We start from the raw sequence: 207,370 nt of genomic DNA, 5'->3' as shown, positions 1-207,370 counted from the left end.
TGCCCACTGCCGAACCCTAGCCACAACCTTGCCTATTGTGCATTCATCTGCGCTTTTGTTCATCGTCCGTCCGCGGTCCGGTGTCCGCTGTCCGGTGGTTTTGTTCTACGGCAGAATGAGCAAACCTTTTTTCAACGAGCAAATCAACGCGACACTGCGGCAGCGACAGTAAATACCCTTTATGACGGCTCAGGCAGCGAGAACGACAACGACAACGACAACGGTATTCTCTAACCTTTCACTTCGCGCCAGGCGAAAGTGAGCTGAGTTGAGATGAGTGTACCTGACCCCTACCCTCTGACCCCTAACCGATCACCAGCGAACACTTTCGAAGCGGCTTCGGCTTCGGCTTGGCTTGGCTTGGCTTGGCTTGGCCCAAAACCTCAGTTCATGGAAGTTGCCTTTTGTTGCTCTTTTGGCATTTTATTGGCATTTTGCTAGCACAAAGCGCCGATCTCGCTGATTATGCTGATTATGGGAAGTACACACACACACACACACACACACAGTTACAGAGTTCATACGTATGCATATTATGGCTTGTAGAAATTAAGCCCAGTTTATTTCATTATTACTGAGGCATTTGTCAATCAAATTGTGAATTTTCTTCTTTTGAGAATTATGGAATGTGGATAAGAACTGATAAAAATTTCGATTAAAATTCATTTTTTCCTGTTTTAGTTTCTTTTATAAAAATCATGTATTTTGTTATTTTATATACAGGCATTTTATTATACAGGCAAGCAAATTGTTACGGATATGGGCGCTGCCCTTAGAATCAATTATAGATCGTGAAATTTCTGATTCTCATTTTTTTATACATATCTAGTCGTATCAATGTATGGCTATAGTTCGCCTCAAACTGCAGGCTTAAAGACTTTTGTGATACTTCAGAGGCTGAGTCTGATAAATTTAGGTTGGCTAGGTATTGCTTAGTAAATGCTGGAATATCTAAGCCACTAAACCACTGAACCGTCTTTTTGATCAACAAAAATATCTTTCATCAGTTATTTAGCCAATAATGTCTGTTAGTTATGTATACCTTATTATATGTATTATATATATGTAATTATATATTGTACATAATTATACATTAATTTATCGTATATATTACTATACTATATATATTACATATTACTATAGTTATTAATATGAAGTTATGGTAAAACTACTTCTAAACAATGTGTAAACTGTGTCTAGTATATTTTAAAGCTGTGTAGGCCAGAGTGAGTCGTTGAGCCTGTCTATCTGTTTATAAGTATTAATGTTAATCTTAGCTTAACTTATTACATTGAAGCTTAAGCCTAGAAATGCATAATTTCTATAATGAAAAAAAAACAAAAAGAAATCTAATAGTTCAAAAAGAAAATAATTTGTCATCATCTAAGATCTCAACTTGTCTAGGCCTAGTTATATAATCTAGTAAATAAATAATTATAATTATAAATTTATATATGTATATTTAGTCATTTAATTCCATTTTTAGCAATTAAAAAAATTAAATAATTTGTCAATTTTTAATTCTGGTTCTAGTTTTCAATAGCTGCCTTCAGTTCGATAGATTTACGATCGTAATATGCGCTTAGGGCACGCCCTAATAAAAATATGCCTGGACAGTTGGTAAAAACGTGGCTGCGCACTGAATTATGGCCACAATTAACAGGTAAATAGGCAAAGCCGGGAGACTACTCTATATATGCGCATATAAATGGTGCTAAGTAACCTTGTGAGAAAACGTTCGCGCTCTGTGCGTTTTCATGTTTTCCAAAACGTTTTTCCGGCCCGGCCATAAAAACCCGTGAAGAATTAAAAAATTAGAGCAGTCGGCAGTCGGCACTCGGCATTTTTCTGGCTTCGGGGAAAAAAACTAGCGCAGCGAAAAAATGAAACAATGAAAACAAAAAAGTTTTTGATCTACATTCCTAATATACGGTCCTCGGAATGCGCGACAGGACATGGACAGCAAATGAAAATTCCGCGAACGAACCATACGACGCTACGAGCCCATAAAAATCTGCATAAACATCTATATATTGTATACATGTATATGTTGAGGAAATAAGTTCTTGAACCATTTCTTTGCCACAAACATAACAAAAAGGCAAAACGGGACCAAAAACTCAAAAATCTTTACCAAAAATTTATGACAAACAATCTTTCTTTTTGCCGTACAGAAAAACAAAGGAAAAAATCGAGAACTGAAATAAATATACATATATTTTTTTTATTTTCGTTAATTTTTATATTGAGGCAAACGCGAAAATGAGAGCACCGCATTGTAGGATATTTAGAGCAAGGATATATGGCTTTATGTTGGGTGAGATGCGTTGCAAGATGTGAATGTTTAGAAAACAACGAATAGATATAGAAAATAGCAATGAGCAGAAGGTTGAGATTAGAAACTGAAATTTTGTTTATTTATTGTTTATTTATTTTTTTTTTGTGTATTTTTTATGTATTTAATTTAATTTCTTTATAGATATTTAAGTAGCAATATGTATCAAAAAATTAAATATTAATATATACTCTAAAAATAAATAAATAAAAATTTGTATTAATATTCCTCTCGATAAATTCTTGAATGTTTTTATTTTAAATACAATTTTTAGTATTTAGTTACTCAAATAACTTTTAAAATATTTTTAAAGACTTTATCATTTATCAAAACAATTTTTTGTATTTTAATTTATTTTTTTAATTATTATTATTATTATTATTTTGTTTTTTTTTTTTTGTATTTTATTAATTTACTAAAGAGTCTATATTGCCTTATTTTAAGTCTGTAAATATTAGTTCTTTTATAAATAGTTTTTATGTGCATCAATATTTTTTATTGTATCAACTATCTTTATATGACATATATATATGTCTTAGGGAGCGGCCTGAGCATAAGTTTCGTTTGCCACTTGGGCAGGTCCTTGGTGAAGGACTCGCTGTTGGGCTGCGGTTGTCGCACAATTTTCGGCTGAAGTTGCACCAATAAAAAGGCGCGTTCGTCTACCTAAAACATGTCAATTTATGGCCAAACAATGAAATGGGAGAGAAAAAATGGCACAATTTTTAGTGGAAATGCGTTCGCGCAATAAAAAGGGACGCGCACGACGCTGCCTGCAGCTAGGGCAGCCAGGGACAAGGAGTCGGAACTGCCGCAATTAGGAGGTTTGTAGAGCAGCCAAACAGCTAAACAGCTAAAAATGCGCACAATGGAAAAAACTCATAAAAAGAGAAACAAATCGTTTAAAAATTGGCTCGCTTTTTGTCGGCCCGAACAAAAACGAACAAAAAAACGTGAGACATAAACGAGAAGAAAAAGAGAACACGAGCCAAATAATTAGGTGAGCCATTGTTGCATATTGTGCGGGCGCATAATCATGCGGTTTCTTTTTTAGGGCGGAGCTGGCGCAGAGAGATCGGGAAGCTGGCAGTGGACGGCAGTTGCTGAATGGCCGGATAAGTAGGCGAAATGGGAACGAGGGAGAGTTAGAGAGATGTACCTGGGCAGCGGCAGAAGTGCGTGAATAAAAAGCTACTCAGTATCTTTGAGATACTATTGTATCTATGGCTGGAAATTTGCATAAATAAGCATATTGATGGATTTCATTATGGATTACACATTGAAAGTAGTATGATGGATAACCATATATCATATCACTATTATAGTAGGAATGAAAGGATGCGCTTTTATATTGTATCTTAAGTATATATCACTTGCATCACAGTAAAATATTTATGTATATATATACATTATATAGAAGAAATTAACTGGAATTTTTTATATGATTAATTGTACCTTAAAGATAGTAAAATATTTATATATATACTAAATATTTAGAAGATTATTGGGAATTATGTATATGATAAATTGCACCTTAAAGATCATTTTAAATCCTACGTAGAGTTAACTATATTTCTAGTGCATTAAAAACATCTGCATCTTTTATAGTTAAATTTTGAGTATATTTTTAGTGCATTGGAAATATCTAGGAAGATTCCATAGATAGATATGGTTCTACAGGTCTATACATTGCAGTTCCTCTAGAATCTAAGGAGCATCTGATATTTCTGTTAAGATCTCATATACACATGTATATTATTGTATACGTATATTTAGTTACTTTTAAATATTATCTATTAATATTTTTTCAACATAGTTTTAATAATTACATCTATTTTATTTATATTTTTTGTCTATTAAATATACTTAGATATATGCTTGGCTTGGCTTACAAATTAACTTGTTAAGGACTATTAATATTATAAATAAATAAAACCATATTGTATATTAATAGAGGCTGGAACGATTATTACTGTAATACATAAATAAAACATTATGGTATATTAATATATTTATCGGTAATGTTAAATGTTCTCTGATAAGGTCGCATGTGCAGTTCAAATAACTAAAATAATTAGTCATATATGCGTATATAATATATTGAATATAAACATCATTTCTTTTATAGCTACATAAACAGCCAGAAAACTTCAATAAGTCAGTTATGTAGACTTTAAGCAGAGATATATTATAGCATATTCATTAAACTGCCTCTCTCTGTCACTCCCTTTCTCTTTATCTCTTCCTCTCCCTCTCGTCATTTCGTTCCAGCTTCTTGGACATCCATTTGTGATATGGCCAAGCAGAACCGCAATCGATCGGCTACGTTTACTATAAATACAGCGCATTGCGGTATGCGAACCACCAGGAGGTGGAATGGAATTCAAACCAACTCAAAACCCACCGACCATGGTGGCCATGCGGAGCTGAACGAATGCCAGTGCAGCATCAAACAAGCAGACGGCGGCACAAACAAACGGACAGGCAGCCAAACAAACAACACTGAGATACGCCAACAAACGCTGTTGGGCAGTCGGCAGGAGACGCTGACTCCTGCAGGGTCAGAGCGCAGACTGGGAATCCTTAGGGCAGGCCGAGTCGAAGTCGAAGTCGAAGTTGAAGTTGAGGTTGAGAGGTCTGCAATCTGCAGTCTGGAGTCTGCTGTGTCGGTAGCCGGTAGTCCACCGCATTGACGAATCACATCAAAGTGGAACACAAACTCAGGGTCAAGCCAAACAGACATGTCAAATGTCGCAGAGCGACGACAAGGAGCAGAAAAGGACACTCAACGAGAAGACGAGCAGGACGATGCAGAGCCTGCCGAAGATGAGGAACAAGCAGCAACATCTCTTACCGCAGCAAATTCGCATTGACTGTGCGCTAACAGCAGGGAACACCATAATATTTTGGTTGCTCCGCAGGACTCGCAGCGCTAGAGCGAGACAGATAGAGTAGGCATATGTAAGTCAGACAGAGAGAGCGAAGCAGTCCATGCATTTTCGATGGAATTCGAAAACCGAAACAATTTATTCATGAGCAATTAGCCACGGTAAGTGGAGAGGAGACCCGATCGAGTCGTCCTGCATCCTGGCGTAAATTTGTGAAAATTAAGTCGTTCCGGTTAGAGCGTTCTAGGTGGGACTTCTGTAGCAATTTTATTTGTATCGTAGGTGTTGTATTTGTCAACATTTAGGCACCAGCAGCCTCACACAGCTCGCAACTCGCAGCTCGCAGCTCGCAGCTCGCACTGCTCTCGGCCCAGTGGCACCGGATTAGACGATTTGTGGGCACGCATTTGCAATGCCTACTGCAGCACTAATTGGGCCCGGGATGGGACTCAATGCGAAGAAAGGTAATTGAGAAATTATAGAGACAGAGAAGGAGAGTGGGATAGTGAGTTAAGTGTAAACAGTATGTGTTAAGGATGTGCTAATTTTTTACTAAGCAGATCTTGATGAGACTTTTTGAGAGGAATAATATGCAGGAGCATGGCTGAAAGGAGATTAGTATCTATATAAAAACAATAAGAAGATTGGTTTAAAACTCTTTAATATTTGCTATACAATGAATATTTAATTATAATTAAATAAAGTTAAATTTAAAATAAATGTACGTTTATTCTATTATTTTATATTATTTATTTAAATTCAAAACTTAATAAATATATAAAATTATATATTTTGACATATTATTATTTTTATTTTTACACTTTTTTTTTAATTATATGTTTTTTTAAGATATAAATTAAATGAATATATATATTAAAATTTTTTCAATATAAAAATATAATATACAGATTTTTATAGTAGCTCTAAAATAAATAGTAATAATTAAAATAATTCTTGTATACCCCGTCTTCCTTTTGGTATTTTATATTGTATAAAGATATAAGTTTTAAGTATTCAACTCTTAATTATAGGTAAGCATAAGCTTAATATATACTCTAACACCGCATCGATTTTTTTTTTAAGTTTTTCAATGGTTTCGCCGAACCACCCCAAAAGAGTATTCATAGAAAACGTCACGGACAGCCTTACGTCATGTACAAACGCAACAGTCTTAACGTTTTAGTACATGCGTATGTGCTAAAGCAAGCTGACTTTGCATGCAAGCCAAAAAATTCTAAAGGAGTGGCAACTCCATAAACCATTTATTCGTAATATAAGTTATTGCTTCTGGCAACGTAAATCCAACTGACACTAAAATTTAAAATCATACGGAATTTGCCTCGGAGTTTATTCATTTATTTATTTATAAGGAACACTTTATTTTATATCAGTATTTACACAAGTGTGAGTGATTTACATGTGAAAGTTAAGAGTACAGGCCATAAACCTTTTCTGCTTAAATGTTAATATTATTTGTTCAGGAAATTTAATTACATTTAGAAACATTATTTTTGAAGGAAAAGTATAAACAAAAACCTCGTAAATTGACTTAAAGACTAAAAACTTAAAATTAAAATTAAGACTAATTGCTTATTGCTTATAAGGGTTCATTACTGTTTTGTAAATGTAGGTAAGATGAATAACTACAACGGGTTACAAAATTTGTGTGCAACTTAGTCAATCTATCTGACGCTAGTTCGACTCTGGCAATATAGTGTAGCTCCGCAGTAGGGTAATGCCACGGGAGATTAAATATTCTTTTTAATATTTTGTTTTGCAAGACTTGGATTTTACAGATATGAGTCTTAGCTATATCAGCCCAAACCGGAGCCCCGTAAAAAATTGTGGACTGGAAAATTGATCTAAATAGGTACATTTTATTTTCTAAACTTAGTCGAGAGTTCCTATTTATGAATGGATATAACACTTTAATTAATATATTTGTTTTTTTAATAATAAATTGGACGTGATCAGAAAAAGTTAATTTTTTGTCTAACAAGACACCAAGATATTTAACATTGTTCTCCCAGTTAATGTCTACTTGGCTTAGATTAATAGGATGTAGAGGAATATAATTATTTTTCCTATTTCTTGTAAAGTATATTGCTTGGGTTTTTTCCGGATTTATAAGAATTTTCCACTTAGTAAAGTACGCAACTAGAACGTTAAAGGCTGCTTGGAGAGAATCTGAGATATCGGTTGCCAGTTTACCAGAGCAAAGGATTGCCGTATCATCAGCGAAAATGGATGCCGTGCATCCACTTAAAGCAGGGAAGTCGGATGTATAGATATTATATAATATTGGGGAGAGGCAGGATCCTTGCGGGCAACCTGCAGGAATATAACTTGCACGTGAATGAGCATCGCCTATGTACACTGTAAAGAATCTGTCTTTCAAGAAACTGCGTATTATTTTAATAATCTGCAATGGGAAATGTAAGAGGTTCATTTTGTACACAAGTCCTTCATGCCATACAGAGTCAAAGGCCGCTTTAATGTCTAGCAAGACCATACCCGTAGATTTGGAACTACTAAAATTGGCCTTGACAATTTTTTTAATTCTACCCAGAGGTTGAATGGTATTGTGTTCACGACGGAAGCCATACTGAAGAGGCGAAAGGACATTATTACTTTCAGTAAAGTCAACTAATCTTTTCTTAATGACTTTCTCTAGGATTTTACTGACTGATGAAAGCAGACTTATTGGTCTATATGATGTAGGGCATTCAGGAGGCTTGTTTGCCTTTAAGATGGGAATGACTTTAGAGATCTTCCATTTATGTGGAAAATATCCGAGGCGTAGGCACTCATTAATAAGGAATGAAAGAAATTTGACTCCTTTACGAGGGAGGGCTTTTAGGCACACATTTTCAATGTTATCCAGACCTGGAGTCTTCTTGGATTTAAGCTCTTTTAAAATCGAAGATACCTCATGGACATTTGTCAGGTATGATTCGTCGTGGTCAACAGGCAGGGAGTCCAATAACCCCGTGAAACTGTTGACCTCAGAGCTAGTGGATGGATCACCGAGGTTAGCTGAGTGCGAATGGTTCAAGGCGAACAATGATGCTAATAGTTCGACTTTCTTATCGGCACTTACGAAATTTTGCTGATTGTGTGTGAGTGTGGGTATTCCACTGTATTTCTTCTTGATGACTTTTGAAAGCTTCCAAAAGGGGGAAGAATTTTTTTCTAGCGAGGATAAGAGATTATTCCAGTTCTCGTTTCTGAGTTTGGATAATTCAATATTAACTAGTTGGCTGAACCATCTAACTAGAGTCAGATCACATATATTTCTGCGTCTCAACCAATTTCGACGGTGCCTGTTTCTAAGTTTTATTAGAGAGATTATATTAGGAGGTAGAGCTTTGGGAGAAGATTTGATTTCTCTTTTAGGAATACTGTGCTCTTTAGCTGCAACGATCACTAAGCTAAACAAATTTATTAAATTGTCTATGTCGTCCTGCGAACTAGCGGGGAAGGAGTCGCAGTCTGGTAATAGTCGGTTGATTGTTCTACCAAACACAGTCCAGTTTGCGTTTTTGATATCATAGAAGAATTTTTTAACTTTAGTGTAATTTGAGTGCAGTATTGTTTGGACAGGGAGATGATCCGAGCCTAGATCATTTATTGCTATAGTATTGGATAACAGTTGACAGTTGTTTGAAACAAATAAGTCTAGCGTAGACGATTGATATCTAGCACTCGCTGGTACATAAGAGTGTTCATTAGGGAAATGAACTGTAAGTCCACGAGATAATGAGAAGTTGTACAGCAATGATCCCCAGACATTTGCTCGGTTACAGCCCCAGAGCCTGTGTCGGCTATTAAAATCTCCTCCTAACACTAAGTTTCCAGGAGTGCGGGTTAATAGTCGCAAATCATTTGTAAAGATTTGTTTTTGAAGGGGGTCCGCTCGACCACCACCAAAATAACAGCAAAACAGTGAAGTGCAGGTAGTTCCGTTAATGGTAATATTTATGCCAATAGATTCGATTAAATTTGTGTTAGGGAGGGGAAGCAGGGTATGGCGAATAGATTTTTAATAATAATGGCAACCCCTCCTCCTCTTCTACTAGATCTGTCACATCTGTAACAAAAGTAATTATTGTTTTTAATTGATAATGAGCTGTTAAGCCAGGATTCAGTTAGTAGACAGATATCTACATTTTCTCTATTTAAGAAAGCAAAAAGCTCATCTTTCTTATTTTTAACGCCTCTAGCGTTCCAAGTTATAATTGAGAGATGATCAAACATTATGTACGAACTTGCATGCCAATGATGTTATTAATTCGAATTGGTCTGCCTTGGTCTTGCAGTTTCTTAAGTTTTTTATAAGCTCAAATGTAAGGGACTTGATCTCCTCCAAAGAGAAAAGATCCTTGTTGACATTAGGAGTGTGATTGCCATTATGGTTAACCCATCTGGCGCTTGAATGAAAATTTGATTTACTTAGCGTATTAGGGAACGCATTGGAGTAATCAAGCTGTGGTGGCAAAGAAATATTAGTACGATTGGGTCTTACTTGATGCGACCGATATTGAGATCTTAGATTTAGGTAACTAATCCTACTAGGGCAGTTAGCGTCGTTGGATTTATGTGAACCATTACAGTTGGCACATTTAACAGTAGATCCATCCGGACATTCAGCGGTTTTGTGAGGTCCAGCGCAGTTAGAGCAATACGACTTCACGGCGCAGCGGTTTGAGCCATGACCAAACATTTGGCAGTTGTAGCATTGAGTTATTTGGTGACTGGATTTCTTTTGATACTCCCACTTCACTCTTACATAGTTGATAACTGAGTGGTTTTTTCTAAGCTCATTGAGTGTGATGGATTTTTTGGTGAAGAAGACCACGTATAGAATTAGGACAGTGTTGTTTGGTCTTTTTCGCTGAACCAGTTTAACATCTAGACAGTTTAGACCAAGACCGATAAGCTCATTTTTTAATGAAGAGGGATCCATTTTATCTAGCCCCAACAGCAGTGCTTTGTATGGCCTGTCATTTTTATCGGCGTAGGAGAAATATTCAAATTTTCCATGCATTACACTGCACGCGGCTTTATGGTCATTTATATCGACGCAGTGGAGCTTGATTCCAATTGAAATCTTTTGATGGAATATTTAGTGCAATTAATTTGTTTGCAGATATTATGAATTTGATCCACTGTGCATTTGAGGACCGTTATTGGGGGAACATACACTTTGTTTTTAGAACTGATTTGCTCGAGCTCATCTTCATTATTATCAGTGATTTCGATCTCGTCGTTTGGTTGTATTAGTGTTTGCAACGGCGAGTAGTAGTTTTTGTTGGCGTTTGGTCGCTGACCAGTGTCTATTTTTAGCGCAGTGCGCTTTACTTTGGGCGACATAACGGTGTCCCCTGGAGATAAAGTTCGTTTTGTTCTTTTAATCGTGGACTTGTTTTTATTTTTATTTTCTTTGACAAGCTAATCCTTAGGTACGTGCGTACAGTAAGAGAGCTAGCACAAGACTGCCTCGGAGTTTATATTTGAAAGGCATGAATGTAAAATGTAATCGAAAAGACATTGCTTTAACTTAAAAGTATTTATTTAATATTATATTTATATTAAGGACTACTTAATACGGTGTACTCTTGCGACTTTTGGCAAATCTCATTTTTCTTAAATTATCGTTGCTTTTTACGTCGCTCGCATCGCTTGTCCAAATGGAAATGAGGCCGGTTTCGCCGCTTGTGATAAGCAGATCTCGCTTGGCGTCGTAAAGACTCTCGCGTACAACCTGTTTATTACCAACATAGTTTGTAAAAGGCTTCAACAAGCCCTTGGCCGGAGCAATTACAGAACGCAAAACTTCACTAAAAAAAAGAAATTTTAAGATTCTGAATATACCTTTAAGGATTTAGATATTTACCCTCTATGGAAGTTTGTGCCCGCTAGCAAAAATAATCCCTTATCCAGCATAGTGTGAGCATTGATTAGATTGAAATTGGCTGGACTTTTACGTCTTATGCCAGCAACAATTTCAGAACGTTTAAAGGATAACCAATCATCACCTTCTAAGCATTCATAGCTCTTGAAATCATTTGTGTGTGTAATACAAGTGATAACCTCCTTATTATTAGCATCCTGATGCCAATTGAGACGGTGCACACTGCTCTCAGTATTAATTGTGTTTTTAAGCGCCTCATCTTCATCACTTTCTTTGATATCAAAGACATTTATTAGGCCATCAGTGCTGCCGGTGCAAAGCAAATCGGGATATGTGTCATGAAATCGAACCGAAGTGATATCATCCGAGTGGCTTTCGCAGTAGGAGCCTAGCTCTTTACGCTTTCTTATATCAAAGAAGAGTAAATAAGCACTGGTTGTAAGCTTTGTGCCGCAGCACAGGATTCGACTATTCGCATTGCGATCGAAACATCTAATAGATGGTGGCACAGGAGGTACGAATTCAGACATAAATGTTGCTTGTTCGACAGGTGTGCGCAAATCGAAGAGTTTCACTTGTCCATTTGAGTAGCCGGCTAGCAATGTATTCCCATTATCTTCCAAAAAGCGAACACCACGATTAAATGCTTCTCGCCCTCTCTTCTTCAAGGGCAATGATCGTGGAACAAGCTCTTGTATTTGCGTTAGTTCGCCTCCTTTACTCAAATCGTAGATCTTCACAGCCGGAATATTTTGGCCTACAGCAAGTCGCGTAAAATCAGTAGAAGCAGTTAAACTTAGAATATACGATTGCTCAAAGCCTAACGATGCTTCATCCTTTATGTAGTGCACACGAAATTCGTTTGCCAACTGCTGATCGCTACAGACGTCCGCGTCCTCTGCCTGTTCAGTATCAGGTTCATCTTCTGAGCTGGGTAGTTCAATAGCTGCTGCCTCTAAAATAAATAGATACCAATATAATATAAAATAATCTTCCAATGGAAAATAACAACTATTTGTAAGTACCAGCAATATATTCATTGACACTCATATTTACGTTTTGTATACAACCGAATATAAGCTACACGTGCCTGGGCCAGGGCTACAAAATCGTCCGCAGGGCTAGAGTTGCTGAATGTTGCTAAATGACGTCACAAACGTAATGCAGATATTATTAAAAAAGTTAAACCGATAAGTCGATAATAATCGAATTCAAAATAAGACCCCAATGTTAAATAAATAAGTAAATAGAGACAACATTTGAGCTTGTTTTACAATTTAATATCGCTTTATAGTATTATACAAAAGTGAATTTACAAGAAGCCATTCGTGTACCTAATTAATCCTGCGTGTATGTGTGTGTGTGTGAAAAATGTTCGTTGAGGTTTCCTGATTGCTTGCTTGACTTGACTTTAGTTATTCTATTAAATATATATGTATTTTTTAGTATATATATAAGTATTTATATATATAATTTTTTTACATGCTTTTGTGTATATTGGTTTGTCTATGTGTGTCTGTCTGACTGTGTTGTCATAAAAATATATATATATGCACACGGTTTGATGTATGTACATATATTTATATTAATATGGCGCTTTTTAAACAGTATTTTCAAAATCAACAAAAAAGGACATTTAATTCCTGCGCAATTTTCTTTAACATCTCTCAACTCTCTCTCCCTCTTTCCTTCTTTGACATCAACAAGCAACTATATATGTATATTCAATTAGTTATATGCGTGTAACTATCGATCCTATTATTCACATAAAATCATCATAATCATCGGTAAAATCATTGCCATACTTTTGATAGCCATCGATATCCTAAAAGCATCAGAAGAGATATTGGTAGTTAATAAATATTATGATAATCGATATTCAATTCGACCTACATCATTTTCCGTTCGCAACGAAACTTTTCCCTTGCCCTTCATGGCCGATTTCTTGGCAGCTGCTTTTTCCATTTTAAGCTTTTCCGAGTGCAAGCTCTCCACACTCATTTTGACCTTCTTAATATCAGCAGCGCTCACTATAAGAGGGAATTTACAATTATTATCAACACATATTGTATATGTATTTGCGATCGCTTACAGTTACAGCATAAGCTGCGCACTAGATCTTCTATGAATTGTGGAAAGTGTATGGATTCTCGGTATTGAGCAACCTTCCAGCTAAGCGTGGCACCGAACTCCTTGAATTCTTCTTTACTCTCCGGATTGAAGGCATCGAGTCCACCGCCTATACTTGTGACACCGAATGTTTCTAGAGCACTCTTTAGATCTGATTCTTCTTGAATCTTTTGTAAGCGCAGCTTTTCCGCTAATTTTTCTTCGGGTGTCATCTCAGCTAAACGCTTCTGTTCCTCTTCTTCTTTAAGGCGCTATTAATTTAAATGTATATTTATTTATTTAAATATATTTTATATGTTTACAAACTTACCTCCTGCTCCTCCAATTTCGCTTTTAGCGCCTTATTGGGTTTAGTTTTGACTGGCGCTTCTGTTTTCGTTGGCTTCTCCTCATCTTTCTTTTCCTCTTCATCCTCCCAGCTTTCCTGAATATTGAAAACAGGTTAGTTAGTTAGTTTATTTATCAACATGAATAGTGCATTTTTAACGTGCACACGTGTACAACAATTTGAAAGTGAAATCGTTTTAACAAAAGAGCTAAAAATAACTAGTTTAGATTAGAGATGAATGCGTGTTGGATTATTTACGATACGACACGAATACTAAGTCGTATCAGCACGATATCAATATACGTGTTTTGATATGCAATATACAGTTCTTTTTATGTCTATGTTTACTAATATATAAAAAACTTTATATTTAATAGCTCATTTCATTTCTTCATTCTTCATTCTACTAGAAGGTACAATATTGTACATTTATACAAATGTGTGGAGTATATGTTAACGAATCTTGTTGGTGACGTCGTGCTCTTTCGTGTCACGCTTTAATCTCTGCCCACCACTGTCAGCAACAAAGGTTGCTGAGCAACACAGCAGCAACAATTGGGTTGATTTGTTAACAATATGGTATATGCGCTTTTACACTATATTTACCTTAACATCTTCGTCGTCGTCCTCGCCCTCCCACTTGTTTATGTTGTTAGCTGCATTCGGTCGTATGACAATTTCACTGTCGGCGGCGGATTCTGCCAATTAATAAAATTTATAATTTTATTATTACATACATAAGCATAAAAACATATACACATAAGTACATGTCATTTCAATTGCTATAAATATATATAAATATCAAGGTTGGATGCATGTCTCCTTTCTTGTCACAAATGCGTTCCTTAAGTGAAGGGAGTGGGAGGAAGCGGATGGGTTAGGGGGCGCCACATGCGCAGCGCCCACGTTTTACGTTTGATGACGCATCCACGTGCACTTACCCCAGTCGTCGGCCATTTCAATAGAACTATTTGTATTTGTCGCTGCGTTAATATATTGTGCAAGGACGTAGGAATTTGTTTTTAAATTTAAGTAAAATTTAAGCAACAATTCCGTGTGGTTGTCTATGTAAAAAATGTATCGAAACTAGTGATGTATGTAACATCCGTGTATCGATTTTTGTCACAGCGATTTATATGTATGTTACATCGATAATTCATTTCGTATGCGATGTATCGATGTATGACAAAGTGATTGTTCTTATATAATTAAAATTAAATTAATTGCATATTTTTTTATATATTAACTTGAGTGGTTTCTTAATCTACATTTCGACATCTTTTGATATACAAATTTTCAAACATGCTATTTTTAAATGTTCCCACTCCACTGCATCTAGGAATTTGATTAATGAAATGCAATTGATATATTTTGATTTAATATCCCAGCTATTTTTAAACATTTTTATTGACAGAAATATACAGATACAATAAAATACTCCTATTTAAATATAATTTCCTATAATTATTGTTTCTACACATATATACAAATAAACTTTTACAGTTTCTGGCTGTAGGATCGATCCGCTCTATGTTGATGGTAGAGCAATCCAATATGATGGCAGTACCTCGGGATCGTCCTCCAGCTTAATCTTTCTTTTATCCATTTGTGCATTTGATTTCAGTTCCATAATAAATTGCTCATCTGCCGCAGCTTCCACGACGGGATTGGGTTTATGTTTCTCCATATGCCTTCGCATATTCCGCTTCCATTTGGTTATAAAGGAGCATTCATTACATTGATAAGCAATGCCTTGAATGGGTTTAATCTTCTTGTGGACTTGCGAATGCCTTCGTAAGTCGTAAGCGCGCTTTGATTCATATTCACATTGATTGCATTTAAAGCGTTTCTCCGGCACTTCTTCCTGCGACTGCGCCTCGGAACCTTCCTGCGTCTCGGAGCATTCCGACGGAGCTGGATATATTGTGGCCATATCCAAATCTGAATTCAGTAGCTCTGCATTTATAAGCTCTACGATATACTCCTCGGACGAAGGTTCATCCTTGACTTGTTGTGGTTCATATACCGGCTCACAGAATGTTTCAATGGTTTCCTCGTGCGTTTCTTCGCACACTTCCTCTTTGACTTCCTTGATTTGAACATCTTCGTCGGGATCCTCGTGTTTCCGCATATGCCGCCTCATATTCCGTTTCCACTTGGTCAGGAAATTGCATTCGGAGCATTTATAGGCCATCCCATCCACAACTTTCACTCTAAAATGCGTTTGTTTATGCCGACGCAAATCGAAGGCTCTATTCGATGTGTAGCGGCAGAGCTCGCACTTGAAACGCTTCTGGGATTTGCTTGGCGGTGCCTGATGAGTCTCCTCCTGAGGCAGCTCTAAGATTACATTTGTGTTTAGTTGCTCTACAGCTCCCTTTAGCTCTTCTTCGTATTCGTCTTCCTCTGCTTCAATTACTTCCACTATATACTCCTCTATAGCCTGATCCTCGTCCAGCTGTTGACTCTGCTCTTCCTCCCCACCCTCTTCCATTTGTATTGCTGCGTTTCTTTTATGCTTCTCCATGTGGCGTCCCATGTTTCGTTTCCATTTGGTCACCAATTGGCATTCAGTGCATTTAAATGTAACTCCATCTAAGGGTTTCACTCGTTCGTGGCGTTGTTGATGGCGTCGCAGGTCGAAGGAGCGATTGGTTGTATAGTTGCACTGTTCACATTTGTACCCCTTTGCACGCGCATTATCCAACATTTTGTCTAATTCGATTTTGAAGAGTTTATTTACATTCGTTTCTAGAAGAGAGTAACATTACAACATCAATATTTACAATACTGCGATTATATTGCAGCATTCATACTTATGACCAATCGTATATCACACAGAAGTTATGTGTTTCTTTTTAATTATTCCTTAATAATCAGTTTTGTAAGATTTCTAACATTTTAAGCTCAATTATTCTTAATACGTCAATAAAGATAAAAAAATTCAGCATCGATATCTTATTCGATAAAGAAGCTGTCATGTTGCCAACCATTCCGAATATTCTGGATGTTTCCGATGTTTTTTAGGCCTATCGTTTTGAGTTACCATCTCTAAACTCTACATCAGCTCTTTTTGGAATTTGTTGCGAACACCGCGTGGTGTTTATGCTAGCGATTCCTCTTTTATTTTCCTTTTTTTGCCGTGGAAAATAAATAAATAGCCACAAAAATGAGTTTGTACAACTTTAAAAAGATCATGGTGGTGCCGCCAGCAAAGGTAAGCATTTTTATTAGTTTACGCCTGTCGGAGCACCCAGCGCATACAGTGCATGCAACCTAACCTCACATCTAATGTTTACAAAATGCGCAATATGCAATTTATTTATATGTATTTGTATTTGTATGTACTTTGCAGGACTTCATCGACATTATGCTGTCGAAGACACAGCGCAAGACACCCACAGTCGTGCACAAGGGCTATAAAATCTCGCGTATTCGCGCATTCTACACGCGCAAGGTTAAATACACGCAACAGAATTTCCACGATCGTCTCTCGCAGATAATACAGGATTTCCCCAAGCTTGACGATGTGCATCCATTCTATGCAGATTTAATGAATGTGCTGTACGACAAGGATCATTACAAACTGGCGCTGGGTCAGCTCAACACAGCCCGGCATTTGATCGACAAGTAAGTGAATGAGAATGCCCTGTAAAAGCAATGCTAATATATATTATTTATATTTCTAGTGTGGCCAAGGACTATGTGCGCCTGCTTAAATACGGTGACTCTTTGTACCGATGCAAGCAGCTGAAGAAGGCCGCCCTGGGTCGCATGGCCACCATTATGAAGCGTCAGGCTTCCAACTTGACATACCTCGAGCAGGTGCGTCAGCATTTGTCTCGTTTGCCTACCATTGATCCGTATTCGCGTACAATCATCATTTGCGGCTTCCCTAACGTGGGCAAATCTTCGTTCATTAACAAAATCACTCGCGCCGACGTCGAGGTGCAGCCGTATGCCTTCACCACAAAATCCTTGTATGTGGGTCACACAGATTACAAATATCTGCGCTGGCAGGTGATTGACACTCCCGGCATTCTGGATCATCCGCTGGAAGAGCGCAATGTCATTGAAATGCAGGCAATTACTGCATTGGCTCATTTGCGTGCCTGTGTCTTGTACTTCATGGATATATCGGAGCAATGTGGTCACTCCTTGGAGGAGCAAGTGGCTCTCTTTGAGAGCATTAAACCTTTGTTCACAAACAAACCGCTCATCTTGGCCATCAACAAGATCGACATACTGCAGCTCGAGGATCTGCCAGAGGAGCGGCAAGCGATAATCACAAAACTGCAGGAGGATAAACAGGTTCCGGTTATGTTTATGTCCACGGTGCAGGAGACGGGCGTGGTGGAGGTAAAGAACGAAGCATGTGAGCGTCTGCTCTCCTATCGTGTGGATCAGAAGATGCGCACCAAGAAGGTGGACAACATACTGAACCGTTTGCATGTGGCTATGCCTGCTCCTCGTGATGACAAGGTTCGAGCTCCTTGTATACCAGAGCAGGCGTTGGCTCGTCTCGAGAAGAACGCTATGAAGGCTGAGCGCAAACGCAAACTGGAGAAGGAGATTGAAGAGGAAATGGGCGACGATTACACTCTGGATCTGAAGAAGAACTACCAGGAAATCGCAGAGGAGGAACGTTACGATGTGATACCCGAATTCTGGGAAGGTCGCAATATTGCGGACTACATCGATGCCGATATCTTCGAGAAGCTGGAGGAACTGGAACGCGAGGAGGGTCTCCGAGAGGCTGGTGGCGTTTACGCAGTGCCCGATATGTCCATGGACGAAACACTCAAAGAGATTCGCGAAATGGCCAAACAAATCCGTGGGAAACGTTTCGAATTGCGCGACGAGAAGCGTCTGTCATCCAGAAAGAACAAGCCCGTCATTCCGCGTCACAAACAGCCCAAGGTGCGTGATCGTTCCGTCAAGAAACTCGTGGAGACCATGGAAGGACTGGGTGTGGATATGTCTGGCAATGAGCAGGCCAATTACACGAAGTCCGTTATGGATCTACGACGCAGCGTTGTCGCTGTTGGCAGCAAGACGACACCCAAGCAACCTCTGCTTGACAAGGAGTCCTCTGCGGTTGTAAAGAAGACAGGCCAGCCACTGAAGCGTAAGCCGACTCGTGATACGCTTGGCATCAAGGATGTGGCCATCAGGAAGAAGGCCCAGATCATGGCCAAGCGCGACATTGCGAAGAAGGTGACGCGGATGGGTCTCAAGGGCGAGGCGGATCGTTTCATTGGCACCAAAATGCCAAAGCATTTGTATTCCGGCAAACGTGGCACAGGCAAAACCGATCGTCGTTAAGTGTCTTAGCTTTATCTATAGTTTATATCCTTATGAATCGCTGTACAAATGTGGCTGCATCGTAACCAACATCTACACAAAAGAAATGAAAGTTGTGTTCAATAAATATTCAAACGTCTTGGAATATTTACAGCAAACAAAAATGTTTTGTAAATGTAGGGTATTTGGTAGCCGGTAGGCTTAAAGTATTCCATAATTTTTGCTCACTGTCTGTTAATGAAAATTAATTTTTAACATTGAGTTTTCTGCGCTGCGGCAAAGCTGCTGCAGCTGCAGTGTAACTGACCTATTGGCCAACTTTGGCTCGCTGTTAACGAACATTCAAGGCTCTCTTCTCTGTTAATTTTGCTGCTGCTGCTGACTGTCGCTGCTTCTGCTGAGTTTGTCGCATTGAGCGTGGGAACCAAACAGTTGATGCCGTACTTTGAACACGCGCGCAGGCTTTCGGCTGCGCTCAGCTGTTGCTCGGCCAATAAATAGTTAATTCGCTGTTCGTGTTTCAGACAAAATCAGTTTGGATATAAGCGATAAGCATGAAATAAACGTGGAATATACAATTGATTTGTTCGCCTGTCTACGGGAATGTAAATTGAAATGCTAAACAAAACGCATCAAGTGTAAGGCTAATCAAAGTGGCGCGTGTTTCGCAGCAACAGCTCATCCTCTGTGTGTGCGTGTGTACATATGTATATATATATATGTGTGTGAGCATGAGGTGTATGAACATGTGTATTCCCTTTGTGGCTGTGGCAACAACATAAACGTAAGCACACAGCTCCATTAGCAAAGTGTGTGGGTTACAGTTATTCTTGCTCTTGATGCTGTTGTTGTTGTTGTTGTTGCGGTTGCTGTTGTTGCTGTAGCTGTGTTTGTGTGTGTTTTACGCACGCCGCGGCGCGTTACAATTACGACGACGACAATAACAACAACAACAAGAACACCAACATGAATAACTGTAACTGCTACTGCTACTGCTGTGCTGCTCACGTCTGGGTCGTCCTGGTGAAAGTATTTCCTTTTTTGAGCAGCTGCGTCTACTGCTGATGCGGCTGTTTCTTTTTTTTTTGCTTTTTGAATCTTTGCTTTCGGTTAACTTAATTGACTTTGTTGGAGTGACAGCCTGCGTAGCTTCCTCTCGTTCCCTCACACACAAACAATCTATATACCGTTATGCATATAGGGCAGATGCTGCTTTGTGCAGCATTTGCATACACATCTATGCATATAAATCTGTATGTATGCGTATACATATACATATGTATATGTAGAGTAAAGCCTGTGCTAAACTTGGATCATATTTTATATAGCTTCACTTTCTTTTTTAGCATATTTAAAAAGCAATCATGCCCACACCGTTTTTTGTCGTGTTTGGTTCAGCAGCTTTTCCGAATATAAAACTTAAAATAGAATTCATAAAAAATGTTCTCATTATTTGGCTAATCCTAGCGACTATTTAATATGCCATCCGCCCAAGCGAGCTTTTACTGACTTCGTGCTTGAAGCTTGTGCTGAAAATTTCCATACAGTTATTTTAAATAATACGCATAAAAAAATGAGAGAAAAGAAATAGCCGCATTACCGTTAGTCCATGCACGAGTGCCGACTATCATCGCACATGGCACAAGCAACAACAAGTAAAAGAAGGTAAGCAGAACAAACAGACACACTACACACACACATACACACACACATAAAAGGGCCATTTTGCATATTGCTCTCGTTGTGTTGCTTCGTAGTAAACATTTTTCCGCTTGGCTAACGGAAGCAGTGCCATAAAACGCTTCCAATCCGACGTACTCATATGGCTATACACCTACAGGGACACAAGCTCAAACGCACATGCACACATACACACACACACACACACTAGGTCTTCGTAAATGTTCACAACAAAGTTTTTGATAGAAAACAGATGCTTGGACTAAAACATGCAACAGTATCGCATAAATAACAGACTAAGGCTAGCCAGATTGAATAAGAAAAAAAAAGTCAAAAGCAAAAAGAAGATCTGATATAAGCAGCCCGACATCAGCGGTAAGAAAGTTAACAGGTTGCGAGCGAGCGTCCCCACAACAGCAGCAGTAACAGTGCCAGGACAGCGCCGCTCTCCCACCCACTGTTAACACTGACCTATTGCCCGTATTGAGTGCGATGAGTGGCCCTATCATGTAACGTTACATTAACAGAGCACTGTAAACTGAGGACAGAAAGGCTGCTGCTCTATTCTAGCTGGCAGCAGCGCCTTCGCTGTCAGTAGTGGCCGAGACGTCGATCTGTTCACATCTTTGGGGGACACGTACACCTTGGTGAATTTATATGATACAACAAACAAACAAACGCACAGACAGACTTATACGCATACCTACGCAAGCAGAGAACGGTCGAAAACTGCGCGGGTCGCCCCTCCTTCGGCTCCTCGTCCTCTCCTCATCCTAGTAAGTGAGCGGAGCGAATTTCAGTGTGTGTGTGTCTACTTGTACGTGTGTGTACGTTGCGACTTCATAAAAAATTCAACAGCCTACAAAAGAAAAACAACAAGATTGCTAGTGGTATAACATAAATATACAAAAAAAAGTATAAATAAATATATACATATAAACAAAAAAGTGCAAGTGAAACACAAAATTTCAGAGTTAAATAAAACAGCGTACTAAAAGAGCATTTGTTTACGCTGTTTGAATTTAATTTAAAATAATAACAAAACAAGGCAACGAGTTGCATATATGCATTAATATAAACAAATTAAAAGCAAATATTATTTTAACTTTAAGTTAAACAGCAACATTGGCTAGCAAAAGTCAACATAAACAATTCTTGAAATTTAATTTTAAAATAATATGGAGTCGTAGCTACACACACACACATAACTAAAGTTTTTACGCACATTTTGCTGGTATTGTTGCTGCGGCTGCTGCGCTGCCTAACTGTTAACTGTCTGTGTGTTCACTTTTGCTTTATCTTTTTCGTTTTCGTTTTTGTTGTTTTTTTTTTGTTTCGAGCCATTTATTTGCTCTTTAACGCTGGATTCGGAGCTACATTTTGGAGCCTGTCGTTCCGGCTGCTGTTACATTCGCTCTCTCTTTCTTGCACAAGCACACAAACACACAGGCGCACATACACGTAAAAAACTTGCCGCAAACCGTTTGCCCAGCACTTGACGTGCACATCTGTGTGTGTGTGTGTGTGTGTGTGTGTATTTCGTTTCGTTTCGTTTTTACATAAAGCGAAAAAAGTCCAACACATACTTTTACTTTTTTTCTGTGTGCTTTCTTGTAATACACATATAGCAATGCTCGTGTGTGTGTGTGTGTGTTAGCGACTATATGTACATTCAACAAATTGTTGAATCCACCAGCAGCGCCTTCTGATTTTTTTCATCTCCTACTGGCGCCTCTGTTGCTGCTTTTGCTACGGCTTCTGCTGCTGCCTCTGCCTCTGCTACTGCTGCTGCTATATTCGCGTCCCAGCATTTGACGCCCACTACTTGCGGCTGCTTCCGACGTCGTCAACAAGTTGAAGCTGTTGCCGCTGCCAGAATTTCAATTTGTGTGGCAACACGCCTCGCTCACTCGGCGTGCATGTGTGTGCGTGCGTGTGTGCGTGTCTGTGTGTGCGTGTGCGACGCCTTGAAGTATGTCAAAATTTTTGTGAAACCTCTCACAGCTCTGCACAGATAAATTATGAGTGTAAATTGCCGTTGTTGCTCAGTGTGCTGAGTATTGGCAGCTCTCCCATACACATAAATCTATAGATATATATATAAATTTATATACATGTATATATGTATGTCTGAGTGTCTGCATGTACTCGAATCTTTGCTAGCTTCTTTTTGAGCCAAACGTTCTTCTTTTCAGTTTTTTTTTATCTTTTTTGCTGGCTTTATCGAACTGAGTTATTTTTTTTCGTTCTGCATAAAATTTGCTTTAGAACAGTTTTTTATTTGTACAAAAGCTAAACTAACATTGACTTTACAGTAAAGCTTCGAAACCAGAGTTAATACAATAAACATTTCATAATAGGAATTCTATAGAGTTGATTTAAATAGGATTTTAGATTAAGTCTTCTACAGAATAGGATGTGTAGGAAAGAATCTGTAGTAAAAATTTGAATGCAATGATTCTACAGTGTATATTCTTTGGAATACAATATACAATATTCAATTGTAATACCTTACATTAAATATGAAATAAAGATTCTACACTTTGACTTGCAAAGAATAAATTTCCCTTAAAATTTGTTAATTATTTCTGTCCAACACGTTCACTTTAGCGAGCTTTCACTGTACACACATACACTCCTGTATATATGTCAAGTCTTGCATAAAAATCTATAAACTTTCACTCCGACTAGCTGGCAATTGCTTTTGCAGGCCTCTAACTCAATTTCTGTTATATTGGTCGCCCAAATGTTCAATACCCACGCAGCACACCCCGCCACACCGTAAGCCCAGGGTTAAAGCCCTTGTCTATGAGCTGCTCTATGATTTATATACTGCGAATGTACATATGTAGTAAAACCAAAAAAAGAAATGGCCTGGCTGCTAATTGAAATGTCTGCTGGTCTGGCGAGTTGTTTTTCCTGCTGTGTTCAGCAGAAAAATCACAAAAAATCCCATTTCCGACGCCTTGGTCTATGACGTTGCCCGCAAAGAGGATGAAATATTTACCTAATTAAAATTAATGCACAATTAATTGTCAGCAAATTGCTGGCAACATTTTCTATGTAACCAACAAAAAAGAAGTGAAACATTGCCGTGCAAATGAACAAATGACTCGTATCGTATATACAAGCTTTATATGCTACGTATTTAGGCAGACATACATATATATAAAGATATACTATATATGTATATATTCGGTACATGTTGTATATATTGTGCACACATGAGTGCGCAAAAGAAATAAAAACAATTTGTTGTGCTTTGAAGTGAATACGCATTGAGGAGGTGTTTATGGAAACGTTATAAGAAATATATATAAATACACACACATTTTTACATACATATACCGAGAAACCACCATTCAAAACGCTCTAGAGAATTCCCAAGGGACCCGAAAAATTCCAGAGAAATGCGTTTACTCTTTTGTATATTTTGGATTGTCAGTCTAAATTAGCTTCACGAAATAGACTGCTGCCTAAAAAATAAAGCTGCAAGCAAGTGTTGAACAACGTTTAATTAAGTGTTTCGGAAGTGTGTGAAAAGAAGCAGCTGCAAAATAAATATCGAGAATATAAAGAAAATGTTATAAATAAATGAAAGTGTAATTGCTAAAAAATAAAGCAGATAATACTGAAATAAATTATATAAAAGTTATTATTAAAAGTTATATATATGTATATATAACATTGAGATAACATATAATATAAATTGTAATAAATTCCTTTGGTAATAATATGATAGATTTGATATCATTTAAGATTATTAATTAAAATTTAAAAAGGGTGCTTAATAATAATAACAAAGAAATAATATTTTAAAAATAAAGTGAAAAAATTGATCAAACTATAATGATTGAAATTTAACATATTTCATATATTATATATAATACTAAACACATTCTGCTTTTAATTATCAAATATTAAAAATGTTATACAAAACTAAACGATCTAACAATAGTGTTCTTTAATCCTTTCTATGAATATAGTAAAATACTTCAAATATAATTAAAAATTAAACATTTCTTATATTATCACGCCTAATAATTCGCAATATGAATAATAACAGTTATTATAACATAGTTTGACTACAATCGAAACTCCAATGTACAACGATTATAGCTGGAAATAAATATAAAAACAAATATATAGAAATATCAACATATGCATAAACATAAATAAGGTGATTTTTTTCATCTGGAGCATTAAAAGAAAGGCCTTAAAACAAAAGCGATATTTTATTACGTCAACAACAGTCGATAAAAAGTCAATAAAACAACAAATGTAAGTATTTATGCGAATAAAATATTTATTTATTCTATACTGTTTACCATGTCAATCAGAGCACACTCTATATATATATATATTTGTGTATGTATATGAAATATATGAAGCGGATATAATACGCAACAATTGTCTAATAAATCCATCACAGGCAGCTGTTGCCAACAAACTCGGCCAAGTTTTTATCTACGGTCTAAACTGATTTTTGCATTCAATGGCTATCAGATGTGTGCTTGGCCTTTAATCCGTGCCACAAGCTGCAAGCCTGTGCTTGCCACAGCTTAGGGCATGCTTTCGCATAAGCGACGTCTGGCCATGCAGGCCAAAACAGGTCGTATGTGTAATACCGAGAATACAAGAGGCCAACGGGGCGTATGTGTAACACAGAATCAAATATAAAAAAAGTTGAAATCAAAGTTGAAAAACTTCAGACTCGCCGAGCACAACGTTGCCTAGAAGCTGTTGGAAAACTTTTGTGGCAATACATTGTTGTATATGTATGTATGAGTGTATATGTATGTACATATATGTATGTTATGTACATATATGCACATATATATGAGTTTCTACTCTGTTGAGATAATTGTATGCGACTTGGCTGACGTCTCATTTTCTGCTTTATAAACATCCGTTTGAATTTGTCGGCCATCCCTTTTTGGGGCTTACTTTCTTGCGTTCTTCCTTTTGCGTTTGCCTCGCCTGTCAATGGAAATGTATTTTAAAGTTTCGCATAAATCTGTGCACAGGACCTGCTCATTATCCTTAGCGCAACACCGAAAATGTTTATTGTGTGCGGGTCGAATGTGTATTTTTGGTTTTTCTGCTGGGAACGCGGCATCTGCACTGCTGGCCGCATATCGCCTGTATGTGTCTATATACATACATACATATATAGTATATAGAGTATACACATATTATACATACATATACGCACATATGGCAGCATATTGTGTCGGCAGCATAAATAATACAAATCTGCGTGGCATTGGCATGCGAATTTTGTTAGCTGCCTGGCTGGCGGCACGACTGGGCCAGAAAGATTTTCCTTTCCCGGGAAAGTTGTGCTTAAATCACAGGTATTTTGGCACGACTACACCTGAACGCAACTGTCTAAATTGTTAATCAAGCGGCAAATGCCAAGTAAATTAAACGCTTTTAATGGGAATTGCCTTAAGGGAATATAAATAGCTAAGCTATCACATGTCAAAGGCATTTTGCTTCCAAAGGGAATACAAAATTTACTTGGGGTTGCCCTAGATAGAGATGTAGGCAAATCTTATTGATTTTAAATAAATATTTTATTCACTTCGATTTGTCAGATTAAACAGATTATTAGTAAGAAATTGAATTTATCTTTGATTTTTCTGTTCAAAGATGTAAGAAAACATAGAAGGAAGCCCCTTTTGAACCCTTTTTTTAATGTTTACTTATAATTATAAATGGGTGTTTTTTTTTTAATCAGATAAACGAATTTGTAGCCTGCAGGCTTGTGTTGATAAACAAATATGCATATATATAGCTTTAAATAAATGCAACAAGAATATTGTGAAATTATGTTGATTTTTAGGTTATGTACTGCATACACCCACTCTCCCTCTCTCTCTTTCTCTTTTTCTTTCTCTTTTCGCTCTCTATGTCTCTCTCTACCCATCTATATCCAATTTTGTTGGCTCTACGTTCATGTGTTTCTTTCATTACTTGTAATCATGTCTATATAAATGGATACCTCTTTAAATCTTAGATATATTCACGTAAATTGAGTGTTTTCCTCTATTAGAATTTCCATCTTCCTTCCTTCCTTCCTTTTTATATATCTCAATTTGAACACCATTCTACTTCTCAGATCTATCTCTATATAATATCTAATCAATCTATTTTTTTTTATATCTAACCATCTCTTTCTTTTGAGTTACAGAAGATTCATTTCATCTCTATCTATCTTGCTATCCATCTCTTTATAAATATGGCCTCTTCGATTATCTATCTATGCCACAATCCATCTTGCCGTTTCACACAACTTCTTAAGATGCCTGTGAAAATATGCATTATTTTCTCTCGGTGCACTGACTGCCACTGTGATACAGCTTCTCGCAAGCACAAGGACATCTCACATGGACACAAATACAGCGACAGATACAAAAGGCTTCTATTGTTGTCGCTCGGTCTCTTTGTTGCCATTGTTGTGGTTAGCATATGACAACTCCTTAATCATCGATATACATACGTATATATATGCTATATATATATCGCATCATATTTATGGCATAGAGCGCAGCCAGTCAGGACATACATCATCAGCATTTGTTGCTTGACTTTGACTTTACTTTTTCAAATTATCAGACAAACGCTCACACATACACACACACACACAGCACGCTAATACACACATACTAAGAGATCTGCCTTGGGGTCTAAGTATTATAGAGCAATTTCCCTTTTTTGGTCATACTGTGGATGCTGCATGGCCAACATTTAACCAACAGCCTGTGCTTCTGCCTCTGCCCCTGCCTGCCCCTCTCCCTTCTTGGCCTTCAGCTCGCTGTCTGACTTGCCATTTTTTAAGCAAAAATAAATAGCTTTTTCATTCGGCGTTGAATTCATTTGTTGTACGCCGTTATATTGTGCCTAATTGATGGGCTTTTTAATAAATTATTGCAATTGCAAATGCAAGTCACAGCCGACAATCATAAATCGTAAATAGCGAACGATTGTCGATTGGACTGTGTTTAATGGCGTAAATCGATGTACTACAACAGCAATTACGTTATGTACAAATATATATGTTATGCGATTTATTTGGACTCATTGATACCCTGTAAATGTACATTATATTACATATATATAGTTGTCATTGTGAATCTTTGTGATTGGAAATCTTTAAGGATTCTATGTGTATTAATGTTACGTTCTATATATAATTGGATTTTCTATATCATGTCATATGATATATTATACCTTACTATACTATACTACTATACTAAACTATACCATACTATACTATACTATACAATACTATAGTTTATTATATAATATACTACGATGATACAATAATTGAGCTTAAAAATCTGAGAAGGAAAATTTAAAATTTAGTTTATTTATGAGTATAAATAGGGAAAAAAAAACTTTTTATACCTTATATGATATACATATAATAAAAAAAACTATATATACACTGCGCGTCATCAGGTTAGCGCCCCCCTTTACACTCAAGCTCAAAGCTAAATAAAATCTAAACCAGCAGAGCTCCATCTTTGAAATTTTTTTACATTATACTCCATTTATTTCTCTTTAAAATACAAAAAGAATGGCTACTGTAACAATAAGGATTATTTTTTAATAATTTTTTTTGTAAAATGTACAAAAAATATGTAACAAAAATTTGGTCATCAGATTAGCGCCCCCTGCATTAAATTCAATTTATTTAAGCTAATGACCAAAAATAACACCTGTATTTTAAGCTATTGTTATTTTTAAGTAATATTAGTAGTGCATAGTGCCGTGTTTTGTTTGAAATTACTTAAAAAATTCGATTAGAAATGGAATTATAAAGTTGTTCAATATTATTCAAGGATATGGTTGACTAAGCGTGTTCAGTACCTTCGATTAACTCTGTCTTTGTACTATAATGCTTTCCGGACTCATATACTTTCCTGACCAACCATCCCCAGACATTTCCAATGATATTAAGGTCGAGTGAGTATGGTGGCCACTACATGAGATCAATTTTTTGGCCCTGAATCTAGGACTTCAGGGATCGGGCGGTCTAAATTGGGGCATTATCATGCTAGAAAATCTAATGCCGGTTTTCAGACAGATTATAGAAATGCAGAACAGCAGTTTTAAACACGATATTATGGTCCTATGCGTTCATGCGCGATGTCAAAAATTGAAGCTTGCAAGTGCTGTAGTAAGATATTGATACCTACACAAATGCCACACCACCCCCCCGCCGCAGCGGCTTGGAAACCGTTCCAAATAATGTTCTTCTATGAGTAGGTCATGGATATAATAATTATAGCCATCAGTTCCTTCCAAATTCAATTTTTATTATCAGAAAAGCCAACATGCTGCCATTGGATAGGCCACGTCATGTTCGCCCGGCCAAAATTAATGCGTATTTCTTTTCTCAGCATATCGACTGGTGACTTTTTTTTTACATTCTGTTTCTTTAAGTAATTAACTTTCTTAATTGCTCTTTAGACCGTTGATAAGCTCGTTGATAAGCTTAACACTGATTTTAACCCTAATCTTGGTGGTCGATTCGTGGGAATTCGAAGCTTCTCGAACTAATGCTCTTCTATTTCCTTCTGAAATCACTTGATTATTGCCGCTTATATAGTTTTTTCCATAGTTTTCCCTATTTGTAAGAAAATTGCCACTTAGTTTTGTGTTTTTTCCTGATTTTTCAGCAATTTTATGGTTGCATAGTCTAGATTCAAAGTATGCCTCAATCTTTGATTTTCAACCAAAGATAAAACTGTTTCTTTACCCATACTATAAATATATTGAATACTTTGAGCTTCACAAAAAATTTGGTGAGTGTAATTGCCAAAATAAGCAAGATAATTACAATTGCATTTGGGGGCGCTAATCTGATGACGCAAAATAAGTGCACACATTTTTTGCGAAAATAGAGCAGAATAGAAAATAAAACATAACGGGTTTTTACTCGCGCTTTTTTTTGGTATGAGAGACATCTCATATGATGATAATGAAATAAAAAAAAAAACCAAGAAGTTACGTGCAATAGACAAAGAGAAAAACGTAAAAGAAAATGAGTGTAAGGGGGGGCGCTAACCTGATGACGCGAAGTGTATATGTATGTATAAAGCTGATATAGATCAATATGGTTGACTATTAGTTACTCTCTAAATAAATATGTTCTTTTTGATAAAAACTATTAATTTTCTTCTAGCTATAAGTGCTACGAATTGTTCTATTTATATAATTCAGATAGACGTGATAATCGCCTGCACACTGTTCATAGCAAATAACAATAGAAGCTAACTTGGCTTGAAGTTAAGTTGCTGCCAGTGCTATGTCAGTGGCCTTTAAATATATACATGCATGTATATTGTGCTAATAACGCCTTTTGAGCTAAAAATGTAGTGAAGCTCCTAGAGTGCTCTATAGACAAATATAGTTATATATACATATATATATATATATATATATATATATATATATATATATATATATATATATATATATATAACTATATATATATATATATATATATATATATATATATATATATATAGTAGAAGTATATAATTTCGCTAAATTTGTAGTTCAAAGCGTGTGAACTCAACTGAAGCGAGTTAAAAGCGTTTATCAAATTTTTGGCTCTGAAGAAATGGAACAAACAGATGCTCAAGCTAAGTTGCTCGTTATTCTGGCTAATAAGACCATTATAATAGCTAATATACTTATATATTATATACAAATATATGCTGTAGAATAATATACATGCTGTATATACATATAAAGTAGAGAACTCTCTAGCTTTCCCAGCAACTCTCCCTCACATTTATTGATTCGAGCGAACAAGCAGAGAGAGAGAGGGAGACAGAGAGAGTGAGAAACTTTAATACAGTTAGATTAAGCTTATTGGCGTCTTTGATGCTAAACTCTTAACAAGAATTTTGCTGCTGTTAATTGCATAATACGAACAGTCGAGTGTCGAGCAGCTGCTGGCGCTGTCTGGGCTAATCAGAAACCGGGTAAATGTCTAAAGGACATCCGCATCCGCATCCGCAACCGCATCCTCAATTGTGTGCCCTTCACTGGATTGCTTGGCACTTGGAAAGTTTTCTTGGCATTTTGTGAAATTTAATATAAAATGCCTTTGGGGGGCGCCAGCCGAGCAAAATGCAATTAGCATTGACAATTTGTGGGCGTGGCAGACGTTTCTATTTGACTAACTGCATATAAATCGGTAAATTAAGAGTGCAACCGCATTGGCAAATAATATTTGCATAAACTAAATAGCCATTTGACATTGCGGTTAGCATAAGCTAAACAATATATACATATGTATATGTATTTATGAGTGTATATTAAAATGCATATTGATTGTATTTAAATGACTAAATATATATGATAAATCATATTATATACATATATGTATATATTGCAATTAGAGTGAGGCCACATTGTGGGGCATTGATGGACTGATAAAGTGCTCAACTGACAAACTGAGCTAAGCCAAAAGTCAAGCTGAAAAGACATTAAATAAGCAAAATGGCGTAGAGAGATGTGAGAAGCGGCAAACGAATAGTAAATACTCTAAATGGGTAATTTTGCATATAATATATGGGAATGTATGATAAATCTGGGAGAGTTGAAGTTTAGAGTTTACTCCAAAATTGTTTTTGTTTTTTCTAAATGTTCTTTAGTAAGTTTTCTACTTTTACAATAACTAAATATAAATAAATTTTCTTTTTATTTAAGGCAGACCTAATGAAGCCCAGATACTATACTTTATATATTTGATCTATGTTATTCTTTCTTGTTTATTTTTTCTCTATCATGATTCTGTTATCCTTCTGTAGAGTATTTTCTTTTTAATTTAACTGATCTTTCTACTCAATTTCTTTTCTATCTTCTATAAAACTCAAAAAAAAAAAAAAAAAAAAAAAAAATACTCTCTCCTTTCTGTCTATGCTCTATTCTCTATTCTCCATTATCTATTCTCTATTCTGTATTCTATAATCTATATTTTCTATTCTCTACTCTCTATTCTGTATTCTCTATTCTCAGTTCTCCATTTTCTATTCCGTATTCCCTATTATTTATTCTCCATTTTCTACTCTCTTTGCTCTATATATTATTTTATATTATTTATTCTCTTTTCTCTGTTCTCTGTATTTCTATATTATATATTTTTTCTTTTCAAAAATGTTATCCTATTTATCTTAAGTTCTTAAACAAGCCTTCCCAAACTAAACATCTAAATTCTTAAATAAACTCTCTCCAATATTTTTGTGATACTCGGAAAAACGAGTAAATGGCACAAATATTGTTGTCTGTGCGGGACAAGCTTCCTCAGCAAGTTAAAAGAGCCCCAATTGCAAGAAACAATCGAAATGAGCAGGAAAGATCTACTAGTAAATGCCCTATAAATAATAGAACAGAATATAGTTGAGTTTTGTATCTAAGAATGTTGCTTTGTAAAAAATAATTTGAGCAAAGTGAAAAGGAAATAACAAGTCGAATTAGTTAAAAATTAGTTAAATACTTTACAAAGTTAAAATGTTTACTATTTCAGGTGCTTGTCGGCTAATCATGTCCACTTTGTATGCACTCACAACTACAGGGTATTTGGCAAAAATGTGACAAAAAAGCAAATGCCAGCAGCGCAACGGACAAATACTTCATATCTGCCACATGCATGCCGCACACATACACAGAAAATGCCACAAAATGTTAAAGCATGCGTATGTGTGTGTGTGTGTGTGTGTAGTGTGTGTGCCTGTGTTGGTGTTGGCAGGCAACATGACATTGACTAACGTGCGACGTGGACGTGCCAGAGGTTATAAAGCGAGACGCACAAACGCAAACGCAGGGGCAAATAAACACATGCAAGGCACACACACACACACAAACACGCAAACACACACACACATCTACACAGAGCAGAGGCAGCAGCAACGGCAACCAGCCAGGCATTATGCAGCAGTGTAATTTAACACGAACAATTTAATTTCAATAAAAAAAGAGCCCATAAAATTTTAGCCTCGTTTTTTCTCTGCTTCTTCTGTCTTTTTTTTTTTTTTTTTTGCTGTTTACACAAACTGCAATTGAATTTAATTGCTGAACTTGTAATTCGTGGTCCGCTAATCTGCGTGGCACACAAAAAAAAAAAAAAAAAAAAAATGGAAAAGAAAAAAATCAGCAGGTGAAAAGTGAAATGCAAATAGATGTGCCACTGCCAGCCTCCGCATGGGCGTGGCGGCAGCTGAATAGGAAGCCGTGCGCCGCGCAGTATGCAACACTTTTTGCAAGTCAATTGCATTGAATGCGAGTGGAGGGCGTCAAGGAGAGGTGGCAATGAGGAAGGCGAGCGGCGGTAGGCGTGGCACGGCACAAGGGCAAAGCCTGCCAGCTGTGTTTACTTTTGTCTGCGTGAGTGTGTGTGTGTGTGTGTGTGATATGCATACGCCTGCCTGAGTTGCTTAAATGTCAGTTTATATCTCAAGGATAAGCCGTTTTCCCATTGCTGCTGCTGCTGCTGCGTCTTTGGTTTTTCTTTTGGCACACACACACAGACGCACACACATGCATACACACAGCTGCTTTGTATACTATATATATTCATAATCATTGCTGTCGGCTTCACACATCATGATAAATGCATGAGCCACAAACACATACACGCACATACACACACACACACACACACACACACACTTATACACATTTATATAGCCCAGCCGTATGCAATCAACAATGTGTGCCTCTTCTTCTTTTAGCTGCTGTTGTTGTTGTTGTTGTTGCTGCTGCAAGTGCAACAATTTTTGTGTGTGTTTCGCACTCGCGTGTAATTAAGATTAACGCGTCTTCAATTTACAACACATCGATTTGTCGCCTCTATTGCCGCCACGCCCACAGCATGAGCGCAATTAGCAGTTGTCTGTCTGTCTGTCTGTGTGCGTGCATGGTTGTGTGTGTCTGTGTGTGTGAGTTTATGAGCACATTAACTTTTAATGCCATGTCTGAAATATGCGCGACTCGACACAGACATTTGGGCTATGGCCAAAGCTATTTGGATTGCTCATACGCCATGTGGTACGCACAAAAATCGCGCAGTCAGCGAACAGCAGCAGCTGCCTCTAGCTTGCCCAAAGTGATTACAGCAACAACAGCAACAACAACAACAAAGTGAACAATCAGTAGCAGCAACAACAAACGGCATCGTAATGAGCGCCAGTTAGTAGCAACACGAGATAAACTTGTTGCAGCGATAAACAGCTATAAATTTGCCATTCACTTGTGAGTGCGGGAGTGCGGGGGGTGTATGTTATATATATATGTATGTGTGTGGCGTCGTTTGAGCTGCTCTAATTAATAGCTTGAACGCATGCTTCTACCGACACACACACACATAAATAGACGCCCTCGTCCTACGCCCTCTGGGCGAAACACATTCATCTAAATGCTTTGCAATTAAATTGCACTAAAATTACATTTGTATGCGTGTAATTGCTGTTAAGTGCCTGTGATTTGAGATGCATCTAAACAATTTTCGAATGCATTTCAGTCTCAGTTTCAGTTTCCTTCTCAGTTTCAGTTTCAATTTCCGTTTCAGTTTCACAATTTCAGCTTTTCATTTAGCCACAGCTGAAATAAGTTTTCACTTTAACTGGCGACACTTTTTAATTGGCTATTAAAAGTTAGAGTCTCAGTTAGATGCCAAACAAATATTTATAATTGCTATTTAGCAAGTTACAAGAGATTTTATTTCAATTATAATTTTATATACAAATATTTATAATTATTATATTAAGTTATATTTAAATGCATATTTTCTATAGAAATTGTATTTAAGCTTCAGCTTAACTCTTTGATTTCAGTTCTTGCTTTGCGCTTGAGTTTGTGAAACTCTTTTATGAATGCAGCTTGAGTTTGAAAATTTATTATAGATCAATTCAATTAAAGTTTTATTATTGCGCATTGCTCTGATTTTATTGCGGTTTGTCAATATTTTCATATGCATAATACGCGCTAGATTTTTGCTGCAGCTATAATTTGTATAATTTTTTTTTATTTTTGAATTTTTATTTTTTGATAAAATAATAAAATAGAATAAAACTTAGCTTTTGCTATGCCTACCATGAGCAGATGATTTTTGGGTATATACAAAATATGCAAATAAAATTGTATTATGTTTTATGGCTAGATGTGAGCCCTGAGCTGTGTCTTTAAAACTCTTCTCGAGTCCGATCCATTTATTGCCATGAAATTTCCGAGTTTCTAGTTATACCTTGAACCTACTAAAAATAAGAAACCGAAGTATAATGGTTTTCTTTTCCGTAGATTACAGACAGAAGGATAGATTGCTGATCCTTATTAACTACTTAGTCGAGTTTATATTGCTTATCGCCTGTTCGTCCATCTATTTGTATATTGTGTCTTCCTATATATACATATCTCTCTCTCTCCACCTGTCTGTTCTGTCTGTCAATCCCTCTGCTGGTCTTTCTGTTCAGCGGGGTGTCTCTCTGTCTGTCCGCCTGTTCATCAGCTTGTTTTGGGTGTCCATCTGTCTGTCCATCTGTGGGTCCGTCAGTCTGTCCTCGCTGTCTGTTCATTGATCTGTCCATCCGTCCTCCATTCGTCTCACTGTCTGTCTATAAATGCGTCTATCTGTCCGTCCATCCCTACATATGTTTGCCTGTTCGTTTGTCCATCCGTTCACCAGCCTGTCGTATCTTCAGCCGTCTCTTTTGGCTGTCTGTCTATCCCGCTGCTTGTCCATCTGTCCGTTGGTTTGTCTGCCCATCAGTTAGTCTATTCGTCCATCTGTCCGTCCATGTGTACGTTCCTCTAGGCGCCTATAAGCATTGAAATTTGAGATTGTTTTATAGGAAGTTTTGCTCTCCCATCCACATGAGCTCAATGAAAATCGATAGCCAAGCTAATTAATTTCTTTCGAATTACAATATATGTATTTATAGATAAATATTGATATATAGTTGCGCCTAAAATTGACCGAAATAGCAAATACTCTATATGTTGTGAGAATTCTAGGCAATTCTAGGAATTATCTGCTTCGAGTAACTTCTAGAGCCATTAAAGCATTCCAGCTTATTTGCTGATAACTGTAATTTCACTATGTTTTCACTAGAATTCTAGCTTAAAGCTGAAATTTCCATAGAAAACAAATTGTAAATTCAGACGCCCAACAAAATGAATCATAATTCATGTGTGCATAGCATATGTAGAGAGTATGTATATGTATGCATGTATTTTCAATGGCCCAGCATCTTTTGCATGCCAATGGAAATTAAATTAAATTCAATTCAATTCAATGCGATAAACATTATAATTTATAAAAATATTCATACATTTATTATAATCGAATGGAATTTTAATTTCAAAGTTTTGCATTTGTCATTTGGCAAAAAATTTGCTGTTGTTGTTGAGCGTAAAAATTATTTTTGTTTGCTCAGGCATAATAAACAAGTTACGAGTGAGTCTACAAAATGTTGAGACCCTGCAAATACCCTGTAAAATATAAATATACTGAAAATGGGTTTATAAAAGCATAAAATTATGATAAATAAATTAGTTAAGTTCAATTTCTGTTTGCTGTTTATTTTAGACTCTTATTTTTACAGGGTATTTTTGTTTAGGCCTGGCAATTATTTGCTGCTTCCTGCTCCTAACTGAGTAGGCGTGGCAAAATTACACAGCCTGGCATCTTTTGCACCATTGCTACAAGTTTTCAGATACAGCTGTGTAATGACTATGTATATATGAGTGAGTGAGTGAGTGTGTGTGCGTGTGTGTGTGCTCCGTTGTGTGCTCTTTTGTGTGTATGTGTGTGTATATGTTTGAGTTAGCTAACTTTAACGAGGCAACAGCTGCGCCCTTTGCCCTGCTAGTGATCTGGAAGCGAACGCGTCATTAAATTACAAGTGCGGCCTGCAAATGCACAGCAGAAAATGAAAGAGAAAGAGAGTGTGTAAAAGAGAGAGAGAGAGGGAGGGAGGGAGGGAGTGAGAAGAGTGTGAACAACAACAGAAGTTCTTGAGCAATAAGTGAAGAGTGTATATGTGGGTAGAGGGGACGGAGGGGGGGGCAGGACAGAGGCCAGCGGGGCGGTCAAGGCCTGCAGCGTTTGGCCAACAGGCCAATTGTAATGCATATTTGATTTGTATTTACGTACTGGCCAACACAAATCGATTGTCATGCGGACGGACGGACGGACGGACGGAGGGTGCATGTTGAGAGCCAGAACAAATGTTTTACCATTAACAACAGCAACAGCAACAACAATAATAGCTATAACAGGAAAAGCAATTGCAGCACCATAACTTTAAAGCAGCAAATAAATAAAGCCTGCATTCATAATTTGTTTCACATGAAAATAAAATTAATGAAACGAAATGGATAAGAGGCAAGGACACTGCGTATACACAATATTTCCTGCCTGACTGAGTGGCTGGCGGGCTGCTCGTCTGGCAATTGTAGGTAAAAACATGAAATTAAGCGGAAAAAATTAAATTTAATTTTATTGCTGCTGCTGCTGCTGCTGCCGCCGACAATGGCAAACGGAAAGGCAGTCCATTCATAAAAATGCCAAACACAACAACAACAACAACGACTACAACAATTGGCAGTCAAATACCAGAAAAATATATATGTATATATATAAAAAAATCAAAACAAATTAGCTGTAAACATTTTTCGACTTTGACTCACATATGTGTTTATAATGAACGAGATATAGTTAGTTGATTTTCGATTTTTATCAGTGGGGCAGGAGGCGGCAGCCGCTGTTGATTGGCCGATTGACTGATGTGACTGCGGCAGCTAAGAAAGTCTATAAATATCAGCTCGACTATTCCAAATAAACAGAAAGCGTCGCAGCGAACTTCAATGGCCTTCAGCATTTGGGAATTGTTTTTAAAAGGGAATCAATTTCTATAAATAACAGAAACTAGATGAAAATAGCTAGAAAATAGCTGATTGCCCTCGAAACAGCGCTTATATGTAGCAAATGTGGCTACATTTCGAATGATTTACGGTATACAATAAACTAGTATAAATTTAGTATTTCTATTAGCAGGAAATTCAGAGGATTTTAGCTTTGAATAACTTGAGTTTTCCTTCGTTATGTAAAATTCAACCTCCTGATACCCTGCAAACAGAGAAACTTTACGGCAAATTCTCAAAAATGATTTCGCTTAAATATTGATGATGATGATTCCCAATCCATCTTCAAAGAACTTAGTTACTAGTAGACTTGAATAAAATATATTGGCATGTGTTTTTTTGTTTACCTAAGGCATATGAAATTTATATATTTGCTCCCTCACATCTTTTCCAATTATTGCCATATCTTAGATATTGATTAACAGGCTCAAAGAACTGAAGAATCATAGGAAATGAATGAAGCAAGTGATACCAACATCAGACTTCAAGTAACTCTGGAATAATACAAGCTAGAATGACTAAAACTTCTGAAAGAAATTAAATTTAAAGTAAAAGTAAAAATTAAGGAGAAGCTTTAATCAGTCCCCTTTCTATAAAATAATCTCTCAAGTATTCAGGAGCCTGAGATGCTGCAGAAATACGAAATAAATAGGTAATATACCAGCTAAGAAATTCTTAATTGAGATTTCTTTTGTCTCTTTGGGTATTCATGATATCTTTATCATGCAGAGGTCTGCCCCACATATGTGTCTCTTGACATTTTTGCTGAGTTATATACTACATACCAAATAATTTTAATTGCCTCAATGATAACGTACATATGTCATCGATATGTGCTGAGTTTTTGCATTTGCATAAAGCCAAAAGATGTTCTCAAATGAATTGTAAGAATGCAGACGAGCAGCAGCAACAACAACAACTGGTGTCTACGAATGTCAGCTGAAATGTAACAGTTACAGCACACACACACACACACAGAGGCAAACGAAATATTTACACACTGACGCACACTTATTCACATTCGTTTTACATGTTTGTGTGTCAGCAAAGTGTCAGGTTGCATTTCATATGGCTCATCTGGACGAAGGCTGTCAAAACCAAGAGAGAGCGAGAGGAAAGGTGAAGTGAGATGAGGTGAGGTGAGATGAGAAGCAGGTGCAGCGGGCATATAGGGGCACATTGGTCGACTGCATGGCATGACATTGCCGTCGACGTGAAACAGTGGAGCCTCCGAGTCGGACCACGACGACAGACTCTTCTTCACAGACAGTTTTCACTAATTATCTGACACGCTGCTAGAGGCCGAGACCGAAACTGAAAACTGAAACAGAAACAGTAACTGGGGACAGGGGACTGATGTTGCTGCTGCTGCAGCTCGTTGCGGCCAAGGACTCATTTTGAATGTACACACATACTTCCACACACACACACACACACATATGTATATATACATACAATATAACACACTCTCTGCACACACAAACTTTACGTGCACATCTCAGAACTCTAATTTCAAAGGTCGTGCCAGTGCAAAAAGCGTTTTCTATTTGTTCTGTTTTTATTTACATACCCTGCATTAAAACTCGTTCCAAAACCGGGTATTTGCAATGGGCAGAAGTGTGTGTGGAAGTTGAAATATCTTTATTACAATGCAAATAAATTTATGTTAGAGCAGTTTATGTTAACCTGTCGCTGATCAGCTTACGCATGCTGTTAATCGACTGTTATTATAATTGCTGCTGCTATAGCAATTCCCACTGTAATTGATTCATATTATTTTAGATGGATCTTTTTCTAACTCTCATTCTATTATACCGACATACATATATAAAAACCTTAACTGCAATCCGTAAAACATTTACGGAATATAAAGGATTTCAGTTGCCTGAAAGCCTCTAACTGTTGCAGTAACTGTTAATGTTAGCCAGTTAAAGTTAATGTTAGCTGCTATTCGCGGAACTTCCATTGCCTCAGAATTACTTTTAAAGTGTTTAACTATGAAGTTGAAGCCATTTACAGAGTATCTCTTAAATAAATAGTTGAATTAGGTTCACTGTTTTTTTTTTCATCATTGTTTTTTTTTTTTTTTTGCCGCTGAGCTTCTCTTGTTTCGGTGTCATGTGTTTTAAGCCATGTGCATGTTTTATTTGGCATTCGCCTTTTGTGTGTGTATTGCGCTGCAGTACGCCACTTTGCCACGCCCACCAAATCGTGTGAAGGCCGCCGCGGCGAAAATAGGCGTCAATAATTGAATACCCAGCAGTGAATGAGCATCGACCAAATACATACACAGTATAGAGTTGATTAAATTTAAACAGGCGCCGTGGGCGAATTCGCCTTGGGCCCAGCTAATGGCATTTACAATTCCGTACCAGATTTCAACGGCTAATTGCACCTCATTAATATTAACAATTGTATATATATATTGTAGCATAGGCCATGGTTGAGCGCATTAATGCCAATTGCAAATGCTGTATGCTGTATGCTGTACGCTGTATGCTGTATGCTGTGTGCTGTATGGGAGACAGGACATAATTTGGCACATTACATATACGATATGTTGTACAGCATATAGTATGCGTGCGTCCCACTGTGCTGGCTCTGGGCGAAACACTAATTAAGCATTATTAATGCTTGTCATTGACATCTGAAAGTGAAAGTAACTCGCTCGCAAATACAATCAAATAAAATTTAATGGAAAAAAACGACCAAGCGTTTGGGTCCAAAAAGTTCTGTTGACAAAAACACAAACACACACAGACACACAAACACAGTTGTACGTTCACCATTTTACCGTTGAAGTTCGCCCACACAAAACCACGAGCACACACACACACAGCCACACACCCTCTTTCACATGGACAGCAACAAGCAGGTTGTTAACAGCGCTTTAACAGCTAGTGAGCGAGAGCATAAAAATGAGAGCGAGCTAACTGAGCAACAGGACGTGCTCTCTCTGGTTCAACTGTTGAGCAGCGCTGCGCTGCTGCGGCTACGGCTGCTTCTGCTGCTGCGTCTGTTATTTACATTTGTGGTCGCCGCAGCAACAGTTATTATTTTGCTTGCCTTCTCTTTATGTCCTCGAATGATTTATTTTTGGACTGGCTGCGACGCCAGCAGCAGCGGCCCTGCCAAGTTAAGGCATGTGGTTTTGTTTAGATTTATGCGTACGCTCTTGCTCTAGCTCTTGCTCTCACACTCGCACCCGCACACTCTCACTCTCATTCGCACCTCGCTGCCCACTCTCTCTCTCCTGTCTCTCTTTGGTTTTGTTTGCACGCTTGGCTTGTTTGATATTGTATTCTGCTGCTGAGAGGCGGGCAGATAAGATGCTTAGGCAGCATGGCTGGTCGTCGACGATTACTTAGTAACGGTTAACTTTTCCTATGCGAAAGTGCAAATTTATGCATTCAACTTTTTCCATTATCCGGCCGTATCGTTTAATTAGCGCCTGCCGCATGGCATATTTAAATGCATGCGACTAAGCCAAGCCTGTGGCTTGGCTGTCCCCCAAATGCGCAACTTTCTTCAGGGCTGCTGCCTTTGGCATGTTTTTGCATTTAATCACTTTTTGTTCGTGTTCCTTTTGTTGTTGTTGTTGTTGTTTCTATTACGGTTGTTGGCGCCATTGTTGTGACCTTTTTTCTGCCTCATTTGCATCTCGCTGCCAGTGGCAGGCCTACGAACATGCACTAATACATATGTTTCACTATTTATCTCTGTGTGTGTGTGCGTGTGTATATTGGTCTGTGTGCTTTGCATATTTCAAATGTCGCCGTCAACATGCACAGTAGAGCACAGCGATTGTGACTGCGGAAATGAAAACAATATCCATTTCCATTGTATATTTTTATTTGCTGGCAACGACAGCAACCGTAGAAGAATAAAGCGTAGCAGGAGAAAGCGCAACGGCCGTGGGGATAGCTGTCGCTGGCACACGCCCAATGGCCCAGAGCACAGTGTCCCTGTGCCACAGTGCCACAGTGCCACAGTGCAGTAAGCGAGGAGTTCCCAAATGGCGAAGAGTTGCCAACATCAAATATAACTTTTGCAGTAAGTCATTGGGGAAGAAGTTCACAGGAAGCAGTTCGTTGATCATTTAATTTTGATTTATGGCCGCTAAGCTCAGCTAGTCTTGTCCAAGCGCCATTGCAAAGCATCATTAGGGATTCTTTCCAAGCGCCGGTAGTTTGCATTAGTTCTTCATTGATTATTTGGAGATTTATTTTCTGTTAAGCTCAGCTGGTGGTGTTAGGAGTCCATTTAGCTGCGATCAAGCAGTGCAAATGACATTTCAAATTCTGCAAATAATTCGAATAATTTGTTATTTTGCTCAGCTGGAGCTGTTAAAAGGTAAACATCGTAAATGTCTTTTGGTATTTTCCAAACGAAAGCTCATTTAAATATGATTTGTTTGCTGCTAAACTCAGCTGGTGCTGTTATTAAGCAAATAGTGCTGCAAAATGCAAATCTATTATTATAAACAATAAACAAATAATATTCATTGTGTCTAAACACAACCTAGTTATTTCAATGTCCATTTCCAACGAATTTTCTGATTAAATATTTGTAAATAGGTTGCTTACCTAATGCATAAGGAATGCACATGATGATAAAGATAATTTATAGCCAGTGCTGCAAGCGCTGTTAGCATAATGCAAATTTTACCGTTGCAATAAGAAACAACTTTTTAATATGGCGGAATTTTATGATTTTGTAAAGAAAAAATGAACTTTTTAACCAAGGTTAGGCGCACCTGTGCGCATGAAATTATGTATATGTGTGCGTGTGTATGTGTGTGCGTGCAACAAGTAGGAAGCAGCACTCATGAATAAAAAAGGCAGCGAATCAGAATTTGAATCACAAAAATGTGCAAAACTATTGGCAAACTGTGGAAGCGTGTCCTCGCTAGCTGCTTGAAGTGGGACAGAGTGAGGTCCGCAATGGGGAAGGGGAGGGGGGGGGGTGGCAGGTGTGCGGCCTTGTCTCATCGTCTATGGGCTATTGAACCGTCTTGCCATCGGTGGTTGCGTAGTCTAATATTTTTTTATTGTCTCCCATTGCAGGTGTGCACCATTTGGATATAAGCGGCACTTGGAGCACCACTTGAAGTCGTTGCGAGCGCTCAAACGAGAGATTGCCGGAGAGATTCATTGAGTGGCAATTGAGGCGCACACAAAAATATGCGACGTATCAGCGCCAGCAACAACAGCAACAACACAGCGTGCGCTGTGGCAAGCACATGACAAGCAGGACGAGGACGTGGACCAGGATCAACGGCAGCCAGGCCGACAATAATGCAAATAGTCGTAAACAACAAACACAAACGAAACAACAACAAGAAGAACTACTACAGCAGTAGCAGCAGCAGCGGCAACAGGGAGCAACACCTTAGGCAGAGATCTCCAAGTGGACAACATGGCCGATGCAGACGATAGCAACAGTGGCGGGGGCAGCGGCAGCGGCAGAGCTGGCGATTCGCTGCAGCTGCTCAACAACAAGCTGGACAAAGCGGTGTCCACAAATGATATATTGCTGGATCTGCAGCGTGCGCTCACCTACGAGGCGGTATTCAGCACGCTCGTGGAGCACAAGATGCAGGCGCTCAAGCGTGACTATGAGGAGCACAAGCGGGCGAAGCGCAAGAAGCGTAAGTCAATTGGGCGCATTCTGCTGCCGCGCAAGCTCTTCGGACCACGACGCGCCAGCAAGGAGGGGTCCGAGGAGGAGGATGTGGAGGTGGAGAAAGAGAAAGAGAAGGGGGAGAAGGAGAAGGAGATGGAGAAAGAAAACCAACTGCCTGAGAAAAGCCTGACTCAAGGCAAGACTGCACCTAGCCATAGGCCGGCTGACATTGAATTGGCGACCGGTTCACTGCCATTGCAATTGGAGCTGGAGGATAGCGTGGCCAGCACGTTGAGCAACTCATCGGGCGGCCGCCAGGCGGCGCGTCACAGCCACAGCCTGCTGGTGCAGGCGCAAACGCATACGCCCGCCAAGCCGCCGGCGGGAGAGCATGAAAGCAGCAGCAACAGCGGCAGCAGCAGCAGCTCCCATGAGCAAGCCTTGTCAGTGCCTGACCCAAGACATTCCATGAGCACCACGACCAATGGCGAAGCCGAGTATCTAACTCCAGTTGCCTCCTGCTACGACAATACCTCAGCGACAGCCACAGCAACAGCCACAGCGACAGCGACAGCTACTGCAACTGTGATTGGCCAGCACAGCTCGACGATGGCGGATGATAGTTTCACTGGCTCGCTGCATGGCAGCTTGGAGAGTCTGTCCTACTCCAGTTCACGGTGCACGGTCAGTTTTGGAGGCGCTGAAATTATTGCCTTGGCCCATGGTGATGCGGATACGCGTGAGCGTGCGCGTTTGGCTAAGAGATTGCGCATCCTGGAGGCCAAATCCATAAGCGCCCAATGCAGTCCCGTCTTTCCGCGCAGCATGGTGCGCACTATGCCGCTACCTGTGCCACAGCAAGCGGTGAGTGGAATCTGTTGTAGTTGCTCCACTTGGCTTTTAGTGTCTATAGTAAATCTTTATTAATGTCTGTCTTCTTCCAGCGCATTCATGTTCATGTTCCCTCCAGCCTGGCCAGGCAGCCGCCTCCGCCGCCCCCCCATGTGGCGGTGCAAATCGAGGCGCTGCGCGTGCCACAGCCTCCAGCCCAGGCCCAAGCCCAAGCCCAGCTGCAACGCAAACGTCCTCTGCCCAAGCAGCTGTCCTGCACTGAAAGCGGCAGCGATTTCGACGGAGCTGCCGCTGCCTATGCGCGATATTTCTCGCGACAAAACACATCCGAAGATAGCGCCAATGTAACGGTGAGCACAGTGCTGGCCCAGAGCGATTCGCAGTCGTTGCACGCGCTGCCCAGCTATGCCAACACGCCGACAGCCTCGGCTGGACGGGATTCGCTGCCGGAGCGCCTCAAATCACGTAGCACCAGCTTGCTGCCCATACGACGTACGCCCGAAGCGGTTATAATTCCTATGGAGGGGGAGGTGGGCTATGAGCAGCCGTTGCCGGCGCAGTTGGCCGAGAAATTGCAACGCATGACCTCAACGTCAACGGGTTCCAGTGTGGCTCCCACTGGCTGCTGCAGTGCCACCAAATCGATGACATCCAAAAAACCCTTTCAAAGCTTTAAGCCAACGCTGACGATGGCCGCAGCGACAGCTGCCCAAAGTACGGGCAGCGATGATGAATATCGACGTCGCAAACGGAAGTACAGTAAGAACTGATATGGTACGACGCCACAAATAGCAGTTACTAATACAATTGCATTATGCTTGCAGAGCGTCACCATCGCTGCTCGGATCCAGCGCTTGTTTATCCCACGCCCAATGGCCTGCAGCAGTGCGTTCATGTGGTTGGGCAGGCGTCTGATGCCCCGGCCATGTAAGTCGTCTAGCTGCCATTATAAATTATATACGTGTATATATTACATATGTATATGTATACATGTATATAAATATGTGTATAAAATGTCCACCAAAAGCGTCGCCTGTCATTTTCATCACGCTCATTTATTACCCGCAGACAATGCCCCTATAATGCCGAGGACTCGCCTTGTGACCTGCAACTGGACATGGACACTGACGCTGATAAAATCGACGACCTTGAGCACATGATGCCCGGTGGCGGTCATCAGCGACATCGCAGAAAGCATCGGTAAGTCCCCATATGCTATCGCAACGTGTCCATCAAGCTGCCAGTAAACAATGATACAGTGGGACTTGAGTAATTTAAGTATTGGTAGAAAATGATTGTATATTGGTAAGAAAATGTTTGTATATGGAATGGTGTATATAGATAGTTATATATCAATTATTGTGCATAGCTAGAATTATCTTAAAACTTATTAATAGTAATGGTATTTATTAGCAGCAACTCAAATGAAACGCTAACAGACTCTGTAATAGAATTGCGAAAGCGTTAACAGAGTTGCTGATTTTTAACATGCAAGTGCTGTTAATATTTCTTTATTTCGCTGTTAAAGTTATGAACTTAATTAAAGGCAAACATTGAATTGTTAATTTTAAGAATATTTGAAATTATTTATGTTTTCTATGTAAACAGTATTATTAGATGAATTTTAAAAGATTTTGTGCCGTTAATTTACATTTTCAACCACTGTGCGTTACGGCCATTTGGCCAAGCTAAGAAATGATTAGAGAACTTATAAATGAATGCGCATTAGACGACATTGATGAACATTTGGGGCAGCTGCACAGTTGGCCATTTGTTCATTGGTCAGCTGGTCAGCTGGTCAGCTGGTCAGTGCGGCAGCAACAAAGGCAACATAATATGTATGTAGAGCAACATCCTTTGGTGTCCTTGAGCTGCACTAATAAATGTGTCCAGCTGCAAAGCGATTGTCAAACATCGGCTAATGCATTCCCATTGGGTGTTCGCCCACTCCGAAAACCCAGACAAAAATTGATTGACAAGCTTTGTGCGGCACAGCTTTCACTTAGCGATGGAGGTAGAGAGTGGGAGAGGGATACGTTACGGATGGCGACGGTATTCGCCGACAGCACCTGGCCAACGCGTAAACCTAAACCCCACTAACCAACCGACCGACTGCCAGAGACTGATGTTGCCTTGTTTTTTGTTTCCACTTTTCCCATTTTTGTTGCTTTTGTTGTTTTTTTTTTTTTGGAAGCATCAGCAGGCACTTCCGCTGTAAAACGTGTAACGGTAGACGACGCCATGTTGTTTTTGTAGCGAAGGCGGTTAGCTGGGTTTGAGAGGGGAGCAGAGCGGAGCGGAGCAGAGTGCCATGCAGTAAGCGGGGAAATTGTGTCAGCTTTGTAATGCGGAAGTTTTTGCAAAATCCAAACGGAAATAGAGCAAATATGTTTAAGCGGCTCCTGTTGCTGTTGTTGCTGCTGCTGAGATGATATGCCAGCTGGGCGGGAGAGGGACAGGGAGGAAGGCAAGTGTGTTTAGTGAGCGTGGAAGGGTGTGATGGGTGTGTGTGTGTGTGTGTGTGTGTGTGTGTGTGTGTGTGTGTGTGTGTGTGTGTGTGTGTGTGTGTGTGTGTGTGTGTGTGTGTGTGTGTGTGTGTGTGTGTGTTGAGTAATTGATTTAGCTCGATGCTGCTATAGACGATACTCTCCCCTAATGTCATTAAAACGAATTCATTATCAGGTGTAAATACTTTATCATCTGTTTACTTATGCTTAAAACAGGAGGCGGGCTTGTGTAAGAATATATGTATATTGTACATTAAATTTTGAAGAAATTTTTAATTATATGAAATCTTGTATTATGTAATGCTTATATGATTTTATCCTACATAAACTATATTCCTACTTTCTTTCTCCTCTGTTTTTCCTTATCTCCTTATCTTTTCCTACTCCCTTATTTTCTCGCTTTCTCTCCTACCTGTTGCCTTGATCTCTGTATCTCTCTCTCTCTCTCTCTCTCTCTCTCTCTCTCTGTCACCTCATTCGCTTTCGTTTCCCTTATTATATCTCCTAAATTCTCTTTTCTAACACCTTTCTATCAATTTTCCATTTCAGACATCGTCACAAAAAACGTCATCGTCATAAAAAACCCAAAATTCTCGTGCAGGATTTGGATAATGAAGTTGTCAAGGTAAGTAACACACATATTTAGGATAGATAGCCAGATTTATAACTGTAGTATATTCCATTCCCCTCACAGGTGATCGATCCACATGATCTCTCGCAACGCGCACGCTGGACAATCATTGCAACTGCCTGCCTTTTGTTGCTGATGTGCCTAATGCTAATCGGCGTTACATTGCGAATGGCACCTATAATAGATGATATGGGTGAGTGATATATCCATAAGTATCTATATAGTTTCTCAATATTATAATGGAATACCAAATGCTTTTCACCGAGTTTCTAATCCCTTTGAATATGATCCATGCCTGCCAAGCAGTCCTCTAGTCTTAAGCAATGCAAATCTAATGGAACAAGTTTTAGGCATATTATACGAATGTTATATATATATAAATTTAGATACATATTATATATTATATATTTTGATAAACGCGAATTATTCTTCAGTTGTGCTACGTCATGTCAAACATTGTACATATGCATAAATATTTCACTTGATCTTCCATGGAGCTCGCTTACTCTTAACATATATCATCTAACTCTGCAATAAACCTGTTAAACCTAACCGAAAGTCGGTCTTATACTAACTCTATGACATATCTAATGCCGTGTGTATTGTATTTTGTTTCGTTATATTTCACTTTTAGAATCCCTAACGAAATGTAAGTACAACACATCAAGACAGATTCATTTCTATATATACATATATTTGGTAAATCAAAGTTTTGATGTTCCAGTAAAAGATTTGACTTTCAGTTAACGAATGGATTAACAGTTGTTTGCATATTAATTTTGAACTTTTGCTGGAACTATCAAAATACGAATGTTATGTTTTACAGTTAGTAACTGTTATATCGAAATATGAATGTTAGTAACTGTTATATGAATATATTATTTATAGTGTGTTTCCAATGCAAAAGCTTGTCTCATTATCGAATACCCGAACCAGGTGTTAAAGCCTTAGTTATAAACTGAGCTAGAACTGTTATATTGTTAAACATAAAAAGCTGTTATACTGTTATACTGAAAAGCTGTTAAAATGTTTACATTTATGTTATGCTGCTTACTGAGCTTTTCTCTTTGGCCTTAACCTGAGCTTTCACTGTGAGCTTTTACTCAATTTTTGCTATTGTTGTTGTTGAGCTTTCACTCCAACTCAATGGCCGCTGCTTACGCTTACATGCGTTGATGTGTGCCATTGTGTTGCATAACAGCACAGTAATAGCAACGGAACTAGGACATCGTATCACATGTTGCATTTCGAACACACTCACTCGCACACACAGAAGCTGCCATTGGGTCTGTGTGTGTGTGTGTGTGTTTGGCATAGATTTGCGTGTTGTTCGATATTTTGGTTGCTTTTTGAATTCGCATTGTTGCTGTCAGTTGTTGTTTGGGGCATGCTTGGAGCCTCCCCTGACGCCCAGTCCCCCCCGCTCCTACACCGCCTGACTCTTAGAGCTGTCAGTGAGCTATCCAGCATCAATCATAAATTATAATTCACTGACTCACACAATTTAAGCTCTGAATGGTTTCTCTACACATTTTTGTTTGACATTTTAATCCACTTGTAGTCTTTTTTTTCTGGCTTAAATATTTTATTTTATTATATGTTTTAAAAAATATAGGTAAAATGAAATTTGACTGAAATTTAATTGCTTTTTTTTCAACTATATTTTGTCTCGTATGTTATTGCTTGTATATGGCTGAAATAATATACTATAATATAATATATTCCTTTGTGACATTGTCTTAAATATATGGCATTGAATTGTTTCAATGGAAAATATTGAATATTTTATAGTTGCCATCAACTCAGGGAAATAGGCAAAGAGATATATATTTTATAAGTCTTTTCTTTCTTATTGGATATTCTGTTTTAGTTTTTTCTTTCCTTCGCTTAATATTTATAGGTAGTATTAAAATGCATGGAAGAAATTGTCTAAAACCTGACTTGATTGGATTTATTTAGATGCTTTATACTGTGTGCTTATAGTAATTTGTATACATTTTATATACTACATATTTCTCAATTTTTCGAAAAATAAGTCCACAGGATAATATTTAATATAATGGAACGAATTTATGAAAACTAAAACTGCTTTGCGCATAAAACTAGCAATATCAATAAAAATGATTGGAATAGGCAAACATAACTCACCAGTGTTGTTAAAGCTAGACAAAGGCATCACATAGAAATAGAAAGCTGGAAATGGCTAAAAATATAGCTAAACATTTATTTAAGTACCCAAATAAAATTTGCTTTAGACAGACAGAAATGGAATGGAAAATCGCAAAACGATTTCAGCTACTCAAGCGTCAGTTTTAGTGTTGATAAACGTCAGAAATGGTGTCACTAAATCAACAGTAAAAGCAGAGCAGTGTTTCATAACAGTTTGGCTTATCGGTAAAAAGCGCTCTTGGCCAGTGTTGATCAATTTCGCTAGCGCCTCGACGAAACTTAATGTGAAAAAAGTTGATTAGAAAATGGAGTCAAAATGTGAGTGCAGCGGCTGCTGCTGCTGCTGCTGCTGCTGATAAGTGAAAGAAACGCTTTATAGGTGTGGCACAATGTCAACAGGGCGTGGCAGTGCATAGAGAGCATGGGCGGACTGCGGCATAGAAGTCTGCAAGCCGCACTTAATCGGCAACCACGGTAGCCACAATGGGGTGCACCACAGCGTGACAATGCCTGGTTAAAACTAATTTGTGTGTTTGCCCCCCAGGGCTTGGCCCAGTCTTCAAGCACACACACACACACACACACACACACACACACACATACAGCTGCACGCACGAGCGCTCTTTAGGCAAAATGGCGCACGTTGGTGGTGCGGGTGGTGCTGGTGGTGCGGGTGGTGCATTGTGCTCTATGCTGCTGCTAAATGTAAAATGCAGTTATGCATTTCTTAAGTTGAATCAGCGGACAAAGCGACTGCCGGCACAAAGCAACGCGGCTGCTAAATGGGTATAGGTGTGTGTGTGTGTGTGTGTGTGTGTGTGTGTGTGTGTTCGAGTGTGGGGTGTGTGTGTGTGGGTTACTCAAAAATGCAAAGAACCCAGCTACGAAATGCTGAGAAGCTGATGACAACGCCAGCGCTTGACTTGAGCAAAGCCTGTGGCTGCTCCTGCTGCTGCTGCTGCTGCTGCTCCTGCTGGTGTGGGCGTGGCAAAGTTTTCACAGTGCACACACAATTTCCGTCCACCATATTTTCGTTGGGGCTGCTTGGCCCGCGGCTTGCGCGAGTTGTCAGTTTTTTCTTTTTTTTTTAATTTCTCGTTCTTTTTCTTCTTCTTCGTCTTTTTACTGATGGTTGGGCAACGCGTCTGGCAGTTTCGCGTTTTGTTGTTGTTTCATTTACTTGAGCGCATAAAACAAATGCACATAGTTCCGCTCGGCTATTATCCACTTGCAGCGGCACTTTGTGTGGCTTAACAATGTGCCCCGTGCTGCTTCAAATTCTGTGCTGTCTTTCGTCCTGTGCCTGGCTTAATCAACACGCTCGCTCGTCAAGCGGTGTCCTTTACTTCTATTTTGGCTGTTGTTGTTGTTGTTGTTGCTTGGACCACAAAAAGCATTCCGATTGCCCGGCCAAAGCCGCAAGTATTTCAGGACCAAATTATTTTCATAGCTTTAGCTTAAAAGCTGAAATGCCGGCGCCATCCTGCCACTCTTTCATATTGTTATTGTTGTTGTTCCAGTTGTTGTTGTTGTTGTAGCAGCAAACGCATTGCCATTGCCATTGGCCCTTGGCGCTGGCAAAGAATTAAAAATATTTACTGTATTTGCAAGTGAGCGGGCTCAGCTGCAGGGAGTGGGCTTCCATGGTCGGGGTGGGGGGCGTGGCAGCAAACAATACTAGCAAAACGAGTCAGCTTGCCTTCGCCTCGCAATCTGCATGACTTGAGCGAAGTCGTGGCCAGAGCTGAAAGCCAAAGCCAAACATTGCAGGAGACACAACGCCACAAAGAGAATGTCCTAGCCTATGTGGGTGTACGCGCTGCTGTGTGTATGCGTGTGTGTGCGAGTGTGTGTGTGTGTGTCACAGTGCCCAGCCGAAAATGCCCTGGGCTGCGGTTAGCAGCACCAACAGCCAAAGCATTCCAAACAAATATGAGCAGCATAATTTTTGTACACAAACAACAGCAAAAATAAGAAGACAAATAGCATATAGATATGTACTAAGTATATATATATATATATATAAAAGTAAATAAAAAGTCATGTTGTATATAATTTTTGCAAGTTTATATCCTGTAGGCCAAGCGAGACGCAGCTTTTCGTCAGTTTTACTCTTAATTTGTTGCCAAAGCCAAACGAAAAACAAATATCGACAGCTTAACTGTGTGTGCGTGTGGTTGTTGTGTGTGTGTGTTGGTGTGCGTGTGTGTTGGTGTGCGTGTGTGTGTGCTACCCAGCTGTTGGGATTACTTAGTTCTGTTTTTGGCTCTGGCATGGATTAAGTCCTTATGAACTTTTCATGATTAATGAGGCTTTGAAAACTTGTCATTATTTGCCAGCCAGAACAAAACTCTTCTCTCTCTATCTACGTATGTGTGTGTGTGTTTGTTTGTATGTATTCATCTACGTTTTAGGTTCATATTCGTCATTAAAATTCGTCAGTTAGGCTGCTCTTCTATTGCCGCAGCTTAACCCCTTTTTTCGATTGTTCTTAGCTGTCATTTTAGTTATTTACATTTTATAATGAGACAAACATTAATTCATTTAAAATGCCTTTGAAATTGCTTCTCCTGCCTTTCTATGCGGTTTTCACGAGCTCCATTTATAATATCTGTCAGAGCGTGTATCTAATTCAGAGCGCTGCTTGATTAGCTCTCTTAATTAGGCACTGTAGTGTGCTCACGTTTCAGTTTCTCAATTAGTCTTATGTCTTCAATGACCTTTCTATGCGATTTTCATCAGGCTACGGAAAATTTTCTAATGAGAAGCTTGTGCATCATATGAATTTGATATTTCTTTAAACTAGGGTTGTAATATGCTCTCTCTCTCTCTCTCTCTCTCTCTCTCCCCCCTTCTTCAATTATCGCCTTTCTATGCAATTTTCATAGTTTTTTAGAGCTAAATTAAATTTTTTGTTTTTAAATGTTTCACGTCATTTTTTCTGCATCTCCTTTTTGCTCTAGCTTTAATTAAAATTCGTTTCACAGCTCGTTCATTATGTGAACTAGTTGCTTTTTAAAGTGTCTGAGGTAGCTTTGGGATGTCCATTTCTTTAAGTTCATCCCAGTTTGTGGCTTGCGTGCAGCATCCGCTTTTCATACATACATATACATATATATGTATATAAACGTAATCTTCATTGCCGTTTGGTCCTTGAGGTTCTTGACTTTCGAGCTCATAGCGTTTGAATGCTCTGCAATTGGTTTTGGTTGCCTTTGCGGCTGACTTTTAATTGCGGCTGCTCTTTTGGCAAAGTGCCTGAGCGTAAAGAGCCCGGAAAAACGGGAAATGCCAAATCAAATTAGGCATATTTAAGCAGTGAATTTAGTGGGAAATGTTAGTCTCTACTCCCGAATGTCTATAATCAGTGCAGACAGTCGCAATGGACGGCCGTGGCTAATGAGTGTTTAGCCAGACCCAGAGGCGGTGCCAACAGGCTGTCAAACCATAATGAGATGAATGCGCTTCAAAAAAAAAAAAAAAAAAAACAAACAAACAAAGCATATTAGTTAGAGTTTTACAATTGGGTAGAATGGAATGCTTAATACTCACTCAGGCTTAAATTTAAATGAATAAAAGAAGGAGATTCTCTTATGATTAGTCAAGGTCTAGAAACGAGAATTTTTCTTTTAGATCTTATAATTTTTGGGCTGTTCTTGAAATAAGTTGACAACTTGCTGTTCCAGCTTTGAAGCTGAAGAATATACTAATCTAATGTTATAAAATATAATATATCAAAAATATATAATGGTTTCTCAATCTGTAGAGAAAGTTAAGAGCGATTGGGATTCTACTAAAACTGTTGAAGATAGAATTAGAATTAGAATTAGGTAGAATTAGTCATCGATTGTTAAGCAGCTAATGCATTATGAACTAGGCGTAATAATTTGAGCTAAGCATGACTGTGATTATATTTCAAATTCTGTTAATTTCACATATATATATAGGACACAGAAGCATAGTCAGCTAATCTGTAAATAGCTGACAGAAATATCCCCATAAAACCAATATACCCTCTTTGTGCACTATGCGAGCGGGCATAATAAACGTGCACAAATATTTGGTAATTATTTAGTTGCCTGGTTTTTCGATAGCGTGGCCAGAGCTCCAGCATTATATTAAGTGTGGTGAAATGAGTGTAAAACATAAAAAGTTTGAGCTCTGGTGTGAATGGAAATGACCAAAAAAAAAAGTTGGACTGGCTGCACGTTTCTGCGGGCATTCGCTGGCTCTCTCATTCCCCAAGTGAGTGTGTGAAGGGAGTGGGTAGGAGGAGGCAGAGGGACATTGGGGCGTGTCAAAAGACAAACGCCAGAGCAGCTGCGGGTCAGCTGTTGCTAGTAGCTGTTGTCTTTTTAAATGCTCATTACCAAAATAGAATCGAGCGAGAAACAAAACCAAAATGAAAAGCGTAAAACGAATAAAGCAAGAAGCAGAAAAGTTTTGATAAAAATCCTATTATAAACATAAATAAATAGAGTGCCAGCAGAGCAGGCAAATGCCAGGCCCGCACACACACAGCACACACACACAGTACACACACACACACACACATACAGGCGCACACTTTTCGTTGACTGTGCAAACATTATGAGCTCTCTGACTTGTAGGTTGATAAAGGGAAGATCTGTCAGGTGGTGGGGCGAGCGGCGGGGCGTGGCGTGGCAAAGTCAAACAATGAGGCTGGCAAGCCGTAGTCCTTAAAAGGACAAACCGACCGAAACTTCATTAGTGCCTCTCATCTAGCATCTGAACGCAGCTCAGACTCATACTCAGACTCATACTCTCATCTCCTCATCTCATTCAGTATGTACAGTGGCCCTACATGAGGACTGCAGGTCAGACAACAACTATTCACACACAAATACACTGAGCGAAAGCAGACAAATTCTAAGATGATTTTATATATTGCAATAATTAATATTTGTATGAAACTGAGGCGATTCCAGACTGAAACTGGCTTAAATTACAATTGTTTTTGGAAATGTCAGATTGCATTAATAAATAAGTCGAATTCAATGTAAAATATTTAAATTAATAAAATAAAAGAAATAATAATTATAATATATGATAAACATAAATAATGATAAATTTAAATAATAATATATATTTTTTTTAAATGGTTATGGTTATTTACTTTTATCATTATTATTATTATAAATAATATTATTATTTATTTTAATATTATCATTAGTAAAATAAATTATTTTCTTTTATTATTATAAATATTTTACACTAAATTAAAAAAAAAATTTTATTACAATTTTTTATTTAAAAAATGCACAATGTACTTTTTTTAATGCATTTTATTTTATTTTATTTTATTTTATTTTTTTTTTTACATTTAAAATGTAAAAAAATTTATATAAATATTATAAATTAAAAGAGTTTTTAAAAAAGTTTTAAGTATTAATCTTGGCTTATTTCTACTAATTTATTTATTCAATATTTAAATATAGCTGTCAAGTTAATACCATGAAATATTCACTGTAGCTCTTTTTACTAACTATACATAAATCTATTTTATTATACATCAGCTAGCTTGAATATCTGCAAGAACTAACCAATTGGTTTCTCGCAGTGCAGCAAACACGTGCTCCTTCGCTTTCTTCCACCTAGGAATTTTAAATGAGATAGTTGTTTTTTAGTAGTTTTACGCTCAGCGGCTTTCAGTCGCTCCGTTGTTACCATTTCATTGGCTGGCATTGCCCTGCGGTTTATTATGCGAACGGTCGACTCTAGGCATATATTCAATATTCATATTTCTAAGCGAAAAAGGAAAATTTATTACCTTAAAAGAAAAAGCCCAACACACACACACACACACACACACACACACACACAAACGCAGACATACACACATGATTGCCGCATTGAGTGGAAGGGATGCCTGTCTCAGTGTGTGTGTGCCTAGTTGTGGTCCATGTGGGCGTGGCACATGTCGCTGTCGCGCTACCTTTTGTTGCCAATCGCAAACTAGAAAATTGTTTGTTTTGGCTGCAAATAGGAAAAAAAAACGAAGAAAATTTAATCTCAAATTGAAGGTATTTTGTGGCACTGTGGCGCCTAAGCGAAATTGCCACGGAACAGCCGCAGGTGACATTTGTGGCAAATGTCAGGTGGCAGCAAAGGCAGCCAGCCCCGCCCCCCACCAATTCAATGCAAGTGGACCGTAAATGTCAGAGCGCGCCTTTAAGAAAGATGTCGTATATATCGTATATATATATCGTATATTCGTAGAGTTGCAGCACAATTTTAGAACTAATATTTGTATTTCCACAATTTATGACTCATAAATTGCGCATTTTGTGTGCGTGTGTGCGTTCATGTGTGTGAGTGTGTCTGACTTGTTTTTTACTTCCCCTATGGGTTGTTAGCACAAATTTATGAGCTTGTCGCTCTAAAAATTATGCTAAAAAATTATTTACTGTTAGAAAAAAACAAGTTTTGCATTTTTACTTTGTTTTCTTCTTTCCATACAAAAGTTCTTGACAAATATAAGATGGCCAAAATAGAGCAAATTGTGTGAAAAAATTCAAAATAATTAGCTAGCAAGTGAAATTATTTGAAATAAATATAAAATAAAATAAATAGAATAAAAATAAAATAAAAAATAATTTTCTTCACAGAAATTCTTGTTTGTTAACAAAAAAAAAAAAAAAAAAAAAAAAAAAAATAAATAAATAAATAAATAAATAAAATAAAAACAAAGATAAAATTTTTTTTAAATATTTTCAAGCAATTTTATTTTATTTCTTTTTGGCAAAGACAACCAAAAAATTTGAAAAGAAATATATATACTCTAAGAATTTAAATATTTTAATAATAATTTATTTAATTTTTTTTAAGTAAGAAAAAATTAATATAAATATTAAAATAATATTAAATCAATAATAATATTTCTGTATATTTCTAAGACTACCCTCGCAAAATTCTAAAACAATTCTCAAAGTAGATTTTCAGATTTGTACAAGTAATTTGTTTATTTGCAAAGGGCAATTATTTTTATAAACTATATCTCGATGATTTGTCACAAAAAACAAAGTAAATTATTTTTCGCTTTTGAATGGTTTACGCTCAAATTGTTTTCATAGTTCTTTCATATGTAATTTTTATCTGCCATTCAGACTTTGACTTTGAAAGATTATTATTAAATGCTGCATTTGGAAATAATTATTGCAATTTCACGTTTGTCCAAGAATTAATTGGCTTGTGCCCTGGCACACAGATTATGCACTTTGTGCAGCTGACGTGCTATTTGGTAATTAAAAGCGAAATTTTAAATCAATTAGGTTGAACAAAATGTGCTCACTCTGATTGTTCACTGGAGATAATTCAGCTGCTCGTAGCTACGGTATAAAAAGGCAATGCAAATGCAGTGAGAAATCAGTTACAAAATCAAATCAAAACCAAAATGAAGCAGTTCGCATTATTCGCTGTTTTCTTTCTGATGCTGGCCGTTGCTTTGGTGAGTGGGCGGCTAGAAAATTGAAATTATGTGCTCTATAAAATTTGTTTTGCTTCCGCTTTATAGGCTGCGATGCCGCAAATGCCGCAGATGCCACAAATGCCGTCTAAGCATTTTGGCCAGATTATGAACTCTGGCTTTCTTAAACAAAATGCCGGACAGCATGGTCAACAGGGCCCGGGACAGGAACACGGACACGGACAGGGACACGGACATGGTCCACCACCGCAAGATGGCCAGAATGGCGGGGACCAAGATAAGAACTGAGTATTAATTGATTGTTAAACGGCTGTAAATGGATTACTGAAATGACGTCTCGTTTGAATAGTTGTAGTTGCTTGGGTGCTCAAGAGTTTAAATAAAAGTTATTGCATGTGTATAAATGTTATTAAGGTTTTTTAGCTCTCTTTCAATCTAAGCTATGAAGTTAAAATATGTTTTTAGGAAAGTTGAATTAGAGTTAACATATGTTATCATGGGAACTTCAATGCGTAACCTAACCTTTGACAACTCTTCCAATCATATTATGGCCTAACAGTGCTCTGTTATGTTAAGCCAACATTTATTACTGCTTTATTCTGTTAAACTTCTCATATTATGGCCTAACAGTTCTATGTTATGTTAAGCCATTCATTACTGCCTACTTCTGTTAAATTGCTTTGCATTGATGTTAAAGTTATGTTTGAAGGAATAGAGAGCTTGAGCTCTTCTCTATATATTAGCATATATTTTCATAACATATAAGAGTATATACATATATGAATTACTTTACAGTTACTTAACAGTCAGTGAATATCTTTGTTAACATTGTTACATAACATTGTCATGTTTTTGTTAAGTTTTCTACCTGTCTCTGTAACTTTACAGCACTGAACTTAACATTCAATTGAACTTTAATAAATATTACAATTTCCCGTAAAGTTTTTAGCCAAGATTCTGTTAACAGTTCGGTAAACTTTTTAAACAGAAAGTTAAGAAAACTGATATAAAATTTGAGTGGCAACAGAAGTAAAATAATCAATGCAGCAAAATGTTTCAATAAGCAACAATTTAAAAGGTGGTCCAAACTTTAAATGTTTACAAAAGTGTGGGCGGGAGAGAGAGGGAGGAAGCGAGGGCGAACGTGGGAAAGAAAATAAAAAACTTTTAACCTGAGAACAAGTTTTTTATGTGCTCGAACCGCAGCTTAAAAGTAACCAAAAAACTTTGAGTTAAATACCAATCTGCATATGCAGCATGTACATACTCATATAGCTAATATACTCTACTCGCATACACACACATTGTATATACATATACATATACATATATAAATCTGTATTTATATCTTGTTCTTCGTGTGGCAGACAAGCGAACTCGGACTTTTTCCAGTTGGCAAACTTTATTAATAAAATGCACAAAGTGAACGAATTATGAGCATCAAATACATAAATATAGTCAAACTCTCTCCCTCTTACAATGCCGTAGGCTCATTCTTTTGCCAAACTAGACTTTATAGCTGTTTCAGTTGGGGGGCGTGTGGCGTGTGGGCACAAATTCTAGCTGCAGTTCTGTGACTTATTTCATTTAACAAATTGCCGAGTGCTTATTACCAAAAACAGGATAAAAAAAAAAAAGTACAAAGTATTTTTCCTTTTGCCTGTGAGCGCTTTATAATTGCATTTACCGTGTCTCAAGTCTGGCTGACACGCCTCCCGCCCTCGGTGTGTGTGTGCATTACTCTAATTTCCGAGCTTATGCAGCTAGGGCAGGCGCTCATGTGTGAATGCACCTGAGAACAGCTATATCCAAAAAGTTTCAACTAACACACACACACACACCTATACGTGTCTCTCTTCGATAACCGAATGCTTGATGAAAAACTTACGGCAGCAAAGGTAAAAAAAAAAAAAAAGAAAGAATATCGAAGAAATTTTCTGAATAATGATTCCTTCAGCCATATCCAATAACCATATCGAGGCAGCTCGACGTATCATCAACATACACATGTATGCATAATTTCCGTTATGCGTGGTTGCGGGCGGCGTGCAGGGCGGCGGGCGTGGCCAGTCACATTAGCAGCGAGCGTATAAACAAATGCAAGCTGGCAGCGCATTGAGTGAAAGCTCTGCTCAGATATTTTCACTCCAAGCGTGCAACACGTGACGCCACGCATTGAGCGTATAGCTGTGGCTTGTGTCGAGGCAACACCCAAGGATGCTGCGCCAGAGTCCAACATGTTGCTTGCCACAGCGAGGCGAACGAGTGAAAAGCCGAACACGAGCGAAAAAGCCAAACAAAAAAGGACGAAAAAAAAAAAAAAAAATGAAAAAGGAAATGAAGCCGAAACCCGAGCTAAACGAGCTTATACGAGGTGGCGCCTCTGCACGAGCACGACGAACTGATAAAGCCAACGGTTGCTGCCACGGCCTCTGCTGCTGCTCGCTGCTTCTGCTGCTGCTGCTGCTGCTGCTGCTGCCACAGCGTTTGGCTAAGCGTGGCAGCAGGCTCGCGCTTCGGTCAGTTGAACATTTTCCATGCTGTGATCAAGTTGTCTTTTCCTCTGAGCGCCGAGCGCTGTGAACGCCTTGGACGAGGAGCAAAATAATAAATACGCATTCGAAGGAAACTCAAGCCAAAAATCTCACGTTGCCCCAAAAGCAAATAAACAAACCAAAAATTTAATGGCCGAGCATCAAGTGCAGTGCGTTTGAATGTATGTGTGGAAATAGATGTGTGCGTGTGTGTGTGTATATGAGTGTGTGAGTCTAATTGCATGTGTGTGAAGCGTGCTTAATGGCTTGAGAAATTTGGTAGGTGTGGCAAATGCAGCTGCAACAGAGCCAAAGACCAAAAGACGCCAACAGCTAGGCAGGAAGCGAGCAATATGCCATGCCAAATGGAAACTGTGTGTTAGTGGGTGTGTGTGGGAGTGTGAGTGTAAGAGAATGTGTGTGTGTGGCAATTGTTAAGGCAACTTTGGCTAACTGCAACAATCGAGTTGCTAAATTGTTGCTAATTGCTGAGGGGTTTGGTTCTGAGTGCCTGTCCAACAGTTTCATATACACATATATAATATAACTATTCTATATGTGTGTGTATATAAATTACATTTACAGCTCAACGGCAAACAATTTGTGAAACGACGGACTGACTTACATGCATTTTATTAGTACATAATATCAAAACCAAAAACAAAAAAAAAAATAATTAAAATCAATTCAATTGAACTTAAAATAAAAATGAAGTAACAAAAACACCAAAAATCAAACATTTTTGTAACTTAATTACAACATAAAAAATCAAATAAATAAACACACGCAAAATAAAGAGAAGCAGAAAATCAAATAAATTCAACGGTTTCGTCTGAACTGGAAAAATACAAAAAACAACAGCAACAAACAAACAAAATTCAGAAATAAACAAATAACGCAACAAAAAAATTGAATTGTGAAATGAAGTGCCGAAAAAACAGCCGTTAAATTCGTAATAAAATATCAACCAGCGGCTCGAATGTAACAGCAACAGCAACTTGAATGGGCAGCATATCAAAAGGCGTCATCGACATCACACTGTTATCGAAATCGATAACAAAATAATTAACAAAAAAAGAAACAAAAAGCGAAACGAAACAAAACGTGAATTGAGTTTGCCAGGCGCAGCCAATGAAATCAACGAAGACGCACAAATCAAGCATGGAACCTAAAATTGTAATGTACAACAGTAAATATATATATATATATATACATATATATGCTATATATACACACACACGCACAGTCGTACACTCGCACACACACTCTTAACACACTCAAGAAAATTTGCACCAAGTCATGCGTCACATCACTTTTCTACAAATATTTTTTGTTTTGTTTTGTTGTTTCTTCTGTAACATTTCTTGACTTAAATATTGAACAATATAAATAGCATTTCATGCTCATTGTTACACACTCACACACACACACAGCAGATACACATACACAATTCCTATGCAAAATCATTTTTCACTTATATATATATATACGTTTTTTATTTGATTTTATTTGATTTTTTTTATTTTTTTTTTTTGCAAGTTAAAAGCTTTTTGGTCCATTGCCATTTTTAGACGCAATTTCTACTTTCATTTAACAATGAATTTTCTCCTTCGCACACACATAGCAATGCAATTTGTACATTTTGTATTCTATTTGAATTCGAATCTAACCAATATTCTCCACTCTCTACAACAATAAGTAAGTAAAGAAAAAATAAAATAAAAAGAGCTAACTTATATTCTTTTATACTATCTATCATCTAGCCATTAGCATTATTTGTGTTTCGCCAAACTGTTGCAAATTGACTCGAATTCTATTTACCTTCAATTATGCGCGTTTCATATCTCTGACTTTGATTCTTGTGGCAAATTATGCAAATATCTGTAATATCAATATATGCAAAATATATATGTATATAAATGTAAGCAGTATGCTTACAATACTGTTGATCTTATCTGTGCAAATAAACAGTTATATGCATATACAAACATATTTATATGCAATTATAACTGTGTGGAAATATGTGAGGAATGCATTATGGAAACAAGTAATTAATAAACTGTTGTAAAACCTGAATATCAAAATATATAGATGTAGAGATATTCATTATGCATTAATATATTTTCTAGCAGAATGTTAGTAACAGCTGCAGCTGTTATCTTTATCAGACATCACGATTGAGTGATAGTGTCTCTGTCTTTTAACAGTGAACAGATATAACAGAATTTTCTTAACAGCAGTCTATTTATAGCACTCCTCAGCATTATGGGCTGTAAATTAGGATTCTGTGTAAAGGATTTATATATATATATATATATAAATATAAATTATGGTATTCTCCCTCATCATTATAGGCTGAATATTTCTACTATATTAGGTTGCTAAGCCAATTGGAAATTATACAAGTGTAGAGTTAGATATAAAGTGTTTAACAGTTGGTAATTCTCTGTCTATGGCGATTCTATTTCTCTCACTCTCTCCACCTATCTATCTCTTTCTCTTTCTCTCTCTCTCTCTTTTTCTCTCTAACAGCTGCGTATATAGCAGCAACAAATCCTGTAAACTGTACTCTCTTTAACAGCTGTTGCTATAACATCACTCTATTAACATAGTGCATTGAGGCACGTGCATCCATTTCACATTTCAGCTAGTCAAATGAGAGAATTTCGCTATTAAATGTCAATTTCGTTTAAATTTGCTAATTATCCCAACTCTCTCTCACTTTTTGTCACAAATCGTTGGCATTTAGCCCATTGTATGCCGATTGTAAGCTAAGCGCTAAATATATTTACTGTCGATTTGCAGACTTGAAAAGCAAATAACGCGCATTTCACACATATCGAATTGTTTGGCATTCGTTCAATAATGGACTGTATGCTCTGCATTTTGGCTATGGTTAGGCGCAGGGGGGGCGGATAAAGCGTCCAATTGAAATACTTGACAATTAATTATGCATAGCTTACGAGCCAAATACAGCGAATATTTGCAAATAGGCGAATAGGTAAAAAATGGAGATAAAAGGCATATAACAGAAATGTAAACTGAATCCATAAACATATTTAAAAATTCATTATGTCTGCATACCAACATGATTTATGCCCATTATATAAATGTTCAATGACAAATATTTGTGATATTTCAGCTGTGCAAATTGGTTAATGATGTGCGATTCAATTAACAAATGTTTATTCACAGTAAATTGCAAATATTGTTGAAAGTAAATGCAAATTTACAGAAATACAAGCCATGGAATGTGTAAATTAAAGTGTGCGAGGAGTCGACTTATGTTAATGTATGTATGTATATAGTATAATAAATAGTCTTGGGCTTAAAAGCCTCTTTAGCTGTCTTTATACAAATTCATTTACTAAATGCAAGCAGAAAGATTTTGTTGCTAGATATAATTGATAGACATGTCAAAGTATATGTATATGCAGTGTTGCAAGTGTAGGCAGCGGGAGGCACTGAGTGGGACAGCTGCTCAGAAAATTCAATAAATTATAATTTGCTGGATAAGTTTTTATTTTAGTTCCTAGAAATTCATTTAAATTTGGGTCAATGCATCAATGAATTGAATTGTCATTCAAACTTGTTCAAGCTTGACATGACAAAATTGATAATTGAAAGAATATAAATAGTCTAATATAAACGATAATTGTGCTCTATGCTTAACTGCGAAGATTCAGATAATAATCTTTATGTTAAACTGCTTTCTTTAACTAAGTACCTTATCACTGTTCTTGGCTTTAACATAGCTCTTATTGCGAATGTTAAGTTTTATAACAGTTTAGTAACCTAGGTTAAATTCACTCAACATTCCCATCCATCAAGTAAGCTGGCATTCGCTTGCCTATATCTTCTTTAAGTTGTGAATTGATGAGTGATATAGAAATTTGAATTCTATACAAGAAAAAAATAAAAATCCGCTTTATATCGCTTTATATCATTTGTGATTTTGTGCTGTTGGAAAAGTGTTATAATGCTGAATGAATTTCCATTTCTGTCAAACATTGAATAGTCAAATGTGAAAAGATTTTGCATTGTCCATTGTCGAAGATTTCAATGCTTTAGCTTATTTCCAGCAAGATTGAAATATTTAACACAGAAATAGTTTTTAAAGCAGCTGGCTGGCACGTTGGGTTCTCTTTTTTGCTATGCATTTAACATTCGCATAGATAAGTAGATGTGTGTGCGGCATAATAATTTATATGTGCTTATATGCATATATCATGGCAGACAATAGAAAATAGCTTTCCCCTGAAAGTCGTATAACCGAAAAGGGTCTGGACTTTCTAGTTGGCAGCTCTCTGAGCACAGCTCAGCTGTTGCCAGTTCGTTGAGCAAATTTACATTTAAAATAGATTGAACCAGATATATACATACATATATATGACTACTCATATATATAAATATATACGTATAAATATGTCTTCAGCATAAATCAGTGGCTGTTGCCAATTAAGGAAACGATTTGCTGGAAAACGGGAGAAAACAACGCAATTTGGATGTTTGCCAAGTGGCTGCAATTATGCTAAGATTGTGCAGACATTCAAACTGAAGCTCCCTTAACTGATTCAACAGTCAATCACAGTTGCTGCGGGAAGGAATATAACGTGGAGTCAGTCAGCAAACGTTTTATGTATTATGTTTCTGTTGACTTTGAAGTGTGTTTCAAGTCAACTGTTTATGTTAGGAATTTTCTCTTGGAAGTCCGTTTGTAAGTTTAGTTTTTACAGTCAAGAATTTAACTCTGAATATTTTCCTAAAAATTCTTTGCTTCCAATTATTATTAAAGGTTGCGCTTTGTGCTGCAGAAGATATTACAAGTTGTAAATATTTTCCTGTACAAAATATGCGCTAGATTTTTGTTTAAGTAAAATTTCAAATATGTTCAGCCACGCCCTATTTTATGTATATATTGCTTCTATTTTCAAGTCGAACTCTGATATTCTCAAATGTTGTTTCAGCAACTGCTGTATTTTATAGTTTATTTAAGAGCAAAAACCCAAGTGGCCAACGGTTCCATTGATATTTCACTTGCAGACTTGTCAAGAAACCCTAGACTCAGCTAAAGTATATGGATGGGGGTATATTGGTTCTGTATTAATCTATGTTAGTGACAGTTGAAAATGTTTGCAAGTTTAAAAATAAAGTTGAAATGTTCTTGAATAGCTATAAAAGTCAAGTAAATGTAGCCAGAGCCTCCGGTGTCGAGCTGTAAATCTATCTATCTCTAAGTGTAAACTTTCAAAAGGCCAAAGCTGGAAATCGTGCATAAACTTTACATGGAAAGCTACATATATAGACCATTAAATATATACATATAGATATCTATGTATGCCTATATTCTTTGTATATTTATATTAGAAGCAGCCAAGTTCTTTTCTAATAATCAACAATCTCTATATAAAAATGAATATAAAAGATATTTAACAAAAATTACTTAAGCCTAAAATTTTTGGAGTCAGATCTACTCCTTTTAAAAATAACTCAAGGCAAAGCCTTCCGGGTATCTGTTATTTGGCTACACCTCTGCAGCTACTTCTAGATTGTTCAGCGTATATTCCAGGATATCTTTAAGGCGCACACTCTCAGCCCAGGCATCGCTCATTGTTTTCGTTGCAAACTTGTGCAGCCACTTCAACTTTGAGCTGCACTTGATTTATCGTTTCAATCGCTGCGCTTAAGTTGTGGTCATTTCCACTCCTGCTCAGCTCAAGTGGCTGGCAGCTATAAAATTTCCAGTCGATTAAGACCACAAATTGAATAGCTCTGTTAATTAGTCAGCTTAAGGCGCTCGATCTATGCCATGCTAAGCATATATAATGTTAAGTGTTATTGTAATTTTGCGCAATATTTATTTATGATAATTTATGCATTGAAATTATTTCGAAATTAATTAATGTAATTTCTATTTGAGAAAAAAAAACAGCAAATGTAAATGTAAAGAGGAAATAACATCTAAGGCCGCCCCAAATGCCCATTAACTCTGCCCGCCATACATTTTTAATTAGAAAAGTTTCAGTCACGGCCCCGCCCCCAGCCGTCGCAGTCTAAAAGTTGGGCGGGCGCGCGTCACATACATATAAAAATGAGTGTTTACATGCAGATACACACACACACACACACACACACACACACACACACACAGAGATTTAGGCATGTAGATATAAAATTAATCGTAGCATACTTTTATGCGTAGGTGAATCGGGCAAGTGAGACGAAGTAATTTATTTAATTTCCAACTTGATGGCAACAAGTTAAATAAACCAAAATATTAAAAAAAAAAAAGTGTAAATAACAAAGTGAAATATATGTATGTCTATATTTATATTTATATATATTAAAATTTTCAACGTATTGCCCCCAAAAATTAAACGAAGCGTAGTAACGCTTCAAGGCATCAGCCGGGCAACAGCAGCAACGGCATCATCATCAGCGCCCTTGCCACTTAGCTGGTTGGCATGCGGCCATTACTCATACGCCCTGTCGTCCAGTTTAGTTTCTCTGTGATAGCACAATGGTTGATATATGTGTTTTGTCAAGCATAAAAATGGGTTTCTGTTACATTTTTAAAGCGATTCTGTTTGTATGAGTTAAGTGTATTATATCTCGTGGAATATCATTTGCTATAAACCTAAATAAACCTAAGAACATTTCTGTTGGCAGGCAATTTATTCACTGTTGATGAATTACATATATTATATTTTAAAACTCAGCAGCTTTAATTTTATTTTTACTTGTTTCTATTAATGTATTTACACAGTTAAGAATTTTTACTTTAAGGCGTTGTAGATTTTTTACTAATATATTATTTTAACATACATTTCTTTGAATTTATATTCATTAACATGCTTAAAAGATTTATTTGTAATTTGTTACGTATTTTTCATTATTTTAATATAAGTATATATGTTTTTGTTTATTTATTTATTTTTTATATACATATAAATTTATATGACATTTTAGGTTACTATTAACTCATTTTGCAGCTCATTTCAATTTACTGATAATCTTTACATCTCATGTCAAGAGTCATATACCTTAACAAGACAGCTTTACAGCTGCAGCTATGCTAACCGCTAACGTTTTAATCTCTCGCCTTTAGCAGTGACTGGCTATGTTAACGGCGCAGTATAATTGTTAGACTTAATGCAGCAGTTGATGTTTGCATTTCTCCTTTTGTGCGCCATACTTCTCTTTTGTTTCGCCATTTCAATTTGCTGGATTTATGAAACTTTTGTGCCCCATTTTTTGTTTCTTTTTCATTCATTTATGCGTGTATTTTGCCCACAGTTAACTGCTGACCAAAAGCACACACAGTGCAGCTGTAGATATGGAAAAGTGCCGTTAGCGTTGAAGTTGGCGCTGACGCTGACGTTGACGCTAACGTCGCTGCCAATGCTACTGTTGCCACTACTGCTGCTACCGTTATCTCTTGCTCTCTGTGCTAAACGCTGTGCTAGCGTCATTTGTTGTTGCTGTTTTTACTGTTACTGTTGCTGTTGTTGTTGTTGTTGTTGTTTTTATTGCTGTTGATGGAATTATTATGTGCTCAGCGAACCGCAATGAAAAAATCTGTTGCTTCTATTCCTGTTGCTCCTGTTTTCTGCGGTTTACATTTTTTGTTCAATTTTTTAGCACACACACACACAGACACACATGCACACTCCTAGTTTTGTGCACGTGTGTGTGTGTGTGTTTATTGTGAATATTTTCAGCTTTTATCTTTGGTCGCAGCATTTGCAACATTTTCTGCTGACTGTAAATGCTCAAATATTTGCTTGTGTAATGGGGCGTGGTCAACGAATATTAATCAACAGCTATTTATTTTTTGCACCTGTGTCGAGACGGCCTAAGCCCAAGCTCAAACGTAAATCAACTAAAACAAATGACAAAAGCTGCCTGCTATGTGACTACATAATTCATTGTAAGCCAAATGCCGTGGAAAAAAGCTGCTTGTTATGCCATTATGTAATCCATTGTTATCCAGAGCAAATGACTGTTCGACGGACTTCAACAGAAATTCAATGCATATATACAAATGTTTGCAATTTAATAATAAAATTCCAGCATACACACACACACACCCACACCCACATACACCCACATACAGATGGGATATATACACACACAGAAATACAGGCTGTCAACGGCTAGAGTTGGACTTTGTTTGACATTGCATGTTTCTCTTTCTACTGTTTGATGCCGCTCGCTTCGAGTGTCTAAAATCTCAACAGAGAGTTGGTTACTAAAAATTCCGCAACACGTAAAATTCCACAAAACTGACGCAGGGCAAATTCCGGCCGCATGCCATAAACGAAGATATGGGTAGCTCACCTGCTGCCATCGTCCACGCGACCATCATCCATAAGCATAAGCCAAAGCCAGAGCCAAGTCAAACCCAGCCGAACCCAGGCCAACCCAACCGAGCCGAACCAAGCCAGCTGGAGCCGCAGGCTAATGGCTAAAGCGCACATAGCTTTTACCTGTTTGCTGTCTTATTTGTAGTCCTTGTTATTGTCCTTGTTGTTGTTGTTGTTGCTGTTTCTGTTGCTGTTGCTACTCTTGTTGCATACTTTTAGCTTACAAATTCCGCTGCGCTGCCTCTGAGAGCAACGCATGCATGAGCACGTTTGCCTATTTTACGGGCAGACCCCATGAATTTCAATTTTTTGCAACTGCCACCCAAACCAAACCAAAAAAAAAAAAAAAAAAAAAAAAACAAACAAAAAATTTGTTGCAGCGTGCGCCATAAGCAGAATAAACGAGACAGTAACTAGCTTCCCACATAACTATGGTAAATGGCAAGCGATAAGACCAACTAATACATACCCTGTAAACGCGCACAAACACACAGAGAGGAAGCTGAAGTTGAGTCATTTGCTGTAGCTTCTGGAGTAAATGTTTTCCAAAATAAGTTGAGGAAATTGTAAGTGGAAAATACAACTAGCAAATACTCCGTCAGCCGGGGAAAACTAGCTTGAGGCAGTTGCTTTTAACTTCTCCTATAATCAAAGGAAATTTATAGTGTGAGGAAGAACTAGCAAATACCTAATACAAATATGCAATGATTGGGGAAAACTCCCGAGATGAGAGAGAAAGGGAGAGCAATACCAGAAAGTATGTAAGAAATATGTAAGAGATACCTCTTTGGTTTTTGTTTTTAGTACCTTAGAAAAGTAATTCCCAAGTTAATACCCTGTAAGAACACTAAATGGCAAATAAAGACAGTTACTATTGTGAGTTATGCTACTTTAACTTCTAGTTTTATTAACAATAGCTTCCCAACAACAACTACAAAAATCTCTGTCAAATATCTTTCACATAAATTTCGTTAACTTAATTAAGAGACCTGCATGCCCCCTCCTCACCGCTACAGGGTATCTTAAGCACAAAACTGTGTTTTGGCATAAATTGTATGCAATTCGAGCAAATTAGTGCTTAATTTGAGTGAACCCAACTAAAACGTGGCTGGCAATTAGGTCTTAGCCTTGTTAGTTAAAGGTAATAAATGTATATAGCCGTTCTTTGCTTGCTTCACTAAAAGTAAAAATGAATTTATAGAAGCCATTTAAGTGTGGCTCAATTGCAATGGTTGGAATGCTTAACTAATGCGTATTTCATGTTTGTGGAAATTTACTAATTTTACAAAATTAATATTCAATTCGTGCATGGTAAATGAAAGAGGTTAAGGGATATAATTGTATTGTAAAGTGGGAATTGATTTAGGTTTTGTAAGTTATGTACAATAAATGAATGAATTATATTTATGTAAAGCTTAAAATCGAATCGATTGTTGAATATAAATAAATGTGAAATGAATCATAAAAGGGTATTCGCATTCGAGAAGGCAATATTGAGGACTTCGACTGAAGTCATTTAAGCATGTTTAGCTTCAAAGTTTTAGTTAATTCAATTAAATTCTCATGATTTATTGATTGAATTGTAGCAAAAGTTAATATTGCGGAGAAAACAATTACTGAGCTGCAGCGAGCTGGAAGACAATTTTCAAAAGACAAACAATGGCAGAGAATAGAACTTATAAGCAGACAGAGCCGCAGAATACGCTGGGCAAATGAAGGAGACAACTCAAAAGATAAGATAAACTTAAAAGAGCTTATTAGAAAGGAGATTAGAGTGGGCAGGGGAGAGAGAGAGAGAGAGACAGAAACACATGCCAAATGCAGATTAAAGATTGTGAAGTTTTTAACAATCAAAGTTAAAGAAAAGTTTGAACTTTTTTGAGGCGACTCAATATTGATATAAATGATAAAGGGTTAGCAATACATAAAAAAACAAAAAAAAAAAAATCATAAAATTGCATAATTGAACATTTTAAATGTCAAACAGAATTTTTAATACCTATGGATCGGAATTTCAGCTAATTACCAAATTTACTGGCATGTTCAAGGGAAATTGTGGGATCTTGTGGGAAAGGGTTATTACATGTAAAGAAGAAGAAGAAGCTACAAATATTGTAATGTCTTAAGTATTTTTCCTCTACTTTTTAGTACTTCTATCAAACAATCTCATATAATGAAGACAACTCTCACAGTCTTCAAAGACTTTTCTCACTCGCCTTCAACCATAAACATGAAAATATTTTCAATATTTGTCTGCTTTGAGCTGCTGTGAATTAAAATTGGCATTTCAGAGGCAGCTCGTTAGAGTGCGACAGATTTATTTGACTTGCTTTTGCAGAAAACTCATTTTCCAGATATTGCTGTTAAATTTTTGACAGTGGCTGTCAGAGCAGGAAAAGTGTTTGTAGGTAAATTCTGAATAAATTCTGAATACAATTTCTACGCTCCGAATTGAGGCAAAACTTATGCACGGGTCAGACTTGAGGCTTAAGTCATGGTGATAAAGGAGGCGTGTCCGTGGGGGGCGTTGGCGGTTTTTAGGTTAACCAATTCGAGATGTTAACGCCCCTTAAATTGTGCTTGAAATATTTATGGCTGGCTGTTAAATGGAAAACGTGATATGCTTACGTTAATACACAAGTGTGCGATTTGATTGGAATTTCCTGAACATAATAGTATTTGATTTTTCCTCTCTCCCTCTCTCTCTCTCTCTCGTTCTGCTGTTTGTGTGTGGGCGTGGCAGTGAGCATAAGCACAGCTGGCGGGCAGATTTTGCATTATTTTAATTAACAATTACGAAGCGAAAACTTTACTGTTGGCCATCATTTGCAGGCAAGTTGTTTTATTTGCCACATTCCAGCCAGGCTCAGCTCCCAGCAGACCCAACTAGATAGATGCTGCCTCCCCTATATATACATATATATGTATATATCCTTGACACAGATATAGGCAGTCATTGGCATTGGGCTGCGAATACCAACGGCAACAGTTGCTGCTGCTGCTGCAGCAGTTGCTGCCGTTGCAGTTCCAGCCGATAAGCGATAAGCAGCTCAATTTTAGACTTTTATAGCAGCTGTCGTTGTAGCATACCCTGTAAATTGTAGTTGAATGTAGTGTAGATCGATGTGGGAATTGGGTGTGATAGATGTTCTTTGTAATTGTAAGAGCCTGTTGTCAAGTCTAAAGCAACTCTTGCATATTTTATAGTAATTAATAACAGTCGAGTCTCGATAAGTCATATCCAGATTAATCGAAAATAGCGATAAATCGAAAAAATTCGATCCCCTTGAAAGAAATTCGTTCTCAATAAATCACCTATATTTGTGCTACATGATACAACCCATTCTAATATTGTTGCTTGCATTAATATGTGGACTTGTGAATTGCTCCTTCAGGGATTACTTGATTAATTTCTTGACTGTTGAGTCTTGGCTATATGGAGTATCTATTAGTCTTATACTATCTGTTAGATTATCACTTTTGCTAGCTCAAATGAGAACAGAAATGCTTATGGTTCTTTGGTTTTTATAGAGTATTAATGTGATCTATTAGTCTATCATATTTGTTTGTCAAACACTTTGATTTGCTCATATATGATTGCATAGGTAATACAGATATCTGTATGAAACTGTACTTGATATATAGCTTATATAGGATAACTAGTAGTCTGTCACTAGCTGATAATCTAAATCTATAATAAAACTTAAGCAAAGCTGCTTGAAACCATCTGCTCAAATTTTCTTCCTAGACAGAAGTTTATCTCTACATTTCTCATAGAGTATCTGGTAGTCTATCACTTTCGCTCATCTCTCTATCTCTGCTTTACTACAGCCTCTCTGTAGCCTCTCATTGCCCCGAAAGGTTTTTGTATTTGCGATAATTTTGCACAACACGAAAAACCTATTAGTTGGCAATTAAGCGTGTCCTGCGATCGAGGTCAAGCTGCATGTATTAAGTGTGCGAGTGTGCCATTTATGCAAGTGTATGTGTGTATATGTGTGTGTGTGCGTGTGTCAAAGACTAAGCTCCCCAAGCGCATTTCATCGGCAACGGCTGTCGCCATTCATTTCGCCTGCATAATTCAATTTGCATGGCCAGACAAAGTGAAATCAACAAGTAGAGCCAAAAAGTAGAGAGATACCCCAAAATTCGACCCAATCTCTGTTCCCTTTGGGGTTAATGCGTTTAAAATCGCTGGCCAAGGCGCAAAATAATTTTCTTTGTCTTGAAACCTTTTTGTCATTTTGCTTTACGGGCGGCGGCGGCTTAATGTCAACTTAAATGCCTTCAATTATTCTTATTTTTTAGCCATGATTTGCATGAGCCACGCCCTGGTCCGGCTCTAGATAAGAGTGAACAGATTTGTGTATATATATTAATATGGTCGTGTGGGTGGGCAAAATGTGCCCCAGGCGGCTGGAGCACCAGCCGGTCCATCACAACCACCATAACCTCAATCCCAACCACCAGCGCAGTGGAAGAGCCAGAACCACATTAATCAGAGCGCGCTTTGGGCTCAGGCGAAGTAATAAAACCTGACGCATGTCCTGGGCCGAGACGAATGTCCTGTTTGGGCCACAAATACAAAACTTATTAAACAATTTATATAAACTTGCCCCGCGGGCGAGTGGCATGTGGCATGGGATGTGGGGCGTGGTAGTTGGCCGTATTTGCTGTAATCAGCATTGCCAAAGATTTCAATTTCATTAAGTTTCGCTTTTTTTTCTTAGTTAACAAATTTTGTAAACTTTTGCTCATATCCGGCGTTTGCATATGAAATTGATATTTTATGCAAAAAAAAAAAAAAAAAAAAAAAGCAGAATGAAATAAAAAAATGTTTTGGCTTGGGGTTTGGTTGTAGGCAGCTGCCGCAGTTTGAGCAGTTTTTGACAGCGACCCACGTTGAGCGCCAAATACAGAAAGCAGAGAGAAGAACACCGCGAGCAACAACAGCAACAACAACAGCAACAACAAAAGAAAAATGTTGCAAATCGTTTGTCGTTTTGTGGCTTTGTTTATTTTCATGCTGCGTGTCCTTTTGTAGCCTTTGTCGTGTTGGATTTTATGTGCCTGTTGCCGCCTCGCCTATAAAAAGACAAACACACACCTTTATAGGTGTGCCGATGTGTGTGTGTGTGTGTGTGTGTGAGTGTGGCTGTCTGCGGTTGTCTCGCCTCGACGGGTTTTAAACAACTACCAAAATGTTTTACTTGATGTTGCCCATTTGTTGCTGTTGTTGTTGCTGTTGTTGTTGTTGTTGTTGCTGCTGCTGCTGCTGCTTGTGGCCTTTCTAAGTACATGCAATTTGTTGGCCATTTTACACGGCAGCGCTTGTCAGTTATCCCACACACACACACACATGTACACACACACACACACACACCCACATACACCTGCACTGTAAACGTGTTTCCACATGAGCAACGCAGAAATTGAATAAAGTTGCCCCACAGCGCTCTGCAGCAGCAGCGACCGACAGAGCCAGCAATAGAGCCATAGAGTGAGTAAAACAGCATCATTCAATAAAAAATTAATATGTAACAAGCAGCAAAGAGTTATCTCTACCTCTGTGTGCGTGTGAGTGTATGTGTGTGTGTGTGTCTGTGTGTGCTGCAAATGAAATACCCTAAAGATGTGGCAAATATTGAATAAGTTTGAATTGAATTGAGCGTCTATAGCTGAAAGCTGTTGAGCTAGAGCTGTGATGTCTATATATATATATATATATATATATATATATATATATATATGCATCCTGATGCAGATCGAACTGTTATTTATACATAGTAAACGCCTTTTGCTTAACACATCAAATATTAAAAATAATACATATAATCATATATAAAAGATAATACATATATAATATTTATTTTTTTTGTTTATTTATTTACTGGAAAATTATTTTTATTTCCTTTTTTTCTCCTTTTCTTTTTTTTTTTTTTTTTTAATAAAAAATTTTTTAAATTTTTATTTGACTCTTTATGCTAAATATTACAAATAAAATATATTATAAATAAAAATATATATTAATAAATTTATCATTTTAATAATTACATTATCGGGTTCCGATAATACGAGATGGCAAGAGGAAATTAAAATTATCGAGAATGAATTTTTTTCAAGGGGATAGAATTATTTTTTTTTTTTAATTATCGCGATTTTCGATTTAACGGGGTATAAATTATCCAGACTCGACTGTATTTAAAATATAATTTTTAGACAATGTAAACTTTTTATAAATAAGAACTTACAGAGCTATGCATAACCCATTTAACTTGAAATGCGAGTGCACATCCTCGTACCCTCCATTGTCCTTGTTCAGTGACTTAAATAAGAGAGCTACTAGAACAAATTATATATTAAAATAAATTGAAACGCACTAACATTGAGATGTGTTGCAGTTTATCTGCTTCACTCGATGCACTCGGGTCATATAGAAAAGTCATTTAGTTGAACTGAAGTGCACTACAGCAGAGAGATCGCAATCGTTACACAAACTGTTTATGTTGCCTGCCACATTGTGTTATAAACCTGAAGTACTCTCAGTGCTTAAGAGTATAAGAAAACATTCAATGAGCTGCTGCCTCTGCCTCTGCCTCTGCTGCGGCACAAAGGCGCCAGGCGGCTCACCTGAGCATATGCCATATGACTGCAACGTTGATGAGCAGACACGTGTACTGTCTGTGTTTGTGTGTATGTGTGTGTGTGTGTGTGAGTGTTTGTTTGTGTTTGTGTTAGCTTAAATCAGAGGTAATATGGTTTTATGGACGCTGTGAGCTCAACATTCCTATACAAACGCTCAAGTAGCCCCCCAAATGCAGCAACAGCAACAGCATACTAATAAAAACATATACACATTATGTGTGTGTGTGTGTGTGTGTGTTTGTGTTGCTGTTGCTGTATGCTTTGTGTCATGTAAGCGGATATGCATGCAACACATCTTCGTCTTCTGGCTCATTTTTTTTTTTTTTATATCTGCAACGTTGATTATACTAAACTTGTTTACTTATGCTGCTCGTGTCTGGCGTCAACAAGGCCCCCTTGGCCACGCCCACAATTCAACTGTAGTTTTACCACACCTCCATCATTCCACTCACTCTACCTCTCTCTGTCTCTCTCTTTTGCGCCCTATGTATGTTTGTGTGTTGTTGTTTTTTGGGGGGGGAAAAGTGCAAATTTCAGCATTACCGCGCACTCTGGCCCCACTCTGGCCCCACTCTAGTGCTTACAACAATCGCCGCGTCGTCGTCTGTGTAAATTTTCAACTTAATCGCGTGCTGAGCAAGAGCTATGCAAACAGCAGCTAAACGATGACACACACACACACACTCACTCACAGCAGGCGACAACCCTGCAATGCCATGGTAACACTATTCAGCAGTTGTACCAAATTATTTGACTCAAAAACTTCATTACATTAACGCACTTTCCATGTTGACTGTGTGCCTGTGTGTATGTGTGTGTGTGTGTGTGTGTGTGTGGGCTTAATGAAATGGCATTGCAAGCGTTGCGCAATTGAATTCTGTTAAGACTAAGAACTTGCAGCCAGCTCTGCAGAGTTTTTGGGGGCAAAGCGCTTTTGTTTATTATGCAATGCATATTAATATGCTATGCATAGAAAGTGCAGGATCTACTTGTCTGTCTTGACTTCTGTCAACTTTTTCGAGTCTCGCTTTACAGCTGTAGACATATTGAAATCGCTTTTATTTGAAAATATGAAAATATCTTATTTTTGTTCTAAAAATTATTTAGTATTTTTAGATTTTGTTTGAGATTGCTGTATTTAATTTATACTAGTGCTCGGGTCAAAGCTGTTCACGACTCTTGTGTTGTTTTCAAAAACTATTTATTTATTATTGCTTAGTGTCAGTGATAGGATAACCCTATCGACATCCTATTCCCGAGCCTCTGCTTCGTTCCCGTCTTTCATATTCCCTTTCCTATCTTTCTCTTCTCGTTTCTCGTTCTTTACTTCTTTCTCTACCATTCTCTCTCATCCTATATCCCTTCTTTCTTTCGCAATTCCTCTCTCTCTTTCCCTCACTTCTCTCTTTGTCTTTTTCTCTCTCACTTTCGTCTAGCCTCTTTCTCTCTTTCGTCTACTCTCTCTCACTCTCTCCCTCTCTCGCCTCCTCTCTCTATATCCCTAAATATGATTTTTCTTTAGCTAATTAATCTGTTCAGAGGATGCTCACGAGGTATTTAAATTTTTTACAAAAAAAAAAAAAAAAATACTTTTTATACGTTGCGTTGTTTTTGCATTGCAATTAGTCAATATGTATGTAAATCGATTCCATTCTCATCAGAATTAATAACGCATTTCTCAGCGACAACCTTATGCTAAATTTATTATTTTTTCCATATATATTCCTTATTATTACACCTGCAAAATCAATTGTCGTTTTCAGTTCTCGGAATTCTCGTAGCATACTTTTCAGGGCCAGCATAATAATGCTGCATGAGCTTAATTGAACAGAGATGAATATGTAAATGGGATTTAAAGCCCTAAGGCTTTAAATTTATGTAATTTTGTTGCAGTTGAAGAGGTAAAACAATTAACTACTGTTCGATTATAAATTCTTTGTTTTTGCTGCTTGATTTATGCATAACACAATTAACTAATGGAAAAATTTACAAATTTTCGACAGAGACAAACTTGTTCAGCTCGATAAATTTGCAAAATTTCAAAACTCGTTGCGGTTATACAAGGCGAAAGTAGTTGTTGTAGTTGCCAAACAGGGCATGTGGTTGGGCTTTTAGGCAAACTAGATTGACTACGAGCGAGCGAGTATGCCTGTGTGTGTGTGTGTGCAAACTAAGCTGAAATTAATTTTTGCAGAGCCCTAAGTAATGTGGGTTGAGGCCCCAAGAGCTGTGTGGCAGGTGGCAGGTGGCAGGCCCAAATTGCTGCGGCACACAGCTGATTTAAGGGCCAAGCTGAAAGATAACAGAGCTGTGTGCAGTGGGCGTGGCTGGCTAGGCAGTTGCATCGCAATGCCTATTGAGTGCGGAAAACGGTTGCTTGAATGGCAATGCGATAACCAGGCAGAAGAGTTTGTGCTCAAGCATGGCCATAAATAAATGAGCTGCAGCATTAAAAGGGGGAGAGAAAGAGACAGCAAGGGCTAGAAGGAGGACGAGCCAGTGATATGGCCACAAAAGCCAGACAAAAGCGGCTTAAAGGCAAGCTGCAATTCAATAAGCAGCAATAGAAACAGCCGCAGCAGCAACAGCAGCAGCAACAGCAACAGCAGCAGCTGCAGCAGCAGATACAGAAAGAGAGAGGGAGAGAGGGAGAGAAAAAGAGAGAGAGAGGTAGTTGCTTGCAAAGTCAGCGAGCGACTGCTTACTAATTATAGATAAATAAATTATATAATTGACTGCCTCACAACGACACCCGCAAAAGAGAGCGAGATAGAGAGAGACAAACACACAGACACACATTGGCATGCCACGCCCCCCTTTTTGTAAAGCAGCGCACAATGAGCTAATTTTAAACAAATATTTATGCAGCAATTAAAACGGTTCAGTTGACTTCAGCGCCGCGTTGACGGCAGACACTCAGCTAACTGTATAATCTACTGCACTTCAACACACACCCACACACACGCAAGGAATACTGCGTGTGTGTGTGTGTGTGTGTCTATGTACAACTAAATTTGCTGCACAAACAAAAAAGTATGAGTGGGAGAGAGGTAGCGAGCGAGAGAGAGAGAGAGAGCGCGGGATAATGGGAAAATTGCTTGCAATTCAGACCATGAATGATGAATGCTTTTACAAGCTAAGTCTAACTTTGACTTTGGTTAGTGCACCATGGGCTACATTTGCAATTTAAGTGGCATAAATTAGTCGCTCGAACGTGAAGAGTGAGGTTCATCGACAAGTTTTCAAGTGGCTCGGCAATGCACAAACTGCCAACAGCTTAACAGCTTTTGTTTAAATTCAGCTCTAAGTTTGCTTCTGTTAACTAACATTGCGTCTGGCCATTTGCTGCCAGTTGGCAGATAGAGTAGATGACTTTAACATTTAATGCAAAACACTTGAATGTTAAATGCTTTTAGTTTAAGTAATGTAACAGAGTTTGTCAACAGCTCAATCACTTTTAATGAGCTCTGTTATGAGTACTGTGCAGTTCCATTTATTTATGTATGGTTTATGTAGTTCTGTTACATAACATTGCAGTGCTGCTCATTTGTGTTAACGAACAATTCGGTCTGTTATCCTGAGCTAAACTGCATACAGATGTCTGTTGGCTAACATAACAGCTATCAGTTAGGTTTTCTTTACTTAACATTACAGTCTAATATCTTGCTTGTAACAATAATCAATATATATTGCATATCATATGAGAGTAGTCAGCAAACAAAACATTTTGAATATTAAGAAGATATATTATATATACATAAATATATATATATATATTATTCTGTCTCATTCAAGTAAGCTTGCTCTACTAATTGAACCACTGTGCAATAGTTTCAGCCTTGATTTCGTCAGCCTCATCAACCTCATCGGTCTATGTCTCTCTCTCTCTCCATCTCCCCCTCTCTATCTCTGTCTCACCCTCTTAGTCAGTGTTTCCCGGCTGTGGTAACTTTTCGACCGCATTCTAACTTTTGCTGGTTATGCCAATCAAAATGCTTACGACCAACTGTGAATGTGTCTGTGTGCGTGCATGAGTGCACGCATGTGTGTGAGTGCAAAGTGCAAAGTGCAAAGACGTATTGAGATTTTGCCATTAAGCCATCAAGCTCGACGGCAAGAGCAACTTAGGAATGCCATCGCCAAAAAGGATCAGCAGCATCAGCAGGCCATACGTTAAGTACGTGTGTGAGTGAGTGAACGTGAGTGTGCGGGTGTGTTAGCGTGTGTGTGACCAATTGCAAGTCAGCTTAGCCCCAATTCGAAGACACTTTATGGCCCTTCTCATATGTGAAGTGTCAGAAATGTCTTTGACTTTGGCTTTTTTGCACTGAGCTGGCAACACTTTTATCTGCTCATCGTGCCCGACCATCTCATCTGCCTAATTGAATTCCTTAACACAGTTGTCGTTGTTGTTGTAGTAGTAGTAGTGGTGGCTGTTGTTGCCTTTGCCTTGGGCCACCCTCTTTGCCTGCCCGCTTGACTGTCTTTCTGCCTGCCTGCCTGCCTGCCATGCTGTTCAAGGAAATCTCGACGACTGTTTCCTTTTCCGTTCGAGTGGCATGCTGGCATGTTCGACACCCTTCTATTGCCTCACATTACCGTTACTCCTTCCACTGCTCCTGCTCGTGCTCCTGCTCCTGCCTGGCTGTTAATTGGCGTCCGTTTGCCGCCCGCTGTCAAAAACTGTACGCCTAAGTAAGCCGTTGTCGCAGCCCGCATAACTTCAATAACCATATTTTTTCCATAACTGTGCCAATCGGCCAGATTATAGTGGAGTATACTTAGCTATCTATAATATATATTCGGGTATAAAAACTTTGCTCATTTGTTGCATAGATTTTCTATTTGATCAGCGGCTAATTGTAATTAGCGGGTGTCCATTAACCACACCGCAGACACCATGTTCAGATTTGCATGTACTTTAATTAATTGAAATTGCCACAGCTGTCGATACACACACACTCTCTCTCTCTCTCTCTCTCTGCATGGCATAATTGCTAATTGATCTAATCGACTTTGGGGGCCCATCTATTAATAATAAATTTGTTATGTGCGTCATAATTATGCTCTCTATTTAATGCTAAACTATGGGACATGACCCGTACGTTCCAATGGGTATTCGATTTATTTAGTCAATTGTTAGCTCGAATCTTAGTCCATTTAATTCAATTGAATAACTGAATTGTGTTGCTATTTGCCTAATAGACAACAGATTAGAATGGAAATCGGGATAATAGAGAGTGCTCGACTAGTTAATGCCCTGACCACGATACTTTTGTTAAATATTAAATTTTAGAATATATAATATGTATATGTATAAAATATAAAATATATAATATAAAATATAAAATATAAAATATAAAATATAAAATATAAAATATAAAATATAAAATATAAAATATAAAATATAAAATATAAAATATCAAATATAAAATATAATATATAATATATAAAATATAAAATATAAATCATAAATTATAAAAAATACATTACGAAATTTAAAATATGAATAATAGATAATTATTATTAATTCATAATTCATGCAGTTTCTTTGATCTCAAATGTTTCAAATTATCCAAGTTTCTTGGCTTAAAATAAGAGCATTAAATAATTAAGTATGCTTATGCTAAACAATTAAGTATACTCTACAAAATCTCTGTAGAAATTTAATTGATATATAATAGATATAATTGAACGGATAAAGTGTAAGAGTGAGAGAGAGAGAGAGAAGCTAAGACTTTAAGCTTTCATTAAACCAGTTGAAGTGCGCTCCACATTTCTATTTTGAAAATTAATCTGACTGTGGAACAAATTTGTGTGTTAATCGCTTGTCAAGTGTCTCTGGACAATGGCACGAGTTTCGTTTCGTTTCGTTTGGTTTGGTTTCGCTTGTTTACTGGGGATTTTTATGCCTCGATTGGTGCTTGGCAAGCGCGTTATTTGATGCTTTATGATGGCGAGGCCTTTGATCTTTTATGCGCTTTATCTATGCGTGGCTACACATGCAAATACACCCACTCACACACACACACACACACATACACAGACAATGCTGAATAAGCAAAAAGAATGAAGAAGAATGAAAACTGCGTACACAATGGACTCGAATGGCGGCCTTGATATCAACGGGCGACTGTCCTTAGCAGAGGCCACGCCCCCTCAACAGCTAAACCCATAATAAGGCGCTAATCTAGTGAAGATTTAACAAAACTGATTATGCAAAATAACAGCAACAAAAACAGCCATAACAACAACAACAACAACAACAGCCCGAGCAAAAGTTGTCAAATGCAAGTCGCCAGCCCACGCTTCGTATACGCAATTTTGATGCATTATATATATATATGTGTGTGTGTGTATGTGTAAATGTATGCTTGATAAGCTCGCTGCTCGCTGGGCTTATGGCTTGAGTGAAGTGCCACACTCAGCGGTTTTCTTGTTAATAGTTGGGGCTGGCAAGTGGAAGCTTAATTAACATAAGGGAGCACATTTCAAAATGCAACGGCATCCCCGCAGCCCTCCGCCTCTGCTCCCCAGCTGCAGCAAGGCAGAGCAGCGCTGAGCACAGAGCTGGTTCATCATCATCAGGCCGCCCTGTCAATGAGTGTGTGCTTGAAAGCTTTTAGCCAACACACACATACACATTCACACATGTGTCAATGTGTGTGTGTGTGTGTGTGTGCTGTTTAGCGTTGAGCATTTGTTGTACTTTGGCAGCGTGACACGATGTGCGAGAATTTATTTTAGTACTTTTTAATAAAATCTTTAACGACTTGACAGCAGCTAAAAGTGTCTAAGGCTGACTTAACACGGCTCTAGAGTGAACTAATACGCTTCTAATACAAAAGTTGTATAACATGGAAGGAGGACTTTGTGCAGAGCTGGCGTTACTTTATGGAGCTAAGCACGTGATAAAAGTCACTTGGCGGGAGTTAGCAGTTGCTAGACTAAACTAGACTAGACTAGAAGTTAACTAGCTGATTTAGATCTATATATCTATAGCTTTACATATTTTTGAAGAACTGCAAATGATATACCTCACGAAGCTGTCCTTGAAGTGAAAACAAGGTGAAGAGAAAGGACTAGTCTTATATAATTATTATTTTAAGATGACTTTATGTAACATGTTTTTGAAGAACTTAAAATGTTATAGCGTTCAAAGCTGTAATTGAAGCGAAAAATTCTAAAGACAAAAGACTAATCTTATAGGATTATTATTTTACGCTAAATTTATTTAAAATATTTTTTTTTTTAAACTGAAAATGATACCTGGATACAATGTAATACCTAAGAAAAGAAACTTCTAGCAGATCTGTTGAGATTGAAGGATAATAATGAGAACTCAAATGGATTAAGCATATTATACTTTATCACATTATACCTTAGCGTATCACATTTCAACTTGAGCTGAACTGCATAAGCTCGCTTAAAGATGCCAAGAACACGATTCAATTTAGATTATATTTGCCTCAATTTGAACTGAAGCGTACCTAAATACCTGTAATATAACTGAGCTGACCTAGCAGAACAGCTCTTATCACGTTCTCTTTCATTTCCCAACATTTCCAACATCGTCTCAAATTGCATGAAAGCGCCCATCTCTAGCACAGATCACAACAACGACAACAACAACAAAAAGGAAAGGAAGCAGATTTGTCAAATATGCGGTGCCGCAGCTAAAGCTCGCTCGTTGCGTTCTCTAAAACGCGTATTATGGCTGAGTTTTTTTTTTTTTTCAAGTGCGAATCCGTCAAGTGGGCCGCCAAATGCAAATGCTGTGAGCAGCTGTGTGTGTGTGTGTGTGAAAACATTGGAAATAAAAGAAAACTGCGAATTTTACAATAATTGAGCGAAAAAAATAAAATAAATAGAGAGGAATGCAGAATAGGAAAAGGCAGCAGATGGGTAAATGCTAAAAAAACAGACACATACACACACACACAGTTGCAACTAGTTTATAGAGCAATGTGATTAAAATGACGTCTGCGACAGTTAGTAAACTGGCACAATGTCCTGCAGAGTGCAGCAGCAGCCCAGGACTCGAGCATTTCCTTGACCGAAACGCAACCCGAAGCAACATATTTCTATACTTTATTTTCCTTCATTTCGTTTTCAGTTGTTGTTTGCCACAGTCTTTATTATATGCGGCCATTGTTTGGTTGCCTCTGTGTGTGTATGCTGGTGTGTGTCTGTGTGTGTACTAAAAATAGCTGGGCCATGTTTGTGGCTGGCTTTGCGGCTATATGGCAGGATAATGATGACGTCAGCTGATTTCATATCCGCAACGAAAACAAAAACAAAAACAAACGAAAACCAAAAACCAGAAACCAGAAACTGCGATTGCTCGCATAATAAGAATGCAGCGAAAGGACACTTTTGTTAGGGTTCGTACAGATTATTCCTTCTCTCCTTTTTTTCAGCTCGCAGCTGCTTGGGAAAGTATGCTAAACAACAACAACAACAATAACAACAACGGCAGCAAGAACATCAGCTGCCGCCACTGGAAAACAATCAACTTTTCTTTACTTTGCGTTGCTGTTGTTGTTGTTGTTGTTGTTGTTATTGTTGTTGCATTGTCGACAAACATTTGCGCGACATGCGCGCAGGAAATCGAGTGTGCAACATTTCCAACCCACACTCGCAATCCTTTTTCTACAATATTTCATTTTTTGTTTTTTTTTGTTTTTGTTGAATGCCCAGGTATCATGTTCGGCCTTGATGTGCTTGCAGCTGCAGCTGCACCTCGCACTCTCTTCCCTCCCGCACTTGTATATATATCTGGATTGGCTGCCCGCTTGAGCGCTGTGGCAACATCATCTTCAATCAGTTTGGCCCTATACTGTGCCCACTTTCGCTACACTTGAACCTTTGTTTATGCAAATCAAAACTGTTGCCCATGGCCCACTTCGTTCTCCCTCTCCCTCTACCTCTACCTCTCACTCGCGCTCGCCTCTGCCCCTCTCTCTGTATCTCACTCTTTCATTCTTTGTTGCGCGCAGCTCTTTTGTCGACTAGTTTTTCGACCAGAGCGCTTTTCATCAGCATCATCAGCCGCACTCATCTCCTTCTTTGCCTTGGCTGACTTCCGCCTGCGCCAAGCAATTTGCATAGCGAAAAAAGTGTTGCCTACTTTTGTGCGCTACTCAAGGCGACTGTCGTCCGCAAATTGCTATGCATCGCGCTTAATAGCTGCTTAGTTGGGTGTATCTCCATGTATTCATGAGTATGCGCGTGTGTGTATGTGTGTGTGTGCGTGCAATTAAGCCTTTGTCTGGTGAGACGCAACATGCGCTTTGTCCAGCCATTCTTTGCAGCTGTCTTCAGTCAGCTGAAGTTGACGGTCGCATTGACGTTGACGCTGACGCGAGCGCTGACGTTGACGCTGACGTTGACGTTGACCAGAGAGGCCATTCGCAATGGGAAAAAGTCAACACAATTGTGTGCAGAATAGCTAATTGTTTTATTTTTTTTTATTTTTTTTACGCAGCAACTGAGTAGCTTAACGGCTGTTAAGTTAACAGTCAAGTAGCTGCTGTTAAGATAAGGGAGTAATAACAGCAGTGCTTCATTTAGCAGTTGTTGGCTCATGTAAGCTGAGTATATTAACAGAATTCTATTATGTTATGATATTATATTAGGCTATTTACAGCAGTGCGTACTCTGTTATGTTAATTATTGGCAATGTTTACTTTTTGTTGTTATGTTACTTTTTCAGCATATAGAGTGAGCAAATTTTGTGAAAACTTACAAAATAAAATTTAAAAAAAAAATAAATAAATAAAATATAAATATTAAATATGCGTCGAAGTCAAATGAAAACTTCTTATTTCTAAGTTAAGAAATTCAAGCATATATTAGTCGCATTGCTCTTCTTCTATAAATATGTATGAAAGCATTCCTATGACACCTTTCTATATATAGTTCTCAAATACGGAAACCAACAGCACTCAGCTTAAGTTTAGCGCTTGGTTATTCGAGTGACTGGTCAAAGGTTGCCTGCAGCATGACGCGCCCGCAATGCCAGCAATTCTTTCTTTAAAACTTTTGCTGTCACACAAATATCTCACATATCGTTAAACTTGTTTTTAATTAACTGGAAGACATAGTTGAAGAACTATGCAAGCGCACTTAGTTATACTGACATTGACAAAGCAGCTTTCGACACGCTTCTGTCTATTTGTGCGTGCAGCATTTGAAACGCCAAAGCAATTTAACTCAAACAGCAGCAACAGCAACAACAGCAACAGCAGTGGCAGCATCGACAGTGGCAACACGACGAAGACAATGGAAGTTTTTGGAAACTCTTGAAAGTCGGAAAACTTACGACTCACATTTCCATTTGAGCTTTAGCCCTGCCCCTCTTACAACTGTTTAACTGAATAAGAGTTGAGCAAATACGAGCACTCGAGCCTTCAAAAAGAAAGTTTCGCTTGAGCTGCCTTCTATTTCTGTTGCCGCCGCTGCTTGCCTTTTGTGTTGCGTGGCAGATCTCGTATTTGCTCTCTGTAATCGGACATCCTTGTCTGTCTTGTGCGACTCGTACAAAACAACAAAGCGAAAAAACTTGTGCACAACTTTTTTTTTCCAAAAAGGAGCCAAAACAACAGCAAAAAAAAAAGGCCAATAAGACAATTTTTAATATGCATAAATCAAAGCAGCGCTGCCAACAGCAGCAGCAGCAGCCACGCCCAACGCTATAAATTGGCCTTTAAAATGGTCTGAATATATTTGAAAATCTGTTAGACAGGAATATCTGCTTCTTGTGGCATAATCGACTATACAGCCAGAGGGCTTTATGCTGTAGAGCTGAGGCGGTCAAGTTATGCCCATTTCAGTCTTGTAAGAGTAAATCTCAGTCAGGGTCAGGGTATTTTCTAGTCAGGCAATACCATTTGGAGGAAATTTACATGCTTTTTTTTCATTTTACCATAAAGCCTTAGGGCTGAGCTGGAGAGCTACATAAGAGACTGAGTCCATCCAAACCCATTGCACATAGATGAGTCTAGGCTTATAAGATCAGTTTTTGCTCGGTGAGGGTATCTTCTAGTCAGGCGGTAGCGATTGGAGTACATTTACATGTTTTCTTTTTTTATTATGCCAAACTCTTTAAAACGGGATGTACAGCTGCGTCCGTTCGTTCATCTGTCCGTCAGTCAGTGCGTCCGTCATTCAGTCAGTCAGTGAGTCGCTCAGTCATATACTCACAAGCTTCCTGTTTCCTGCTCAGGGCTAAAAATGGCAACAGGGAGCTGACATCACGTTCGCTTAGCTGACATCTGCCTGGTCTGTTCTGGTCACCCGTCAATGGCTAAGGACTCAAAGAGAGCTCGCTGTCACCATTGTATTGACCCTTTTGGCCTCCATCTATTTGGCGGCGAGATAGCGATTTGTGGCCGACGTTTCCGCTCTGAAGCTGAGCTTGAACTTAGTGAATGTGAATGGGTCTCCTGCTTCTGCTCCTGCTCCTGCTCCTGCTGCTGTTGTCGACAGCTCATCTAATCTGATGGGCGGCTCATCTGCTGGCTGACAATTCATTTGCTGCAGCTGTTGATGCATTGCGTCACATTACACAGCCACTTTGTGGCAGCGCACCAGCAGCAGCAGCAGCAGCAGTCGCAGTGTGCGCGCGCGCGTCATGCTGTGCAAATTACGTATACGCCGCATGGGTCTGTGAATAACTATATTTGAGCAGATCTTAACAAGTGTTGGGCTTAGCTAGGTGAGTTTCTAATATGTTGAGGCAAACACAAACACCCACACACACACGCACACGCACACCTGACTGCAAATCCCGCAGCTAAAATTTCGCTACGTTTTGAGACTTTTGGCAGTGGCCAAAAACGTGCCAGAAGTCACGCTACATGGCCTAATGTCATTTGCATATTTATGCAACAAACTCTGCCAGAGCCTTTTCAAGCCCGCCCTCATCCCCGTCACGCCCTCATGCCATGCCAGCTAAGCCACCCGCATGCTAGCCCTTTTTTATACGTATTTCTTCAGCTACATTATTTTTATTGTTGTGCTCGGGCAAATATTGAAATTGGTATACAAATTAAAAAGCTTTTAATGTAAACAGCCGTAAAGGTTCTCAGAACTGTAACCCAGCCAGCCAGTCAGTTGGCCAGCCTTTTATTTTTCAATTTTCTGCGTAAGTTTTCAAGCTAAACGGCCACGCCTACTGCTGGCTATATGTTTACTTTAGACGTGGGCATACAATAAAAAAAATGTGATAAAGAAAAAGAAACAGAAAAGTGTTTGCCTGCAGGCATTTTGATTTAAAAGTTCTGGGCAAGGGCCTCGCCCGCAGAATAAAGAGAACCCGAAAATACAGTTTGCAAAAAAATGAGAAAAAAAAAAAAACATAAAACAACAAAATTACTATGTGCGCATCTGATTTGTGATTGGGTGAACCAAAATTGGAGAGCATCGGTCAGAAAAAAGAGTTGATTCTGATAAGACAGAAGGCGATAACAAGAGCTGCACTTGGTATATTTTTTAGAAGACTCAATTCCAGGACTTGTGAAATGTTGCAGTATTTTTGTTGAAAGTGTGTGGAAAGCTATTTAAAATATTCGAAATATTTGTATTTGATTTCAGCATTAATTTTGCTGTGAATAATAAGCTATGCTAAGAGAGTTTGTGATATTGAATTGCTATATATACACTATAAGAAATTTGTTCGAAAAGTTCCAGTGGAAATAAAAAATAATAATGAGAGAGAAGAAGAGAGAGGGATAGAGAGAGAGTGAGAGAGAGAGAGAGAGAGAGAACCATTTGAGTATACCTATATACATAGAAAGTATCAGTCAGTTATGATATAGATTATATATACAGTCGAGTCTCGATAATCTGTATCCCGGTAAATAGAAAATCGTATAATTCGAAAAAAAGAACGAAAATCGTTCTCAATAATTCTCAATAATTTGAATTTCTGTGTAAATCGAAAAAACTGAACCCCTAGCCATTTCGAATTATCGGGATTCTACTGTATTTCCTTATAAAAAACTTTTGGAACCCGCAATATATCTATGCCAAGCAGAGCAAAGTGCATGTTAACAGGTGGCCTAGAGCCACGATTGCAATACAAGTGAAAACTTGTCGCAGTTGCCAATTCGTCTTTTGCTGAAGTTTTTACATACATATGTAAATCTGTACATATATACATGCATATATGCATATATCCAATAAGTATATGTTTTATCTACGGCAGCAACAATTGCCTGACTGCAATGTAAAACTTTATAACCGGGCTCACATATGGCAAAAGTATTTCTTTTACTTTTAGTTTTTGCTGCCGCTTTCGATATATGCGGGCCCAGCTGGGAATGTGAAATTGTGAAAATTTTGTGTCATTTTTTCTTTGGTGAAACAAAAAGCGAGGAAGAAGAAGAAAAATGTCAGCGTGCGCGTTGGCTGGCAGACATGAAAGATACTCGTGCTACGGATGCGGATACAGATACAAATGCGCTCGAATAGCTCGCTTGAACCATGACCAACAAATTTGCCAGGGCCGAAAAAAAATGGCACAGTGTGTGTGAGTGCATGTGTGTGTGAGTGTGCGTGTGCGTGTCTGTGTTATGCTTTAATTTTGCATTTCACAGTTTTCATTTTCATTTTCAATTAAGCTAAATGTGCGTTGCCCCGCATTCTATGCTGCGTGCTCCGCAATGTAAACAGCAAAACAAACTGGGCCTCGACGACTAAATAAACAAGAGAAACCAAGCAGGACGTAAACACATACCAAAACACCAACACACACACACACACACGCCCAGACAGACACACACATGTAGAGAAAACAATTTTAGCATTTCACTTTGCGCAAAGCTGAAGTATTGACCAGCTTTTGTTAGGCCGAGGGACAGAGCTCAGATACAGTTACAGATACAGAGCTCAGATTCAGATACTTTTATACATATATGTAGCTAAATATAAATACATGTATAATATATGTATTTGCCATTTCAATATTTTTTTTGACAATCTCGGTTGCAGCAGTTCAAAGGTCAAAGCGTATAGAGTTGAGAAAGAGATAGAGATAGAGTGAGAGAGAGAGAAGGTCTGTTCGCATTTGTAGCTCATGCTTTGTGTTTGTGTTGTAGTTGCCTATTGGCCCGCAGCGCAGAGTGCGTATAATTATGGCAGCATAAACAACAACAGTACACACACACACACACGCTCAAACACACAAACATGCACACACACGCGCTTTCTGTTGGAGTTGAGGCAATTTCAGCAGCTGCTTTCCATTTGCCTGCCTCAACAACCTTCGCATGTGCGTGTTAATGGATTTCACTGTTTTTGCAGCTTTCGCTTACAGCGGGAATTTTTTTTCTTTCGTATTTGTTGTTGTTGTTGGGCTGTATTGCAGTTGCATAATTGAAAATTAATTATTTACAAATTGTTAAATTGGCAGACGCTTAATGTGCCACACTTGGCGCCACCAGTTATCAATCAAAAGCTCTTTAACTGCCCGCTCGCATCAAACAATTACACATCACTACGAAATAGATATTGACATTGTTATTCTATTAGCTCTTCTTCTACAGTGGTACTTCACTATAAGGCACAATGTGTTGAGGTTTGATTTTTAATTGACTTCAGCTTATGCTTCAAATCAACTTCTTCACTTGATAGTTTGGTTTGTTAAACATTTGTCCATAGATCTTGACTCAAATCTTAACTTATCGTATATTATAAACACTTTTCACACACTTTAAGCTTGTATAATGTATAATTATTTTCATAACAGTTTTATTTTTGCAATATGAAAGCGCATTGATATGAAAATAATTCAAGTCCTAACTATTTTCATATACAAAATTTGCAAGATACAAAATTTTATGTGCGTCGAATATGAGTAGATATTGATGTTTTGATTAAAATATTTATGTTAGTGTTAAAAAAAAAAAAAAAAAAAAGTAAATAAAATTGTCGTTTTTTCTGCTGAGTTTATCAAAGAGCGAAGAGAAGAAGAATCTATTCAGAAATGGAAAGCTGGGCCTTAGGCTTGGAGTTTTTGAAAGATCAATTAATTGTCATTTTGTATATGTATATTCTTATATACGTTTCTTATAATTCTCATAATAATATTATTAGTTTTCTTTTATTTTACTTTATATCTTTATATGTCCTGTATACCTGTCTTATAATTCTTATATTAATACCATTACCGACTTTATATAAATATGCTTCTACTTTTACTTAAACTCACCAATATTCTTAAAGTTCTTATTTAACTTATATTTATGCCATACTCTTGCTGAGTTCTAAAAATATACAAATCGAGTTAATTTCCCGTCTTTCAATTGCCTTCATCTGGTGTAAGGCTCTCAGCATATTGCAAATGCCTTTTCATAGTTTTCTTCACTTGCTTGTAGTCTCTGTGCCCGAGAGCTGCCGATGATGATGATTCAATTTAGGCAAGCATCACTGTAACTGCATATATATTTATTTATCCAAGCAAGCATAACTGTATATACACACACACATATCTATTTATTTATCCAAGGTACAGTCTAGGCTCCGCCTGAGCCTCAGCAGCAATTGAATTCGTTCGCATTTGATTTATATTGGAATTTATTCCCTTGGCTGTGTTCACAAATTGATTGATTAATTCAATAAAGCGCTGATAGCATGAAGCTGACTGCATAACCGGCAGCCAGCGCGCTGCTCCCCCTTGTGGGCGCCCACCTTTTGGCCCTTTGGCAGGTGCTTGCTGCCTGTAAGCAGGCAACAAAAAACTGAACTGAACCGAACTGAATTGAAATGAATATCCATTTCAGAGATTGGCTTTTTATGCAACTGAAATTTGAACTGAATCTGAGCCGCGAATCGCGCTGGGCCGCGCTGAGTGGCAAGTGATTAGAGTAATGCACTAGCCATGAAATTTTAGTGCAGCACTTGCAACACGGACAGCACTAGCAACAGCTGCCATTAGGCTAGAACAGCAAAAGTCAATATAATAAACAAGTCAAGAAAGGGAGAGAGAGAGACAGAGAAAGAGACAGGGAAAGAGTCAAGCACAATTGTCCTCATTCATTGTAGACGTCCTGCAAAAGGGCATCCTGCTGGCACTTGATACAAATGAAATGGAGCACAAGCTAAAGAATAAGATGGAATATACCCTTATGGGAATGCTTATAGATATGAAAGCAACTATGACAGGATGTAATATAGGATAGGATGTAATAATATATGTAGGTAATTTAGGAGTTTCTTTATGCTCTTAGAATATAGCAAAATGTTGTTTTAATAATATTGAAGGTGCCGATTTTCTGTATATGTTAATTATATAATAATAATAATAAAAATAATAATTCATAAAAATAATAATAATAAGATAATAATAACAATAATAATAATATCTCCAAAATATCAACGTTTCTGGCATTTGCTAAGAGCCTAATGAAACTCTTAATCTCATATACATACAGTAGAATCCGGTTATAATGACGCTCAAGGGACCGCCGTTATAACTAGAAGACGCTATAACCATATATGTAAGTTTGCTCATAAAAGATTGTCTGGGGGGACCAGAATTTTTATTGCCATAACGGTGCGGACGCTATAAGCAGAGTCGTTATAGAAGGATTCTACTGTAAATATCTGAAAATAGAATCATGAAAATAGAATCATATTCTCTATATTCTCTATATGCTAGCTCTACTTTATATATAAATTCTTTATATGGCCAAGACTTACTATTCTTGAAAGGAGTGTAAGATATATAATCAGAGAGAATTTCTCTAATTACTATGCACCTTTATTGCTCTCTTCTTCTTCTTATGAGTAGACATATAAAATAATAAGCATATACTTAACATCAAGTGCAGGGCATATGCCTTAGCATATGAGTAGTGCCCTCGGCAAGGACATAAAAACAATTCGCTACTGTCAATATGTCACACTCAGACTTACACACACACACATAAGTAGATCTACACACTCGACTAGAAGAATAACAGTAAATGTTATTGTATATGCTGCGGCCTGTCGCTCGACTCTGGCCTTTAATTTGCTTTTGCCGCCACAGTATGCGATAACAATAACCATAACTCTGGCTATAACCAAGAAACACACTCACACACACACACATAGTGTATCTATCGTGCATGAAATATGCGAATGGAATTGATATTGATGCAAATGAAAAATGTCAACTATTCGCGCTGATAACAAACTGCGAATGCTACCAGCAAAGCTGTCACACACAGCAACACTATATGTGTATGTGTGTGAAGGTGTGTGTGTGTGTGTGCATATGTGTGTTTGCTGTCACATGGCAGCACTAGCGACTTTTGTGTATGCCTGTGTGTGTGTGTGTGTGTGCGTGCTTCCCGTGCTTTCAATGTTTATTTATTCATTACAAGTAATACGCGCATGCCTTGTGACACGCCCCATTTACATATGCCGCCCCCCTCTCAGCTGTGTGTGTGTGTAATGTAATATTTTTGTACATTTTATATGCATGTCATTTGGCAAGCTGCATTTTAACAGCAACAACAACAACAACAACATGCTCTGAGTGAAAATTGTAAAAATATGATTAAGACACGGCAGCACAGGTGCTATGCGCTAGCTCACAGAGGCGTCGCTCCAAAGGGGGCTCCACCCCTTTCCATTTGTAAGTTAAGTAAAACGCATAAATAATTCTGCATTTAACTAATGAAAAGTTGGCCAAAGCATATGCTGCTCTATAAGAGTATTACCGCTGACTATCGCTAGCACTCAACCAACTTCGCTCCCCCTCACTCACCCTCTCCCTCTCTCTACTTGGACTTGCTTGCAAAGCTGCGGCTAAGCGCCTTGTTCAACTAGCGCAAAAGCATTTTAAAGTTTTTCTGTTGCATTACTAGAATTTGTCTTTGAAGTCAGCTGAATCTATAAACAAAGGCTAAAAGCAGATTAAACAGGCTAAACTGGATTAGAGTTATAAGCATTAAGACTATATTATTAGAGCAGAAAGAAGTCAAAAATATAGAGTGGAAGTGCTAGAAAATATTTGAGTAGATTTTTGTTGACATTTAAAGCTAAGATTTCTGATAAATCAAATCCTGTTCATACAAATACCATACCATTTATTCCCAGAGCTTCTACCATTCCCTCACCCCTTCTGCTTAGTCTATAAAATTGATTTATTGAATTCCTTCTGTCATTTTTTATTCCCATTCAAATGAAATTTATTGAACGCAAAATCGCATTTCTTAAAATGAAATTAAATTAAAATATTATGAATTATTAATTCCATTTGCGGCACATTTATTTGGCAAACAGCTATTGACCGGAAATGTGCATATTTACATGTAGAAGCTGAAAAAAAAACATTAGAAAGCCAGGCCTTTGTTTATAAAATACAAATAATGTAAATATCGAAATTCCTTGAAAATTTGGGCCAACAATTTGTATAAATATTTTTTTCTTACTATTCATTTTTGCTGCTAAAACAAATATTTGAAAAGTTTGTTGATATTTTTGCATATATGCAAACAAAAAATAAATAAAAAATATAAAGTTGAAAAGTTTCAACAATTTCTTTGAATTGCAGACATGTATGGTTAATACTTAAGAGTACTTGTGCATATATTTATAGATAAATATGTACATACATACATTATGCATGTATGTTTGCAAGGCTCTCAATTAAAGGCAACTGTGTTTGCTTGCTCGCTTGCTACGCTTATCCAGGACTCGCATCAAATGATTCCAGTTTACAATTTTGCAGGCTATTCATGTGGGCGTATTTATGCTTAAATATGAGCACACACACATACGCACACGCATGCACACAGATAGCGTATATCTCTGTTTATATGTTTGTGGCATGGACATTCAAACAGTAAACATTTCAACAAGCTTTCATATCAGCAACCGGCAAAGGCGAGGAGTCGCGTCGGCTGGACCGTAAATTACAAGCGAATGCGCCAATTAATCATACGCACTGTTTGCCCAACCGTGGCAAGGCCAAATACAGAAACAGTAGAGCAAAAAAAAGAGGAAGAGAAAGATAGAGATAGAGAGAGAGAGGCAGATGGCGTGGACAGCAGTGTAGACCACGCCTCCTTCACTGTAATAGCCCACATTTTATAAATAGTCAAACCAATTTCCACAGAATGCATTCATTTCGACATATATTTTATATTATTATTGATGCGCAACATTATCTCTTTGTTGCGCTACGAAAAGTGTGGCGAAAGAGGGTATATCGGTAGTGATTTATAGTACATATAAAGAGTGTTTTTTTTACTATACTAAGATTAAGAGCTTAGAACTTCATAACTTTTTAGCTTGGGTTTAATGTAGACAAAACTTGCGCTAGTGAATGGCAGGGTACAAGCTTATCAAGCCTTCCAAATTTCTTGTACGATTACCTTCTATAAATGCTTCTGTTAAGTATGGGGTAATCCTCAGACAAATACAGTAGAATACCGATAACTCGAAATGGCAAAAGGATAAGTTTTTTTTTCGATTTTCACAGAAATTCAAATTATCGAGAATTATTGAGAACTATTTTCTTATTATTATTGTTTTTTTTTTTTTTTTTTTTTTTTTTTTATAAATCGCGATTTTCGATTTAGCGAGGTAAAAATGATCGAGATTCCACTGTATTATTATGTTCCTTGCCTTGATAGAATTATAAGTTCTAGAGATAAATAAAAGGGTGTCTGCTGTATAACTTGTATTCCAATTATAGGGTATCTTTACACTCAGCATTCCTTTAGCTCATATTAGCTCTATCCACTTTTCTATACATTAAACATTCTATTCTTTTGTCTTACACTAGCTCATATTAGCTTTACCCACATACCTAAGCAATTTTCTGCAATTTACAGGGCATCTATTCGTCTAGCACTCACTGTCGTTACCATTTTAATTTTTGGTCGTCTATTAAATAAAATGAATTTGCATTCTGTGCAGCAAACTGCGTTTATTAAAAATAATAAATGCAATTGCATAAATTTTCCACAATGCTGAAGTTCATGAAAACTGCCAACAGGTGGCGCCACAGTGTGTGTGCGTGAGTGTGTGTGTGTGTGTCTCAGTTACTAGCAGTTCATATACAGCACGCACTGTGCGTCCATAAATTGAATATAAACACAGGCAGGTGGCCCAGTCTGATGTAGGTCCTGCTGTGCGCTCCCTTGGCTACCCTTGGCGTCTCTTGACCTGCCCACCTGTAAGGTAGACCAAAAACGTTGCTCTGCGGTCCTGTGCGCATAGAAATTCATGAATTTTAAAGCCGGAACATCAATTGAGTGGCCGTTGGAGCTCAGTGTCTGTTTGCTGTCCTGTCGCATCCTGTGCTGTTGTTTCCATTATGATGTTATCCCACACACACACACACATACACGCACACACACTCCGACACACTCATCTCCAGCTGTGATTCACACATCACGCACACACACACTCATATGCGGCTTAGATTGACAATTCTGCTAATTTTGTACTCAAATGTAATTTACGCTCAAATTACATTTCCAACTTGCAGCTCAGATTACGTTTTGACCAAGCCATCTCCTCTGGCTCCCCTGGCCCACACAAATTGTATTACCAATTCTAATTTATTTGTCGTTTAACTGTTGCCCATTTGCACGCCCGTACACGAGGCGATTGTGTTTTGTTGTTGCTAGACAGCATCCATGGCTAATATTGAACATATGCATAGACAACATATATACACATATATATAGATATTGCGATAGGTGTATATATAGAGATATATGCGTCTCTGGGAGCTTTGACAGTTACTGAAACCTTATTGATGGCTTGCCTGATTGATGATCGATTTGGCCAACAGAAATTTTACTGTTGTTGCCTGCAAAACAACAACAACTAGTTTCACAACTCTCAGCTATTTCTGTGTACATGCGGCAAATCAATTTCGCCTGAAAACTTGGGGAAAATGGTGAAAATTCTGTGCGAATTGCACGCAGCTACAACAGATTCCTTGCCCCAATCGTGCAGCAGTGCTAATTGAATTTGTATCGCAAACTTTGTGCAGTACAAAAAAAAAAAAAAAAAAACAATAATAATAGGATATAATTTCAGCAAACGAAACAACAATATTTCAGACAGCTCAACAAAATATGATTGTGAAAAAAGCAATTACTTTTCATTGAGTGCGCTAAGTAGGAAAAGAGAAAATTATGTTTTGTGTATGCAGAGAAAAGTTTGATATCTACTTGGCAAATAAATATACATAGATGGATTTAAATGAGAACGAGGAGAGAAAGCAGAAAAATATTTGTGCCTGAAACTAAAAATTTGAAATGATTATTAGATTAAATATTACGAAATGAGCTTATCACAGATAGGAGTACAATACTTCTTATACATATCTAATCAACAGCTGAGTCCATGTCTCGGTCTGTCTATCCATATTAAATACCATTCAAATATTCTCTTTTGCTCCAGCACGTCTATAGATAGCTAAACATACTTATATACATATGTACATATGTCTGCTCTAACTCCAACTTGAACTCTGCAGAAGAACTCTTGAGCTGAGTTTTTATTCTTGAGTGCTTGAGTGTGACTGTTACCTGCTATATAAGCTCACACCTGCTGCTGCGCTGGCTCAGTTGCAGTGCAGAGTTCGTGCTGGTCAGTCGCCGAGTGCAGTGTTGTTTCGTGTTGTAGAGTGTATTTATTTATTTAGTTGTATATCAACTCAACTCACTATCTAAACTAAGTATTATATAAACAATTTCGAAAGCCAATCAATAATTTATAATGATTATATTAATATAATAATGTTAATAATGAATGACAATGTTTTATACGCAGATTAATCTTAATTATGATGATGATCATAACGTTGTTCTCAACTTTATCTTCATTATGTTCATAATGATCATTGTGTTTGTGGTAATCATAGAAATGATCATAGAATGATAATAATGATCATAAATTATCATAATGATGTTCTTAATTAATATAATAATATTGTTTCTACAAATAAATAATCATAATGATTTTTGATCAAACTATATTTGTAATAGAATTTAATTTTTAATTATAAATTATCATAATCAAGTCAGAAAATTAAGAAAGGGAAAGAAAGAAGTAAGTGGAAGAAGGTGATGAAGAGAGAGTGAGAGAGAGAGAAAGAGAGAGGGAGAGAAAGAGAGAGGGAGAGAAAGAGAGAGGGAGAGAAAGAGAGGGAGAGAGAGGAAGAGAGAGGGAGAGAGAGAGAGCGAGAGAGAGCGAGAGAGAGCGAGAGAGGGAGTCAAAGAGAGAGTAAAAGAGACAGAGGAAGAGAGAGAGAGAGAGATACGGAAAGAGAGAACGAAAGTAAGAAAGATAATTGTTGAAGTCGACAATTGATGAAGAGTTAGAAGATGTAGGAAGAGATGAACAGAGAGATAGTTAGACAGAGAGATGTGAAGAACCAGGTTAATGGGGTGAGAAGTAGATAAAGTAGTGAATAAGGAAAATAAGGAAAAATAACTACATAAACATGGAGCGGACCATATAGAGAGCGAGAGAGATATAGCATAGAACTATACGACTAAGAGCAGATGCTGAAAAGCAATAAAGCAAATGTAAGAATGAGAGAGCAATTTAGGGCTACAGCTAGAGTGAGATGTGATTAGTAATTGGATAACACCTTCGAAATCCCTTCAAAAAAAAGCCTTTTTCCAAATGCAATCAATTAAAGCAGTAATTACGAAATGTATTTCTCTTTCGATACCTAAGCAAACACAGAAACCGAATCGCTTGCCTATTCAATGACCAATCCAAACTCAAAGAGTCCTTCAACGGCAAAGCGTGAAACACTTTTTTCGGTTTTCTCTTTATTTCAGTTTCATTTTAATTAATGCCAAACTTAAGCAAATATTTTTGCAAATGTTTTTCATTGTGTTTAGCGTCGCGTTTCCATTCACGCTCTCTGCACAGCGATTGGGTATGGCTTTTGATTGAAATATAATCAGCTTTGCGGTATGGAAAGCAGTATCGCATATCGACTTGGGTATTACAATGGCAGCAGCAGCAGCAAAAGGTGCGGAGCGTAGAGCGTGCAAATTAAGATATTACGTATACGCCGCGTTTATTTTTGTTTCATCTAGGCAAAGCGAAACTTTTTCTCACTGCTGCTGCTGCATTTGACAAACTGCATGGCAGGAGTTGCGCGTCATTGCCATTCATCGCGGCCCACGGCTGAGGTGCGCTCTGACAATGGGCGTGGCAGTAGTCGAGTGGAAGCAACAAATGAACAGGCGCTCGTATGATGAAGCGCTTGGCAATGCGAGCAGCAATGACGACACTTCAAATTGTTTTGCGCGTGTTTTTCCAGCTCGCACTGCTGCCCGTTGCTCCCACGTGTGCCCGGGACACATTCATCAAAATGCTGGCGACATTCATCACGTCATTCATGTCAACATCAACATCACGAGAATGTCGCCAGGTTCAGCGTCAGTTTCATTGTCTCTATCAGCGTTTAGACTACGCTTACTTGAAGTTTATAGCTTTTAGCATACGGCGGAAGCAGCTGAGCGTGGGCGTGTGTGTGTGTGTGAATGCACTGAGCGAAAAAAGGCTTGACATATGATATATCTATGAGTTGATGAGGAAAACCTCTAGATTTTCTATGCAAAGGATATAGATTTCTACATGGTTCCCTTTGTGATCTGCCCACAATACTGAAAAATCAACTAAATATCCTGAAATCTGAGACTCAACTGAACAAATTGGATATTTGAGATGCTTGAAATATGAGTAAAGATGAGAAGCGCTTTAAGGACACGCATAAGTCATGGGAACAGACACCTTTGCAATGTATTAATAGAACACTAATGCGTAGCCAGAGTCAACATAAAAGCAAATATATGTTTTGCCCCGCCCACTTAAGCCTATCAAGAATTGCTAAGCTGCAGCTGAGGGGATTTGGCTATTTTCAGCTACATTTTATACTGCAGTTAGGGTAGCTCTTATACAGTTAGCATCTCAACTTTTCTCATAACTAAGTTGGGGTATATAACAGTCGAGTTTTAGCTATTTACCAAATATATAAATATATTTTATAGTCAAGTTAGGGTAGTCTTTAGTCAGCCATATAGACTCTACAAATCTAGCTAATAGCTAACTTAATTATCAGCATTTTACAGCTTCTTTTTACATTTAGGTCAGGGTATATCATAGTCGTGCAAGAGCCATTAATTTCTGTCATGTGATTTGAGATGGTTTTTATTTCTGCTTGCTCGGGAATAAGATTAATTAGCTGGACCTGTAACTGTAGCTGAGGGCAAAAGCTGTAGCACGAAACATAACTGCGGCTAAAAATTGAAGGCGACACAGCAGGAGCAGCAGCAGCAGTAGAAGAAGAAGCAAAAGCATAAGACGATGGAGCAGAAAGGAAAAGCTGATGTTGAGCGATTTTGTTGGGGCGCAACGCAAAAGCAAACACCTGAGATTTCCGTTTCCGCTGGGACTGTTGCAAACGGTTGTTGTTGCTCGCTACGCTTTGTTCCGTTCCACTCTATATATCGCTCGCTCTCTATCTCTTACTCTGTCTGTCTTTCCTCTCGCTCTACATCTCCGCCTATGTGTCTCTCTTTGTTGCATGTCGTGTATTCTGTGCTTTTGCGTTTCCTGCTGCCTTGCCAATATCCGCCAACCGTTTACCTTTGCTGCTGCCCGTACTCTGGGCTTTAGCTTCACGTTGGCTGTTTAGCGTGTAGCTTTGGCTTTACCGTTAGCTTTATCTACCGCCTGTTTCGTCATTATTACTGCTCTGCAGCCGGCCATGTTCCGTGGGCCCTAATTTATTTACGTTGTCAAATTACACGACATAAATGAATCAATGGCTCCTGCGGCAATTGCCCAATAACCAGAGCCGGGTCACATCGTGCTGCCAAGGACACCTGGACGTGTGTGCGTATTGAGAGCGAGCGAGCAATAGCAGCCTCTCTCTCTCTCTCTCTGTCTCTCTTGTTTTTGTGGCTGCTGTTTTCAATTTGTGCTGCAGCTGCGGCTGACTTATTATGAAAAATTGTGCATTGATTAATGCAAGCAGGCAGCGGGGCGTGGCAGCAGCTACCTATAATACAACAAACCAGAAACACACACACACAGACACATACACACACACACATGACTTGGTACGTGCTGATTGCACTTGGCCTCGCTGATTGCAGCCTTGTTCTGGCAGTTGACATTATTTAAGCCAAGCAGCTAGGCACAGCTTTGGCCAAGCCAAATTGCCAAATACTTGAGCACATAAATCAATTAATTCTAAATGTCAGCTGACATTGTAAACATAAACTTGAACACACAGATACACATATTGAGCTATGACCACAAATCTTGATCAAATGTTGCTACCAACACAGCGGGTCGTCGCTGGCCTCTTCCATTCAAGTGCTACAAATGGAGCCCTAAAACAGATAAGGCAATACACACACACACACATAAATATAAACAAATAGATATTTGTCTATACATATACTTATGCCAAGTTTCACACCATGCGACCGCACACAGCTGTGAGCCACTGTCTATGGACTGGCTCTTATCTATGTAGTTGTTGTCCTCCATCTTCTCCTTCTCCTTGTTGCTTGGTTAGTGCCACATCATTTAATGAAGCGCTCGCATTGTTATTTACTTCAGCTTTCAATATGTGGGCGGGCGGCTCGTTTTTTCAGTTTTTTTCAACTTTTTTTCTTTTACCATTTTTATTAATGGTTCCCGTGCGTTTTCAATACCGAAACCGAAGACTCCACGTTAAGCACGTAGCCGTAGCATAACAACAAAAAATAATAATAATAATATGTCTCCTTAACCACAATAGGCTTGGGCTCACGCCATGTACATAAATTTAAACTTGAGTGTCTTAAGTATATGAAATTTATGCGACGTGACTTTAAAAGGGCAATTTCGCCCAATTTAAAATATTTTATAGACTTTTGCAACACTTGTTTAGAAGAGCTTCATAAAACTAACATTTGCCTATGTCTAAAATGCTATTAGTGTTGTAAAATATTGACTTAGTAATGTAAGCCGAATATTTGAACACTTTGCAGCACTTTTTTTATAGGTGAGCTTCTAGTATTCACTAGTCTGTATCATATCTAAGGCTAACTCTTGTCTCAAATGTCAGTCGCAGAAAAAGTGTTGTGAAATGTTCATGTCATGCATTTTACAGTACTATTTCCAATTTAAACTTTTAATATTACAAAACCCATAAGCTGTGTATAAAGTATTCTTAAATTCAAGTTTTAACTTGGCTTAGAGCTTAGAGCATTTTAGAGCTCTAAAACTTAAATTTGAGTGCTGGAAAACTATCAAAAATTCTATGAATTCGGTTCTTTAAAGCAGCAATTTTTTTATGATTTTCAATTTATGGTCTATCTACAATTTACATAATAACTTGAAATGCCGCATAAAATGTTTATGGCTGGCATTTTACAACACTGCGCCAGATAAACGTTATGATAATGTAGCTGTTAACAGCCTTTAAAGTGGCTGTTAAATGTAGCGTAAATTTGTTCAAGGTTATCTAAATTTCGGCTTAAATTGTAAAAACTTTAAAGCCCACATAATAAATCGATGTTTGCTTTTTTTTTTTTTTTTTATTTTGCGAGAACTCAAGATTTCGAGCTACTCGACATGTTTTATTTACAAGGATGTGGAATTAAGCTTAAAACGCTGTCAGCGTGTACTCATAATGCTATCAAGTCTAATTGAAAACGGTATTAAACAACAATTTGGTATAATCCATACGAATTTATATACGTGCCACATAAACAGCAAGACGACCAGAAACTTGGCCGGAAGTAAATGAGAACTGAGAAGTTGAAGAAGAAGACGACGATAAAGCGAAGACAGCAACAAAAATAATTACGCAAAACTCACAGAGATATGTTTGTGCGTGTGTGTGTGTGTGTGTGTGTGGATGTGTATATAAAAGAGCTATAAAAATGAATACAGTCAATATATGCAAGGGAAAGCACGAAAGGACATAAGGAAGCCAGCTGATAAAGCAGCTGTTGACCCAAGTTGTAGTTTGTAATACCCTGCAGCTAGGAAGGAACTGGACAAGAAAGGATTGACTGCAATTGAGGAAATGAAGTGCAAACTGGCCTTAGGTTATTTGAAAAAGAGTTTTTTTTTTTTTTTTTTTTTTTTTTTATAGCTGTGCATGCAAAGAGGAAATCTACTTTGCCTGTTGCTTTACTTGTGTTTAAAGATCAACATTTATTGCAAATATTTCCATGCATTCCTGTGCATAATATATCATTATTTATATCAATTAGAGAAGAAGGAATAATTAAAAAAGTAATATTAATTTAAGTTTTTTTTTATAAGTAATTCTTATTCATACTTTATACAATCTTTTCACATTTAGAGAGCATCTGTCAGTCGAACATTGGTTAACATCTCCTTGCTCGTATGTTGTCCCAATATGTAACTGTTAAAATGAAACTTTATGCCAGGCCTTTCATTACCCATTTGTTTCTGGCGTGGCCAACGGACGGGCGATAAGTGATATAAAATGAGCTTGCGGCTTAAGTTATGTTTGCTTCACCTTCGCCCTCTGACCTCTGATCCCACGCCCATGCCTTGGCCACGCCCATTTGAGGCCAGTTAAGCAGCTTGTGGTCTTGTAAATTCATTTAGCAAACTGGCTAAAGAATGCTTGCGACCATTTTGCGCTGGGCGAAAAGTTTTTGAGATTTAGTTCAAGTCTATGGCTCTCCACGTTGGCTCAGCTACTTCACAATTCATCAAAATGTGTGCGGGGTAGAGTGGGCTAGAGGGAGGGGGCTTTGGCCGACAGCATGCTGGTGGGGTAGGCGTGGCATATTACGTGCACTTTCACTCTGGGCCAAGGGTCTTGTGAATGCTACAAAAAAATACAAAAAAATACAAAAAAATTGTAGAAATCTTTTGAGCCAGTCGCATTCAACGTGTGTGTCTGTGTGTGTGTATGCAACTGTTTGTGTGTGTGTATAAATTGTTGTCAAACTGTAGCCAAAACATTTCAAGACGCTGAACATTTCTGTTGTGAAAAGTTTTGTCCAGTTATTTAATTGAATTTAGCACCCGAAGGCGTTGCGGACTTTCCCCTCTCCTCCTTCTCTCTCTTGCTCTGCCCCTCTCTATCTCTCTCACTCCCCCTATCAGCGCCTGTTTTCCTCTATCTATTGTATTTATTTTGTTATTTTCGCGCTTAGATTTGTCCTTCTATAGCCACCCACCGCTGTCGCCTCCCCCAGCAGCCAGCCGCAAACGAAAATGATGTGGCCAAAAAGCTTTTGAGGCCATCTGAGCTGCTGCTGTTGCTGCTGCATTTGCAGCAATGTTTCTATGGCTGTTTATTAAAGAGCTAAGCACACTTAATAAGCTTATGTACGGCCATGGCCCCAGTGTGGAGCAGTGGCGCGTGACCCGCCACTCCGACTAGTGCTGGGCAGCACAAATGTTTGCCCATTCAATTTACAAAACAATTCAAATTAAATAGAAACTCAGAAATGCCTTAGACGTTGCCTTTGAACCCGGCCACCAGGCCCTGTTGCCCGTTTGCTGCTGACATTGCACTATGGGGAATTTTGCCGTTTTTCGGGTATTTAGTCATTTTTGCGAAGTATGAAAATTTATAATTTTTTTATGTTAACATCTTAATAAAACTCCAAACTTTAAGGTACTGTACCCAAAATGTTGAATAACAGTCCACTGTTAAGCCTAACAGCTGTTAAAGTCAGCTGTTATCTTCGAAAAGCATTTGCCTTCAGCTTACAATTTGTGTTAGCCGATTTTCAAATCATCGTTATTCAATGACCAGACATTATTTTTGAGAAATTTAAAAAGGATATGAATTTTTAGGGCTTCTACTATGCGTTGGCTTAAAAACCAATTGATGTTTGAACTTATTTTAATCATTTATTGTATAATTAGCAAATGTTGTCAAATTTCATTTCTTGTAAATAAAATTAAACTTTGCAAAGACATATAAAACAGCCACCAGGGCGCACCAGTGTAATTCCAATTGCATGTTATAGAGTAATCAATTGGGATCTTAGTGCCTTTGTCTCAATGTGCACTTTTGCGCACAACCGGCGCAAATCAATTTTTATCAGGTGACTATGAGCTGACCTGTGTGATATTTGGCTCAATGAAAAAGGCAACTCTAACCAAGAAATAGTAATTGTGATTTTGAAACTAAATAAGACTAATATTGATTCAACTTATAAATGATATTAAAAAAAGCAAAAGCCGCTTTTTTTGCCAAAATATAAATTACAAATGGAAGAAATGCAGCAGGAACAAAAACTAGCTGACAACTATGAATGACTGCCTATGACAGCAAATGTTTATAAAAATAATTGTTCATTTGAGGCAGATTATGGAAAGTACTGTTCATCCTGTAGGCTTTTTTGGTAAGGAAGCGTCTGATTTGCCCAACCAGGTCTATAAATCAGACTAATTTCATCATGCATGAGAGCATGAGAGCAGAATCCATAATTTCGCTGATGGTTTTTAACAATGGATACATCTGATCAGATTATTTCTTCGGCAAATCTTTAGAAAAGAGTTTGAAAGCATAAAGGTCGCTGTCTAATGAAGTTGTACGTATTGTATTATGTAAAGTTGAAGGCACAATTAAATCAGTTGAAGAACCCGAATTTTTTTAGCGGATCAATATTTCTGGCTGATTTGGAACTCGAAACTGAAGAAAACTAATTTCGATTTTATGAAAGTTCGATTGTTTTCAATTAAAATTATTATTTTAAAGTATGAACAAGCAAAATTCTTAAAAAAAAAAAAAAATTTTTAATACAAAATTTTAATAAATTTTTTTTGGGTGGGCGGTGACACGCCCATTTTTCTAAAATATATTTCTGATGGTATACATATTAATAATACAAAAACCGGATCAAAAAATCTGGCTTAGTTTTTAAGTTATTAATTAATACCCGATAATTTGGATTTTTCCCCATAGTGCATTGCAGCAGCGACAGCAAGCGGCGTGCTGTGCTGGAATGTGTTTTTAAAATAATATTGCATAACTGTCAGGCACAGCAGTCACTGCGTCGTATGCACCATGGACAAATGTAGTACAAGATTCTAGAGAATTTTTGTATTAGCTACAAAGTTTATTTCCACAGAACTTTTGAATTAGCTGCTGAGACCAAGAAAGAAGCTGCATGATCCATTAACATAACAATGTTATTCCACGAAACTGAACTAATTACTTAGAGACCTGTAACAGTAGTCTGTTATTGCAAAATTATATATACTAACAGAAGTCTGTTATTGCACAGCGCTGAGCAATGTAATAACATAAATATGTTACTCTACATATATAACAGAAGAACGTTATTCTTTACAGCCTAAGTATGTAAATAACAGACGTCTGTTATTCTACAAAGCTGAACTATGTACATAACAGAATATGACATATGCCTGTTATAGATAGCTAACTTATATTACTTCAAATAATTATTGCATCATTTATGTCATACGATGAAAATATTTGACCCACTGTGCGCATGGCAGAGCAAATGCAAGAAATAACTCAGCGTTTATTTGAGTTTGTTTTGTGTGAGTGCGACTTGGTTTCAGCGTGTTTGTGTGTGCATGCGTGGGTGTGTGGGTGTATGTGTGTTTGTTTCTGTGCAAACATTTTAATCGCACAAGCATACGTACAGCAAATCGAGTGTCAGGAGAGAGCAGCTTGCTTTGCAGCCAAAAGACAAGAATGCATTTTACTGCATAATTCGTTTGGCATTTAATCGGATTATGCAATGAAGACCGTGTGCAAGGCAGAAGAAGTTCCAGAGTCTCCGAGTCGAGTTTCGAGTCCTTTTGGCTGACTGCGACCACTGGAAGCGCTTTGGGCTTCATTAATATGCGTAAAACGCAACGGAAACCACGCCGGATTTAATAATATTAAAACGACGACGACGACGACGACGACAACGCTGATGCTGATGATGACGATGACGATGATAGCGTCTGGCACAACCTTCGTTTACCACTTAACGAAATATGATGGCTGTGGGTGATGGTTTTGTGTGTGTGTGTGGTTCGGGTGGTTTGCTGTGGTGCGGTGTGCTTGTGGGTTGCCATTAAACGCAATTAATTGCTCACACTTGGCACAGGCCGAAGCAGTCAGACCGGAAATTTCAGCAACTGCCGTGAGCAGTCAACACAACAGTCAGCAATTCAGCCGTCAACCGTCAGTCATTATGCAACACTGGATTGGGCAATGCGAGACAGCTAATTACGCACGTATGGCTATTTAAATTGGCTTCGAAATGTTAGTTTTATGTTAATTAACCATTGTTTATGCCAATTAAGGCATCTGCTTTGAGTTTCTGATATGCCGCAAGTACTCAAAGAGTCGCACGACTCAGCAAAAGGCAAAGGAATGGATGATATTGGGTGGTTGAGTCGGGTCGGGTGGTGCGTCTAAAAAGCATAGATTATGCTTCCGCACAACTTGCTAATCATTTGCAGCTGATGTTTGCTAGAATATTTTAATTATAACTAATCTTTATGGAGCAATCTATTGTAGTTAAATGCGCCCGACTAGTGGGCGGGGCCAGCACAAAGCTGTGCTGCCGCAATAACAATGGGCGTAGAATTTAGAGAAGTCTATCTGGCTCAAATATACGAGTATATACATAGATGTGTATATGAGTAAAGGTGCCTGATATACCAAAGTTTAAAATCTTTTTCTTTAGTAAAATTTATATTAAAAAAAAAAAATATAAAGAAAATGAAACATAATTTAAAAAAAAACCTGTATATTATATAAATAGGATATATATGATAGATGTGATCTATTTTATTTAAATGATCTAAGGGATTTAAATTGGTAATATGCTCTATCTGACCTATATAATCCTAATGATGTACGTTATTTATTTATTTCTTTTATTTTCTATGTGATCTATATGATCTAGGTTATCTCTATAATCTGTAGAACCTATTTTTTCCATATGATATATAGAATCAATGTGTTCTATATTAAAATCAATCATAAATCATAGATATATATATATGATCTATACCAAGTACTACTCCTACTACTACTACGACAAATACTCCCTGAGCTCACAAATTGGCGTTCAATTGAAACAATATGAGAACTGAACTCCAATTTGTGTGCAAAGACTGATGTAATGCCTTTGTACTATGTGAAATATTCGCAATAATTCACAAGAAATTCATAATGTTCTCTGCTAATGGACAAGAATAACAGTAAATTGTTGCTGCTGTTGTTGCTACTCCTGCTGCTGCAGCAACCTAAATCATAGCAGACGGCATACTAAATGTATATGCATGTGTGTGGGTGTATGTCTGCATGTGCTTGTGTATTTTTGGGGATACGTCTACAATGGCTCAAGCATATCAAAAAACAAATCCGATTTGTTGTGTGTTGCCCACTCGAGTAATATTCGTTTGCATGAGGAGGGGATACCTGCACGACGAAGACTTACATCTAATTCGTCTCAGATTTGATATGAGACGGAATTTGACAAGTGCTCGTGGAGCACAAACAGCCACTGAAACAGAATTCTCAAATGCGCGCACGCTACTCGAGGCGGGAGCTAAGCTGCTGCTCCTTGTTGCTGTTGCTGCTTGCTGCTGTTGCTTGTTGCTGTTGCTGCTTGCTGCTGCTGCTTTCAGAGTCTGCTGTAAGACAAAAGGATATGGGTATCCAAGGATCTGTGCCTCACACATACGCTCTCTCACACATACTGACACCTCGCAGCTGGCATTGTTGCCAACGCCAGACGCTGTCATACGCACACATGTCTCATTACTTATACAACGAGTGTGTGTGTGAGTGTGTGTGCGTTTCAGTGTTGGTAAGTGCGTGTATATGCATGTAATGTGTGCGCGCACTTCTTTTATTATTATACATTTAAATATATACATATGTATATGTATGTGTGTGTATATATGTATATGCATATGTATGTATGTACATATGTCTGTCTAACCGCCACATTTCATTTCACTTAAGCTCTTTTAAACATATTTAAAGTACGTGATGTTAAATGTCTTCAGAGCATTTGCCCCACACACAGACACACACACACACATGCCCACACCAAGAGGCCTCTTAGCCAAATTGTGTGTGTGTGTGTGTGTGTATTTCATTCTTTACCTTTTGCATAAGCAAATTTTAATATGTTTAACTCGTTTCGTTGGGAAACATGAACAAGTTTTTCAGTCGCAGAGCGTTAATTTTTGAACAGCTTTCGCTCGAGTTTCTGTGTGTGCTTGTGTGTGTGTGTGTGTGTGTGTTTTCCAGTGTGTGGCTAGGCACATAAATGTCAACTGGCGCACTCATCCATCAATGAGCTTTGAAAAATTAACGCTGTGACAGTGACAGTCGCAAAGGACACACCGACATAGCCCAAGCCCAACTGGAGCCACCGACTGTGGCCTGTCGTTTTAAATTATGCAAAACGTTCGCCTCACCCCGCCCACCGCCCATCGCCTCTCGCCTAGGCTTGCAAAAGGTACATGCCCCCAAAATGATGAATTGTGTGTCTATGTGTGTGTGTGTGTGTGTGTATCTGTGTGTAATGCCAACAAACGAGTTGCGCGATACTCGACGGCCACGCCCACGCCCTGAACACTGATCCGCCCCGACTTGCATTGGCTCGGTTTACGAACTGTCCAAATAGATTCAATTCGATTAACTCGCATTGCGCATCGGCATCCCAAAAGGACAACGTGACCGAATCCTGGATGTGGGCGCCGGTGGCAGCGGTGCGGGTGGAGCGGGTGCCGCAAATTCAAGGATTGTAATGCAAATTTTTTCACACACACACACACACACAGACAGCTGCAGAGCAAGTACTTTAAATAGATAAGTCCAGGCTAAAGCGGGAATTTAGCTACTTTGGCACTTGGGCAATGGAAATGTTACGTTCTGACATCGTTTGCCTTTAAAATGTTGTCGCGGCAATGGGGCGTGTCATTGCTTAAGCTGAGTACAAATTGATTAAACCCAGCGGGGATTACGTGGAGCTCTACAGCGGGGAGGTGGGGGTAGCCAAGGAAATGGCAATTGAAAAAATTTTGTTTAACTGAGAGGGGAAATATTGTATGTATGTATGTATATATGCATATATATATGAATTGGAGCATAGGCCAAACATTGATAAAGACAGAGATATGAAACAAGCCTGAGTTGAGCTCTTTTTAATGAGTTTTACAACACTGTAAATGACTTTTAAAGCAATTATAACAAATATAATTAAAGTCGGCGTACTTAAATAAAATACGAGTTGTATATCATCTAATTATAGAGCTCTCTATAGTTTTTTAACTTTTGACTCAATTTGCAACAGAAAATGTATTTTTTTCTTTCAGTGCGTCTTTATGTATTTTGTATTAGTTTTGCTAAACAGTTTTGGATTTTGATTTTACTAGAGGCCACACACAAATTTCTACACACGAGTACAGCACGGCAGCTGCACCGCCCACCTAAGCCAACCACCACCACCACCACCACCACTACCACCACCACCACTACCACTACCAGCCCACCACCCACCAAGTCGACTAACTACTGCCACCACATCCCAATTTCCTTGACCAACCCGTCCAGCTTGCTAATATGTTATTTCTTTACGTATTTCTCTTGTCTACTTCTAGTTGTGCTTTTATATTAGCCCATTTTAATGAGTGTAGCTAAAAACAACAACAACAACAATTAAAACAAAAGCATACCTACATTAAAAACAATAACAACAACAACAACAACAATCATCATCAATACACAATGTGACAATAAAAACCAAAATTAAGTAGTAGAAAACAAAATCGTTAACAATTAAACAAGCGAGTTGCACCACAATAACAACAACAACAACAGCCACCACAAAAAGGAAGCGCATTGAAAACAACAACCACATAACATCAACAATAAACAACAACAACAACATCAACTACAACTTAGCTGCCTTTAATGCTGCATATATCCTGAATATCCTGCACATTTCACATCTCGTTGTTTAGCGTCTCTGTCAAAGTCCTTGTGCGTGTCTGTAACTGTGTGTGTGTGTGTGTTTGTCCTTAGACTGCAATCCAAAGCTCCGACCACCCGCCCCCCGCCAAAACTCCGACTACACACACCTACTAGCTTTCTTGCTCTCTCTTTCTCTCTCTCTCTTTCTTTCTCTCTGTCTTTCTCTTTCTCTGTCTCTCTGTGTGTCTCTTTAACTCACCTCGGCAGCCCTGTTTATTGGGTGTCTAGCACTACTAAGCACTAGCACCACAGCACCACTAGCAATCAACAGCGCAGCCAAAGCAACGGGCCAACAATCAAGAGCCACTCGCACCACTCGAACTCGAACTCAAATTCGAACTCGAAGTCGAACTCGAATAACAAGTACCACCACCACTACCACCACCGTTACAGTTAGCCAACGACCAGGTCAGTCTCTGTGTGATTACCCCACTCCTGCTCGCCACACCACCCACATACCAGCACCACAATTGCACATTACTACCATAGATACCCACGGCAGTATTACTACCGCATGGAGCGCGGCACCAGCGGTGGTCAGCAGCAACAGTCGCAGTCGCACCACCACCAACAGCAGCAGCAGCACCACCACCATCAACAGCACCACCAACAGCAGCAGCAGCAGCAGTCGCGACATCAGCATGTGGTATCTGTCCATAGCTATGATCCATATTTGATTGCCGGCGATGCGGATGAGGAGCATACCTCGGGCACATCCTCCTTTGATAATCCCGCCACCAAAAAGAAACCACCCAAGCTGAAGCCCATCCACCGCTCACTGTCGATGGCCATTGATAATTATGCACCGATAGCTAGTGAACTTGATTTAGATTTAGACGATGGCTTTATTGTGCATGAGCAGCCGCTGATCCACCGCTCGGCGTCGCCGCTGCCCGTGCGATCGTCTGCACCGCCGCAGACCCTAGCACTCCCACCACAACAACAACATATACCCCAACAACAACAACATACGCATGTAGCTGGTGGCAGCGGTTCCGTATCGCCGGCACTATCTGCACGCCAGCACCACCACCTACAACAACAACAACAACAGCACCACCAACAACAACAGCAGCAACAACTGCATATGCACACATTTCAGCAGCTGGCCGCACAAGCAGCCGCTGCACGACACCACCAATTGCCAACACATACGCATGCGCCACATCAGCACCACCGTCAGCACACGCACTCGAGCTCCACCAGCTCACCCACCTCGCATGCGGTCAGCCCAGTGCTTGGCCAGCAGCAGCAGCAGCAGCAGCAGCAACATCAACAGCAGCAGCAGCAGCAGCACCACCGACAACAGCAACCACAGCCAGATATTTATTTGGTCAGCAGCAGCAGCCTGGGCGACAATGTGGGTCTGGGCATGTCGCTGGGCCTGGGCCGCTCCACGCTGGGCGGCAGCGGCAGCACATCACCAATTCAATTCATTGATGTCGATGATATGCTGCCGCACCACCCGCACCACACGCATCAACAGCAACAACAACAACAGCAGCAGCAGCAGCAGCAACAGCAGCAGCTGCAGCTGAAAAAGAATCTCTTTCGGCGCTCAGACACAATTGACGTTCATCCGTCTACCAATTTTCAGATGAAGAAAACGCATTCCTTCCACGCCCAACAGGATCCCGCCGCCATGGAGCAAATACAATTGGCCGTCGCCGCTGGCTCGGCCAGCTCCAGTCGTCGCACCAGCTCGGTGCGTGCCAACTTTCTGATGCCCGGCCCGCCGGCTGGCGGCAAGGAGATCTCCCGTTCGCCCTCGCCCAGCCGTCGGGGCTGTCGATCGCATCGCTCCTTCAACGATCCCGGCCGACGGCCGAGCAGCAAGCCCGACTCGGTGGTGGAGTCGCAGATACGGCATCCATCGCTGAACGATGATCTGATCGAGCCGCTCGACGGCCGTTCGCTGTTCCCCCAGTCGAATCTGTCGCTGGAGAATGAGCTCTTTGTGGAGTCGCGCTCCCGCAGCAATAGCCATACCAAAATGGACGAGCTGGGCGTGGCAGAGCTGGCAGCCGCCGCTGTGGCCGTGCAGCGGATACAGCGCAAGAGTTCCGGTTCGTTTGATGAGACGGCGCCTGGTCTGATTGTCGCCGCCGGTCACAGCGCCACCCATCCGCCCGCCGCCTCCGCCTCGAACAGCATCAAGCAGAAACCGCACCATGTGCCCCACTCCCGTCAGCAGAGCACCCACAGCCTGGAGCTGGACGGCCGTCCGTCCACCAGCAAGCTGCACAGCGCTGCCGCCGCTGCCAGCGCCGCGTACCATTTCAAGCGCGGCGCACAACACGGACGCTCACTGTACCTGTCGCCCAGCAACCTGGAGGAGCTGACCGTGCACCGGCCTGGCGTCCTGGCGGCAGCCGCCGCCTTCCAAGGCACCAACGCCAGCGCCAGCGTCAAGCAGGCCAAGGCGCTGCACAGCGCCAGCGTGCGACTGCGCAGCTACCGGGAGGCGCTGAGCGCGACCAAGAAGTCCAAGAGCTTCATTGGCGGCGATGCCAGCGGTGCTGCGGACGATGACTTCGAGCTTAGTTCACCCCACCGGCGCAACAGCCGTCCGCTGTCGACGGCGGTGCCCAGCGTCAGTGCCGCCGGCGTTGTCAACGTGGACGAGATCAAGCGCAGTCCACGGCCGATTTCTGCGGCGCAGGTGGCCGCGGCCTTCATCGAGGAGAAGCGGCCCTCGTTCGAGCGCAAATCCTCGCTGACCTACGAGCAGGAGCTGACGGACGCCGCCTTTGCGGCTCAGGTGCTGCGTCCCTTCCATCATAAGCTGGCGGCGGGCCGCAAGGCCTCGCTCAGTGGCTCGCACAAGCTCAAAAAGAAATCGCTGAGCGACGAGACGGACGAGGATGAGGAGGCGGATCGCAAACGGAAGCGAATCGTCTGCATTGTCCTGGCCACGGTGCTGCTGTGCCTGGTCTGCGCCAGCGTCTTCGTGGTCATTGTCACCCTCACCTCCGGCCAGAGTCAGTCCGGCAAGAAGCCGCACTCGTTCAGCAGGGATACGCCCGTACACTATACGGGCATGCGGCCGTCATGAACTACGACAGCGATAACTGCGATAGCAACAATCGGTAGACGCCTTTGCCCCAATGCCGTTTCCTGTTTGATATTTTCGGCTTTCACTTCCGTTTCCGCTGCGCTTGCTACCAATTCTTCTTCTTCCACTTCTGCTACTACCACTACTACTACTACCACTAATACTACTACTACTACTACTACTTCATGTCTCCTGTGCCCCGCTCTCTGTGTGTGCGTGCGTGTAATTGTGAGCCAGTTCGATTGTCCACTTCCACTCCAGTGCCAGCGCAACAAAACAGTTGACAAATTGCCCAACGATGTCCAGGAGCAACAACAACAACAACAACAACAACAATCGGCTACAATTCCTGCGAATTGCCATTGAATAGATAAACACATACAAACACGCGTCTGTAAGTAGGCAAAGCCTTTTCAAGTAAACTCAACTTTTGATTTCTCTTTTCGGTTCATTGCAAATTTCCCTTCCATTGTGTGAACTATTCGGTGATTCAGTGAACTAGTTAGTTAAAGTGATCGAAAAGTGCAAATCAAATTAAATAACATTATACAACAACAATCAAAGTATCGATAATTCTATAGAGCTGACCGTGCTCGTGTCACTGCCGCAAACACGACACGCGCTCAGCTCTAGTTGATCAATTTGCAATGCACGAATGTGTGCCCGAACTGTTAATCAAATTCCATATCAAATTTATATAAATTACTGTTCGCTTGCATTTCATATTTGTCGCATATTTTTGTTGCTGCTGTCAGAGGGCAAACAACAAAAATCAATCATAATTTTCACATGTTCATTTTGGAATTTTCTACATAAAACTCTGACTCATGGCATGATTATTATTATTATTAAATAACTCAAATTTTGTAAGTCATAATGTTCTCTGCCTTCCTCTGTTAAATTCATTTTATTAAAAATAATTGTCAACCAAATTATGCAACTCACTTATAAATATGAGATTTTGCTTTCCATTGTGGAACATGCCTATGGATGGGCTTAAGAGCGAACTTAATTTAATCAAGAGCAAACGTTGGATAACATTGACTACAACAGTTATTATTTTATTTTGATAAGGGTCACAGTTAAAAATGTCGTTAAATTGAGTTTGATACAAAATCAATGCAATTTTATTTTTTAATGCAATCGACTGATTCATGGCGGATTTTGTATATGCCCGCAAAATTTGCCATATACTGTCGTAATATTTAAGGGTTTCTAGTTGACTTTCATATATTTGGCTATATATTGCAAATTATGTAGTCCTAGTAAACGTATAGGAGCGAATTCGTGCCATAGGCGCTTGAATTTTGCTCATAAAATATGCATGTATGTATGCCTCTTTCACAGCTACCCCTCGTCCCTTCCCACCTATACTCATTGGTTCCTAGTTGTCCGTTATATACTTGGTCATACCATACCATAGATATAGCCCTTGTGAACCTAAAGCAATGAATACCTACAAATATAGGATCTGAGCTCAATCAGCTGAGCTACAGGCCATTAAAACGCCTCTCCCCATGCTGAATAGCAGTGGTTTGTTTTCACGATGTTAATTAACAGTTATCTGTTCATGTGCTGTTAAGTAACAGTTTTCTGTTGCTATACTGTTAAGTAAAACTTTTGAATACTGTTAAATAACAGTCCGCTGAAACTATACTGTTAGTTAACAGTTCTATGTTAGTTAAAAGTTCTCTGTTAAGTAACATGTTTCTGTTAAGTAACAGTTCTATGTAAAGTAACATTTCTCTGTTAAGTAACAGTTCTCTGTTAAGTAACAGTTCTCTGTTAAGTAACAGTTCTCTGTTAAGTAACAGTTCTCTGTTAAGTAATAGTTCTCTGTTAAGTAACAGTTCTCTGTTAAGTAACAGTTCTCTGTTAAGTAACAGTTCTCTGTTAAGTAACACTTTCTCTTAAGTATCAGTTTTCAATTTAAAATGGCATGCGTCATACTACTACTCATTTCTGTGCGCCTGGTATTTCTCCTGTGTTTACGTATAAATTAGCAATTAATCGGCGAAATGGCTGTCATTGTTTATGTTTTTAACTCAAGGTTACAGAGAATTTCAGGCTTCTCTCACTCTACAATAAGAATTAGCAACCTTCTACTCATTTCTGTGCGCCTGGTATTTTGGCTGTATTTAGGTATAAAATTAGTGATTTTAACGGCGAAATGCCTGTCATTGTTTATGTTATTAACTCAAGGCTACAGAGAATTTCAGGTTTCTCTCACTCTACAATAAGAATTAGCAACCTTCTACTCATTTCTGTGCGCCTGGTATTTTGGCTGTATTTAGGTATAAAATTAGTGATTTTAACGGCGAAATGCCTGTCATTGTTTATGTTATTAACTCAAGGCTACAGAGAATTTCAGGTTTCTCTCACTCTACAATAAGAATTAGCAACCTTCTACTCATTTCTGTGCGCCTGGTATTTTGGCTGTATTTAGGTATAAAATTAGTGATTTTAACGGCGAAATGCCTGTCATTGTTTATGTTATTAACTCAAGGCTACAGAGAATTTCAGGCTTCTCTCACTCTACAATAAGAATTAGCAACCTTCTACTCATTTCTGTGCGCCTGGTATTTTGGCTGTATTTAGGTATAAAATTAGTGATTTTAACGGCGAAATGGCTGTCATTGTTTATGTTTTTAACTCAAGGTTACAGAGAATTTCAGGCTTCTCTCACTCTACAATAAGAATTAGCAACCTTCTACTCATTTCTGTGCGCCTGGTATTTTGGCTGTATTTAGGTATAAAATTAGTGATTTTAACGGCGAAATGCCTGTCATTGTTTATGTTATTAACTCAAGGCTACAGAGAATTTCAGGTTCCTCTCACTCTACAATAAGAATTAGCAACCTTCTGCACGTTTCTGTGCGCCTGGTACTTCAGCCGAATTAGCAGGCAATTTTAGTTATCTAAGCACCTTAATACTATGCAACTTAATTGGTGAATAAATTATAATAAATGGTCGTCTGAAGAAAATCATTCATACATGTTTGTGGACAATTTAGTCCTTTAGATCTCCAGGACTATATCCTAAGCATTGATTACCTAGGATATGTGGGTCGACTGGAATTCATTGGGGTAAAAGGGGCACATTTAAAAGTCAGCTGAAAGAAATGCATTCATATTTGCGGATCATTAATGCGACCCTTTAGGTTTCCAGGACTATATCCTTGGTATGGTATGACCAAGCATATGTATGTCGACTGGAAGCCATTGCGTGGGCAACAGCTAATAAATAACTGTCTTCTGAAAGAATAACATTCATATTGATGGACCAGGAATTTCATTCTGTGGGTTTCAAGGACTACATTCCTGGTATGATATAACCAAGGATAAGAGGGTCCACTAGAAACCATGGAACAGCCAAGGCTGATATCCTTTTGATCTGCATGTACTGAGAATGCCTCCAATGCATGCATTGTTTGTCAGCAGGAGCTGCAATATAAATTATGTTTATAATTTAAATTGTGATACTTTATGATATAGATATGTGATGCTAATGATGAGTATGTGAATAATATTATCATATTTATTCGTTATTAGCTTTTTCAATTTGTATTTTAACTTTTGTTGTATGTGTATTGCTTGCATCTGTTATAAAACTCAAATAATACTTATCGTAGCATCTAGGAGAACATCAAATTCAATTATGACACATTTCCTGCTTAACAAACTGTAACAGAGCCCAATTGGCTGCAATTGGTTTCCCATTTTGCAATTCCCTTTGATTTGTCTAACGCACAAATGCAAACGCAATGTGGACCCAATGGCTCCATTGTCGGACAGACAGACAGACTGACTGACAGAGAGACGGAGAGACAGTGAGACTAACTGGCAGGCAGTTAGGCTGGCTGTTTTGTGGGTCAGTTTAGGTTCCCATATGGAAACATAAAGCCAAGCAAAATACCTTTACGTATTCCCCAATGAACAGCTGCCAGATGCTGACTTATGAAAATTGAGCTGGTAAAAGCTTGAGCAAATCTCGTGCATTACATAACTGAGTCAATGACTAAGCGACTAACTGACTTGCAAACACCAGGAGCAGCAATAGCATATACATATACACACATGCAAAAACACACACACAGACACACACATGCGTTGGCCATAAAAAATGATGCTTACCTCGACTTTAATGACTGTGCGGCTGTGGCTCTGACTGCAGCAGCCAAACTAATCAGCACTGCGTGTGTGTGTGTGTGTGTGTATTGTATTTTGTTGTGTGTGTTTAGCCAAGCACAGACAATGACAATGTGCTCTGGCTGTCTGTCTGTCTGACTGACTCACTGACTTACTGGCCAAGCGTGCGGCTGTGGATGCTGCGTCTGCAAGGACCTTTTTGTTATCGTGCTCACTTTTTATACTTTCACTTAATAGTTGTGTTGTTTGTTTGTGTGCGTGTGTGCATCATTACGAGTCGTGGCAACGGCTGCCATCCTTTTTATACATACATACATACATACATATATACATGTATGTATACGTATGTGCGCCTACAGGCTTGCACGCTTATTTACACACACACACACACACACATACAGTCGTAATTTTACGTTTACGACGCGAAACTAGGTTACTTTTTCATGCGCGCGTGAGTGAGTGCAACAGCAACAACAACAACAACAACAACAACATTGGCAACAATTGTTTGGCTGCTGTTGCTGCTGGTGACATTGCCCGCTCATTTGGCTTCACGTCCTTGTCAAAATGTCCTGCGAAAAAGCCCACGCGACCAAGTCAAATACCAACAACAACAACAACGACCACAACTAGCAACAGCCCCTATCAGCCACGCCCACAAAACGCATCAAACAAATAAATTGACAGTCACACAGTAGAATAACTCTGACGGCAATGTCAAAGATATTTGTCTGTCTCTGTCTCTGTCTCTCTATTTCTCTCTCTCTCTCTCTCTCTCTCTCTCTCTCTCTCTCTGCCTGCCTTCACTTTTATACAAAAATAATGGCCATCAAAATTAATAAAAACGTAATCAGAGCGAATGACTACAGAGGAAAACGAAAAGTATAAAAGCGAAGAAGAAGCAGCTGAAAGAAGAATTGTATAATACACTAGAGAAAAGTGATAAGAAAATAAATATACATATATATATAAAATATATGACTGCAAATAAGTGAGCTTAGCCAGCCCAGACCCGTTATATTTATATAGAAATCATGTCAATCAAATTCTCTATAACCACAATCAACTAAAGTTCCGTGAGACTAGCTAATTCCAGCTCGCGATTATACGCTAACTATGCAAAGAAAATCGCTTTTAGTTTAAGTGTGCTTAAGACCCGCTAAATGAGGTTAAGTTGAAAGATGCGATAAACAACGTTGCCTTCGCAGCTTTTCTAATTGCTTGAGTGGGGATAGCTTAGTCTGGCTGAACTCGGGTTGAAAGCATCGAGAAAATACGCTTAAGAAACTGATTTTACAGACAAAGTGAGGTTAGGTTACTTTTAGACTTGTAGAGGTTAAGTTAAAACGGCAAGCTAAGAGCTTTCAGAACTTATGTGGAGTTAACTAAACATAACTGAAATAAACTTGAAAACAAATCATCTTTTAGGTTACGTTCGACTAGCTAAGGTTAGGTTGAAAGTTTCAATTTTCTTAAAACTTGAGTGAACTTAGTTTTAACTTCTTGACCTTAAGTTAGAATGTCAATGAGCTTGGCTACTTAAGCAGCTGTTCTTAAAGGTTATAGATAATTGGCTATATTTAATGAATTGGTTATAGTTAATGAAATCAGATTGAAGTTATAAAGATAAGATCAAAGCATTTCAAAACATTCCTGTCATTGTAGGAAAGAGGCTCACAGAACTTTTTATTGAGCTTTAGTTCACATATCATATATTGAATTTTCAATAAAAAAAAAAAAATAATTGCAAAAATAATACTAATTAATAAAATGCATATTTAATAAGTGCAAACAAGAATTATTTTTTAATTTTTATTCAAACAATAAATATCAACTGTTAAAGCGCTACAAAAACCTCATTTACACGCAATTAAAATTATTTGCAATTATGGTAAATATAATGAGTAATTATAATTAGCATTATCGTTATAATGATGATTATCAGTGCAATCACTCGCATTGACCCAAACTCGGACTTTTCATTTGATGGCGTCAAATGTCGAGTAGGAAATGTGTGCAGAAAATTAAAATTTGCACTTCAATTGAGCGACAGAAAGAGTGAAAGAGACAGCAACAACAAGCGTGGGCTTTGAATAAATAAATGAAAAATAATAATATTAATAAATATGTTTATTAAAGCTCTCGAACCAATGGAAATGTCCAGATGATGGCAAATTTATTAATCGTAAATGTAAATTGTTGCGAAAATTCATATTTTTTATACAGTTATTATATATGTGTAATATGTAGTATTTATATGTAAATATATTTGTATATTAAAAATTTTTTAAAATATGATATAGAGAAGGCAGATTTAAATTAATAAAATTAACATTAAATAAATGTTTATCCATAGGAAGAAGAAGAAGAAGCAGTTATGAAATAAATAGATAGGACATTAAAGCCTTGATATATTGCACAAAGTGTAGTTAAGGAAAGAGAAGAAGGGGGAGAACATGTAATCCAGAAAGTTGATTTGACTTTATGAAGTCATAGAAAGACCTGCAGCTATTGAGTACATACAGTGTTGGATGGGTATAAAGGAAAGCATGTTATGAGAACCAAAGGAGCTTACAGCTTTTTCCCTCACTATAATTTACTAATTTATTCTCTTATAAGTTCCTGCCAAACATTTCATAAGCTCCTATTCCTCTTTACAATAGAATTTGAAAGAATATTTCCAATTAATTATGCTGTCAAGTATTCTATTTTCAATTTGAATAACTTAATGGCCCTTTCGTTTCGGGAGCACCCAAAAAAAAAAAAAAAAAAAATGGGGAAACCACACAGCTACCTCAATAATTTCCATTTGCGAGTAAGGCAACTGAATTCAACCCATTCCACTTGCTGGCTTTTCTGGTTCTTCTTAAATTTTCATCAGCCTGCCCAGCAGCCACCCACGGGGCGGCAGGAAACTAATTAGTTACATTGTAGTTGCATGGTCTTCGGTCTTCATCCGTCATGTGACTGCACAGCAGGCGGCTCCAGGGAGGAGCCATTGCCATGGCCCGAGTCAGAGCCAGAGCGAGCCACAGGCTGTGCTGTTGCTTTCAACGCCGCATTTATAATTAAACAACATGAAAGACACAAAGAAGCAACGCACACACACACACACACACACACACACACCTGGTCACACACAAGCACACACGCACACACAGAGACAAAGTGAGTCTCTGAAAGTTACACGACGGCATTTATGAGCGCCCATAATGGTTGTTAACAATTTAACTTGTTTACCAGTGGGAAAGTTCTATGTTAATTGGTCTCAAATAGCCTCACACACACATACACACACACACACACTCCTACACACACACACACACATATGTGAACTGTGCGCCCCATTGTACTCGGCAGCTGTGGCGGCACTTGCCAAGTGAATAATGGCAGCCAACCAGCCTCAGCGTCACCTGTGCCTGACCCACCTCTGGACCCGCAAGCGCACCCGCCCCCGCCCCCGCTCCCTCTGCGCCTCTGTCATCATTAACACGTTGCGCCTACGCCTGCGTGCAACAGGACAAGGATTACGACCACAGACCACGTGATCCCTTACAAACTTGTGTTTGAGTTCTGTTTGAGCTCGCTCCTCCCCCTCTCCCCCTCCGCCTTGGCCGCCTTCACATTCGAGTCCATTTGGCACAACGACAAATTTTTTCTTTTTTAAGTGCCGCATTCTCGTCGCGTGTGCACATATTAAATTTAATTTGTTATTTTAATACCCTGTAAATGCTAGACAATCGAAAAAAGTTCTATTGAGTTGTTAGATTAAAGAAAATGAATCAAGATGATTTATAATTGCCTTTAAGTAATAATCTTCGTATTCCTATACATATATATTAGATTATAATTGCATTCTACTTTTGGCTCTTAAATAATATATAATTCTTTTTGTAATTACTCTGTAAATACTTGGCAATCGAGAAGAGATATACTCAAAGCTGCTATTGATTAACATTTTAATATCTGTAATTTAATATCTGTAAATTCCAATTATGGAAGCTGTTCATTTAACATTCCTTAAATTCTTCGTTTCAATTGACATAATTTAAGTTAATTGGTGAAGTGAGTGTGCATGCAATGTGGTTGAATAAGCTTTAGGGGCAACTAAAATTAATATGGGTTGCTTACAATGGGAATAAGGGTTTTTCAATCAAATTTAATATGTTATTTTAATACCCTGTAAACTCCGGGTATATGAAAAGAGTTGAATGGATTTAGGAATGGATTATATAGGCTAAGAGCTACGTCTACTAGTATAACAACTACTTCTACTACTACCAATGCTTCTAAAACTACTACTATAATTAATACTTTTACTACTATTACTACTATAACTAATGCCTCTACTACTATAACTAATACTTCTAATACCATTAAATAACTAATACTACTACTACAATAACTACTACTACTAAAACAACTATGACTTCTACTACTACTACTACTCTAACTATAACACCTACTCCTACTTCCACTACTATTACTACTACTACTACTATAACTATATCTTCTACTCATACTTATACTACTACTATAAATATTACTTTTCCTACTACTTCTACTAATACTATAACTATTACATCTACTACTATTACTCTACGACTACTAATACGTCTACCATAACTACTACTTCTACTACTACTATAACTATTACATCTACTACTATTACTCTACTACTACTAATACGTCTACCATAACTACTACTTCTACTACTACCAATATTTCTACTACTACTACTACTATTACTACTAAAACTATTACTTCTACTACTATTAGTAATACTACTACTACTTCTATGACTGCTGCTTATACTTTGAGTGCACTTCAAAAGTATATTATTATTCAATTGAAAATTCTATATATTATTTATCATATATCTTAGCTCCGACTTCTTTTATACAACTAATTTCAAATATATATTTTCACTTTTATGCTACATAATTTATACTTTTACTGGGTATATGCTTTGCCGACTCATTTGCATTGAATTCAACTTTTTGCTGCCTTTCCCGATAAACGAGTAACTAATTTTGCAATTAAATAAAAGCGTTCGTAAATTACTTGAATATTTGTTTGGCTTGTTCGTATGAGTGTGTGTATGTACATCTGTGCATGTATGCATATATGCATGTGTGTGTTGGTGTATGTGTGTCTGCCATTTAGGGCAAGTATTTTTTAATTAAATTTTTCGGTGCTCAGGACAGAGTTAAGCGTTACGTATTGCAGGCAGATGCACACAGCACACAACGTGCCACAGTTGCACAAACTGTGTTGCAACATCAACTCGAATCTTTGTCAAAAAAAAAAGAATAAAGTCAACAACAACAGCAAACAAAGACAAAAGCAATATGCAGAACAAAGTTAAAAGCAAACACGAGGGGGGCGGGGCGACAGACACAAATAGAGCAAACTATCAAAAAACAAAACCAACAGACCAGACACCAGCCACGCCCACTGTCCCAGATGCCCCCCGCACACAGCTGTGTATGATTGATTGGCAAACAAATTTTTGACACTCTTGACGCGCGACCACGCCCACATGCGCATGTCAATTTTGCTGTTTGCCGTTAATTAAAAGTGCTGTAAAATGCACAAAAGCAAAAGCAAATGCAAAGGGAAAGGGAAACGCCAGCGGGGCTGGGTCAAAGGCTTGTTTAACCAAATATGAAAATGTTATCGATGAACCGGAAACGGAACCGGAAGCGGTCCATTAATGGCGAATAACGGATATCGCGAATAAACTGTTGAACTGTGCTTAAAGTAAATAGTCTGGATTGATGAAAGTTTATATCTAAGAATTCATCAACAGGCATTTACTTCAACTGCAGTTTAAACGAAATGCAACAGAAGCAGACAAACGGTGAAATGTGTCCAGAGAAACTTGTTCCATTAGATAATGCACTATATAATAATATATGTATGTCTTTAGATCTAGTTTAATTTCCAACTATTTGATATACGCTCTAACGACTTTTCTCTATTCGCTTCGAGCAGTTCGCCAGGAGAACGAGCGCAGCATGCGGGAGAATCTGGAACGCACGCTCATGATGAAGAATATGACGGAGTTGAATCTGCAGCGACAGCAACAGTTGCTGATGCAGGCGCAGCAGCAGCAGCAACACCAGCAGCAGCAGCAGCAGCAGCATCACAAGCCGCTGCAGCTTCCATAACAAACGCTTTTCGGCATTTCCTTAGGCAAGGGTAGTTGATGTACATCAGCCACTGCTGTTGCTACTTACCAACACTGGCGTTGTTCAACACTGAAACTCCCCACTCTCGACTCAACAAGTTATGCGCACAATACAAAAAAAAAAAAAAAAAAAAAAAAAAACAAATCTCTTTGTTAACTACAATTAGAGGAGACGAAGCGAAGCTACAGTGGATAAAAACAACTATTTAGCTCTTAAAAACACACAACAAAAATCCAAAACAGAAAATAATAACAAAAACTAAAAACAATACGTGTATTTAGCAGATTGTTAGTCAAAGAAAACATAAAATTAATGAAAAGTGATCCAGTTAAAAAATAAATAAATAAATAAAAAAAATGTTATTTATAAATACAAAAAGTTGGTTCGATTGCATTGTAAATGTATTTATTGTCAAGTATGCTAAAAAAAAAAAAAAAAAAAAAAAATTCACACACACACACAACTGTAATTTTTACGTGTTACGATCTGTTATCAACGTCGAGACTTCGACGTCGCACCAAATGCCAAAGCGCTTCAACTAGAAACAAGTTTTCAATAAAGCAAATCTGAAATAAGGGGATTTTTTTTTTTATTTTAAAAATAATTTAGTAATTTAAAAAAATGCAAGAAATGTAGGTTGGAGTTAAGTTGAGAGCTAAGCAAATGCTATGAATTCATTTAGGATTACGTTTTATTTTTATATATGTTTATTACAATATGCGAGCGTAGTCTGAAAGGTTTTTAAGCTCTAGTATATGAAGGATAAAGTTCGAGAACTGATGAAATACCTGCATAAGTAAAAGTTGTGTTACGCTGTTATAAGAAGTTATTAATTTAGTATTGCATACGAGGGCAGACTAAAAGATAAAGTTAATTCACTTTGCTTTAACCATATAAACATTTATATTTACAAAATTTTATTTATTAAGTTGTTAATTTATAAATAATTTTTTGTTATTAAATATAAAATAAAATAATAAAAAATAATATAATATAATAATATTTAATTTTTTTTTATATTATAAAAATATAAATAAATTTTTAAAAATATATTTTTAGTACTATTTTAATATTATAAAATACAATCGAATATTATTTATATTTATATTTTTAATTGAATTTTTTTTATGTCTATTATTTTTTAATATTCTTTCTAGATTTGCTAACATATTCTTTGCTTATTTGATTTTTACGTTTTATTTTATTAGTTGCAAAAATTTAAATAGCCAATAGACATAATTTAAAGGCAAAAGTCTTCTAAAACACACACAATTTGCTGTTGTTTTCCTCTCTGTCCAAAGAGCATGCATATGTATGTATCTGTCTATATATAAACTAATGGTAAACAAAAGGTTTCGCTAGTTTAGTTAGTTTGTTCATTGGTTTCACTTCCAACCTAATTTACTTTATTAACTAACTTCAGCCAACAGCATAAATTCTACTTTCTGCCCTCCCCAATGAAACTTTTGCGTAGCGCTTTTGGCATAGATGGGAGAATCAAAAACAAAAACAAAAACAGAAACAGAAAAAATCAGAGAAGAAAATAAATGTAAGGTAAAATAAAAATAGTTGCTCAATAGTTATGTATATCTGAAGCAAAGTTGTTAACTGAAAGTATTTATAAGTAAACAAAAAATAAATACAAAATAAAAACCAAGCGTTAAAAGCAGCAACAAGTTTTTGTAAGTCTTAAGTGAAAAATGAAGAGGAAATTAACTAGGAAAAAATTGAAAACAATTTTCAAAATATTAATAAAAAACTGAAAGCGTAATAAGTATTAAACAAAAAGGAGAGCAACAAATTAAACTAGTTTTAAATACAATTTAATTTGCGTGTGCCAAAAGAAAGAGATAGAGAGAAGAGGTAGAAGAGAAGGCGCCTAAATAATTGTTGTATAGTCTAATAAATTAGTTACTACAAAAAAAAAAAAAAAAAAAAAAATTAAATTAAAAACAAAAAGTTACTTAAGTGCAAAACGAGCTTGTTGTCAAATTAATTTTAAATTTAGCTTAAAAAATAATAAGTTACAGTTAAAAGAAAATAAAACTGTTTAATGCAAATGCAAAAGAAAAGTATGTGTGTATGTGCGAGCGATAAGTATATGTATATATGTATATACATTTATATTATACAAATATATGTGTATATATACATCTACATTTATATGGATATACATATATAGTTTGTTTTTACAGCCAGCTGTTGGCTATGTAAATTCTCTACAAACAGCCTCAATCGAGCGTATTAAATTTGTTTTTTCTTTCTTTGTGTATTTAAATACGAATGTGTGTGTGTGTGTGTGTGTGTGTGTGTGCGTGTGTACTTAGCCATGCTGTTGCCAATTTCCATAAAATTTTGCTTTAAGCATATATACTATATAAAGTATAAATTGATATATATATGTATGTATATATATATGCACATTCTATCGGTTTCAGCCGCAAAAAAGCTAACAAAAAACTAAAAGCTGAATTTCAGGCGCAGTCTAAGAAAATATTATAATTTGTTGCTCCAAACTTTCTGCCTCTTTTATTAAAAATAATAAAAAAAAGAATTGAAACAAGGGAAAGCAAATTGTTGAAGAAATAAAAGAATAAACAGCTCGAATTTTTGTGTAAGATTGTGCCTAATCGAAAGTGAGAAATATAACAAAATAATAATAAAACTAAAAAAGGAAATTAAATTAATTAATAATAAATACAATTACATTAAATTGTGTATAACTGGCGAGGGGAGCAGCTGCTAGAGCTGCTGCTAAATTATGAATTCAACTAAAAATCGATGTCAATAATGTTAACTGCTAGCGACTATTTAAAACAAAACAAACAAAAGTTCATATATAGAAACAATTAAAACATAATAGTAAATAAATGGAAAGCTTTAAATTTCAAAACAAATTCTGAATATCGAATAACTAAATTAGCAAAACAAAGTTTTTTTTTAGTTAAATGCGAAGCGAAATGAGAGTATTAGAGCCAACTGTTTAATAAATAAGCATGCCAACAGGCACAAAGACAGACAGAGACACACACGCACACACGTCTATACACACACATACATACACACACAGAGAGAAAGCCCTTGCATCTGTCATATGTTCTAATATGTTCTAACAAGAACTAAAACCTACAAATTCTAAAGCAACTAATAAATATGCACACACACAAATACACCCACACATACACTTACACACACACACAAACCACATCTTTGTAAACAATAGAACAAAAAGCTTCAAGGCTTAACTACAAATATGAATAAGACGAGAAAACGTTTTTGGAAAATGAAATGGAATTTCGCAACAACAAAAAAGTACTTTGTAATTGCATTTAACATAAGTAAATTGAAAATAATATATAAATCTATGTAAGAGCAAACAATTAATTACAATTTTTGCTAAACATAGACCTAAAAACAAAACTACAACAAAATAAAAACAAAAACAATTTAGCTAAGTGTGTAAAAATCTAAGCTGAATTATTATACAAAACGAAAACAAAAAAAACTTGCATTAAATAAAAAAGGAAACTATTTAATAAGCATTAATACAAATAACTCTAAAAAAAATTGAGGCTACAAAATTTGTTAAAAGGAGAAAATAACTAAAGTAAAGTAAAAGTATAAAACGAAGTCTATTTAAGCAATTATTTACAAAGTACACTGAGAGAATATGTAAATAGCGTAACAAACAAAATTTTAAGTGTAATTTAAAAGAAACCCTAAAAACTAAAGAAGAAAAATTAAAAACAATAATGAAAATGCGTAGGTGTAAATGGGAAAGTTTGCCACAAAATTAGTTGAATACATGCGCAGCCTATATGTATGTATATCTGATAAATAACAACAAAAATTTAATAACTAAATGTGTGCAAAAATTGAAACTTAACTGTTAATTGTTGCTCAAAATCAAAAACAAACAAATCAAACAAACAAAACCAAAATACCAAATCAAACATTTGAACGCATTCAGCGTTTTATTCATCAAACAATGTTGAATTCTGAACTAACAAAGCAGTCAAAATAATATTAAATTTAAATAATAAACAAACCGCTAAATTGTGTCACCTGTTTAGTATATCAGTATTTGTAACTGAAACAAAAACAAAACAAACCAAAAAACTCTTGAAAATGCGACGAATCAACTTGAACAAACATGAAAAACAATGGAAAAATAAACGGAATTTTTAAATGGAAATACGATTTGTTTTCTCTTTACTGGGATATATGGGTATATATCAGCATATTATTAATTTGCTTAGATTAGATCTCGACTTCGAGCCACACTTGAGGCGGATTAGCTCTAAATTTCAAATTCAAATTCGGCGCCATATTTCGGTGCTGCCACATCAGCTCATGTTTAACAGAGAACCAGTAAGTTAACAGTTTTGCTCCACATGGAACCAATTCAAAATTCATTAACTGTTTGCGCGCGTATTCAAAATCGATATTTGAAAATCTGCTTTTATTAGCAAGTAAAACTGAAATATTAGAGATGAGCAAAAGTACTAATAACATGAACTGCACTCGTACTTTAACATAGTTATCAGTGCGAAGCGGCAACGAGGGCTGTTAATAACAGCTTGTCTGGATGGCCATTATCACAACACTGCAGATTGACAAGATAGCGTAAAATGTTTGTTTAACATAGGAGAGAACCAGATGAGCAACGGTCACGGCCTTTTTTAGTTCACACAGGTTTAGTGTATCGTTCGTTCGATCGAACTTATTCGGAGCTATTCGGAACGAGTCGACACAACGCTAACAAATAGCCTGTTGCGCAGAAAATGGGGGAAACGCAACACAAATTAATTAGCAATTAACGTGCAGTAAATAAACTGCAATACGCGAGCTAAACAAAAGCATTCGGAAAACGTATAGGAAAAATTCAAACAAACTAAATAAACAAACACGATTCGAGTAACGACAACGCGCAGTCACTAGCCGCAGCAAAACGAAACAGAAAAACAGAAGCAAAACAGCAGTAAAACAAGCAGCAAGTCGCGGACGGCTCAACATAAAAAAATATTTATAAATATATAAAATAGAAATATCAATATAAAATAGAGTTTATTTTTATGTTTTTACCTAACTGTCGCGTGATCGTATATGTGCGTTCGCCTGTGTGTGTGCGTGTGAGTTAGTGTAAAAATATTTAAAAACAAAATCTTCTGCGCAGGCAGACAGAAGCACAGGGCTGGACGCAAGGGGCGAAACAATCAAAAACCAGCGACAGCAGCAGCAGCAGCAGCAACAGACAGATAAACAACAACAGCTACAATAATAATAACAACAACAGCAGCTGTAGCTGTAGCTGTGCTCGGTGACGCGGCGCGAGGTGCTCGTCGAGGTCAGTTCAGCACATTTCGCGCACGGCCGTTTTGTGCGTTCGATCGCACCCCCCTGTCGTCCCTCACTCCGCTCCTGGACCGTCCGGCGGCCACCCGCAATTCTAGCAACAACAATAAAGCATCAGCAAACACCGAAAACAGTTAACAGACTCACGCGCAACTCGTTTTAGTTTTATTGTTTAACTGATAACCCGAACGGGCTGATAAATATCAAAGCGACAAAAACGAGAACGACAACAACAACAACAAAAGCAACAACAAAAGGCTGTGACAAATTATTGCAATTGTCCAAGCGCCAAAAGCTAAGTGCGAATGCGAATGCGCCCTCAATTTGTATGCGGCACACACACGCACACACATAACCGTCCACTCAGTTATTGCCGAACACCCGCTGACGTCAGTCGGGTGGATCGTTATCGTTATCCGAGTATGGTGATGCCGGGGCCAGAGGGGCCCAGCGCGGGCACCATTGCCACAGCCGGGTTCAATCGCACGCCCCTGACGGAGCTGAGCTCCGAGACGCGCCGCCAGCTGGCATGCATGCTCAATCGCAAGAAGGTGCTGCGCTCCGAGGAGGGCTACGAACGGGACTGGCGTGGCATTGCCTCGCTGTCGGGCCAGCGTGGCTATGTGGACGAGTTTGCCAACATGCCCATGGACCTGGTGCTCAACAGCTGGATCAAGCATAATCCGCAAACGGCTGAGGTGGGGCATCTTGAGGAATACCTGGGCATCATCGATCGCTGGGATGTGCGCGATGATATACAGGAGAATCTAAGTAAGCAGAGAGGGAAAGTGTGTGAGAAAGAGAGATAGTAAATCTATTTCCTTTTCCATCTTTGCAGTCAAGGACACAAATCGTTATAATACAAAGCAACAGCAGCTAGAACAGCTGGAGCAGTTGACGCCCACGCCCACTGTTCAGTGTGTGGAGCGTAACAACAATAGTCTGGCACGCGATGTCAACTTGCTGAGCATCGATGATGAGAAATGCCTGCAAAACGGACAGCCGCTGCCCCGCTACAATGCCTGTGTGCTGTACGCCGAGGCGGACATCGAGCATGCAACAGACATTATGAACAACCTAGAGTCTCCGCCCTACAATCTCAAGGCAAGCGAATCTATATATACATATATAGACATCATATACTAGACTATATCTAATCTATTATTGTATTGTAGCTCTTCTTGAGGCATCGGGATCTGCTGCTGGGCGTGCCCTTCGAGCATGTCGAGCTGTCACAGTTCATGGCCACGCGCTGCAACCATCTGATCGTTGTGCTCACCGAGGAATTTCTCAAGAGTCGCGAGAACACGTATCTGGTGAACTTTACGCAAAAGCTGCAAATCGGTAAGCACCTCTTAGATAATCAGTTAACTCAAGTGCTAAGTGAATACATTCTAGAGAACAACACACGCAAGATAATACCCATATTGTACAAACACAACATGACTATACCCCAGACGCTGGCTATTTATACGCACGTTAACTATACGGAGACGTCGAGCTTGTTCAACTTCTGGGATAAGCTGGCGCGTTCGCTGCAAGATGTGGATGCGGCGTCCATATACAGTGCCAATCAGCAACTACTTACGTAAGCACAGCTCGATCTTAGTAATATCTCAATCTGATACTAATGAAATAAATCTCGTCTTAATCTGAATACAGACCGCCGGTAACGGAAGCTCTGCCTCAGCCGGAAACGCCGCGCATCTTAATCAACGATGCGGACGTAACAGATCTATCCGACTGGAATTTAAACGATACAAAGCTCAAATCCATGTCGGGCAATACAACGGCGCCATTGCCCGAACTGAAGATCAAACGCAAAGATAAAATTTTGCAAAAACTAACGCTGAACTTCGGCAGCCCCGGCAAACCGCTGCGGCATGCGCAGTCCGTTAGTGCCATCCATATGCAGGAACAGGAGAGCACACTGAACGCTAGCAACTCTAATCTGTCAACCTATTCGGAGAACAAGAAGCGCTCCAACAAATGGAGCAGCAAGCTGCTGAAGAAGTTTACGCGCAGCAGCACGAAGCTGCAAACGCCTTGCTGAGAGCGGGAGAGAGAGGCAAAGGCGGGGATGCTGTGCAACATGTGAATTTCCTTAAGTTGCGCCCAGTTTGTGGGCCATCATCAATCAATCAATCAGTCAAACAAACACAAACCATCCTTCATTTGATAGTGATTATATACTTAGCCCTTAAAGTCTAAAACCTAAAACCTAATCAAGCCAATTAACTTAATGTATTTAGACGCACTTGTTAAACTATGTAAGTCAAACAACGAATAAAGACAATATATATACATATACACACACACACACAAGCAGACACACCACAACTCCTAAACACAGATGTAAATTTATAAAAAAGAAAAGCTAAAGCATATGTATACCAAAACAGTAAACAATAACAAAAGTAAATGTATTGGCAAATTGTAAGGTTAATCGAGGCACGCACACACACACATACACACTCGCACACAATTAGCTATTAGTCACGCGTCTGATAAGTGACTTACTTAATTCAATTAACGAACAGAATGTATACATATAGATAGTTAGAGAGAGAGAGCGAAAGAGAGATACACCCTATATAATGTAGCCCTAACAAATATCAATTGGACGTCTGTCAGGCAAGAAACCGAAACAGACTAAGCAAATGCTGAATAACATTAGATATCTATATATGTGTGTATGTGTGTAATTGTTGAATAATGTTTATATGTACCATATAACAGCTGAATATGTATGTGTGTGTGTGTGTGTGTCTCTTTCTGTGAACGATAAAGCTTTCGTCACATTTTTGTTTAAGTAATTGTCGCAAAGTGCAGCTCGAGCAACGTTTTATGCCACACACAGTTAAAATATTTATATATATATATATATATATATATATATATGTATATGTACATATGTATATACTTGCTTAAGTCACGCGGTTCTAATATAACTGTCAAGTGTTGTACGATCATATGCATACATATGAATATATATATGTAATTCAAAAGTCGCGTGCTTTGTACTTAAAAGTATCTTGAATGAGCTCGAAATGTGCCAATAAAATTTAAATATAAACATATGTACGGTATAACACACACATATATATATACTATATATAGCTGTATAGTTAAAAGTCAAGTTTTTATGGTTTTTTTCCTGTTAAAACAAAGTTTGTTGTTTCTCTGTGTGCAATAATTAAGTTTATAAATTGTTGTTTTCTCAAATGTGAATACCCTGAGCTCGTTTCCGTTCTTGCTCAAGAATAAATTTGACTCAAATTTGTTTAAATTTTTTTTTGGTTTTTTATTTTTCATTTTATTGTTTAAATCGCTTCATAAATAACCTTTTTTTTTTGTTTTTTTTTTTCATGTTCTTGTAATCGAATTTTGTCAGTTTTTTTTTTTTATTTTTTTTTATTTTATTTTTTGTGAATGTTTATTTTTAGTCCAATTTGTTATGAATGTTTATGTTGTTTTGTTTTGTTTTTAGTATTTGTTATTTAGAGTTTTGCATGTTTTTTCCTTTTAAATGTTTTATGCATGCAGTACGTGTGTGTGTTTTATAATTATAATAACTTTTTTACTCCTTTTTCCTTAATTTGTGTTTATGTTTGCTTTACATTTACGTTTTGAACAAATGTTTTTTGTTGTTTGTTTGTTCTGCATATTAAACTTTGTTTTTGTTTTTTAATTGAATTGTTTTTTTCTTGTTATTTTTTACTTTACTCTGCTTCTTCATTTTGTGTATATGTATATTTTATTTTATTTGTGTTTTTTTTTTCGTTTATTAATTTATTTTTATTCGCATTTTTAACAAAATTAATAAAAACAATTTCCATTTTTTTGTCACTTACTTTTTGTTTAGTGTTTTTTTTTTCTTGTTTTTATTTATTTATTTTTTTTTTAATTTTTTTTGTTTTGTATATATGTTAATTGATCAATTTATTCGTAATTTGTAATATTAAAACAATGTAACGTATAATCTTTTATTTTTTTGGTTTCTTTTTTTTTTTTTTTTGTGCCTTGGCCACGTTTTTCCACAACTCTTTTTCGATTTTCCCTTCTGCTTTAGTGTTTATATATATATTTCCTCGCTTTTGTTTTTTGGGGTTTTCCTCTTATATGATTTGTTATCTTATAAATCTAACTGATTGCATTTATACAGAGTGTGTTACGTGTTAAAGTTAAGTCGGATTTACGTTTCTTTTCTTCACTTATGGATTGGCTAAAAGATAAGTCGAGGATTGTGTGAGTGTGTGTGTGTGTGTTAAACTACAACAAAACTTTCAGATATATCTATCTTAAGATATAGTACCTTCTATAAAAAAGAAATCGTTCAAATGAGAAGTTTCGGTTTTAAGCGCAATTCTTTATAGTTAAGTGTTAACAATGTATTTGGTTTTCTTCTTGTTTATGATTATGGAAGTCAGTTTATATGAAGAAGTCGGTATTTTCAGTATTTTTTTTTTTTTTGGTATGGAAAGTTCTTTGAAGTTTGTTTTTTCATTTAATGCGAGAGATTTTCTTAATATAAATGTAATGCAAATGTTATTTTTGTTTTTTGAGTATGTATAGTTTTTTTTTATTTTAATTTGTTTATATGTATATTTATACTTCTTCTTCTGCTAGCGCTCATCTGTTTAATCATCATCTTATATCATATATCATTCTTTGCACGTTTTTCATCTTCTTCTTTTTCTTGTTGACTTACTAATAAATTAAAACAACGCTAATGAATTCGTTTCTTTCTTGTTTTCTTTACTAATTGTGAATGGTTTTATATTTGTTTTTGTTTTGTTTGTTTTATTTCTCTGCTAACTTTCTTTGTTGTTGTATTTATTATCAATTTTTTGTAATCAATTATCAATTCGATTTGATGCACACACACTTCTGTTCTGTTCTTTTCTGTTCTGGTCGTGTGTTTATCTATATAGAGCAGAGAGCGACTATATGTGTGCCAAATGTAGTGCCGTAGTCAGGGCATAATTCATCACAATCAGACGACGAGCGTTACGCGATAGCTGATTAGCTATGACAGCTTAACGGAATTACTCTAGCTATAGCACGGGGCTATAGTTGATTGAAAATGTTTTTATTTTTATTTATTTATTTATTTATTTTTTTTAATGTGTGTTTGGTTTAGCACAGATATTATGAACGCTTATCGGAGCACCTAATATATATGTACACTCATACATATATACTAAGCTCTCCAGCTGTACGTGTTTTCATAATTTCTGCTTTGAACACTCTAACAAAACTTCAGGAACAATGTGAATGATGATCCAAATGAATTGAGGGGCAAATTCTCATTATTGTTTAACAATTGTTTTCGATTCTTCTTCTTAATGTTGTTGTTGTTGTTGGCAGTGTTTCATTTGTATGTAATATGTTATGCTTCATTTAGACATACCTTCGTAAACTCTAATCACACGCTGATATTTAAAAAGAGCAACATAAAAGGTAGGTGTAGGTGTGTGTATGTGTGTGTGTGAGTGTGAATGTGTGTGTTCATTGCTATATAAAATGTTTTTCTTTTTTTTTTTTTTTGTGGGTGATTTCTTAACTTGTTTCATCTCTTTCTTATTTAGTTGCTACAATGTTTAGTTTAACTACAGTTAATTACGTCATCATCATTTAGCCTGATGATCATTTCATGCATATTCGTTACATTTTCAGTTGCAATTTTCATATTCATTTTCCAGTTTTCATATATAGACCTAAGTGTGTTTAATGCCAAATGTTTTTTTTTTTTTGTGTTTTTCTTTTGGCTGGTTGTGCGCGATTTTCATTTAACGTTTTACAACACTACAAATAACGGCAGTTTTGAAATGCTGATTCGAGAGGGAAAGTTTAATCTTATTTATCATTTATCTCATTCACTTTCTTCACTTATAATAGCCTAATAGATGAATAGAAACAACATATATGGAAGCCATGGAAAGCAACTGCAATTAAATATCGGGCTCATTTCTATAGGAATATACCAATGTGCTCTATAAGGAATACAACTGAGGAACTACACAAAGTATACACAGACACATATACATATACATATATATATATATATATATACGTATATAGAGTGGTATATATAGTGATATATATACATACATTGGCATATAGTTTGACACGCTAAGAGCTGATTGTAGTTGGCCTTTGTTAGAGATTTATATAGATATACCTCTGTATATATATATATATATATATATATAGTTAAGACAGAAAACTCTCTAGAACGACACAGATAAGATATGTTGCGGATAAAAGAGAATATTTATAAACAGAATGTTATAATAGTATAGACTAAAATTATTTATAACATTCTACTTTTTCTTTTTATTGCATTGTATTCATCATGAAAGTTTTTAACATAAATTGCAAAGACAATCATTGTCTATAAATAAACTTGATAGATGTCAATTTAAATAAATAAATAATTAACTTGTGCTATATTTTTAACTAGAAGTTTAAAACTTGAACTGAGATAAAAAGTTATGTTTTTTGCCGTTCGTCTATAGAGCTTTCACTGTACCCACAAGCCATTGTTTCATTGTTTAGCAATTGGTAAAAATTAGTTTGTATTTTAGGGGACATTTCTTGTTCTTTTTACAACTAAATAAGGCATGCGCTAGGCTGTTTGGCACACAAATCAATCGATAACAACAATAATTATAATAATCATAATGGCAATGTTCATGTCAATGATAATGATACAAAATAAATAACAGAAATACGTTTTTAGTATATATAGATATATATATATATATACATATACATATATGTGCTTTATATCGCTTATCGCTTATCGCTTACAACTTTTTTGGGAGTTGTTTCCCGGCCAAAATGACAAATTCGCTAAATGCTACGAAAAAACATTTTCGTTCCTATTGGCTGCTGGAATTTGTGATCCTTAATCTCATTTTTGTTTCATATATATCCTTTATGTTAATGTTGTTTGTGTGTTGCTTGGATTTGTTATTCACTTTGTTGCTTACTTCACTATTGTACAATGTGCTGTTGCCTTTTTCTTTTACTCTTAACTTTCTCTTTTTCATAATTCATATTAAGTTTTCTTTTATATGAGTGTGAAAGTGTGTGGGTTGTGGGTTGCGGGGGGCGTGGCGCGTGTCCTGTCTAAAATGCGCTTATTATTGATACCATTCATTTTTTCATGTTGCCATTTGCAATTTAATGTTAATTTATGTAAGTTTTTTGGTTTTGGTTTTGGTTTTGTTCTTTTGTTGCTTTTAAATTCTATCCTCTTCGTCCTCCTCCTCGACCTCCTCGCCGTTCTCCTCGAGCTCCTCCTTGTAGCCAGGGTGCTCGGATATGGCATAGTAGTTGCCATTGTAGATGACGCCCAGTTCGCGCAGCGCATCGCCGCGTATTGTCGCCTTTATCGTCCAGTTGTAGCAATCATCTGATTCCGATTCACGATCCAAACGCTCCACGTCGAGTATCTTGGAGTTGAGGCGCTCCAGTATGATGCCGATGTCCTTGATGCTAAGATGTCGCTTCTGGTCAACAGACAGCTGATCGATCAACAGCAGGAATTTCTCTGTCGTCGTCTTATCATCCTCCATCACCGTGTTCTCCGTCTCACTCTCCGAACTGTCGCGTTCGGGTGCAATATCCAGGAATCGTACATGACCCTTGGCCCCCGACGAGCGCCGCTGCATGCTGCCGCTACCGCCTAGCATAGGATCCATAACCGATGACGACATCGCCAGCGTCGCCTGATGCCCCGCCTGCAGCTGCGGCTGCGGACTGCTGCTGCCATCCTGTATGGGCGACGTGGCCACGCTCTTGTGCACGGCTATCTTTCGTCCCTCCTCGTGCAGTGCACAGCAGTGGAAATCACATTCCGTGGTGCTCGGGCTGCCCGCCCGGCTGGGCGTATGGGCATGATGTGCACACTCTGGCGTGTGCACATGGACAGCGCCGACGGCACTATCGAAGGAGCCGCCCTGCTTGGATAGCCGACGACTGCTGCCGCTGCCAGGTATCACAACGCCTGGCGGCAGGACAACGCCACCCGGATGGTAAATGCTAGCCGGTCCCTCGTCGCTGATCACCGTTATTTGTGGGCTGGCATAGCGTTGCTGTGAGGATTGTGATGACACGGACTTGTTGTCCAGCGAACTTTGCGCAGAGAGGCCCTTCTTCGAGGGCGAGTATTTGTCGGACGACAGCAACCCGTTGCTGCTGCCCAGGCCGGCGCCCATGCACATGCCTCCACCACCACCTCCTCCGCCGCCACCACCTCCACCTCCACCTCCTCCACCACCCTGGCGCTGATCCCAGTGCAGTACGACCGTGACACGCCCTTTATTATCCATAATCTTCCAAGATGGCGTCTCATCGTGCAGTTCCAGTGCATGAATCGTCTCACAGACGATTTTTGGTATAGCTGATATAGCTAAAAGTTTATGGAATATGGAGAAATATGTTAATACTTTATATACATTATATAGAGGATGTTCACTTACCAGCCTTTATAACATCCACGCCAGTTGGATACCATCGTTCGCCCTGCCTCAACAGCAAGAGTACCGTATTGTTGGCCAGGGTGCGAAAGTATTCGCCATCCTCAATTTGGGTTCCATCACACTCCAGAACAACGCGCACGGGTTCTGAGGCAGGAACCCCCAATTTATCCTTCCCACGCACCAATAGCTCCTCGAATGTACCAACTACGACGCCTTTGCGCACATTTCGCCAACTATCCCAAATCTTTAGTGGTCGCTTGCTGCGAGACTCCTGCAAAATACAGTGGATGGAAGGTTAGAAATCAGTGTTGGTAAATGCAATATGATAACAATTTATGGAGCTCATGTAAAGCAGTTTTGGGTTTATGAGTTAGTGTTGGTGAATGGAAATTAGGTAAGAGAGAGCTACTATTAATTCCAACTGCATATTATATATGTAGAGCGCTTATTTGTATATGAAAACATTAACAATAAGACAGTTTCTGTGTGTAAACAGCTCAACCACTCGGGTAAATGATTCATATGTCTCTTACTAAAATTAAGTAATTGAAATAGTTTGTTTTTTCTTTGAAAAAGATTCATTGATAAGTAATGCGTGACCTAGGCCAACAATTCGCATAAAGGACAGGCAAAGTCAATAAATCTTCATTTGCCCAAGCGCTATCTCAACTTGAGTTGTCAAAACTAAACAAACCAAAACGACACAAATTAATCAAATTCAATCACATCGCGGAATTGTGATAAATTAGCGAAAGATCCATAAAGAAAATATGGGCTTGCCTTAATGAACGCCATAAAACATAAATATATATAAATTTTAATCAAGAAAAGTAGATCAAAGGCTAGTAGTCGCACCTCAATTTTCAATATGGACAAATTTTACTGTCATAAAATACATCGTTTAGATAACATTTGAAATATTATACATTGATATGTATATGTATGTATAGGGATATTCACACACACACACGTATGTTTGTTGTTTTTTGGGCGTGGGTGTGACACCTGTGTGTGTATGTGTGTGGGTGCGTGTGTGACAAGTGGGTGTGGCAGGCCCGAGCAGCGTCATAAGTTACGCTACTAATTGAGGTTTGCAGTCGCTAAAAAAAGGGCGCTAATGTCAAGGCCGCTGCCAGCTACAGTTCAAACAGTAGCAGCAGCAGCTGCTGCAGCTGATCTGCACAGCATTAGGCCAAAAACACAAATACACACACACACACATGTACATGTATACATACATACACATATATATGCCCATATTTATATATCAGCAAAGGTAAACGTAGCAATTCACAATTAACATCAACAAATGAAATTTTGAGTTATTTCCATTGAGCATTAACAGCGAGCACAGCTGTTGTGCATTAACAGTGCACTGTTAGCTATAACAGAGCTTTCACTGAAAGCAAAATCAAATAAGAACAATAACAACAACAACGAGGAGAAGAAGCAGCAGCAGAAGGCATGTTTAATATATTGCAAGGACATGAGTATGGCGCTCCAGTGACCCAGTAACGAGTGCAGCACACGAGCTGAATAACAAGAAAAAAATGAAGAGACACAGAAATACACACATACACACACACATAGTCGATTCAACACATACACACGCATACATTTAAAAGCTGTAGCATGTAGCCAGCATAGTTAAAAAAAAAAACTATGAAAAATTACTTGAAATACTTTTTGACGTTTGCTTATTGGACATTTGCGCGAAAAGTTTGCTTTTGTCAAATTGGAGTTGGCAGTCGAGTTGGAATTGCAATTGCAATTGAAATTGCAGTTTGTAGGGAAACTGTAATCAGAGAGAGCGGGAGAGAGAGATAGAGTTGTATGTGTGCTGCATTGGGATAGGTCAAGTCTGCTGCCATATGGCCATCAGCTGCTGTTGCTGCTGCCACTATTGCAGAGGGGGCGCTTTGGGGGTGGGTTCTGTTGCTGATTGATGGATATGCTTTAAACGGTAATTAGTTATTATCTTTGGTTTACCCCTGCTGATGCTGCTGCTGCAGCATTTGTCGCCGCCGTCGGTCCCGTTGTAATGGCTGCACCAGCATTCTGATTGGCAGCCGCCGCCGCGGCTGCTGCTGCCGCCACTTGCCTGATGCTCAAACAGTTGCACAAAGGCTTTGTCACGCCCAGTGTGCACAGAGCATTGGACCACATGGTGGCGTTACAAATGCTCGCTTCACCTTTGCCAGCCACTTTAATGCTGATTCTGATTAGTCCTCTGTCCAATTGGATACAATCCGATTAAGTGACAACAATAACATTAACACAAATTAACATTTCTCTTTTCAGTTTTGGCTTTGGTTATGTTAAATATATAACTTTGGTTTTCCCTTTCCTTGCTTTCTTGTTGTTGTTGTTTAAAAATTGTTATATAAAATGCACATACACATTATTATTCTGTTTGTGTTTGATAGAAAATTATGTTTATAAAACTTTATAAATGCTTATAAGCTTATTTCTAAGTTGAACGCGTTTTATTGTAGTTGTTCTTTAAATGCCATTTAGGGAAAAATTCGTCGCGTAAGGCTACAAAATTTTTTTTTTTAACAAATTGCTGCGCACTTACAAAAAACAAAAACCAATATAAAAATTGTTATTTAGTTTGTAATAGAAAATACACTAAATTATGAATTATTGTTATATTCAATAAGAAATCGAGTTTTAGCTTTAGTTTTAGGTTTTTCTTTCTCTCCTTCTTTTCTTTTATGGGCCACAGTAGCAGCAGCTGGGCAGAACTGTCGAAGAGTTGAGTTGACCTTCGCACTTTCACTTTACTACACTTGCGTGAGCCTGAAACCGCCGACTTTTCATTTGGTGGGGGTCGTAGAAGGGGAGAGGCCAAAGGGGCTGAGGCTGAGCCTGAGGCTGGGGCCAGGTGCGCTGAGCCTTCGATTTGATTGCAGTTTTGTGGCACACTTTTTAGTTTTTCATTCTTTCGATTTAACACAAACTTTTTTTTTCGTTTCTTATTGGAATTATTATTTGAATATTAAAAACTTTCGTTTTATTCTTGCTGCTGCTGCGGCTGGTGGTAGTGCTACTGTTGCAGTTGTCACACCCAGTTAAAAATTTAATATTTCAACAATGTGCCAGCGGAATCGCGTTGCCTGTGTAAAGCGCTCGTTAACGAAAGTAGCATCATTGCTGGCTGTGGCTGGCTGCCTGGCACACACTGCTGAACCTGCCTGACTGCATGCATGCATGCCTCTTTGTTGGCTGACTCCTTGCCTCTGTTATTAACAGCAGCTGTTACTGTTAAGCTTCTACTGCTGCTGCAGCATGCAGTGAGAGAACGCGTAGGTTGTGCGCATAAATGGAGAATGAGAGTGCAAAGCTCGTGAGCGCATATAAATATATATATATATATACATGTGTGTACGCTCTGTTAATGCGTATTTTGTAGTAATTGTAATGTTAAAGCGGAAGCTGCTCAATTGCACTGTGCATTGCGTTGCACTGCTCGCTTGCGCTCTCTCTCTCTCTCTTTCTCTGTTTCCTACACACACTCTTGGTAGTAACATCTGTGCTTTGGCCTACATTCGCAATGTGATATAATCAGGGCGCGCTAAAGCTAACACAGCTAACAGCCAACAAAACGGGCGCGCACACACGAACGCTCCACAAGTATTCAGGATTCAGAGGCTCATAGCTAAACATACATAAATGCCAGAAGCTCTGTCAATTAGGCACAAACACACATACCCACATACAAACAGACGCACACACAAAGGTGCACAGTCAGATAGAGAGGGAGAGCGACCGAGTGAGCATGCTGAAAACTTGCACAAGGATTTGCAATTGGCTCGCTTTCATTTTCATTTGGTTCGCTCCGCTTTGCAGCAGTTGATTAAAGCAAAGCGGCGCAGTGGGTAAACATTTATTTTGAATCAATCCTTTGAATTAATCTGTTTTATTTATCAAACTTCAGCAAACAGTTCAAAATTAGAACTTTCCTAGTTTGCGCTAAAAAGTATGCTATAAAGGTATAAGAAAATAACAACTAAACCCACTTTTTTTGAGTAGTCTACAAAAAATCATGTCAATTACTGTTTTTTTTTTTTAATGCAATATAATGTTTTATTATGCAAATAAATACGTAAAACACCAATGTTGTTGCTCTTCCGAGAGCAATGGCATTGCAATTCTTTATGCAGTAGCAGTTCTCTCTCTCTCTCCCTCACACAGTCTCTTTTATACTTCCAGCACAGCATTGCCAGCTGTAAGAAAAGCTCACATTTATATTTTACCCCTAAATGTTAACAGCTGCGTGTTTTTTAAATGAATGGAGCAAAGGAGGCACTACTTACTAAATGCAAGATATCAATTAATTGGCAAATGTATACATAAATATAGAAACGTCTTAAATGAACAACTCGACGGCTACCCATGCAGATCATATTTATATTATAAAGCGCTGTATTTAACATATAGGTCATGCCCACAACGCTGCAGAATACTGTGAATTTGGCCACTAAAAATGCAACATCACTAAACAAATAGATCAAATTGAGCATAAGTATCAACAATAACAATATATGTAACGTAAACGTAAAAACTATGTACATTAACAAAAGCTACATGTGCTCATCTAGTAGGGTGTATTACAGTTATTTGGGTCAAAGCTATTCACTCAGCCGCAAAGCAAAGCAATACGAAACGAGATGAAGAAACTGCATAAAGCATGCATACACACACATACACACAACCGCACATTGATATACACGCACACACACACACATACATACATACACATAAAATGCTTAACGGGGGCTTAGCCCCAAAGCTAACGCAACTCAGCGACTAAGTTGAAAACAAATGAGCGGAGAGTAGACAGGCCGGAATTGGGAAACAACTGTAAATCGACACGATTGGTTCGTAGTGGAGAGAAATGTTACTGTTACAGTCCAGTGTTATGTTAGAAGTAATGGAAACAACAGTGTGTATGTATGAATGTATGTACGCGTGTATAATATTTTAATTCAAAAGCAATGCATAACTATGTATGTGGGCCGGCATCTACCCACATTTGGCATTTCGCATTTCGCTTAGCCCGCAAGAAATCTCACTTACCTCTCTGGCCATTACGACATGTCTCAAAAGCAGGGCCCGCTCAGAGGGTCTGCCATTTGCGTTGGGTTCAACAGCAGCAGCAACAACACGTCCTCTGCTGCGCCGTTGTCGACGTGGTCGTGGTCGTTGGCGTTGTCGTCGCCGTCGCCGTCGCGTCTGTCGTCCTTTGGCGGCAGCGGCTGCGGCAGTAGCAGCGGCTAACAGGAACAGCAGCAACAACACCAGCAACTGTGCACGGCTTACACTTCTTTTCGCGCATACGAGTCTCTGTGTTTGTATGTATGTCTTCGTGTGCGTGAGTGTTTGTCTGTATGTATGTTCGCTGGGGAGAACGGCGGCAGTGGGCGGTTAGTTGGTTGACTGTGTATGTGTGTGTGTGGAGTGTGCTTCAAAAATTCTCTACTACACGTTTATTTTCAATCTTCCCGCAACGCGCCGATGCTGTGTGCTGCTGCTGCTGCTTCTTCCTTTTGACGTTCCTTTTTGGCACCGTGCTTTCTCTCTCTCTCTCTCGCTCTCACTCTAGCTCTCTATGCCTTTTTTGTGGTGTGTGTGTATGTAGGTGTGAGAGTACATACGTACATATGTTGGTTGGCTGGTTGGTTGATTCTGCGTGTGTATTGATATTTGCCTTTTACAAATTGATTATTTATTTAAACAATTCTTTATTTAATTATCGCTTGAAATGCTGCCAATCATTACATGTATTTTATTTGATTTCATTTGCTGCCTACGTACACCTCTATAAACACCCACTATAATATATACACACACACACTATCTCAATATATGTATGTACGTAGGTGCGGCTGCGATGTCGGCGAAGATTTGCTGTTGGCAGTGTTTGTGTGCGTGTGTGTGTACCGTTATCATTTTTATTCACATTAAACACACATTTTTGAATTCGATTTGCGATTAATTTTCTGTTTGCTTAATATTTATTGAGCGGCAATCGGATCAAAAACAAAATTGGGCATATGAGCCAAAATCTTAAAGGCGCACACGCACACATATGTACATACAGGAGGACACGCTTAATCTCTTGCTTTGCTTCTATTTTCTAGTATTGGTAGAACCCACGCCTTTCGGTTCGCCACTTTTCACTTCTTTCACAAGAGCTGAATATTCGCGGTTTCTTTGATAGTTTTCAAATGGATGCGAGTATTAATATTTGTTGCTCAAAAACTAAACTAATATAGTTTAATTACAAAACAAACACATTTTAACAGTCAAAAGCACAGAGCAAACACGCAAATCAATGCTCCACAGAGGTCCAGTGCTAAAAACGGTAAATCGCGTCGTTGTTGAGCACTGAGTAATGCAACTTAAGAACACTCAAAATATATCGAGCAACTTTCACTTTACTTAACAGAAATACTGAACAATTAACATAAATACCAAATGGCTGGAAGTGCACCTTGTTTGAAATTGATTTGTAAAACTATCAGCGATATCATTATACATATATATGCAGTTACAAAAAAAATGTGATGCAAGAATTAAAGGATTTCATTGAAATAATTTTCAAACAATAATCAAATAATAAAACCAATTTCAGTCATTCATAGTTGCTATCGCTAAATTTTCGATAACATGCTATAAAGTCGATATATTAAGTTTATTTATTCATCCCTGGACAGCAGCCAAGAACTTGCTTAAATTTTTACGCAAAATTACGTGTCTCCTTTGACAATTAGCAATATGGTTGATAATCTACCACCCCTGGAGCCCAGTCTACAAAACTTGGTTGAGCAAGAATCTCTGAAATGGATATTTGTAGGCGGTAAAGGCGGCGTGGGGAAAACTACTTGCAGGTGAGTGACAGCGACATTCACTAATGGCAACAACAACAATTTTAATGCTCTGCAAATCTAATTAAACCATTCGTAGCTCCAGCTTGGCCGTGCAATTGTCAAAAGTACGCGAATCTGTGTTAATTATCTCCACAGATCCGGCTCACAACATATCCGATGCATTCGATCAAAAGTTTACCAAGGTGCCGACCAAGGTAAATGGATTTGACAATCTGTTTGCCATGGAAATCGATCCAAATGCTGGATTGGGCGAATTGCCCGACGAGTATTTCGAAGGTGAGAACGAGGCGTTGCGAGTCAGCAAGGGTGTAATGCAGGAGATGATCAACGCGCTTCCCGGCATTGATGAGGCAATGAGCTATGCTGAGGTCATGAAGCTGGTGAAGGGCATGAATTTCTCTGTGGTCGTCTTTGATACGGCGCCCACGGGTCACACACTGCGACTCATCGCATTCCCACAAGTCGTGGAGAAAGGTTTGGGCAAACTGCTGCGCCTTAAGATGAAGCTGGCACCACTACTCTCACAATTCGTCTCCATGCTGGGCATGGCCGATGTGAATGCGGACACGCTGTCACAAAAATTGGACGACATGCTACGTGTCATAACGCAAGTCAACGAACAATTCAAGAATCCGGTAAGGATTAGGTTAACTAACCTCATAGGAATATATCTAACGCTTTAACTTTCTGTGCTTAGGATCAAACGACTTTTGTTTGCGTTTGCATTGCCGAATTCTTTTCTCTCTACGAAACGGAGCGTCTGGTGCAGGAGCTAACCAAATGCGGCATCGATGTGCACAATATAATTGTGAATCAATTGTTATTTTTGGACAAATCACATAATAGTTGTAGCATGTGCGCATCACGTTTCAAGATCCAGGAAAAATACCTTGACCAGATTGCAGATTTATATGAGGACTTCCATGTTACGAAGCTGCCGTTGCTAGAGAAAGAGGTTCGCGGACCGGAAAGCATTAAATCGTTTTCAGAGAACCTTATGATACCCTACAAGCCGAAGGAGTAGCCAATGCTGCTTTTTGATGTTCTAGTTGTAAGCATTTTGATGAACTTATTGTATAAATGTGGTTGCGAGATATAAAATAAACCCAATTATGCTCTGGTTTATTGTAAGTTTTGAAGAGGGCGCCGGTATACTATAAATGTGTCGATAAATTGATTAAAAAACAAAACCTCAACGGGGTAACATTGTAGTCGATGTGAGTAATTAAAAAATCAGTGATCAATCTAAGTGCTTAAATCCAATGCTGTCGTCATTTCTATAATAAAATGCTCTGCAATTAAAAGTATCTATATTGATAATTAATTAAACTACACTGTGGTTGTAAATTATTTGAAAATTCCGCTTAATTATTATATACATTCCAGTAGTGTAACACTGTATTAGCTATCGATAGGCATTTATTTGAATCTTGTTATCGCTGTCTTTAGTCATCACTAAGTTTTATTTTGCGTCGTTTTTGGTGCACACAGCGCTTTCGTATTTTTGTTTTCCTCGTGTTGTTTTTTAATTGTCCTTGATAAATGTAACGCTGCCACTTATTTCCACACATTCAGTACGTTGGCTTATTAAATATTTATAGCACTAGCCTACTACTCCTGCTACTGCTGCACACGCGCATAGATACCTTCAAGTATTTCTCAAGGATTTCTAGGACAACAACAACGAAGACTAACAGGTGAGTGAGTGAGTTAACTGTTAATTGAGCGCCAAAGTTGTACTAGGTTTGTCTGTCTGTGTGTGAGTGTTTCTATGACTGTGTGAGTATATGTGTATATTTCATTGCTTGCGTCTTGCAATCAATAATACAACAAAAGCCACCCCTTTCCCCATCCTCCCGCTGACTCCATCTCCCTCTTTCCCATGATGTGTAATAATAATAACTACAACAGAACCAAGTGCCATATACGATAAAGTTGTACCACATACATACATATGTGTAAACGCTGATTGTTGTGGTTGTTATTGTTGTTGGTGTTGTCAACTGCCGCGTCGTTTCCGCATTTCCCTTTATATGCACTATGAGCACATCCGCTCGCCACATTTGTCCTTCAGTCAGCGGTAGTTGGACGTAGGCGCAGCCCGCCTTCCTTGCCTTGTTGGCCATATCATTGCATATCGCGTGACCTTTAGCCATTTCAAATATGCATACATACTATACAGATATATATATGTCCATAGTATGTCTGTATGTATATATACCTTAGAGTCTAGGGTGCTTACTTAATTAAATTGGTCGAATGGTCGAGCGAGTCTGAGCCCCATTTTGGGCTGGCAGCTCCATTTATGGCCAGCAGCACGTATGCAGCAAAAGCCGTTAGAATAAGCTAATGGAAAAGCGAAAGAAAAAATTGAATTTCAGTCACAATTCGCTGTAGCTGTAAACGTCTAGAGCTCCAAAACATTATCTTTGTGACAGCCCTTTATCATTAAAGATAGGCGTGTCCAATATTTGGTATGCCAGTGGAAATTACTCATGTTTATATTTATATATAAAATCTTTATCAATCTTTAACGCTTGCATTTGGATGGTAAAATAAAGAAAAAATTAAAAAAAGAGCTGCCCAAAAATGTCTGTGGCAGGCTTCAGACAGAGCCTCTTGCTCTGGAGTGTTGACTACTGGAATCTGGAAGGTAATTTATGGAGAGTTAACATTGCGTCTTTGGTTTGATTTTCATTTTGTTATTAAGTTTCACTTTTCTGCTCCACACATTTACAATTCAAATAAGATAATGCCTCTATTGCAGCTGTTATGGCGGACAATGTGTTCAAGTCGCACGATATTGGGTTACGCGCTCAAAAGAAAATACTCTCACGCATGGCAACAAAAAATATAGCGAAGACCTTTATTGACGGCACAACGGCTTCATTGTTGGATAATCTCTATAAGCTTTGCAAGCTACATACGGGCAATAAAGCGCGCGCCGAGAAGCTTGTTAAAAACATAATCAAAATAGTTATTAAAATTGGTGTCCTGCATCGAAATAATCAATTTAATCAGGAGGAGCTGCAAAATGCCGAGAACTTTAAGCGAAAATTTCAAGTAAAGTGGAAATAGATATTAAGTTTGATATGTATACTAATCTGTATAGTTTCTTTCTAGAACACACAACTGTCCATAATATCGTTCTATGAGGTGGACTTCACCTTCGATTTGTCATATTTACAAAAGTCGATAAAGGAGTCCCAAATGGCGCTTAAGTCCATAGTTCAGTTACATTTAACAGACAAATCCATTGGCCGCATTGATGAGGTATTTGATTTCTTTACCGACGCGGCTCTATTGGAACTGGCATTCAAAACGGATTCACCATATCGTGAGGTAATGGGCAAAATTGTAGCAGATATTAACACAGCCATGGAAACGGGTGATATTTGAGTTGGATGTGCAGAAGTCGGGCTGCATTTGCTTTAGAAAGAAGGGGCTATTATCAAACCAAAAAGAAAAGGAAACAACAACCAGATACTAATAGTTAATTTAAAAGAGCCTTCTAAGTCCACCAAATAGCAAGTAAAACACACAAGAAAAAAGACAAACACGCATCGAAAAGCAAACAACAACAAACAACTTTTTTTAAATTGAATTGGTGTGATATTCACAATTTAAACAATTAACATTATTTAAGTAGCTATCGAAAACTAGAAGAAAAAAACGTCCAGATTGATTTATTTTAAGTCAATGTTAAAACAATTTGTTTAGATTTAAGTAGAAATGCATTTTGCCAAAGGAATTCACAAGCAAACAAACAAAAGAAAAAACTCAGAAATGTAAGCGCATCAAAATGCTTTTTATCGTCAATGTATTTGTCGTTGATTGTATTTGTAATTTGTAATACGTATATCTAAGTCGTATGTGAAAGTCTGTCTAAATATTGCATATGTGTAGTTAGATATTTGATACTTTTGTGTTTATTCGTCTGTTTTGATATACTCCAAAACTCGCCTTTTGAAATGCAATTATATACTCGCTATCTGAGAATTTATCACAGACATATATGAACATATATCCATGTACTTAAAATCGTTCCGAAATGACATTTAGTTTTGCTGATCTCCGCAACAACAAAAATTTAATTTTCCAAACCACACGCATAGTAAATTGTTAAAAAAAAAGGTCTATATGCCACTGTTTGATAGTACATTTTTTTACGTATATATTTATTTCTTATTATGTATTCCGACCTCAGAGCCACAGGCCCGAGGTTCAATAACCTTAAGCATTATTTATGATATTCCCAATTGTTTGAAATAGATATTTAGTATAAATACCCAGAACATATCATAAAATGGCTGGCAACAAAATATCAATATATATATACAGTGTTATATATATATGTTAGGTAAATGGGACAATAAACTGTTCGCTTAACAAGGAAGAAGGAAAAATATTGTCGCATATATTTTGGATATTAAAATTGATGGGATTAAATTTATAGTTATTTAGGTTTTTAAAACATCGTGTATTTATTTGTTTAGAAAACAAATCTTTTGTTGACTCCCAATAAAAAGCAACGATTATAATTATAAAACAACTCAACTAAAGATTTTAATTACATAAATATTTTACTCAGCTCGCTTTTGTTCCAGGATCTCGTCACCTGCTTTGCCCTCTTCCAGCTTTTGTTGCTTGAAGAGCTCGATGAGCTTCTCGGTAGCCGTTTGTGGTATGTCGAAGGGTTGTGATGCTTCCTTGCTGGGCAGGGTTTGATTGTTTGCGTCGGGTGAGCGTAGTAGAAAAGGTGTCCAGGGTCCTTGTATGGAGGGCACGTCCGTATGCCACATTTTACGTAGACGCATCGAACTGGAGCTACCATTTTGTGTCTTTAGCAGATCTATCCATTTGCTGATCTCGTCCTGTGTGCTGTTGCGACAGCTCAACCACTCGCGATCACCATTTACTAAGTGTATAAAATGCATATACCATAAATAAGTTTAATCTCCCATTGGGCAACCGCGACTACTTACAGTATTCACCCACCAACACAGGCGTGCGGTGACGGCGCGGCTTCACATAGACCACAATGCCGGGATTCTCCTTCGCAAAGTCCACCAAATGGTTTTCAATGAAATCCCTTATCAAGAAATTCACAGTTAGCTGTAGTATATACAAATCTATATGTTTATTTACGCTTACCGCATGCCACGGCTGGAGCCGTTGTTCTTGCAGAACTTCAGCGTGATGCGCTGCAGCTGGCAAACGTACCGGCCGAGCCCATTTTGTAGGGGTGCCCGCGGAAAACCGGATTTGAGAAACAGATGGCTATTTGACATTTTAAATCGATTCCCAATTGTAATGTAGCTGCAGTTGGTGTTGAAATATACAGTTTCTCAATTTTCGTAACCAAAAACTACGTAACCTCACGCCGCACACAATATGTCAGCTGTTTCTGTTGCTGCTTGTAGACAGGGTTGCCTAACATAACGAAGAGATTGAAGTGGGCACTGTGCTACAAAAAGCCATAGTATTTTAATGACATAAAATTATTTAATACTATATTGGAGGAAAATGATTAATTACAAAATAAAATATTTTTATTATTTTCTTGAAAAATTATTGCAAACTAGCAACTTCAAATTAATAGTAGACAAAACTTTCACTAAGCTGGCCGAATTCTTGTAGTTTGTGACACGATGCGACCAGATTTATTACTCAACATAATGATTATTTATTTTCTTTTATTTTTACTTATAACGATTTATTGTGAATTTCATTAGCTGTTGCGAAGCAGTGTACCCAAGGGTAGTCAACAACAGAAAACCGGTTATTTTTGCCTGTGGGACACTGTGCGTCTAGCAGTTAACAGCCCTGTATTATTTGCGTCTGATAACGGCGAAAAGCGGCACGAAAGAGAGACGGCGTCAATTCAAATGCAGCAGCGTCGCGTCGTTTTTCTTTGAACTGTGGGGGAAAAGAAAAAATAGAAAACGTGCAACGTGTTAGTGTGGCCTCGTTTTCAACAGTTTGTGGTGCCTTATCAACGAATTATTTAGCACAACAAAACGATAATGGCCACAGTGAGTAACAAATTACAATATATTCATTGAATTGCATTCATGTAAACAAAACGCATCGCTAGACTATTGCAGGTTCAAAGTACCCAAAACTTCGCATGGCCGCAGCATCCAATGCTGACGACGACGATGATGATGATGATGAGGAGGAGGAGGAGGAAGATGAATCTGGTTCGACCAGCTCGTTTAGCTTACAGGAATGCATTAACGAGTTCCGTGCACGTCGAATCAGACGCGTCTCCACGCAAAGCCGAGATCGCGAAATGCCAGCAGCTGGCGGCGAAGACCAAAAAGGTGCTCCAGTTGCAACCGCTAACACAACCGATGCACATCTAATCAACCAGAATTTGTGTAACAAGGCGCAAGAGCGGAAGGGTAAACCATGCAAGAATGGCTTCTGCTATTGCTTCACCAGTGATAGTGGCGATTGTGCTTCAACGACGGCGCCGCCACGTGACTGGCACGTGCGGCAGCAAAAACGCAGCAGGCGCTCCGAAAGCAATAAGGTGTGAACCGTAATGAACGCTGTCAAATTTACATAGACTTGATTTTATATACATATACATACAATATACTAATTCATGCGGTTCTTCATACAGCTGGGCGTCGCACAGCCGCCGCTGAATAATCTAAATGCTCAGCAGCAGCGGCAGCAGCGGCAGCAGCCGAAACGGAGTCTACAGAAGCAGCCAGCTGTAATTGCTGCAGGACACACATCCATTACTACTAACCCCTTGACGGCGGTCAGCAGCTTGCATGCTGTGGGCGACAATGCGCCTCTCATACACATTATACAGGAGCTGCGTGATAACTGTGTTATATCCGAGGTGCGCGTCAATCGCGAGAAGCTATCGGGCATCAATCAATCGACAAAAACAACGACCACGACAACGTCAAACTCATCAGCTACATCCTCCAAGCTAAAGGCAACTGCTTCCAAAATGCGTCAATGCGAGGCCGTCACCTATGAGCCCACAGCGCCGGCGCTGTCCAACATAAGCGAACACGAGACACCGCTAGAGGAAAGCGAACAAGGTCTACTAACAGAGCAAACTAGCCTAGCGGGCGGCAGTTTGCATTCCACTCGCCGCAGTTCACGTCGCAGCTCCAGTGGAGGACGACTGCTGCAGAAGCGTCTCTCCCATGGCCAGGTGAACTTCAAGACTCACGACATAGAGCAGCCGCCGCCTAAGCCACCGCGCCGCAGCACACAGAGTCTCGATGATAAATTCTCGTTATCATCTTTGACCTCGACAACGCCTTCGGTGCGGGATGCCGAACGCGTCCTAGATGAATTTCTACGCAAGCATGGCGTGCAGCTGCCGACAGCCGAAAAAGAAAGCTTGCCCAAGTCCAAGAGCAAGCGCAAATCCTATCCATTAGGTAAGTAGGAGTTACAATATTAATGGAAAGGTGTTAGGCTATATTAACTCTACAATATCTACTATAACTAATACGGTAGTTAGTTTAGATAATTTTCATTGATGCCAAATTAATATACAACTAAAATTGTAGAAATAAAATGTATGAAAAAGAAATTTCGACGATCTTGATCTCTATATTTCGCTACATGTATGCTTCACATTTGCAGCTGAAATTGAGAAACCGATGCGTGTCCATCCATTGCCCAGCTGTCCCTCGTTGAGCGACATTGAGCGCGTGGTGGAGTCCAAACGTGGTGCACATTATGCCAAGAATATACACATGGCCAGCAAGAAGAGCGTCGTGGCCGATAAGCCCATAAAGGACTTTACTCTCGGCTGGACGGAGCCCAAAATCAATGATATGCTAAACTATGATATAGCTAAGCGGACGCAGTTCAAGACCAATGCACCAGAGCCAGCTCCACAGGTGGCCAATATAGGTTGGCAAGTACCGGTGGTGCCCAAGGTCTCATTGGACACAGTAGATGGCGTGAGTGATAATCTGGCCGTCAATATGGAGCAGAAGCAGACGCCTATTAAGTATCCACGTCTGCCCAAGCAGAGCAGCCAGAAATTCATTTGGAGCGAACAGTTACGAAGTCTGACGCCTTGGAGTGGCAACAAGCAGCGCACAGGATTACGCAAGAAATCCAAAAACTTTTTGAATAACTCCAAAAAGAAAATCTTGCGATTTGTCTCGCCCAAGAAGAGCAACCAAGAGCAGTTGCAGCGAGAGCATAGCCAACGTCGTCGACCCACTCCCCGCCTCTGTACAGTGGGCGTGCAGACCAGCTCTATATCGCAATTGGATTTGCAGTCCCAGTCACCGCCGGGCAGCTATCATTCCCCAGTACAATCAACGCCAACGGCCACCACAAGCTCCATTCGACAGCCTCAATACAAGGATAGCAGCGAGCAGCCCTATTTCGATTTCGAACGCAAGGTGAAGCCGCCAAAGCAGCCGCGTGCACAGCGTCCACGCAAGTTGAACTTTCAAGGCAACACTAGTTCGGCAACCGCTGCTACCTATCGCTCTTTTCACAAGGATCTAGATCAAGATGTTACCATCACTAAAATGGGCTACTTGCTGGGCAACATACGAGCCAAATTGGAGGCTAGTGATGAGCGCGCCATGCGCACATTTGGGGTGAGTTGAATTTTCATTTTCAAAAATATATAAAATATATGTATGTATATTAATCAGAATCATGATTTGAACAAATCTGTCTGCTGAAAGAATTAACAGTATGAGCTAGAAACTTAACATTCTACACGAATGTCCTTTTGTGCTTGGTGATCGAGCTTAAGTGCTTCATCGATAACTTTTTCATCATGAATTAAATTAGAATGCTTTTATCAATTTACTTATTTACAACAAATTTAGGTGGCATTTATTATTAGGTTAGGGAGACATTTAAATGCTAGGCCAGAGCAAAGACTGCTCCGAGCGCATAATGATCCGAGCCGAGATAGTGATTGGGTATCATGCCCACATGGGCGCAGCAATTGATTGTTGGCAGTTGATAAACGCTTAGTATCTCTAGTTTCCGCCGGCTCTGCTGGCATACAGAGCGCAGAATATAGTCGACAGTGATCCATTCGTCTTGCAGCGTGGACGCTGTGCAGTCACCGCAATTTAATGCCTCAAAGTTAATCGCAGCCGGATCCTCATCGTGGCTTAATAGCAGCTGCATGGGCGCCGTATGTAATTCCGAATTAAAATCTCCTGTTAAAATTACAGGCGTGGCATTTTGGGTCGAGTCTGTAGCAAAGCAGCGCAGTTCTGTGAGCAACTTGCTCACCTGGGCACAGCGCACATCAGCCCGTCGTGGATTATAGAGCAGATGCGTTGTGGCCACAATCACTTCATTGTTATCCTTGGTAGATTCCTCGGTGCTGGTCGGTTGCTTTAATCGAAATTTGGCTAATATAGCCACATTCTCACGATTGAGCAGTGGGACATCTGGATCGTAGAGCTCTACAGCCTGCTCCTTTAGCAGCTGCAGCTTGCAGGAATCATATATTATGGCACAGCCATCGGTGCGGCTGCCTGTCTTCTTTTTGTACACATATTCCAAGCGCTTGCCACTGCTGGCCTTCAAACGCTGCACCAGTATGGGTAAATGATCGAATTGCATCTCCTGCAAGCAGAGTATGTCTGGATCCAATTTGTGAATCTCGCGATGGATATTCCGCAAACGATGTCGCCACGTTAGCCACTCCTGCCTGATATTCACATAGAGAAAGAAGTGCTCCATTAGCAGGTCCTGAGCGAGTATGTTGTACGATAGCAGCTTTATTTTCGATAGAGAGTTAGCCTCATAGTTTGATGTTAGCTTCCATTCCCGATTGAAATCATAGCGTTGCTCCATTTTCTGGCTTGGCTGGCGCCTACTATACAAGCTGTTGCGTATGAATTGTATTCTCATGCTTAGTGGTCGGAGTTGGGATTTATACATTGGATATAATTACACGGATGTTAGAGATGTAAAGCAATTGTTTTCCCTATCCCGACCAGAAAATATAAACAACGCCAGCCAATGCCCGTCTTACACACTAATGTTGTTTTGACATTCGCAATGCAGTGTACAGTTAATTGCCATTCACACATCGATAACAATGATTGTTATCGAACATTGTGAGAGCGCGCGCACTATGGTAAAAGTATTAATTATTTAAATTTGTTAGTCGGAATCACAAGTAATTTGAGCAATTTGTTCCTATATTTATTTAATTGTAATTTTGTAGAACATAATTAGAAAATATTTTTCACATATTGCAGGCGAGCTCACGTCTGACGCATGAGGAACAATTACACAATGTGGAGCTGCCATCGGATAGTTTCGATTGCGTTGATGCTCCCAGCAGACGTTTGCAACGCTCAACAACATCTATGCAACGGCAGCATCGTGCTCTTGAGCGGGAGCCAATTTACTCAGAAATTGAAGAGGATTGCATGCTGGTTAGCGGCAGTCCACAATTTGATGTGCGCACTGAAGCGCATCTTAAAGTGGCACCCACACCAACACCAACACCTACGCCAACAACAACGCCTACAGTCACGCCCACTCCCACTACAACTGTAACCGTGCCCGGAACAATTAGTGAGCCGACACCCTTGTCCTCACCCGTGCCACCCGCAGATATCAACGCACTCTATGCCCAAGTGCAAAAGGCCAACAAGACGCCATCGAAGGCAACACCCGCAAAGGCTGCGCCTCCACCCAGAGCACTGGGACAATTTCTGCAGGAGTCCTTACAGAATGGCAGCTTCTTTCAGTTTATGCCGCTGCCTGATGAGCCCACCAGCGACAGTTCATACATCATATCCAACTCGAATAGTATCTCGAATCAGGCGACCTTGCCAATGCATCAATCGCTAAATAACATAAACGAACAACATTCGCCGCCCAAGAAGAATCGTAATTTAAGCAAATCGGAGCTATCGCTGCAGCGCAGCGAGATATTCCTCGAGAATCTCTGTCGCAGCGAGATTGTGCTGGATCCCGATGATAATGTTCGACTGGAAAAGGTGCAAAATGTAAGTATTCAATTAAATGTATATCAAATTTTTTAATATAAATAAACAAAAACTATATCTCGATAGACTTGCCTGAGAGCGAATCCAGCTGTAGATGATGTCTCGTATGATATGCCTGTAGAACTGTATGAGGACTATATGCTCGATGATCGCAACGCCAGTAGCAGCTCCTTTGCCACCAAATATGGATCTGTGCAGCTAGAGCCGCCGCCTCCATCCTCCGATAATCAAAGCACGCCAAAGAAACAACCACAGCAGCAGCAGCAGCGCTTTACGACTAAGGTAGAGATTTTTGTTGATACTCATTAGCCAACGCACACTTTCGCTGTATACATACATTTATCAAGAAATCCCTGTACAGTTATATCACACATTATAAATTAGTTATAAACAAAACGACAAAAACACTTTCTGCTTGCTTCTTCTTTGCTTTGCCAACACACACTTTAACTAAGTTTAGTATATGCTAACCATTGCCTTGCGCCCAATTTATTTTAGCCCAGCATTGATATCAATGATGGTCCGTCGGTGTCAGGGCAGACTGTAAGCCACAGCTGCCCAACAACGCCACAGCAGCAAGAGCAGCTGCCGCCGTTGAAGCCGTCGCATAGGAGCCTAACTGAGCTGCCAGCCAATGAGAGTCAGCTGTTATCCATGAGCACCATGGCGCGTTATCGTATGCTGAAGGATGCAGTGCGTCGCTCGTATCGCAAGGGTAAAGACTTCTTGCTGGCCGAGAAGCAGCGACTCGCTCAGAATCTCAGCATGTCCCGCGATCAGTCCAATCAAACGGAAACTGAGTTGGACAGCAGCAGCTACTATGCCAGCTTCAATCTGGACTCGCTGCTCAATGAATCGCTAACGACGAAGGAGCAGCTTGCGCAAGCTGTCAGCATTTGTCGCCAAATGCCCGAACTGGAAATTTCACCGGAAATGGTGGAGGCGGAGCGTCTGCTGCTCTTCAGCTCATTGAGACAAAAGACTGAGCCATCGATCCTCGCCAGAGAGGCAACTTTAGCTGTGCGTCAGCAGTCGCAGTGCCTGCTCCTGGATGGCTTGTATTTGCCTGTCAAATCGGATGCTAACCAGGATATGTTCTTCAACTACTATTACATCTGCACCATCGAATGTGAGGGTCGCATACGCTCCACCCAGTCCATTGAGTGCCAGAATGGAGCTGCTATCTTTCGCGATTGTGGATTGGAGTTCTATAGCGCTGGTGAAGCGGAGGCGCTGGAGCTGCACTGCCAAATATTCATGCTGCGTCTGCGTAAAGTGTCGACGCTGTCGCTGGAGCCGCCCAACAAGCTGGTAGATCAATTTCTTGTTTCCCCTCCCAATCCTTACTCATGTGTAATTCTTTTTAGAAACGAGGCAGTGGCAGCCTTGGCTCTAGCAGTTCCTCCAGCAGCTGCTCGCAGATTGTCTCACGCTTCCGTCTTCATGCATCCTTTACGTTGAAAGCCACGGATCTGGTGCCCTACGAGCTGGTCTCCAGTGAAACGCAACCAAGTGATAAATTGTGGCTGCGCACCTCTCGCACCTGGCAACTGCCTCTGACACCACACACCAAGTCCTCGAACCTGATGCCACAAATCCAGCTGAGTGGGCGCGTGGAGCTGCGTTTGCCTAAATCGCAATATGCAGGCTATCTGAATGTGCAGGACACGGATCCAAGGAACAAGCACAATTGGAATCGTCGCTGGTGCACGCTGGACGGACTGCATCTGGCCGTTTGGCAGTACGAGCACAATCTCAGCGAGCAGCCGCCGCTGCTGTCGCTGCAGCTGGGCGAGTGCAGGCAATCGCAATTGGATGTCGCGCCACGAGAGCTGTGCGCACGTGCTCGCAGCTTCTGGTTGCAGTGTCCCAATGGCGAGGCATTTTTTGCAGCGGATACCCAAGCGGAGCTGGTCGAGTGGCTGCGCAGGCTAAATGAAACGTTGGCCTTCACCAAGCGCTGGTTAAGTGTCTCTTAGCATTTAGTTTATATAATTTATATATGATTATTATAATTATTATGTGCTTAAGTGGTGCCTCTTAGCAATTAGTTGTTATAAGTCAGCTATTATTATATTTTTATATATTTATCATAAGCTTTTATAATTGTAGTTTTGTAATTGTTGAAGTTTCTATATATTCATTATATATACTTATTTGTATATATATATATTTATTGCAGACTTTGTCTAGTCTAAGCTACAGTCATCTGCAAACAAATCGTAGTCAGCGAGAACTTGCCAAGTAAACATTCCTTGACTGAAACGTGTTGGATTCCATTCAAATATCATCATATTCATCAACATTCGTGTGCATTAGCTATTATATAGTATTAACATTTAAGTAAATATATACATATCCATATATGTGCACAACAACAACAGTTTATTACATATATAATTTACATGGAGTACAATAATAGTATACAAAGAGAGAGACAGAGAGAGAGATATATATATATATTATATATGTTATATTTGTGCGGATTACAATATGGTACATAGTGTTAGATAATTTTTATATAATTTATAGTTCAGATAACTCTCACGGCTGACGCATTAGATATATTGTTAGTTATAGGTATATATATATAGTATATATGCTTTGTAAATCCATTTGCTCGATTACGGCGCAAAACATAAGTGTTGAGGTTATCTTTGTTGTGGTAATTTGTTTTGTCCAGCAATTTACATACTTAAATTGTATAATTAATAAATTACTACTATTGGTTTTTGCTATCAATTCAACTTGGGTTTTTTATCAAAAAATTTGTCTATTGTTTTGGTTTTGTTTTTGGTATTCTGTTTCACTGTTGCTCTATAGGTTCTAGGGTCTTGGTTCTATATATTTATTCACTATTTTTTATTTACTTCTTTTGGATATGCCGATACGCCTCTCAGATATATGTTGTTGCTGCTAGTGGAGAGCTCTTCCGGGTTTTTGGCAATCGAACAATACCTCAAGCCAAAACATATTTCCACACGCGATTCGTCTGGTGATTGGTGCCCGTCTCCGTCACATAGAGAGCCGATCCATTCACACTGACGGCTATCGAGTGGGGATTCTTGAACTCGCCCCAGTGTCCAATAATAGTCTCGGAGCGTGGATCTATGGTGAAGCCACGCACAGGCAGCATCGAGGTGGGTCCATTCACAGCAAAGACTATGTCGCCGTAGCCACTGACACCAAAGACGCGTCCCAGATCCGGTTCCTGGATGGTGGCAGCCGGTTGACCCTCGCCATGCGATGACTTCAGGCCAGCTCTGAAATTATTTTAAATAGCATATTAATATTTAACTTAATTTAAGTTAATGTGATATTTTAACATCCCCTTCTTTTCTCTTTTGCTATATTTATACATCTTTGATATTTTGTATCTTCTCTATTCTCCTCAACTTGTTTCTGTCTTAGTCTTGGGCCTTCTCTTTTCAGAGTTCAGTTTCAGTTTAACTTCAAACTGCTCTCTTGTCTCTTTTCGCTTTTTACTTTTCTCTTGTTCGTTTATCTTCTCTTTTATCTTTGTATACTCACTCCATTTATATTTTCTCTTATCAATTATGTATTCTCTTACTTGGGGCACACAACACGCATATTCTCACGATCCGCAATGCAAAGTAAATCCAAGTGCTCCAATAGGGTAATGGCATGTGGCACTTGTAAGGAGAGGAATTCTGCAATCATTACCAATATTATACATACATTTATACTTGAAATATATCACGTATACGTACCCGGTGGCTGTGGAATGCTGCGCAGCAATTTGCCAGCTGCATTGAACTTGAGTATGCGACTGTTACAGTAGCCATCAGCTATAAAGAACTGCAATAAATAGACATAATAAGTACAGGTTTGCATTAAATATAAATAGTACTCACCTCGCCTGTTGTGGCAACAGCTATTGAAGTGGGTTTGCACAGATGCTTAACCGAGGAGCCGGGTCGGAAGCGTTTGCCTATGACCAGTTGCGGTTTGCTCTCAAAGGGTCGGAACTGTAATTGATGCAATATGTTATATAGCATATACAGTAAAAGCAAAAGTTGAGTCCACCTTGAAGGCCTGATGCATAGCCACATCAGTAATCCAGTAGTTTCCATGTCCATCTATAGTCATGCCATGTGGCATATAGAACATTTCCGAGCCCCAGCCGGTTTTAATAGCGCCCGTCTTTGGATCTAGCACATAAATGGTTTTCTCCTTAATGGGTCCATACTCAATCAGATAGTAGATGTTGCTCTCATTGAAGGTGCTGCAAGAGAAAATAGAGTATGAATATGTGCGAAACAAACACTTGTTAGCGGACAGCTGTTGACCTACTTAACATCCCAGTAGCGGTCAGCACGATGGAAAATCACTGGGTTGCCCTCTGGATCAACAGAAACAGCTGTGACTTGGCCAAAACTATGTTGATCTGTGGGCCAATTTTCGACCAGCACTGGAACGGGCACATTAGCTGCAGGTATGGGCACATTATCATAGCTACGTTGATTCTGCAGCGCCATTTCATCGCCCGCCAAAGGCAGCGGTTTGCTCTACATAAAGGGTTAGAGAGGGAGGGCGATAGATAGAGGGTAAGAATGAGAGAAGAAATCCCACAATAGCAGAGCTGCAACTTACCTCCATGCGTCGCTTGATGAGCTCCCTGACCTCATCGAAGAAACGTTCGTTGAGGTTTAAGGCAGCCTCTGGCAGGTGGTTGCCCCCAATCGCAGATATTTCGGCTAAAGCCAGCGCCAGCAGCGCTCCGAAAAAATAACCTCGCATTCTGCGCGATTTCGAATTATATTTACTATCTTTGCACAATTCTTGTAATAAAACTGCAAACCGCTCGTTTATTTGCACACAATTTTCTACGGCTTTGACTGCCCTAACATCTGTTGGAGTTGTCTATATGTTGAGCTGGCAATAACTAAAATCACTCGGGGCCAACCAATACGCACAGCACCTACACTTTTCGCTTTCATTGCAAACGCATGCGCCTCTCCTGTACTGTGGTTCGCATAGGCTAAAAACAGGTGAAATTTATATGATGGCCAGTTACGTTAAGAGTTTGTGCCACGGTGGCACGAGCACAGCTTGAAGAGCGCTGATTGAAAAAAGTTATATTGATTTTCCAATTGGCCAAACATTTGAGCGCCAAAAGTTAGGCAACAAAAATAAGGCCGCATAATGCAAATGGTCGATAGTTTTATTTATGCACACAAATCGATAACACAATATCCAATAATGAACTAACTCACACAGTTAAGCGTGCAAGTGTGTGTATGTGTTCTAAGTGCATGCAAGTGCTTTGCATATATCGATACTTAATACTGTGCAATTCACTTTAAAGAATTGGCTATATTCAAATGTCGATAGATACATGAGCACCAAAACGTTATATAATTTGTTGCTAATATTTGTAGTAAAGGAGCATGTGATGGCTTGGTTGCCATTTTAGAATATTTGTTGTAGGCCACTTGGGAAATGGTCGCATACTATCAGCAGTCAGTGTAGCTGCCATTGGTGCTGGTCTATATTATTGCTGTTGGTGTTCTTGTTGTTGTTGTTGTTGGTAATTTAACTGTTATGATATGTTTGACGTCACGCACTCAACGCTCGACGGTGCCCAACGCCAGTTGCGTCCAAATATAACCGGTATCTGTCATGGAGCAATACGCATTATAATAGCGTCCTGGCGAGCTGAAAATAGAGATTGTACGATTACAAGTAATGCACACTGATAAGATAATTCTACAACACATACCGGCAATAGGAATACTGGGGACACTTGCACCGAAACAGATTTTGGAACTCCTCCTTGCACACCTCGTTCCACCAGCAGGTGCGCTATAAATGCATTGGTAAATCCAAGTGGACCTTTAATTTGTTGCAAATGATACCTCAGTCATGTAACCATGTACGCTCTGATCCGAGTAGCGTTTGTTTGAGTTGCGTCCGTCCTCGCTGGCGTGCAATGGAGTCAGCGCCCCGAGTAGCATCAGCATGACCAGCAGCCAACGTCCATATCCTCCATGTCCTCCATTTCCACCATGTCTGGGCAGGCTAAACGTCACGGGCAGCGCCTGCAAAGTGAGCGAAATAGTAAAATAAAATGCACACATAACTTGCAACCTTTTATTGTGTCGCACCTCTTGCATTGCGTTGCGTTTCGTAATTGATGTTTTTGTTATGCTCTTTTCGCCTCCTGTTCGCGTATCACATGACGCAGGAGCAGACACACAGACATGCAGACACGCGTACACAATCGCACACACACATGCATAGGACAGCGAGTTGCCCGCTGTTTTGGCTTTGGCCTACTTTTGGGCGTCGCTCGGCTTCAAGTCGGTTTCCCTATATTTCACGCACACGCACAAATACACACTCACACACACACATAAAACGTGAATCGTGGACCAATATGTGGGCTGCTGGTGGTGCATATAAAAACAGGGTGTTTCTGCTAAGAAAGAAAAACAAAATTGATATGTTAAGGAGAAAGGAAGAGAAGAGAAAGAAAGGGAGCAAAGAATTAGAATTAGGGAAAGAGACAAAAAAACTAGAGAAAAAAGGAAACCGAAAGCGAACGAAGAGGAGTACAACCGTAGAGGAGACGAAGGGGCTAGAAAGTGACACAAAGAAGAAATAAGGTTTCGAGAAAATGGATAAACTTAGAGAGATAGACAATAAGGCATAAGACATAGGGAATGTATGAATAGGATGAATAGGATGATAAGTCGAAGAGAGAGAGATAGTAAGAGTTGGACAGACATAGTGAAATAATAACAATAGAAAGAGAGCAACAATGGGTGAGAAGCATATTTAGTGTGTCTATAAATATTTATGAATAAGTTGATCAATGAAAATACTCATTATTAATTTAATGTTTATGCCTTAAATAAGAAATCAAAGACATCTTGGATACGTCACAGCGTTCGTCTAACAGACGCATAGTGACTCAGCAGCAGATGCCTAAAATAATCTAAAAACTCATTTATTTGCCAAATATTTTAATGGGTGGCATCAAATGATTTTCAACAGGTTGAAATTGGGAAAATATTTCCTGTCGTGCGGCTGTAAGGCCATATATAAGTAGTTCAACGTAGGTGTTTATTTCTATGGGATCAATAAGAAATTAACGTAAATATGATCAGATTCTGGCAACTTCTAAGAATTTAAACTTTCCATAAAAAATGAAAGTGCAAAAAATTCGAAAACATTTGGGCAAATCTTCTAGTAAATTTGATTCTATATATAAATACGTTATTAAAAGATTATACAAATAATTGCATGCATCGTGGTTTGGCTTGTTTGAACAGCATTTTCCCAATGGTCTGTGGAACATTTAAGACACATATAGAATTTTCCATGCAGAGGCGTCAGTACACACGTCTTTCCGCAAAAATAATAAAAATAAACAACAACAAGAAACAAAACAAAACAAACAGATAAACAACCAAAAACCTAACAAAAACCTCACAGACTCTCATCAGACATATCCTATAAGAAGAATTTTAGATAAATTCGTACAAACATGAAAACAGAAATAATAAAATATAATATTAAATGATTATTAAGGGGTCAAATATATACTTAGTATATATTCTTTTAAACAGCAATAATTTAGAAGTATTTTGCAATCAGAAATATATCATAATTATTATTTTGTAATTGTTTTATTCAGTTTTCTTAAGTCATTTACAGGGTATATTTTGTAGTTTGTATTTGTACAAGCAATATATTTGGCCAAACACGAGATATACGTGGCACATAGTCATAAATATATATACATCTATATATATAGATATAAATTCATGTAGATGACGCTAGGCTAAATTTAGAAGGCAAATACATTTTCATATTTTTAGCGCATAGAGAAGCGAATGTAAACAGTTGAATGCGATGCTATAAAACAGAGCAGACTTTTCGAAATGTTCCACAAAAACGTTGCAACCGCGAATCGGAAAACACGAAAAATTCTACATTCTGTGATTAATTGGATTATTTAGCAAAGGTACGAAAGGTAGCCAAATTATACAAACAAAAAAAAGTTTAATATAAAATGAAAATATATATAAAAATTCAAACGTTTCGGATTATAGATAACTGCCATTAGCTTGTTATCTTCTTCTCATTCTTCAAATAGATGTCCGTTGTTCCTCTAATGTTCCGTGATTGGTGGGATGAGCTTGACTTTCCAATGCGCACATCGCGCCTGTTGGATCAACACTTTGGCCAGGGTCTGAAACGGGATGATCTTTTGTCGTCCGTTTGGAACTCGCGCCCCACTGTGCTGCGCTCGGGCTATCTGCGTCCGTGGCAGCGCTCTGTGAACAGTTTGCAGCGACAGGAATCGGGCTCCACTCTGAACATCGACAACGAGAAGTTCGAAGTGATTCTCGACGTGCAGCAGTTCTCCCCGAATGAGATTACAGTGAAAGTATCCGATAAATTCGTCATAGTCGAGGGCAAGCACGAGGAGAAGCAGGACGAGCATGGCTTCGTAGCCAGACAGTTCTCCAGACGTTATCAGCTGCCAGGTGGGTTTGACTAGAATTTACTCTCTTATTGTATATATTATATCCACTTTCTGTTACCTATTGCAGCTGATGTCAATCCAGACACAGTCACCTCCTCCCTGTCCTCGGATGGCCTGCTGACCATTACGGCGCCCATGAAGAAATTGCCCCCGCCCACCACGGAGCGCCTAGTGCAAATCACACAGACTGGACCCTCCTCCAAGGAGGATAACGCCAAGAAGGTCGAAACCTCAACGCAATAAGCAATCGTTATTATTATTTATTAAAAAAAAAGCCGTTTTATACCAATATGAGAATTAGAATAAGTTTATACGAATTTACTATTGGAAGTCTTCAATGTATTTAGAATGGAAAAACGACAAGTCCTGTGCTATTTGTAAAGCTGCTAAAGAATAGTAAAAATAAAATTATAATTGATATATTTGTTTTGCTTAGGATTGTGGTATATTGATATCTTAAAGATATTGTAGATTATTTACTGAAAGGGTTGAAAGACAGAGAGATAGCTCATTTTCCTTTTATTTAAATTATGTAGTGGGAATTATCTAGTATTAAAATGATCGACTTATGGCGAAAGTTAATTTAGTTCAGCTTATGAAAAAAAAAAAAAACCTAATAATCAAAAAAATTCAATTGTAATATATATACATTTTGCATAAATCAAATCTTAATTAATTTCGCCTCATTATCTTCAAAAATTCTTCGTACCAACCTCGTTTATAATACATCTCGTACATTCCAATTAATGCAGAACTATTGCTAATTGCATCAGCCTCATCAAGTGCTATCTATAGCGACATGAATGCATTTTAGGTATTACTCCACTTCAGGTATTACACGAAATTTTCCTTCACACAAAATATTTTAATTTATTTCGAAATGTGATCCATAAAAAACTATCAAACAGAACTAAAAACTATAAAATTGAGCATTTATATATGTACGTTTGTTTATGTATTTCATTTCTTTGTTGCTTCGGGCGTCTTGGTGTCGGTCTTCGTCTTCAGGTTCTTGAGTTGTTCCTTTTGCTGAAATAGACAAGAAATTTAGAATAAGTGAAGTTATAAACAAGAGAAGCAAATAGTTTTGTTCATATAATATTTCTTGCGATTTCAACTTCTTTCCTTATGCAAAAACTATTCAAGTCACTCTCGTCTATATAGACTATATATAGTTTTTATTTGCAAGTACCGACCTGCTTATAGAAGAACTCCTCCTCGCGCGCAGCTTCCATTTTGCCAAACGATCCACCAGCTTCGCGTATGGAGCCGCCTGCGCCCCCACCTTTGCCTGCACCACTGCCCAACTCGCCCACATGCGACATTCTCAAGTATCTAATAAACAAATAGATATAATTATAAGTATATATGTATATTCGCAAACAGGTAGATAGAGAGTGAATGAGAGGGAAATCGAGAGCGAGAGCGAGAGAGCGAGAGAGAGAGAGCTTATGCAATCCCGCTGCTCTTATGGAACTTACTGAATTTGTTTTGGATACAGATGTTGACTGATGCGGCGCAGTGTAAACATATTGATTTATATACCGGCAGCTAATATAGTATATTACTCAAGTATATATATATATATGTTTTTATGTATATATATATATATATATATGTTTTAAGTAGTAATATACGATGAATGATCGTTGCTCTTTATTTCATGGTATTATGAAAATCTCAGCTGCTTGTGCATTGCGCGGGGTCTGCCAACTTGTTGTAAGACTTCCGAATTTAAACGAGGAAAAAATTTGAATTGTGAATTGAAAATACTGCTCTGCTGCCTAGTTCAGAGCATTCCAACACAATTTGCATACGAAACGAGAAACAACAAGAAATTGCGTCCAAATCAGTTGAAAATGACGAGAATGTTTTTTGGATATTACTTTGTTTTTCTAATTTTCCTTGGTATTTTTGAACATTCATTTGGATTTGCCAATTAATTACTTTGCCTATGATTCATCGTCATCGATGGGATCGTCCTTTCCACGATTATGCAAAACCTTTAAACATTCGGTGCTCTAGAGAGTAGGATGGCGAGATGCGAGGAAATTGAGAGATACATTCCTTTGATGTTCATCATATTCAACAGTTACCTCATTCAAGAAGAATGCCTCTTCATGTATATCCTTGTATTTGTTTATACAAGTTGTATTATAGAGAGCAGCATGATCTAATGTACGTTGATACTCCTCGTATTTGCGCATATAGTCTGCGGTCTTCGAGGACTCAATATGTTTGCGTATATTGGACATTAATCCATGATTGATCGAGCTAAAGTATTCTTCTTCCTTGATGCCACCTTGCAACTTACCGAGACCGCCGCCCAGCAGAAATACATTCGTAGGTAAACTGCTCTTCGACTCTGAGTAACGTCTATGGGGAGGGATTACCGTTGAGTTACCATTATCCGGATATGCGGATTGGGACTTACGCGTAATTTGGAATTGAGGCTTGTGTGCGTAGAAACAAACCAGCGGGAAACATTTTTGCGTCTTTATATATTAATATTTATGTATGTTTTATATATATAAATGTACGTGTATATATATATTATAAACATATATACATATATTATATTTCAATGTTTGATACGATTATAAAAACCTTCTGGGTTGCTAACAAATGCTAAAGGCATCTAAATTTACTGTCAGAGAAAGTAGATCAAAATAAAAAATTTTGTAAAATGAAAGTAGCAATAAAAAAAAACAACATCACAGAACTCCGCGAAAACTACATCCCGATATCGGTAAGTTCTTTCTACAATTGAATCGATTATAATAGCTGTTAATTACGTCAATTATTAAGAATTAAAAGTACGTAATATACGCGCATGCATACATATACATATACATATACATATATCTACCCACCTACGTATATGTACATGTATGTAAGTGTATGCCTATGTATATGTGTATGTATATGCATATATATTGCATACATACATACATGTATCGTATCCTATACATATGTACGAAAATTCTTAAATGCGTCCATTCACCAAAGACATCCAACCAGTGGTGATCAACGGAAGACGTCAGTCAAAACTGGAGCCGCCCAAATCAAAGTCAGCGGCTGCGCTCGCGAAACGCAAGAACCGCAATGCACGCAGAAAGAGCCACTATCAGCATCATCATAATAGCAACAATAGCAGCGGCAATAACAGCTGCGGCAATATCAGCAGCGGCAACAACAGCAGCAGCTGCAGCAGCAACCAAAACAACAACGATGATAATGATGATCATGACAACAGCGTTGGGCATCATGACGATGATCTGGCCAAGGAGCCGTGTCAGTTTGTGCCCGTGCGTCGCAAGCCGCTCGGTGAATATATGAATTTGGAGGCGTCAACTCTAACATCTACAGCTACGGCGGCGGCGGCAGCAGCAGCAGCCGCAACAACAGGCGCAACAACAATAACAACCGCAACCACAACAGCACCATCAGTAGCAGCATCTCCAGCAGCAACGTCATCCTCATCATTGCCATCGACGGCAATGCAGGGCATGCGAATGAGCTATGCGGCAGCCGTACAAACTGGATTGGGTGTGAAAGTAATGATATCGCCGCGTCTCAAAAAATTTAATAATAAGCCTGGCAGCAAGGGTCAAAAGGCCAACAACCACAATAACAATCATCATAGTAAGATAACCGCTGACACAAAGTTTCGAATATTTGATGAGCAACCACATAAGCCGCACATTGTTCGAGTTGATCCAAAAGTGTTTCGTGCTGATGTTGAGGCTATGAAAGCAACTGCACGATTGAAGACAACCAAAACGAAGAAGCCATCGGCAGCAGCAGCAGCAGGAGCAACAACAACAACTCCAAGAATCCTCACTTCGAAAACTAGCGAGCTGCCAACCAAGCCGAAAGCTGAATCAGAAGATGCTGAGATTAAAGAGCTTGAATTGCAATTCAAAAAACTGGCATGCAATGCGGATGACACCGCTGCCAATGCGGAAAACGTGATGCAGACAGCTAGGAATTTGAATTCAATTCAAGGCAGTTCATCAACAGCATCGAATGACAGCGAGGGCACACCAATCAATCAGCACCACAACACCATCAACAATAACAACAACAATGTGAAATCACCGACATTTGTGGATTCGATCAGCTATTTAAGCTTTCATCACGAGCGATTGCAGCGGATAGTCAAAAATCAAAGCATTTGCGTTATTTGCTTACAATCGCCAGAACCAATGAAGGTACCACAATTTGAGGACAAGCATTTTAAATATCTCGAGGAAGCTTCACTTTTGGCACAAAATCGCACCATGCTACGCTTATGGCTGAACTCTGATCAACTGATATGCTAGTAAACATTTTTCAGACAGATAAATTTTTAAAGTTATATTAGTTATATTGTGTGTTCTAAGTTATGCCTGTTGACTACAAACTAAATTGAAACGCAACGGCCAAACAATAAACTTGGCCTGCCTATGCAATGGCCGATAATATAGTATTTTTCGTTTTATTTGCAAACATTGCAGCCAAAAATACCACATACAATAATAATATATCGATATATTGTTGGCATATCTCTATATACATATGAATATGTATTAATTTATGTGTAAGATGGCCTGGTCACATTGTATTTAGGTTGATTATTTTCCTTATTTTGCGTGTGTAAAAATGTTGTGTTGTGAAAAGCGCAATTTTATTGCAATGCCTATATAGTTTGTCAACCAGCTAGTGGCTAATGTGCATGCCGATAATGTTAACCGTTTGACGGCATTATACCAACTGCATGGCAGCGCCTGTCTAGCCAAACAGCAGCCCCAGCACAAACTGAAGGCGTGTGAACGAAGCGAGCGAGCGAGCGAGCGTGTCAGCGCAGAGCGGAGCGGTGTGTATGTGGAGTGAGGAGTGAGGAGCGGAGCGCAGCGCGTTTTCTGTGTGTTTTGTGTGTGTATATAATGGACAAGTTAAAAAACAACAACAAAGAACATGCAGTTATTGCATCAATTGAGTGCTCCTATACCAATGCTGCTGAAACCGATGTCGATGTGGAAAGCAATAAGAGCACGCCCACACCATATTTTACGCCCCTCGAATATCTACAGACCTCCTTTGAGTTCCCATCGCCCACAACTCCATCTGCAGCAGCGACATCTGATGCATGCGATGAGGAGCCACTCTATACACCGAAACAGTTTACAGTTTGTAATCCTAAGCAGCAGCCGCAGCATCAGCAGCCGCAGCAGCAACACTCAACGCAATTGCCGCAATCGCCGACGACGCTAAATCGTAAATTTAAGCGATTTTCCTTATACGATCGACGTTCATGTTCGCCACAGGACGCAGGTCGGATATTTGCCAACAAGGAGAATACGATACCAAAAAAATGCGGCACCGATAACGATCACGATAGTTTGTATTTATCGAAAAGCGAACACAACTCACCCACAATCCTTTTTAGAGATGATAGCTCAACGACGACAACAACAACTACGTCAACGGCAACAACAACGCCAAATCTCCTTAACGATTCGAGCCGGCACAGCTACTCACCCAAGTTGCTCGCCTCCATAAATAATTTGAATTTGAATCATTCGTTGAGCGGCTCCCCGCTCAACATCATTAATTCGGCTGGCTATAAAAATGGCAATTTCTTTCGCTTTCCCGAAATCGATCATGTGGTGCAGGATATGGTGGTGCAGCAGTCGCCACCGATTGCTGCCCTGGCAGCCGAAGAGCCTGACAATCAGCAACAGCAACAACAGCAAGCAAAGCAAGCTGTCACAGCCGAAACGGGTCGACGCAATCGCAAGAATAAGAACAATCTCACCATACGCATCACAGATGTGCAGCTGGCCAAGCCGTTATCGCCCTCCAAGCCAAAGACGCCCACAATCAAGAGCACCAAGGAGAAGGCACGCTCTCTGGACTCTGCTGCCAACGAGACGGAGCTGTCGATTGTGGTGCATCCGATCAATGAATCTCATCCCATGCCGGGCAGCAGCGGCGGTTATGGATATGGATATGGATATGGTCACAGCCCTGGGCAGGCCATGAATCAAAGCAATATGTTAATGCAGCCAACGGCCTCCAGTCTGCACTCCACCTCGCTCTCACGTCTGGATACCCAACAGTCGCTGCACAGTCGACGCACCACTCGTCGCAAATCGCCTGGCTTGAATAGCAGCGATTGGCAAATGTATCATCGCAAACAGAATCCATATCAGACCTCACTGGATGCCGATGAACAAAAGTCGGCCTCAAGTGTCGAGAGCAGCAGCAACAGCGGGAAATTCACACTGGGAGCCACTCTGGCACCACGAAGCGCACACAAATTAAATCCCATGCTGCACTCATCGAGTACCAATTTGAAGACGTTGCCCGAGTGCTTGACCTTGGTGGAGTTTACGCCGTGCACAGCAGCTGTGGAGTCGCCCTTTAAGCAAAAGTCGATGGATTTGCCCGGCAAGAGCGTCGGTCATGGCTCGATGAATCTGCTGCAGCGTCGCGGCTCGAATCACAGTCTCACCTTGAATCTGCACAGCTCTTGTGGCAATCTAATGAACAGCGGCTTGAGTGTCTCGAATTATAGCTTGGGCTCTGTCAGCAACTCGAAGTCCAGTTGCAATCTGGAGCAGCAACAGACGCACAATCAACAGCAGCCACAGCCGCTTAATCAATTAACTGTCGCTGCGGGCAGCGGCCAGGGTGTGCGTCAGGGTCTATTTCGACGGCGTGGATCCAATCACAGCATCACCTTGCAGAGTCACACGACCAACTCGTGCGGGGAGCTCAACTCGATGGCCAGTCAGACGACGCCCAAGCGCGGTCTGCTTGAGCGAAGGGGCAGCAATCAAAGTCTAACGCTCAATATGGGCGGCCAGCTGAGTACAGCAGGCGGTGGAGGAGGTGCTCTGGATCCAACGCAGCCCAAGTTAACTGTTTGCAGCTGTGGTGCAGCGAATGCCGCTCAGGCGACGCATCAGCGCAAGTTCTTCAGCACCGAGAACTTGAATAGCAATCGAGCCGGCAATAGCTCGCAGTATTTGGACTTCAAGCAGCCGCTGTGCTTTGGCTCGGCCTCCGATCTGCAGCCAAGCGAGCAGTCGAAAAACAAATCTCCCATAGGAACTGACGAGACGGGCGTTGTACTCTGCACCTGTGCAGCTGGTGGTGGCGGCGGCGGCGGCATCCGGAATATCATGACACGTCCGCTCTCACCGCAGACGACGAGCGAGGAGTTCAAAATCTATTTGGCCAGCATACAGATGCTGCAGAGTGCCTCGAATCCGCTGAATCAGTACGATTTGATCAAGCTGAATCACGTGTTCGATCACAGCTACAAAGCGAACTTGGAGCAGCCGCCGGTGTTGGTGTTGGGACGTGAAGGCGGCACGCCCACAAATCAAGTGCCGCCCACATCCGAAGACAGCGAACTGCTGAGCTTGTACCAGACGGTGGTCAAGCGAATCGTAACACCTTTGCCACATCTGGACGATGATGAACAGAAGCGTATATTTCGTGATTTGCATAAGGAATTTTGGGACTTGCCGTTGAATCATCAGGAGAAGCCCATGGTATTAGGTTCGCAGACAAAGAATCGATACAAAACGATTCTGCCCAACGAGCACTCGCGCGTTATACTCGAGAGTGAGGCGACGGAGCTACTGAATTTGCAGAGCTGCTCCCTGTTGCAGCCCCAAACTGCAAGCGAGGAGCTGATGAGCAAAACGACGCTGCTGGCCAACGAGGAGTTGCCCTACATTAATGCCAATTACATCAAGGTAGGAGTCCAATTATGAACTCACATATACATCTAATAAACTTGAATTCATTTTCAGGGCCCGGACTATGTGTCCAAGTGCTACGTGGCCACGCAGGGACCTCTGCCGAACACCATTTTCGAGTTTTGGCTGATGATCTATCAGAATACACAGCGTTATATACGACGCTGCATGGATGGAGGCAGCAGTCCGCACGTAGATCGAACTCACATCTTGCAGCAGTATTATCAAAAGATCGTAATGCTGACAAATTTCACGGAGTGCAATCGACAGAAGTGTGCCGTCTATTTTCCCATCGAGCTGAACGAGATCTTTGCGGTGGCCGCCAAGGGCGAGGTCTTTGAGTTGAGCGCGCAGGCACGCGCCTATTTTGAGCCGCATCTGATGTCGATGCAGGAGAGCGACGAGTCTGGAACTAATCTCGGCAGTGAACTGCAGCCGGAACGGGAGCAGCTCAACAATCGCTGGCACATAGCCATCGATTCGCAGAAGGTGACGCTGAGCGAGTCGCTGCGCCGCACACTGCCCGCCACTGGAAGTTTCTTTTTGGCCAAAAACGTGGGCATTGTGCGACGCAATGGCTATTCTGTGCGCAAGCTCATCCTGCTCTACTGCATCAATGTGCCGGACAGTGTGGGCCTGCTGGACTATCATTTGCAAAAGATTTGCTGCTATCATTATTGGTATCCCGACTGGCCCGATCACCATTCGCCGCGGGATATCAACACCTTGTTGGACACCTGTTTGCATGTGCTGAATCTTGGCAAGTGCGAGTCGGAGTTCGACAATTACGATGACAAGCGGAGCACACGGAATGCACATTTGAGCGCCCAACGTTTGGAGATCTACAAGCAGGACATCTTTAATGCGGTGCAGCCGTTGCCCGTGATACACTGCTCGGCGGGCATTGGACGCACCGGTTGCTTCACGGCCATACTGAATGCAGTGCGTCAGCTGCGACAATCGTTGGCCTACTCCCTGACTGGGATGCTGACCAAAACGCTGACCATCAAGGATATGCAGTGCACACAATATGGCAGCGACGAGGATACCGAATCTAGCTTTAGCTGCAATACTCTATTGCACATACAGCACATTGTTGAGCAGCCGGATGCCGTTAGCTTCGATCAGCTGCCCAAGATGCCGGACATCTTTGTGGATATCTTGGGCATTGTTTGCAATCTACGTCTGCAACGCGGCGGCATGGTTCAAAATTCTGAACAGTACGAGCTAATACATCGAGCCATTTGTCTCTATTTGAAGCGCACTTTGGCGCTGCGACGTTTTTAGATTAGTTACAAATTGAATACACATAATTGATGACAATGTTGAACAACATAATGACGACGACGACGACGATGATGATGATGATGATGATGATGATGATTAAGATATAGTTGTAGATGATGATGATGAAGTTGAAGAAGAACAAAACACCAATTTACTATTTGTAAAAGAAACCTTTTTGTGAACCTTATTTAAAAAAAGCAAACAAAAAAAACGTAAAAAAAATTAGAAAAAAAAAACAAAAGAAGAAACCCAACAACAACAAATGCGAATAACCATGGCTAAAAGAGTCTCGAACATTATATACTTATATACATAAAACAAGATAATGAAAATCGGAATATAGTTATATATAGCAGACACACGATGCGTGTGCTATGTGAACTTATTATCTATTACTACACATTATTATGATTACGAATTATTATTATTATTATTATTATGATTATTATGATGATGATTATTATAAATGTTTATTAAGTGTTTTTTGAATGTATGTGGTGTGCATGTATAATGTATGTACATAAGTGTAAATGTTTTTTCCATTTTTTTCGGTGTGAGCAACAAACAAAACAAAAGAAAAGCAAAACAAACCCTAAGCTTAAAACAACAACAACAACAATTACAAACTACATTTAATTCAACTTATTAATTACCTTACCCTAACAAACAAGAAACACACAGACAACAACCAACAGACAGCAACAACAACAACTGTGAGTTGACAATCTTTTGTTGGGGTTTACCGTGAAAAGCTCAAACCCCTTTATCAAGTTGTCTCGAAGCTTCGCGCTTCGTTTCTAACTGACTAAAACACCAATTTTCACGGCATTTTCCCAACTGTCAGCTCGACAGTTGTTGTTGTTGTTTGCTATTATAAGGGCCGAATCCATAGTTACAGCTAGAGTTCTTTCATGACAAAAACAAAACAAAATTATATAAAGATAAAACAACAAAAAGCAAAACAAAAAAAATAATTGAAACTTGAAAACTTGTATTAATGTTTATGCAATGGAACTAGTCAAATAAAACTTAGAAACATTTTAAATGTAATTATAAATGTGTAAAAAAAATTGCGTTTTTATGGGTTGGTTGAATGGGTCGAAGTGATTTAATATAATTTATTAAGATATATATCTATATATGTATCTCGGCCATTGTGGGCTATTCAGAGTCTGTTTGTATAATGCATTCAGAATCTTATTTCTCCTCTGATTCTCTAATTTGAAGTATATATCAAAAGTTTTGATTCAAAACAATTTTTGCTGACATTTGCATTAAAAACAAATTATTAAAATAAAATGCTAAATTAACATTGTTTAATGTGATTAATTAAAATATACATTCACTTTAACGATAACAATTTGATTACAAATAATTTGATTGTCTAGCTTATCTCATCTAAATTTCTATGTTTGAGCGGGCAAAATCAGCCCCTTGCGTCCATTGACGGGTTAAAGCATCAACAGCTGATTATGTTTGTCTGGCTAAAGTCCATTGCGAAGCAACATTTGTATTATGAACCGGTAATATAGCGATTAAACATTTCTCTTTTAAGTGATTTGCACTAATTGTGATGTGGGGACTTATTACAGTCCGACGTGGACATTCCACTGCCAGGTACTTAAGATTATACAGCAATAGTATGAAGGTAAGCGGAAAAGCAATCAAAAAATCTGTGACAAAAGTAATTCGAATTGATTTATGTGTGCCATGACCAGGTGAAAGTGGCTGTAAAGCAGGGCGTCCTAGTTGGACAACGACAGCAGCTGCCCAGTGGTTTGCAATATGAGAGCTATCTCGGTGTGCCCTACGCCCAACCACCTGTGGGTGAGTTGCGTTTTCGGGTGAGTGTGGCAGTTGAGGAAATTGTTGACATTGAGTAACACCTTGACCCACTTAGAGTCCGCTGCCATTGGAGAGTTTTCCACAGCCAGAGCTGGACTGCAGCAAAGAAGGCAATGTCTCGCATCAGCGGGATCCATTTACTCTAGAGGTAGTTGGCTCCGAAAACTGTCTGTTCCTCAATATCTATGTGCCCAAGAGCAAGTCAGAAAAGCCGCTGCCCGTCATGGTCTGGATTCATGGTGGAGGCTTTTGGTTTGGCAATGGCAACAGGGATTAGTGAGTGAAATCTCGAAGAAAAAATGTAAAGATTTAAAGTAGCTAACCTTACTTTTATTTATCCCTAATTACAGTCACTTTCCTGCGCAGCTTATGCAAGAGGAGGTCATTGTGGTTACCCTCAATTATCGCCTTGGCGCTTTGGGATTTCTCAGCCTACCAGAAGCAGGCATCTATGGCAATGCGGGCCTGAAGGATCAACGCTTGGCTCTCCAATGGTTGCACGATAACATTGCCAACTTCAATGGTGATCCACAAAATGTTACCCTCTTTGGCGAGAGTGCGGGTGGTGCCTCGGTGCATCTGCATACGTATGCGGCGCATGCCAACAAGCTGTTCCACAAGGCCATCATGCAGAGTGGCACAGCTAACATGGAATGGGTGTTCCAGGAAAATGCTTCATTCAAGGCGCGTCGTCTTGGGGAACTGTTGCAGGGCAAGAATATTGAGAACGATAGCAAATTGCTGGAATTTCTGCAATCAGAGGCGGCAACGCCGTTGGCGATGCTGGCGAAAACTTTGGATGTGCTGACTCCAGAGGAACGTCGTCGGCAGCTGCCGCTGGCTTTTAAGCCCGTCATCGAAGATCCAAGCAGTCCGGATAGCTTCATAACTACGCCGATTCTGGACTTAATGCATGAGAAGGAGCGCTTGGGTGGTATGCCTCTTCTAATGGGCTATAATTCGGGCGAGGGCATAGCCATGATTGTGCCTGCCAAGCGTAAGCTGGAACTTTACAACGAGGATTTGGCGCGCATGGTACCTCGCAATCTAGTTCCAAAATCAGAGGCACCAGAGGCACTACAGGCAGCCGAAGATATGCGTCAATTCTATTTCAACGGGCAGGATGTGACGGTCGAGAACTTGGTCGATATCTTCACGGATTTTTACTTCAACATCGATGCTCAGCACGCTGCTGAGATTCATGCCAACTGCCAGAGGAGTTCCCCGCTCTATTTCTACCGCTTCGACTATGTGGGCGGACGAAATTTATACAAAAACCTGTTCCAAGCGAATGATTTACGTGGAGCTTCGCACGGCGATGAACTGTTTTATCTGTTTCAAATGGCGGAGGATGATACTAAGCTGGAGCCGGCGGATGCGGAGATGTCGCAGCGTTTGTGTCACATGTGGGCGAACTTTGCCAAGCATGGTAAGCCCTTAGATAGCTGGACACCAGTGCAAAGGCAAAAGAGGAGCGCCAATGGAGAGCTGGAACCCTTCCAATTGGACTATCTGCAAATAGACCGGGAAATCAAAATGCAACGAAATCCAGATGCGGAGCGTATCGATTTTTGGCGCAGCATGTACAAAAGATACAGATCGAAATGCTATGCAGAATTAAGGGCTAAATTGTAACGGATATTAACCACAACTATATATATACCTCTGATATTGCTATTTTAAATAGTATAATTGTGTATCGATATATATGTAGTATTTTTTAAAACATATAGTATTTAACAACTCCGATAGATAATAGTCCTTTGTATATATCGATAATATGAAGATCCATCAGCTGTTTATCTTTGAGTGCATAGATCAGTCACAACGAAATTCAAAATAAAATTGAAATTGTCAACTGCCTCATTTCCTAGATACATTTCCTCTATACATGATAATACATATGTGCATGAAAAATGCGCAGTTTATTTGCCATGCGATGTGGTTATTATAAAACCAATAACCTTCGTTTATACAGCACTGCAAAGGTACGAAATGAGAGCACCCATGGAATAGTTTGAAAGTTGTTATTTATTAATTAATTTACAGGTGAAGGTGCCTGTGAGACAAGGCATTGTTATCGGCACACAAGAAAAGCTGCCCAATGGCGTAGAATACAAAAGTTTCTTGGGTGTTCCCTATGCAGAACCACCCGTAGGAGAGCTGCGTTTTCGGGTGGGTGCATCGAAGCAAAAATATTGATCATCTCCTGCCATTTCACGTATGTATATTAGAGCCCTGTGCCGCTGGAACGATTCAAGGAGAACGAGTTGGACTGCAGTAAAGAAGGCGACGTCTCGCATCAGCGCGATCCACTCAAGCAGCAAGTGATTGGTTCCGAAAACTGTCTATTCCTCAATGTCTATGTGCCCAAGAGCAAGTCGAAGAAACCTCTGCCCGTCATGGTCTGGATTCATGGTGGAGGCTTCTGGTTTGGTAGTGGTAACCGAGATTAGTGAGTGAAAGCGCTTAGACTAAATTGATAGATATGTATCTAATCTTACCTCAATCTTTTCCTATTTACAGTTACTTTCCTGCGCAGCTCATGCAAGAGGAGGTAATTGTGGTTACCCTAAACTATCGTCTCGGAGCCTTGGGATTTCTCAGCCTACCAGAAGCAGGCATCTATGGCAATGCGGGCCTGAAGGATCAACGCTTGGCCCTGCAGTGGGTGCACGATAACATTGCCAACTTCAATGGTGATCCTCAGAATGTTACCCTCTTCGGGGAGAGCGCTGGAGGCTCTTCTGTTCATATGCATATGTATGGAGCGCATGCCAACAAACTGTTCCACAAGGCCGTCATGCAGAGTGGCACAGGTAATTCGGAGTGGGTACTTCAGGAAAATGGCTCCTTTAAGGCACGATGTTTGGGTGAACTGCTGCATGGAAAGAAAATAGAGAACGATAGCAAATTACTTGAATTTTTGCAATCGGAAACGGCGACTCCATTGGCGATGCTTAGCAAAACTTTGGACGTGCTGACTGCTGATGAGCGTCGTCGTCATCTGCCCTTTACCTTCAAGCCAGTTGTGGAGGATCCAAGGAGTCCAGATAGCATGCTAAACAAGCCATTCCTTGATCTGTTGCATGACAGGAAGAGAATGCCTAATATGCCCGTGCTATTAGGTTACAATTCGGCAGAGGGCATAGTTCTGATTACAAATCCCAAGAAAAATGTGGAAATCTTTGATAAGGATATGGCACGCTTAGTCCCACGTAACCTGGTTGAGGATCCAGGGGCGCCCGAGGCGTTCGAAGCAGCGGAAGACATACGACAATTTTATTTCAATGGAAAGTCGATCACGATGGAGTGCCTCGATAATCTAGTGGACTTGCTCGGCGATGTGCACTTCATTCTCGATCTTCAGCACACAGCAGAGGTTTACGCAAATTACCAGAAGGCGCCCTTCTACTTCTATCGCTTCGACTATGTAGGCGGACGGAATATATACAAAAAGGCATTTAATGCGGACAAACTGCGTGGAGCCTCGCACGCCGATGAACTGTCCTACCTATTCCAATGGTATAATGATAAGTCTCCCCTAACTGCAGATGATGCTCAGATTTCGAAACATATGGCCGGGATGTGGACTAACTTTGCGAAATATGGCAAGCCAGCTGATAACTGGACACCAGTTCAGAAGCAAAGTAGAAATGCGAAAGGAATTCTCGATGCTTATCAATTGGATTATATGCAACTAGATCGAGAGTGTAAAATGCGGCTGAATCCAGATGGGGAACGTATGGATTTCTGGCGTAGTATGTATAAAAGATATAAGCCGCAATGCTATGAAGAATTAATAGCCAAATTGTAAATTCTCTGTTAATGATCTTATTTTAAATTAAATAAATTCATTATTTATAAATTATTAATAAATAATATTCATTATTAATATTTATAAACCTTAATACTAAAGTATCTGGTCACAACATTATCTCTTAGCTAATTGTAATTATTAAACAGTTATTAAATTATAAAAAATACTATTTGAAAATCAACTATCTCGATAATTTTCAGTTTTAATACTATCGACATTAAAAATACTGTAGCTTAGTCGTGCAATAGGTAAATAAATATATCGACTATGTAAATAAATGAATATCGATAGTTAGTGGTTGGCTATTGTGAGTTAATCATGGGTGCATTGTTTGGGAAATCTAGTAAAAAGACAGCTCCAAGTCGCATTACAGAGCATGACAAGGCCGTCCTGGTAAATACAACATCTCCTACAGATGTCTGTTAATAGTAACATGTATTAATCTCTTGATGAACTGTAGCAATTGAAGCAGCAACGGGATCGTCTGAAGCAGTACCAAAAACGCATTGAGCTACAGTTGGAAAATGATAGATTGCTCGCCAAGAAGTGCCTGCAACAGGGCAGGAAAGAGTAAGTAACTTAAAATGCACACACAAGCATTATTTGAATCAACAATCATTGTATTACTCAATAGTCGCGCAAAACTGCTGCTGCGCAAAAAGAAGTACCAGGAAAGTTTGCTCACGAATGCAGACAAACAGCTCGAAAACTTGGAGAAGTTAGCCTCCGATTTAGAATTTGCACAGGTGGAAATGAAGGTGTTGGATGGTTTGAAGCAGGGAAATGCTGCTCTGAAAAAGGTGCACGATATGCTGAGCATAGACGAGGTGGAACGTATAATGGACGAAACACGAGAAGGCATCGAAAAGCAACAGGAAATAGATGCTATCTTAACGGATGTACTGACCACGCAAGATGAGGAAGATGTGCTCGCCGAGCTCGATGCCCTGGAGGCTGAGGAACAAAACGTTCAATTGCCCGAAGTGCCCAGTGATGAGCTGCCAGCCAAGGCAACCGAGGAGGAGGTGGAGGATGACCAGGAGCAAGAGCCAGAGAAAGCTGCAACCAAAGCGAGCAAAACGAAAGCAAAGAAGATACTAGTGGAGGCCTAGAAGCTAAATGCCATTTTCTTTATTCAACTAAGCTTAAACTTTTGTTGTATATGTATTTGTACATATAAACTGTGTGTGTCGCGAGTCCTATGTGAAAGATATATATTTTGATATAAGAATATTCCAAGCAATTTGTAAACAATAACAGACTGTTCTATGTATACTTGCCCATGGCAATAGGATAAGCGAGAAGAGAGGGCAAAGAGCTGTGAAGCAGCTGGTGAAGTGAAGGAAAGTGGAGCAGGGGATGTTACAGATAGATGAAGAAGCTGCTTGAGACTAGAGCAGGATTATGTGAAGGCGAAGAAGGAGGAACAGTTGAAGTCACACAAATCGCAAGAGATTTAATGAAGGAGGCCTGAGAGCCATGTTCTTTATTCATCTGAGCTTAAGCCCTATTTATAGAGCATATATAACTTTTGAACGTACATATGTATGTACCTACATACATACATTTATACACACATATATATACATACATGTAAATAATATCATTTACAGGGCACCCTCCAACGCTCCAGCGTTGAGCTTTGTGGTGCGACGCACATCTTCCCTGAGCCTTGAACGCAAACTCTTGTTCTCAATGCGCAGACTCTCAATCTCCTCGAGCAGCAAACAGTTCTCGTTGAACAGTTTGTCGTACTTCCTCTGCACGCTCTTGTCCTCGGCGACAGATTTGTAGCGCGCCAGAACGGATTCGATTTGCTTGCGCTGTCGGAGGAACTCATCCTTAACCTCGGCGTCGAGCGTAACGAAACGCTTCAGTTCATCATCGCTGGCATGTTTGTGGAACAGCTCCTTGACGGCCTTCTTCAATCCCTCCGCCGTGCTCACCTCGCCGGCCACATAGAAGATGTCCGTACAGATGGAGTTGAGGCATTCCCTGGCTGACTTGGCACGATGGCGCTCCGTGCGCAGCTCGGCCGCATTGCTCAGGTACTTGTCGCGCATCTCCTTGAGCTGCAGCTCCAGCTGAATGTTGTTCTGGTTGAGGCCCTCCAGTTCGTGCTCCATTTCGATGATGTGCTTGCGCTTGTCGTTGATCTGGAACTCGCGCGGCTCGATCTGTGCCTTGAGCTCGGCGATCTTGTGATTGAGCACCTGCTTGTATTTGTCCAGCTCTTGGTTCTTGTGCAGCAGCTCCTGGATGCGCTTCTCCTTGGCGCCAATGGCATAATCACGATCCGATATATCCTTTTGCAGATCCTCGATATTGCGCAGTTGCTTTTGCATCTTCACTTGTGACTTGATATGCTCCTCTTTCAATGTCTCCACCTCCTCCAGCAGCGTCTCAATCTCATGGCACTGCGCTTCATATTTCTTTTGGAGCACACCCGCCTTGCCGCGCCACATCTGCGTCTCGTTCCGCTCCGTGGTCAGTTTATTCTCGTATTCCGTTTGGGTGGCCACCATGTTGCGATCGTTCTCCGCCTCCACCTCTTGGCAGTACTTGATGAACTCATCCTTCTTGTCCTGCATCTCCTTCATCAGCTCGCGGATGAGATCCTTGCGCTCGTCCAGCTGCTTCTTGTAATCGTTCTCGAGCGCCTCGATCGTATCCTGCAGCGTGCCCGTCGAGTTCTTCAGCTTGTCCTCGTAACTCTCGCGCAGCTCCAGCATATTCTCTCGCAGATTGGTGAACTTCTGGTATTCGATAAGCATGCGCTCCGAATACTGGCTAGCCAATACATCCATCTGGGAGCGATGATCCTGCTTCATATCGTTGATCTGGAATGTTATCAGATTCATTTCCTCCGTATGCTTCGATACAATCTCATTGTTCAGCTCCTTGAGCTCCTCGAGAGCGCTGCAATAGCTGCGATGCACCTCCTGCAGCTGCTGTCCATCAAAGATCTCGTTCTGACTCAGCTGATATTGGAACTCCTCCGCCTGTTGCTTAAGACGCAGCTCCAGATTCGTTATCTGCTCCACTTTGTCGCTGAGCTGAGTGCGTGGTATCAACACCTCTTGGCTCTTCAGCAAATCCTGATCGATGGGCGCCACCCTGTCCTCAATGTTCTCCAAGCTCCAAATGGCCACGGTACCACGTTTCGATATGACCACCAGCATTGATCCGTCATAGGTGAATCTCAACTTATTAATGGGGCCATCGAAGAAGCGGAAGTTGGTGAAGGTGCCGCCGCCCGCCTCGAGGAACGGCAGCTGCATGTTGAACAAGCCGCCCTCATGATCCGCTATAAACATGATCAGATCGGAGCGGGACAGGCACATATCGGAAACGGATCCCTTATTGCGGGATGGCACAGTTATTTCGCGTTGCAGTGTCGCGTCCTGGAACTCGCGTATGGTGCCATGATTTGTGCCCGCAAAGATGACCATTGGGTCGTTGAAGCTGACGCAGATCGTCACGTATTCCGTGCCCTTCTGCACTATCTCCTGCAGTCGGGCGCCCGTCTCAATGTCCCATTGGTAAATGGCGCCCTCGGCTCCACCAGAAATCAAGTACTTATCCGTCTTCGTCCAGGCCACAGATAAGACATTGCCATTGTGTCCCTTCAAGTGGATGACCACATCGAGGCTATATACCGATGTCACACTGATATTATTATCATAGGCAGCAGCCATCAAGTGTCCAAAATTCGAGTATTTCACATCGTTGCAGTGCGGAAAGTTGTACGTTTTGACGATCTAAACGAGAGAGTGAGAGCCAGCGAGAAAAAAGTTGAGAGAGGGAAAGTCAGTTATAATCGAGAATATTATTAATTTTCATTAAAAATAGAATCAGTAATTTTATGAGGATTATCTTAAACTGCATTGGCATAAATTTTAAAATTAAATAAAAAAAAAATAATTAATTACAAATTCATTAACAAATTGCACTTTAGAAATATTTAAATACTTTAACAAAATAGTTTATATAAATTTGCCAACTGCACTGCGTCCCACAGCGACTGCCCTGCTCGAGCTCTGAAATGCCACTGAAAACGATCTGCAGTAAGTGCAGTGTTTATAGCTCTCCCCACTCAAAGCAAAGTTCACTCAAAAGACAGAAGCAGTCAAAGAGCCTTACTCAAAATGGCAAACAGCTTATGGCGCTCACTTCACATGTGGAGAGGAGCTTACGTTACGAGACACTCTTTCAAAATGGCAGACAACAGAACAGTTGATTACACACTCAGTGACTGTCCTGCTCGAGCTCTCACACGACACTAACGACGATCGGCAGAAACTACACTTTTATAGCTAATCGTCACTCAAACGAAATCCGCTGAAAATACCGAAGCAGTCGAGAGCCTTACTCAAAATGGCACACAGTTTCTGCCGCTCACTTCACATGTGGAGAGGAACTTACGACGGTCACTTTATATGTGGAGAGCAGACGAACAGACATTTTTTCGAAATGGCAGACAGTAGCGGAGAGTCACTCAAAATAGAGAACAGCTGATTAAACTCATAATTTACTCGAGAGCAGCTCAGAGCGCACTTTAAAAATGGCGATTGACGATTGTCAATGTAGCTCAATATGGAGAGTTACTCAACCGCAGAGTGGAAGGAGTTTATGGAGTTTATTAATTGAGAAATAGCAATAAAAGGAGAGTTTTTAAAATGAACAGCCAATAAGAACGTTAATATATATATATATTTTTTTACCTATTATAAACCAGCCCTATATTAATACTTACATTCAGCTCATCCATAAAGATCTGTGTGATACGCAGCTGATCTGAGAAACCAATGGCTGCCATTAGGCCCGTAGAGTTCAGTTCCACAATATTCACATCCACCTGGAATTTGCGCACCAACTCCACCTTGCCAGTCTCATAGTTCCAAATGCGTATCGTTTGATCCCTCGCTAGAAAAATATATATGATAATATTTTAGTGAGATTTGAGGACTACTTACAGGCCGTCATTATGATGGGCTTCCAGGCGCACACCGACACATCGACCACTTCGCCAATGTGTATGAGCACGCCGAGTGGTTCGAATTTGAGCTGCTTCGTCTTGAGAGTCTCCGGAACGATGAGAATTCCCACATAGATCTGGGCGTGCGAGCAGGTCACAATGACCGTTTCCTGCTTGTGATCGATGGCCATATTAGTGATCTGATATTGTGGCTCTGAGTAGATGGTGATGGGCACAGTGAGGACCGTCTTGCGCTCAAACTTGAACTTGGAAACGCGCTCGAAGACGAAAACCTTGTTGAAAATGATGAAGGCGAAGCCGCGGCTAAAAGCCGACATGCAAAGGACACGCCAGTCGGGCAGGATCATTTGCTGCACAGTGGAGAAACGTAGCTCCTGGGCCTCGCGCTCCTTATCGAACATCTCCTGATCCAACATTAGGTCCACCGTCTCCGCCACACTCGCCTTCTGGCTCAGCTTGATTTCGCCATTTTCAACCAATATCAACATATCGCGATCGGTGCCCATCATCAGCAAATCCATGCTTAAGAATGCCATTGAGGTCACTCGAAAATTGATCTTTATGTTATTGCTAATGGTGAATCCTCGCTCCGACTTGCTCAACAGCAGCAGAGTCCTATCGCCCCCCACAGCGACGAATCCACAGTCATTGGGATTGCCCGCAATGCACTCGGCGCTACCATGGGAGCCGGGCAATGTGGCCCTGCCCTCGATGACGGTGCTCGTCTTGTCGAGGACCAGCATGAAGACCATCTCATTGGGTGGTTTGGTAATCATTGCAATGGCACGCGAATCATTGGTGAAAATCATTTGCTGTATCAAGGCATTGCGATGATTTGCCGGCAAATCCAAATGGCGACGCTTCTTCAGCGTGGACAGCTCATAGATGGACACATAGCGACCGCTAGAAAGAGATGGGGAGTAAGGGAGTGGGCTTATGCAATCAGATTAGCTAACCACGCAGCACTCTCACTCACTTCTTTGCATGCAGCTCGAGGACAGCCATCAGTTTGCGATGCGAGCTTAAGACAATGATTTCCGCCTTGGTATCCTCGGGAAAGCGCAGGAACCTCTGCTTGTTGGTCACGTAGTCATGGAAGGCCAGAACACCCTCGACCGGATACATGACCTCCTTGGTCAAATTGAATTGTATGTTGCCCAGGACATCGGTGCGCAGGCCGTAGATTTGTTTGGGCCTGATGGACACCGAATTAACTGCAGAAGTTCGCTTCTCGTCTCCCATTTTGTATAAAATATATATTCAATTGGCTGTGGCAAATGTTAATGCAATTTTTGTTGTACGTGTATCTTAAGCTCAAATAATTTCGATCAAACAACGGAAGGAATAAATTGTTAAAGTAGCCCTGACAGCAAATTCCATGGCATCCATCCAGCTGAGGGAGGCCTGGGAAATTCAACGGCAGGTTTGTTTATTTTTGTATCTGGCCTTTTTTTCTGGTTTTTGGCGCGCAAAGCTCGCTGTAATCAAAGAGTCATGAATAAGTAATTAAACGCCTCTAAGTATGCTTTTAATTTCCTAGAACGCACTCGAGTAGCCTGCAAAAGACACCCTGCCCCCGCCCAGCCCCCGCTCCCTCGGTCGCCCTTCTCATTGGCGGGTCAAATAATGCGCTTAAAAACCCAAAGTTCGTCTCCTCAGTCAATCAGTCGCCCAATCAGACTGTGAGTCAACCCGCTGTCAGTTAATAAAGCCTACATCTCTCTCCCTCACACCCAGCAATTATATTCGGCCACAACCGCGACCTAACACAACGCAAAAGCTTTGCAGTTAATCGGAAAGAGCGCGCATGTAAGAGCAAAAGTTCACACTGTGAGAAATTGGGAGTAAACAAACACAATACACCAGTCGCCTGGCAGCTATTTTTGTCCACTTGCTGTAACTCGAACGATGCAGCCCTGGGAGTGCTCTCTTTGGCCTGCATGCGTAAAGAGGAACGCAACAAAACGAAGGCGCGCTGCTGTTCAGTTGTAGTTTACGCGTCGGCCGCAGCACAACGCTAACGAGCAAAGCGAGTAAACGGTATACGAATAACGGATACAAAAACAGAAACGGAGACAGCGGCGACATAGGCGAAGCGCAGCTCCAGACTGTATGTGCTCTGCCAGCGTTTGTTCTTTAGTCTTCTGTCTGTGTTATCAGTTCGGCGGCAGCGAAATACCAAATCGTCGGAGAGCAGGTGGTAGCAGCTGAGCCGGCGGCAAAAAAAGCCACAAAAGAGGCCAAGTAAATTATACACTTAAAAGCAACAGACACAAATACAAATATAAATATAAATACAAATACGTGTGCAAAAATATATATTTTGCTAAGCACTTTTATCCTATGCACACACACATACATACAAACGCATATATATATATTTTGGAGTGTCTGTTCGTGTGTGTTTTTGTGTGTGCTTGAGCTGCCTACCTTCGGTGTCGGTGTGAGTGTTTGCCTGTTCGCGCCTCTCAATTAACGGCCCGGACATAGCGCGAGACTTGAGCCTCATTGCTGCTGCTGCTGCTATTGTTGTAGTTGTTGTTTAGCTGCATGTTAAGCCAATAAATGGCATTAAAATTAAAAAAAAAAAAAAAAAAAAAAAAAAAGTACCAACGATAATTGTAACGAAGCAAAGCAAAATTTAACGAAGCAAACGACCGCTAATGGACTTTGTCGATTTTATATTTCATGCAGGAAGCAGCTGCAATAACAACAACAATAACAATAAGAGCAAAACAATGAAAGCCAAGGTGAAATAGCCAGCAGAGATGAACGGCAGCTGTCGTAATTAAAAACTCATTTTATGCACATGTTCGATGCGAATTTCAAGTTAATGGGAAAGCGTGGGTGTGTGTGTGTATATATACTATATAAATCTTATAAATCTTTTTCATCTCTGGCCATTAGCACGTAGCACGTAACGCGCCAAAATAACACGATTCCAGTATTTATAAACAAAGTTGCTGCCAGTATATAAACATACACACACCCCCACACAGAGAGAGACGTCTAGAACGGTACAAATTTGAATTTAAGTTTCGAATAGTCAAAACGTGGCAAAAAATTTGTTTGTAGTTTTTTTTGGTTGTTTTTTTCTCAATTTACAAATAAATTCGCCGCTGTCACCACTGACGCCGCAATCGCCGCCGCAGCCATCGCCGCATTGTTGCGTGAGTTGCCTCTGTTGCTGCTGCTGCTGTTGCTGCCGCTGCTGCTGCACATGTGGAAATGTTGAAATGTGGCAATTTATTTATACGATTTATGTTATTTTTGGCCTGAAGCAGCGGCGAAGTAAATTGCACGCAGCGAAATCAGTTCAAGCACGCCACACACGTACATACACAGCCATACGCACATACATACAAATATGTAAAAATACTCGAGCTACTCGCTGCTATGAACCTATGACAACACAAATGTGAGCATGTATGTGCATATGTTTGTATGTATGTACACACTGGCAAGCGACACACTTTAGGAATTCCAAAGGGAATGACAAACCGAAGAGAAGGACAAGAAAAGGAGAAAGAGAGGTGCAGAGCTAGCAGCAATTGCCAGAAAACGAAAGGGACCTATAACAAAAGCAACATGGCACATAGCTGCCGTTAGAGATTTATTGAGGGTGGGGGAACTAACGAATTTTCAGCAGTAGCAGCAGTAGCAGCAGCAGCAGGAGCAGCTCAGCTTAAAGTGCATGGCCAAGGCACGCACACAAACACACGCCCACATACACACACACATGCATATGCTAGAGCGCGCTTTTCGGCGCTGAATTCGAAGCAAGTGCTTTCTTGTTTTTACGAGCAGCCCAGCAAATAATAGCATTTTATGTGTGCTCTCTACACCGCTTTACAACAATACACTGAGCGAAAAGAGAAACTGGCCAAATGACAAAAGATAAGCCACGTGCATAAAAAAGAAGAAAGTAAGGACAAGTGCGTACAATGCGCTTGACAAATTAAATTTTACGCTCACTTAATTATGCAAATGCAATGAGTGCAACAAAGCGTGCAGCTTGCGTTTATCACTCAAACGGTAAACTACAGTTAAGGGCGCTCTTAAATTTTGCGCAAGCAGCTTAAGCTGTCGTTCGCTTTAATAACTCACTCATTAAGTGAGTTTGAAGTGTAGCGCAAATTGAGCTGTTTCTCTCAGTGAGCGAGTGAGCATACGTACAGACGCACACACACATACATACACTTACAGGGAATGGCTGTAGGTGAAGTTATGGCTGAATTAAGTTAAGCGCTGGACATACAAGCCTTTTGGGGTTAGTCAGCGACTAAGCTGACCTTTTTGTTAAGAGCACGCACACATGCACAGTCACACGCACACAGAGACAACGGCAATTGTCTGGGGTACGCAATTTGATGTTAACACAGCTGATTGATTTATTGTCTGTTCAGTGGCTACCGCAAACACCAGCCCAACGACAACAACAACAGAAACGCACACAAAAATACAAAAAAGAAAAGAAAAAAAAACAAAAATTACATACAAACAACACAACGTTGATCAGCAAAATGCCAAAAGTCCTCAATAAGCTGGAGTCGCAACGTGTGCAATAAAAAACAAAAATAACAAACACACACACACACACACACACAAACGTTTACAATAGTTGTAGACATGCAAGCGAAAGGGCTGCCTTATGGAGACGTGTGTGTGTGTGTATGAAGCGTGCGCTTGTATGCGTGCATGTATTGTCGCCATAATTAACAGTTGCGACGACGACGACGACGTCAGCGGCGACAGCGCGTACTAGCCGCCATTTTAATTTTACGATAACTGTTTTCACCTACTTGTTTTCACTCATTCTCATTGTAAGCGGAGTGCATGTGGCAGCACACACACTCAAACACACACACACATACACACACAAACTACAAACTACAATACACTCACACACACTCAGACTTCCTCAGTGCTTCAGTTGAAAATATTCTCGCAGTGCGTCACCAGTGTCACAGAGCTGAAATTATTTTCACAGCACGTCAGCAACATGCTTTTCTATATGTACATGTACACGACGTACCCCATTTGAATATATATGAAAGTAAAGGGTATTATCAAGTTGTCAATTGTATTCAAAAGACAGAAGAATTCAGTTGAGAGTGCTTGCGTCGCTATGAGCCGAAGTTTTTGCATAGCAAAATATTTGAATTTTATGTATGAAAATATGAAAATTAAATACCCTAGAATTTTCTTAAATATGTATATATAGGCTATATATATGTATATATGCATTAAAAGTTCATTTGAATTGTAAACACAAAATTAATTTTAAGAACAAAATTTTCCATTGTTTAGTCAAAGACAAAAAGAGAGAATGAGAGAGAGAGAAAGAGCTCAAGTTATTCATACAGGCTAACTGTTAGTTGTGCCGACTCTCGCTCACTCCCTTTCATTTTTAAGAGTGTCAAATGAAAATTTCTTGGAAAATTAACATTTAAATTACGAGTACGCTCGCTTAAATTACAAAATGCTCTGCAATCATTTCCTTCTGCGTGCCAAGGCGCGCGTGCGATTCAAATTTAATAAAAAAATTCCTTCAACTTGTTTACATAATTGCATGCATAATGACATCACATACATTACATTATATACATATAAACATATGTATTATATAGTTACTCATTCATAAGCCATCATTTAGTTTGGCAATGCTGAAATTGACCAAAGTAAACTCATTTACAATCAATTAAGTTTGCCCTTTGGTTCGAGGCACGTTCCGCAGCCAGTAAATGCCGTGTGACAGTTTAATGATGCCACGTATGTCACATGGACAGACCCACACAGGTGGAGCGACAGGTAGCCATCGTTACATACGTGCGGCCGTAAATCCCTGGACATCATGGCTGCACACTCAATCAATGGGCAATGTTATATACCGCATTTAAGCTACTTAAACAACTTAAATGTATCAATATTCAATGCGACCCATTGCCACTCAACAGCCGCCCCACCACCCCCCTCACAACACTCCACCCTACACTTATCCCTAACTTAAACCCATTCATGAATTATTCTGTTAGGTATTCACTTGGGCTTACTTTTTTCGAACTTTGGAAAACTTTTTGTAAGTTGAGCTAAGCTGCAAATAAATTAACTGGCGCTTAGCTCTCGCTCTGTGTTGATTTGTTATCATTTAATGCCTTTGCAGACGATTGCCAACTAAATTAATTTTGTCTGAGCGCTAAGACTCGTTGAGTAGGACGCGCAATGAAGTGTGCTGAACTGAGAATCTAAATGTATTTTTATTGCACACAAATTAATTTCTTTTCTATGCATTTGACGACTTTTCCAGAGCTGCAATAAGTTACTTAGTTTGCTTTAAGTGCTTGAGAATTTCCAATGAAGTCTACTCTAATAGAAATCAAACTGTGCTTTCATTGCAGACAAATTGATTTCTTTTCAGACAGAGCTGAGTTGCTTATTTTTGCTCATTTATTGCTCTTAACTTGAAGATATTTAAGTTTGCTTTAACTGTTTCAGAATTTCAAATGAAGTCAGCCCTATTCAGAAACTAACTGGACTTTGATTGTAGACAAATTGATTTTTTAAATATTTATTTTTATGCATTTCATGTTTGCATTAAACTGTTTAAGTTGATTAATTAGACAATTTATAAATTCTTTGGTTCTATATAAGTTATTAACTTAAAAATTTTAATGACCTCCATAACTATAAAGAAGAGTCTAGAATAAACTATTGAAGCATTAAAACAGCATGAAATGTGTGCGCCTAAGAATGTCTAACTATAGACAGCCCATAAAACTCTGTGAATACCAATGCTATATATCACTCTAGTGCTATATATACTATATACGCTATATGTACATAACACACATATATATATATATATATATATATATATATATATATATAACAGCAAAAAATTCATGCTTGATCGAATGCGATTGCGTGCTAATGCAAGTCTTTCTAATTGAACGTGAAACGTGAATGTGAATATCAAATGGAATTATGTATTAGAAAAGCACATTAGACAGGCGTATGTGGTGTGTTTGTGTGTGTGATTGTGTGTATACAACTGCGTGCTATATGTGGCGTATGCGCAATGTGTGTGGGCCTGAAAGTATGCAGCGCTTTGTTTGGTTTCAATTTCCGTAATGAAAACGAAAGTCCGGCTTCTTAGCTATATGTTTTTATATATGAATAGAGACTTACAATATATACATAAATACATACACATATTAATACAAAAAAAATACAAACTACGCTAAAGTAAATAGCTTAAGACATATGCATGTATAAGTAATATATATTCATAAATTTTAATACAGTCAGACTACGTTACAATGAACAGCTTGAGTCGTGAATGGAAATTAACTTTATTATAATGAATGATTGAAAATTTGTGTTTATTCAGCTTTAAATCTTGATAAAAGTTAAGAACTTTATAAGTAATATTGGCCAGCTAATTGCTGTTTATTGCTAGAGTGCTCACTGTACTCAGGTAATTGTTCGGCTGCCTTGTTTTCCTAAGCTTCTTACAACCAATTTGACTAAACCATTTGCCGAGATGCTCATTAATATTCAACAAAAACTTTGATTTATTACAGCAACAACAGCAAACACGGCAATAACAACGGCAACAGCAACAACAACAGCCAAGAACAATAGTAATTAAGGCGAAAACGTGCCACGAAAAACAAACCGAGAACAAACAAAGAAAGGCAAAGAAATAAGCGCAACAAGAGGCGCAAAAATTAGCTGCCTTAATGCTTCTATAGCAATTAAGCCAACAGCAACAGCAACAACAAAAACAAAAAAACTGTTAACCCAATGCGCAATGCATAAAATTAAACAGACAACAGCAACAACAACGAAAGCAACAACAACAGCAACAACAATAAATCAAAAGACGGCGACGACAGGTGGAAAAGCTGTGCGCGTCCCTCATGCAGCGCCGTCGCCGTCTCATTGAATTAATTTTAACAGCACATAAATTGGCCGTTTGAAAAAGTACGAAAATTGAAAAGCGGAAAAGCGGAAAAACTAAAAAAAAAAAGAAGCAAAACAAAGGAATAAGTAAACACTCGAATAGAAAACAAAACCCAACTTTTTGTTTCCAGTCAGAAATCAACGACTGTCAACTGAACGATTGGCGTTTGGCGTTTGTCGCTTTTTATTGATTTTATATATAGAAAAAAAAAGAAACAGAAACAACAGCAACAACAAATGGCATTGAGCCGCAGCAAAAGAAATAAACAAAAAACAAAAGCAAACGCAATGTGAATAATTTTTACTCAATTGTAGCACGAAACATTAAGAACAATAAGAAAAAGAAGAAGCAGAAAACGAAACGGATATATATATACATACATATATAGACAAACATAGCTAAAATAAAACGGTCTGATGATTCAAGACAACGCACACACACACACACTCATACGCCTATGGCGAAGCCCATAAAAATGTGCTATAAAAAATAAAAACGCATAAATTCAAGCAAAAAGAAAAAAGCCAACTAAAGTTCAAGTTAAAGTTAAAACAAAAGCGAATCGAAAAACTAAGCCATCAAAACAATAGCAACAGCAACAGCAACAGCACCAACAACAACAATTACATATACAATGCCTAATTGGCCTGGATAATAGAGCAAAGGCAACAGCAAAAGTAGAAGAAGCAGAAGCAGAAGCAGAAGGAGCAGAAGCAACCGCAGAGAACAAAAAGCAAGACTGATTTTTATGTTTTTAGTTAGCTTTCTATTCATATGCAAACTGGCAACAAACTAAATGCTAACAACAACTACAAATATAATACTCATAAAGTACTAAACAAAAAGAACTACTAAAACAAAAACAAAAAAAAAAAAAAAAAAAAAAAAAAAAAAACAAAAAAAATTACCACAATTACACGAGAAGGTGCAATGACGAATGCCAGCAAATGAAGCGGAAACCATAGGAAATCCGGCTTTTTTAGGACATACTACAACAACCACGGCAACAACAACAAACAACGAACAGCAACAAACAACGAACAACACGAAGAAGAGAAATTATCAAAGCCATCATCAACAGCAACTGAAATTGAAACTACTGAAGCAATTGAAGCGCAATGTTTGTGTTCATTGTCGTTCTGTTTGTCAATACCTGTCTAGCTGGTGAGTGTGTACACTGAAAGAAATCAAGAAGTCAATGAACATCAAGTCAAAATAAGAGTCAATGATGTGCATTTAATTGGAAGAATAAACAAACATTTATAGGCTTGTCTTCAAAGAGGTTAAAATTTGATTCAAAACCTGACAATGCGTGCACTAAAAAAAAAAATAAAAATAATTATTATGATTATAGCTATTAAAATAATTTATGTACATTACCTTCATTTTGTCCATTTAATGTTCAGAAAAAGGTATTATTTTTTACTTTAAATACTGTTTTCAGTTTTTTCTGTAAGCACATATTTTTCTTCAAGTGTATCGATTCCGAGTAAATATGAAATGTAAATTCCGGACTCCAATCAATGTGCTACAGTCCAGGCTTATATATAGCAACTATTTTTTATTGACTTCTTAATCTGGATATGTTAATTTTAAGCTAAAAATACTTTGTTTATCTGTGCAGTCATGTCGAACTGTTATTTATCTACACGAGTTTATCTATCTGCTCTGTCTGTATGCAGGCACCATACCAGCTACGCCGGAAAATATAACCGTAACATTTCTAACGCCAACGGCTGTGCGTGTCTCGTGGCAAACGCAGATTGATCTAAAGGCGCATCCCATTGAGAAGTACATTGTAACGTATAAGCCGACGGATGACAGGTAGGTACCTCTGGCATTATCACACACACACACACACGCACACACTTATATACACTTTGCTTCCATTACGTAGCTCACAAAGTTGATGCAATTATGCAAAGAGGCGTCGCTGACTTTACAATATTTTGTGCAATTGACAAGGCTCAGCTGTGGGTATCCGTGTGTGTGTGTGTGCGTGTATATGCGTGTCTGTGTGTGAGTAACGGCCCTGAGCTATATTCAAGTTAAGGAAAGTGGGCGGCCAGCAGGGCTCAACAGCAAATACAAAGTTAAAGCCAAAATGACCGCGTATAACGGCGTTGCCCGAAAAAAGAAAAACAAAAGAAGCCGCCGCCGCGTGTACTTGAAGTTACCAAAGTTCTCTTACACTGAGGGAAAATCCAAAAACAATGTGAAGACAGCTTTTTTTTGAAGAATGAAAATGTGCACATAAAGGGTCGTAACTAATTATAAGTTTGGCTAATTAATGGAATTATTGTTTAGAATTTTTGAGCTTAAGAGGGGGAGGGAAAGATGGAGAGATTGGGAGGGAGTGAGAGATGGGGAGAGATAGAGATGAAAAGAAAGATAAATAGTCTTCAAAAAAATAAGAAGTGAGTGCGGCAGATGTGAGAAAGAGAGAAGGGAAAAAAACTTGGGAAGGAAGCAGAAGGGAATGTGAAATGTGTGGAGAGAGTTATCGAAAGAAAAAGAGATAGAGAGCGAATATATGATAAATACAATGCGAGATTGAGAGAAAAGACAAAGCTGAACACTTTATCAGCATTGAACAATTTTCCAGAGTTATTATGATTAATTGATTTAGTACCCTCGCCTTTCTCTCAGTGCAATGCGCTACAAGCATGCCAGCGAGCGTACAAACTGCTGCATTGAAGCAGGAGGCCAAATAAATAGGAAAAAAGTGCGATAGTGGAATAGCAGGAAGAACAAAACATGCTTGTAATCGTAATATTTTCCCTGCTCCACGACTCTCTTGCACTCGCTCTCTTTCGCTCTATTCCCATCTCACTCCATCCTCTTTGACTGCGATTTGACAGTGGCAGAGCTTGGAATAAAAAAGAGCAGGAGGCGGAGGCGGAGGAGGAAAAAATAGAAAACAAGTCAAGTGGCGTTGCATATTTCGACTAGAAGTCGAACGGCGGCCAGGAAGGACTCTCTGCTAACGACTACAAACTAAGGACTTCCGCTGGCGCGAGACGCGAGACGCTAGACGCGCTCCGCGGGGCGTGCCACAACGGAGGCGGCTCGACTTGTGTAAGAAGGTAGCGTGAGGCAGATGGTCAGATGGGCACACGGTAGGGGCTCGGCATTGGGGGGCGTGGCACGTCAATGTTTTGGAAGGACATTGGAATGCCGTGTAATAAGTTAAGTGCTTGGCTTTTGTGACTTTTTGACTGCGGCTGCAGTTCGGTTAGGCTGGCTGCTGTTGGCTACCTTTGTTCTTGTTGTTCTTCAAGGTGTTTTCAATTTAATAGCTGCGTGTGTATGTGTGTGAGTCCGAGTGTTTGACTGCATGCGCGTGTTTGTCTTTTAGTGACCATCGCCCATTGTTGTTGTTGTTATTATTTCTTTCTTATTGTTTCATAAAGTTCACGCCTATATCAAAATTTTATTACATTCATTTCGTTTGCCGTTGCCGCTGCCGTTGCTGCTGCTGCTGCTGCTGCCATTGTTGTTGGCTTTATTTCTCATGGCCTGAACATTATTTATAAGTCAGTTTGTTTTTTAATTTTTGTGTTTTTCTTTAGTATCGATTTTTAGTGCTCGCACTCATTACAAAAAGGGCAAGCGAGTGGTAAGTGGGGGCTCTAGGGGGCCCGGGGCCTAGTTTTGTGTTCTATCTTCCAGCCGTTTTTCGAGTAAAATTGTGCTGATGAATAATGTATGATTAGTACATAGACACGTTGACGATGACTCGAACTCGACTCAACTGAATGGGTCTATAACATACTCTGCACAGTGCCTACCGACCCAGTGGGAACACACACACATACATACACACAAAAATACATTTCAACAAACTTTGTGTGTGTGTGTGTGTGTGTGTACACACCCTTGTGATAGACGGGCAGACAAAAATTACATATCTGAGCTGCATACATTTCTAGTAGCTTTATAATAAAGGAAAAATGTGTGTTTGTATATACACTGAGAGAAATGAGACTAAAGAGAAATGCCAGCATATTCTTGAACTAAATTTGAGTTTAGATTAGAGCACGAATTTCTCAGTTTAGCTTTTAATTTACTTAAACTAAGGTTAGGTTATACTTATAGCTCAATATATACTTATAGCACAATATTTCTTTGATATAAGTTCAGTATGGGTATTGTCGACGTATAGTAGTAGCAAAAAAAAATTCAAATATATAAATATATAAAAATATAATTACAGATATAAGAGAGTGTGTATAAGTACTAGTATAAGTAAGTACTAATATAAATTAAGTATAAATATAGTATTCATAAGTACTAGAACAAGTAAGTAAGTTTAATTATACGAACTAGCATAAATAAAGTATAAGTATAAGTATAATATAAGAATAGATAAGTATAAGTAATTATAAGTATAAGTGTAGTTTTACTATAACTAGTATAAGTATAGAATAAGTGTAGTTTAAGTACAGTATAAATTGTTCAAGTATACGTACAAGTATAGTATAAGCAGAATAGCCCTTTAAAAAACCCCACCCAGTAATCATTAAAACTAAATGGCCTCAACATAGTGCTCAATATTGAATGAAGGCATATAAGCGTATACTTAATATTGGTCAAGTACTGTATTTATTATTCTATAAAACGCTATTCATTGACTTTTTCTTAAATTAAATTTTTGCCATAATTTTCTCGCGCTTTTATGCATCGAATAACGTATACTTAATGCTAGCCGCACACTTCTGCGTATACTTAATGTTAGCTCTCTCTCTGCCTATTGCGCATATTATTAATGCAAATTTTATGCTTGACATAAGCGCATAATTAATATTAGTTGATGCCATGGGCAAATGCTGCGATATTACGGACATAAACGCACTCCCGCAGTGCCTTTGGCTATTTTATGCCTGCGATTTCCCAGATTTTCTCACAGTGTTCACATATACTTTTCTGTCTGTCTGTCAGTGCCGTTGTTGACTATCCAACCAGTCCATGGGCAAGGGATGCGGGGTACAATTTGTCAAGCACCATCAATAACAATAATAATTAATAACAATTACTGTCCAAGCGCTAAGGGCTAGAGCTAAAGTGCTCTGGAAAATTTTCAATCAATACGAAATGAATATATTTTGTGTGTGTGTGTGTGTGTGTACATTCAGATTCTAATACACACACAAAAGTGGAACGGCACTTTTACAGCATTTATTTTACATATTTTGAGCTCTATCCACTGACAGCTTCTAATTATTATTGTAACGTTCCAAAAAATGCAACAGAAAGGTCAAACGTCACGGCCCCGCTGAGAGTGCTACACAGGGACTAGCTACACTATAGTCCAAGTCAACATTGTGGTTTTTGTTTTCTTTTTTGCTGTTCCGTTGTCCTCTTTTCCCCACTTCCATTCTCATTTCTCAATTCTCTTTTAATTGGTTTGCATTTTGTCTGCTTTATAATTTTTGCTGGTGGTAAATCATTTTACATATTCTCAAAATGAGAAATCTGCGCTGTCTGCTGCACAGCATGACGTATACTTAATTAACTTCTGCCTCGTATTCCTCTAATACTTGAGCGAGAGCAACTTTTAAGTCATTTAGTTTGGCATGGAATCTGAAGTCTGAAACACCTAAAGCCAATTAAATACTTAAGAGAGCTTCTCTCCCGGGCTTTTTTTCATCAAAGACTTTAAGCATATTAAATAAATGTAAAATATATGCGTATCTACATATAAGAACTTTATTATGAATGTATTTTTTTTTTTTTTTTTAAGTTTCAATTCTGGCGGCAGTGAGTTTTTATTGCACCTGTGACGCACCTGCCATACATAATAGATGAGCTGAGTTCAATTAAAAGTTTTGCGGGTTTGCATGTGCATGTTTTTCATATTAATTTAATAATTCACTTTTAGTTGGCTTTTTATTGTAATTATATTTATTTTGGGCTCTGGACTAATTAGCCAACTTTGTTTTCATGGGCTATTTGGTTGGTCGCATTTGCATAAAGTAGTTGCTGACAAATCAGCGTTGTAGTTGGAGCATTAATTCAGTTGGAGCTTACAAAAGTTTTTTGGAGTTACATAAAAGTTGAGCACCATGAATATACATATATGTACATGTATATGTATATGCCATAAGCATTGCAGCTGTTGGCAATCATATATGCTATGGCTGCCTCTATGAATTTATTTCATTATGAACACTTCCCAGTTGCTTCAATTCAATGTCCTCGCCCATTCGCCCTCAACAGCAGAAGCAAAGATTGCCCCTTCCTAATCTCATTTGCTCTGCATAGCAGCTTATGGTTTGAGTCAATAGTACTTCAATTCTGAGAAGGCAGAACAAAATCCATTTGATTCTTGGAATGTACCCAAGGGACGAAAGATGTTTTTTTTTCAATGCCTATTGGAGGAGATTGCATCTATTGGTGGACAAAATGTACTTTATTAAATACATTATTAGTTATATATGCTTTATTCACCAGGAGGACTATATGGAAGGTACACTTTGCCCCTGCTGAACCTATTAAATATGATAATTCGTATAATTCATCTAATGGCTTGGTTTATATGCATATAATGGAACAGAGGAAGACACTGCCCCGTCCAGACGACGAGCTAAGCCCTGGCATAGCCTCTAATGCCTAATGCATGTCTTGTTTGCTCTGCATGCCATAAAGGTGAGCGTAGAGGGATTGAAATAGCAGTTCTGCTTGGGGTGCAGCTGGCTTCCAGTCAGACACTCCCGATTAGAGCACGCTAACTGGATGCAATTTGCTAAAAAAAATTGTAAGGCCTTCAATAGTTGCCAAATCCAGTGCATTCATAGAGCTAGGCAAGTGAACAGCAACAGCATAATAATAATATGTAAACTAATAATCTATAAGCTATATTTCTATATAGCTAATACTTTTTAGTATACAGACATGTCTGTGCGTGTGTCTGACAGCGAGACAAAGCTTCCACTCAGCATGCCGCACACAATGTATGTTTCTATATATGTATGTCTTCGTGTGTGTGCGTGTGAGTGTGTGTTGACCCTTAATCCTGCTGCCTCAGTTGTTACGCGTTTGCAAAACAATAAACTCAAACGGTTTATACACAGAAAAAAGAAAAGCAACTGTATGGCTGTGTATGTGCAGCATAAGTTATTAAAAATGGCAAGCCAAATGTTACACACACAAACACACACATATATATATATATATAGAGCATATATGTATATCTAACTTGAATTTGCAATTTTGGAGTCTGAGTAATGGACACAAAAAATGTTGAGTGTAGCCAATTGCAAGCGCGCTTTCTAAACTGTTTGTTTATTCAACGGCAAACGGAAATCCATTGGCCTGGAACTTTAACAACAGCAGCAGCAGCAGAGGCAGCAGCAGCAGTAGCGGCAGCAGCAGCAGCAGCAGCAGTAGCGGCAGCAACAGCAAAAAAAAGTTTTGCGGGAAAAGCCAAGAGAAAGTTTGATTGGGTCAAAAGGGTAAAGCTAAAGAGCATATATGAAATTTTTTGGCAACATTTATGAGGGAGAGCGAGAGAGAAAGAGCGAGAGAGAGAGAGAGCGAGCGAGAGAGCTTGCTCTCGCAATTCCCCAAAGTTAAATGCTCTAAGCCGCCCCACCCGTAAGCCACACGAAACTTGGCTTGTGCGTGCAAATTGTGGTGGGCAATCAATGTGCCGACAGCTGACAGTGGGGCTTAAACTTGATTTGAACCTGGTCGACCTGGACCTGGCCAAGTTTAGACATTGTCACAGCTGTTGCCATGTCTAACGGCAAAGTTTGCATAACTGCCAACAAAAATAATAGCAAGCGGTTTTTTTTTTTTTTTTAATTTTATTCTTGTGACACTTAAGTGGTGCATAGGGCATATTAGTTAAAGCATTCTGTGAAAATATATATATGTCAGTTTGTTCATATCTAAATAAGATGGTTATGCTGGGAATAAAGAGAGCACAGCAGCTATATACAAGTCAAAGACTTGAGCGTGAACTGAGACTGCAACTGAGAGAGTGAGAGTGCGACTCATATTAGTACAAAGAATAACATTATTTGTGAACTACATTTAACATTTGGGCTTGTGTTTGCATTCAAGAAAAACAAGCGAAATGTTTTGGCTAAGCAAAGTTAGGCTAAATGGGACACAAATGCCAGTTAACCGAAATTAAATGTTCTCTATGGTTAGTTGGGATACTTAATACCCCTGTAGACACGCAGCAGCTGTACATATTTACCTTTTGTATACCACTATGCTAACATTTAGATAGTTATGTTTACCTTTTATGTTTGTCTCTGGCGCTAAAAGAAAAATAGATTTCGGAACTTTAAAGCTAAACGAAATTTGACTACGAAATTTAAAATACTGCTTAAATCCAGCTGGGAGTGCCGAACCGAAGAGATACCCAATATATTTTCGATTTAAAATTATAGATAATTTAAAACCAATTTAGACCTATAAGAGAGATCGATAAATTTAAGGGAACTATGGCTATGAGTGAAACACCTATGAATAACATTTGAGGACAAGGCGGAACTAGCTCGATTCTGTTGATTCCATTCAAGAACTTTGTTGTTTTATGTACTTGCATAAAACTGAAGCTGAAGGTATTCTGTTTCATTAAACTAAATTTGCCAAAGCTTTTAATAAAGACATTAAAATGTGTTTTAACTGAAATGCGAAGAGTATAGACCACCTTTCAATAAAAACAATTATATATAATTTGTTAGAATATTTAAATACCAACAGTTTACCAGGAACTCAGCCTTGAAATATTATAATTACATATAATTATTGATTGAATATTTGAGTACTAGCTATATGTTGGTGCCAATCAAAGTTTGTTAAGTTGGAAGCAGACTAATTGATATGCTCAAGGCAGGTGTTAAGAGATAGCGCATATGACCATGATAAAACTAAGTTTCTCTTAATATAAATATAGTTCGAGATTCAAGGTTCAAGGCTCAAAATGAGATTAAATAGAGTGTACAGCCATAGAATTTGATATATTATAATAAGAAATGAAATATTAGATATGTGTGTGATATAATCTACATTTGAAGCTAGTTTACAGGGTATTATCAGTTATCGTAGGGCTTAACTATCGACCTACTATAATATTCGGGGCATATTAGTTAGCGTCTAAAAATGTATTCATATTTATGATTCTATGTATTTCATTTTACAGGGTATACACTTGTCGATACGATGTTTTGCTAAAATTTTGATGTATATTCTGTTCATATTTCATTAAGAATTAGAACAAATAGCTCTTTCCTCTCCTTTTCCTCCTTCTCCACACTCCCAAAATTGTACAGGGTATTTATAGTCACCCAATGCTTACCGATTGACACACTTTGCGTTAGTCGATGTTTTTGTTATGGCTGCAGGCAACAAAAGCCGTGCCGCGTATGTTTTTTAGCCTCCAATGGCTGACGCGTCGATTCCACTGGGGCCCATTGTCAAGGCGTGTATGTGCGTGTGTGTATCCGTGTTAGTGTTAGTGTCTGTATTAACTGTAACTGCTGTGTGCTCTATATGAATAATGAATCATTTGTCAGGCTGTAGCGGCCGCGCTGCTGTAACAGGAGACATTGCAGCAAAGGCCAGAAGTCTACGCAAAGCTCTGCGACTTTGGTAACCACGCACTTGTTAGCTCATAGCAGTTATATACTATATGCATATATATATATATTTCTACATACATATATATCTATAGAGTGGAGTGGAGTGGAGTGGGCCTGTTATACGAGCTCAATGGCAGCAAAATCTAGGACATGTTTGGCTAACTGCCTGGCAAAGTGACAAAGTGAAATATTGGGCCCATGCTGTAATTACGAGCCACAAACCTGTCCTCATATTTCACGTCTTACTCGCAACTATTTATTGTAGTTTTGTGCAATTAGCTACGCACACACACTCACACACATTCGCATAGATACACACACGCATACGCATCCAATACACATAGTTACATCCTGTCACACTTAGCTGACGTTCGAGAGTGGTAATTGAATTAATTTAAGTTACAGGGTTGTACAGGACGTTGCCGGCAACAGCGAGGCCATTGTGCTGGACCGTCTGCTGCCCAGCACACAGTATTCACTCTCTGTGACGGCCATCTGGATGGGCAAAAGATATCGCAGTCGCGGCCAAATCAAATTTCGCACGCTGGGTAAGTCTATAGCTAGAGTAAATAAATCTTAAGCTATATTTTTCTATAGCTTTAAGAATTGTAGATCTTAATGTGAACAAGTAAAACTGTAATACTTGGCCTTGTCTGTCTAAGTTATGGACAAACCCCAAGCAAGCTGTTGTGTCTAACTTTCCTCTTTATGTTACTTGTCAAAGTAGTAGCAGGAGATGAAGTAGTAGTAATAGGAGTGAATGCAGAAGAAAGGTAGTAATAACAGAATAAATAATAATAAGAATAGGAGAGGAAGTAGTAGTAGAAATAGTAGTAGGAGTAGTAGAAGTGGGGAGAAGTATTACAAGCAGTAGTAGGAGTAATAGGAGAGAAAGTAATAGTAGAAGAGGGAATAGTATTACAAGTAGGATTAGGAGTAGTAGGAGAAGAAGTTTAAGTACAATTAGTAGTAGGAGTAGTAGGAGAAAAAGTATAAGTACAACTAGTAGTAGGAGTAGTGGGAGAGAGTGTAGTAATAGAATGGGGAATAGTATTACATGGGGAATATTATTAATAGGAGAGCAAGCATAACCATAATTAGTAGTAGGAGTAGTAGTAGTAATATTGTCATGTAGTAGAGCTATTTAGCTTTTCAACTTAAATATAAAAAATCGAGAATATAAATAAGCTGGAAAGTAATAGTCTGGTATAATAAATAATAATAATGGAAAAATTGGGCTCTAGCTCTTACGGATACATCTTAAAAGGAAGATATAGACATTTTACTTGTTTTTTCATTCCATTAACTTAAATAACTATATGGCAAAATCTATTATACAAACCGCGTATATATTTTAAATACTATATATTTTATTTATAGATCTGCCGCGAAACACATCACAGCAGGACTTTCCGCCAGGCATCTATGGACGCAATGGCTCCGGCAATGGCACCAGCTTTGGCGACGATGTCACCTCCACAGCCACCAATACGCTAACGCACAGAACGTCCCGAGAGTTGCCAACGGTAAGAAAGAGTTTATGATAAACGAGTATATATGGTACAGAGCTGCATTTATATACTATATCAGTATTTGATTTAAAGCAATGCCGTTTAAAATGCATGAAATCTACCTCTTCTACAGATACGAGGCGTAGAGATTGGCATTGTACTCATCGTGCTGATGGTGTGGGCAGGTGCAATAGCGCTCTTCTTCAACCGTTGGGGCAAAATCCGGATGCTGCTGCCCTATCAGCCGGACTACAAGCACGAACAGCTGAAGGTGCCGGGCACAGGTGTTTGCAGTGCCAGCGGCTGCAACGGCCAGCATTCACACCAGGTATGGTATATATGAATATGTAGATGCATACACATATATATTTATGGATATATATATATTTAGTATGTGCTTACTATAGTGGGCTGGCATTTAATGGGTATTTAATGTGGGCGGATTACGCAGGGCAGACAAAAAAAAAATATTAATAAAATAAAACAAGTATTTGTTCTGTTTTCTGAGCGCGAAATGAACTTTAACTATGTTTCCTTTTTTTGTTATGCTTTATTTATAGAACCTACACCCCGATTTCTTTGTCAAGGTATACAAAAATCTTTCATTTCTCAAATACTTACTGCATTACGAACCAAAAAAAAAAAAATCTTTTTCTTTTGCATTTTATTAGCTTTGTACAACAAGTCAAGTAAAGACTACATGAAAAGTTTTATTATTGAAAATATAAAACCAAAATGCGCACAATTTTCTTAAACTAGTGCACCAAGCCCTGCTCTATCAAAATTTTCCCTTTTCTTCTACTTAAAAACAAAAAACAAAAAAAATTCTATCGGATTATTTGGAAAGCTTAAAATGAGAAAATTATCAATTTTTAATTTCGAATATTGAATGTAGAAACATTTTGGGCCTTCCCAGTCAAAGCTGTAAAACTCCTGTATATATTTGTCTGTTTCAAACCAAACATAGATCCTTTATAGATGCCAAACGTATAATGAATTAACATCAAATAAATATAGCATACTTTGTCGGGCTATCATGTCATGTATACGACCCGTACATATTTACACCTATATATTGTAAATGATTATTGGAACAATTATATATAATAGGTTTCACCTTCCTTTTTCAACTTCTACTTAATTATAATTTGCCTAAGACTCAAGCTTGTTTCTAGTTTAAATATGATTTTGCTTTGACCGATTTTGTAGTATACAAAATATACTCTAACACGCTTTCTTTTGAAGTTTCTGTAGAGTACCCTCACTTCGGTGTGCACCGAAGATAGTTTTTTAATTGCTCTTCTTCTACTTAGAAACTTTTTTCAATCAAAGCAAAAAAAAAAAAAAAATGTTTAAATTCAAAATTCCATAAATTATTTTAGTCACATTTAGAGCTGCACCCAGGCGGTTGACCCTAAATGAACCAGTTCCATTTGTTCCATTTGTACATGTTTGATGGTTCCGCGCATGGAAGCACTCTTTTAAATATATGAATATATATATATAAAAGTTTTTACCCCATTTGCATTTTCTATACATATTTCGTAATTAGTCTAGCAGTTTTGGTTTTAAGCTTTTTTTGAAGCTTTGTTGAGGTTCTTCGAGCTTTCAATGAAAATCACTGACAAAAGTTTCTTAATATTCCACCCAATGAATATACTTGGCTCGCTCTCGCCTGCTCCTGCTCTCGCCGCTGTCTCTCTCTTTCTCTTCCTCTCTCTCTTTCTCTTTATATCTTTCTACTGTAAATGCGCTGCAATCAGTGCTTGCCCCGTTGCGAGGGCTGCGGCATCTTCGATCGCTGCTTTCAGTATCCGCGACGGGAGCTCGAGCGCGATTGCGGCTGTCAGTTTGCGCTGCTGCATAAAGCGGATGTGGAGAGCTAGCAACCAGTGCATCGTGAAACGGCGGCCACGCCCACAGCGACCGCCAGCCACAGCCATGGCACGCCCACCAACACGTATGTGCGCGGACTCAGCGTCGATAATCAGTCCAATGTGCTGGAGCATATGGATAGCATAGATAGCGCTGTACCAATAAGAAATGCTGATACAGATGTGGACGCAGATGGCTGTCAACCAGCCGAGGATGAGAAGCTACTGTTGCAGCGGGAGCCATCAGTTCAGCCGCAGCTGCCACAACAGCGTGTGTTGCCTCTCTCGGTCAATAGTCATACGAAGCAGCGTCGATTTGCGCAGCAGCGCAGCATATTGAAGAACTCGCAGGAGCGCACCTTTGTCGAGGAGAACGAGGTGCTCGAGGCCAAAAAGCAATTGATATTGCGTCGGAGGCGCCTCTTCAGCCACTATCGGCAATACGATCAGTGGCGACGGCGACAGTTCAGCTATGATCCCAGCTACTTTCGCCCGCCTCCGTTGCCGTCTAGACCGTTGGCATACGCTGATTATGGGCCAACTGCCGTTGGCGCTGCCGGCGTCGGCTTCAATCACGGCGCCATGGGATATGGAGTTGGAGGCTCCACATCCGGTGCGGGCAATGTGGGGCGCCGGCGACGACAGTATCGGCGGCAGTATTCGTGCGCCGATCGCAGTCGAGATGGATCGCGCGAGAGTCGTGGATCATCCACGCTGCAAAAGTATCACAGCATGGTCGCCAGCGATACCATACACACCGAATCATCCATGCTCAATCACAGCAACTACAGTGAACCGGCCAGCGTAAGTGCTTTTCGAGACGCCAATCGATAAACGATATAGCGCATCCGATTGCTTGTTTGGGCGTTCGCTCACATTTATTTGTGCTCGTTCGTTTCGTTCATTTGATCGTTGCGCTTGCTCGTTTCGTTCCGTTTCGCTCGCCTATCGATTCCGATAATTGCACTAAACGCCATGCACTTCGTGTTGGGCACGTTAATCGTTTAACCGTTTAAACCGTTTTACCGTTTGTTCGCCCGGCGTTTGCAGCGTTGAAAAACAAAAAGAAACTATTTTTGAGCACCCAATAAATAAATACTTAGCACATAAACACCAATACACCATGTACAGCTAGAGGAGAGCCAATTCTAGACTCTCACTAGACTTTCACCAGAGCACAGCCAAAAACACAGCCGCCAATTCCAAACAACACAATAAAAATAAAAGACACCAATTCACTCACAGTTTTCGTATCGCTTTTGTAGAGTATTGTGCAGGTTGTTGCTTTAAGCTTCTCGCTTGCTTCTGTTGTAGTTCTTGTTGTTAATCGCCTGAAGAGGATATATACTTCGTTTCGTCACTGAAATTCCTGTTCTTCGATTTACAAGTTGTGTGTGTGTGTGTGTGTGTGTGTGCGCGCGCGTGTGAGTGTGTGCGTAAAGTCTGATACTTTGTTTTTGTTTTCCACCTATGGGTCTCTCTCTTTATCTGTTCTTTCTCTTCCATGTCTCTCTCTTTCGTTCTCTCTCTGTCATTCAACTTCTATATATCGTTGAGAATACAGTTCGACAGCAGTGAATGTGGCGGCACCTTTGCTCACCCACCGTTGCACTGCAATAGCCGCGTAAGAGAAACAAACTGCAAAGATAACAATTATTCTTCAATATACAACTACTTTTCTAATGAATCTCTGTCTTACAGCACATCCATATGCTCGCCGAGGAGCGGTCCACATCGATATCGGAGCGCTGCACACGCAGTCGCATCAACTCGGCCATATTCGTCTCGTCGGAGGGTCGCGGATTCGACTCGATCGAGTTCCTGCGTCGCCATGGCTCACAGAGTGTGCTCTGCCGGAAGGCCAAGAGTGCAGAGAATATTACCGAAAATGGACGCAGGGTAAACCGTCGTGATAAAACAAAGAATCTTATTGATGAAATATTTGCCTTGCAGAAGAGTCTGCGTCCATGGCGCACCGACGATGACTCCGTCCAGCAGCAACAGCAGCAAAACTCCTCCCAGGACATTGAGATGAAGGAGTGTGGCGCCAATGCCGGTGAACTGCTCACGCTGCCCGTACTCCACGACGCCAAACAATCGCCTACAGCCGTAACTAGCTTACTAGCTCGATCCTCTGCCATAACCACGGCCAACGTTATCGTGGGCAGCATTTCGCTGGAGGCTCCACCGCCGTATATGCAAGATGATGATGCCACCTCGATATCAGCTCTCATACACAGTGATACATCGGCTCTGGTGCACGATTCACAGGATTCAGCGGAAACTGTGGAGGAACTGGTGCACGTTCCACTGCTGGCCAGTGCAACGGCTACAGCATCCTCCGTTTCGGTCGCCTCCACGCCCAGCATTGCCATTGAGGCCAAGCCACGTGTGCTGGTGCATCAGCGCTCATCGACGGCATCCTCATCGCCGCACAGCAGTCCCAAGAATTTGAGCCTTGGCTTGAAGATTATCAAGCCGAAGATTAGCGCCGTGCCAATGGTTTCAGTGTCGGGCCCATCGCCGCCCATTGAGAAGCCGCCGCTGGCAGAATGCTTGTAACAAATGGCAGCCGAAACATTTATCTAAGCGCGCTCACTCAAGGCAAACTGGACCCCCAGTCACAATCGCAAATCTTACACTATCCTTAGCACCTACTCTCACACCCACACCCACACACACACACACACGCTATCCTTGACTCAGATGGAATTGTGGTTTAGAAGTATGCCAGCTGCTCAAATAAGTGTTTCGGTGAAGCTGAACGGGATTTAAATGCCGCTTCAGGCAGTTAAAACTAGTTGTAAACGTATTACTAGGAATAGACGTAGGCATAGACGTAGTTTATGTACCAAACCATGAAGGGAAATGAAAGAGGGGCATCAATAAATTGCAGGAAAGCTTTGTATATTCAACAACGACTGAAGTATACATATACGAACTATAGATGATGTGTTTTATAAGCCATTATAAACAGACAAACACACACACAACTGATGAATCAGCTTTAACGACAAACAAGTAAACTATCAGGCTTTAATATATTACAAAGAATTTCTGGTTTAACCCTAGACATAGGCAGACTTGAAAACCTGTTGATGACGTTATATACGATATATATATATATCTTTACATGTTCTCTTCTATATCTATATATATATATATACACACATACACTTGAATATGACTAGCTATAGCCAAAACCTAGGGCACCAACACATGTTTATACATCTATATACACCTCTATGTTTTTCACTAGTAGTCTATACACGTATGTACCCTAGAGGTAGTTGAGAATGAACCCCACTATATAGCTTGTAGGCACAAAGAACAATTGAAGGTAGTCGAAAGCGTTACTAACTTAACTTACTCTTACCTACTACTAGCTAACATATCAAATACCCACGACCAAAAACGAAACGTTGAAACTGTAAAACTAGTCTATAAACTTAAATTCCTACAATACGATATTGTAATATAGAATTGTCAAGTAAGAAAGTGCCCAGGATGAGTTCTAAGTGTTTTTAAAACTCTTGTACTTGTACGTTTATTATAAAGACGTCATTTTAAAGATATATAATTCTATAGAGATATACATATATATATATATAAATATAGGTGTATGTATGAGTATCCTTTTAGTTGTTAAGCATGCATTTTCAAACAGTTTCACTTGATGTACCTAGTATATGATAGTTATATGAATTATATATAGAACTGATGGCAGCACAGAAAACCATTTGCTCTCTTTTCTCTAGGTA

The 207,370-nt window shown here is 39.1% G+C and overlaps 25 protein-coding genes across 44 annotated transcripts in view; 14 read left to right on the top strand and 11 right to left on the bottom strand.

Annotated features, from left to right (window-relative positions):
• Positions 1 to 10,777: 10,777 nt before the first annotated feature.
• On the bottom strand, positions 10,778 to 12,252 carry LOC6578695 (WD repeat-containing protein 89). The gene is made up of 3 exons (XM_002004567.4): positions 12,163 to 12,252; positions 11,120 to 12,092; positions 10,778 to 11,063 (listed from the first exon to the last, which is right to left on the bottom strand). Exons 1-3 carry the CDS (start codon positions 12,185 to 12,187, stop codon positions 10,826 to 10,828), a joined length of 1,236 nt encoding a protein of 411 aa, XP_002004603.1. The 5' UTR covers positions 12,188 to 12,252; the 3' UTR covers positions 10,778 to 10,825.
• Positions 12,253 to 12,395: 143 nt separating this feature from the next.
• Positions 12,396 to 14,696, bottom strand: LOC6578694 (eukaryotic translation initiation factor 3 subunit J). Its single transcript, XM_002004566.4, has 6 exons — positions 14,537 to 14,696; positions 14,202 to 14,293; positions 13,578 to 13,691; positions 13,230 to 13,518; positions 13,031 to 13,167; positions 12,396 to 12,962 (listed from the first exon to the last, which is right to left on the bottom strand). The coding sequence occupies exons 1-6, from the start codon at positions 14,550 to 14,552 to the stop codon at positions 12,900 to 12,902; spliced, it is 711 nt and encodes a 236-aa protein (XP_002004602.1). The 5' UTR covers positions 14,553 to 14,696; the 3' UTR covers positions 12,396 to 12,899.
• Positions 14,697 to 15,025: 329 nt separating this feature from the next.
• Positions 15,026 to 16,547, bottom strand: LOC6578693 (zinc finger protein 43). The gene is made up of 2 exons (XM_002004565.4): positions 16,412 to 16,547; positions 15,026 to 16,346 (listed from the first exon to the last, which is right to left on the bottom strand). Exon 2 carries the CDS (start codon positions 16,303 to 16,305, stop codon positions 15,124 to 15,126), a length of 1,182 nt encoding a protein of 393 aa, XP_002004601.1. The 5' UTR covers positions 16,306 to 16,346; positions 16,412 to 16,547; the 3' UTR covers positions 15,026 to 15,123.
• Positions 16,548 to 16,661: 114 nt separating this feature from the next.
• LOC6578692 (nucleolar GTP-binding protein 1) lies at positions 16,662 to 19,057 on the top strand. Its single transcript, XM_002004564.4, has 3 exons — positions 16,662 to 16,812; positions 16,951 to 17,225; positions 17,285 to 19,057. The coding sequence occupies exons 1-3, from the start codon at positions 16,765 to 16,767 to the stop codon at positions 18,918 to 18,920; spliced, it is 1,959 nt and encodes a 652-aa protein (XP_002004600.1). The 5' UTR covers positions 16,662 to 16,764; the 3' UTR covers positions 18,921 to 19,057.
• A 91-nt stretch (positions 19,058 to 19,148) lies between these two features.
• LOC6578691 (pneumococcal serine-rich repeat protein) lies at positions 19,149 to 122,964 on the top strand. 11 transcript variants are annotated; one of them, XM_044010969.1, is made up of 10 exons: positions 19,149 to 19,537; positions 24,660 to 24,860; positions 42,590 to 44,012; positions 44,093 to 44,759; positions 44,825 to 44,927; positions 45,069 to 45,200; positions 47,057 to 47,132; positions 47,202 to 47,331; positions 47,773 to 47,787; positions 122,500 to 122,964. In XM_044010969.1, exons 3-10 carry the CDS (start codon positions 42,942 to 42,944, stop codon positions 122,673 to 122,675), a joined length of 2,370 nt encoding a protein of 789 aa, XP_043866904.1. In that variant the 5' UTR covers positions 19,149 to 19,537; positions 24,660 to 24,860; positions 42,590 to 42,941; the 3' UTR covers positions 122,676 to 122,964. The 11 variants fall into 11 exon arrangements, 7 of the variants coding, with proteins under 7 accessions (XP_043866904.1, XP_043866902.1, XP_032585497.1 ...); XM_044010967.1 differs by having other exon boundaries at positions 24,566 to 24,860; XM_032729606.2 differs by lacking the exon at positions 19,149 to 19,537 and adding an exon at positions 20,233 to 21,355.
• Positions 56,679 to 59,949, top strand: LOC6578690. Of its 2 annotated transcripts, XR_006357860.1 has the most exons (3): positions 56,679 to 56,775; positions 56,842 to 59,458; positions 59,874 to 59,949. XR_006357860.1 is itself a non-coding variant. In XM_002004562.4 (2 exons), the coding sequence occupies exons 1-2, from the start codon at positions 56,722 to 56,724 to the stop codon at positions 57,040 to 57,042; spliced, it is 255 nt and encodes an 84-aa protein (XP_002004598.1). In that variant the 5' UTR covers positions 56,682 to 56,721; the 3' UTR covers positions 57,043 to 57,163. The 2 variants fall into 2 exon arrangements, 1 of the variants encoding a protein (XP_002004598.1); XM_002004562.4 differs by lacking the exon at positions 59,874 to 59,949 and having other exon boundaries at positions 56,682 to 56,775; positions 56,842 to 57,163.
• Positions 122,965 to 127,386: 4,422 nt separating the features above from the next.
• Positions 127,387 to 130,367, top strand: LOC6578687 (myeloid differentiation primary response protein MyD88). The gene is made up of 5 exons (XM_002004559.4): positions 127,387 to 128,822; positions 128,890 to 129,155; positions 129,227 to 129,395; positions 129,450 to 129,639; positions 129,714 to 130,367. The coding sequence occupies exons 1-5, from the start codon at positions 128,357 to 128,359 to the stop codon at positions 130,102 to 130,104; spliced, it is 1,482 nt and encodes a 493-aa protein (XP_002004595.2). The 5' UTR covers positions 127,387 to 128,356; the 3' UTR covers positions 130,105 to 130,367.
• A 2,470-nt stretch (positions 130,368 to 132,837) lies between these two features.
• On the bottom strand, positions 132,838 to 142,932 carry LOC6578686. 2 transcript variants are annotated; one of them, XM_002004558.4, is made up of 3 exons: positions 141,626 to 142,932; positions 136,544 to 136,814; positions 132,838 to 136,473 (listed from the first exon to the last, which is right to left on the bottom strand). In XM_002004558.4, the coding sequence occupies exons 1-3, from the start codon at positions 141,635 to 141,637 to the stop codon at positions 135,302 to 135,304; spliced, it is 1,455 nt and encodes a 484-aa protein (XP_002004594.2). In that variant the 5' UTR covers positions 141,638 to 142,932; the 3' UTR covers positions 132,838 to 135,301. The 2 variants fall into 2 exon arrangements, with proteins under 2 accessions (XP_002004594.2, XP_043866912.1); XM_044010977.1 differs by lacking the exon at positions 141,626 to 142,932 and adding an exon at positions 137,324 to 137,353.
• Positions 142,933 to 143,184: 252 nt separating this feature from the next.
• Positions 143,185 to 144,564, top strand: LOC6578685 (ATPase ASNA1 homolog). The gene is made up of 3 exons (XM_002004557.4): positions 143,185 to 143,439; positions 143,516 to 144,074; positions 144,137 to 144,564. Exons 1-3 carry the CDS (start codon positions 143,327 to 143,329, stop codon positions 144,461 to 144,463), a joined length of 999 nt encoding a protein of 332 aa, XP_002004593.1. The 5' UTR covers positions 143,185 to 143,326; the 3' UTR covers positions 144,464 to 144,564.
• A 333-nt stretch (positions 144,565 to 144,897) lies between these two features.
• LOC6578684 (tumor necrosis factor alpha-induced protein 8-like protein) lies at positions 144,898 to 147,996 on the top strand. 2 transcript variants are annotated; one of them, XM_002004556.4, is made up of 4 exons: positions 144,898 to 145,136; positions 146,001 to 146,092; positions 146,207 to 146,502; positions 146,563 to 147,996. In XM_002004556.4, exons 2-4 carry the CDS (start codon positions 146,029 to 146,031, stop codon positions 146,836 to 146,838), a joined length of 636 nt encoding a protein of 211 aa, XP_002004592.1. In that variant the 5' UTR covers positions 144,898 to 145,136; positions 146,001 to 146,028; the 3' UTR covers positions 146,839 to 147,996. The 2 variants fall into 2 exon arrangements, with proteins under 2 accessions (XP_002004592.1, XP_015018769.1); XM_015163283.3 differs by lacking the exon at positions 146,001 to 146,092 and having other exon boundaries at positions 144,900 to 145,136.
• LOC6578683 (39S ribosomal protein L43, mitochondrial) lies at positions 147,899 to 148,863 on the bottom strand. The gene is made up of 3 exons (XM_002004555.4): positions 148,594 to 148,863; positions 148,425 to 148,531; positions 147,899 to 148,357 (listed from the first exon to the last, which is right to left on the bottom strand). Exons 1-3 carry the CDS (start codon positions 148,728 to 148,730, stop codon positions 148,023 to 148,025), a joined length of 579 nt encoding a protein of 192 aa, XP_002004591.1. The 5' UTR covers positions 148,731 to 148,863; the 3' UTR covers positions 147,899 to 148,022.
• Positions 148,864 to 149,175: 312 nt separating this feature from the next.
• LOC6578682 lies at positions 149,176 to 156,532 on the top strand. Its single transcript, XM_002004554.4, has 8 exons — positions 149,176 to 149,474; positions 149,537 to 149,977; positions 150,071 to 150,854; positions 151,063 to 152,042; positions 153,678 to 154,436; positions 154,503 to 154,718; positions 154,935 to 155,747; positions 155,804 to 156,532. The coding sequence occupies exons 1-8, from the start codon at positions 149,466 to 149,468 to the stop codon at positions 156,413 to 156,415; spliced, it is 4,614 nt and encodes a 1,537-aa protein (XP_002004590.2). The 5' UTR covers positions 149,176 to 149,465; the 3' UTR covers positions 156,416 to 156,532.
• On the bottom strand, positions 152,256 to 153,477 carry LOC26528609 (protein angel). The gene is made up of 2 exons (XM_015163282.3): positions 153,368 to 153,477; positions 152,256 to 153,298 (listed from the first exon to the last, which is right to left on the bottom strand). The coding sequence occupies exon 2, from the start codon at positions 153,265 to 153,267 to the stop codon at positions 152,317 to 152,319; it is 951 nt and encodes a 316-aa protein (XP_015018768.1). The 5' UTR covers positions 153,268 to 153,298; positions 153,368 to 153,477; the 3' UTR covers positions 152,256 to 152,316.
• Positions 156,533 to 157,279: 747 nt separating the features above from the next.
• On the bottom strand, positions 157,280 to 159,368 carry LOC6578681 (peptidyl-alpha-hydroxyglycine alpha-amidating lyase 2). The gene is made up of 7 exons (XM_002004553.4): positions 159,051 to 159,368; positions 158,751 to 158,965; positions 158,484 to 158,682; positions 158,312 to 158,425; positions 158,168 to 158,255; positions 158,008 to 158,107; positions 157,280 to 157,699 (listed from the first exon to the last, which is right to left on the bottom strand). The coding sequence occupies exons 1-7, from the start codon at positions 159,195 to 159,197 to the stop codon at positions 157,396 to 157,398; spliced, it is 1,167 nt and encodes a 388-aa protein (XP_002004589.1). The 5' UTR covers positions 159,198 to 159,368; the 3' UTR covers positions 157,280 to 157,395.
• Positions 159,369 to 159,600: 232 nt separating this feature from the next.
• Positions 159,601 to 160,674, bottom strand: LOC6578680. Its single transcript, XM_002004552.4, has 4 exons — positions 160,565 to 160,674; positions 160,316 to 160,498; positions 160,180 to 160,262; positions 159,601 to 160,115 (listed from the first exon to the last, which is right to left on the bottom strand). The coding sequence occupies exons 1-4, from the start codon at positions 160,571 to 160,573 to the stop codon at positions 160,025 to 160,027; spliced, it is 366 nt and encodes a 121-aa protein (XP_002004588.1). The 5' UTR covers positions 160,574 to 160,674; the 3' UTR covers positions 159,601 to 160,024.
• A 1,647-nt stretch (positions 160,675 to 162,321) lies between these two features.
• On the top strand, positions 162,322 to 163,376 carry LOC6578679 (protein lethal(2)essential for life). Of its 2 annotated transcripts, none has more exons than XM_002004551.4 (3): positions 162,322 to 162,429; positions 162,562 to 162,955; positions 163,022 to 163,376. In XM_002004551.4, exons 2-3 carry the CDS (start codon positions 162,562 to 162,564, stop codon positions 163,195 to 163,197), a joined length of 570 nt encoding a protein of 189 aa, XP_002004587.1. In that variant the 5' UTR covers positions 162,322 to 162,429; the 3' UTR covers positions 163,198 to 163,376. The 2 variants fall into 2 exon arrangements, with proteins under 2 accessions (XP_002004587.1, XP_032585416.1); XM_032729525.2 differs by having other exon boundaries at positions 162,332 to 162,429; positions 162,518 to 162,955.
• Positions 163,377 to 163,798: 422 nt separating this feature from the next.
• Positions 163,799 to 164,559, bottom strand: LOC6578678 (ATPase inhibitor mai-2, mitochondrial). The gene is made up of 3 exons (XM_002004550.4): positions 164,436 to 164,559; positions 164,151 to 164,289; positions 163,799 to 163,983 (listed from the first exon to the last, which is right to left on the bottom strand). Exons 1-3 carry the CDS (start codon positions 164,483 to 164,485, stop codon positions 163,915 to 163,917), a joined length of 258 nt encoding a protein of 85 aa, XP_002004586.1. The 5' UTR covers positions 164,486 to 164,559; the 3' UTR covers positions 163,799 to 163,914.
• On the bottom strand, positions 164,554 to 165,613 carry LOC6578677. The gene is made up of 3 exons (XM_002004549.4): positions 165,389 to 165,613; positions 165,051 to 165,330; positions 164,554 to 164,975 (listed from the first exon to the last, which is right to left on the bottom strand). Exons 1-3 carry the CDS (start codon positions 165,439 to 165,441, stop codon positions 164,907 to 164,909), a joined length of 402 nt encoding a protein of 133 aa, XP_002004585.2. The 5' UTR covers positions 165,442 to 165,613; the 3' UTR covers positions 164,554 to 164,906.
• Positions 165,614 to 165,944: 331 nt separating this feature from the next.
• On the top strand, positions 165,945 to 167,422 carry LOC6578676 (probable serine/threonine-protein kinase DDB_G0278845). Its single transcript, XM_032730745.1, has one exon. It carries the CDS (start codon positions 165,945 to 165,947, stop codon positions 167,277 to 167,279), a length of 1,335 nt encoding a protein of 444 aa, XP_032586636.1. The 3' UTR covers positions 167,280 to 167,422.
• A 109-nt stretch (positions 167,423 to 167,531) lies between these two features.
• LOC6578675 lies at positions 167,532 to 173,048 on the top strand. The gene is made up of 2 exons (XM_002004547.4): positions 167,532 to 170,708; positions 170,766 to 173,048. The coding sequence occupies exons 1-2, from the start codon at positions 167,883 to 167,885 to the stop codon at positions 171,996 to 171,998; spliced, it is 4,059 nt and encodes a 1,352-aa protein (XP_002004583.1). The 5' UTR covers positions 167,532 to 167,882; the 3' UTR covers positions 171,999 to 173,048.
• A 224-nt stretch (positions 173,049 to 173,272) lies between these two features.
• Positions 173,273 to 175,709, top strand: LOC6578674 (venom carboxylesterase-6). 2 transcript variants are annotated; one of them, XM_015163281.3, is made up of 5 exons: positions 173,273 to 173,521; positions 173,591 to 173,646; positions 173,717 to 173,842; positions 173,899 to 174,119; positions 174,194 to 175,709. In XM_015163281.3, the coding sequence occupies exons 2-5, from the start codon at positions 173,641 to 173,643 to the stop codon at positions 175,476 to 175,478; spliced, it is 1,638 nt and encodes a 545-aa protein (XP_015018767.1). In that variant the 5' UTR covers positions 173,273 to 173,521; positions 173,591 to 173,640; the 3' UTR covers positions 175,479 to 175,709. The 2 variants fall into 2 exon arrangements, with proteins under 2 accessions (XP_015018767.1, XP_002004582.2); XM_002004546.4 differs by having other exon boundaries at positions 173,273 to 173,646.
• Positions 175,710 to 175,739: 30 nt separating this feature from the next.
• On the top strand, positions 175,740 to 177,714 carry LOC6578673 (acetylcholinesterase). The gene is made up of 4 exons (XM_002004545.4): positions 175,740 to 175,831; positions 175,893 to 176,018; positions 176,078 to 176,298; positions 176,370 to 177,714. The coding sequence occupies exons 1-4, from the start codon at positions 175,760 to 175,762 to the stop codon at positions 177,658 to 177,660; spliced, it is 1,710 nt and encodes a 569-aa protein (XP_002004581.2). The 5' UTR covers positions 175,740 to 175,759; the 3' UTR covers positions 177,661 to 177,714.
• Positions 177,715 to 177,944: 230 nt separating this feature from the next.
• Positions 177,945 to 178,920, top strand: LOC6578672 (charged multivesicular body protein 6-A). The gene is made up of 3 exons (XM_002004544.4): positions 177,945 to 178,056; positions 178,124 to 178,233; positions 178,298 to 178,920. The coding sequence occupies exons 1-3, from the start codon at positions 177,982 to 177,984 to the stop codon at positions 178,773 to 178,775; spliced, it is 663 nt and encodes a 220-aa protein (XP_002004580.1). The 5' UTR covers positions 177,945 to 177,981; the 3' UTR covers positions 178,776 to 178,920.
• A 198-nt stretch (positions 178,921 to 179,118) lies between these two features.
• On the bottom strand, positions 179,119 to 184,039 carry LOC6578671 (cilia- and flagella-associated protein 57). Its single transcript, XM_002004543.4, has 4 exons — positions 183,639 to 184,039; positions 182,640 to 183,565; positions 182,420 to 182,589; positions 179,119 to 181,424 (listed from the first exon to the last, which is right to left on the bottom strand). The coding sequence occupies exons 1-4, from the start codon at positions 183,902 to 183,904 to the stop codon at positions 179,271 to 179,273; spliced, it is 3,516 nt and encodes a 1,171-aa protein (XP_002004579.1). The 5' UTR covers positions 183,905 to 184,039; the 3' UTR covers positions 179,119 to 179,270.
• Positions 184,040 to 184,643: 604 nt separating this feature from the next.
• LOC6578670 (fibronectin type III domain-containing protein 5) overlaps positions 184,644 to 207,370 on the top strand; it is a 23,131-nt gene continuing 404 nt past the window's right edge. Inside the window, exons 1-10 of one of the 5 annotated variants that reach the window (XM_015163280.3) lie at positions 184,645 to 184,906; positions 190,246 to 191,792; positions 192,311 to 192,452; positions 200,624 to 200,772; positions 201,605 to 201,750; positions 201,869 to 202,063; positions 202,296 to 202,322; positions 205,174 to 205,233; positions 205,311 to 205,508; positions 205,563 to 207,370. The exon at positions 205,563 to 207,370 is cut by the window's right edge and continues 404 nt beyond it. In XM_015163280.3, the coding sequence (XP_015018766.1) occupies positions 191,747 to 191,792; positions 192,311 to 192,452; positions 200,624 to 200,772; positions 201,605 to 201,750; positions 201,869 to 202,063; positions 202,296 to 202,322; positions 205,174 to 205,233; positions 205,311 to 205,508; positions 205,563 to 206,171 (1,572 nt within the window). In that variant the 5' untranslated portion in view covers positions 184,645 to 184,906; positions 190,246 to 191,746 and the 3' untranslated portion in view covers positions 206,172 to 207,370. Of the gene's footprint in view, positions 184,907 to 190,245; positions 191,793 to 192,310; positions 192,453 to 200,623; positions 200,773 to 201,604; positions 201,751 to 201,868; positions 202,064 to 202,295; positions 202,323 to 203,498; positions 203,715 to 205,173; positions 205,234 to 205,310; positions 205,509 to 205,562 lie in introns of those variants that run through there. The other 4 variants (XM_032729712.2, XM_032729711.2, XM_015163278.3 and 1 more) reach the window with 4 other exon arrangements.

Source organism: Drosophila mojavensis, unplaced genomic scaffold (genome assembly GCF_018153725.1).
Source record: "Drosophila mojavensis isolate 15081-1352.22 unplaced genomic scaffold, ASM1815372v1 contig_80, whole genome shotgun sequence".
In the NCBI taxonomy this organism is placed as follows: domain Eukaryota; kingdom Metazoa; phylum Arthropoda; class Insecta; order Diptera; family Drosophilidae; genus Drosophila; species Drosophila mojavensis.
The sequence above is the reverse complement of the archived record's forward strand: the minus strand, read 5'-3'. Positions and strand labels throughout refer to the sequence as shown.

Coding starts and splice junctions, on each gene's coding strand:
- LOC26528609 (XM_015163282.3), bottom strand. CDS start 153,267: ATGGAGCAACGCTATGATTTCAATCGGGAATGGAAGCTAACATCAAAC.
- LOC6578676 (XM_032730745.1), top strand. CDS start 165,945: ATGCGTCCATTCACCAAAGACATCCAACCAGTGGTGATCAACGGAAGA.
- LOC6578687 (XM_002004559.4), top strand. CDS start 128,357: ATGCGAATGCGCCCTCAATTTGTATGCGGCACACACACGCACACACAT. Junction 129,396..129,449: donor TACGCAAAAGCTGCAAATCG/GTAAGCACCTCT, acceptor AATACATTCTAG/AGAACAACACACGCAAGATA. Junction 129,640..129,713: donor GCCAATCAGCAACTACTTAC/GTAAGCACAGCT, acceptor ATCTGAATACAG/ACCGCCGGTAACGGAAGCTC.
- LOC6578684 (XM_002004556.4), top strand. CDS start 146,029: ATGTCTGTGGCAGGCTTCAGACAGAGCCTCTTGCTCTGGAGTGTTGAC. Junction 146,093..146,206: donor TGACTACTGGAATCTGGAAG/GTAATTTATGGA, acceptor CCTCTATTGCAG/CTGTTATGGCGGACAATGTG. Junction 146,503..146,562: donor ACTTTAAGCGAAAATTTCAA/GTAAAGTGGAAA, acceptor GTTTCTTTCTAG/AACACACAACTGTCCATAAT.
- LOC6578683 (XM_002004555.4), bottom strand. CDS start 148,730: ATGTCAAATAGCCATCTGTTTCTCAAATCCGGTTTTCCGCGGGCACCC. Junction 148,532..148,593: donor GGCTCCAGCCGTGGCATGCG/GTAAGCGTAAAT, acceptor TTTCTTGATAAG/GGATTTCATTGAAAACCATT. Junction 148,358..148,424: donor TGTGTTGGTGGGTGAATACT/GTAAGTAGTCGC, acceptor TTATACACTTAG/TAAATGGTGATCGCGAGTGG.
- LOC6578679 (XM_002004551.4), top strand. CDS start 162,562: ATGTCCGTTGTTCCTCTAATGTTCCGTGATTGGTGGGATGAGCTTGAC. Junction 162,956..163,021: donor CAGACGTTATCAGCTGCCAG/GTGGGTTTGACT, acceptor TACCTATTGCAG/CTGATGTCAATCCAGACACA.
- LOC6578686 (XM_044010977.1), bottom strand. Junction 136,474..136,543: donor CGTGGATGTTATAAAGGCTG/GTAAGTGAACAT, acceptor ATAAACTTTTAG/CTATATCAGCTATACCAAAA.
- LOC6578672 (XM_002004544.4), top strand. CDS start 177,982: ATGGGTGCATTGTTTGGGAAATCTAGTAAAAAGACAGCTCCAAGTCGC. Junction 178,057..178,123: donor AGCATGACAAGGCCGTCCTG/GTAAATACAACA, acceptor GATGAACTGTAG/CAATTGAAGCAGCAACGGGA. Junction 178,234..178,297: donor CTGCAACAGGGCAGGAAAGA/GTAAGTAACTTA, acceptor ATTACTCAATAG/TCGCGCAAAACTGCTGCTGC.
- LOC6578691 (XM_044010969.1), top strand. CDS start 42,942: ATGGCCGATGCAGACGATAGCAACAGTGGCGGGGGCAGCGGCAGCGGC. Junction 44,013..44,092: donor TACCTGTGCCACAGCAAGCG/GTGAGTGGAATC, acceptor GTCTTCTTCCAG/CGCATTCATGTTCATGTTCC. Junction 45,201..47,056: donor CGACATCGCAGAAAGCATCG/GTAAGTCCCCAT, acceptor TTTCCATTTCAG/ACATCGTCACAAAAAACGTC.
- LOC6578678 (XM_002004550.4), bottom strand. CDS start 164,485: ATGTTTACACTGCGCCGCATCAGTCAACATCTGTATCCAAAACAAATT. Junction 164,290..164,435: donor CTGTATCCAAAACAAATTCA/GTAAGTTCCATA, acceptor TTTGTTTATTAG/ATACTTGAGAATGTCGCATG. Junction 163,984..164,150: donor AGGAGTTCTTCTATAAGCAG/GTCGGTACTTGC, acceptor TGTCTATTTCAG/CAAAAGGAACAACTCAAGAA.
- LOC6578673 (XM_002004545.4), top strand. CDS start 175,760: ATGCGCAGTTTATTTGCCATGCGATGTGGTTATTATAAAACCAATAAC. Junction 175,832..175,892: donor GTTTATACAGCACTGCAAAG/GTACGAAATGAG, acceptor ATTAATTTACAG/GTGAAGGTGCCTGTGAGACA. Junction 176,299..176,369: donor GGTAGTGGTAACCGAGATTA/GTGAGTGAAAGC, acceptor TCCTATTTACAG/TTACTTTCCTGCGCAGCTCA.
- LOC6578674 (XM_002004546.4), top strand. CDS start 173,572: ATGTGGGGACTTATTACAGTCCGACGTGGACATTCCACTGCCAGGTAC. Junction 173,843..173,898: donor TGGGTGAGTTGCGTTTTCGG/GTGAGTGTGGCA, acceptor TGACCCACTTAG/AGTCCGCTGCCATTGGAGAG. Junction 174,120..174,193: donor GGCAATGGCAACAGGGATTA/GTGAGTGAAATC, acceptor CCCTAATTACAG/TCACTTTCCTGCGCAGCTTA.
- LOC6578693 (XM_002004565.4), bottom strand. CDS start 16,305: ATGTTGGATAATGCGCGTGCAAAGGGGTACAAATGTGAACAGTGCAAC.
- LOC6578695 (XM_002004567.4), bottom strand. CDS start 12,187: ATGAGTGTCAATGAATATATTGCTG. Junction 12,093..12,162: donor TGTCAATGAATATATTGCTG/GTACTTACAAAT, acceptor TATTTATTTTAG/AGGCAGCAGCTATTGAACTA. Junction 11,064..11,119: donor GGCACAAACTTCCATAGAGG/GTAAATATCTAA, acceptor TCTTTTTTTTAG/TGAAGTTTTGCGTTCTGTAA.
- LOC6578692 (XM_002004564.4), top strand. CDS start 16,765: ATGAGTTTGTACAACTTTAAAAAGATCATGGTGGTGCCGCCAGCAAAG. Junction 16,813..16,950: donor TGGTGGTGCCGCCAGCAAAG/GTAAGCATTTTT, acceptor TGTACTTTGCAG/GACTTCATCGACATTATGCT. Junction 17,226..17,284: donor GCCCGGCATTTGATCGACAA/GTAAGTGAATGA, acceptor TTATATTTCTAG/TGTGGCCAAGGACTATGTGC.
- LOC6578694 (XM_002004566.4), bottom strand. Junction 13,692..14,201: donor ACGACGACGAAGATGTTAAG/GTAAATATAGTG, acceptor TTCAATATTCAG/GAAAGCTGGGAGGATGAAGA. Junction 13,519..13,577: donor CGAAATTGGAGGAGCAGGAG/GTAAGTTTGTAA, acceptor TTAAATTAATAG/CGCCTTAAAGAAGAAGAGGA.
- LOC6578681 (XM_002004553.4), bottom strand. CDS start 159,197: ATGCGAGGTTATTTTTTCGGAGCGCTGCTGGCGCTGGCTTTAGCCGAA. Junction 158,966..159,050: donor TCATCAAGCGACGCATGGAG/GTAAGTTGCAGC, acceptor CCCTTTATGTAG/AGCAAACCGCTGCCTTTGGC. Junction 158,108..158,167: donor CAGCATTCCACAGCCACCGG/GTACGTATACGT, acceptor TAATGATTGCAG/AATTCCTCTCCTTACAAGTG.
- LOC6578677 (XM_002004549.4), bottom strand. CDS start 165,441: ATGTTTCCCGCTGGTTTGTTTCTACGCACACAAGCCTCAATTCCAAAT. Junction 165,331..165,388: donor GCCTCAATTCCAAATTACGC/GTAAGTCCCAAT, acceptor CCCTCCCCATAG/ACGTTACTCAGAGTCGAAGA. Junction 164,976..165,050: donor AGGCATTCTTCTTGAATGAG/GTAACTGTTGAA, acceptor CCTACTCTCTAG/AGCACCGAATGTTTAAAGGT.
- LOC6578675 (XM_002004547.4), top strand. CDS start 167,883: ATGGACAAGTTAAAAAACAACAACAAAGAACATGCAGTTATTGCATCA. Junction 170,709..170,765: donor TTAATGCCAATTACATCAAG/GTAGGAGTCCAA, acceptor ATTCATTTTCAG/GGCCCGGACTATGTGTCCAA.
- LOC6578690 (XM_002004562.4), top strand. CDS start 56,722: ATGAAGCAGTTCGCATTATTCGCTGTTTTCTTTCTGATGCTGGCCGTT. Junction 56,776..56,841: donor TGATGCTGGCCGTTGCTTTG/GTGAGTGGGCGG, acceptor TCCGCTTTATAG/GCTGCGATGCCGCAAATGCC.
- LOC6578685 (XM_002004557.4), top strand. CDS start 143,327: ATGGTTGATAATCTACCACCCCTGGAGCCCAGTCTACAAAACTTGGTT. Junction 143,440..143,515: donor GTGGGGAAAACTACTTGCAG/GTGAGTGACAGC, acceptor AACCATTCGTAG/CTCCAGCTTGGCCGTGCAAT. Junction 144,075..144,136: donor ACGAACAATTCAAGAATCCG/GTAAGGATTAGG, acceptor TTCTGTGCTTAG/GATCAAACGACTTTTGTTTG.
- LOC6578680 (XM_002004552.4), bottom strand. Junction 160,263..160,315: donor TACATGGTTACATGACTGAG/GTATCATTTGCA, acceptor ATGCATTTATAG/CGCACCTGCTGGTGGAACGA. Junction 160,116..160,179: donor CCCCAGTATTCCTATTGCCG/GTATGTGTTGTA, acceptor CTCTATTTTCAG/CTCGCCAGGACGCTATTATA.
- LOC6578671 (XM_002004543.4), bottom strand. CDS start 183,904: ATGGGAGACGAGAAGCGAACTTCTGCAGTTAATTCGGTGTCCATCAGG. Junction 183,566..183,638: donor CTCGAGCTGCATGCAAAGAA/GTGAGTGAGAGT, acceptor ATCTCTTTCTAG/CGGTCGCTATGTGTCCATCT. Junction 181,425..182,419: donor TCTTTATGGATGAGCTGAAT/GTAAGTATTAAT, acceptor TCTCTCGTTTAG/ATCGTCAAAACGTACAACTT.
- LOC6578682 (XM_002004554.4), top strand. Junction 149,978..150,070: donor GGCGCTCCGAAAGCAATAAG/GTGTGAACCGTA, acceptor TTCTTCATACAG/CTGGGCGTCGCACAGCCGCC. Junction 152,043..153,677: donor GCGCCATGCGCACATTTGGG/GTGAGTTGAATT, acceptor CACATATTGCAG/GCGAGCTCACGTCTGACGCA.